The sequence below is a fragment of the Cuculus canorus genome, chromosome 14 (assembly GCF_017976375.1).
Source record: "Cuculus canorus isolate bCucCan1 chromosome 14, bCucCan1.pri, whole genome shotgun sequence".
Classification (NCBI taxonomy): domain Eukaryota; kingdom Metazoa; phylum Chordata; class Aves; order Cuculiformes; family Cuculidae; genus Cuculus; species Cuculus canorus.
Window position 1 is genome coordinate 15,013,900 of NC_071414.1, and position 271,813 is coordinate 15,285,712.

Genomic DNA, 271,813 nt, shown 5'->3' on the forward strand with positions numbered 1-271,813 from the left:
CTTGAAAGCTCAGCCAGCTAAGAAATAGTTATATTACAGTAGTGTAAAAAGGCTCCGGCTGGGATTAGGGCACTGCACTAACACAGAAGATGGATCATCCCAGGGTTAAAGGATTTATAGCCTAAAGAAAACATGGCATTCCTGCCTTCCTGGGAGCCGGGCAATAAGCGCAGGGATGGTGGATGTCAACATTTGCTGCCACTGTAACGCTTTCAGTTTGCAAAGACACTCTCTAACGTTGATTAAAACAAGAATAGCAGTTCACTAAATTACTAGGAAGCTGTGGCCAAGAGATGAGAAGGAATTGCATCTCCCACCTCCTGCTGGCTGTACAGGCCGTCCTTGGACTGGATCCCCAGCCCCGTGAGGGCTCCAGCGCCGCCAAAGGAGGATGGAAACAGACCTGGAGGGGGATGCTGGGCACCTGGTCCTGGTGGGGTGGACGCTGGGATGCTGGCGATCCGTGTGCTTCGCAGTAAAAATGGGTAACAGGATTTCTGTCTGCCTGGAGGGAGGGTGAAAGCATCGCCAGGCTGGGCTGGAGAGTTGGACGCGTCCCCACCAGGCAGAGCCCACCGGGAGGGGGGCAATTCGGGGAGGAGGCTCTGAAGCCCTTGTAAAGCTGCACCGGGAGCTCCCTGCCCATAAATTACAGCACGTGCAATGGGACAGAGAGCATTTAAATAATCCATCTCGGTTAACGGCAGCTTCAATCGGTCCCACAGGGTTTTTTTGCTATATAAGCGCATCTCTCATCAAATTTGAGCCCCTCTAATAAAGGTGTTTTCAGTGGAGGCTGAGAGCCCAGCGAATGCCTCCTCTGGCGCCCCAGCCACCGCGAGGAATGGGAAGGGACGCGCCTCGCAGAGCGTGGAGCTGAACCCCAGCTGCCCACGGAGGAGAGAGTGGAGCTGGACCTGCGCTGCCCATGAAGGGCAAAGTGGAACTGAACCCCAGCTGCCCAGGGAGGAGAGAGCCCACTCAGCAGAGCATGGAGCTGAACCCCAGCTGCTCACAGAGAAGAAAGTGGACTGGACCCCAGCTGCCCATTGAGGAGAGAGCCCTCTCTGCAGAGCGTGGAACCGAACCCCAGCTGCGCCCCCGGCCAACCTCGAGGGAACGGGACTCGAACCCTGGGACTCGCCCCCGCGTTGCGGCGGCCCTGCCTCCCGCGCCACGGCGGCAGCGCGGCCCCGCCCCGGTGCGGTGCGGGGTGCGGGCCGGCAGGGGGCGCGGCGCTGGCCCCGTGACCCGCGCGCTCGGCCCGGCCGCTGCCCCCGCGCCGCCGCCCGGGCCGCGATGTGGCTCGGGCCCGAGGAGGTGCTGCTGGCCGGGGCGCTCTGGGTCACCGAGAGAGCCAACCCCTTCTTCCTGCTGCAGCGCCGGCGGGGGCACGGCAAGGGGGGCGGCCTCACCGGTGAGCGGCGGGGGCGGGGGGGCGTGAGGAGGGGGGTGGGGCGGGGATGGGGGTTTCAGGGGAGGGAGTGAAGGGACGGGGGGTGAGAGATTGGGGGTGCAGGGATGGGGGGTGAGGGATGGGTGGTGAGAGGTTGGGGGGTGCAGGGATGAGGAGTGAGGGATGGGTGGTGAGAGGTTGGGGGTGCAGGGATGGGGGTGAGATGTTGGGGGTTGCGAGTTTGGGGGTGCAGGGATGGGGGTTGCAGAGTTAGGGGGGTGAGAGGTTGGGGGGTGCAGGGATGGGGAGTGAAGGATGGGGGTGAGAGGTTGGGGGGTGCAAGGATGGGGAGTGAGGGATGGGGGGTGAGAGGTTGGAGGTTGCGAGTTTAGGGGTGCAGGGCTGGGGGGTTGCAGAGTTAGGGGGGCGGAGAGGGGAGTGAGAGGTTGGGGTGGCAGGGATGGGGAGTGAGGGATGGGGGTGAGAGGTTGGGGGGTGCAGGGATGGGGAGTGAAGGATGGGCGTGAGAGGCTGGGTGTGGGGGGGATGAGGGGTGCAGGGTTAGGGTTGAGGTTGGGGGAGCAGAGGTTGGGGGTGCGGGCTGAGAGGCTGGGGGCTGCTAGTTTGGGGGTGCAGTGATGGGGGTTATAGGGTTGGGGGATGCAGGGTTGCAGGGGAGGGGGGATGAGGGTTGCAGGAATGGGGCAAGGTTGGCAGGAGCAGAGTTTGGGGGAGAGGGGATGGGGGAGAGATGGGGGTGCGGGCTTTTGGAGTGCGAGCTTGGGGATAGAGGTTGGGGGGTGTGAGTTTAGGGGTGTAGAGATGGGGGTTACAGGGTTGAGGGGGTAAGGTGGGGGAGTGAGGCTGGAGCTGGGGGTGAAGGGTTGAGGAGTGCAAGGATGGGGGTTTACAGGGTTTGGAGGGTGCGATTGGGGGGGTGCAGGGTTGAAAGATTGTGAGGTTGGGGGTGTGGGGCTGAAGAGGGAGATTGAGGGGCTGGAGAAGGGATTGGGGGATGCAGAGTTGATGGGGGGTGTGGTTGGGGGGTGCGAGATTGGGGATTGCAGGGTTGAGGTTGGGAGTGCGGATTGGGGGTGCAGGGTTTGGGGGTCTGTGGAGTGGGGGGTGCGGGCCCTGGCAGCTGGGGGAGCGTGGCCTCTCGCTTCTCCTGGGGGTGGCAGGTCCTTTCTGCATCCAGAAATAGCTGTGTTGTTGGCTGGTGGTCAGGAGTCAGAGAAGGGGAGTAATTTGTTGGTTTTAATTAAGATCTGTATGAAAATTTGGGCCACTCACTGCAAGAGGGACATTGAGATGCTGGAGCATATCTAGAGAAGGGCAGTGAGTCATAGAATCATGGAATGGGTTGGAAGGGACCTTAAGGATCATCCAGTTCCAGTCCCCTTTCCGTGCTGGTGAAGGGGCTGAAGCACAGTGAACAAGGCGCAGTGGTAATGAAAACAAAGCCCTTTGCTTTTGGAACACCCCATTTCTGTTCGAAATGTTTGCACAGCTACATGAATAACAAAAACGTGCGTTTTACATCTGTGAATTGTGCACAGCCAGTTTCATTTATGGCCTCAGGTTGTGCCAGAAGAGGTTTAGATTGGATATTAGGAAAAAATTCTTTACTGAAAGAGTAGTCAAGGACGGGTTCCCCAGGAAAGTGGTGGAGTCTCCGTCCCTGGAGGGGTTCAAAAAAGTGTGTAGGCATGGCACTTTGGGACGTGGTTTAGTGGGCACAGTGCTGGTGTGTTCATCGTTGGACTGGATGATTTTAGAGGTCTTTTCCAACTCTAATGATTCTCTGATTCTGTGTACCCACTCCATTAACTAAATATACTAACAACAGAAATGACACAGCTGACAAAGCCACATAGCATATTTTATCTTCTCACATTGTTCAAAATCACTTTGAATTATTCAGTTTTATGTAACGTCACTTTCTTGTGTAATTTTGCGTGTAGGCATATGATTGTATTCTGGAATTTCCCAGGTTTTTACAAGAAGAAATGACACCTGGTGCTACTCTGGAAATGTTTAATCTGATCTAGTCTTAAATGGTTGAAGCTTTGAGCCGTTTTTTGTGCTTGAGGTAGTTTAGCTCAGTGAGAGTTTTCTATAGTGCTCTATGTTAAAAGCCACGTGTCCTCCTTAAGGTGCTGCACAACTGCGAGTTGGCATTTTAGAGTAAGAATGTAGATATTCAGCCAAGACAGAAAGGTGTTTAAGTTGCTGTTTTACTCAAGTTCTTCAACATATCTTGTTACCAAACCATATGTCAATATTTGATGCATTCACTGTTCTTATAGGAATCAGTCAAAATGACTTTTTAATCCATATTCTGCCTGAAACTGTTCACAAGAAACCTGGAACCAAAACTGAGATCCTGCTGCGCTGGCTACATACATATTTGTTTTGATGAGTTCGCTATGGGTGGTTCTTCTCTGGAAGTACATTCAATGGTAGATTCCTCATCTATCTCTTGCTTGTGGATGTCCGAGAGAGAAAGAGGAGGAAGTAACAGGTTTCATGGTAATAAATGAGATATGGATGAGTAAAATTTGCTCAGACTTAGCCAAAACCATAGGGCAGAGAGCAGGGAGTTGACCCTGAGCCTCCTGAAGAGCTGTCCAGAGGAGCAACCGTGCTCCCTTCTCCAAGTTTAATGTAGGAAAACTTTTTATCATGGAGATGTTGCAAAATTAATTTGCATTCGAGATGCTCATAGAACATTATCTAAGGTGATACTTTGCTCTGTTGTTCTAGATATTTGATTCATCTGGCAAATAAATGGATTTGCTTTACAAAGTCTGGTGACTGTCAGCATTTATTCTGAAAGTGCCTGCTTTTTCATTTAACTTCATAACAAAACTATTTTAACTTCTGTATTATCAAATTTTTATTCTCTGCCATCTTTCTTTGTTTACTCAAAGCACTTCTAGAAGCATCACTGAAGCCCGCTTCTCCAGGGCTATTTGATTCCATTTTGGAGGAGGTATCTCACCTGCTGTTTGCATAGGTGATACAGCATTGAAAGCTCTTCTGTATTTTAATTTAGTAGGCTTAAAAATCACTATTAGCAACAGAAACCCCACAGAGAAAAATACATTTCACTTCTATTAGAAAACTCTCCTAGGAAGATGGAGGATTATAATGAGGTTTAGCGGACATTTAATTGCCATCTAAGCTTTATCCATTACCAGTGGGATTGGCAGTAGATGGTTTATAGGTAATTTGCTTGCAGTGACTGGATGAATGTCCTCATTTTCTCAACCAAATGCCGTTGCTCTCCCATCCCAGTACATTATAGGAATATCCGCGTTTTGCTGTAGCGTTGAGCCACGATTTTGGCTTAGCTTAATTCTTCTTTTTGGCTTTACAGTGTTTAGATTTCTCTCTTTTTGCCTCCTAGGTCTTCTTGTGGGAACGTTGGATGTAGTTTTGGATTCCAGCGCCAGAGTTGCCCCGTACCGTATTCTGCACCAGACTCAGGACTCTCAAGTGTATTGGGCAGTGGCCTGTGGTGTGTATTGATGTGACGCTTTTCGGGGGCTGGATTTGTGTTGTTCTGTTGTCTGTTTTGTTCAGAGGATCAGCTGTCACACCTAGGAATGTTCTGTGACTGCTCAGGAAGCATTCTAGAGCCTCTGGTGAGAGATGCCAGAAGTGACAAAACTCAGTTTAAACCGTTGCTTTGGAACTTAAGGCTCTGTAAAAGCTTCTGTTTCTGCAGGTGTTACAAATTTCATTTTTTCCAAGATGTATCAGCTTGCAAAGTCATAGTGGGATTATTCTGAGAGCAAACCAGGATGATGAGATTTCCTGGGGGTGATGAGTGTTGTGCTAAAACCTGCTTCCCAGGAACACGGTACAAGATGGGAACACATAAGGTTGTTTAAGGTGACGAGCACTTTTTGGGGAATCTCTTTACTGTCTTGATACAGTTTTTTTTTCCTGCTGTTTCTGGCTTGTCATAGATATATAAATACACTATTTAGAATATACAGAATGTAGTATATATTACAATAATAATTTTTTAAAACATCAAGAATCCTTGGCCTCTTTTACTTGAGAAGTGTAGCTGTTCTACTAGACTACTACGGTGTAGCCTTTGGTATCTGGTGGTGAATTTTGATTAAGGCTTTAGGCCCTACTGTTTGCTAAAGAGAAAAATATCTTCAGGCATATTTATTAGTCCGACTTTGTAATAAGAATCTTCACTTCTGCCTTTGTGGTTGAGACGTAAAATCCGAGCATGAAATCATCATCTGCTAAGCCCACGGATGTTGATGTCTTGTTTTCCCATCTTCTCCCCAGGCAGCCAACACAGTATTCTCCCTTGCAGAGCTACTTCAATTCTGCAGAAGAGAAGTTTAGAAACTCAGTTTCCTTTTTGAGGAAGGAGGATGCAGAGAGGAAGAAAGAAAATAAAATGGCAGACCATAAACCGCAGAGAAAAAAAGCAGATTTTTTAGTGGCCACATATGGTGCAAATCTGAAATTTTATAGTCCATTGGCACTCGATGCATGTGTTATTTCAGCGTGATTTCAGGAGTGCCGCAGTTGATATCCTCTGTATCTCAGTTGCTTTTAAGTAATACAGCATGGTAAAATGAGGTAGACTACACAACAGCCAAATAGAGTTGGATAGATTGTCACATTTTTCTTCATCCAAATTATTTTTTTAATCCTGTCTGGTTCTCGTTTTACTGTCTAAGTAAAGAGTACTGTCATTCACTTACAGCTATAAAATGCAGATGGCTCTAGTTCAAAAATGCGTATCCTGTATTGACAGAGGATAAATTGTAAATGCTCGTGGGCAGCATTCTGGTCATCAGTGGAGCTTCAGCCTTTCAGCACTTGGTTCTTACAATGCGCTCTGTAGCAATTGCAGAATTTTTCTCCTCATGTACATCATTCTAACGATATTCTTAGAAAGACATCAGTTACTGAGGTCTGAATTATTTTGGCAGTTTGTCTGCTGTCACTTGGTGAGAGGTACCCTGATGTAACACAACATAACACAGATTTTATTCCCTCATCATTGTTGCTGGACCTGTGGGGTTTTTCCACAACCAAAGCATTGTTTAACTGATAATTCTGTGCCTTTAAAATAAGCCATTCAGTATTACTCAAGATATCTTATGCTTTAAAGATGTTGTGATTTGACTGGGATAGATGTCAAGTAAATTAGACACAGAGGCAGAAGAAGTATTTGTTGTGTGATCCATTGAGCTGCACACACAAACTCAAGTTTCTCGCACTGTGGTCCTGTCAGACACTACAACGTTGCTTCTAGTTTTTGGTTTCAGGTCCTGGAGGTTTTTTTGCTTGTGAAACCAAAGAGTAGCAAGAATTTGGCAAAGAGGAACATAAAAATGTATTTTACTTACATTTAAACATATTTTTTTGTCTGCATTTAACAATGTTTCTTATCTTGTTAAAAAAAATCACATTGCTTTTTTCTCCTCCGTTTTTTTCTGTCTGTAAGAGAATACGGTGGCAGGTGTTAATAGAGAGGAAGAAATCTAGTATAAACACAAATCTCTGAAATAATTTATGGCAACTCACTAAGGCAACTTTGTATAGAGAAGTTCTCTAAATTGGTTACACAGTGAAGCTTTGTGAAAGCTGCTGGACTGTGTGATTAAAGACAACTAACTGATACAAGTTTTGCTGAGAAGCTTTTATATAAGAAAACAACTTTCTGATGTGACTGTTTCAGTTGCTTTTTGTTTTAGAATTGTATGTTTTCTGCTGACCATTGCTCATGGCAAATGGAACCTCCTGTAGGTGTAAAAAATCCAGTTGTTCTGAAATTTCAATGTTCTTTCGAGAGTTCATTATTTTTATTCTAGAATACCAGGAACTGAAAGAGTCCTTCTTGTCTGGAACATGAGAATGCTTTTTGTTTATGAAGAAAGCTGGTTTTGTGTGCGCTGGCTAATAGGCTGATCTGTTGGTAGCATGCTGATTACCTGCAGTGACGGTGGAGACATTTCATTAGAAACGTAATGTTGGTGTGCATAAAACATCCTGAATACATGTACAGTTGGTGTGTTTGGTGTGTTCTGATCACTGTTTGGTTATTAATTTCCTGCTATGAACCTAGGGGAAAAAAAGACCTTGTTGTAATTTCTTTTTTCTTTGCTCTTCCTGTAATTTTTCACTGCTTCAATCAGGATCATCTCGTAAAGAGATCACAAAGCACTGGGAATGGCTGGAGAATAACTTACTGCAGACTCTCTCCATCTTTGACAATGAAGAAGATATCACCACCTTTGTCAAAGGAAAGATACATGTAAGCAACGTGTTTCCCTGAAGGGCTTCCACTTCCAAAGAAGGAATGGGGAGGTGGTTTTAAGAGTTTTTTTTACCCTTGGGAGGGAATGATCAGGAGTTCCTTTGCAAAACTTTTTTCTGCTCTATTTTCAGACATACACATGCCATGAAATGCGGATGGTACTATCAGTGTCACATTACAATCATAACACTGGTATTACAAACATATTTGAGGGGGAAAGTTTATGAGCAGTAGATCTCAAGGAACATCCTGCTTAGGATGCTTCTGCTAAGTGAAATATAATGCCTCTTTAAAATCCTTGCAGATTATACCTTTGATGCAGAGAGAATTTTAAACAAGGGTTCAACAAAACAAATGTGGGAGAAGGAGTTCTAGTTTGCAAGTGATGTGCTCTCCCTGCGGTGATGATCTAGAAGCGATCTCATCTGGGATGTAAAGGAACTGCACCCCAGCTTCCACTGACTTCTGAGTGAGACAGGTGTCTCTGCCTGCTGTGCAGTTAATGCCCACAGATTCCCAGAGCAGAAACTGGGAGTTGTTTTTTACCAAACAGCAGCAATATGAGTCTTTTCCAGCACTTCTGTCAGATTCTTTGTATTTTCTCTGTGTATTGTCTGAGAGAGATTGTGGTCATTTGTTTTTCCTTCTGGCTGGTCAAGATCTGACACACTGTGGCGTTCTGCCCATCCTGGCAGATGATCTTCTTCCTGTTGGAGAAGCATGTTTGCATGTGAAAATAGACTTCAATTCTCCTGCAGGGTGTTCAAACTGTTACCAGGCCAGCCATGAGAAACTCAGTCAAACATTAAACGTGAATTCTTGCTACACGTGTTCAGGAGTAAATCCCAGATCAGACTCCCTGACTATCTGGCTGCTCTTTCTACATGACATGAGAGCTGATAACTGCTGTGTTGTGTTTCTTCTTTCTGTCTTCAAGATTGCTGCTGTGACCTTTTGCTGTACAGTACGTCTTTCACCGTTCCCTTCCATTTCTACTCTCTCTCCTCCCATATCCTTTCAGGGAATTATTGCTGAAGAGAACAAGAATGAGCAGCCCCAGAGTGAAGAGGATCCAGGTAAATTCAAAGAGGCTGAACTGAAGATGCGGAAGCAGTTTGGGATGCCCGAGGTGGAGAAGCTGGTCAACTACTATTCATGCAGCTATTGGAAGGGGCGTGTACCCAGGCAGGGATGGCTGTACCTCACCGTCAATCATCTCTGTTTCTACTCCTTCCTGCTGGGCAAAGAGGGTGAGTTGTAAGTCTGCTGGTTGTTCGTCTGCAGTTTCCCATTATCTTTTTGATGCAATTGATCTTTTATTGAAGCTGACAGGTTTCTTCCTTTTAGGAATCCTTTGAGCTCTAGCTCAGCACGTAGTTCAGTCCTTGCGTTCAGATACTTCACTGTTGGTTAGGCTTAGCACCCGAGTAATTTTCAAAACATTTCTCAAGTTGTACAAGTACACCTGAAATTTTACTTCAACTGGATTAGAGAACTGAGCTATGTTTTTACCTTGGTGCCAGGACCCAGTATTTGTAAAGCTTGAATGCCTGAGTCCAAAGCTAATTTGCTGGAAAGAAAGAAGGAAAATTTGAGTAATTGTAGTTGGAAGCATTTACTGGATGGGAGATAGTCCCTTTGGAGCTGCATTATTTCTGGTCTAGTTAATCTCAAAGATTATTTCCAAGTATTTTTTGAGAACCAGTGGAAGTATGAAGAAAAGAATCATGCATGTGTAGGAGGAGAGCTTGGTGGCTGCATAAGCTTAATTATTTCTGACTGGTTTGTTGTTTTGCCCAAAATTGTAATACCTTTTTTTTTTTTTCCCCAGTTACACTGGTGATCCAGTGGGTGGATGTAACCCAGCTAGAAAAAAATGCTACGCTGCTGTTCCCTGAGTGCATTAAAGTAAGCACAAGGGATGGTGAACTCTATTTTTCCATGTTTCTCAACATCAATGAGACATTCAAGCTGATGGAGCAGTTGGCTAACATTGCTATGCGACAGCTATTGGATAATGAGAGCTTCCTACAGGAGAAGTCCCTCCCAAAGCCCAGGAAGCCTCTTAAGAACATCTCTGCATTGAAAAGGTACATATTTACGGCACTGAGAAGAGAGGACAGATAATGGGGACTGTAATAATAAATCTGCATTACTGTGTAGCTTCCAGGTGCCTTTGGGGTTTTCTCACTGTAGAGGCTGCATCACTTATTTCAGTCATTAGGCCTCAGCCTATTCTTTTTTATTCCATCCCAAATTGCTACTGAATTCTCACACCCCCTCATGTCTCTGTCATGCATGACTAAGCACTATCAGAAGAAATTTTCAACTAGAAACTGTTGGAAATCCTATCTAAAAAATGAGAAAGAATAAAATTACATCAGCCCCTTTGTCTGAAGATGAATAAAAAGTAAGATAAATTTGTATTGTAATAAATCTTCCTGCTGGGGGCTGTTCTCTGCAGTTTCAGAATCTGATGTAACATTCAAGTTTTGCAGATGCGCTTGCCTATTTTATCTTGTACTGCAGATAAATCTTATATATATATCTTATCAGTTAAGCATATCTGAAGAATGAAAGAAGAGTCAGATAAGGAATGGCATCTCAGTTAGAGACATGAATACTAGTAACATGCAGCACAGTCTGAAAGTTGTGATTGGAATGAACGCTTAGCATTAGTGTTTGAGTGTGTTTTTCAAGTGAAAAAACCCCAAACCTCTGGGGACTACTTTTTGCTTTTTCCCCAGAGACCTGGATGCTCGAGCCAAAAATGAGTGCTACTGTGCCACTTTCCGATTGCCTAAGGATGAATGCCTGGATGGACACACAGATTGTACCCTGTGGACACCATTCAACAAAATGCACATTCCTGGCCAGATGTTTGTTTCCAACAATTACATCTGTTTTGCCAGCAAGGCAGAGGAGGCCTGTCACCTCATCATTCCTCTCAGGGAGGTGGGGATTTCTTAGCTTAGACTACAGGCTTTTCCTGTCTTTTGTGCAATGTTTTACAGACAAGGAGGAACCTGCTAGATCCAAATGGCCTTGTCTTTGTCTTCTAGGTGACAATAGTTGAGAAAGCAGATAGTTCCAGTGTCTTGCCCAGCCCTCTGTCCATCAGCACTAAAAGTAAAATGACCTTCTTCTTCGCCAATCTGAAAGACAGAGATTTCTTGGTGCAGAGGATCTCTGACTTCTTGCAGAGAACACCATCCAAGAAACCGTGTGACAGGGAATGGAAGTGGAATTTGGCTGATCCTGGCTGTGAGGTACTAAGGAAATAGCTGGGAGGAGCATTTGTCAACTTCTCAAAGTAGTGCTCCTTGCAGTCTGGTAACAGTTCTGGTTACTAGCAAATGCTGTCTCTTTGTTAGACAATTGGCAGAGGAGAGGGGCTGTCTGAGCTCAGGTGCTTTATGTTCTGTTGTTCAGGAGGTCCCAGAGCTGCCTTCCAGCAGCCCACTCGCCATCAGTCCCACCTCTGCTCTCAGCAATCGACCTGCCAACTTCTCTGCCGAGGAAGTGCCAACAGCCTCGCAGGGACTGCTCAAACTGTTCAGAAGAAATTCGGATGAGCTCTTGGGACCCAAAGGCGTAAGTAATATTTTAACTTCAAACAATTAACTCTAAATAGTTGGCAGTAGGTTGCAAATTTCCCGTCCTGCTCTAAGACTGAAATGCGTTTTATCCTTAGTCAGTCCTGCAGTGTCCCAATGATAGTGCTGCATAACCTGACCACCAGCTTACTTTATCAGTGCTGAAATACATGAGATACTTGAGTAGAGGCTGAGAAATCAGTGTTACTGTGCTTCTGGGATGTAAATTAATGTCTGTGAAGAACTACTTTTCTTCAGATCAGGAAAGCAGAGAACTAGTATCTCTGCTTGCTAGTTAATTGTTTTAGACCATGGCTCTGCTTGCATTTATGTAGAGATTTGCAAGATGTAATGCCATTGCATGGCCCGTGTTAGTGTTTTAAAGACTTCGACTTCAAGCAAGTTCAGAACTGATTCAGAACAGTGTAGGTCAGCAAAAACCCTTTTATTCAGCAGGAAGAAGAAATGCTTTAAATATTACAGTGCATTTCTCTTGTGAAGTGTATGCCTGAGTATACCTGGAAATCACCTGTCCTACAAACATAAAAATGCATTAATCTCCTAAAAAGGCCATATTTGTTCCTGTGAAGGCAAAGGAGAAGATGAAGGAAGAGTCTTGGAACATTCATTTCTTTGAATATGGCCGAGGGATGTGTATGTATCGCACTGCCAAGACTAGGGAGCTGGTGCAGAAAGGAATCCCAGAGAGTCTTCGTGGAGAGCTGTGGCTGCTTTTCTCAGGTAGGATGTTATGCTGGATACTTTGACAGCTATCAGGAATGAGTTTGCTGCACATCTCAGAGGAAAAAGTATAAGTCTTAGTCCATTTCAGAAGAAATTAATAACAAGTTAACTCCACCTGAATGATACTTTGTGGTGTTTTTTGCCAAAAATGTAGTGATTGCATTCCTGAGATGACTTTCTTTAGGAGTGTTTAACCTTTGTCTGCATTTCAATATCAGGACCTAGACTCTTAACATGATAACAACAATGAGCTTGTTACTATACTTTCATGTCTATTTGTAGTTGATGAGTTCATGTGGTGCTTCCTGGCTGCCTCATCACTGAAACTACGCATAAAATCTGTATGCCAGAGCTCAAGAGGTGAAGCAGCATTTGTTTGTCGTTACAGGGGCTTGGAATGAGATGGTGACTCATCCTGGTTACTATGCAGATCTTGTGGAAAAGTCAATGGGAAAGTACAATCTTGCTACAGAGGAAATTGAGAGAGATCTGCACCGTTCTATGCCAGAACATCCTGCCTTCCAGAACGAGCTGGGAATTGCTGCCCTCCGGAGAGTGTTAACAGCTTATGCATTCAGAAATCCAACAATTGGGTATTGTCAGGTAAGAAAGAAGTCTTAGACTTGTTAGTCCTGCACGGTAACCATGGTTGACTTTGACTTTTTCTGCAGCTTTCTGTTGAGCTTCAAGTTTTTCATCCATGCTGTCCATGTGCTGTCGTACGAGTAAGAAAGAAGTGGTTATGTTGCAAGATCTCTTCACTGTACTTTATATACAGCATTTAAATAGATTTAACACATTTCTGTTAGGTGTAATGATAGAGTCTTTTGTGAGTTTTTTCTGCTGGAGCTATCCTTAGTTCAGCAGTAACATCTCCTGGTTTCATTAAAAAGAGCAATTAAATTGAATAAATGATGGTGCACATGGGCAATATATTGAAAACAAAGCCAGTTGCTGGTATCTGAAACAACTCAGTGGAACTTCAGGTTCATTGTGTGTATTGCTGTGGCAGGAGAGGTTCTCTTGATGTTGTTCTGTTATGACCAAATTGTTACAAAGCTTTTTATGAAACTTTGAAAATTATACTTAGTCCCATTGATGAATAAAAGAGCTTGACAAAAGGTGGTTGTATTATTTGCTGCCTCACAGAGGAACTGAAACAGAAAGGTAAACTGGCTCAAGGTTGTCTATTGACTCAGATACCAGTAAAAGCTGGAAATCTATGTGACTCCTAGTGATAGTTTTGCTGTATTCATGCTTTTTAAATTTAGCTGGTCTGTAATGACAGAGATTGCATTAACATCTTCACGTTTTTCTCTCTTGTAGGCCATGAACATCGTTACATCAGTGCTGTTGCTATACTGCAACGAGGAAGAGGCTTTCTGGCTCCTGGTGGCTTTATGTGAGCGGATGTTGCCAGATTACTACAACACAAGAGTAGTGGGTGAGTCTCTGTCAAATTCATGCTGGAGCCTGAATTTCCAGCTACAGTTGCACCAGCATTCCTCAGGAACATTTTGTTGTTCAGAGTGAATTAAATGTGATGCATTTTAAAGACAATGAAGCACAACCCTGTTCCCTTTAAAGTTGCAGGTGTGTGATGGAGACATAGGAAGAGACACTACAAGCTACCGAGGTAGTAGTGCAACCTTGTAGTAACAAGGAAGATGAAGTCACTAAAAATTGGTAGCAGGAGGGACCATTAGCAGTAAGGAGGCATATCTAGAAGAAAATTATTGAGTTATTTTTTACCCATGTGAATGATGTATTAAATCTTTGGAATAGGCTCCCAGGAAAGGTTAGTGAAAGCACTGCTTCATAGGATTTTAAAGTTGGTCTGTGTAAAAAAGTATATAGTTTGATGTAAATACCATAATATCAGTAATCCTCCACCCCTCTTCTTGGGGAAAATGTGTAAATCAATGAGAGATTCTGCTTCCGCATGCTCTGCAATGTAGGAATATAAATGTGTTGTTCTTATTGAGTACAGGGAACAAATCTAAATAAACGTGTTAATTTTAGTTCTGATCTTAAGAGGCTTATATGAAATTAAAATGAACTTGCACTGTTTTGTTTAATAATGGATTAACTTGGGTACAGTACCGGGATACCACCAGGGTACAATACTGTGATACTGCCACTTCAAGTTCTACCATTGTTTTTGTTTGCTTTCCCAGGTGCATTGGTAGACCAAGGCATCTTTGAAGAACTTACACGAGAGTATCTCCCACAGCTGTCAGAAAAGATGCAGGACTTGGGAGTGATTTCCACCATATCCCTTTCCTGGTTTCTCACTCTCTTTCTCAGTGTTATGCCTTTTGAGAGCGCCGTGGTCATTGTCGACTGTTTTTTCTATGAGGGAATCAAGTTTATCTTGCAGGTGTCATTGGCCATACTTGATGCCAACATGGAGAAGCTGTTACAATGCTGTGATGAAGGTGAAGCCATGACTATTCTGGGCAGGTACCATTCGTTGTTCTTATTTATAACTAAATAGTGACAGTACCTTTTTAGTCATCATTTCTTTCTACCTAATGCCATTATATAGCAGGTCACAGGTTACACTCTAGGATGCAACTTGGGCTCCGGAGAGGTTTGCTATTGTTTTCTACAACAGCTGATTTTAATTTTTGGGTCAACTAGGGAGGAATCTCTTATTTCTGGAACTGTTTGCTTTACAGCTTAATGCATTACTACTTCTCAGTTTGCATTTGAACTCCAAAGAGTTGTTTATCCAAAATTCACAGCAGAATTCTGATCTATTAAGAACAGATCCTGACAGGAATCACATTCTAGAAACATAAAACTTTATCAAGCAGATATCTCCCAAGTATAGTAAATCTAAGTTTTTCTTCTTTGATATCTGAATCTCCTCTATGTGCAGCAAGATCTTCAGCCTCTTACTTGGAGCCCACTTTAAAAAGAGTAGATACCCCAAAACGAGGGTAATAATCAACTCCACTTCAGCTACATGTAGGGTAGTGTCACTGCTTATCTGGGGAAAATTAAATTTTCCTACATGTTTAGGTTAATAATACAAAGAAGTTGGGAGTGGTGTGTTTAAGATATGACTTTTTTTCCTGGACACTAATCCTGGAGTCTTGAATCTGATCTATTTTTTTCCCCGCAGATATTTGGACAACGTAGTTAACAGACAGAGCGTCTCTCCCCCTATTCCCCACTTGCACGCCTTACTGACGAGTGGAGATGACCCGCCACTTGAGATTGACATCTTTGAACTCATCAAAACATCCTACGAAGTAAGGTTATGGCTTAGTTTTTGCCCAAGGGATTTTTCTCTGCTAACATCCAACTTTATTCTTTGTGCAGCCTGAATCTGAACAGTGTTCAGAACTTGAGGTGCTCAAGCAGTGCAGGCGCAAGCCCCGATTGCATGTGAGGATTGTGAGTGCTAGGGAGTTGGGAAGGGAAATTCAGGGTAAAAATTGTGAGGTATACTGCAGAAACATGGAAGCATCCTAGTTCATGTGCACAGGAATCATGTTCTTGGATCCGCACTATAGGGGTAGGAAGGTGACCCAATTGTGGTGCCAGTGCTGTTGAAATACCTCTGCCCTGGTGCAGCTGTGCTGCATTGTTCATACTGAGAACAAACTCCTAAGAAATTTGTATTTGAATGATGGAAAGAACACAGTCAAGAGAACTGGCGTTTTACAGTTCTTCTCTGCTATGCTGTGATGAATGTGGATTCGTTTCCTTTTTTATCGCCTGTTCTTCGTCCTCTCCCCTTCCAGCTGCTTACAGGCAGGCAGCTATCATTTTCCTGGGTATTTTGTTTGTTTCTTCAAATCTGCCATCTCTGTGTGTTGTCTTTTTCTTTTATAAAAGACTGTCATCTGTTCGTCTTATTCGTCTGACCCAGTCAGTAGAAAAGCCTGCTAACTTTAGTGTTTCTGGCTGAATCTCATATGGGTCCTATTAAAAAGCAGGGCTGGAAGGAATGCCAAGCTGCCTGTTCTCTTATCTCTGCCACGCTGCAGGATCTGTGTTGCTCTCAGGCCCGACAGATGCTTTTTCAGCTGTTCTTTAGAAACCTCTGATATTGGATTTCTCATGAATTCTGAATGACTTCTCTTGGAGGACGGGGGTGAATAGGGAATAGAGCTCATGTGTTTTCTCATCTTTTTGCTGCTGGTAAAAGGCTTCTAGGGGCTTTAGATCATCTCGGAGGGATTAGTACACTTCATAGAGAACATGTAATAGAACAGGTGTTGTTTCTTTAGGAGACAATGTTGACCTGGTCTGCTTCCTTTCTTGTAGAAATTCAGCAATTTGAAGGCAGATGACATTGAACAAATGCGTTTTAAACAAAGGCTGAAAGTGATCCAGTCTCTGGAGGATACAGCCAAGAAGAGTGTGGTATGTGACTCCCAGATTGAATTAGCTACCAAATGGCATATTAATGGAATGTGTTTTGCTGTAGGCATCTAGAAAGCTTGTGCTGTAGCAGACCCACTTTTAAGTGACTTCAAAAATAGCTGTTAGTGTGAAGAATGGGTTTACTGGCTGGAATCATGGACTCTCAGTTTTCTTCTTCACATGGTTCTAGTTATCTAATACAATGGACTGAAGTGCTAGGGCATGATCGACTGAGATATTTGGCATGGAGAGGGATAAAAACCACTTGTAGCAGTCTCCACGGCCAGTGCTGTCTGTTGTACTGCTTGCCTGGAAGCTCGCTGGCAGATAATTATTTTCCTGCCATTTATGCTAACACAATAAGGAATTTTACAGAAGGGCTCATGGCCACAAGGGAGCATCCACATCTATTGCAAGTATATCCCATGTCCTAGATGGGGAACCTCATCCTCATGTTTCTTTCACTGTTGTTTTTCAATGCATCTGGGTCAAACATATGAAAATAAAAACAAGAGGGAGGGGTAACGCAGTCTGCACAGCCAGGTCTGCACAAACAGGAAATCAGTGCAGTATTTTTTTTTTAGCTGCTCAGAATGTCAGCAGTTTCTGCTAAACCAGAAACTGTCTTCCTGTAATCCATAGCCATGGAAGATATTAGAATCCCTCCCATCCTGTGTCATATCTTCTTGCACTTGTCTTCTCTTCTGTGTTACACAGACTTTTCAGTGAACTATATTTAATTTTTCTAGCTTTGCAATAAATTGTTCACTTTATTTTCTCCCAAACTGTAGGTCCGAGCTGTGTCTGGTGACATTGGTTTCTCTATTGAAGAACTAGAAGAGCTGTATGTAGTGTTCAAGGTAGGAAGCTAGGGTGAGAAAGAATGTGTTTTGACATAGAGAGAACAAATATCAACGTCAGCTGATTCAATGGGGTTAAGAAAGCAATCAGAAGCAGATGTGGTGTTCTGTTACACATGGTTACACATGGTGCCGCTGAGACTGGCCCTAGTGCTATCCCATCGATTTTTTTTTTGAACAATGGCCAGGACATGTTTGCAGTATTTGAAAAATACTTAGAAAGGGATCGTGGAGTCGATGGAACAGAATGTCACACAGCACTTCGAACAAGGAGCTAGGATTGACTGTATCTCAATTTTTCTTCTCAAGTTTGCTGTTGACTTGCTCTGTAATTGTGACAAAAATACTGAAGTGCTTTGCCTCTCTTTGTCAGTATTTTAAAAGTGGGATATTACCCAACTGCATTTACCAAGTGCAGTAAGACTTTGAACAGAGGCAACAACCTCAGATGCCTGTTTACACTGCCTTGTCGGGAAAAAACAAATTCCAGATTACTTCCTCATGTCTGAATTGACCTCTTTGTCACACTGTGATGCAATTACTAAAGCAAGACAGTTTTCATTCCCAGTGATTACCTAATAATAAGATCCCAGTTTGTATCAAACATTTTTGTTATTAACCCCTCGGTCAACAATTTTGCTACTTGCATTGTTTCATTTAATTTTATTTCTATCACTCATGTTTACAAATTTCCTTATATGCAGTATCCAAATCTTCTCTATTAAGATGTATTGAGTTTTGCAAATCAATATTGACAGTCAGTTTTGCCAGCTGAGTGCAAGCTCAGTGGCACTGTGCTGTAGACACGGAAAGAGAAGCTTAGTTCTAAAATACCTGCACATTCCCTTTGCAGTAACGCCTGAGTGCCAGTTCACTTAAACCTGAAATCATGGGGTTTTTTTATTTACTTTAAATTGTTCTTTGTGATTTTTGTGGAATCCCTGTCTCTTCCTTCATTTCATATTATTTTGTGGTGAAGTAAGAGTAGGAATAATGGGGGCGATAAACAGTGGGTTTGAAATGTCTCTTCTCTGCTTATTCAATGCTATTCTTGAGTTATAACAATAAGTTTCCATTCCTGTCATTGATGTACTATGGTATAATCTGACCTGTTAATCCCTTCCCTCCGAAGGCAAAGTATCTGATGAGCTGTTACTGGGGAAATAACCGTGCTGCAGCTGCCCGCCGAGATCAGAGTTTGCCCTACTTGGAGCAGTATCGCATTGACATGGAGCAGTTCAAAGACCTGTTCATCAGTCTGACCCCCTGGTCGTGTGGCGCACACACTCCTGTGTTAGCAGGGCGTTTGTTCCGGCTTCTGGATGAGAACAGGGATTCTCTGATTAACTTCAAGGAATTTGTGACAGGGATGAGTAAGTGGTGGGTTTGGAGATGACAGGATATTGCAGAAATTGTTTCTGTCCTTTTCCAAGCAGAGAACTAAAAGGAGATAGCGCTGTTTGCACTATAGTGGTGGGAGGGTGTGAACCTTACAGGAAGCCTCAGGTAGAACAAAAGATGCCTTTTTGCTGCTAGGAAATTGAAAACAACAGGTGGTGAACCAACGAGATGCAGCTTTGCTGTAGCTTTCTTTACCTCTTCTGCACAGGGCTTTGTGCAGTTAGTGTTTCCTCACTGCATGTGAACTCATTCTGGTTTGAGCCTGTGAGCAGAGGGTGATTCTTTATCTTAATTACTATTTTCTTGACCATTTTTTTTCTTCACAGGTGGGATGTACCATGGTGACCTCACTGAGAAACTCAAAGTACTTTACAAACTGCACCTGCCTCCTGGTGAGTGACCACTTTCATGTATTGCTGTTATTGAGCACGGTCTGTGCTAACCTGCAACTGAAAAGGGAGGCCTCATGAATTTTGCTAACAAAGCGGGTGATGATACTGCTGTTCAGTTAGCTTAGAGGTCTTAACATTTCCTTCTCTATAAATACAGCTCTGAATCCAGAGGAGACAGAGTCTGCTTTGGAGGCCACAAGTTATTTCACAGAGGATGTTACAACAGAAGGTAACACAACACTGCTGCCTTTACCTCTCAGTTTAGGCAGGAGCTGCACCACAAATCCATGTGCTATGAATAGTGATTTTTTGCAGAGCATGGTCTCATGGTGGCAGTATGTTGAGATTGACAGTGTGTTTGAGTTCGACGTCTTTGTTGCATGATGGGAAAGAACTCTGGAGCTTAAAACGCTCAGCGTCCTTTTCATGCAGGACCCCTCCCCTCCGAAGCACAGCTGCAGAGTGCTGAGGAGGAGTGGTATCCTTTCACCAGCCCCTGTCTCTCACCATGATTTAGGCTTTTCATGCAAGTCTCATTGCCTCTCTTCTTGTTTTTGTTTCCTTCTCTATGTCTATGTCTGGCCTTCTCTTCTGTTTTATCTGGGATATTGTCCCCTCAACCCCTTTTCCTGCTGCTCAAGTATCTCCTTTTGTCTCAGAACTGGATTTCTGCCTGCACTGTGAGTCTCAAGGTCAGTCCATGGATTATGTGCATGCATTGAGCATGGCTATAATGCTGATATCATCTGCCAGCACCAATCTGCTCTTTGAAATACTCTGAAGTTGTTACTCCTCTTTCATGACACTACCACTGTGAATAAAGTGAATTAGATATCTTTCAGTATATTCTACCTATTGAATTTCAACCTTGGTCAAAATATGTTTTGTCTGGCTCCTTTTGGTGGAGTTTATCTCACCCTGGGAATGGGTGGGGAGAAGCACCTTCAGAGCAAAGTGTGTGGGGTGCTAGGCTTGCTCGCCTGAGTAGATGATAACCTATGCCTCCTCCATAGTCTTCTAATTTCATGGAATAAGGAGGCATGACATCAAATTGGAACATTGTTAATAGACTTCTTTACTCTGTTTCTTAATAGTATAATTTTAGGTATTGTCAAATAGGAGGTCAGCGTATGTCATTTGTGCTAAATATTTACGAAAATAGAATAAAAATGTGAGTATTTGTGTTGTTTGGTGCTGGGCAGCTAACTTACCAATCTGAGTTGATCCAAGATTTCCTATAAAGTCTAGTGATAAAATAGGGACACAGAAGTGAAGTTTGTGAAGTTAGACTGTGCAAATTACTCCCAAAGTGTCAGTTCAGTCAATGAATAATGGTGAGCATAGATGTTAGTCACGTAAGTCTTTTAAGTCATCATGTTGCTTATCTGTCTTTCATATCTGTGTTTTAGACTTTCTTTTAAGAGTTCTGCCCTCTACATTGGCTCTTCAACCCACTTTTTCAGTGTGGCTTTTTTTCATTTTATGATTTTAGTTTGTACATGAATTGTCTTATGTTCTTCATGTGCTATCTTGGTGAAAATCAGTTTTTTTATAATTCCATATTTGTTTTAGAAACCCATGAAGATAAAGGTAGAAGAAATGAGAATGGTCCAGAAAAAGGTAATTTCATCATAACCAGACCACATTCTAGTCTTATCTCTCTCATGTTATGAACAGTTCCCTGTCCTTTGCTGTATCAAGAGATCTTTCAAAGTGAGTAGAGGTAAAGTGGGATGTGAGCCAGGAAATAAATCTTATGCCTTACTGCTCTACTCTTTTACATACCAAGATCACAACGTTTGTCAATCATATTTGGTTAGTTGTCAGCTCATAGAGATCGTTTATAAGAAGTCAGGCTGATGCAGCAGTGTTAAAATTTTTGCTCTATTGAGCTGGATCAGATAAACCAGCAGAAAACAACGCAGCCTTCCTGGTAGATGCTTCCCTGAACTGTCAATAAAACCTGCTGCCAGCATGACTTTTGCTGGCACAGCATTCTCTTTTTAAAAAGTCTGAAACCTTTAACCACCTGACAGTAGTGGCTTTGTCTTGCCTTGCAGACGAGAAAGGTACCAGTCCACAGGACTATAGATACTACCTAAGGATGTGGGCCAAGGAAAAAGAGTCCAAGAAAGAAACCATTAAAGATCTCCCCAAAATGAGTCAGGTAACAAGCGAATGTGATGATGATGAATGTAGATGACTGAATTCTGCAGTATGTGCAGCCATTTTGCCAGCATACTCAGTCCTTGCCTGTAGATTGCCCTGCTGTTCTGGTCTGGTGAGCTTTAGAAGTATCTAATTGCACACATTGGTGTTGAATTCCTCAGTGGACACGGACAAACTGCTTTGTTTCCACCAATCAAATGTATTTGATTCTCTCTGCCTCCCAGACCAATTTTTTCCTTTAAGAACTGCAATCTGTGTTTTCCCTCCAGAGCAGTTGTTTCACGTGCACCATCAGTCACATGAACTCATTTGGCTTTTTTGGTTGTGCTTTGCCTTTAGTTATGGCCGCTTGGTGGAGAGCAACAAATGTGGTTACAGGAAAGAGTCTGATGACTGGTTTGATCTTTTCTGTCTCAAATTTCCCTGATGGGCGATAGTTAAGCTGTTTTGGAAATACTTAAAATCTGACCACAAAAGAGTAGCAGGAGAGAAGTAAAACTTTAGGTTTTCTCAGATGTGGGTATGCAAGAACTGTTCAGCTGCCAGGAAACAACCCCACCACTTTTCAGTTGCTCACTGTGTCTCAATTTAGCTGCTACAGCAGAGAAGAGTTTGCCTGTTTGGACTGTTCTGAATCCATACAGTAAGTTGCTGCTTCCTTGGTGGGGAGGCAGATAAACAAGGAGTCAGTCAAGATGATGCCTGCTGCTTCATCTCAAAGAGCATCTGGAGGACGCTCTTAGTCTTATGTTTTTGTCTTGGGTAGTCCTGTGAGGAGCAGGGAGTTGGACCCAATAATAAGGGTTCCCCCCAGCTTGAGATAGTCTATGATTGTGTGGTCTGCTCTGTCAACTTTCTTCAGCCTGAGGTATGATTTTTTTTGTCTTTGTCTTTTAAAGGAACAATTCATAGAGTTATGCAAGACCCTTTACAACATGTTCAGTGAGGACCCAGTGGAGCAAGAGCTGTACCATGCCATTGCCACGGTAGCTAGTCTCCTTCTGCGAATTGGAGAGGTTGGGAAAAAATTCTCCAACAGACCCATGAGGAAGTCTGAGGACTGCAAAGCAAACAACACCCAAGATCCTGTGAGCGAAGAGGAGTCGCCAACGTCTGAACAGAGTCAGAATCCAGCAGTGGAGCAGCAACCCCAAGCTGACCATGAGGACAAAACATGTGGAGACGCTCAGCCTGAAAAAGCACAGCAGGAGAACCAGACTCTAGGAGACGGGTTAGGGGAAGGGCAAAGCTCTCCTTTACAGCTGCTATCAGATGATGAAACCAAAGATGACATGTCCATGTCTTCCTACTCAATGGTCAGCACAGGCTCCCTGCAGTGTGAAGACATTGCGGATGACACGGTCCTGGTTGGCTGTGAAGGCAGCAGCTCAGCTGCCCGGTATGGCAGTACCATCGATACTGACTGGTCTATCTCCTTTGAGCAGATCTTGGCTTCCATGCTGACGGAAACTGCCCTTGTAAACTACTTTGAGAAAAAAGTCAACATTCTGCAGAAGATCAAAGATCAGAAGAAGATGGAGAGGCAGTTCAGTTCATCCAGTGACTATGAACTTTCCTCTGTGTCAGGGTGAACTCAGGAAAGCAGGAATTGCCTTTGGGAGATAAAACAGGGAGATGATGCAGCAGATGGCAGTATGGTTTGGTACCTTGCATTTGGGGTATATTTTTGTTTAATCAGAGACCAGTAACTACACAACTACAATAGATTCCAATCGATATGGGGCTTCTGACAGCAAATGTTTTGTGTAGGTGCTTCTTTGGCTACTCTGGCATACAGAATTAGATTTACATTCTCGAGAGCCATTAGAACCTGATAGCCCCCGACATAGAGAATTACCACCATAAATTATGCATGTCTGCCTTTTGCTGTCTTTTATCTCAATGAAGTTTTGTTTCAGACAGTAACTGCTCCTTGCCTGCCCATGTTTGCTGTAGGTTCTGGGGTAACTTGCACAGCAGATGCAGCCTGGCTTGAAACCACGTTCGCCTCTGGCTGCCCATCTGAGTGAGAGCTAACGCCATGTAGTCAAGTGCCATAGGACCCTGACTTATAAGTAGTCTGCAAGTTCTTCAGTGCTATTCTGTGACTCGGCAGCTGTAACGCAAACATGCCCGACCGCACCCAGCCCCCTAAGGTCCAAGCACAGACTTTACTCCGATCTGCAGGTTTCTTTCAGGCGTAATTTGGCATTTTCATGGTGTATGACCACCTTTGTTTTTCCTTCATCATTCAGTTTTCACATGAACCTGGTTTTCTAGCATTTGCTTTTCTAATTCTTTGAAAGCCATTGTTTTTAGTTGGTCTGGGAAGCTACAAGCTCCTTGACTTCAGTGCAGAAGTAACATTAGGTCAATCAATGGGCTCACGACCTTTACAAGAAGATATGTTCCTAAATTAGATGGATCAGCCTATGATGCAGGACAGCGGCACGCTGGTCTGCTGGCTTTTCCCGGTTGGTACTGAAATGATTGATTGTTTCTTGCTGATTCTCTGTTTTTACGAGCTAGTGATGGGTCCGGTTCTTCAGAGGACCCCTAAGAGTACTTGATCAGTGAGCCCTCACAAATGGTTGGGGCAGGGCCCCGTGTGTCCTTTCTGAACATCTCTTGTACAGAGAGTTTAGCAGTGGAGGTGCTTTTAGAAATTGCTACGCATCACAGGACATTTATACCTAACGAGGAAGAATTCAAAGCAGCGTTGGCTTCCTTCATCAGCCTGTGATGGGAAACCTCAATAGACCAGATCTCTTTCCAGTTAGAGACAAAATAACTGGGAGACCGAGTTAAATCTTTTAAATCAATTAAGACCAGAAGAAACTAAGAGTTAGTTCTCTGGTCGTAGGGCACGCGCTCCGAGCAAGGAGAATTGATGCTGTTCCTACAGATAAATGTGTCTTGATCTGCCTTGCAGGGCCAGGGCAGGAGAAGCTGCTGCTCGGTGAGAGCAGACCCTGCACTGAAGGCAAGGTTTGCCACAGCTTTTGGCTGGCATTTGGAATAAAGGATGGGAAGGACACGTAGGGTTGGATGTTCCCATTTAACACTACTTGGTGTGCTTCTCGGCGATAACTCCTCCTCGTGACATGCTCTATATATTCACCGCTGGTTCGCGTTTCTGATCGCCCTGCCTCCAGTGGCCCCTGCCTCTGGAGAGCAGCCATCACTAAAACCGCTTTTACTAATTATTCAGTAATTTATTGTAATTTTTTAAAACTACAAATAATATGTGTGATTTTACACTGTCTGTCTGACCTGTCATGTACTCAATAAATGAACCATAATCCTATGGCAACCCTGACTGCCTCTGATTTCTCCGACCTCATGGAACGTTGCCTGTTCTTCATCCGTGGCGGGTGCTGGTGTGACCAGAGCCTGACTTTTCCTCTCTTTCCTTTTTCTTATCTTTCTTTTTTTCCTTTCCTTTCCTTTAATTTTCTCTTTTCCTCCCTCTCTCTCCCTTTTTCTTTAAAAATCTTTTAAAATATTTTTTAATTTTTGTCCTTTATCTTTTTTCCCCTTCCCTTATCTCCTTTCCTCTTTCCCTTTCCTTTCCTCTCCTCTCTTTCCCTTTCCTTTTTTCTCTTTTCCTTTCCTCCTCATAAACACTTTAAACTATTTTTTCCCTCTTTTCTTTTTTTCTTTCTTATCCATTTCATTTTCCTCCTTTTTCTCCGTTTCAGTTACCCCGTGCCTGCCTTTCCCTCCAACCCGAACCAGGAACCACCGCGGATGCTGTGGAGCCCACCGGGACCAGCGGGCGGTCACGTGACCGAGACACGCGCCTTCGTCTCACGGCTTGTATCACGTGACCGGAAAGGGGCGCGCGATGTTGTAATATTTTGTGTCACGTGACCGGAAAAGCGGCCGTGTCGTTTCGAATAAGGATCACGTGGCCGGAAGGCGAGCTTTTCTATGGCAACGGGGGGGATGGCGGTGCCGCGCTGGGTGCTGCGGTGCTGCTCCTGCCTCCGCTTCCAAGTGCAGCAGGTGGGAACGGCCGGGAGCGGGAGGCGGGGAACGCGAGGAGGGGCCCCCGCTCACCCCTGTGTGCCCTCCTAGGCCAAGCGGAGCGGGAAGTGGAGCTGCAGCGTGTGCGGGCAGCGGCAGACGGTGCAGAAGGTGAGGGGCGGGAGCAGCGGGGGCCCCGGGAGCCCCTCAGAGCGGCGACGGGATCTCTGGGGGCCCCATATGGTGGCAGTGGGACCCCAGGAAGCCCCGCAGGGCGGCTCTGGGAGCTCCAGTAGCCCTGTAGGGTGGCACTGAGAGACCAGGGAGCCCCATATCGTGGCAGTGGGCGCCTGAGGAGCACCGTAAGGTGGCAGTGGGGAGCCCAATTAGCCCTGTAGCGCAGCAGTGGGGAGCCCAGCTTGGCAGTTAGCCCCACGCAGGACATCACGCTCTCAGCCGCAGGCGCTGCCTTTATTTGGCGCTTCAGTATTAGCTGGAGCACAGCCTCACTTTGTGCTGTTTCCTTCTGGTTGCTCCCTAAGCCTTGTTTTTGTTGTTGTTTGCAGGTTTACGGCCAAGGGTCTGGCTTGGACTGCAGGCGTCATGTCCAGAAGCTAAACTTGCTGCAGGGTGAGGCGGAGGAAGCAATCGGTTGGACATTTCGGTAGAGTGTTTATCTGCTTATTTCCTTTCTTGTCCTACAGTTGATGTGTGTCTTCATTCCTTGGGTGCCTGTTACCCCAGCTGAGCTCACAGGAGGATTTCCTATCTTGTGAAGTCATGCCACGTGCCAGTTTCATTGTTGCCCCATAGGAACAAGCTGTAATATTTGTTTGGTTTAGAGTTCTGGTGTGTTTCTTTTGACAAAGAATTTTCTCAGATAAGTTTAGTTGATCAATAGTGTGTGTTGGTCAAGCCTTAACCCGTCAAAATACATGCAAAAGGATTTGGTTGGGGTTTTCAATTAAGTCTTTCTTATTTACTGTCTGACGAGGTGACCTTTTGGCACAAACTTTTGGGTGTAATTCCTGCTGGGCTGGAATATCTGAGTAGTGCTTTCCTGTTTATTTAATTACTGAATCTGTTTACAAATTGTGTGATCTTGAACTGATCTTGAACTGGGCCAGCTTCCTCTTTACTCAAGGTTGTTCTCGGAAATCAGTCAAAGCCAGTTAGATAACTTAGTCGTGTGTACACAGTGCTACAGGGTTAAGCTTTGGGAAGAAACCTCCGTGTGTGTTCACTTTATCAAAAAGGGTTGCTATTTCTGTTTTCAAAACATTGTGAAATTTGAACATTGTGAAATAAGTTCTCTTTCTCCTTGGTTGCTTGGGATGTAATTAGTGGGTTTCAGCTGTTGTCTCAAAAGACACACTGTTACATCCCTAGTTGTGATAAGTTGGAATTCATCATTACAAGATTAGCAGCTTTAGCTCAAACTTGCTACTCTGTCTGTATATAAGGAAGAAGGGCTACCCTATAACTAAGTTTTTTCAAGTGTTTGGGCAATATATCTTGCAAATCCTTCATTTGATATCTATTCTTCAATAGATCCTTTTTTTTCTGACTTGACTCCTGCCAATGCTTTCTGTCCAATCCCTTGTGCTACGATTAGGTGATCTAAAAATTATAAATCAACAGACAGAAGCGTGTTCTAGAAACTCGAGTTTCAACTTCTGTTTTAGGTACATAGAAGAATCCATAAATGACAGCAAAAATACAGGAGCCCAACATGAAGACAGTTTGGTCCAGCAGGTAAGGGACCTGCAAAGCTGGAGTAAACACCAGCCCATACTGACCTAAGGGCATCCAAGTGAAATCGGTGATCCCTTCATATGGGTTCAGACAGATGAAATAATGTTTATAATCAGAGAGGCTCCCCCAGTGAGAGAATGAGACATATACAGAAACTATGCTCCACTGGGGTACTGAACCTGGGAGCATGACCTAAACCGCCTTGTGAGTTGAGGCATTCAGCACATACATCACAAAGCCATAAACGAGAATCCTGTATTTTGCTGTTCTCAGTAATTCTCCAATGTTGCAGGAGGGAAGGGCAGAAGTCAGTCGCTGGAGTAAATATCTGGACAAGGAGAGTGAAAATCAGGAAGATGGGGAGGAGGCGGCGGGTACAGAAAGGCACCGGTTCTGTTCCCAGAGGAAGAACACTGTGGAGGAACAAAGGTACAGAAAGAATTTTTTCTGGAATTCCTGCTCCCAGTGGTGATGTGGTTTGAAGGAGTGGGAGGCAGCTCATCTGTGATAGCCGAGCAAAGTACAGGCTGCAATGTACAACCTGACCTGAGCAGGGGCTTGGTATTTGGCGGTGAAACTGCTTTGATTCCTAGCTACATGCATTTTATTAATCTCTGGTGATTCATGGGGAAAAAAAATCACCGTGGAGCTAATCTGTCCTCTTTGTGAATGGTTTTCTTGGCCAGGAGACTACAGAAGAGCTTCCTCTCCAGTGATGTTCAGGAGTACACAGAGGAGCATGGAGTTTTCCAGCTTTCCTACCAAGTCAAAAAGGTTAAAACTTCTGAGATATTTTAATTACAGAAGATGCTGCCTACCAGTCAAACAAAAATATCCTCCTGACCTCTTTTGTGTCATCACAACTTTGGATTTTTATGAATCTTCTTCTGCTCTTCTATTTGAATGACTGGGGAAGAGAAGAAAAATGTGTCAGGAGCTTCTCTCTGAAAGGTTTTAGTCAGGCAGAAACAATGCCACCTTGTGTAAGCAGAGCAGTTGAGCCAGATTCCTCTGTCAGAAGGGCTTCAATCTAAGCAGCAGTGCTGTCATTAAGGTTATGCAGTCATTAAGGTAGCGTGCAGTCATTAAGGTTATGCAGTACCCCTGAAGTTGTCGTGAGTCTTCACAGCCCAAAGTTCATAGGCCCACTCAGGGCATCACCCTCAAAGGGCTTGTGTGAACTTGTGAGCATTTGAAGGACCCGAGTGCCCTTTGGATTTATAACCAAGCTCTTTTTTTCTTCTTACAGCGCAAGAAATGTTTAGTAGCAATGCCTGATCAAGATGATGGAGATGCTCTTTCTGGAGACAGTATGGTTCCTGCTGTCTGTGAGTCCATAGTGCCTGGGGACACTACACAAACCCCAGCTCTTTGTACCAAACCATCAAAGTGGGAAAAATTCCTCTCGTGTTCTGACAGCTACAGCAGAAGTGCTGCCAGGGTCACTTTGTTGCCACAGGAGGGCGGTGGAACGTTAGGGCTGCCCAGCACCACTGCAGCGGGTGCTGGTGTGGACAGTATATGCTCAGAACAGGCTGGACGAACTCTGCCTCCAGGTACAGGTTTTGAATTTAAAAAGCATGTTGCTAGCACTGAGCAAGTTGCCCTGAAACTGCCTGGCACCCCTCTGCCCAGCAGCAGTTGCTCAGTTGTGGAAGAGGTACTCAAAGAACCTCTGGGCCAGTTGCTAAGGGTGGGATCTGGGGTTTCAGAAACCACTGCAGGCAGGCGCTGCTTGGACAGCCCTAGGAGAGCAGACAACCTTGCTGACTACACCACCAGGCCAAAGCCTAGCAATGTTTCTCGGGAACGCCTCTTCTGCACAGGTGATGAATTTGATGATGATATCTGAGGAGTGGAGGCATCTTTGGCATAGCTTTCTTGTTTGTCCCTACAATATATTTGTTGAGTATTTTGACCTGAAAATGGCCTTGTAGAACTGCACTTATTAAAGTTGTTTACTTGCTTTACGGCTGCGGTTGTGGGAAGGAGATGAGAGCAGAAGAGACTTGCAGCAGGCAAGTACTAGAGTTACAGAGCGTTGTCCAGCAACCTCATCAGCCAGAAATAAGAATGGAAGTAGGTCAGCTTGCGGGGAGAAACATCTAAGGCTCTTAAGGATTCCTGGCCAGTAGTACAGTTAAACTCTTGATTAATTCCCCATTACAAACTACCCCTCTTTTCCCCTGTGCTGCCTCTTTGTTTAGATCTCCCGTAGCAACCCTTCCTTCCAGAGCTGCAGAGCCGACTTCAGAGCCAGCAAAACATCCCCTTTTCAGAAGTGTAGCCCTAAGGGTACACCGGGGTATGTGCAAAAAGGCAGGCTGGGCTGCTTGATAAAAGCACATGCTCTTAGCTTAGTCGCAGCATGATTTAACAGTCTCAGTAAACACAGTACTAGGGCTGTGATACTTAAAACACTCACGCAGACTCATCACAGGAAACAGTATTTATTTTTCCTCCATTCTACAAGCACTTAGGAATATGAGACAGAAGCCCTTAGCAGGAAGAAGGATGAACAGCTCAGTGACTTGTACCGCATTGTCTGCTTTCAGTTAGGAGGAAGTGCTTTTTGTTACACAGACTACAAGTGAGGTGGCTGCTTGGAATACTGGATGGCATCTAGTGCTGCCCCAATGTCGCAGTTCTTTGTCTGCAGGAGTCGAGTGAGCCATCCCCCCTCATCAGAGAAGCCCATAGAGAGCATCTGGGACAGAGATTCAATGAGGCGAGGGTCTGCTTCTGTTAAGAGAAGAGTTTAAAAGTTGAAAACATCTGATGTAACTGGCAAACCAGCCAAAGCTTTAATACCATGCAGTAGGCAGGCTGGCACTAATCCTAGTAAATCTAGAATAACTGGTGAAATGCTAGAAGACATTCGTCTCCCAGGAGGGCAGATGTTTCAGATAAAGACATAACCAGCTAAGAAAACTGCCGAGTCAGACTCAGCCAGCCTGGCTGTAGGAGTCAATGCTGTTGATCTCAGCTAACTGGCTCCCACCAAAAAAAAAAAATCCAATCTTCAAGTCACAGGAGGTACATATCTGCATCCTGCACTTAAAGCTCTCTCTGGAACAGTACAGGGCAAGGACTTGATCAAGGATGCCACCTCTCATCATCCTGCTTGAACAGCATTATTAGTTTAAGGTCAGAAGTCTTGTTCAGACTTAGCTGCCCACATTGAAGAGGCACATGTCTAACAGGGTGCAAGAGCTGCCAGACCTGCTAACAAAGGTACAGACAAGTTTAGCTGTAGCTCATGTGACCTTGGTTTCTACATGTCTAAAAGCAGCTCTGCGTCTGTCAGGCAAATTGGCAACTCCCAAGGGAAAGTTAACTCTCCGTTATGAAAGCTGAATACGTTCTCCTACCTGGTGGGAGATGTGGGTAGAGTGCGGCTTCTCGCAATCCTGTAGGTCCTGGTTGGGGAGGATCCTGTGATACATCCAGGGAGCTGGGACCCTCCGTCTCTGGCATTTGCAGAGACTGCAGTTCACCCGTGGAAGGATCCACTTCTTTAGAAGATAAGTGGGTCCAGTCTTCATCAACCCCTGATGAACTGCTGGACTCGCTGTGTTCCTGAAATGGAAAGAATGTCCAGGTGCTGTAGTGCTTTCCAGGTAGGATGCATGCTCCTGTCTGCCTTTAATACAAGGGTTATATCCTGTAAACCTCTAAAGCAAAGGTGCTGTGTATTGCTTAATCTGCTGACATCTTAATATTCAATCCCACAATGTGTGCTCAATGATTAGTTTCCTTTCTAGTAAAACCTCAGCGGGCATATTAAATTAATTGGTGTCATGGTTCTTGTACCTGGGACTGGAAGCTGCCATCTTCCATTTGTGTGGGCACAGGATCTATCACCATGTCTTGTATCTGCTCTGCAACAGCATTTACTTCTCTAGCAGAAGCTGTGGTGTTCTGGTCTGGTTTGGTCTGAAGGTTTTGGTTAACAGCGCTGCTGCCTGACTCAGCACTGTTCTCTCGAGTGGGAGAAGCAGGAGTCACTTTGCTTCTCTGTCCTCCATGTTCCACATCAATATCAACTTCAATACCTAGAAAGACATTTGAGAGAGTCTTACAGGGATTTTTCCAAAGCACAGTCTGAGAAGAGCATGGACTGATCCTAGTCTAAATGCTGTGTCTGTAATCCTACAGTTTGCCATATAACAACATGTAGGATTTAAAATGCAAAGCATTCTTTAAACAAAGAGTAGTTGAGCACTGTTTAGTCACCCTCCTGCAGACAGACCAGCCGTATATTCAGGGCAGAAGTTATCTATGGCCACATGAGCCAGGCAAAAACCCGAGTCACCACTGACTTGAAGTTAGTGTTACAGCAGTGCCATGTCAATGAAGTTTTTCCTCATTTCCTTCCAAAGGAGGGCTCTTAAAAGGTACCAAGTTGCTGCTTTAAGCCCAGGCATTATTAGTACCAGGAGTGAATTAAGCCTTCAAGGCTTAGTAGCATGAGGCAGTTCTGGTATCTGTCACAACAGCTGACTGCCGCTCCTGTTAAAAGGAGCTTTAAGCCAGTCTCAGGGATTGGGATAACAAACCAAGTCACTTACCCAGGGGGCTGAGAAAAGCTGCAACACTCTCCCCAACATTCTTTAGGAAGGTGACGTTGGGGTCCTGAGGCTGACTGTTAGTAGAAGCTTCTAGAAAAACAATTTCTGTTAGCACACAGAGAAGCTCAGAGGGAAAGAGCTGTTACACAGAGTATCCCCTGAGATCTTGGGGCTAGGCTCCCGTCACACACACACTGCACAACAAAGGCAGTACAGAGACAAAAACTAACACTGCCCTACCTCTGGAACAGAAAACCAGTGGCATTAGCATTGTTAAGGCTCATTAGCCATGCTGAAAGGCAGATCTGGAGTAGTGACATGCTTGACCCAACAGCTCAGCTTGGTTTGGTTCCATATAGCCTCTGCATCCTCATCTACTGAGTGGGTCCAAGTATGCCTTAAAATAATCCCACCCTGTGCTGAAAGGTGCTCATCATTTCAAGCAAATTGGGGCAGTTCCTGTCTGGTTTTCTATCCAGACTCTACCTTGTGCTAACAGAACCTCAGCTCATCTGGCTCCCACCACCTTGTTTACCAGGGCATCCCCTCTTACCTTCTGCAGCAGGTGGGCTGGACGCTGCAGCACTGGCTTGGGCTTGTTCGGAGTTTTGGCATGGAGCAGCAGGGCCAGGATATCCCCAGCAGTGCATCCACGGGAAGGGGGGAACACCATGCCGCCTTTTACGGAGCCAGCGTCCTCGAGGAATCCACTGTAGAGGGTAACGTTCATGTGACTCTGCTCACACAGTCAGTCCGAGTAACTGAAATTTATGACTTTGAGGAATATCGCATTCATACTCTCACTCCATAGATTTTGCTCACCTCGAATGGATTTAGCAGCGGACTTTGAAACATCACCATGTTGTGCTCCTTGTGGATGCCTTTACCCTCACAGGTGCTGCACAGGTCATAGTCGGGACAGACTGTGCACTTGAACCTGGAGCCCACAACCGGTCCCTCGCAGCCGTCACAGATTACATTGGGGTGCACCATGTCCCTGGAAGGCTCCTGGCTGCACTGCGAGCGATGTTCCCGCTTGCACTCCTTTTTCTCTATTAAGGAGAGGAAACTCTGCATCAAGAATGAGGTTACTATTTAAAGGCTGGAAATCGGGTAGAGGAGAAGGAAGCACAAACAGCTCTTGTTGGAGCAGTATTGACTTACCAGGTCAGTTTATTTTTACACTGCCTGACAAACACAAGCTGGGGGCGTGTAATATAACTTAAACCACGTGCAAAGGGGTTTCAAAAAGATACCTGCTCCTCAAACTGAGCATGCCTTATCCTTCCCAGTCTCTTGCCAGGTTTATTTTTAGATAAAAATACTGCACTACCCCATTGGGCTTCTCATCCAACCTTCCTAAACACTGCTAACAAAATGTTTCTGGAGGGGGAGTTGAGAAGAAATGCCAGGAGGCATTAACAGATAAGGATGGCACAGATGAGAAAGGAGACAACAGCACTGTCTTGTGTGGCTCAGGGGATGGGCTGCAGATAAAGCTTTACAGGCATCTGCGTGAACAGAAGGGACTAGGAAGTCATTATGTGCCGAAGAACAAACTGGACTTAAGCATCCTAGCGCTTTGTTGTGATTATTAAAGATCCCAGCGCCAGGGTAGCGTTTCCTGGGAGCCGGCCTGGCTGCGGGGGCTGAGAGCACATAACTTGGGATCTTTACCCACCTCAGCAGGGAGGGTTCGCGTTCTGGCGTTCGCCCTGCCCTTTCTTTAACTTCCCCCCCGCGCCGCAGGTGCCACCGGGGCCCCGGGTCGGGACAGGCCTCGCCGCTCCGGTTTTCGGAGCCGTTACCTTTGATGTACACACGGAACACGCCATCCCGCACGTACGGCATCGCCATCTCCAGCTCCTCGTCGGTGGAAAACGCGATCAGGTCCCCGTCCTCATCTGCGGAGGGCAAAGCGCGGGGTGAGCGCCCGGCCGGGACTCCGGGTCCCCGTGCCCCGATCCCCCCGTGCCCCGCTCACCCCGGTAGTGCATGCGGAAGGCGGGCGGCGCCCCGGCCCGCAGCAGCCCCTGGAAGAGCTCGGCGACACGGTCGTAGATGGCCTGGTAGCGCGCGGGCGGCGGCAGCGAGAAGCGGCGGATCTCGCGGGCCGCCTCCTCCTTGCCCAGCAGGTAAGCTTTCACCGTCAGCGCAGCCATAGCTGTGGCGCAGCACGAATTACCAGGGGAGCGGCCGGGCGGCGACGCGGCGGGCGGGGTCGCGGCCACCTTTATAGCGAGCGGTGCTTTGGCCACGCTCACTGGGAGGAGACCATGCCTTATATGGAATAAACCACGCCCACCAGACAGGAGCCGGTTCCTAATATGGACAGGCCCTGCCCACCATGATAGGCTCAGGGTTACCCTGCTCCAGGCTCCGCCCCCACGCTCAGACTCCGCCCCCTGCGGGCCAGGCTTTGCTGGCTCAAGCTGATCCCGGGCTCAGGCCCCGCCCCATTGCCCAGGCCACACCCACTGTGTCCAGGCTCCGCCCCTTGCTCAGGCTCCACCCCCGTGCCCTGGCTCCTCTTTCTACTCTGACCCCGCCCCCTGCCCGCAGGCCCCGCCCATTACGAACAAGTCCCGTCCATTGCCCCCTCCCGCAGGCCCCGGCCCCGGCCCCGCTGCCCCTGTCCCGGGCTGTAGCCTGGCTGCCGTTCCTCCCCAGGGCACGTCACAGCTTTCCTGTTCTCCAAGGGTGACTGCTCGCCCATACGTTGCCCGCAGCCAGGCTCCATGTTAGGAATCATTTCTTCACTGATAGGGTTGTCCAGCACTGCTGCCCAGGGAGGTGGTGGAGTCACCATCCCTGGAGGAGCTCAAAAGATGTGTGTGGATGTGGCACTCAGGGACATGGTGTAGTGGTGGACTTGGCCATGTTAGGTTAACGGTTGGAATAGATGTTCTTAAAGGTCTTTTCCAACCTAAAGGATTCCATGATTCTGTGAAATGCCAATATTTGCCTTGCCCTGTGCCCGGATCCGCATCCCCAGCATGTGGTTGGGACAGTGCCGGGAGCACAGCAGTTTGGGTGCTGGTCACAAGAGCATCCTTGGTGCCTGAGCAGACAAGCAAGAGTGGCATCGGTACCTTCTAGGTGGCCACATGGCCTCCAAGACCTGTTGGAGCAGCCCTGGGCTCTCAGCCTGCCACGCTCGCACCAGATAGTTCCCATCGGAGCAGTTTGCACCCTCAGTATGGCAGGAATAAATAACTCTTTGGTTACTAGACATAAGGAGGAAGGCCTTTGCTCAGGTTGCCCAAGGATGTTGTGGCTGCCCCATCCCTGGAGGGGTTCAAGGCCAGGTTGGATGGGCCTTGAGCAGCCTGATCCAGTGGGATGTCCCTGCCCATGGCAGGGAAGTTGGAACTGGGTGGGCTTTAAGGTCCCTTCCGACCCAAACCATTCTATGATTCTTCCCCGAACGCAGTGTTTTGGAAGGGGGGGCTAAAAATAAAGACACTAGACTAGTATAAACACAACTGACATTGAGGAGGATGTTCTGGGGGCTTTCCAAGTTGGTTGGCAGGAGTAATTTTTTGCAGATCAGATACAGTTGACAGGCCTCTTATCTGGCCACAGGAGAGTCCAGCTGGCAGAACACACTGTCTGTGCCATCCAAGTGTAATTAAATAAAGATGGATCAATGATTATTAGGTTCCTTGTTGGTGTTAATTGCCTCTCACCCAGGGGCCTGACCACTGTGACTCTTAGTGACTTATTTCTTGGTTTAACATAATAACTTGGGGAAAACTGTGTCATCATCTGTCATCTACAGTTGAGAGAAGGATTAGTTTTAGTTTCTGTGATGACATTTTTGACATATGTGTGGTAATTCTGAAACTGCGACCCTTTTCTGGAAAATAGTATTTACAGTGGAAAGTGTTACCTTTTTTAACTTAGAAAGTTTTCTATGAATTTGGATTTCTAAATATGATGTGGCAAATATTCCACCGTGAAGTGGTGAGTTAAAGTTTAACCATAAGCAGATTCAGACTAAAGCATGAATGATGCTGTGCGGGGAATGATTCACCAGCATGAGAAAGCAAAAGGTTTGGGCACACGGTGAAGCTGTCCTGCACTTCCTCTCCCTTTTCCCTCTTTGCTCTGTGTATCCTTGCTTCTGAAAATGTGAAAGTTGCTGGCTTGACAGCATTGGATTGTTTTCTTTGTCTGTAAAATTAGAATTGGGACGGGCAGTAGCAGGGTGTGCAGTACAGGACATGGTGCCGGTGTCCCGTTTGCCCTGCCAAGCATCACCTCCAGCATGTCCATCTCCTGTCCTGTTTCTGAGGACCCCAACAGCCACTTTTGGTCTCATTTATAGAGCCAAGGACTCATCCTTTAGGACCCAGCACATTCCTTCCTTAAGCACCAGGTTGCTGCCTTCCCAGACAGGACCAATACCTGGTTCCCCTCTCCATCACTGCCTGGGTGTTCGAGGCACAACAGGTTGTCCTCAAGTTGCAGGATCTTTTCAAGTCCTTTATGTCACCTGATTCATCGATGCATTTTTATTATCAGGAGATACACCAAATTAAAGCCAGAAATCTAAGTTTTCCTCTGTGTGAACTTCAATCCAGTTGGCAGTTATGGAGGGGGCCAAAAGCCAGACGGAATTTCCCTTCTCCTGGTGCGACATGCTGAGTCACGCTCAGCTTTCTGGTCCTGACATCATGTGCTTATAAAACAAGGAAAACAAGGCTTTCACCAGCCTGCTGTTAGCTTAGGTCACCGATCATGGGACTGGGGTGACTCAGTGAGTCTTGTCCTCCTCATCCTCGAGGTTAGGGGTTTCCTCCCTTTCTCTGGCGCAGACCTCAGCCCTCGCTCTCCCAGCATTTCCTATCGCCCCCAGCCCTGGGATGGTGCCTCCGGGCGGTTTCTCAGCCCCCTGGCGCGGCCATGTGAGAAGCTGCGCTATATTCCCACATATATTGACTTGAGATGTTTTTCCTTCTGTTTGCTGGAGGATCTGGGGTTTGGCATTCTCAGCGGGAAGCGCTGGCTGTGTGACTGTTTTCTTATGGTTCTTTAGGAATCCCATGGCATCGCTGCAACCCTTTGCCCAAAAATTGTTTTGTCGGCTCTAGCTTCTGAGCAGCCAACTTCGCAGATGGATGGAGCAAAGGAACAGCAACAGGGAGGGGGGGAAAAAAAGCGTGTTCCAGTTTAAAATTTCAAGGTTACAGAGGAAAGACTCAGAAAGGAGCAATTAGCATCCCTGCAGTGCTCTGCTTTCTCTCTACACCCACTTTCTGCTGGAAGTGTTTAAAAATATTTGGTGAGATTCTTGCTCCGAGGGCGCTGTCATCATAAATATACCTTATGTCCAAACTCTTCATGTTCCCAGTGAAGTCCTAGTGGGATGAGGAATGGAGAGAGAGGGAGTGCGTCCAGTGTTTTCCTTGCTTGCAAACCACAGCAGAGGCTGATAGTGATTTTCCAGAGGGAATTCTTCCTCAACCATCACTGCAGCCTGAGGTTCCCATCGCTGTCCTGGTGAAGAGGGGAAGGTTTGGACCCTGTGCACCCCCCTGCAGAGTCCACATGCTGCCACAGTGCCGCATATACCTTCCAGAAGCTTCTGGAGAGGTGCGGGATCCTCCAGACACAGGTCAGGTGCTGGTGACTCAACCCCATCCCGTGACGGCTTCCCCCTTCCACCACTTCTGAAGCAGAAACCCCTCCTTCCCTACAGATGCAGGTGGAAGGAAAGCTGAGCAGGATGTTTTTGCTGTGTCATTTTTGAGTTTTCCTGAATGTTAGCTCTGCCACGTCAGATGTTTACACAGGCTCAGCACTGTTGGTGCGATGGGAAACTTCTAAGGGCAGAAAACTCTGGGACAGAGGACAGATAGGGAAAAACTGCTGGAGAGCAGGTACAAAGTAGAAACACTCCATGGGGGTCGCGCAAATACGTATGGATTTCGTGTTCCCAAAAGTGTGAAGGAACTTTTTGCAACCTAAATGAATTGCTTGGGGTGAGAACCTGACCTGCAGCCTTTGCCCCCAGTACCAAGGTGTCAGCACATGGCAGGTAAGCCCCCTGTTGTGATCTTCGTCTCTGGTGGCTAAGGAGAATTTAGAAACATTTGTACTACCCTGAAACACGTTCCGGCAATGTTTGAACACAGCGACCTGTAAAATACACAGAAAATGAAGTTACTTTGGTTTGTGGGAAGATAGAAGGGCTCTTTGCTTAAAGCAGCCCGGGAAGAACGGAGCCTGAGTGGCTTGCAAATGGTCAAGGTCAAACACCAGAGCCGAGCTCTTCAGAGTGCTCGATAAAATCAGCTATAAATCTGGATTACGTCTGATGTTTAGGCCTAATAAATATTTTCTCTTTCTAATTTTTGTAATGGCCTCAGGACCTGTGGATTCCTGTTGGAGTGCTGTCAGTGGAAAGTCTTCATTTCCACAGTGTGTTCAGTATTGCCAACATCAACTGTTCAAAGATCCTGAGAGGCCCTCAACAGCCATCTCCTCTCTGCTTATTTTCTGCTCTCTGTTTATTTATTGCTCATCCCTTTCCAACCCCTGCCATGGGCGGGGACACCTTGCTTTGGATCAAGTTGCTCGCAGCCTCATCCAACCTGGCCTTGGACACCTCCAGAGTCACTGCTGTTCGTATCTTAAACTTTGCTCTGCAAAAGGACCGGGGCTCAAAACTTGCTTCTTAAAACCAGAATAAAAGACAAAACCGGGATAAGAGGGAGAAACTTCAAGAATAAAAGGGAACTTACAGGTCTGATATAAAAATCCGAAGTGCTAGCAGTTTTGTTTCATCTCTCATCTTTTCTGAGAGCGCCTAAGGTCTTTGTCATGCCAGGGTGTTATAAAGCTCATTCATTTCTCCAGACTTTTATGAAGACGAAGTGCAACAGCAGAAATAAGATTAAGCTTTATCCTTGGGAAAGAGTTTAATGGATTTTCTTGGAGGAATTATTAACGTTACTCTGTTCTCTTCTGCCACGGACACACCACGTATCCCAAACCATAGGAGTATTTTCCACATCTGAAAACAAACACCTAACATTTGATGTGCTGAAACACGTTCAGTTTCTCTGAACTCAGGATGATTTGGCACGCCTTTCCCACAGGCACCTCTCACTCGTTTGACACCTCTGGAGGGGTTTAGCTGTTAATTCCTGTGAACCCTCTGTTGGCTCCTGGGTTTTAAGACGTAGATTTGAGGGGAGAAAGCAAGCAGGCTGTGTGGGACAGAGTTCCCTGGAGGTGTTCAAGGCCGGGTTGGACGAGGCTTTGGGCAGCCTGATCCAATGGGATGTCCCTGCCCATGGCAGAGGGGTTGGAACTGGATGATCTTTAGGGTCCCTTCCAACCCAAACTGGTCTATGATTCTATGATCTGTGATTCTATGATTCTTGGGCTTGTTTTGTTTGCTCTAATGGTGAAAATGTTGCTGGTGTGGAGTCCCGGGTGGGTGTGCCGGGCTGGGGTCTGAGCCTGCGGAGGTCCCTGCTCTCTGTGGGGCACATCAAGGGATGGGCTGCTCTGAGACAGAGCGTGCTGCTGGCTGGGGTTGTGCAGGTGATGGTCGCCTGGGCAACGCCTTGCAAAATCCAGGTGGGGAAGCACAGATCCAGCCTCTCTTGTGTTTTTCAGCATTCCTGAGAATGATGTTCAGCGCATTTCCCTACTCAGGGATGTGCCTGGTGAGAGCATCAGTGTGTGCTGGAGCCCTGTAGCTCCTCGCTGGCTTCTGGCAGAGGAGGCAGAAACTTTCAGTGCCATCCAAAGGGCTCCCTCTGCTGATTTGCTTCTCAGATTTCCTACTCACTGGGCGAGGCCATTTCAAGATGTGAAAAAAAAAGTGGTTTATTTTATAAAATAGATGAATAGGAGGTAGGGATGAGACCATTTCCTGCACAAATGGGTGATCTGTGCCTTGTCCCGTACACGTTTATGGCTTTGAGCACGGCATATGCATCACCTCGAAGCACCCATACACCCACCCGCCTCTGTGCTCAGCTCCTCGCATCTCCAGAAGGAAACGGAGCGTGACCCTGAGGACCCATTTGCCCCAGTTTTCCCCATTTCAGGAGGATTCCCGCATCAGCGGGAGTCTGGCTGGCTCCCAGTGCATCCCTGCCCGCGGTGTGTGCTGGCTCGGAGCTGGTGGCCAAGCATTGCTGAGCACCTGCATCTCCACTCCTGCCGCGGGCACGCGCTTCGCTGTACATCCCTCTTCAATGGATCCAAAAGCGTCAAACAACGGGCTGGGATCTCTGGAAGCCAGTCCTACAATATTTACAAGTCTGAGAAATATTTACTCAAGGAAAGGGCTCCAGGGGAAATGGAAGATGACAATTTTATAGCCAAAGGAATTATGTACCAGTGTACGGGGCACGTGAGCTGCTGCCTCCTGTTCACCCCGAGCTGCAGAGGGGAGCTCAGGCGATGGACGAGGTAAACCTGGCATTTCCAACCCAGCCTTGCTGTAGATCCTCCTGGTCTGGAGTGAAACAAAGGAAACAGAGGAAAACACAAGCAAAGTCATTTTTAAACCTTATTTCTTCTTTCCGTCACCCAGGGAAGCAGCTCGATGCCGTGACCTCTGGACGCTGGCTCCTTTGGAAGAGCAATGGTGCCCTTCCAGGCGGCAGCTTCCATTTGTGATGTTCATCTGGCATCGATTTTCACTCAGTGAGCATCAGAGGCCGTTTCCTTAATCAAGATGAGATGCTGCTGTGGAAAGGGCAGCAAACACGCACGGCGAGGCTGCGGGGCTGCTGCCCCGACCCCGTCCTGCACCCCCATGAGCACACACACCTGTTGGGAGCCGGGGGCACAAACATGGGGGTTTGCACACCCCGTGTGAGGATCCAGGCACCCCCCATGCTCAAAGGTGTGTGCTCCGATACACAGCCTGCATGTGTGTACAGGTATGTACATTTATATATGTTTACCCGTTAACGTGCACGTGGATGCACACGTGGATGCACATGTGGATGCACAGGTGTATACGTGGACACACATACACATGTCCACGTGCTCACAGCACAGACACCTGCACACACTGACATGTGAACATGCACAGGCACACAGGTGTACACGCTCTCTCACAGCACGCACACAGGCATACGTGCGCACAAGTGTATGCACACCTGCATGCACGTGCACACATTCACACACACGCACAGACGCACACATAGATGCACAAAGGCATGCACGCACACACTGTCACACATGAACACACATTCACATACACGCACAGACACACGCAAGCACACTCATGTGCACATACACTTTCAGATACAGACAGGCATGTGTTCACATAGGCATGTGAGTACACGCATTGACACATGCACACACACATGCACACACACTCGTGGAGTCATGTGCACACACATGCAGGCATGCACAAACGTGCACACACACAGGCACATGTACACAAACAGGCCCAAACACACATGTGTGCACACATGTACACACACTGACACAAGCACACCTATGCACACATTGAAGCGCACACATACACATGCACAAACATACATGCACGAGCACACACACATTGACACATGCACACATATGCACACATGTGCACACCTTGACGTGTACACACACATGCACAGACATTCACAAACATACACACACATGCACACATCGGCACACACGCCCACAAACATGCGCGTGCACGCATTGACACATGTGCACACACACATACATGTGCACACATCGACATACGCACACATGCACACCTTGGCACGTGCACACATTGACATACGTGTGCACACCTATGCACATATTGAGACACACGTGTGCACACCTATGCACACATTGAGACACACATGCACACATTCATGCGCACATTGACACCCACACACAGACACACCCCCCCACCCCGCACACACTCCCCCCCCCCGCGGCGTTCCCGCAGTTCCCGCACGGGGGCGCCCTCAGCCGCCCCGCCCCTGGCCCCATTGGCCCCGCCCCGAGCACTGACCACGCCCCCTAGTTTCAGGCCCCGCCCCCTCGGCCCTGGCCCCGCCCCGCCCGCCCGTCCCGGCGGCGCGGTGGCTGGATGCGGGCGGGCGGGTGCTGCGTGCGGGCGGGCGGGCTGCGAGCCCCGCTCCGCTCCGCTCCGCGCTCGCCGAGGCCGCGCCGCGCCCGGGACATGCGGCCGCCCGCGCCGGCGAGGAGGCGATGAGGCTCCGCAGCGGCACGGCGCTCACGCTGCTGCTCGGCTGCCTGTGCGCGCTGCTCTCGCTCTCCTGGTACGGAGCCTTCGGCGGGCACAAAGGTGAGCGCAGGCGGGCCGGGGCTCCGGGGGATTCGAACGGCGCAGCCCGCTGCACCCGCCGGCGTGCGGCACCGGCACCCCCGTGGGAACCGTGGGCGGGTGGTGCCTGGGGCGGTGTCCCCGCTGGTCCTTTGGTCCCCGGAGTCCCTGCTGGTCACTTGGTCCCCGGGGTCCCCGCTGGTCCTTGGGGTCCCTGCTGGTCTCTTAGTTATTGGTACCTGCTGGTCCCCGGGGGTTCCTGCTGATGCGTTGGTCCCCTGGGTCCCTGCTGGTCCCCGGGGTCCTTTGGTCCTCGGCGTCCCCACTGGTCCTTTGGTCCCCTGCCGGTCCCCGAGGTCCCTGCTGGTTCCTGGAGTCCCCGCTGGTCCCTTGGTCCCCGGGCATCCTGGGGTCCCCGCTTGTGTCGGGGTGCTCTGGGCTTCACTCCGGTGATGCGCTGCTTTGCACCCCCGCATCCCTGGCGAAGCCTTTGGTGGGCAATGGGAACCACCAGGTTGGATCCTCGTGGGGAGGAGGTGATGCCGGCAGGTGGGGGAAGCCCTGAGCTGGGGGGATTGGGGGTAAATTAAGCGTTCTTGGGTTCACTGAGGGGCTGTGGAGCTTGGGACTGAGCCTGTGGGACAGGGTGAGGGTGTCGGGGCCACCAGAATCGGTGCTGGGTTTGCACCCAGGAGGCGGCTGCAAAGCAAGAGTGCAGTGCCCCATCCCATCGAGGCTGCGGGGAATCCCACGCAGGTATCGCAGAGATTCGCGCTGCTGGTTTTCCCTGACAGTATAATAGTTGGGTTTCCCCATCCTGTTGCTCACTAAAGCAGCGCATGGGATTTATCCTGGCCTGGAGGACAATTCTGGTTGTTGCTTCTGAATTGTCGATCAGTCTCGTGTATGGGCGTGCCACCTCTCGTGCCCGTGTTGGTCACTCGGCTCTTCTAGCTCCTGCAGTTTTAGAGGTCATTCAAGGCGAGGGGTCTGGCCATCCAGCCCTTGACCTTCTCTTCCCACTCACCAGATAAGCATCTCTTCTTGCTACAGGTGAGAAGCATCTTTTGCTGAGTGTAAGATGTGACTTGATGGCTTTGCAGTCCTCCAGGATTGCACAATTGCTTGAGTGTTAGGGCCGGGGTCGCACTGGGAGAAGGTTTTCTCGCTGCCATGGGCAGGATGACATGAGCCCATGTAGCTGCCTGTCCAGCTCAGCCCCTTCCCCAGCAGCCGAGGAGCGGTGGCTGGGATGTGCCATCTTCTCCTGGCAGCTGTGGGCATCTGACAGTGGCTGCTCGGGCACCTCTGCCTTCTTTGTCAGCTGAAGGGCTCTCCTCTCGTGCTGCTAACATGGTTTAAATCCCACCAGAGCAGCCTCCCCGCAGAGGTTTGGGTGACAGGCGTTTGCAGGGCAGGGGTGCTTGGTTACCTGCTGCTGGTGAGACTTTTAACTGGTCAGAATGTTTGCACAGCCAGGTAGTGGTGTGTGTGCTTTCGGCCAGAAATGTGAGTCTGTGGTAAGCTGTGCAGGGGCCGCGGAGAGCTGTGAGAGCTGCTTTCTTGTGGTTACCCCCGGGGCACTTGCTTTGCTTGTAACTCCCTCTCATAAATGTAGTGAAACGAGGGTGCAGTGCTGTGTGGGCTCTGAGCTGTCACTCCTGGTTTCTGAAGCAGCGTGCCCAGTCTGTGCCATTTGGACTGTGTCATCCTTTGACTTGCTTTTGTTTGTTAACGAGTAGTTTTCCCCCACAGCTCATTCAAGTGCCAAAATAATAACCTTGGGTGCCACTGTCCCTCTCCTTCTTGGTAGGACACTCCCTGAGATAACATGTTTTCCTCTGACGGCAACAGATTGTGGCTCGCTAACAGCACTCACTACAACAGGTCACAGACAGCGCAGGTTGGGCTGTGTCAGCACAGCAGGTTTCCGGCTATTATGGTCATTTACGTATCAGTCTGTTATTCAATACAGAGCTGGAGAAGACCTTGAGAGGTCATTCCATCAATCTCCTGTCCCTATGCAGAATCAGTTATAGGCAACCTCTTCCTGACAGATGTTTATCATATTCATTCTTAAAAACCTCCAATGACAGAAGTTCCCTAAGCTCCCCAGACGATCTATTTGACATTTAGCAGCCCTGCCGTTCACTTTTCTTATGATCTAAACAGAAATGTCTTTTCCTTTGGTTTGGTTTCGTGATTGCTCTTCTTTCTCCCTTTATTAGGCATGGGCAGAAAACTTCGTTCCTTTGCAGGAGCCTTTTAGACATTTGGCAGTTACTACTGCGTCTCCCTTTAGTCCCTGCTAATATAGATTAAACCATGTTGGTTCCTTTGATCGTTCTTTTTAGGTCATGCGTTCCTGGTTTGCAGTGTTCTGGACCATCACCCTTCATGGACAGTGATGCTAAACCTGTGGAATGAAGGCACTGCCTTATTTTTGCTCAGAAGAATAAGGGATTACTTCAGGTCTTTTACATAAAATGATCTTGTTTAAACATCCCAGTGTATTTGCTTTCTGCTGTTGCCACAGATGACTTGTATTTGGGTTTTTTTATCACATTGACCCTTCAGCTGTTCTTTTCCAGAACTTTTCCTGCTTTTCATTCCTCATTTTGTGTTTGCCTGGTTATTTATTCTTACCAAATTGCATTACCTCACACTTGTCCTTGTTGAACATCGTCCTTATTTTTTCCAGACTGCTTCTTATACGGTGTCAGGATTGTTTTGAATTCCAATCTTGTCCTCCTGTGTGCTTGTGGTCCCTCTCAGCTTGGTGTAGGCTTCAAAGGCAATTGGTGTGTTTTCTCTGCCATCAGCTGAGTCATGGATGAAAACCCTGAGTGGTATCAGATCTGGATGGGTTCTCCTGGAACCTGCTTCAGTGAGGTCCTCCCAGTCTCTGCTCAAAGAGCAATGACCAAGTCTTCCCCACAGTGGTGCTCCCCTTCCTACGCGTCCTGATACCCTGCTGCAGAAAGAAATATGATAGCTTTGATGCGATTTCTTCTTTATAAACAGAGTTTAGCTCTTGCTCGAGTCCTCCTCATCTTCTAATTCCACTGAAGTTAAGGTTCACTTCCACTGAAGTTAAATTATTCCATAATTTCCTGGATCCTCCTTATCCCTATCTCCTTATTTTTCAAAGACGGGCTTTGCATTTGCCAGTCCCCCATGAGTGGACAGAGACAATTCCCAGTAATCCTGAGCCACACATGTCGTTGTGTTCTAGAGAAGGGTGGCAAGGTGTTCACGTTGCCTTCAATGGGGAATAAAATTGTATTAAAACACATGTAAGGCATTGTAGCGCCCGCTTGTCCTTCCACGCTGTGTTGGGAGGACAAAACAATTAGTCGAAAGACAATAAACCAGGTCGAACCAGCTCTAGAGTTGCTTTTCTGTGGCTGAAGCAGGGTTTGTTTACCCACTAATGGTGTTTTGCCATGCTGTGGTTATTAGTAAAGTTTTGACCTCATGGTCTGCAAAAACAGATGCTGCCTCTTTCCAATTATAAACGAGGTTTGAAATAGTCTGCTGAAGTAGGGAGAGAAGGGCAGCCTCAAATAGCACAACCAGTCACCCAGACAGCTGATGTCCATCATCACAGGGTGGTTCGGAGGTGGACCACGTGCTGTGCGTCATGGTGGTGGGTGTCTTGGCCAAGGTTTAATATTCTCGCTTTGCTGATTTTTGGGGTTTGAGTCTGGTTAAACTTTCACAAACCAACAGCTGTCTTGGAAGAAGCTCTTCTGTAACTTGGCTGTCATCAGTGGACCTCTAGGGTTTAACTGTGGAGGGTGATGTGCATTTGGGGGATCAAAGGAAGGCACGGGCAGGCTCAGGTGCTGGCGTGCAGGGATTTCAGGGAGTGTTTGGCTGAGAGCTCTGCAAGACCAGGAAGTTTTTGTGATTTTAGACAGATCACAGGGGCAGATGGCACAAAGGCGAACAATTTAACCTACCTGCAATTAAATGGTTGTGATTTTTTTTTTCTTTCTTATGATCAAAACTGTTCAGTTCTCATCCATAATGTTTGTTCTCATCTTGACTGACCAACCAGACTTTCCAGCCCTTTGCTTTGTCCCTTGCGGTTTACCCCAGAGCCATAAGTGCTGCAGGATATTTGGGGTTTAGGTGTTTGGGTGGGTTTCTTTTCTTCATTTAATAGGAAATTCTAAACCTTGTGTGAACGTTTTAGGAGACTCCTGACGTGCTGCCCCTTGGTAACGCTGTAATTTCAGGTTGGGATTGTGCCTGCAGGGTATGGCTGCATAGCTCGAGGTGGGCTCTGTACCCACACTGCCTGTGCGGACTTCCCCCAACGGGCTTTTCCCTCCTCAAAATTTAATGATTTATAGCTCCACAGTGCTATACACTGCTCCAGGTTCCTGGTGTAAAACCAAACTGCAGGCACCTCCATACCTGTAGATCTGCCTGCAAAGTGAGATTGCTCTTTGTAGCTTCACACCCATAAGATCACTTTTGATTTGGGGATATTTTGGATGCTTATCCCACGGGAACTGATATTCCTGTGGCTTTTGTGAAAGCCCTTTAGGACAGATGTGCACAGCTCCTTAAGAGACTCACTGTGCACATCCTGGGTGGGTATCTTGGTGCAGATCTGAGCATGGGGGCTCTTCCTTGACGCGTGGATGTAGAGGGGAGCGGGATGCTGGGGTGTTGCTGATGGCAGGGCACTAGCTGCCACGTGGATGTTGTCCCATTGCAGCGGGACAGGCTCAGGCAGTATCTCCATAAAGAAATATTGCTTGTTCAGTGCCACGCTTGGTGGGACACTCCGCTCGCTCGGGCTGTCCTTTGTGGGAAGCAGACTTTGTCCTGCAGGGATGTTCCTCTGAGCGTGTTTACAAAGTCTTCTTATATAATGTGTAAAAGCTGTGAACGCTAATCCGCTCTAGAAGCAGCAGAGTCAAAGCTGGCGATACTGCTAAATATGAGCCGTATCTTGCAGCATGTGGGTTTTCCTGCTGCTTTTTCACTTCTGTTGCCTGCACCAGCTTGACTTAAGGTTTTTGTAGTTTCTCTAGAGCCTTGGGCACAGGCTGCAGCCAGATGGGTGCGAGTGAAAACCCTGGTCTGAGCTGGGGTCGTTTCACTTCAACCCTTGGAAGCATTTGCCAGGAGGAGAGATGCCAGCAGCAAACCCAGTGTCTGGAATTGATGGTTGGAGTGCAGCAGGGCTTTGCACAATTATCCCATGTATGATTTGACCAAATTCATCCCAAGAGTGAGGGACAGCATGCAATCTGTTGACACACATTTGTTAAAGCAGACTGTTTATTATCTGGAGTCACCTCTTCTAGTTCTGTTTCTTCACTGTTTGTTAGGTCTTTCCGCTGGGCTCTTGACTTGCACTGCATGTGCGCTCGTCCTTGTCCATTTGCACTTGTGTGATGAAATGGAAGTTACTGGAAGTGGAAACGTGGATTGGGGTCCCTGCCATGTCATTATCCCTCCTGGACTTGGGAATGTGGATCGGCTGGTTTCGTGCCTCAGTTCCCGTCTGCTCTCTGGGGACAGTGACATCTCTTGTCACAGGGGTTTGGAGGACTCAGCTGCGCTTCTGTGTCACTGTGTAGGAGCAGGCAGAGCAGGTTAACATGCTCCCACCCAATTACATCGGGTTCTTTTCTTGGTTTACTTCTGTTGTTACAGAACAAAACCCTTTCTAATTTGTGATTCCCTTCGATTCATTCAAAACAAATCATTGATTTGTGCTTATATCCTGAATGCTCATTGATTATTCACTTAGTGTTTAATGTAAAACACTACTAAGGCTGGGTAGTTTAAGCGAAGCTGCCAGTCATCCCCAGAAAGCTTGGAAGTGCTTGGAAGCCTGCTAAGTGGTCGAGAAACTGCTTTAAGGATAGATTGGGCAAGGCTGCTAACAGGCTACTGCAGGGAGCGCTGAAGTAGCCGCAGTTCCCTCTATTCACAAAACCCAAACCAGTCTCCAAAATGTGATATCTCGGTTTGTAGGGTAAAGAAACATGAACAAATATCTGCCCTGTGACACCTGTCTCGGGAAGGGCGCACCCACAGCCACCCACCGCTTGCCCGGTGGGAACGTGCTGGTTGGGAGGCTGCAGGACAACGGGGAAAGTGGGAGTGAGGACACAGAGGAAAATCTCCTGATGGGGCATGCTCAGTGTTTCCAGCGTAAGGTGGGACGGGACACGTCCCCACTGATTTTCTGTTGGAAAAAAGCAAAGAGGAATTCAAGGTTGAAGCCTACTTGAGGCTGCGTTGCGGGAAACCTTTGCAGAGGTGGCGCCGACTCATCTGCCTGAAAGTATTTGGAGACAAAGATTTTTTTTTTTCCATATTGTTACCATCATGATTCTAATTTTGATGTTTTGTTTTTCACGAGGTGAAGCCCAAGAGGTCGGTGGGGCTCAGTGGGTGGAGAGGGCTGCTGCGGCGGCAGAAGTCACCGGTCAAATTAAAGGGGTTATGGAAACGATTAAAATAAACAACAAGCTTCAGCGGGGGCTGGCAGGTTAACATTCGGAGAAGAGGCTTTTGCGGGAGTGCTGATTAAGCATCTGCTTAACAGTTTCCTGATTCAGGGAGAGGATTGTTGTCTTTGACAGAGAGAAATGCTTTTTTTCTGCCTTCTAATTGGAATTGAAGCGTAAGGGGCTTTTTATTAAGCAATGACCATTTTGGGTTTGTTTTGGAGCTCACATCAGGATTCTCTTGCAAGGCAGGAAAATCTAGGAGGGACAGATTTCTAATTCAAATCATCTCTTTCTGTGTTAATTATGGTCCTGGCTGCTTCTTCGTCTGTTTTTGTCCTGGTATCAAGTCACATCTGAGTCTTCAGGATCTATGAACTAGCATGGACATGTTTCTGACGCTTGGACAACTCCGTAACTCCATCTTCCCTCCTTCCTTCCCCTTGGAGTGACTCCCCTAATATTTAAATATTCCTGCCCTCCTCTGCTATGTACAGGATAAATACTGACCTAAAGGTTAATCTGTGTTTTGAAGTGACCAGACGCGTTTGTGGCAGATGTTTGCATTTCTGCTTATACTCAAGTGGACAGCAGTAGCATTAAAATGTAAATTGTTAGCACTTGAAAAAGCTTCTGTGCAGAAATTAATGTCCACCTGTCTTTAATTTTCATGGAATTTTGTGGCATTGCAGTGTCCATTTACTGGTAGCCATAGTTGTCACACTGGTGGTTTAGGATATGTAGGTAGTGGGGCAGATGCTGAACTGGGGGAATATCAATGCGTTGGCTTCTGTCAGCATGGCTCCACACTTATTCCTCAAAAGGGTTTTTAGACCATCCTGATCACATTTTGAAGACTGCCTCATAGCACAGAGTTTTTTCTTCCTTCCTATGGTGGTAAGAGCTTTCTGGAAATAAGGTTTAACCTGGAGACTTCTTTTTTTATCGCTCGCTACTTGTACGCACGCTGCAATAAATCCTCTGTGTATTGTCACTGCTCTGAGGAATTTCATGGCTTGGATAGGAGGCCTGGGGTACCAAAAAAGTCATGTACCCTTCAAAAGCCCTTGTAAATAATCGAAGAAACGCTTCAACGCTGAGATATGAGCTACTTAAGATATGTGTAATAGCACTGCATGTTTGCGTAGCCTGTTTTAATGAAAGCATAGTAGCAGCACTAACCCTGCCAGTACCAAGAACGTCATACAGAAGAAGCTGGAGTTTTCTGAGTGAGGATGGAATTGCCATTTTCCTTCACAAAAGACGGATGCTCAGGGGAGCAGAGCTGCTGGGCGGTTTCCCCGTGGTGTGTCCTCATGCTGGGTGTAAAAAGCAAGGACTGCGTGGGTTGCCTGGTGGATGGATGGACCAGGGTGGTGTTGGACTCCGACTCAACCACTGCCGCTGACAATTACCTGTCAAATGACTTAATTAATGCTATCCAAAGCGGTGTGGTGGTCTCCCCTCCCTCCTCTCTGTGCCCAGACTGTGATCTTTTGCTTTTATTTGATCTTGCCTTTTAAAGATTCCTTTTCTGTGCCATCTCTCATTGCGCTCTCTCCAGAGCTGGCTTTGATATCTTTTCTCTTTGTCTTCCATTTCCCTCTGTTTCCTCTCTTCCTTCTTCCTTTGATGTCGCAAAAGATTACCAGGATGGACATCTTCCCGCACATCTCCCCCTCTCTCAATCTTGTCCAGTTTGAGTTATCCACAGTCTGAGAAACTTTACAGGATGGTCACCTAATAGCGTAGCTTTAAGTTTAAGTGATTATTTTGGGTAGAAGCTTCTAAAGGTTGGGCTGCCTGAGGAGCGTGCGGTGTTGGTCCTGCATCGGGTGTCAGGGGTGATGGCAAAGCAGGGTGCAGCGCCCCGGACAAACCCTCCTGGTTCCAGGGGGAGGATGTGCTGAGGGGATGCTCACACGGACATCCCGCTTAGCTGACTGGCACTGCCAGAACCCATCCAGCACCTCACGGATAATGCCTGAACTAGATTGAAGGTAAAGCAAAAATTGTGCCTAAAACCAGATTAATTTGCTGACTTCAAGAGAACCTGCAAATTCTAGCTGAGCACTAACTTCATCATTTGGTGGCTGAAATTCCCTGCTTTGTTGTGCCAGTGAAGCTGCGCAAAATGTGTTTTCCCTGAGCTAAAAAGCTGACCTGGGTGGGGGAGGTAAGTACCCGGAATGGTGGATGAGCATAACAAGGACATGGATTGTGGGTTGGCTCCGTAAAGATCAGTTTGTGTTACGCTAATGTCTGGTTCCACCCTGTCTGTCTGTTTAATATTATTAGATTAATTTATTACTTTCTGAAAGTGCCTCTCCACTGAGCTAAAATATCTGTTTACTGGAAGTATTTGGTTACCATGAAAAAGTGTACTTGGCTGATGCTTCTCAAATTAACTACTTTCTTCTACTTCTTTTGCTATTTAATTGTCTATTTATCTTGGGTATTGATTGCTGAAGGCCTTGGTAATTATTTGCTGATTTTGGAAACAATGATTTTAAAGGCTCGGTTTACTACTGTAATATTAATCATTACCTTGGTGCTTGCCTCAGAGGATGGGATCTCTCTGACAGCTCCAGTTGCAATGTGGACATTTACTGTCTGAAACTATGCTGCTGCCTTAAAATAACAAAAACATTACTGGTGTTTTGTTCCCGAAACTAAGTGGATACTTGCAGAGATGCAAACCTGCCGGTCGCAATTAACTCACACATTTGCTGTTCCTATTGGCAAGAGGAGCGGCCAGATTCTGGAGTCAAATAAAAAGATAATTTTATTTACTTTCTGCTGTTTCGCTCTTTCTCAATTAATTTCATGCCTTATTGGTCTCAACTCTGGCGCAGTGCTGGTGGGGAGATAGGCTGCCCGTTTCCAGGGGTGGCGCAACAGCAATGCTGCTCTGCTCTGTGGGAGAAAAGCAAATACTGCGAAAGGGTGTTACAAGTAAATGTGCTGCCGTACAGTGGCACATCTTGCTTTGGGGGAAGGTGAGAAATTGGAAAGCCTCTGCTGGGAGCTGAGTAATTGGCACCTGCTATTATGGTGTCCCTCCTCCCCCTTTTAATAACTTGTTTATAAAGATAACTCTCCTACAGATCTCATTACACAGCCGTAAAGCACGCTTTTTTAAAGAAAATACATGCATTCCTATTCGTGTCGGTCTGAATACCTCCGTCCCTGTGTTCTGTAAGGAAGAGGGAGAGGCGTTGTGTCATCCAGTCATCTTCTCATTGCTGGGCAGCCTCGCGGATGCCCATGGGGAGACTGTGTCCTCGCCATACCTGGAAGGAGATGTAATTCTTCCATTAATACAAATCCTGGCAGGCGGTTGGAGTGGCTGGGAGGAGAATTATGTCTCCTTGTTGTTTTAGGCCTTGAAGCAAGGGGTTGTGTTGGCTGTTTGAACAATGCTGGCTTCATTTCCGTAGGAGCTTGCGTAGTGACATATATTACTGGGGAGCAAGAAATACGACGTTTAGCGTACGCCCCTGGGATCTCCAGTGCAGTCAATCCCACTTCTTTCTCTTGCCTCAAGTGATCTGTTTAATTGGTTTTAACAGTTTCATCTTTGTTCTTTTATTAGTGGATCGTGGCACAAAAGGGAGCTGGGAGCATTTTTTGGATCCTGTCCTGGGTAATTTGATGACTAAGCGTGGTTGAGCTTCATCTCTGTGCAGGTGCAGTGGTGCTTCTCCTGCAGGGGATGCGGTGGAAAGAGCGTATCCTTCTCCTGCTGAACACACACATGGGGAAGGAAGAGGAGGAGAGGGCAAAACTGTGCCTGTGACTATTGTTTTCTTATTCTTTTCATTGCCTTGCAGAACGAATACGGTAAAAGGACCCTCAGAAAAGAGGGCATTGCAGAAGGCCCTGGCAGGGATGTAATCTCTTTTCTTTGTACCGAAGTATAAAGATAATTCCAATTGGGATTGAAACAGCGGATGGCAAATAATTCTTGAACAATCCGCTTATGGTGTTCCAGGATGCGAATGAAAACCACTAATGGGATAAAGAGGGATCTAGATAATTATCTCGGTTGCACTAAACCCTGTCCTTTCAGGAGAGTACTCCTGCGTGGACACTAACTTCTTGTGTATGGAATACTAAAGCTGACTAGACATTTTCAGAAGTTAGGTGATTGCAAAATAGCCATCATCGCTTGGTGATCGTCTATCTTTCATCCACCTGATTGGCTGTCAGAAAACTGATTTCTGGTCTCTGCTGTTGTGTGTCCTTTCTCCCCTCTCCCTGCATCAGGTTAAAGCTGCGCTGCACGTTCTCTCCAGGGCAGATTTGAAACCTCTTCCTCCTTTTCTTTTTTCATTTGGTTCGCTGTATTGGGAGACTTCCTGAGGTTTTTCTCCCTTTTATAACTGCTAACGCTGTTGTTTTAAGTCTGACAGAAGAGCTGCTTGCAGTATTAAGGTATGCAAGATATTTTTTAATTTGCTCCATTTTTTTCCCCCCAGCAAGAGCTCTGCCTTGCAGTGCGGGGGATGGCACTGTGCTCCAAAACAAATCCAGTTGTACAGTCAGTTAATGAGGCTCTTGTTGTAGGCTCTTTGCTGCCTTTGTGTTTGAACCTAGTGGATGCCCCATGGATGAAGTGGAGGACGGCGGAGAGAGAAAGGAACAGTTTTGTATGGGCAGCAACCTGACATTTGAATGGGATCAGATCAGTTAACACCGTTGAAAGATCTGTGTTATGGGATCTCTGTTCTCAGCAACCTCTCGGTCAGGGGAAATATGCTTTTGGAGGTATGGGTGACAGAAATGCACTTTTAAGAAGCAGCTTGTTCTTCATTATCCCCCGTTAGCTGCAGGCAGCTGCATTTGCTGGCCATCAGAGTTGCTTCTCTCCAGCCTCGCACTAAGCAAATTGAGGCACGCCTGAGCCAGCTGCAGCATCCTTCAGTGTCGGCTGTGTGTCCGACAACAGGAGCCAGGTCTGGGGACTTCAGCTGAGACAGCTGCCCATGAGCTCTCCTCCAGCTGGAAGAGGAGGATGGGCAGTCAGATCATCCCTGTGCACACTGGAGGACAGATGCTGTGCATGGCTGTCTTGTCAGGGAAGGACTACATCATTCACTGAGCTGAGAGTGCTCAAATGTAGTTTCTCAGTGATAGATCCTCTCAAATCACAAGATTTCCATCTTTTCTTGCTGGCATGGCAGTGCTGTTGAGGTTCAGATGTCATTCGGAAGTACAGAAGAGCTTCCTTGCTTTTAATGAGAAGTCAGACAGGAAATGCTGTCCTGTCCAAGGCAAACTTGGTTTTCCAATCTCCTTCATGTGGCACAGAGAGGTTACAAGGACCAATCTTGCATTGGAATTCAGGGAGTTGGTATGTTTTATTTCTGCTCTGGGCTGAAAGTCACCCTTGCCACCAGATCTGCCATTCACACAACCATGATCTGTGACTTGCCTGTCCCGATTGGAGGATGTCCTTAGAGGCATGTGAAGCTTGCACAGCCATACCAGGCATGGATTTGGGACAGGTAAGCTGCAAGAGGGTCTAATATGCTATTAGGCACACCTCAATAAGGCACTTGTCTAGTAGGGCAGTGTGTAGTAAAGAGAGTACTTGGGATCCTTGCTGCCTCCAGAAGGTTCTTCAAGAAACAAATAACATTTAAGAAATGTGGTCACCTTTCATCTTGGTGACATCCTTCTCTAACAGCAGCTCTTAGACTGAATTGCTTACAAAGAAGAGCCTGTGTCAAGGTTTCTTCGCCTCCTGGGCACAGTTACTGGTCCTGTGGCTGTAGGAGCAGGGCTGGATTTAACAGTGGTGCCTGACACAGGCTTTTACCCTACGTCTGCTGGCGTTCTGCAAGAGGAGGGTGCTGAGGTCTGGCAGTTGACCCCTAGAAGCTGACAGATTGCTGTGTACAGCAAGATATCCATCTTATCTCTGAGAACACCAGCCCTCCTACATGCTCTTGACTTCCACAGAAATCTTAGTGGGGATTTTTACCTGGTTCTTGATATCGCTGCACGGCCTTTCAATGAACCACTTGCTAAGAAATCTCATTACTTGCTCCTCGTTAAAGGCGTCTAGTTAGCTGAGTTGAAGTCTTCTCAGCCCTGTGCTGTGATGAAGTGGTACCTGGAGCTGTTGTGCTAAGTGTTACCTCCACAGAGTATAATAAACTGTCTCCTGCCATCTCTTCCTTGGATGAGCTGTACCCAGAGAGAAATGATGTTTTCTGGATGTCTGCAGAGCTCGCTGTGTCTGTGTCTTGAAAGTCACTTAAGGAAGGCCGATATTTCATGTCTCTTTGGAAATCTGTCAAGACAGCGTTAAATCACTTAGCCTGAGAGGTGGTGTCTGCTCATAACTTCTAAAATGCAGGTCAAGAATTATTGCTGTAATAGTTAAAGGTCAGGCAAAATGAGGACCAATAGCCCCTCAAAGCAGCTGTGGTTGTGGAAGGAGGTGTTTTACTGCTGGGATCGAAGTTTCAAGCACTCATCTGTTGATCCAGAGCACTGGTTAATTATTCCTAAAGCCCACCAACCAAACGTGGCTGTTTCTGCAGGTAGTGGTGACCCCACGGTGCTCAGAAGCCCCACCTAGAGCAGGGTCCTCTCTGGTGTGCACGGAGAAGCCTTCCACGCAGCTGCACCATGAAAGGCTGGGCTAGGAGAAGTGGATCCATGGAGGTGAGGCAGTCAATCAAGGGCAGAACTGGCCATTAAAAATCCATATCTACTCATCAGCATCGTTTGATGACCAGGATTGCTGCAGTGCCAGGGACGACTGTGGGGGTCATTAGCATCAGATTCAGCAGAGAGAAGGAAAGAGGAAGATGTTGGCAAAAGAGGGCTTATAGGTGGGTAAAATTTGGATTGCTAGACAGTGCAGGAAAGGTCAAGAACTCCTTTTGTCTGCAGGTATGTGATGTAGCACACAGGTGTGCTCTTGTTTAGTTTGGCTTTCAAGAGAAGTCCTTATCTCTTCTCCTGCTGCCAGCTTCCTCCGAGTTGCCCTCTTTCTCTCTGCTCTGCCTACATTTCTTGCTGTGATTTCAATTATTTATAGTATTTCTTTTCCTCTTAAACTACTCCGCTGCATGTGCACTGTTTAAGCAGCTGTCGCTTCCCAAGCCCATTCTGCTGATGGGTGAAGAGATGATCCCTGCGCGTACAACTCGTTAACAGCATTTCAGGGCTCTTCAGTGTGGGCAACTGTGTGAATGTAAAATTGCAATTGGATCTTATCTCATGGAAGGTTTTGACTGCGGCTGGTGAAATAATGATCTGCTTATTAATGTAGAGTAACAGGAGGAAGCTGCCAGGATAACAAGGGGAGAGGAAGGAGACTTTTGCAGAGGAGCATGCTCCCTTTTTATGGTGAAACTTGAGCAGCCTAAAACAAGAGGTATATTCTCCTCTCGGTTACATTAGTGTGTATCTGGCAGAACCTCATTAAGATAATGTGATTTCTTTTTGACACAGCCTGGTGTCACAGAGTGAAGAGTCTTTGGTGACAGGGAATTGCAGGCTTTTACTGGACCGATCCAAATTTAGAGCCGAGGCTGGGAGAGGCAGGTTTAGCTGTTCAATTTAGTACTCCCTCATTTTTACCTCTGCAGTATCAAGCTTAGAGAGGAAGCAGAAAATAGTTATTTAAATCCCTTTCTTCATTGCTGCCATGTTCAAACTGAATTAACTTTCATCCAAAGGAAGCCTGTGCTATAAGAAACATCTGCCGTGGTCCAAATTGCGTTTGAGGTCAGAATTAAAATGTATGTAACTGTTCAGCGGTGAGCAATGAATACACAAATCCTCCTCTTTGCCAACAGTTGTTTTGCGAGACATGATTTGTACTCTTCCCTTGTACCTGTGTGGTTACAGGAATGTGATTTTGGAATACAAACAGCACATGTCTCAGGAAATAATGATTATAAGGCGAAGCAGCTTGCTGGAATGTCAGATAGTTCCTTATTTCAAGCTTACGTTTGTTTGTTTATTTATTTGTCTTCTACAAACAGTGTTTCTGGAGTGTGTTAGTAATTGGTGTGAGGCTGTAATTGTATTCACTGTGCATCTGCGTCGGGGAGCAATATTGATGCACAACGGCTGCTCCGTGAAGTATTTGTTCTCTTGGCTCTTCTGTCCGATGAGTTGACGTAAACTCTCAGGGAAAGTACGAGCAGTTTTTAGAGCTGTTCTAGATATAGTCCTTACAGATATTTTTTTTTCACTGTGTGACTGAAAAGAGCTTTTGAAAAGATAGACCGAGTCTCAAGTATAGACCAAACAGGGAGCGGCTGGTGCTTTGCTGCGTTTGATGAGCTTTCAGTCTGCTGAATTAAGGGAAAGCTAAAGCTCCCATTTTATGGAGTACTGTCTGAGGACTGGGGCTCTTGTAGTGTGTTGGAGTGCCCAGGCTTTCTTCTGGCTTCTCTTGAGCAAAGACCCTTCAGGTTTGAAAAAATTGTTCGAGTTCTTTAAATTGTGTCCTGTCTTTCATCAGGAATTGCAGAGATGATTGCAAAATAAACTGAGGAGCGGCTGACGAGAAGGAATAAGGCAGAAGTTTGAGCAGCACTTGGTGGTGCATGCTGATTCCATACTTCTGGTATATGGTGGCAAACTTTGGTACCGCATGTATTTCAGAGGTTATATGATATTGCCAAATTCCCAATGGATTAATGGATATTGGGGAGGTCTTTGCTTGTGCCGGGCTTTTCCTGTGGGGCTCAGAGCACTGCAGTAGCTCTGGGAGCACAGCTCGAGAAAGCATCCGTGCTGCAGCATCTCACCATGCTCAGCTGCGTGTTCTTCAGCAAGACTCCAGTGCTAGACAAAATATGTGTGTGGGGAGGCAGACGGTGCCAAAGCAGCTCCAGGAAAGCAGCCGTTGGCCATTAATTTGCCCAGAGGTTGGGTTGAGTGGATTGATTCTGCTGCTGTGGATGAAGGGGCAGGATGACAGGGGTGGTAGGTCAGACCAGAGTGTGCTACCAGCGCAGAAGAAAGAGGGAGATGTTTATGTTTTGTGGCGCCTCTTTTCCCACTTTGGAAGAAGCTTTCTTTTTATGTGCCTGTAAATGCTTTACAGCCCAAGTGCTGTGGCTTTGAGTAGTTCCTTGGAAATTGATGGTGAATTTTGACCATGTACAGCCGGTGTCTTCAAGTTCCTGAGGATTCTGCTCTCAGTTTGTGATGTGTTTTTTTTTACTGCATGAGTGATTTTGTATAACTTCTGAGTATTGGCAGGCTTATAATCCCTTTCTCCCTTCCCCCTTTTTAAGCTTGTTTTTTCTAAGCGACTGAAGCTATGTCCTTCCCAACAGGTTTCAAACTCTTAGTTTCACTTAGTCTCAACTGGGCCACGGTATGAAAATCCCAAAGGTGATCTAAAATCTTTCAGATTCTTTTGAAGGTAGCCAAGAGGGCAGGAGGGAAAAGGTCTGTTGGTGGCTCTGCCAGAGGATGGTATGAACTCCTCCATCAGGCAAAGGTGAATCCCTACAGAAGGTGTTGTCTTCATAAAGCCCCAGCCACAAGAAATGCTTTAATCAAAGCTTTTGTCTGAGTATGGGATGCTCAGATGTTTGGTTCTGCCCTGGGATGGATATGGGGAGGGGTGGCTGTGGCCACCACTGTTCTCTGCGACTGTTTGACAGCTCAGCCAATCCCTCATGAAGTCCTGCCAAGTGCAGAAAATCAACACAACCAGGGCTGGTTTTTCATTCTCACACCTCTAGCAAGGGTTAGAAGTAACCGCAGAAAGAAAATAATCCGGTTCGGGATTTTATTTTGGTAATGACTCCATTCCTTTTGGTATTTCTACGTAGTGCTAACGCCTCATTCTGTAATTTTTGTTGCTCTGACTGCTTTGTTTTTCGTCGTTGCAATCAAGATAGTGCAGTACAATATTGCACTAAGAATTTCAGCTACTCAATTACCTTTCAGAAGTTGACTTAATTGGCTCTTTAAGTGATAGCTCTCTATTGTGTGCAATCAGCGTGACTCAAGGAGGGAGCAGGAAGAGGATAAGGACTTTGTTTCTGATCAATAAATAAAGGTCTTGGAAATAATACTGCTTGTAATTTGCACCACCGGTTAAATTACACTGAAGATGATAGTCTGTGCATTCCTTGCAGAGCACAGCTATAACAGAGTAATAAACCTTTGCTATAAGCAAGCATGCGGACTGTTTTACTCTGCGTTTGCAGCAAATCCAGTTCTCCCCTTGGATTCTTTTTTTTCCCCCAAGTATTAGAGAAACAAAACAAAACTGCTGCAGAGTCTGGCACAGATGGTTTGGGAAAGTCTAGTATGTAATGACTAATCATTTGGTTTGCACCTCATAAAGTATGCAAATGAATATGATACCTGATGATAAATAATTCAAAATGGAGATGCAAGGCAAGGAGAGATTATAGATGAAATAAATATATGATAAACCAACTTTAAACAAATAAGCAAACCCAAAAGCCTAAGCTCTCCTTCAAGCTGTGATCCATAGAAACAACTGCTTCTTGGTGCACGTTTGCCTCCAGTGCTTGAATTGAGGGACTTTGGGCCAGCAGGGTTTCTAGAGTTTGCAGTCAAGATTTGGCCAAAGCTACAAGTCTCGGGAGGTGCCACCTTTACACAGCTCTGTGGCACCTCAAATCATCACTGAGCCGATTCCTGCCTTGCTTTAGGCAGCAGGAAAACTTTTGCCTAGTAAAGGTTTAGTTTAGAAATATATATATTTTTTCCCCCTAGTTATAGTGAGGTAAAAGTGATTGGCTGCTTTAGACTTTTTTTTTTTTAAAGCTAAGATAATCATTAATAATTAATTAGTCCTAATTAATAGTATTTTGAATCCAGAAAGGTCTTCTTGAAATTGCAAGAGGCACCAGACTGGAAGCCACTCTCAGTCTGTTTACACAAGTGGTGCTGCCACTGCCGGGGACAATTCCAGCTCCTACCAACACAGTCCTCTCCCTGAGCTTATCCCCTTCCCAGCCGTGCGGGCAGGTGGGAACTACAGGTGCAGAACTGAATAAAGTCACAGGTTTTAATGTTTAGGCTTTAACCTTCTTCGTGCATAGGGAGTTTTGTTCTATTTGGAAGAGTGACCAAGGGACGTTTGTTTCGGGGATCATCTAGCTCAGACCAAGCTGAGATTTAATTGATTAAAGATGCTTCTTCCTTTGCTCCCTGTCCCTCTGGGAAAGAGATGGATAACAGCCCTTCAGTGCAATGTTCTTGCTGCGGGAGGGAAGATGGTGATCCAGATTTATAGTCCTGCACTGAAGAACAGCTTTAAGACCATTTCACGTGTCAGCTTGTAGGAGTTTTCATGGAACTGTGGAGGTCGATGGAGCTTGTCCTTTTGTCAGCTGTAGAAACAGTGACGCTACAGTGTCCTGGTCCAGCTCAGCATCAAGCAGATCCTTAAACTGCCAGCAGCCCTCCCCTGGCAGCCGCCGGCTGGTGTCAGGCGCCTTCGTGCCCAGCCGTCCGACAAGGCGGTATTTGTTAGCAGAGGGTTGGTACGATCTTGCCTCGGTGGAGGAGTGGAACTGAATGGTCATTTTGTGATGACAGTAATTGCAGCATCTGTGTAGTTTGACCATCCAAGTGTTGTACTGATGATCCCAAGCGCAGGGTTGATTCCACATTGACTTTGCTGAGCACGGCGGCGCTGGGGAGGTGTGTAGCGTCAATTTATAAGATGCGGTAACTGCTGGTTTGCTTGTAATTTTGTCTGTATTGAGTTAAGCAATATAGGGGAAAGAAGGGAAAAACAAACAACTTTTTAGATGTAAATTTACTCTGTGGCTTCTGTTGCTCTTGGAAGGGGCTGTTATGATAAAGCCTGATATATTTTCACATCTGCCTATGAAGAATATAGGATTTGTCTTTCAACTGAGATTTGCTTTGTTGGGCTGCCACCAGTGGTTTTTTGAGTAGCTCATTTTGTGAAACATAACCTGAGAATTTGTACTGGCTTAACACTTAAAATGTAGCCAGGGGAAGATGGAATATTCATCTTTATTGTATTTGTTTCTCCCGTAATGAGACATTACTGTCTGTCATAAAAGAAACGGTCCCTGAGCCCATGGAGCATGCCCAGTTATTTTCTGCTTGCTCCATTAGCTCGTGGGCAGACCTCCCCATTTTTTTTATGTTCGTGTGCTTTTCTACTTGTTTAATCCTGCCAACTGCTCCTCTGGTTGGAAATCCATTTCTGTAATGCTGAGTATTACACAAATTTGTTGGAGCTTTCAATGCAGATAACCGGGGAGGGGGGATGAGGCTGCTTTGCCCCGTCAGGCTCTGCCGACGTTCTGCTTTCCATCAGTCACACAAAAGGCTTTACGCTGCAGTTCACCGAGGGCATAAAATGCGCGCAGTAAAGAAAAATAAAGTTTAAAGGAACAACTAGAGTGCTGTAAACATTGCTTGGATTTTGATTTACCAAGTCGAAGCACAGCACAAATTGTACGGCTCGCTGTGCCCGGTGGAAATACCTCATTGTATTCCTTTCTTTGAAAAATTTCCATAACTAGTAATCACGGGATCATCGCTGAGAGCTCTTCTCTAAATAGGTTTTTGGTCACTACTGCTGTTTACTATTGCTCTGTACGTGGTAATTGAAGCTCCTTGTTCACCGGAATAGTCAGAATGAATTGCAGCACGGATGCAGGCAGCAGAGCTTTGCAGCCCCAGATTTTGGGGGGTTGTTGCGTTCATGATGCTTTGGGGACCGGAGCTGAAGCCGGTGAGAGGCATCTTCTGTCTCCGAGCGCTGCATGTGATTTGCACTGTTTGTGTAGTAATTTCCAGCAGAACTGAGCGCATCTCTGCCTCTCGTACTTTTCTGGTTGTTTTAATCTGTTGAATTTATCTGTGGCACTTTGCCTGGTGGAGAGCGGTGGGAATGTTGTCAGCAGTGGGAGAGAGAGATGCCAGGCTGTTGGTTCTTGTTATTGTTATTTGTAGGAAAGCCATACAAAGTCCATCCTCATAGCGAGGGTTTAAATAGCTCTCGAGCATGCCCACACCCTTTGTTTAAGCGATGGAGCAGGCAACCTGTTCAAAGTTTAGTGATAGTTTATATTCTTGTGTTAATTTTTGACTTGTTTTATCTAGTTTTATTAGAAATAAAAGGAAAGAAAATATTCTGGCACACTTTGATAGCTACAGCGTTTGGAAACTCTTCGTTCTCTCTCTTTTCCTTGTTTCTTCCCAAGAAGTGTTGCAACACTTTCTTTTTTAGGAATTTGCCGTAATAATTACATCTGTGAAGATCTATGGGGATGGGTTATCCCACAAGCAGCATTATGCCCTTAAATGGAAAATAAGCTGCTGCAACAGCCAAAGTTTGGGAAAAAAAAATATTATTGTGGGAAAACTGAGTTGCTGGATGTGTTATTCCATGTTGTGGAGCTGCACAGTCAGGAAGTGTTTGTTAGTGTAGAGAGGAAATGCTTGTATCTTCTAAGTGCTTGTTGCATTCTTTCTAAATTGTTGTTAAAATAGGAAAACATACCTCCGATGAAATGCCAACCTCTGCGAAATGGACAGGAGGTGCGAGAAAACCTTTGAGGGAGGCAGAGAGGACTGTCTTGCTTTATGAACTCTTTTATTTATTTGCTGGCTCATGCTCCCTCCTTCCCCCTCCCCAAGCCGGTGGTGTTGCAGGTCCTCCCCAGGCTGCCCAGCCCGTTCCTCGCCAACGATTTGGGCTGAGTAATCCAATTAAGCTTTGAAGCTTATATAACTGTCTTGGCTTAAGGCAGCAACCGGACTGACTGGGATACAGAACACATCTGGAAGTAGTATACTAAACATACTACTGCGGCCGGAGCCAAACCGATTTGGACAAATTTGCTCATATGCACAAGATGTCCTTTGAACAGCAAGACGTGTGCGTATGGTCTCCGTGCTGAAGAAATCAAAGTTAGAAAATGCTCCTATCCATAAATGTCTCCCTGGCTGGGAAATTTAACTGGCTTTTCTCCTCTCCTCTGCACTTGGAAGATTGTTTGGCTCTGTGTCCAGCTCTGGAGGATCAGCCAGTCCCCACAGTGCACTGGTCATAAATAACACGTTTGTTTATGTATTTCCAAGGTGGAAAGGACCTCCAGCATCATTCAGTCTGACTTTGTACACATTGTAGGAGTTCCTTTTCATTTAAATTGAAATGTAACTTGGTGTGTAGCTGGAATATAGCTCCAAAGAAACAATCAAGTTTTTTTTCCTGTGAATTTCTTATTAACCTGGTAATTTATGCTAATGATTAATCACACTTACTAGTAAAACATGAGCATTTTACATTAGCTTGAGGGCTGAGGAGAACTCAGCAATTGTGTATTTCAAGTAACGTGCCCAGTACAAGCCTAGAAAAAAAACAGTGCACGTTTTAGCGCTCTCAGATGTCTGTTCTCCTGTTGATATCCATTACTCTCAGTAGGGAAGTTATGGCCATTAGCAGCAGAATGAATTTCCCTTCTTGTGCAGTGATATGGTCTTACAACTTCATTTTATAGCCTACTGTCTGATGTTAAAGGAAAGAATTTATTTGTCTTTGCAGGTGTGCAAGGCTGGTTTAGCACTCGTGTCCTGCTTTTTCCTGGATGCTTGCGCAGCTGCCTGCCCGGCATCTTCCAAATCTGTGCTGGGAAAGGGGTGTAGAAATGCCACCCCTGAAATCTGATATGCCATACATGCACAGCTGCCAGGCTTGTCCTCAGGAAAAGATATCCAGGGAGTTTGCTACAGTCAATATGCACTGGCTGAGTTGCAGATGAGAGGTGCCAGAGCTGCAGGGATGCAGGAGGCAGTTTGGCAAAGGATGCGTTTCAGTCCTCGGAGAGGATGATGGTGGGGCACAATGATGCCGAAGCAGTGCTCTGCGGCATCCTGACCCCACTTTGTCTTTTGAAGTGGTTTGGCCACTTGTGGACTGTGCCCAACGTTATGCACCCGGGCAAACCCCACAGTGCTGGGGAGGTGGTGCAGAGGGCTGAGCTGGTCTGCGCCAATGCAGGGCGCATGAACACTAACAGCAGCCAGGATCCCTTTGGTGTCTTTGCCACAGCAGGGCTTACTCTGGTTTGTTATGGGAAACTTAATAGATTTACTTCCACTATTCTGATTTATGAGGCTGTCAGGATGCCCCTGCTCTCACCAGGCTGTGGACATGGCTATGGGAGTCTTCTGCGACTATCTTCATAGTCATAAATACCTGTATACAGAGTCATGATCTTATGGTTTATACCTTTCGTTTTTTTCCCATGGTTGTAAAGCTAAATAATGAGTTCCTCAAAAAAAGACTGTGTATCTTCTTTGTGAAGAGTTGGAGCTCACCCATCTGCATTGCTCCTGTTCAGATGTGGGTTTGTTGGAGATGGTGATGCAGCTCTGCCTCCACTTCTTCCACTTTGCTACCGTATCAGACAGACTGCTCTTTCTTGATGTTTTATCGCTGAAGAAGAAGAAAATTGGATTAGGTTTTTCGCAGCAATGCACAATGATGATCCTGGGTAACGAGGCAGATCTATGCACGGGAAGCTTTGGGAAGCTGTGTAACAGGGTAAACTATTTACAGGGGACTCACCCAGGGTGATTTGCTTTGTGGACATCTCATAAAGGTACTCCAAAGGATGAACTGATTGCTAAACAGTTCCTTGTGTGCTCAAATGACAGCGGTTAGTGCTAGAAGAGGTGCTGAGCAGCCCTGGTGGCTGGTGAGAGACCATTTCCAAAGCCATGTTTGGATGGATTGAGGGTGCCTAAAGTACCCAAGTACAGAAACTGTGCCTCCCCAAGCACTGCAGTCCAACGGTAAACCTCTTTGTACAGCGGGAACAGGGGCTTGAATTGAGCTCTAAGAGCTCTTGCTGCAAATTTTAAGGGCAATTTTCATTGGGGTGGGTTGCGTTGCTTGTTTTCCCCCACGCTGTGCCGAGCCTCACTCCGTGGTGGTGCAGTTTTCCCTGCAGCCCTGGGACTGCAGGAGTGGAGTCAAGCCCCGTGCTCTGTCACCCCCATTGGTGTAGTTTGCTGGGATATTTTGCAGGTTAACTCCCTCAGTACAAGCAGTGCCTCTGCTTGGCCGTGCTCAGGGTTTATCTTGTGCAAAGCTCCCCTCCTTCTCGCAGCTTTGCCGAACACCCATGAGCCCTCCAGAGCTCTATGTGTCTTCCCCTCACACTTCCTCGAGCTTAAAAACATCTGAGCTCTTGATTTGAGCATCTCAGCAAATACTCCTGTCCTGGTATAAAACTGAGGGATCGACTATTTCATCTCGAGGTGTGGCTGGATGCTGCAGCGCTTCGCTCTCTGGGCAGCCCAACCGACCATTGTCCTGTTCACGCTCCTGTGAGGACTTATGGCTGCACTGGGGCTTTCGGAGCTGCATGAAATACAACTGTTTTGTTGCAGAAATCTCTCTCCGTGGACTCTGACACTGCTGGGCACAGCTTGTGGGTTCCTGCAAGGAGACAGGGGCTGTTCTCGTTGCCGCAGACGCCTTGTCCATCTTGTGTTCTTGCAGCACCTCAGCATGCCAAACTGACTTTCTGTAACATAGCTTCCCTCTGGGTGGAAAGCGTGGAAAACTGAGCCACAGCAGCCCACGCAGCAATTAGTGTTACCTTATATCTGCCACCAGTAAAGGTAACGGTGTGTGAAATACTGAAAACCTAAATGCATTTAAATAGACACGCTCTAAGGAAATAAGAGGCATGAACGGTGCATCCGCTCACAGGGGAGCGTGAGGTGTCCTCTGCCAGGACTAAACAGCACTTTAAGAACAGTCATGAAATTAAGTATAAATACCACGGTACTGCGGTCGCAGGCTACGGGAAGCATTCCTGTTTTTTGAGGTGGTAAGCAAGCAGCAGGCATAGTGCATTGTCTTGAAGCCATTAGGTAGACCTGACATTGCAAGAAAGCAAAACCTCTAAGGATGTGGTTTCAGAAGCCATTTAAACTGCTCTCCATCTGGGCTGTTGTCCCAAAGGGCATCCTAGTTCCCATGTGCTTCCTTTGCACCACTGGCTTGGTCAGCAGGATCTTCTGGCCAAGAGCTAAGCCGACAACAAGGATGCTTAATTTTCCAGCTGGATCAGCCCATGGACACCGTGGACCATGGGGCTGGATGGGTGTTGGTGCCTCCGAGGAGGCACAGCGCAGAGAGCACTCTGCCCATTTCACCTGACTTAACATTGCCGAAAGCCACTCCTCACCGTGCCCAGAGCTCAGCGCGAGAAAGTGGGAGATGCCGGTAATGTCTAGAGCAGCAGCTTGTTGAGGAGCTTTCAGGCCTCATTTAATAAGCAACCAAAGGTCTTCGCAGGAGGACACCCGTGTAGTCAGCATCCTCCTCCAGCTGTTTATTTTCTACCCTTGAAATGTCCCGCTTGCGCTGTGCCATCGCCAGCATCTGTGTTGCCTCACAGCGGAGGCGCTCTGCTGGAATAACGCTGCTGCTGGCGCGGGGCTGGCAGGAGGCTCTGCAGCTGAGCTGCTCTTGGGTGTGGAACCAAAGCCTCCGAGCTCTGGGTTAGTCCTTGTGTTTTCCAACAGGGAAAAGTGAAATTACTGCAGGTTGCTGTTGCTGGCGAGTTGGGAGCTCCGTCTTGTTTGTGCTTCAGTGGTGTGTTTTCTGCAAGGGCAAGAAATGAGGGTTTTTTTGCTCTAAAGCCGTCCGGTGTGGTTCTATGGGAGGAGATGTTGGCACTATTTGAAAACTCTCATGTTTTCTTGGTTGCTGAATGAGAAAAGGGAGAAGTGGGTCTTCCTGCTCTTTTCAGTGGAATGCTTTTCTTCCCAGCAATTATCCTAGCATATAAAATGAAACAAGAGCCCTCAGATAGCATCAACGCTTATGGTCTAATTGTGCTATTTAATGGCAGTGTCTTGTTTTTTCTCTAGAGAGAAGAAAATGTACCCCATTAAGCGCTCATGTTACAAGCCTGCACCCTGGGGGATAAATATTTCAAATATTAATGCTGAGTAATTTTTAAAAGCTTCTGTGTGCATCTTATTTTTAAGCATTCTGCAAATTATTTAAGACTACTAAAACACAATACAATTCAGATCAGCTCATTGCGTGATCTGTATGTGGTGATTTAAAAATCTGCTTCTACCCACCAGCGCAGTCGTGCATCCGATGGGGCATCGGTACAATAGGGAAATTGTAATCTGTTTGCTGCTGCGGATCTGTAGGTAGACAAGATGTACAATTTACATAGACAGTGGAGCGAAGGGAACGCTGTAAATATCCTTTCGCTCTAATACCGTCGCATGCATTGCAAATGAGTTACTCTTTTAGAAAAAGAAGTCAAACCTGACTTGCATTGAAGTTCTCCGCTATTAACATCAGCGGAGCCAGGGACTGCAGCCAGAACTTCTGTGATTTCCTTGATATCCCTGTGACTTAGTACATCTCTTTAACTTTTCCATATGTGTTCTTTGATTTATAACACAGCACTACTTTATTTTGCTGTTGTAAAATTCTTTCGTATGCTCAGCCGTGCCAAAAGCTTCATATGTTATTGATTAAACAAATTCCCTCTGTTCCCGGATTTTGGCTCTTCTGAGCCTGGTGGTAACTTCAGTGGAATGATGAGTGCGATGGTCGATCGTACAAGGAGGTGGGGAAGTACAACATCCCGGCACATATTGCTGCTAATCAATAAGCTCTCCTTCAATTTGCAAATTGGAGCTGCTTTTTCCGCCCACCACTGCCGCAGCTCTCCTGAGATGGACTGAGCTCTTCCATCAGCTGCAAAGTGCCGGCGGCTCGTGGTCATTTGTGAGAGGATGATGATGATGATGTTGGATTTTAGTAATGTTTGGAGGAGGATTAACAAGAATTTCCTTTCAACTACTTCATGGGCAATTAGCGACAGCTGCTGTTAGAGAAAGGGCGTGATGATTAACACAGTGACCTTTGCAAAGATCAGCTTCCCTTCTGGAGGGATTCCTTTTGGATGGACTTTGCGAGCTGTTAGTGCTATGGCACAGAGTGGGATGCATAGTTGCTTTGGGGTTTGGTGCAATAAGGTGTCTGTTTCATTATTACCATAATTAGGCTGTAATACAAAGGGGTTTCCTGTTATACTGTGAGGCATTTACTCTGCTTCAGGGTTTTCTACTTCTTTAAAGGTCTGGAGTTGGGCCTTACCAGCACCCACAAATATGTGGTCCTGCATCCTTCAGACATCAGCTCTTTCTTTAGGGTTGTTTCGGTTCATGAGATTTTACTCACTTACTTCAGTACTCTCCGTGAGAACAGGGTGAAAGAGAAGGAGATCCAGTCTGGGGGTTTGCGAGTAGCGAGAGCCAAGCAAATCCGATTTGGATTTCTACTTCATGTGGTGGTTTGCAGTCCAGCGTGAAGCTGGTGGCCACAAGTAAAACAGTCCATGGCATGACCAGAGCTAAGACCCACGTTCCTTGGCCTCAACGATAGGTGGATGAGGCTGCTGCCTGTTCCTGCAAATACATTTTCAATACAGGAGAGCTTTCTGATGTGCATCTCTTCCCGCTGCCCGTAGGTGCATCCGAGGGCGTTTTCCCTGCCCATATCATGGAAGGATGGTGCATTAGGCAAATGCTTCTTCTTTTGAACCACACACAGTTTTGCTTGGTCAGGACCAACTGCATCTGTAAGTTCTCAGCCTTTCCCATTGCCCTTTTTCCACCGTTTATTTCCACCCCTTGCCCGGGTTTGCCTGGTCGATCGTACAAGGCAAACCTGTAAAGCCTCCCTTTAAGGCCTTTAAGGCCCTTTAAGGCCTCCCTTAAAACAGCCGGGCGAGCTGCAATTATTTTGAGGTTTAATGACCCATAATTTCTGTAATGCTTTGTTTTGTTCACTTCCAGCGTGTTTTGATTCCCCAATCAAATGAAGGGTATTAAAAACCCACCAAGAACAAAGTCTTTGCTTTCCATTTGACAGAAAAATGCTTCGAAAGCTGTATTCATACTACACAGGTAAATAATTAGATTGCTAATGAATAGGCTTCACTTTGAAGACAAAAGCTACAGTAATCCTAATTAAGTCGTGAGAAGAGACAGAAATTTGTGGTTTTTCTCCCAAGAAATGGGGGAAAAAAAAGAGGAATGCCATCCTGGCCAAGGCCAGGGCAATGATTTTCCCCACCTTGTGGTGCCTCTGTGCTTGCAGTACCTTCCAGCTCTTCCATGTTGTTTAAATTCTTTGTTTCAGTGTTTTTCCATGGCAGTGAATTCATGGAAATAATATGACTTTCTCTGTGCAACACATTTATCAGTTTTCAAATTAATATTTGACTCGAATGGTTACTTAGTTCTGTATTTTGGGATAAGGAGAATGGAGATCTGTGATATATTTTCATTATATCACTCTATTTTATATGCTTTTCATCACAAGCACTATTATTATGCCCATCCTAAGATGAATAATCTCATATATTTTTCTCTTTTCTCGCAGAGCAGGTTTTTTTTCCCAGGCCTTTGATCATTCTCATCACCCTCTTCTAAAGCCCCTTTTAAGTCTGTAATAATACTCTTTTTCAGATGAGGTGAAAACTATTCTGGGATTAGGCAGCATCATTTTAATAATGTTATAATCTTCGTACTATTATTCCCCATCCCGTCCACTAAGCAGACTAATATCTTGTTTGCCTCCCTCTCCATTCCCCTTTTTTTCCTGGATTGCTGCTGCCTACAGAGCAGCATCAAGACACTTTGATGCTCTGGCCTCCTTCCTAGTTAATATTGTTAATTAAGAACCATGTGAAAAATACCTTGACTCTCCCCCAGTTAATTTGCATCTATCAGCTTTGGTGCTAATTTGCCGTTTTGTTGCCTTTTCTCCTGGTCATTTGCTTCTTTTCTGGCTTTGATGAACTTATCTCCATGTCAGCTCTGTATTTGGCTACTTCACAAATTCATCTCCTCCAGATCCTCACTAAATCTATTAGACAGTGGGTTTAATACCAATCCGTATCGTATGGCTTCCTCTTGAGATAGTTAACCTTTTGCTGTGATGGAAATTCACTATTTTATTCAATCTTCTTTCTCTTCAGATCAATGGCAGGATTTGCCCTCTTCCCTTCCATAGCGGTTTTGCAGCAAAATGAATTGCCCTCTGATTTCTCTGTCTCATTAAATCCCTTGAAAGGGTTGATAAAACCCCAGGAAAAATGAGAAAGACCGGTTCGTTTTGCAGAAGCTGATGATGGTTTATACCTACCAGGCAGGGCTTTTGTTTGCAGTGTGGCAAAACCCAGGGTATTCACAGTGATCCGGGAGCATTTTATGTTGTTCTGTGCGATTCATCCGTGGAGCTGGGCTGCAAAAAGAGATCCCAAACCTGCTCTGCAAGTACCTGATGGTATGAAAACATCTGCTGCCTCCTCTGCCCTGATCCAAGACATTTAAGGCATAGGTGATGGGCATCACTGTTTGCTTTCCTAATTTCTAACTTTCTAGGTCCTTGCTTTGGAGCTGGCATCCCTCCTGCAGCTCCCCGGGGAGCTTTTTGGATGTGGGCACAGGCACCCCTGCAGCTTGCTCTCCTCCTTTGAAGAGGGATTATAATGCTCACCATCCATGTTGTGGTTCACCATCCCCATAGCGGGAATGTGCTCATCCCCATCTCTGAAAACTTACTACGTAGGACTTCAGAAACAAAGTGAAAAAAAAAAAGCTTATTTTTGGAAGGATCTGTGTGAATGTTGTCTGAACCGGATCTCAAATGCAAACACTTGCTCCTACTTTGAAATAATAAGGCACTGGGGATATGTATTTTCCTCTCTCCTTCTGAGAACGTATGTGCTGAGACAACATTAAACTCCATCGAGGAGACGTGCAACAGAATATGATCAAAACCTACTGCCACAAAAAGAAGAAATGGTGACTTATGGGTACCTGTGTTCCCTGGGTAGAGGCTGTCAGTGGAGAGATGCATTGCATTTCTATCTCATTACATGGAGCTGTTGAAGGTTGAAATGCTGTTAAATATACCACAGGCTCTTATTAAGGAGCTGTATTAACCACACACACACACATAACAGATCGCTGCCGGTGGAAACACTTTCTTTATTTGAGGATCATTTTTTCAGACAGGCTGGTTTTAATAAACCTCTTGCTTTGGCTGATGGGTTAGCTCAGCGCCACAGTGGTGTAGTGGGATGCTCCTGCTGCCATCACCTACCCAGGCAGCCAGTGCCTTCTGCTGGATATGGAGCTTGGGTACCGCTTTTTGTAACACGGCACAGACGCTGCAGAATGATGCTGTGTCTGCTCAGCATGGCATTTGAGCATAGCCTATAAGTTGGAGTGTAGCGATGGCACCGAGGTGTGTGCTGGGGTGGTGGTGAATCAAAATACCTACAGGATAGCACACGCTGCGAGTAGTGACTGAACTGGAACAAAGTGTAAATAAAGGGCAGAGGATGAACGTAAGGAACTAAACCATAGAGGTTGTCTTTGATGGCTGCTTTGATCACCTGTGCCCGTTATGCCCTCTCCCTGGAGGTGTTCCAGGACAGGTTGGGTAGGGCTTTGAAGAACCTGATCCAGTGGGAGGTGTCCCTGCCTGTGGTGGGGGTTGGAACTGGATGATCGTTAAGGTCTCTTCCAACCCAAACCATTCTATGATCCGATGCCTATGGTGACTCTGGGGCTTGCTCTGTCGGTGCCAGCACCCTTGAACCCCTTTGCTTTGAGCTGGGAAACCCACATCCCACCTCCTTCCTTCCCTGGTCCCTGCCCTGCCTACTGCTCTCCACACCTACGGCTATTTTCCCGATAAAAATGAGCTATCTAGTGGTACTAAAGACTCCACTTCCCATATAACATAATATAATGAAGAAACTCGGAAAACTTCCTTAAAAAACATTTTTCCTTTAAAGCCTTTTTTTCTTAAAAACAAACAACAACAAAAAAAAAAATGAAGAAACTTAAACTAAAGAAACTTGAGGTGTATTTTTATAAGCAGCAACCAGACAACGTCTGGTTTAACCCAGTATCCAGGTGGTTCGGAACACAGTGCAGCTGTAAATGTTGCATGAAGTTTACTGAATGACGCATGTTTGTGTGGTGATAGCACTGCTGAAATGCTCTTTATTTCTGTGGGGATGAATCAGCCCTGACCAGGGTAGCTGCGACTCCCGGAGCCTTTCAGGAGGTCCAGCCTGCCCGAAAACATCCACTCCCTGAAATCTGGCCTGGACTGTGTTTGATTTGTTGTTCGGCATGTCATGGGCTCAATTCGTTAAGGCAAAACAACTTCTCAATGGCAGCATATATCGTAAGCTGCCAGAATATTTATGATCTTAAAGGATTAGGCTAAGACTTGGAACAAAGGTCCACTGGCTTATGGAAGGGGAGACGATGCATGTCCCATCCTGCTCGTCTTATAGGAGCACAGTTAGTGTTTCTTTAGATTTGAAATAAAAGACCCCTTGACTCTTCATCCTGCCTGGCAAGGGCAGTGATTTTTGGGGGTATTTTGGATGCTGAGCTATCCTGTCTTTTTCTTTCTGCTACTTAAGACAATATTTTGTCACAGCCTACCTGTACCTCCATGTACCCCAACAGGGTCTGTGGCTTTTTGGGGATGCTTCAGGTTTTTTGTTTACAGGAGTCTCTAAAGCTGATTTTTGTTTATGGGAGTCTCTAAAGCTGGTCTCATCATTCTAAGGCCAAATAAACAAGGGCCAATGTTTTGCTTTTAATGGTCAAAAATGTTTATTGTAGAGTTGCTGCTGATCCCTGTGTGTAAAGTGTCGTAACATCTCTGTGCTACAGCAGCCATCGGATTTCCATGTAAAGCAGGACTAACCTTTTTTTGCATGTCAGGAGCTGAATTTAATTCACTGATACAGCGAGGTATCTCCTTATATCCATTTTAATGGTCTGGTGAAATTCTGTTAGCAAAATACCTAATGAATGTTGCAATCCAGTCGGGCCAATCTAGAGGGTAATGTGTGGAGCCGCACCAGCATTATATAAATCATTAAACATCAAAATGTGGAAAAAAAAAAAACCCTCCCTAATCATTTTCTGATTCCGAGAGCTCCTGTGAGTGGCTGGAGATGCGGCCAGGCATGTGGGGACAGTGGTGAGCTGGGATGGGATGGCTCGCCAGCTTGGTTTCCCGGTTGCGTTTTTGGATACCATAGATTCCGTAGCACAGGGAGGGTTTGTTTGTGTGCTCTGGAGTTCCCCAGACCCTTGCAAGTCCTAGAGAGGGAAGAGTTATTAATTACAGGGGTGCTTTAAGTAAAATGAAGAAGCGTAGTGATTGCAGAGTAGGCAGTTTAGTTTTCTGCTCCAGCTCCATTTGTATTGTGAACTGGGGTCTACACTTCGTTTTGGCTGTTTTGCCCCTGGGAACTCTTGCAGCAGACAGGTCAAAAGGTGCAGTTGTGCTCTTGAAGCCAAGATTTATTAACATAAATGGTTTAGGGGCGTGGGGGTTGTTTTCAGTTTTTAAACAAAGCCTCTTCAAAGTCTTCCTAATGAGAAGCAAATCCAGCTAGCAAAAACTTGGCATTTGCTTCTGAAAAGGTTGAATTGGAGGGAAATCTCTGGCTTTGGCCATGAGTACCCTCTGCCGTGAGAGGTTATCCATAGAGAACAAAATGAAAAGTAATTGATCCTGAAATATGGACATGTTTGAAATGCACCACAGGCACCCTGGGAGGTTGGAGTGCGATGTTTTTAAAGTCTAATGCAGAACATAGAATTATAACGTTCCTGGCTCTATATATCGATATATATATGGATGACCATGTGAGAGTTCAAGGCGGGGTTTTTATTTGCGCTGGTTTGGTTTTCTGCCTGTCTGCTGGTTTAGGATCAGATTAGATATTTGGCTTTCACTCAGAAACTGGAAATGGAAAAGCAGAGTGGACGCAGATGTCCCAGCCCTCACCTCTGCTTGCAAACATGGTTTGCACTTCATAGTCACTACAAGAAGAATGAAGCCACAGAATTCTCCGCTATGGAGAAAGATATTGTATTATACAAATGCTGTCTTGGCTGGACAAAAGCCTTTAGGAAGGCTGCAGGAGATCAGCTCTGCAGAGCCCGAGTAAGGCTCCTGGGGAGCAGCCCATAAGCTGGTGTGCGCCCATCCACGGTTTCCTGCTGCATCCCAGCTGCTGGGAAATGAGCCTGTTCGAGCCCTCCTTGCCTGCTGCTCCACCAGCGGTTCGCGTTGTTGCTCAGGGTTCCGGCACAGGGTTCTCAGCTGGGGGCCCCCAGCTAAAAAAATGAAGCCTGGCAGCTGCAACCAGGTACAAGCAGGGCAAGAGACGGGAGCAGAGGGGCAGCCGTTGATCGGTGAGCCGGACACTTCCTACGGCCACTCTGGCTCTGCCGCAGGCTGCTCCCCCTCCAGGGATACAGCCCCCAGATCTGCTCCGGGATGGACAGATGGCAGCCGGCGCTCAGCTGTGCCCAGCGCTGCTTTCTCTGCCCTGCAGAGAGCCAGCTTGCATGAAGCTGCTCAGTGCACGCTTGGAGTCTTACAGCCAGCCTGTTTCTAAAGACAGCTTGTGAAAGACCATTGAGTGCAAAAATTAGACACAGCAAGGTGTGAAACGTGCTGCTTGTAGGGTGCTGGGCATGAGCAACGTGTGCTGCAAATGATGCAAGTCCCCGTTTGAGAGATTTTCAGTCTCCCACGTCGTCCTGCACATCATCACCTAACACTGACTTTCCTTCTTTATTAAACCAGTTCATTTTAAGCCCGAAGCAAAGTGTTATCTCTCAAGAAAAAGTAAGCTGAGTCTTTTTTCTTAGTATAGTTATAACTGGGAGTTTTTGTCCTGCAGTGCCCTTGTCTGGAAATATTTTAAGGGCTCTGCTGTCTTTTGCTGGGAGGGAATACAATAAATATGTAGAGAGGGAGTGCTGCTCTTTGAAAGGTAAGTAAAGGGTCTGTGCTGAACTGACGCTAGCTGAAAAATTTGTTCAGCCTAATTAGCAGCAAATCTGTGTCCAACCTTGCTTGGAGAGATGGGAGCCAGTTCCTCCTCCTCCTTATCCACTGCTGCCCTCCGCGGCTTTTCAGAGCCCTCCCTGGCTGAGCAGCTGAGGGTTTTTGTGAGGATGGCAGATCTGCATCCATGTGTCATTGCAGACCAACGAGTGCGAAATGGCATTGCTGGAAATTCATGGGAAACTGTACGCCCATCTTGGGCTGTGTCTCAGCTGTCACCGGAACCGGTCACCATCGATCAGCTTTTAAATTTCATGAAATTTTAATTAAAGAATGGAAAGCCCACAAAGACATCATAGGACAAGAGCACTGGAAACAAATACAATTTCACTTCCAACCATTAGCCAGAAAAGCAGCAAATGGTTGACTGCACATCACCATTGCGGTCTAATGAAAAGTACAGCTCTTGGCTTCAGCGGGCAGGTCATTAGCGACTGAATAATCAGTGACATTTCCCTTCTAAATCTGACACAAACGAAGTGCAGTGCTCTGGAAAAAGCCATTAAGTGCAAAGCCCTGCCTTTACTCTGCTCCAGGTATTGCAGAACAAGATCTAATGGCAGCCTTTAGCTGTGATTTGGCTTTGATAGCATCCACGGGATAGTGACCCCCCGGTATGCCAAGAGCCAAATGCTTCCAGCTTTGCACAAGCACCGTTTCGGCCATTGTGTGATGCAAAACAGAAGGTGGGAATTGGTCCTTCCTGGTGTTTGCAGCTGCAGCTGGTAAAAGTAGGAAAACCTATAATTTAAGAGGACTGGGAAGCCGAAAGGTATGTTCTTATGTCTGAGAGGTAGAGGCAGGTAAAGGTCGGGCTCATCATGGAGTCAATTTAAAGCCTGACACACTCCTGAGAATTCCTGTGGCAGCTCCAAGAGTTGGATGTTAACCTGTTTTTCTGCAAATTTTTAAATGTTTTCTCAACGGGAGTGGAAAGCAAGCGGCACCACACAGGAAAAAGGAAGGACTGGTCTTGTTTATGTCTGTCCTTCAGCTTTCTCTGAGTAAGGTGTTGTCAGATGGACGGAGTAATCAGATGGGTGTAACTTCCTCTGCTGCCTCCCCGTGTGCCAGTGGCTTTGAAATTAATGCTGAAAGGTTAATCGGAGCCAGACTGACTTGGGGGCAGGGGAGGCCCCTTGTGTCAAAGCAATAAGAAGGGTTTTTAGGGGGAAGAGACCCCATGGGGGAAACTTTTCCCAGGCAAAAGCATTGACAGGAGCTGAACTGGGAAGCACTGTTGTCTTGGAAACTCTGTGCTTTGGAGCAGGGTACGTCTGATCTTCAAAATTCCTTTTTCTATATGGACCCCGTGTTAGAAGTTTTCGATGCAGTCACTGTGTCTTTCTTCATTGGCTCTGGTTTGGTTTTAGGCCTGTGTTGGGGAGTTCCAGTGTGGTATTTTTGGTCATTAGCTCTCCTGGTTGTGTTTGGGCTAAGGGTGTACTGTTTAGAGGATCAGTCTGGTTTGGGTGTAGCCCTGTGAGTTATAGCCTTTCTGCAAACACATGAGTGACCACAGATAAAAGTATGTTTTTCATTAATAATGGGGTAAAAAACAGCCCAGGGAAGTTCATTAACGGCTAACCGATTCCACTCCCGGCTATTGTATAGTTAGTTCTGGCTGAAGACTCTCGATAGCTTTATTGCCAGAAAAGGGCATAATGATAAGATGTTGTTTCAAAATGAAAAGCTTTATTACCCTTTCAAAAGTTTTTTTATGTATTATGTTTGTGATGCATTCTTGAGGAGCGTTTCCAAACAGTTGGATTTAGATAAGCATCCAGGTATCTATTGCTCTGTGATGTTCTTTATTTTGCCTTTTTGTAGAGATCTTAGCTTCCCAAAATCCCTTTAGGCTCTTAGAATTTAGGACTGTCTTCTGAAGGTGGAAGAGGTTCTGTGCCCACCCTTGTGTTGCCACAGGCTGGCTTTCCCCTTGCCAGCATCTCACTTTCCATCCCTTGGGGTTATCTGGGAGATGCCCCATTCTGTCTGGAAAAGGACTTTGAGATGCTGACCTTAGGTTGTCCCAAATTACCCACTTAAAACTCTTTCCTTTGTGTACCAGAAGGCAACCAAAGCTAGGAGCAAGGCAATTAAAAATAATTATATTCCTTGGGTTTGCCGTGGCTTTAGCACGCCATCACCACCACTGCTTTCAGTTCTTTTTCACTTGACTCTGGTTCCTCACTGCTCACTCCAGCGGTTGTTGTCTCCCGTGCTCAGGCTTCTGGAGATGCAGAGAAATGCAGAATATTCCTCATAAAATCAGTGCCAACAACTGACTTCCCTTTTCCAAGTGACTATAGTGAAGAAGATCTACCACACAACTTATTTTTTGCTGCGTGATTTGGTCTCAGAGAATGAGATCATATTATTATGTGACCCAGAAACCCAAGTTAAAGAGAGAAATGGAAGGAGCTTTTTAATTGTAGTTCTGTGTTTTAAGGATCGTGGAGGTATGAGTGATGGGTATTGCTTTTGCAACTTGAAACGCTTCCGAGCACAGAGGAGAAAGCCTCTCTGTCTTTTCCATCCTCAGGTGACGTTGTGGACATCTACCAGCGGGAGTTTCTTTCCCTTCGAGACCGACTGCACGCGGCCGAACAGGAGAGCCTGAAGCGCTCCAAGGAGCTCAATTTGGTTCTGGAAGAGATCAAGAGAGCGATCTCAGAGAAGCAGACCCTGCGGGATATAAACCGGACCTGGAGCAGCTTATCTGGTGAATAAACAGAGAAGTTGAAGATCTTGGGCTGTTTTGAAGCTGTTGCTAATGAGGAGGTAGAGAGGTGTGTGTGTGTACGTGTGCGCAGGGCTGCAGACAGGACGTGCTCTTCTCTCCCCCGGCACGAGCAAATTGTGAAGTTCAGAGGGACTTGGGAACTCTTAAACTCCTGTTTAATTAGAGGTGCATATGCATCATTAAGCACAGAGATTTGCCTCTGCCACGGATATTTGCCAGTTTGCTTGCTTACAAGCTTTTTCTTTTTTTTTCACTTGCAAGTCATATGTGCCATTTCCTATGGCTGTATTGAATCCAAATGGAAAATGGGTATCCAAAGAGAGGGGGGAGGAAGGAAGTAGTTGGCTGAGCACCTGTCACAAATTTATTTGTTCTTTTTTTTTTTTTTTCTTAAGTTGCTCAGTTGAAGAAAATTGGATCTGTACAGAAAGATCCAATTTGACCTTCATTTTATCTTCATTTTCTCTCTTCCTTCCCAAATATTTTGGGACTTCTTTAAGGCCCTCCTGGCTTCTGCTGAACTGTAATTGGGTTTGTGGTAGCATGTTAAAGGTTGGCCTGATTTTTTTAAACCCAGCAGTAGTCTCGGGTGGCCAGGCTGCTCTAAAAAGGCTTTTTGCCTTGCAGTCTCTTCCTACCTACCATTCCTTGCAATTGATTCCCTTTTCCTTTTTAAGACGAAACCAAGTTAAAACTGTGGAATATCACCAACAAGAATGTGCTGCACCTTCCCACCATCTTCCATCATTTGCCACATTTGCTGTCAAAGGAGAACAGTCTGCAGCCAGCCGTGCATGTGGGACAGGGGCGCACTGGAGGTAAATGGGAATTAGTGCTGCTTTTGGTGCTCTTCCTCACCTTGGTGGCTGTCCCTCCCCTTTCCTCTGGGCCTGGCTGTGGTACGGAGATGAGCAGGACTGGAGGAACGGCTGCATGCATCATGCAAGCTTCCTTGGTATTGTGGCATGTGGGGTGGGTAAGCGATGTCATGTCTGCGAGCCTACGGGGGAGTGTTCTCTGTGCTCTTGACTGGCACTAAAATGTTCTTGATGCTTCTGCCAGATGTTTTTTGCTGCTTTGCATCCTCAGAGTGCTCTAGATTTTGCCCGGAAAATGGTCAGATGAGAGCACGGTTTGCAGGGTTCTTCATGGAGACTCTAACCCAAGATAAATGTCATCTAGACTGGGACTTTGGTTGCTAGACAATTGTACCCCCTGCTCCCAAATCCCAACCCAAAGCCAAAGACTTGACTTCTCCCTCCCAAACTGAGGTGCTTCTGGCCGTTGGAGGGATTAGAAGAGCAAGAGTAGTCTTGAAGTTGACTTTCATAGGCTGAAAAAGCCCCCAGGAGGAGGAGAGTTTTTAGGTGTTTCCTCAGGGATCAGTCTTCAGGGGAGAAAAGAGTCTATCTGACTGCCGTGGGTACCCTGCCAGTTTGGCGCACTGGGATGCTGCTGGTTGGTACTGAGCTGGGGGACAGGAGTATGGGAACCTTATGTAGCCCAGGAGCCCATCGGCCTGCTGATCACTGCTGGTTTTTAATGACAGAGCGTGGCACCGAGCAGGCGAACCATGAGGCAGTCATGGGAGCGGAGCGAAGTGTCTTGTCCCAGCACATGCCCCTCTCTAAAATCTCTCCTTGGCCCTGAGCAGTGTCTGTCGTGATGGGAATCCCCAGTGTGAAGCGGGAGGTGCATTCCTACCTCACCGACACCCTCAACTCCCTCATCTCAGAGCTCACTCAGCAGGAGAAGGAGGATTCTGTTATTGTCGTCCTCATCGCCGAGGTAAGATGGTTTTGCCTGGTTATCCCGTTTCCCTGGTTATCACATTTTGCTGACACCCGTCCCACTGTCTGCCCAACTCGGTGCCGAACGGGCCGGCTGCCCACCTGGAGGCCAGCTCTGCCGCTCGCTGGGTGCCGTCCCACCAGGATCACTTGGTGTGTCCAAGTGAAACACCGCTTGGGCCAGAAAGGGTCAGGATGCAAGCAGGCAAATGTGTTGTGTTATCAGTTGCCAGCGCAGCGCCTACATTTATCTTTGTGGTCTGAATCGTGCTGGCTCTTGCAGGGTGCTTGAGCAGTTGTTCCCAAAATGGGCTGGAGCAGCCCCGTGGCCGTGTCCAGGGGAGCTCTCAGACCCCCTCCTGAAGCAGCTTTGTTTCCCCGTGTACTGGTAAGACAGCACTAACGCTCTCTCGAAACCCAAGAGCTCACTGATTTGGAGCTGAGACTAATATGCCTTTTCATACTGGTGTCTGGAGCCTGGAATCAGTTGCTGAATCCAGGAGCTAAAAAGCCTTGATACATTAATCCACAAGAGCCGCTTTTATCTATGGGTTTATATGGTTATTTTTCTCCAAGGCTTTCCCCTCAGGATTATTTTCTTGAGCTTGAACTGCATTTGTCTTAATTTCCAGAAATCCAGTGAGAAAGATAAACCTCAGTGGCATATTACTGGGAGCGGAACAAAGATAAATGTCTGGGTGTGCTGCCAGTTTGTCCATAATTTGACATTCTGAGTAGCATTTGGCCTTTGAGTCACTGGCTGGTATTTTGCACAAGAAGGTGTGCATGGAGGGGTGCAGCCCAAAGTGCCAGAACGAGATTCAATCCTGACCATCGTTTCCCTTTGAGCGGGACAGGTTTGATGACTGTTTTCACAGTGGGTGAGTGAAAACATGAGAGATTTTAAGGAACTTGACCAAAAAACATCTTCTATTTTGGACTACAGTAATTTATTTATTTTTTAGTTGACTTGAAAACAGGATGGCAGCACCTGACTGCCCGTGTGTACCTGTGACAAGGGAAGTGAACAACAAAGAAATTAATTCTGATGCTGTGAAGTGCAGGAGCACAGCATCATATCCCAGTAACAGCGGTGGTAGTTGTTGCAGATCACCAGTATCACTGTTCTTTGTTGCGGACACAACATTCTCCTTCCGTGCAAGTGTCAACCACCACTGTGCCCGCTCTGCCTCTTCCTAGACAAAGTGTTTCTCAAAGGACCTGCACTTGGCGTTGCTTGTCAGGCACAGGATAAAGAGTAAATGGTGGAGAGGGTGATATGAAACTGCAGTGAATGCTGAGTGACTTCGAGACTCAGGGTGACGACAAGTGGAGCAACTGAATTTCCTTTTTGGGATGAGGACTTCTCATTTCTGAGTGCCGCTGCTAACCATCGTGGGCATCATCCGTGGTGGCTGGGCTGCCTGGGAGAGCCAGGGGCTGCTTGACTGGTGGAGGGAAGCTGGAGCTGGCTGTCTTGGGTGTTGCCAACCTGCCCTTTAGTGTGCCCAGGCACACGGGGCAGAGCTGCGTGTTAGCTTCCAAAGCCAGGAGCATCTTTCCTGTCTGTTTTTCTTGTTTTCTTGGCAGCGCTGGGGTAAGAAATGAGTCCAGCGCAAGGAGCCAGAGCCTTGTTTGGGAAAGCAAACTTTTTCCTCTTGAGAAAACCCTCCTTGTCACCATTCCAGCATGGAAGCGCTGTCCTCAGCTTGTGACATGCATTCCCAGCGTCTCACTTCTCACCTCCGCCCAACGCTGAGCACCGTGGCAGCCGGTCCTGGCTTCTGTGATGCTGCGTCTGCAGATCTGCCTGGGCCACATGGTCCCATGATCCCTACAACCTCCCAAAACAATACCACCACCAGGAAACAGGGACATTTTTTGCTCCTGGGTCTCCTGTGCTTTGTTTTTGGACTTTGTTTTCCCGGTCACTGTGCAGATGGTTTCTGTCCAGTGTCTGTCCCTGTGTTTGCGCTTACCTCACCCACAGATAGCGGCATGCGGCGCTGCTGACCTTAGTCTCCCAACTGCTGCAGGTTGCCAGGTTGATCGTGGGAACAAACTGTGGGTTTAGGAAGAAAAGCATCAGAGTGAACCTGAAATGAAAAATGCATGCTTATAAATAGATCCCTGTCTTTCACAAAAGGGGTGGAGATCCTTTTCTGTCAAGAATAATCGCTTGGATGAAAGCCAGTGTGTATGGAGAAAAAAGCTAAATAGCCAGAGGTTAACACTTTGTGCAAACGTTTGGTGCTGGCGGGGGCAGAAGTGCCAGGAGGGCATGTGGAGATGTGCTGGACCTTGAATCCTTTGGAGTGGATTTTGGTGTGTGATGCCTTTGGTTGACACTGACCACAAAGGAATCTGTCAGCACGGGGAGAGTTCAGCTGGGTAAAAGGAGACATGAAGATGGTACAAGGGTGCTAATAGTACCCCTGGAATGGGTTCAAGGTGATTTCTGAGCCAAGGGAGGCACAGGCTGAGCCTAAAGCATCTAACACTGCTTATCTTTTGTTTTTAGACGGATCCGCAGTACACAGCCGGAGTGGCAGAGAATATCAAAAACTTGTAAGCACTTCCAAATGACTACGGCGGTACGGTCTGTGCCTGTAGCGAGGCCAAGGAACGGCTCCATTAAGGAGAAAACACACATTTTTTTGCTTTCCTTTTGTATTTTGTTGTTGTTGTTTGGGGTTTTTTTCTGTTCTTAAACTCTGAGCTGTCTTTACTATTGCAGCTTCCACTTTCTGCTTGTTCTAAAATACATCCCATACGTAGCTTCCAGGAGGCTGCTTTGTGCTTGCAGTATTTAACACAGTCATACTGTTTCATTTTGCTCTTTCTGTCCCGTGGCTTTACAAGGAAATGGATTATTTAGATTTCCAGCGATCCTGGCAATTGTTTCTGTGTCCAGTGCAGCCCTCTACCTGCTCTGCGGAGTCAGAGCAACTGGGCAGTGTGGGAAGCACACCCAAATGCTCCTGCCTTATTCCTCTTTGAAATCCATGATCCGTTTTTCTTACTGCTCCAGCCTGTTTGTTTTCTCCTTGTTCTAGGCGCTAGTTAGATCTGTCTCTCACGCTAGCTGCTATTTATGTCCTGGAGTGTAAGTGGCTTTTGCAGCTTCATCTGTGGCTACTTAAGCAGAAGCTGGTGACAGATTATTAACCGTGAGCCGGTCCAGGCATTAACAGCGTCAGAGCTCAGACGTGAAAGAAAAAAGGTGGTGGGAGAAGAGGCTGCGACTCCCGTCCAGCTCCTGCAATTGCATGTTTCCAAAGGATCGCAGTTGCCATGAGAAGATGCAAAAGGGCAGCATATCCTCCCAACGTCCCGCGTCCCCGAGCCAATGGTGGGAGAGGGGCTGGGATGTGTGCGAGGAGGGTTGCGTTCCCGGGCACTTGCAGAAGAGCTGACACAGAGCCCTCCATCTTGCTGTGCAGGGGCTGGCAGAGCTCCCCTCCTTCTGCCTGCTGGCAAGAGGACGCACTTACTGTGGGATAATGGACTGATTGTCCGATGGATCCTGGTGAAATTACTGGGTGCTGCTGCAGAGAGGGCTTCTGCATAGGCGGCCTGAAACTTTAATTGACTTAATGATCTGATTTCTTGCCATCCCCCTCTCCAGTGCCTCCTGCCCCTCCCTGATGCACTGAAATTATTTTTCTTCCAAATTGCATTGAGGTGGTGCGGGGCCAGGGCGGGCTGACCTCACAGTGCAGCAGGGAGGACACCATTACCACTCTGGTATGGGTTTTGTCAGCTCTGTGAGAAGCTTCTGTTTCATTGCTGCCTGAGGAAGGGAAGAGTTGAAAATGTTAGCTGAAAAAACTTGCCAGTCCCAAGGAGGAAATATGGAAGGGAAAAATAAGTTTTTGGCATTATCGCTGCTTTGTCTCCTTCTGCCCCATCTCCCGTCCTCCTGGCTCTGCACAAACAAAGGAAATCAGCTTTGCACCAAATGTTCTCAAAAAGGACTGTATAAAAATAACCAGTTTTCCCACTTATCTCTCACAGTTACAGTAATCTCTGGGTATTGCTTGCAAGGCTGTTGTAGGTATATATTTTTCAGATGAGTAATGTTTTTTTTTTCCTGCTTGAGTTTGACTCTTTAAGGGATTCTTAACTGCGTTATAGGGGAAAATAGATTCTGATTTTATCGGCGTGGGGGAACTAGGTAGAATTTCTGCTAGCTGTCCTAACTACAGCACAGCATTGTTTTAAGGAATGTGTCAGAAATGCATAACATAATCTCTGCAACATGACTTTCAGTTACTGATGCATTTGGAAAATCTCTAAATGCCAGTAATGCCAGCAAGTCCTTTCTTTGGTGCACCAGTCTGCAGGTCCGTTTAATCCTGTAGAGAGTATGTGATGTTCACAGCTGCCCTTTAGATCTGACCCCTGTTTTTTTCTCAGTGCAGTAAATATTGAGCAGCATCTTTTGGGCCAAGCTGTGGGATCTTCAAGCAGAAGTGAATTCAGATGGTTTCTCAGTGTTTCCACTTTTGCTGTCCCCTGGTCCTTTATCTTACCTGTCTTGGATATCCTTACAGACCATAAGATGTCTGTGTGACCGTCTTTAAAGCACATGCTGGGACTCTGCAGCCTCTGAGGCAGGACCACCCTCTGCAAACCGTAGCGATCAGCCCCCTACAAATAAGCTTTATAGGACTGCAGAGAGCAAAAGTTAAACACTGAGCAATTTGGGAAATTGAGGAAAAAATAGTTTAGCTTCTCCTGTAGTGGAAAAAGTTGTTTTCTCCAGCTGATATTTGGGGCAGTTGGTGTGCAGCACTTATGGGTCACCTGCAAAGAAATTCTGTGCTGTCAGCCCAGCATGTCATCAGCAGTCAGTGTGTGTGAGAGGGAGGGAGGGAGGATGCTGGGAGGGAGCACGTGAGCATGGGGCCATTAGGGACCGTGGGAGGGAAAGAGCAGCTTTAAAACTCTGCGACGGTCCCTGCTGGTGTCCTTTGGTGAGGCAGTAGCTGCTGGGGAAGTTTTATATTGGAGGCTGTATTTTTTGTTTGGTTCTGCTGCTCAGTGTTTACCCAGTGATTTGGTCTATTAAATGGTGTGTCAGATGTGAAAGTATTTATTTACTGCTGCTTTTCTTCCTCAGATTCCCAAAGGAAATACACTCAGGTCTCCTGGAGGTAATTTCCCCTTCTCCGCATTTCTATCCTGATTTCTCCCACCTGCGGGAATCCTTTGGGGACCCCAAGGAAAGAGTCAGGTAAGAATCAGTGAACTTAAAACCAAGCAAGCCCTGAATTAATAACTGCAGCATCTCCCCTCCGACTCTCGCAGGGAAATCTCTTCTGTAGGGCCCTTAAACTTGCGTTATCCGAGAGATGAAAGGATGTGGTGGTGAGGGGGTATGAACTGGCACCAGCTTTGCAGAAGGCTTGCCTTGTGCTGCAGCATTTCCATCACCAAGCCAAGGGGTCATTTTAACCCAAATGAGGTTCATTTTGAAGTCTTTTTGAGTTTTCCCGTAACTCTTAGCTGAGCAGTTTGTGACCAAAAGGGGGAGACCATATGCCATCCCCTCCTCCAAGAGCTCTGTCACCTCCCTGACCTGAACCCAGACTTTGTGGGCTTCCTGAGCAGCCCAGCATCCTGGGAGAGACCGGCGCTCACATTGCGTTTGTCTCTTGCAGGTGGAGGACGAAGCAGAACCTCGACTACTGCTTTTTAATGATGTACGCCCAGTCTAAAGGCATCTATTACGTGCAGGTGGGTTTGGTGATGGGGCAGAGGGGAGGTGGATGTGCCTGCGAGTTTACAGCAGCTTGCATCCAGCTGAGAGAGAGTGAGGAACATGTCTGGTTGTGTGATGAGGCAGAATGAGAGTGAGTTTTAACCAGATGGGTTGAAAAGCTAGGTTTCTAAGCTGGTTTAGACTTGGAGACCTCCCCCTTAGGGAGGGCAGGAATCCTTGTTTCGTTTACCTGTTAGATTGGGTGAGAAAAATCTGCTTGGAGTATCTTCCAGAATAAACTAGCTCTGTGCCAAAGCTCTCCTCCAATCTACAGTGTGATTGCTCTGCACAGAGGGGCTCTTACAGGAACCTGGATGGGTCATTGGCACTGAGCATCCTTTCCTCTTGCAGCTGGAGGATGATATCGTGGCCAAACCAAACTATCTCAGCACGATGAAGAACTTTGCCTTGCAGCAGCCCTCCGAGGAGTGGATGATCCTAGAGTTTTCTCAGCTGGGATTTATTGGTAAAATTCTCCCTCACTCACCCCAGTCCCGGGCAGGCGTGGGCACTTGTCCCTACCAGTTCATGCAAGCACTTAGGCTTTTGGTCCAGTGAGTTGTCCCCATGAGATGGTAGAATACTTGGGCTTGACCTCTCCCTACTTTTGCTGTGACCCTGGTGTTTGCACAGGGGAGAAAGGTCCTCACGCTGGTACTGCTGATACTCTTTATAAAACTAAACCTGGTCAGTGGCCCATCCGACAGCCGAACAGCTTAGATATGACCAGTAGCTTTTAGGCTGGATGGGATCTGGAGTTGCCTAACAGTGTGCAAAAGGAAGTTTACATCAGCACAGAACTATTTTGGGAACAGCAGTACGTGGTTGCAGTAGCAGCTTGATCTGTTATTTTGGATACTGGTTTGACTGGCTTAAAACTTGCAGTTTTCAGGGCAGGAAATGGTCTGTGCTGCAGCTGGCTGAATGTTTTTCATCCGTATTTCTCCCTGCTGAATGGAAGAGTTTAGACCTTTTGATGCTGTTGTGACCTGTGAGACACTAATGCTTTCTAATTCTGCGATGAGTATTAAATCTGGGACTGTATTAGCAACGCCAGCAGTACTGGTACATAAAACAGAGCTGCATGCTATTTCCTTTACATAGAGAGATGGACACATCCAACCTCCACAACCCAATCTCACAGGCTTTTTCTTCCCAACTCAGATTCTTGACTCCATGCCGTAGCTGCTCTCTCTCTTCTCCTTTCCTTTGTGCTGCAGGAAAAATGTTCAAGTCTCTGGATCTGAGCTTGATCGTTGAATTCATCCTGATGTTCTATAAGGACAAACCCATTGACTGGCTGCTGGATCACATCCTTTGGGTGAAAGTCTGCAACCCAGAGAAAGATGCAGTACGTAAACAACCTCCACTGAAGGAAAACCTCTGTTGTGTGTGGCAGATGTACGCTTGGCCTCTGTCTCCAAAGGAGCTTTTCTGTGAGCTCTGCTGCTAACTGACTTTGCACTGAGCTGTGCCATCCCTGTGAAGTGTGCTGTGGGGTGTCCTTGTGGATTGTGTAAGCGAAGACCTGGGAGTTCAGGCTTTTGTAGTCTGCAGCTGTCAGAAAAGGCATTATTTCTGCATCTGAGTACTGCCGGGGTGTTCCTCCTCCAGTCCTTGAGGACAGTAGCTATTCCCCATTCTTCTGTGTTGTTTTTCATTCCGATCTCCTTCTCTCCCTAAAGCCGTTCCCTGTTCACTGACTAACCCCGGAATAACCGTTAGGCTCTGGGCTCGTGTGCCGTACCCGCCTGGAGCGGGCGTGCAGGCTGCCCAGAGTGCTCACCCTAGATGACCGAAGAGCAAGCTCATGGTGCGTAGAGTGCCAAAATGAAGCCAGAGCATGCAAAGCTCTTGTCAGGGTTTCTAGGAGCATGCAGGGAGGGTGAAATGGGCTCTGTTTTGACCGTGCTGCCTTGTTTGCAGAGCTGTGCCTGCACAACACCTTGCAGATGGCAGCAAAGAAGCCCCTGTGCCCTGCAGGTATTGGGTTTGATCAGTGGCAGCAACGAGGGGCTAAAGTGAGTGGAAGAGGCAGAGGAGGAGTGTGTGTGACAGCAAATGTAAGATGAGCTCACCGCCAGATACTCTCCTGTCTCCTCTCTGAACATATTGTATTTACTCATATGCTCATTTGCTCTCCTCCCCCGGCAGAGAATGAGCAACAGAGTCTCTGTGCAGCACTCAAAGCTGGTTGCTTAGGATGGACTTTATGGCCACAACTATTTTGTGGTGGCAAATGCCAGAGCAAGTGGTCACTCTGGGGATAAATACGTGTTTATGTGTTGGTGGGGACAGGGCACCCTCAGGGCTCTGCAAAACTGGGGCAGGGATGTGTTTGATTTGGCCTGGTCCTGGCAGAGGCTGTGATGTCGGCTCCAGTCCCCCACGTGCAGCAGGACCAGTCTCAGATGATGCCTGTTGCGTCCTCCTGGCAGTTTAAACCCTGCGCTCAGGTGTGGCAAAACAGTCACCAGGCAGGTCCTCAGCCATGGGAGAGATGCTGGGATGGTGCTGGGAACGACGCTGCTGTGCCCCTCCCTTCAAAACCTTCAGCTCGAGCATTGATTAAATGCAGATCCTACTGCACAGGATTGTCTCCTTAGCTTGTCTTCGCTTCTCTCCTACCTGGTGGAGCCCAGGTTTTCCTGGGGGAACCTGCAAACCTCTTAACTGTGTTGCCTTTTTAAAAATTAACCTACTTTCTATGTGGATTTCTGGCTCCTTTTCCCCACTGTTTGCATGATTAACTCTGCACAGCGCCCTTTCAAACATGACTTCCCCTTGTAAATCCCACTGTGCAGAATCAAATTCGTAGCGGGAAGGATTTGTCTTTTTGATTGAAAGTTTGTTTGACCTGAGCTTTTGGTAAGTGCTTTGCCTGCTCTGGATATATTCTGCTCTTTCTTTTTTAACTAATTTTAGATTTACCTGGGGTAGAGCTGTCTGAAAGGATGACCTTCTTACCACCAGCTGCGCCATTCCCTCTCCTGGCTTGACTGAGATAACACTGCTTTCAGCAAATGCTTCTTTAGCAGAAGGGGAAAAGGGGAGAAAGAGAAATGAGATGCTGTAGCTCCCTCCGTTTCCCTTCTTCCTCCTCTCCCCATCTTCCTCCTCTCCCCATCCAGAGTGTGATCAGACCTGACAGAGTTGTGTCTGGGCTGCTGGCAATGAGTAGGATCTCTCCCATTAGCATGGCTAGTTTTAATTTTCTAATGTAACGGGAGCTGGATTAGGGGATTATCTCTTCTGCAGCTCGCAGGGGTCATGCCTGGAATTTCGCAGCTCCCAGCATGGTGGCAGTGGCCCGTGCAGGCAGAGGATCAGTGTGGCTGGCTTTCCCCGCTGCACCCTGCCTGGTGCCAGGCAGCCGGTGACGCAGTGCCAGGCAGCGGGATTCCTGCCAGGGGTGCTCTTGGGTGGGAGGCTGCGAGAGCAGATGGTGGCAGGGGGTTGCATGCATTTCTTTTCTTGGAAAACGCAAAAGTCAGAAAACAAATACCTTCTCCCTCCAGTTTTTAACCCTGTATTTTTGTCCTGCTCCCCTAAGCTGAGAGAAATGAACTATTTTAAAAATACGAGTTCTCGTCTCCACACTCTCAGTGGTTTCCCCCTTTGTTCTTTATTGCTTCTGCATTGTCTCTCTCCCTCCATCCTATGCAAAATCACTGACTGGATTGGGGTTGCATCTTCAAATTTATTTACATGGTGGGATGGGTATGAAACAGCTCAGGCAGTGGCACGTGCTGTACATTTGCTTAACAAAAGCTGCTAACATAGACCTCTGCCCCTCTGAGAAGAGCCAGCACTTGCTGTGCCTTCTCTTAGGCTCTGAGTCATCCCAGGACTTATGGTACCTTCGGATCCCAAGTTCTGAGTAGCAGGAAAAAGGCTTTCCTATAAACCAAGGCAAAAAGAAATAGAGTTCTTTGGTTGTCCCTATCTGACAGCACCCAGCGGAGGTTTGCTCAGCGTTCACTGAGCTGTGCTTTACCAGGAGACATTTGGCGTTTAAACCGGTGTCCCCTGGCTGCTCAGCAAAGCCCAAAAGGTCACTGACTGAGTCACAGTCAGCTTCTTCCAAAGTGCGGTTAAAAACCCTCTTGCCAAATTAAAACCAAAATAACACAGAAACACATAGAGATGGAGAAGCAGGGATGTTTATCTCTTCTCATGCCCTTGTCTGCTCATCTCCTCCTGTGGTCATGGTTGACCACAGAAGTTTAAGCATGGGGCACTGTGGGATTGTTTCGTTTCAGAAACACTGCGACAGGCAGAAGGCAAACCTGAGGATCCGCTTCAAGCCTTCGCTCTTCCAGCACGTGGGAACCCACTCCTCCTTGGCTGGGAAGATACAGAAGCTGAAGGTGGGTGCCAGCTGTCCGTCCAAGCTGCAGACAGCCTTTCTGCCAGGCACACGGACACTGGCTGCTTTTGGGGTGGGGATGTCAGTGACAGCAACTGGTGGGAGAGTGGGTTTCTGTGCAGTGGTTGTGTTTTATTCTGAATTACAGTGAGCTCGTGTAGCTCCTACCTACTCAGCATAGCAGTGACAGGTACCGAGAGCCGCTGCTGGCTTTTAAACCTTTGTACTGGTCCTGGACACCCATCGTGAGGGCCAAAGCATGATCCAGGCAAGCGATTTTGAAGCATATACTGAAAACCCTGGAGAGATGACTCCTGGGTTGATCCGACTTCCTTCCCATCCCCATCCTTATTCATGAGATTTGCCCGTAGGTGATGTAGAGTTTGTTGTATAAGAGTTTAAATTGTCTGTGTGTATTTAAACATCAGTAAAATCAAGATTCCCACAGCTATGGGTGCAGGAACCATGGTGTGATCCAGTTTGTATCGCACTGCAGGGCCTGTCAGGCTGTGTAATCCAGTCATTTTATGCCATCATCGACCTCTCACCCACCTTCTCCTCAAGTGTGAGGACTGTTTGCAGAGATCCTGGGCCAGGGACATGTGCTCAGGGATGTTTAGACCATGACAGGTTCTTTGGTGCTGGATCAGAGTGCAGAGCCGTGGTGTTTCTCTGCGCTGCCTCTCCTGAAGTTGTGTCTTCCTGGGATCCAGCCATGCGTTGCCCTCTCTAGTGCCTTCTCTGATCACTTCTGCCCCTCGTCCTTCTGCCCCTCATCCTTCTGCCCCTCGTCCTTCTGCACTGTGTGGATTGAGAGCTTTTAGGTTGTGGTTTCTTGTTGCTAGGACCCCTGTTCCTCACAGGTCACAGGTGAGGGCAGCTCATGACCCTTTTCTGTCCTTTTGCTTTGTGCCCACCAAGGACAAGGACTTCGGCAAGCATGCGCTGCGGAAGGAGCACGTCAACCCTCCTGCAGAGGTGAGCACCAGCCTGAAAACCTACCAGCACTTCACCTTGGAGAAGGCTTACCTGCGGGAGGACTTCTTCTGGGCCTTCACTCCCACTGCTGGAGACTTCATCAGATTCAGATTCTTCAAACCGCTCCGCATTGAAAGGCGAGTGCCTGGAGAGGGTCGGCAGGGGAGGATGTGGGGACAGCCTGGAGCATGTGGGGGCACTTTCCTTTTGCTCTTTGGGCTTGTGTTGAATTTCTTGCCCATCTCCTGCTTGGCTCTCCAGGAGGAGGGAGCAGTGCTCTTCCAGGGGAAGGATAACTTGACCCTTCTTTGGTGGGGCCATGTTTGCCAGAGCCCTTTGTGCTTGTGAGCAGTCCACGCTTTAGCTAATCTGGCACAGAAAGTCTCTGTCCAAACCATGTGCCTGTGGGCTTTGGGGAAGGTGCCTCCTAGGTTGAGCTGTCTGACGGTTCAGCTGGCGTGAAAGCCATTGTGTCCCCCCTCACTCAGTGTGGGTTTCTATGGCTTTGGTCTCTGTCACAGGTTCTTCTTCCGCAGTGGGAACATCGAGCATCCAGAAGACAAACTCTTCAATACAACTGTGGAGGTTTTGCCATTTGATGTAAGTGTTTTATCAACAGTGGAGATGGGGTTGAAGTGGGAAGCAAAAGAGATTTGAGAGAAGGGAACTACTTAAAGCCGTCAGGAAAATCTTTACAAGACTCGAGTGCTTCTGAGAGCTTCTGTCTGGGAACCAGGGGTCACGCCTGGTGTGGTTCCCCCTCGGGAGCAGGGATGCTGTGCCGAGCAGTCGCCATCCATGCCTGCAGAGGGGATGCTTGGATGGACGGGATGGCTGCAGAGGAGGGGATGGAGCCAGGGTGGTGCAGTGGGAGCATCAGCACGAGGGCAGCAAATGCTGGGCATGAGGCTCAGGGTGCCAGGTGGGGGGATGAGATGCCGAGGGCTGCTGGTGAGGGTTGCTGCTGTTGCTTGGGGCTTATGGGCAGCTCTTGCCACTGGCCTTGTGCGGAGCTCCTCTCCTTTCTGCAGAGCCTGCAGTCGGATAAGGAAGCCTTGCAGGAGGGGAGAGGCACAGCTGTCAAATACCGCAGGACGCCGGATGGCTACATCCAGATAGGTACAGCAGGGTGCGGGGTGGTAAACTGCCCGCTGGGTTTGATGACTTGGCCCATATCCTCACCTGCAAGTGAATCCAGACCCTTAGTGCTGTTTGCTTGGCCAAAAGTAATTTCTGCTCGACGGGAGCCAGGTTGGAAGAGGATTTAATTGTCACTGTTGCCTCTCCTTCACTGCCCTCCTTTCCCTCTTGGACTTGGGGTCCTCTTTAGGTGTTTTTCTGTCTTATGTTTCTGCCTCTCTCTACTCAGAGATGAGACCAAATGATTCAGATTATCCATGTGCCTAACTTGATCTTAAAAACCTCCAACACGGGTGATTTTTGCACTCACCCTCCACAGCCTCTCTGTACTCGCACCACTTGCAGCTTGGACTTTGTCTCCTACCACCTAAGTTTCTTTTAGTGCTTGTCCTGCCGTTGGACTTGAATGAGTGATTGCAGCCTACGGGTCCCACTGATGCATGGCGAAGCCCTGGGGTCTGTGCTGAGATGCCTGTTTGTTTTCTTTTAGTAGAAAAATGAAAAAAAAAAGGCTGTGAGTGCCAGGGCATTTTTCTTTCATTTTAGCATTCCTCCACGTGCTGGCTGGTTTCTCCTGATTGCATTTTCAAAAAAAAAAAAAATCAAACCCCAAAATGGGACATAGCAGCGGGCTGAGACCTTGCTAGCGCTACGGAAATAAGGTTTGCCTCCATGGCGTGGATCCTGAACCCATATTTCTCTCTTCCAGGACAGCGCTACCATCAGGCCACTCTGCTCCCTGTTGTACAGCAGGGATATGTAGCCAAATACTCCCCATTTTGATTTGTTTAGCTGATTTTTTTTTGTTCGCCTAAGTGTCACATTTTGCACTGTACTGATGTCCGTGCTGCTGGTTTTTGGCTCGTCTGGTGTCGAGGAGCTGTGGGACAGGGGCTGCCGTGGCTGCTTGTGGTCCCTGCCTCACTCCTTGCTCTCCGTGCCAGGTTCCTTCTCCAAAGGTGTTGCAGAGGGCGAGGTGGACCCATCCTTCGGGCCGCTGGAGGCCATCCGGCTGTCCATCCAGACCGACTCTCCAGTGTGGATCATACTGAGCGAGGTACACCGGGCTGCGTGGGCAGAGGGACGGCTTGGGGCTCCCCACCACCTCCCCCCCTGCACTCTCCTAATTCCAGCGCTCTCTCCTTCCAGATTTTTATCAAAAAAGCGGAGTGACACAGGTGTGAGGAAGGATGGACGTGCACTGGATCCCCGGTCCTGCTCCCTCCCCTCCCGCTCCCTTCTCCCCGTGGCGCCTCGCCCGGGTGTGAGCACAGCTGTGCCGGCGAGGCGCACGCGCCACCAGGCCTCGGCAAACGGGCTGCCAGGCCGGCACCACCATCCCCAGCCGGTGCTGTGGGGCCAGGACGTCATCTTCTCCAGAAGAAGAGTAAAAAGCAGAACCCAATCTCCCACGCTGAGGGCTGGCTTTGCTCCCTGCAGCCTCTCGTGGGTGCACGGCTGTCGTGCTCGCCACACCGACACAAGGGACAGTTTGGGGTCGGGGTGAGCTTTAGCAAGTGTGGGGACTAAAAGCAGCTCCAGCCCAGGACAGGGCGATCGTCAGCTGTATTTGGGGACTGAGCGGGAACTTGGTCACGTCGAGTCCTGCCCTGCTGGCGCACTGGGATGGAGGTGGCCAGGAACCGAGGTCTGCCTTGTCTTTGCCCAGGCAACAGCCCTGGCCACAGCTGAGAATTAAGTGAGGGTGAAGACTGACGCTCCTTCGGTGGAGGAGGAACATATCCGAAGGGGTTGGAGCTATGAGTATGGCAGGGAAAACAAAATAAAAATAAAATACGCCACACTGTGCCTGCCAGCGTTGAACACAGCCCCTTCACTCACGGTGAAGTCTCCAGTGTCTTCATGCCTTGAGGTTGAGTACAGAAACCTTTAAATAACTGTTTCGGTTATTGATTGGTGTGAATTTTGGGGAGAGAAAAAAAAAAATGAACCAGAAGTAGCTCAGTTCAAAAGTAGTAGGGATTAGTGTAAATCCCAATGTCTCTTCAGCTATACACTGGAATGCATTATACTACTTTAACGTGCTGTATTTTTTATTATTGGATACATTTGATTTTTTCAAGTACCTCTCTATATATAAACATATAAAATAATGTGCACTGTAATAAAAGCTAAATTTAAACCTTTTGGAGCAGCAGTGAGAGTCACTCGCAGCAGGGAGGCCCTTTCTCTGCCTTTGCCCGCCTCTTCCCTACCCCAGGACCGTTTGTGTCCCTCAGCTCGAAGTGGTGCCATTCCTCAGCGCTCGCCCTAACCCAATGCTCCCAAAGCATTGCTCATGCTGGGGAAAGCACTTAGAGCAGCCCAGGGCGAGACACGTATTTTTGCCCCTGCAGCAGCAGCAGCACAGGAACCTTCATCAGTTATTAAAGAAAGGTTGGTCAGCTCTTCCCTTGGCAGAGAGCAAGGAAGGCACGTGGGCAGCCGTGCACCCAAGGCTGCGCTGGTGGAACAGTTGTCTTATGAAATAGGTTTCTCTTTTTATTCTCTTTTTATTCTCACATAGATCTTAGCAAGGAGCTGCCTGGGTGGTGCCAGCTTGAGTTACCAGCAAACCCCAAGTGTGCAGCAGAGGTGGAAAACTAGAGAGAGGGCAAAGTCCTGCTGGTAGGTTGGAGGTAAGTGAAGTCAGGGCCAAGTCAAGATCATTCTACTCAATGCCAAACAGAGATATCGGCATTTGGACTAGAGTCAGGCTTTTTTTCCCAAAGTTTAGATAAGGTGTTAGAGAAGTTTACCCCCTCTTTCAAGTTGATTCTTATCATAGCAGCTTTTCCCATGCAACCCATTCCCCTGACCTTCAGCTGTTCTCACGGTTTGTTCCCAAACCCCTTTGACAATCACAGGTGATTTCTACTGAGAAAAGGAATTTATTTTTTGCATAGCCATGACGTGATCCTTCAACATAGATCCGTACAGCAGTAAGGAGAAATGACAACAGTGTATGGGTCAACCCCTGCTCCGGGAGGCCGAGCCAAAGGCATGAGAGGTTTTAGAGCAGGCAGTGCTACAAAACGCAGCTGTGCTGCCCATGGGCAGAGCCTGGGCAGCGTTTGCTGTCTGTAGTAGAAGGGACATCAGCTCCGAAGAGCAGAGCTTTGCCAGCAGGGAAGTGCCAAGATCCACCTCCCTTCAAAGGTAAGTGCAGAGCTGGGGAGATGCTCACTCCCTGAGCATTCCAAGCAACTCCCACTCCTCCGACAAGGACCAGCCTTGGGTTTTGGAGAGCAGCTGCCCTGCTCACCAGGCGCCGAGCAGCTGGAGGGGCTTCGCCAGCCCTGCCGCCCATGCGGAGGAGCAGGGCGGCACAAAGTGTGCCAGGAGCCCGGCCACCGCCAGCCCCAGCAGCAGCCAGAGCAGCCGGGCGCTGGCGTACAGCGGCGCCAACCTGCATGAGGAGAAAACATCGTCAGACCCCACAGCCAACCCAGGGCACTAAGCGTGCTGGTGAGGGTTCAGCATCCCCCATCCTCCTCCAATACTGTGCTGGGGGGACAGGAGGGGAGAAAGGGGTGATGCAAACCTGCTTGCAGTCCAACCTGCAGGAAGGAAATCTGCCCCAGGGAGGTTTCCAGCCTCCCTGGAGTAGTTTGTGGTGCCCACAGCCCCAGCTGGGTACTAACCGTGCCTGCGCAGCCGCCATGTAGCCCTGGAAGTACTTGAGGCGGGTGTAGAGGTACAGCAGCCCACAGCCCGCAGCCACTCCTGGGGGAGAGAGGGGAGCTTTGGGGCCGGGGGCTTCCCCCTGCAGATGGGGCATGGCCACGAGAATGACACCCAGACAGACTGATTTGAAGTGCTGTGGGAGTTTAAATGGGTTTTCTTCCATTTTTGTGAAAGATTAACTTCTTTGCTCCTTAAAGTTGCCCTAGGACTTGAGTTTGCAATGCTCCCTTCCGTGCTCTGTCCTCACATCTTCCCATGGTGGCAGCTGAAACCCCCAAAACTGCTTGGTACGGGATGGATGACTAATTGCTTGGTTCTGCTTTCTCATTCTGACATAACAAGTTGAGTATCGTGTTGCAGCTCTGCTTTAGGTTGTGGCCACCAGCCTGACCTTATCCAAGAGGAGCAGCCAGGCTTTAAAGGAGCGTGGGCTGCCAACACCACCAAACCTCTCCTTTGGGCAGGAGACCAGCTTGGCTGTCCCCTATAGCTTCATGCTATGGAAGGGCACTCCTCCATCCGTCCAGCCAAAGAGGAACTTTGCTTTCCCTAAGCGACAGCCTCACGGGTACAGAGAGGCTGTGCCTGAGTCACTATCAGATTTAAATCGGGGGTTTTTTTGGTTTGCGCGTGTGGTTTGGGTTGGGTTCCCCCTCCAACACCCCTCTTACCTTGATGGAAGAAGATTCCAGCAACCCAGAGAAGTGAGATGAAGATGGGGAAGTACTCTGAGCAATTTGCCCTGGTGAGAACCAAAGATCAGTTAAAACCGCATCCTCACACATCAGAGACAGGTTAACCGAGGCCAGGCGGGAGAGCTGGAAACACACATCAGAGCAAACTGAAAGGGCCAACAAGGGGCCTTGCTGTGCTGGTGAAAAAGCCTTTTCTGCCACCAAGGAGACCAAATGTCTGTATTTTAGGGAAGAAAAGCACCCTAATAATGCCCAGCATTCAGCTCACCTGTATTCCCACAGCCCCTGGAATGACAAGCAGTGGCTGAGATGGAGATGTGTGTGCTGGCCCCTCGGTGGGTCTGTCCTTGGCCCCACACACGGTGCCTTCACAGACATCGGGTGCATCTACAAGCTTAAAAGCTGCAAGGGTAGAGGTTCCTTGAAGTTATTTAAGGAGTTTTCTGTTCCCCTTGGGTGAGCACAGCTCAAATTCGGGTGTCACACAAGTCTGCTCCAAGAAGGAGCCTTCTCCCAGATCAAATTCAGCAGAAGGTAATCAAATCTCCAGCCAGGTTTTCTTCGACAAAAATACAGTTTTTCTGCAAGAAAGGACGGTATGATCTGTGCTATGAAAAACAATGGGTTTGTTTCTGATTTCTCCAACATTCTACCATTCCCTAGGCAATTTAATCATACATTTGGCCAAAAATCTACCAAGTCTCGGGGAGTGGAGCCAGATTAGGAGCTGGAAAAAGCCTGAAGAACCTAATGCTGCAAACGCAGTTTGAGCCTCAGTGAGGAGGGGCTGCCAAGGTTCCAGGAGTGAGTAATAAATCAGTACCTGTCCCCACACACTTTTTTTTTAATATATCAAAACAAATTATGCATTTTTATCGTTTTCAACAGGGAAAAGAATAAAGGAAGGAAAGAATCTTATAAGAAAGAAGTACCTTTTCAAACCTGAGTTTGCTGAGGTCACGTTCTCCACGGAATACAGCGGCTGCCGCAGCCCCATGGCACAACCCGGGTAACGCGCAGCCCGGTGTTTAATTAAAAGCCACATCAGCAGCTCCCCGGCGAGCAAAGGCTGATGCCTCCCACGCCGGCTGGCCTCTCACTGCTTCGCAAAAGGACCGAAGCGGGTGTTTTTGACACTTCACAAACGTTTCCTGCACGCTGGCAAGGAAACACAGCTGCTTTGTTCAGGATTTAGGGCCGTTCTCGAGCTGCCCTTCAAAGCGGCTCCAGCCAATTCCATTCAATCGCTTATGAAACTGTATGGCTGAGTCGAAAGACGGGATCCGGCGCTTGCTGGAGGCTGAAGGGATCTGTGAACATTCCCGGTTTAGCTCCAGCATTGCTCTCTCCCATAGGAACAGAGCAAACAGGCTCAGCCCTCGGCACAGGCCCACGAGCGCCGGCTTCCACCGCACAGTGGTTTTATTCAAAGGAAAAGAATTAAAACATCCTCGTCGCTGGTTGTGCCAGCGAGGCCCTTTGCTTCGGTTCAACAGCAAAAACTTACAAGCAAATATCAGGTTATTAACATAGCTTAATGATTATAAAGCATTAACACTCAGCACCTCTTCCAGGCAGCCACTAATTTGTAATTTGGCTGCTTCTCACAGCGCTGGAGGGGGATTATCGCAGGCAGAGAGAAACACTCCAGCTACAGTGCTCAAGAACAAAACTCAGACCTCTCCACACAAAGCATTAAAAAAAATGTAGTAGCAGAAAGTGAAAAGGTGTCTTGAGGGGTGACTTCAGTCTTCCCTGGCAGCGACGCTTGCCTCAAGTCATTTTTAGATCAAGTCACCCCGAAGAAAAAGTCAAAATCTTACTGAGCTCGGAAGATCCGCTCAAATTCTGGGTGACCTGTTGTCTCGGGAGGGGAGATCTTGTACTTCCGCCGGGCGTAGATCACCTGCAGCACAAAATAGGCTGAAAACAAGAACACAGGAAGGGTGACAGCCTGGCAGTGTTTTATTTAGCCCAAGCTTTATCTCGCTCAGAATCAAACAAGTGGTTAGAGAAAAAGAGCTGATACTGCCTGGGTTCACAGTCCAGGGCTTTCACACATGATCTGGAATATATGTGCCGATTATTTCACGCTCGTATTTTAAGTTCCGATTTGGTTATGGTGGCAGGCACTGTGCGGCGGAGCCGAGGCGCTGCTGGTGCTTTGCATAGACCCACACCCAGCGCGGCAGCGGAGCCCTCGGTGCGGCTCCCTGGCAGCAAAAACACACCTTAGTCCTGCAGGAAGGCCACCACCACACACTAAAACCTTACCCCCAGCCCATGCTCACACTCAGAATCCTTCTTTTTAAACCCTGCGCTCTGTATTTAGAGTATTAGTGCACCTGCAGTCAGACGGGTGCAAAGATTTTGTTACAAGGATGGCCCCATGTCAGAGAGCAGCAACCAAACCACGAAGCACTGGGATGTTATTAAGTCATAGAATCATAGAATAGTTTGGGTTGGAAGGGACCTTAAAGATCATCCAGTTCCAACCCCCTCTGCCATGGGCAGGGACATAACACTGGCTCAGGCTGCCCAAGGCCCATCCAACCTGGCCTGGAACCCCTCCAGGGATGGGGCAGCCACAGCTTCCCTGGGCAACCTGGGCCAGGGCCTCACCACCCTCACGGTGAAGAAATTCTTCCTAAAGTCAATTACAGATGCTCACGATCATGGCAATAAAAGGAAATAAGAAGGAGGGTGATGGCTTCTTCCAGTTCATTCCTGCAGGGTAGCCCCAAGGCTCGAGCACCCCAAGGAGCTGAGTTGCTGCCAACGGCTGTGATCAAATTTGGGCTGAAACACAAACTCTGTGTCTGCTGTGTTGCTCCTTTGTACCTTTGTAAGGGACACGGAGAGTCACTTCTTAAGATTGAAAACTTAACACAGATATTTGGACTGTTTCACTGTTTGATGAGAGTTCTTATTTCCACGGGTGATTGCTGATATTCCAAGCGTTTACATTTAGGTGCACCACTACATGGCTGCACTTATTGAAAATGAGAATTTTCACACAGAGGAAAACTAACTTATAAAAACGATTACTTTGGTGGCCGAGGCAGCGTGCTGCTAAGCGAGTCGCTTGGATTAGCAAGGTCCTAACGTAGCAACATTTCCAAAGCACCAAACGGAGATGAGGAGCCAGGCTGCAAAAACTGGATTGTTGTATTCCCACAAAGAAGGTACAGTGGGATAGAGAAGGCAAAGTAGGGGCAGATGTTGCAAGATTAAAGAGAAGACATATCCACATGTGCCTGCAAAAGGAGCATTAGAACATATGCAGAACAAAAGGGAATTGGAAATGTAAATAATCTGATGCTGTACGACCTGCGGATTGCACAACATTATCCATTTAAATACACATAGACATTCATTTAAGAAAACATCCATGTGTTCTGGCCTCTTCCACAGGGTGTGCAGTGACCCAGCCCGAAGTGAGAGCTGCTGAGAGAAGGGTGGGGAGGAACAGCTATGCTTTCCCTGGAATCATTTTTTGCCACGTTGATAATGGTTGAGGGTGACCTCTTCATCAGTGTCTTTATTAACCTGCCTTTATTTTGGCTACCTCCAGCCACTCTGCTACAAATTACCTGTTAAAATTCAATCACAGAAGATGTTGTACTTTAAAGATGTTCTGCTGTTGAAATGGTTATAAGTAAAACTTAAATTTCATTTCCTTCAAGGATGCTGGCTTTGAGGTTCATGAATGATTTAGTCCCTGTTAAATACCAAACATCTTCAGGCACGACAATTCCCCCCATGATCAGCCAAACGTTTGCACCATTTTACCATTGAAGGAAAACAGCAATTTTCATTGCAAGGACTCCAAGGAAAACATGGGGATCGAGCTCCATGGTTTAATATAATTAGCTTACTACCACCTAGCATCACATGAAGGACACTTACTTTGCTCCAGGACTCCCAGAACTGTGACGGTGGCCAGCAGGTCTATCTGATTTCTCATGTTGGTGCCTGTGGACGGAGCCCCCAGCCCAGGGCGATGAGCAGAGCTGCTCTCCAACCCTCTCTCCCATCCACCCACCCCGGCAGGCTCTACAACAGCCTCATTGCTCTGCAGCAACACGTGTTTCCTCCACCACACGTTAACTCTCCCCACGCCACACGATTTTCCAAAGCACCCACCAGAAAATGTCTATTCCAGACAAGTGCTTTCTGCTTTTCTGCAATAGTTTTGTGTGTGAAACTCTTGCAATTCTATTTACAAGCTTTGTGCCATGATTGAATTACATACTGCTGGCAATTGAGAGATGAGGGGAATTTTTCCAGCCTGTTTATTGCTAGTTTTAAAGACCTCTAAAGCATCTAAATTACATACAGGCTGTAAAAAAATATTAACAAATTAATGACTTGACTTCCACCCTTATTCCAAGTAGCAGAGTTGACCATGTGAAAGATTTTCATCTGGAATAACTTAAGTCTATTCTTGGATTCTGAATTTTTAGAAGTGCATTCTGATATTCTATCCTATTAATTCTGGAAGCTCACCAAAGAGAGTCCCGTCCTTTCCTGGTGCTCAGTCACTTCTTGTAGTTTTCTGATGTTTTCAAACCTCTGCAGAACAACCTTTGTTCATGGCCAATACAGCAAAAAACTGTTCTCAGTTCAGAGCGGATGGCAGCGCAGGATGTAGAAACACACGGACCCTCAGAGACGTTGCACCGACATAATTGCAACTGTGAAATGTCAAGTTTGAAAACCAGCAGTAGTTTAGCCCTGATGATCTTCTCTCTCCAGACCACAAAAGCAAAATATGCAGCAGTTCAAAAAGTTATAAAGTTGCTCCAGAGCACAGGGTATGGATAAAAGCCTGCTCTGACTTCCAAGATTTTAAAACCAAAAAAAGAAGGGGAAAGAAGTATTATTCATTACTGACTAAGGTTTCCCCTTAATTTGGATGAAGAGAGGGGACAGCTGAGCCACTTATCGTCACACAGAAAACCTCAGTACAGAATTTGTGCCCAGGACCAACAAGGAGCGACCAGACCTACAGATTCTCCCAAGTGGGGCGTAGTCTGGTTTGACTCTTCATCACCTCAAAACCCCACTGCGACAGCTCATCAAATCAAACATTTAATTCCAATATACAGTTGTAGATTTTTTTTGTAAAAGACCTGTGTAGAACAGCAAACCTGCTCCCCTTCTCTGCAAAACACTCAGAGGCCATCTGATCATCCAGGTGATGGAGCTGGAAATGGCTCTGCTCACTGCAGGGGGGTTGGACCAGGCAATCCTTGGAGGTCCACTCCAACACAAACCATTCTATGACACGACTTTCGACTCCCCAGGCTGCTGGCAGACCCAGACTGAAATAGAAATGAAACAATTCACCTTAATAGAATCTATCGGCCTCCCAAGATTTCACCTGGGGTGTCTGATATGCGAGTCAGAGGGGAAATATCACACCATTTCAACAAACTTCTGCTTTAGGAAACAACTCCATTAAAGAGTTCTATCAGCCACAGCAAAACAAGAAAAAAAACCCACTTTAATGAGCAGAGCCTGGTCACAATCTGCCACTAACTCCTTAACATCTTTGGAAAAACATGGATGTCACTTCAACGGGGGATTTTGTTTCACTCAGCATTAAATATAATGCAGCCTTTAATGGGATGATAAAGGAAAAGTTAATAAAGTAATAACTTCAAAGTTACTCAGAGGCCCAAAGCAGCTCATCCTGGTACTGTTACTCATCGTTACATTCGGTTCTTTATAAGCTTCTGAAGTTACAGGTCCTCTCCTGCCCACAACTTGAGACTTGTAGAATGGGAATATTCCCAAAGCATATTCGAGTGAGTCAGGATGCTCTCTGCGAGGAAATCTGAAGGCTCTGAGCTGGGGCCTTAAACATCTTAGCTATATAATAAGACATCAACTTCAGTGCCCGGCGAACGCGCCTTCAATTTTTGAAGCCGATTAAAATTCATATTACATGCTTGAAATTACAGTAAAAATGTAAAATGAATACAGCCTTAGCAAGAAATGCATGTGTTATACTTGGCAATTCTTTATCGCTGCTGCTGAATCTGTGGTTGGAGAGACTTGCGATGTTAGTTTAGAATTAGGACTAGATATCATCAGCTAAAAGGCACTCTTGACAAACAGGAAATATTACACACAGTAATGAGTTCTTTGGTCTGCTGTAAACGTTACAATACACTAAGAGAACCACTTCGAATGTTCAGTTCAGAATAATTAATCCAGTAATAACTCATTAACAGGAATGCACTAAGATCCAAGCACACACCACTGAAGGCAGGCTCCTCTGGGCACTGATGGAGCCACAGGTCCTTGCTTTACCTGTTTACCAACATACCTGTAGGTGTCCAGCTTAAGAGGTTCCTCAATCCAGCAGGGTCGGAAAGACCTATTTTGCTGTTCTTTTCCACAGCCTCTCCAACCCACCGGCTCTGGGCAGTGGCTCAGGACCTGACCAGCAATCTTCATGTAACTCGCCGCCAGTATTTTGTTCCTGGTTCAGACACGTTAACTCCCGCCTGCAGCACCTGCTCCTCATTTCTCAGTTTGGTTATTTGTTTGCAGCCCGCCAACGTCAAACAAACATCTTTGTCTTTTTACAAGTCTCAAGGAAACCAGTGGGAACATCTAAGGCCTGTTATTTTGAGGGAATTTAAGCCTATTTTTGGAACGCTACCATTTTGCATGTGAGGTCTGGAGTAGTTGTTAACAGCTTCTTCATTAGTAAAAATCACCTCTGCAGTTGCATTTCTCAGCTTAAGATCTACAACGGCATTAAAAAAAACATAAGTCCAGAAGGAGTGGGTGTAGCATAAAGCCTTGTTCTCACAGGAAAGTTTTCTAAGACCTCTATAAATGGACTTTTTGAAACTGTAAGAATTTGTAAGACACGGCAGAAAAATATAAGCCTTAGTAACAGGCTGACCGAAATCGCGTGTTGGGATGAAGGAAAGCATCTTGCTGGGAACACCACCAGTGAACAATGCTCTGCTCACACAAATGCATGAAGTCACACCATGTATGTTTAATACACTAGCAAAATATTTATTTTATAATGATAAAACAGAAGTGAAGGATTTTTTTGGTGTGCACCAGAAACTGTAGTAAAAGAATAAGGGGATTAATGGACTCTTTATACATTTCAATGACAAAAATTCATAAAGGTTAGCATCAGATTCAACTGTTCTCCATTTACAAGCATAAAACTTACCATAATACCCCCCAAACACATATATAAAGAATTATAGTTTTAAAATCTATAAAAAGTAAAAAATATACAGTCAGAAGATCTAACTCTTATTCAAATCTTTAATATAAAATTGTAAACATTTATTTACACAAAGGAAATGTGTATAACAAAATTTTGAGCACCCTTTTCAATTGAATCGTGGTTTTTGGAAGGCAGTGGATGTTGCACAGTGACACTCTCACCTTTCCTACCCAACCCAAACCGCAGTTTATAAATAAAGCCATGGGCGGCTGGCCAGGTACAGTTCAGGGGAGATACATTTTATTGCTCTGAAGCTGCAAGAAATGGAAAGCCCAAGTGCATATACAGACAACTACACGTTAAAGGGCATAAAGGCAAAGCCCGGCCCTACCCCATGCACCTATGTACATCTAAACTGTATTTTCATTTCCATTGAACTGTTTCAATCTTGTTACAGTGACACCGTGTTTCCAACAGCGATCCCACTGCGTGGCCAGGGATCAAAACCAGAAGCGAGGGCTGTTGTTTCTTATTGGGTTCAACACCGTTTGGATCCTGTTCACATATGAAGACCAATGGGCATTATAAGACAGTCTGTCTAGACTCACACTTCATTTGACTTCAACAGCACCATGAAAAGGCCCTGTCACCAAGTCTAGATACCTTCCTGAACAAACCTCTCGTCAAGCAGGGCAATATCCACCTTAGCTTCCAGAAACAGTGGAGGGAAGAACACATCTGCGTTTTCCTGGACATTTAGCGGGATTGCCTTTTTGGTAGTAATAATGCAAACAGATGTTCTTTTCCTCCAATTAAGATATCACGACTGGATGGACTGTATTTTGACTTACTCAGAACAAAGCCTGTGTGCAAAGTCTACTGGAAAATGCAGCAGATTTCACCACAGCCTGAACAGGGAAGAAAGAAAAGCTGAATCCTACTACCCTGTTATTTCTCTGAAGTGTTTGTAAGGGGGAGAAAAAATTAGTGACATTGAAGGATGTCACTTGCAATTATGAGGTCCCAAACACCCCCAACAGGAAGGGAAGGCACGCTGGTGCAAAGTTAACCCTTAAAAATAAAAATACAGCAAACACTCCTTCGCCTGCCATTGCTAGTTTATATCTATATTCTTCTAACAACACTGACCTTGGACCAGTTTTTGGTTTAACTGAACAGCAAACCAAACTCACCATCTCTTTTCTTAGATTGCCAATAAAGTTAGCAACAGTTATTTGCATCTCAACTACTAATTCTAGAAAATAAAAGTGTCGACAACTGAAGTCACCAACACCTTTGTCTTCCCATCCAAAGACAATATGAATATTATCTTTTCAAAAGCTCTACGAGGGATTAAGTCTGCTTCAGTGAAGTTTTATCCATTATTCAACTGTGGGATCCACCGATCAACGCACATCTTTCACCAACAGTTCAACATGATACAATAGCAAATCTGTTCCAACAGAGCGTAATTCATCCACACTAGGTAAGTGTGTTGGACAAACCATGTTCCATGCATATTTGGAAAGGGTTAAAGTATTAGTGTTAAAAAGCAGTTTTTAAAAGTGCAAATTGTCTCATAAAGGAGCTGCAGATACAGTAAGATATTTTCCTTCTTTGAATTCAATGTTATCCTTCGCTTCCCTTCACCCACTCTGGAAAAAAAAACCTCTCTCACATCTCTGCAGTGCAGAAAACTCCTGAAGAAGCCAGTCTGTGTCGAAGGAAATTTCTTTTAAACCACAATGCTGGGTTTGGTTAGAAAGTCTAAAGCAGTTTTCCAAAAAAGTGGATTCAGAAAGGGAAGAGGTATTTGTGCATTTAAAAAAAAAAAAAAAGCTTTCAACTTTATTTTCATTTTAAAATAAAGGTTAAGGCAAGGTGGTTTGTTGGTGGATAAGGGAATTTTTTGGTAGAAAGTAAGGACTTTGGAACACTGACTGTTCCCATTGCGGTTTTTGTCCTTTCCAGACTGACCCCAGCACACAGATAAGAGGTGTCCTTGGGCCGAGCTGAAGAACCAGCATCTGCTTCAAGGGATATTAAAGAAATAAATCCACCAGTCTATACAAAGATTATCAAACTTAAAACTCAGTATTAAACAACAAGTATTTAAAGGGGGAGACTTCCATACTGGAGCAATCCTGATACAAGTATTCTCCCAGGCTGCCTGTGCTATTATTGCTGATAAGGACTTTCCACCTCTCGGCCCAATTCTTTTTTCTTCACTTTCATCCTGAAGTGACAAAGTCTTGTGCTCATTGCGTCACTGCGAACTTTGGGGAATGAACTGATCTCAAAAGTTAGTTTTACTTTTTACAACAAAGAAAACTAGATGAACTGACATGAAGCAAAGCCTTTGTTTAAATACAACTACCTTTGGAAATAAGTTATGAAGAAACAGGTGCAAAGTAAATGGCTTTACAATTCACGTTAAACCTACTATAGTTTAAAAGTTCTCCCATAAGAAATTCCCCCTTTAAATACAGCAAGGTATAAGCCAAGAACTGTGCCTCTCTACAACAGAGTGCAAACTGCAGCTTAAAGACTACAATCTATTAAGACGACTACCTAGACTAACTGGCCAGGTTTTAATACTTTCTTTCATCTATTCACCAGCATCTAGAAATATTTACTGTGAAGTATCACTTGCTTACTGAGGATACAGGCACACGCTTCAGCGATGGGTAAAAGAAACAATTCAAAATAGTTTGCAAGCATACTCAGGTGCATACAGCCTCTTCTCAAATAAAAAGTCAGAAGTTGGATGGACAGTACTAAAATTGCATGTCAAGCTATGAACAATTAATGATTGCAAGTAATAGCTGCAGGAGACTAAGCCCTAGGCACAATTAGTGCAACTATTTGCTTTCTTTCTGCACTATTTCCATGGAATTTTGTTTTATTTTTAAATAACTAAAAACTTAATTTTAGAACACTGCAAGTGAGATTTCTGAAAGGCTGGCTAGGACGCGCACAATTGTTTTTTGACCTGTTCAAGTGTGCGACTCCTTAGAGACACCAAGACAAAGTGCACTGTTCCTGCAGACCCGCTTGGTGCACTGTCACCGTCTATCAACACTCATTGAGAAGCAGCTCCAGTCCCTTTCCCAACCCTTTACCTCTAATGCCTGCAAGACTCCTCAATGCCACAGGTTTTTTGGTCCAAGTGTTGTTTATATTTCATGAAATAATTAAAAAAGTAGACCCCCCACCCCGGCCCCATTTTAATGAGTTCCTAACAACTCGTCCAAATCATTCATCCACTCCTCTGAAGTCCTGTTTTTCAGCAAAGAGTCTATCAGGTCTGTGTCACCAGTTAAGTTCTGAAGTCCATTATTGCCCGATTGGCCACTGTAGGCAAAAGGCAGCTCTTGACTGGTTGTCCTGACAGGGTACCCTTGACTACAGTGCAGGTTACCTCTGTTGGGCATTTGCTGATTTGGATTCTGGTTGAAAGCATTCAGATCTGGAACAGTCTGGTTCATACCAGGCAAGACTTGCTGTGAAGGTACCTGCTGTTGTGTGGGTGGGTTTGTCCGCTGCTGCGCACCTAAAGATGACGACAACATCTGCCCAGAGACGGCAGCATTCATAGAGGTCATCGGTCTGCTGGTGCTTAGGCTTACCTGAGGCATTCCCTGGGCAAACTGCTGGTTGGCCATCTTTAGATGAGTTTGCTGCATGTGGAAAGAGGAGCTGGCAGGAAATGGTCCCAAGCCACTGTTTGCTTGTGTCTGGTTGTTAATGTTAGGGATACCTTGGTGTTGCCAAGATGCATTTTGAGCCCCCATAGCAGCTGGTACTCTTGCCATCTGTGGCTTAGATAAGGTTGGATTCAGTGCCCCTTTGTTGTGCTGCTGAGAAATACTTGAGTTTGCTAAAGTGTTCTGCCCGTACCCAGCAGGAACGGCAGCGCCCTGGCCCAAGCTGCCCGGTCTCTGCATCGATGGCTGTCCGTTGGCACTTTGCGTTGCGTGCTGGGGAACCATCTGCGTCATACCAGACGTCAGGTTGTACAATCCCCCTCGCTGAATGTTTTGCATACTGGGATACTGAGTCACCCCTCGATCCTGCTGGCTGGAGCCCGACTGCAGCGCAGGAACAGAACCGTGTCCAGGTCCCATCTGAATCATGTTCTGGCTCTGAGGAAACATCCGAGGACTGCTGGAGCTGGACTGTCCTAAATTACTGACCCCAGGCATGGCTGAAGAGGATGCTGAAATACAAAGAAACATTTTGCACATGAAATACCTTGGTTCAATCAGAACCAAGCCAGGCTTGGAGACACCAGAATCCAGAAAGGAGGTGCAGCTGTATTTGTACAAACCAACCTCTGCAACCAACACACACTCGAGAGCAGAACTTTAAAAGAGCATCAACTGTTGCTCCAGTTGCACCTCCACCTTGACCTCAAACGCAGATATGCCGGTGGCCTAAAAAATCTGACCATTGCTTCTAAGAGTTTAGCAGCATCATCAGTTTTTAAAAATTGGACTTTAAAGGCAGAACTCTGATATTTCTTTATGCACAAAGTTACACACACATACTTTGAAGAGCATGTACTACCTGCTAGGCTGTTAAAACCCACCACTTACTGCACACACACACACAGAGTCAGTTATTCCATGCATACACTGTGTATCTCATATTGTACAACTGTGAAGCATAATGCGTATAATCACCCTTACACTTCTTACAGCCAACCAAGGGAAGCCTTCCTATGCCAGTATTTTCTCTACTTTTGAATTGAAAAGTAAGCTGCTGAATTTCTTCATATTTTAAGATAGCTGAGGAATATTGGCTCTCCATTATTATTAATTCAATTTTCAGTCAAACAAAATGTTATTGAATTATATTAAAATATAATTCAAATTATATTGCATTCATTATCAACAAAACACACCACAAAACCACCAGTGTTACAGAGGAGTCTTGATGGAGCAGGACAGTGAAGTGGTAGCACATATACCAGCATTTAAGATGCAAAAAATAGCTACCATTATCACAGCAAAATAAAAATCGTCTTAATACTACTGACATTCATTACAGCAAAACATCCTCCATTTCTAACAGGTGTACTATTGTATTTCTGTAGATATGTGGCAGAAGGTAAACATGTTTCAGTGCGATGTTTGAAGGATGCTACTGATGACTGTTAATACATAATCCTTTTGTATCAGTATCAAGTTTTTTCAGTCAAGTAACAAAACCCCATCACAGCTCTACTAGACACCGCCCAGTCATAAACACTGTCACAATGAGGATATCACATTTCTATTTGCATGTTTTCCCTTCAGTGTTTATTTCTGTGGAACGCAGAGAGGAAGGAAACAAAACAAAGGGAACAAGCACTTCTTTGTACTTTTAGGTTTATGAAAAAAGACAAATGGCTTCTTGATGTCCTGTTAGGTAAGGACTCCTCAGGTAAGGAGATTAGTTTTTTACTGTTCTCTCTTTTTTCCACATTCATGAAGCTATTCCAGCTTAATGGCAACATCATCTTTTATTTATCAGTCTTAATACACTGACGACACACCAAGCTGCCTCTCCTGCAAAACCACTCCATGCAGGACACTAACACGTAATGATGAGAATTCAAATTGCATTCCCTTCTAAAGGTAGCAGGGCTAAAGGTTTTAGAGAATTTTAAACTCATCCTAGGAGATGAGAGAAATAATACATCAATACATCACTTATTTTTCTTTCATGAGAGTCTTTGATAGATACAAGCAGTAGCTATGTTAGGCTTCAGAAAAAAACCTGAGTGCTAATACCACATAAATATATCAAAGTTAAGGAGAACTGATAACTTTTACATGGCAATGGTAGTATAAAAAAGCCTTTAGAACAATGAAGGTACTTAAGAATTTCACCCATTTCCAAAGCAATACTAAGCATCAGAAACTTAAGCTGTCTTGTCCCAGATACCTGGAACAGGGAAAGGTGTTATTTGCAACTGAATCAGAGCACAGGTCTAAAAGTTTTAAGGCACTGCAACATGGGAAGATGTAATAAGTTAATTAAATGCTATTCAATCCAGGAAGTGTCAAGACACCTTTTTCTGACATCATTTCCATTGCCACATCACTTACCTGTGAACTGTCCAACCTGCTGCTGGTACGGGTTCTGCGACTGATCCTGATACTGGGGAGGCGGTCGAGTCAGATGCCGCTGCAGCTGCTGCTCCTGCTGCTGCCGCTGTTTCTCCTAGGAAAGGGACAATGCAAGACAATGAGAAAACAAGTTGTGACTATCTCGCACAAACAGAAGCTATCTGCATACTTTTGTGCAGGGCTGGTAACTAAAGGGGCCTCTGCAGCCTTAAAATAACTTCAGATTCTTGTTTCTCAAGGTTCAAATACTGAATCTGACCAGTGGTAAGACTAGGAACTCCGAGAGGCAACACAGCATGCATTACAGGAGTTACTGCAATGCATGCCTTAAGTCTTTAAAACACTGACAATCCGAAATAGTTGTCTTTTAATCAGTAACACAATCAAGAGGCATTGTTAGCAATACTGGAAAGACACTTAACAGGTACAAAAAGAGCAAAAGTGAGCATGTAAAAAAATAAAAAGCCACTATTTTTTTGCTCTTTATCCCCCAGATCAAATTATTTTAGACACCTCTCTTCAGAAATTAAAGTACATAAGTCATAAATATCAACAATGTTACACAGAAAATTAAAAAGTGAACACGTATTTTCTGGCTCTTGTTTTCAAAAAGGAAAAGGCCATAGGTTTCCCTAGAAGATTACGGAAAACTGCAGACTGAAGCTATACAAATTCTGTTACCATTGTTGGCACCAATCAATTGAAACAAACCCCACTAATCATTCAAAACATCCTTGTATCTTTAAAACCTATACCTACTTTACGGTAAAAACATTTGAAAAATGGAATAAGCAAATTTTCTATTAGGAATCTTCCGGGGAAAATATAAACCAAAGCCTTGAGGGGAATGTCGAGAGTATATACATGAACTATCAGTAAAGTTAGAGATCCTGACAGAATAAGCAGCCAAGAGGCTGCTTTTAAAATACAAAAGAGGCACAGCGTTTCTGGCTCTTCTTTCACAGCCTCTTCAACCAGACTGCCATTCTGACGTAACCAAGAAGTGAGACGATGCACACCCACCGACTTATCTGAAATTGCACAGGACACAGAAGGGGGCAGAAATTCCCTTCCAAGAGTGCGAGGGTGAAGACACAAGCAGCAAGCCTTTAAAAGAGAGACCACAAGTAGGCAGATGCATATCACTCCCATCCTTTTGAAATGTCTACAACTGAGAAGCTGTTGAGACATGCTGAGGAATGAAGAGGGCAGGCTGCTTGACAGAAAGGACCTGCTACCTGCAGGACCGGTCAAACCTGAAAGAGGCTGACCACAGAAGCCAGAGAGAGATGCCACAGTTCTGAGAGAAACCAAGAGCTGCAGAAACTGGGTGAGGAAGCAGAAAAGGGGAAAAAAAAAAAAAAAAAAAGAGATGCAGAGTAACAAATGCAAAGAAACAAAAGCTTTGAGTGGCAGATCATCACGCTTTTTCCAAAAGATCTGAATACCAGGTTCTCTCTCCTGAAGGTATCAAACCTTCCTTGAAAATTCATCTGCCCCTTCCTCTACATCAGATATTGATAATCGCTGCATGTGCAGTGCCAGTGCCTGGAATACACCTGCATACACTTTTAAAAATGCAGAAAAGCACTGATGACAGGAATAAAGCCCTTTGGGCTGATTTCCAGCTGAAAGACTTGCAAAAGGTTTAGAGCTTAGAAAGGTTCACACAAGGAGCCTGTTTCCCTGAGAGAGGGTAAAGCAGCTTTCTGCAGTCTGATGGACAGCAGAGTTAAATTCTTTTGGCAGGATAAGATGCAAGTTGGATGCAGATGTCTAATTATTTTCTGCAAATAAACAAGTGAAAGATGTTTTAAAATTTGAAGCATGAACTGCTGTGGACCTCACAGGGACGAAAGGCAGAAGGCATGATATGCTTACAAAGTCCCTTGCTCATGGCTTCCATTTTTAAAGCTCTACAGGACACGTCAACAGTATCACAAACTTATTTTTTATTTTTGCTCTGATTTCATTTGCCATTCTTCTTTCATAAAGAATTACACTATTGCTGGTATGATACTTTCTCTCCCTGTAGGTACTGTCTTGCATTTTCACACTACTCAATTCTACCTGTTATATTCTTTTCATTTGCCACAGTGCCTTGTAACAACAGGAAAAATAAGCCTTGGCAATCAAGTGCCTGTGTTTGGGTCACTTTTATTATTACATTCCTTACATTATTACATTCCTTATTTTTTAACGTGATAACTATTCAACAAGATCTCAAATCCTGTTTCAGTCCAAAGGAAAGCAGTGCAGACAAAAGGACTGCTGGCCCCTCTCACCTGCTCGGCCAGAAGATGTTGCTGTCTCTGCTCCATTAGGAATTGCTGCTTCTGTTGTTCCATAAGCAAGTGCTTTTGTTGTTGCTCCCTCTGCTTCTGCTGGTCCATCAGCATTTGGTGTTGCTTCATCACTGCTGCTTGCTGCTGATTGCTGAGATAGGGTGGGTTGCTGTGGTTACCAGCCATGGAGACGTTGGGAGCCTGGGCACCCACACCAGGGCCGGGGACAGAAACGGGAGCGCGAGGAACATTAGGAGAAGGGGTTTGATCCTGTAGAATACAGAAAAAGTGAGATGAGTTACAGAAACAGGTTAGCCCTCCAAACGTAGAAACTGTGTGTAGCCACAAAGATGAGGAAAGGCGTTTCATGTTGATGGCCACTACTATTAGCATTTTACAGGATAAGGAAGAGAGACTTTATAAATAAAGTCTACACAGGGATGGAAATCATAACACATCTCAGAAAAACAGAAATTGTCAATTATTGCTAATTTGTACATTTACGCTATTTAATAAAAACCACATCAGTTCCATACAATGTTCCATCTTTATGCAATAGCTCATTCACTTGTGAACTTTCTAATGGAAAAGGCAAAATATGATACGGTACCCAGTTCAGCTAATTAAAGACAGACAAACCCCATTTATAAAGTGCCAGGCACAGAAGTGACAGTTCAGAGTTAAGGGTAGAAGCTTCGCAACATTCAGGAACAGAGGCTTTAAGCACTTCCTGAAGTTCAGCTTAGAGAGGTGCATACAGTGCTTTGTGCTTCTGCTCAGCCAGAGGAGTGGTGCCAGTTACAAACAGCAATTCAAACACACCAACTCCCGTTAACTTTGTCAGCAGCTTTTCAAACACTATGTTTTAAATTTTCATCAGACAAAACATGTATTTAATCTTATTTAATCTCTTCTATCAACATTTAATTCAAGTATTTATGCCTCCCCTCCTAACGCTGCTTTTTTTACTGTGTTTACTATTTGCAGGCGAAGGGGAAGCCAGCTATCACTGTTCAAAATCAGTCTTAACATATTTTTCCAGCAATCCAACCATCATGCTATTCCACAGAGAACAATACTACTAAAGATAAGCCTGCTATTATTAATTTTTCATAAGTCTACTTTTTTTTGGAGACCAAAGCTTGGGATAAGCAAAAGTAACAGGAAGCAATTATCATCCACGATTTGATATTCTCCTCTTTGTAGCGGCAAATCCATTTGAAATTTGATCACTTCTATCATTTCTAAGCACAGCTCAGCCTCATCTCTAATGCAAATAAACACTACTTTCAAGTTCAGAATGCAGCAAATGGCTTCAGCCACTGGTTCTCACTCTCTGCAGTTTCACAAGGAATCAGAAGCCAAACAGAGGCAACACTGCACCAAGTTGTTCTGTATGCAAGCTTTTGAGAAACTCTCCAGAAGCATTTACCAGTACTTGTTAATTCAGTGCAAGCGTGGCAGTGTAGATGCAAGGTCATCCTCATGTTTTTCAGTGTGGGGAAGATGTGACATACACAATCACTTCTACTCCTCTTCTTCCATCCAAATGTCATTAGATTAGATTACTTCTGCTAGCTTTTAAAGAGATTAACTTTTTTTTGTGCCTTATAAAGCACCCATTGATCTCAGATTTTCACATTAGTGTGGTATTTATCACAGACTAATCAGATCTTTTTTCATGGGTTTTTTGTTCTGCTTTATTGAGGAAACATATTACCAGAGTTAAATCTCCAACAGCTTGTGCTAGAGGAGCTTTAATCCTTATAACAAATTCCTTTTCTCTCAACAAGCCACCTAGTATGTGCATTGCAGGCACGTGTTACAGAATCCCAGCAAGTCTACACCTCCATCAATGACAAATTTTCACCTGTAGTATCAGTTATGTAGAAGGCAAAGCAGCACCATCTGGAATTTTCCTTTACAGGAAAACCTGAAACACGTTGCTTCAACCAGCCAAGTATTATCATTATTCATTCTTAAAGACATCTTTCTCTCCTATCCCACGCTCCCCCAATCCCCAGAAACTTAACCAATAACAAATTCTTAGATTTGAAAAGCCCCAATGGAGCACTCAAGAAATCCAGAATGCAGCCCCCACTTCCCTCTCTCTTACAGAAGCAACCAAAGGCTACTGTCTTTTCATAGTAAGCCAACTCTGACACAAGTAGGATTAAAACGAAGGTAAAAAAATCAAAGCTTCTTTGAGAACACTGTTTAACACTACAGTTTTACACCAGTTATTTTAGGCAAAAGTTTACACTGTATCTATTTATCTTTCTAAGCAGAAGCTTCTATGAAGTGACATAATTTGTTGCCCACAAAGTATATTAAGCTGGAAATCACGCATTAGCACATGACCTAAAACTGAGTATTAAAAGCTGTCTCCAGCAGAAAACAGAATGATTCTTGCCTCAGCTTACTGCATATTATAATTTTCTTCTTTAAAATCATGCAGCAACTGTTTCGAAACAATACAGAGTAATCCATACTCCAGCCTTACCGATCCAACATCCTGTGGTAAAACCCGAAGTCTGCTACTAAACAAAGGTAACGAAATCCAGAACATTCACCTGATTGTGTGGCAGCCGGTAGGCAATGTTTCCAGACTTGGGTTTCAACAGGATCATCCCATTTTGGTCATCGTTCACATGAGACAGCGGTGGCTGCTGGCGCTGTTGTATGTACGCCAACATGGGAGTCTTGTTCTGACCAGGTACCGTAACACCCTGCTCACATTCTGCTTTGTAATGTGAAAGGGGTTTGGTGTTCCCATAGTCTAGCATAGAGCCTTGACTATTCACAGGGTTCTGGTTCAAGCTGTTTTGCTGATGACCCAAAATGTTTACGTGGTAACTGCCTCCAGCTCTCGGTGAGCTTTTGTTTCCCATATTAGGCATCATTAGTTTCTGATTGTTAAAGTCTGGCTGGTAAACTGATGGGCTGCTGGGATTTTCCATAGTATATGGGACAGCCAGTGGACTGTGAGAAGGCCCAGACTGTTGCCACGTAGACATCTGATTTGTTTGGTGGACTTGTGAAGCTTGCTGCTGGTTCTGCAACATCTGGTCTCTCTTCTGCTTGGCAGCAATCTGCTGAAGTTGATGAGCAGAAGACATTTCTTTGGCACTTCCTGCACCCTTCCCAGGTAACAACACATTGGGGAGAGGTCTCTGGACGTTCTGAGAGTGGTTTGATGCCTGCATCACGGGCTGATTAGGATTTTCAGTCATTGACTGACTGGAAGGCTGAAACATGGCCTGAGAACTACCAACCGCTGGAGAAGCGGCACTTACAGGTACAGAAGCAGCACCAATAAATGCTGGACCTGACGAAGTGGATCTCACCTGGGGAGATCCTATCTGTTCCTGTTCAAAGGGTGCTGGGGAAAACTCAGTCTTTATGTTAATATCCTGCGGCAATGGAGTCTGTGCAGCTGAATTTGAAGAATATGCATCCTTTTTCTCTTCAAAGTCTTCATTAAAGAGATCCTTCATGTCTTCATCGGGCACTGATCTATTAAGCTCCTCAATAAGTTCCTTCCATTCTTGCTCATTAAGATTAAGATCAGGCATCAAGTTATTCTGAGATATAGAACCCCCTGCTCCAGCAATCATACATGGAAGATCATCTACGGGCTCCTGCTTCAGCTCTTTGTTCAAACTCAGAGGAAATGAGTCGTCAGTATCACCACCTCCATTCATTTGGAGGCTGGAATCTGGAAGACATTTCTTGCCGATGCCATCTAGCCCCATCGGATGTTTTCCATTAAGCTGTAAGGTATCTCCATTGCCAGATTTCTTGTCAAGATGATGGAGTGGAGACACAGGGGGCATTCCATTGGAAGAACCACTCACTCCACCAAGACCATCATCACGACGCAGTTTCTTGGATACAGAAAATACATCACCAAAGCCATTCTGCTGGTCTCCATTCTGAGGGGAAGCAGCACTGTCAAGCTTTCTTTTCACAGTCTCATGGAGCTGCTGAAAAAAAGGAAGGTTTTAGTTATTTAGTTTTATGTTTCATTGATTAGGATTTTTATTTCTTACCAGAACATTGTCTAGCTCTGAATAAAACATTTTTAAAAAGAAAAAAAAAAGGTTAAAAAAGGTTAAATCTTTGGTAAGATTTATTTTACAAGTCATCATGTGAGATTATTTCTTTACTATAATCTCTTAGGGTAAACTTTCAAAAAGATGTACTATATCAAACGCAGATCCTCCTTCAAACAAAACCAAAAGCTGCCACATAGTTTGATAACAACAAAACGTTGAGAAATGGCTGTGAACTGGAATATCTTATGATTTTTCCTATTCAGAATGAAAAAATACTGAAGAATGCCAAGATTCAAATTTTAGACGAGAATCAAACCCTGTATTTTATTTGGCCCACGTACACTCAGTATAATTGTTCTGTAAGACTGCTTTATAAAGCAGACTCATATTTAGAGAAAAGAGGATCATTTCTCTTGTGATTATAATTTTTGTTATGTATATAAATTTTGTACACAACTACGTTTTTGGCACTACAGCAAAACCACTTGGTCACGCAACAATAAGTGACCAGTTTCACACAATGCAAAATGCAATTTGGAGTTCAGTCAATTCTATCACAGCAGTGTAGGTTTATTCCTCTCCTCATCTCTCCTAGACCATGTGCCAGCTGCTCCTCTCTGCACTACGACCACCAAAGCCCCAACCAGCTCAACAGCTGGCTGCTCACAGCCAGTGAATGCGCGTATTCTTTTTCTTGTAGTGCCACCTAGAAGCAACCAGAAGGTACAGCAAGAGTTTTACAACCAGAGTTTAAGAGCCTTTCTTCAACTCCTCTCTCCTGGCAGCATTCTTTCAAATATAAAGTTCTTTCCAGTGACCTCAAAAACATCTGAACACAGAATCCATGTACACCTCAAAGATGACTATGAACTTTTCCTTCCCTCAGGTGCCTTCTGTAAAAAGAGCTGTGTGTTGCTTGTGCTGGAATGACCACCCCAACGCAGACAAACCTGTAGGGCAGACACGCTGGTCCGACAGAGCATTGCGCTGAAAGAGAAAGCTCCCATCAGCTCCCCAGACCTGCAGGAGAAGCTTGTGCACACCTCACACGAAGAGATCCCCCACAAAATGCCACTTGGCTGAAGTGTGGTTCACCGAACAACAGCTCTCTCAGATGGTCAAAAACCATCTCATTAAACAACCTTCAAGATGCATATGCTTATTTTAATATTACGTGCAGTCTCCACAATGCAGTCACCAACGCTTGGGGAAAACTGTCTCATCCAAGAACAAACAGGGGAAACCTCAGGATCTCGGCACACAAGCGCAAGGTTGTGTGTAGAGCCAGCATAAATTATCAGAATTTTACAGCAGTTGCCTGGGTAACAGCATTCTTTGATTGAAGGGCAGAAGGACTGGCTCACAGTTAATAGTTTTATTTTTTTTTTTTAAACAGTCCCCCATTAGCTGATCTTTGGGAAAACCACTATTTTTTAATGCTTGCATAGGTAGCAGCAAAATCTTATTTTTTTTATCTGAGGGATAGACTGCAGCTTCCCAGGAGACTATGATTTTCTACATGGTTCATGGAAATAGCAGCAGAGTAGTGCTATCAGAAGAACCAGCAGGACGTAGTGAGGTGTAAGTTTGGAGAGGAGGTTGGAACTGGAAACCTCCAAACCTGTAGGTCTACAGCTTGGAATAAGAGATTTAGAGTGAATTTTCCAAATACTGACTTGCAAGAATAATGGAAATTTACCTTTTTTGTAAAAAGGCAAAACAAGAAGAAGCCTCAATTCAATCACATTTGGCCTTCATTGTTTACTTAATACTCAAGTGGGAAAACTGAAGCTCAAGGTGGACCTGCCCAAGGTCATATGATGAGTCAATCCTCAAGTTTAGAAATAGATCCTCCTTAATTCTAAATCATTAGGGAAAAACACACTCCCTGAAAACTGACATACAAGTAATGGTTTAGTTTTGTACACTGAACATATTCTTCTCATAGTTGAAGTAAAATTTCTACGTTGAAACAGAATATATGCCCGTTGGCATCACTGCTCTAATTAGAATTCATACAGAAACTCAAGGAAACTAGGATTTTGGTAGCGTTATAGCTATAATTACACACAGCTCTTCACAGGCTGCAAAAAACACATAGGTTGCGGGACAAATGTTACAGAAGTTAATCTGTGCTAAGATATTTGCTGTTGTACTACACCATTCGCAATAAATGCAACTAACTAGTCAACCAATCCAAGATTAAATCATCCACACTGATGAGCTACAGATACTGTAGTCTAAGAAAGATACTGACCCCTCATCTCCATCACAGGCTCTTTCTCTCAATAAAAACACCTAAGAGCTTTCATATCTGCATGGGTTTTAATGGTTACAATGCTCAGATATCCAATTCCTGGTAGCAGCTTTACTTTAGTTGCTCTATACAAACTCCTCTTTCCACTTAAAACTATATTCCTTTGTAAAAAGAGAAAAAAATTGGGGGTTGACTGCTTCCAGCCTTGCTTCACCTCAGCTAAATCCAAGATTATTTGGAAGATATCCTACCTGTGCATGACAGCCAACAGACACTTGGGAAAGAAGAAAATCTGCTTATCGTCTATCCGTATCAGAAAAGATTAAGCCCAGTCTGTAAAGAGGACACTTAACTTCTGAATTTTAGATGCTATTCACCAACTGCACTTGCATCCTAGTTCACTTTTCACATTAAAGAGAGTCAAAAGCATACTTGAAGATCACAGCAGTAATTCAATGCTGTGATTTACTACTGTAGTTACGCTATCTACAATACTAACAGCCAACCAGCTTAAAACTAACTTAGTAATGGTGTTTCATTTTCTACCTCCTTTCTTCCAAGAAAAGACAGTGCTATAAAGATCTGAGAGGCAAAAGTTACAAGTTCCTTCTCGGTCATTAGAAATACATCCCGATTTATTCTATTTACTCATGTTTAATTTTGAGTAACAGAATCCCAAATCCTCACAAATACATTCCTATAACTACTCTGCAATTTTCTCTTGTGAAATTCCTTTCTAACATGCATTTTTCACACACTCTCAGCTCTTGATTTCCTAACAGAAAAAGAAACACTAAACTCTTTTTTTTTCCCCCAATTTGTCTGCATCTATCCAAAAAATCTGATTTGGGGGGGGAAAAATAACAAGGAGCATGCAAGATACTAGTCAATCTGCAAGCTATCTACATATTGAGCTGCTCCAACAAAGTTCTCAAGGCAAGAAAAACCTGTTCTCTTCTCTTAAAACTCAAAAAAACCCCACTCAACCACAAAACGCTGATGAAAGTAAAGCATAGCTGCTACTCACTAGGAAAATCCCTCTACCTTAAATATATTGTCTTCTATCATTCCGTAAGGTGCCGGGCCCTCTGCTTTGCTGTCTGTGGTTTCCTTAGCAGAATCAATCAACTTTACGTATAACACGCGAGCCAAGCCTTTCCATCGTCACAGGATCAGATGCAGAAATGTAGTCCTATCTTCTCAGCTTACTCAGCCTCCCACCAGAAGATGAACCTCCACGATCTCTGCTATTTAGCTTTGCCTAAAACCTGTTACCCCAAAAGCATTTATCCAAATTATCTAAATCCATGTGCAAAGGAACAGTGCAAAAGAAGGGATGTAAGCAGGCCTCAGGCCTTTGGCCCAAGACAGGACATGGAGTTTCTCAAAGGGTCAAGGGCTGCACCTCCTCCGCGTTGCATCATCAGAGCTGTGGTTCCGTCACGTGAGCAAAACAGACAGTCCTCAGCGTGACACCAGACACACTTCCTCGGCAGAGCACACATGCCAGTCAGGCTGTAACTGTGCATCCCTCACCTGAGGAACACAAACAGATGAAACCCAGGTGTCATCCATCACACGTCCAACACGAGCAGCCTCTGACCGTGTAATTCACAGTATACACAGGCTATACTTGACCAGGACACAGCACCGCAATGCCGGAGATGGATGTGTGCCCAGTCAAATGACAAGGCTTCCACCAGACAACGGACAGCACACACACAATTCTGATACGCTATATTCAATCTCTGCCTTAAAATCGGCCAGTTTCACCACAAGGATGCTCAGCCGTACTGTGGTCTCACTGCACGGCGAGCTAGCAGACTCCGTAAAAGCTGTCACAACCTACCATGAAAGCCCAATAAGAAATTGGGAAAGCTTTAAAACGTCATCAGCAGCTCTTCTGTTAGCACTAGAAGAGTTCAGAACGGCAGAGCCCAGTGTAGTGCGCTCTTCCTGCCTTGGTGGGAAAGGGGCATAAACCATGGATCAGAACAGTGGCACAAAGCTGCTCCTTTTTTTTTTTTTGTTTTGTTTTCTTTAGGTTGTTTGTTTGTTTTTATAAAAGAGAAAAATATTATTGCAAGAATCAAAACATCAGTGTGAAAGGCTCAATACACGAAACTAGTTTCAGATAAAAATCCAAAACCAATGGCATCGCAACGTGATAGAACTTAACAGGCGTGGAAGTTTAGTTCACGCTGTGCACTTGAAAGCAGGAAATCCTTCATAATGCAGAATTTTTGAACTGAGGACAGTCAACTAAACTGTTTTTGTAAAAATTCAGTAATTCATTATACTTCAAGTCCTGTAACTGAGGACAGTAAAAATTTATATAAAATAGAAACTGCATGCAAGTTTCATTTTTTTTTTCTAATAAATACCTAGTGAACATGACAGAAACCAACTTTGAAAAATCTCTGGTTCTTATACTGTGCCTTTTAGGCTCCATATAATATTCTTGTTTAAATTTTTTTAAAGCATCTGTTACAGAATTTAAAATATTCTTACAAGCCTCAACACAGCTTTATGTTTTTGTATTTTATTTGGAATAAGTTTACCATTTCAGTCTCAGAATTAAGTTATGTCTACAAGGATTTGTAGTGAAATACCAGCATGAGAAAAAGAATGCTGGTCATTTTCAAAGAAGAAATGCTACATTTCTCTTAGAAAAGTAATAAAAATCTAGTTGCAATATGCCTCCTAGCTAAATACCAGCAGTATCACCTCAAAGGGGAAACCAAAATAGAACATATCTGTTTTTCTGCCACAGGAGTGACAGTCCTGCTGCACAGAAGCTCCCATGAACCAGAGGTTTCAGTAGGTCCTCTACACACAGATCCTCCTCCCCTGTCTGGCCAAGCACAGAAGCCATCGAGATGACAACCTCTTTAGCTGGAACAACAATGTGAATATCAGAAATTGTAGCGCATGAACTTTGGATAGAAAATAACATTTGAATAGAAAACATAACATTTGGACTATACGACATAGTAACAGCTCCCCAGTAACTGTGCATCTGCCCACAGCTTCCAAAGTCGCATGGCCCTTGCAAGGAAAGCATTTTATTACCCACTGTGTTCCTGCATTCCACTGTGCTGTCAGAACCAAACTGCTGGACTAATTTTAATTCTGACTTTTACTTTAATTCCAGAAGACTTTTGTATTTGGGTGACTGCCTGCTGGAGTGAAGAAGGGCTGTGGATATGCATGGCTATAAATATCCCAAGCCTGCATTAGTCACAAGGGGCAGCTTCTGCTACAGGAATTGTTCTGCTAAATTGAAAAAAACTGCTGTGCCTTCGGCTGCAACGCCGGATCCTCCACCTCACTTGAACTTCAGCGGCAGCAGCAGAGCAGTCACTCCCAGATCCTTACAATCTGGGAAGCACCACTGCATATCTATCTACTCAAGTAAGGGAAATGTTTCAAACATATAATACCCCACAGAGAACTAAAAGGAGACAAAAACCTGTCTGAGTTGTTGAGCAACAAACTATCAGACTTGTCAGCAAAAACAAACAATAGCAGCAAGACTAGACTGCACTATAGTTATGCATAAATAATGTGGAAATCATTTGCTATTTTTGTGGTAAAACAGAATTTCTCAGTTTAACATTCCTACACCACAGCTTACACAAAAATGAGTTCTTCTGAATTGTTACTGTACCAGCCTGAGCTTTGTTAGTGGAACACTGTTAATGCTTGTTAGTACAATCCAGGCAATCTATTCCTTTAAATTTATTACTTCAAGTTTTTTCAACCAAGAAACATTGCATTGCTCTCCTTAGAGTTAGATTTCTTTTTAAACATTTTACTTGGTGTCTTTCCTTACCTATTATTAACATAAAAACTTCTATCACTCTTAAACAACTGCCAGTCTGCTCTTCAGCTTTAGCACATAGCATTCCCAAGACAGGCCACCGACCAGACCTTCCCTGCCCATTCCAGAAATACCGTTTGTGGTTTTGTGGTGGTTCTAGACAAAGCAAACCATCTACACAACAACTGCTCTCAGGTGGGGAAAAAAAAAACAAACAGTAAGAAACAAGGAGCAGGTCTCCTTCCGAGAAACCACAACATAAAACAAGGAGTGGAGATGAAAACCCAGATCTTGCCCTTCTTCTCATTCTCAAGTCAAGGAAACACTTTCTGTTCCACTCAGTGATACACTGCAGTCTGCCAGAGAAACATAAGGAATCCAATCTTTCCACTGCAGAGAATTTTAACAGCATATTAGAATGAACTTTCTCAAATCAGAATCTGGCAAGAAGGAGGAAAAAGTATTCTAGAGACCAAGTCCTGTCTCTTCCCAACTTCTCAGTTTCTCAAAAATACAAGATGAACACAATGAACAATACGTTATCCAAACACTAAGCACTTTCTAATTTGAACAGAGACTTAATAATGTCATCTTAAACAACAGAAACATTAAGTAAATTTCAACATTTTAATATCCCATTAGTTAATGGCATAAAATTTTAAAAATCCAACTAGTTAATATGTTTTTTATCTTTTTCCTCAAATAGAGGACAGGACTACACGGTACACAAATAATCCGAGGTATTTCTATATCAATACTGTATTCTCTTGGTTTCTGTTGCTCAAATTTGAGAGCTTCTCAGTAAAAAAAAGAAAGGAAGAATCTGCCCCTTACTTCTGATTGTAAGCAAGATCCATCCTGCTTCAGGATCCACAATGGAGAACAGACTAACAGAAGAGAAAATATCTGATTTTGGCCACGTGAACAATCACACGAGACATTAAGGAGGAAGTGGCAGTGCTATGCTGTTCCCCACAACTACTCTGAATTTGCAGAAGATGCGCTGAAGCGCAGCATCCGGCAGTATGCACATTGTGCACTAGTCAAACCGTGGCAGTGCAGCTCCTCATCCTTCTGCTACCAGCTCTCCGATGCTGGACCACAAACCTCTCACCTTTACACGAGTGACTTTCCCTTTCAAGGATCAAAATAAAGGCTTCATTCACTTTCAACACAAAGTGCCAGTTTCCAAGAGAAGAGTCATATCAGCTTCACAGAAAACTCTGGATCATAAGAGCAACAATAGCTGATATAATGCCTTTTTAACTGATCTAGCAGCATTCTTTTGAAAGGAATGTGTCCAGGATATTTTATAACAAGATAATTTTGATCTTCATCCAAACTTTATTGAATATTGTAAACTAAACCGTGTCCTTCCTGTACAAAGCGCAGGCTTGGTCTTGGTAACAGCTACATGATTGCTAGAGGTAAAAGAGCAATCTAGAGAGGTACCTTTTACACCAAAGGAACAAAATTAGCAGCAGTGGGGTTTTGTTGTTGTTTTTCAAAACTTGAATTACTAAGCAAACCATCTTTATGCCCTAGTAACGAGGCAATGAATCAGCAGCTGCAATTAAGCTTACAGTCATGTATCTTAGGAAGGAAACAGCAGGCCAGCACAGGCCGAGTCATTCATACACTAAAACCCTCTTCTGTTGTGTAAATTGGCCACTGGCAGCAGCTTCCTGTACAAGGGCTTCCCCAGATGTGCAGTGTATTTCAGAACCTCACTGCAGTTGAGAGTCCTCATTATCATGGATGCTAATTAGATCAAATCCACATCCAAAGCAATTTAAAAGAAACACCACCAATGAATTGAAGGCCTCTTCCTTTTAAAAGCCCAATATGAAGACACGGGGTGGCAGTTTAAGCAACAGGATTTGACATGCTAAAGAGCTCTATACAGAACAAAAATACACAGAGTGGATAGAGCCCCATATGCAAAAAGCCTTAGAGCTCAGAGAAGGAATAAACAGAAATCCCACCAAGTCTTTAGACAATAAAATATGAGCCTGAGTTATTTTTGATCTTGAATGTAAACTTGTGTCCAAGCAATCAACTAAACAACAGCTACCTGGAAAGATTTACCCAATCACTATCAGGAATGCACAAGGTTTCCTCTCCTCCTCAAGTACCCTTTAAGAACCATCTGAAGTGTCCTAACTGTGTCACAAGTACCTTGGTCTTCAGAAAAGACAGCAAGTCTTAGGTTCTCATACGTATATTAGCAAGAGTAGAAACAATTCAGCTGAATAACATTTTTGCTTCACCTGTAAATAGTACAAACTGCACACACGCTGCCCAGTGCTCATTATATGAAAGGTGACATCTACGCGTCCTGTTTTTCAGTATTTCACATCATACAGTCATACGCAAGTATACAATAAGCTCTATCATGATTCTATTTTAAAAACTGTAACTAAACGATGTCCAAGACAGCAAATAATCACACCTTCTTCCCTTCCAATCTGACCAAACACACAGACCAACTTAAAAACATCATTTAAGCAAGATATTAACCTAGAAATGTCTCAGGCTAAACAGTACCCCATTTTAAAGACACTCAGAACAGTATTGTATGATTTACATGCGGGCCACCGTTTAGGAATATATGGTTTTAGGACAGACAGGTATTAAGAGAGGCAGCCTTCAAGAGGTTATCCTACTAACCTACATTACTGACACATTAGCACAGAGCAGTATATTTAAAGGCCTCAGAACAAGTTAAGCAATAGCTATCTTGATACACAAACAAGACTGCGTAAATACATCCTGACAACCAGAAATGCTAGAGAAGCCAGAGGAACATTAAGATTTTGAGCTAAGCCAGTTTTTAATGGGTGGAGTGGGATTCCCATAGTGTTCACACCCACTAGAGTTGAGTGGCAAATAAGCAGCTGCCTTTCCACCAAAGTCTTTTCCAATAGCATGGTTTGGGTTGGAAAAGACACACTATTTGCCTTAAAAACTCCCCCTCCGTAATAAGCATATCCATACTAAGAGAGCTGCCTAAACCATGACAGACTAAAGTAAAGGTCTAATGAAGTAAACAAAAATCCAAAGCTACCGCAGCATTCACACTCCTCTGACAGTTTCTGCAGGGACATTTTCGATGGATTAGGCAGAAACATAACTCACGCAATGATGCTCCAGATGACCCTGATTATCACAGTGGACCACCCTTATTCCCACCTCCCAGGCAACAGTTTTTACACGTTCTTCCAGTGCACAAAGGTGATGAAAATACCAACCAGCCTACACCACCTGCAGCTGAGCAGCCGCGGGAACTTCCTCTTCAACCTGCATCCACCACCAGCTCCAGAGCAGTGCCAGCCCCAGAGCGGAGCTCTTTCCACCTGGTGCCAAACCCAGAGAGAACGTCCCTACACCTGGTGTCAGCCTCAGAGCGGTGCCAGCCCCACAGCAGAGCTCCCTCTGCTCCCTGCACCCAGCGCCAACCCCAGAGCAAAGCTCTCTACACTCGATGCCTGGCCCAGAGGGTTCCAACCCCAGAGCAGAGCTCCTTGTGCTGCCTCCACTCGGCACCAGCCCCAGACTGGAGTTCCCCGCACCCACTGCCAGTCCCAGACTGGAGTTCCCTCTGCTCCCTGCAACCGGTGCCAGCTCCAGAGCAGAGCTCCCTGTGCTCCCTGCACCCATCAGCAGCTCCCGAGTGGAATTCCCTCTACCCAGTGCCAGCTCCAGAGCGGGGCTCCCTCTGTTCCTTCTAGCTGGTGCCAGCCCCACAACGGAGCTCCCTATCCCAGGTGCCAGCCCCAGAGCAGAGCTCCCTCTGCTCTCTGCACCCCGTGCCAGCCCCAGAGCGGAGCTCCCTGTGCTGCCTCCACTCGGTGCCAGTCCCAGAGGGGAACTCCCTCTACTCGGTGCCAGCCCCAGAGCGGAGCTTCCTCTGCTCCCGGCCCTCACCACCAGCTCCAGAGCGGAGCTTCCCTCTGTTCCTTCTACTCGGTGCCAGTCCCGGACCGGAGCTCGCTGTACCCCCCACCAGCCCAAGAGCGCGGGTCCCTCTGTTCCTTCCACCCGGTGCCAACCCCCGAGCGGAATCCCCTGCTGCCGGCCCCCCCCCCGGCAGTCCCGGGCTGCCCCTTACCGCGATCAGGGTGCTGCTTCGGCCGTGCTCGCCGCCCGCCTCCCCGTCCAGCCCGTTGGCCGCGCTCCTGTCCGCGGGCGGCGGGGCGGCGGGCGGCGGGGCCGGGGGCGGCTGTCGGTGCTTGCCGGCGCGCTTGGCCTTGGCCTGCAGGCAGCGCTGGTGCAGGGCGAAGGTTTGCTGCCGCTCGAGCTCCAGGCGCTCGGGGGACACGGCCTGGTAGCGGGACTCGCAGGCGCTGTGGTGGCGCCGGCAGAGCTCGATACGCCGGCGGAGCCGCTCCATCACCGCGCTGTGCCGCGGCACCACGAACTCCGCCATGGGGCAGGGCGGCAGCACCATGGGCCGGGACCGGGGGCGCCGCTATCGGCTGCTCGCGGCGGCGGCCGCCGCCATCGCTTCCCCCGCCTCCCCGCCGGCCTCCCCCACGCCCCCGCTTCCCCCCCGCTGCCCCGCTCTCCCTCAGCCGCCTCAGGCCCGGCCCGGCGCGCCCCTCCGGCTCCCCATTGTTATCCGCGCCGCCGCCATCTTGAAATTGTTTTTCCCCTCTAGAGCCGAGTTGAGAATAAGTGGGCGGGGCTTCCTGGGTGGCAGGTGACGTCACGCGGCGCCGCGCGTCACGAGGCCTGACGGGCAGCGCCGACAGCCAGTGGAAAGGAGCAAAAGAGGAGGGGGGCGGGGCTGTGGCGTAAGGCTGCATTTAAAAGGCACTGGCGCCGAGGGAGGCGGGGCTAAGGAGGCGCAGCCAATCAGATGCGCGGTGGGAGGCGTGGCCAACGTGGAGCAACCAATCGGTTGAACGTAGGGGCAGGCCTACAGCGGTGCAGCCAACCATATGTGCGGGTAGGCGGGGCTACAGCGGCGCAGCCAATCATATGTGTGACGGGGCGGAGTCAAGACGGCGCAGCCAATCAGCTATGCGAGCGGGGCGCGACCGGCGGTGATTGACAGGGACGGGAGGAAAGGACTCCGGCTCCTCTTCTCCATCCCTGCTCCCTTCGCTTTCCAGTGAGGGAAGGGATGAAGAAGGGGCGGTTGTGCTAATTAGACAAAGAAAGCCAAACCGAGTTTAGTTTCTTTATTGAATAGCTTTTACATGTTTTTCCAAGCTGCATCTACATGTGCCTTTTGGAAAGAAAAAGGTCATTTCTGCTACCGAAGTTACAGTCGTTGTTCAGCGGCGCTGAAAAACACACCAAAACCCCCTTTTGATAAAAAGATGCAGGAGTGGCGTTAACTGGGAAGAGCTGGGGATGAGCTGCAGTCACAAGCCCCACACGGGTAAGCACAGGCAAAGTGGAACGCTGTTTTCGAAGGAGCAAGGGAAGAGAGACAGCCACACAGTTACAGCTATGGGCACTGGGCCCGTGCAAGAGTCCCTCCTCAGGTCTTTTAAAAGCAGGCAGGCACAGTGCCTTTTACAGGTCACAGCCTCGAGCTGCCACAATTCCCCCCCCCCCCCGACACAGGAAGGCCAGATGACATCCTGTGGCGCTCAGAACAGGGGAGCATCAATTCTCTTCAGTGAGCACCAGTCCCAGAGAAAAAACCCTTTCCAGCCTTTCTACTGCCTTCTCTTTCCTTGCCTGCACCTACTCCGCAAGGATTGTGTTTGGATTTATTGTCTCAGGCGTAACCCCACCCTCCCACCCCCAGCACGTTCAGCCAAGGAGAGAATCCTCTCCAGAAGCTGCTGCTTTTGGGCGTCCATGGACAGAGAAGGCTCAAATTCACCTCTGAGTGTCTGTAACAGTTCCAAGCCTAGTCCAGCGGTTGCAGCGAGGCAGCTGTAAGGCAGTAGTTTAAAAACACAGCTATGCTTTAAATGTACTCAGGATAAGCAGATCACTAAACTGTTTTCCTCCAAGGCTTTAAAAAATAAAAGAATGATTCCTAGGTCAAACTGAGCCACCCAAGTTAGAAAGTAGGATAAAGAGTAACTTTGGAGTTGTCTATCCATTTTGGAAAGTCTTCATTTATTGTAGTGATTATTGAAGAAGCATACACTATGGTATCAAAAAAAGCCAGAACATGCAGACAGGAGACCTCTTCAGGAGATTCGGCAGAAGCAAATGTAGATGTACAGTTACCTTTAATATAACACTATTTAAAAGCTGATAGCAGATCTGAAGTTCAGTTCTGATGCTTTGAAAGAACATTTATGCACATGAATTGTTCAGGAATTTAAGGCAATTTGCATATTAAAATAAAAACCATTAAATTAATAGATTTCTATGTTGTGCTCAAAATGTTAGCTAAGTTGAAACCATTTACATATACTTCATCTCAAAGGACTGAGAGTCATAAATAGCAGCTGCCCCTCGATAAAAATACAGTCCTGAGAACAAGCTAGTAGCAATGCTTAAGCTATGACATCTTCCATATCAGAGTATAAGTTATTTTTGCAGTAAGGAGCAGTATTTACCAGGTGTTCAACAGGCAAAGGCATTCTGAACATGCAAGAGCTCCCAACAGAAGTCTGAAATTACTTCCAGTATCTTGCTTACAACAGTTTATTTGCACACTGCAGAAAGATCAAGAAACCCTGCTATGCATTTGTGATCACTAATATTTCAAACACAACAACCAAGGGATACAACATAAGGACAGGCAGCAAGAGGTGGTTTACAAAAAAACCCAGAACAAGAGTCTTTTAGTAATTGGTTAGATTCTTTGCAAGGTAATCGGAACACTCTTTCCTCCAGCCCCTGGGAATAATTCCCCACGCTATACCTACACTATGACTAAACAACACTGGAGTGTTTAAAATTCAGTGCAAGAAAAGTAATTTCAGGACATTTAATTTTACTCTAAACAAAGGCAAAAGTTTATATAGACATCTGAACACCAACATATTTGGTACAGTGTAATGAAGCTACATAGATCGCCCCCTCAGAGGTATGCTCTTGCAGTGATCACCTGCATTCCATGAAAAGAAGTGTTTGAAACAGTGTAATATGGCAGACTCAACGCTTTAAAAAAAATTTATTCAGCTGGAATTTGAACTCCCTAACATTCACAATATAATTTAGGATGCATTTGTTACACAAAGAGCAAATGAGAGACTTAAACAGTTTCACATACCAGTTAAGATATTCCACATGCTCCTTCCCCATCTACAATACTGACATCTTGGTTGTTTTGTGTTTGTTTTTTTTTCTTAACAACTACTCCATTCAACTTGTCTACCCAACAACCTCCCCCATTTCTACAGGAGTAGACAGTGATAGCAGTGAGAGGATATGGGACACTGTCCTGTCCAGTGTTTGGACCCTGGAAAAGGAGTAGGCCAAGCTGTAAAGACAGAGTTTGACAATGAGCTGAACATGAAGCGCCTCAGCAACTGAGGCAAAGCTGCACTCAGAAAAAAGCTGTATAGTGACAAGGAAAGGAAAGCATCAATGGCTGAACAGAGGGGAAAGGGGGAAGCAGTCCAGCCCCCACCCCAACAACCCATTAGCTTTACAAGAATAATTCAAGAACTAACAAAATCCATTAACTGCAAGGTCCACAGGGCTAAATGCCACATTTAAGATGACCCACTCCAAATTCTAGATCATTTTTCAACACTTAACAGGGCATATGCATATGGTATGCCTATTCTGTAGGCTGACTGACCCTTTCCTTCCGCCCCTTCTTCGTCTATCCCCTCCCCCCAAAAGAATAAAGTTGATGGGTTACAGAGTTTCACTACTGGTTTCCCCATACATCCCTCTGTTTTCTTCTCTTTGAGGGCAGAGGGATTGTCAAATACACTGACTTTTCTTTAAAGAATTATCAAATTTTAAGGGATATAAAGACATTGGTGCATTTAGGAATTTACATATTTGTAAAAAAAAAAACTAGTTATAAAACTGCATTTTTATCACCTAGCATGTTCAAGATCCATTGTTATTTTTCACTAATTAATATATTAAATTAAGCCAACGTTTGAGACCAGAAAAGTTCTACTAATCTACTTAAAAAGAGAAAAGAATATTTAAACCGAAAATGAAAAGGTTAGTTATGTTACATTCCAAAATCCACAGCCCATTATATTAAACGCATTCTTTCTATAGGAATGATGTTCTTTTAAACAGATGATTGCAAATATTTTACTGCTAGACACTCCATTACATTGGATAGTGTGACTGGAACCTGTGGATGGTGAAATCTTGAGGTTTGTCCAAGTTTCAATGTAAGGTGTCCAAGGTCCTCTCCCAGAACCACATTTGGAAAAAAGAAAGAAATCACAGATCAAGTTCTTAGGACTTTTCAATCTTTCCTTGGCTTTCTGTTTCTGGGTGATCTATTCACAGTTTCCTCCTCCTGCAAGAAAGCAATTTGTGTAAACATCAATGAAATAAATCTAAGAATTCCCTTAAAGAGCATTTTGAGCAAACCTACAAAGAACCATCTAGTTCCAGTTCTACATTAGTATTTAATTTTTGAGAAGACCTACAGCTGTTACTACCCTTCCTTCCTATATGTGGCAATAATCCTCTTGTTTTCACAGTGGATGTACAATATTTGCAGAGATTACTCATTTGATTCTGCTGCTGGGCAAATCCTTTACCTTCAAGCAACATTCTTAAGTCAGCCATTACATCACTGTGGAGCACTAAGAGGTCACATCCTGACTGCATACAAAGCTGAATAGGCCTTTCGCCTCAAGAAGATGCATTCTGCACAATCCCTCTCCTCTCACAATGCAGGGAATATGGCAGCGCCTTTAGCAAGGCACCCAGTTCTGCCAGAGCTGGCTACAGCAATTCCTGTTCTGCAGAGTGATGAGTTTTTCCAAAGTTCTGACACTGGGAGAGAGCATCAAATGAGCCAGCTTTACTTTTAACACTTCGGTAAGCGTTATTCTACATGACCTAAAGAACAACAACGCACAAGAATTCTCTTAAAGATTAAGCACTTTTACCTCTGATGCAGGTTTCCTGTCCTCGTCTTCCTCCTCGTCTTCCTCCTCCTCCTCTTGACTAGCACTTCCTAAATCAGCGTCACTTTTCTGCTTCTCTTCTAAGTTAAAAAAAAGAAAAAATCTCATTCACACTTCTGACTTACCTTCATTTCACCACTGGCTTTACTCCATGTCTGCCTCTCCCGCTGCTTTATTCTATCAGAGAGAACTCGCACTGTTTCAAGATTATTCAGTTTACCTACCTAGCTTTTCCTCACTTGCTTCCCCCTCCTCTTCCTCTTCTTCCTTGTCCCCTTTGTCTTTTTCTTCGTCTTTTTCTTCCTCTTTCTCCTCATCCACTACATCGGGCTGAGGAGCATCAGTCTTTTTGTATTCAGCAGCACTTGGCTGTTTCTAAAAAAAAAAAATAAAATTAAAAAATTGTCAAAACCAGGCCATTATTTATGACGTTGAGGCACATTTTGCTGAATCTCTTCTTAAACATTATACTACTTATTATCAGAGGAAATGCATACCTTCCCAGAACAGCAGAAAAGGACAACAAGGAACACTGGCAAAGCCACAGTGAGGATGTAGACCACCCAGAGCCAGGGACGCTCTTCGGCAGCTGCCATCATCTGGCCCACAACACCAGGCTAGAAAATAAAAAGAACTGTCAAATTCCATCCCATACAGCAAGGGGTAGCAGTTAAATTTAAGCTACAGGATTTTCAAATAGGCTTCTTGCAACTTTGAATATTATGTTTCATACCTCAAAGAAGTTAAAACTAACCTGCAAAAGCACTTTTTCCATCATTTACAAATTAAGAATTAGGTTAAAGTTAACACTCCAATTGTCAAAGCAAAAACCTCACACAAGAGCAAGCATTGAGCGAGTACTCAATGCTTGCTTAGAGCAACCTTTACCATATTGTAATTAGGAACTGAGGTTCCAGTCTGGGTTCGCATAACCCTTTGGCACATATAGGTGATACAATACATATATTGATAAAGACGCTGGTGGACAACAGTAGCAATGCTCCAGTCAGAAGCACACAATTAAACCTGTATTTCTCACCTCTGCAGCACCATCAGCGGCTTTTTTCAGTCCCCACCCATCATTGGCCCAATCATCAGCCACTGCTCTTTCAGTACAGATGATAAAGTTGTCAAAAAAGATGTCAGATGTCATTGACCACAGCTCAAGTCCCACAGCACTGAAAGGAGTCATCTTGAAAGGTTCCAAGTCTTCAAAGAAATCTGGATTTGGGATCTTCCTAGGTTTCCATATACCCTAGGAAAACAGAAGACATTCAACCTCACCTGCTATAAAACAGTTTTCAGTCTTCGGCCTGTTTTGAGTGGAGAGAAAGACCAATTCACTTAATTAGTGTCTTTTGAGCACAACTCATCAGTTTTTGGGACTCTATTTTCATTTGTGCTACAAAAAAAGTGAAGCCAAGTAAGAAAGCACTTTGAATCTCTCCACTCGAAACACAGAACAGTATTTGTATTTTTTACATACACACACTGAACCTAAGTAATTCTGCTTTTTGTTGGAGAAATGCTGCATTAGCCAGCAGTTTAAGCAACGAAAGCACCAACCTGATAGTTCACATTATCAATCATAGGAGGCTTCCATTTGCCTTTGTAGTTTGGATTGTCAATCATTGGTCGCTGCCAGGTACCACAGCCAGGGGCTGCCTCACACTTAGGATTTGCAATCTGAGGTGCCTCCCATTCACCATCCATATCCTCATCCCTGAAAAGAGAGATTAGGTTTTGAAGCCTACTCCTTGCCTTTATACAGAATAAGACTTAAACAATGCCCGATTTCTCGAAAAATTAACATTCCACAAAATGGAGATACTGAAATTTTGTATAGCATAGGTCTGTAGATAAAGACACAGCAAAAAGAACGAAGATTTCAAGTAGCTTGGAAGCACAGAAATGCAACAAACACCTGTCCCTGAGCACAGTCTCTCCCTCAGTGCCCCTTCCAAGCATGGTACAACAGCAAGATGACCATCCCTGTTCTGCTTACATTCACAGAACAGTTGAGAAGTCTGGAGGTGAACACGAGACAAGACTCCTCAGACCAATTCTGCCTTCTACTTTTGAAGCAAGATAGCCTGAATCAATGACTTTTGTTAGTGAACAACAATGAACTAGTTGTTCTTGTACTTGTAAAAGTCAGTACCAAGCTATGAGAAATCTACTGCCTGTTACAAATGACAGCAAACTTACCAATCTTCAGGCTTCTCAGCATCAGGGTCTGCGACATATTCTGGCTCATCATCCAGCCAGCCCTCTGGTTTCACAGCATTTTCATCTGCAATCTTTGCAGGAGCATCCTCATCCCTTGAAAGCACAGTATTATGCATTAACACACAACAGATAAAAGTTCTTAACCCCAAGGCATGATTCTTCAGACTCTGGACAAGGCTACTGATCTAGACAGCCAGCCAGCTTCACTTCCAATAAGGCAAACGTAACGCCACAATTTCGGAACAGAACTGCCTTGCAATCTGTTACCTAAAGATGTGCCTCATGGCACAGGCACGGCACCAACTGTAAGGCATTACTAATTTTTTAAAATCAACCTAGAAAGGGTATATTACAGTAAATTCAGTATCTTAGTGGTCACTACAAACACGCATGTCAGCTTGAAACTGAGTACGTGCTGCATGAAGCATTAGGTTCAAAACCAAAAACCCAGAGTCAGTTTCTGATTTAGGATGTCAGATTTCAGCCACTGGTAACCATGCATTACACAAAACTACAAACATCTTGCCTACAACCAAATAACATAACTTCTGCAGCTTGCCTATTGATCTCATCAAGGATGAGAGCATCAGCTAACATAGCTCCTTCAGTAAACCTTATCTGTGACCTTATCAGTAACAGGAGCACTAAACAGTAATTGCTAGAGGACACAGATGCCTTTGTCTACCAAACTGCTGCTCAGATACCCATATTGGTTGTGTTTTGACTACAAGGGTGAGGCTCAAAGCCTTCTATAAGTCATCTGAGAAAGACAACTTCATCAGAACTAAGTTATTAGGCCAAGGCCTCCCTCAGTTCCACCCCTCCAATAGCTTACCAGTCGTCTGGTTTAACAGCATCTGGATCTGGGATTTTTGGTCTCTCATCCCAGTCCTCAGGCTTCTGATCATTTGGGTCCTCAATCTCTCGTGGTGGATTCACAGGGGGAGACATATCATTTAGCAAATTCCCACTGTTGACAACCGTTTGATCCACCAGTATTTCAAAACTATTATCAGGATTCAAGACTACGGAAAAAAGTTGATACAAACATTACACATATGACACAAAGCATGCTTCATGAAGTATCACTCATCCCCACTGCACAGCTTCAGCAACCCGAGCTACCACTTACCCAGCAACCGTTTTAAAGAACTGTTATGAACGTTCCTTCTTAAGCCAAAGAGTAACTAGTGATGATTAAGCCATCGCCTCACAAGAAAGAAGGCTCATTACAGCTCTACTTTAAATACACTAAAAGCACTAAGAAGCTCAGAGTGATTTACCAGCTACCACAGCAAGTTGACTTCAGCAGAGTAAATATTGCTTTAGTAGCAAGAATGTATGTACCACACTAAAGATTAAGACTCTCTGCTACTGACTCACAGGATTTTAATTTCACTCCTTCATCCACTGCTGCCCCTGTAGTAGGAAAAGCTAGAGAGATCCTCCCGAGTACTCCCTTAAAGATTTTAGTCATAGCTAATATACCAGATCGGACACTGTACTTTAAGAACCACTGAATTTGTCTTATATTATGAAAGAAGCAAGACAAAAAAAGTCTATCTCTCTAAATCTAAAGCCCAGTATATCACAGATTACCAAGGGGTGGCATTCATGCAGTTTAAAACTGTTGATAATTATTTTGGATATACTTAGCACATCAAGTCTGCTCTGAAATTCAGTTCTCTATAACCATTAAGTTCAAGGTCTTACCACCTTTCTTAGGTGAACCAGGACTTCTTGCAAGGAAGAAATAAGCCTTTGTATAATAAGATCAGGTCTTGCATTCAGAGTTTAAATGGTTTTTAGTTGTATGCTGTGTTGACACAAATATTTTGTTCACCGGGCTCATGTTATGAGCTTTTGATTCAGGAAACATCGTAGCAGCTATTAACATGAACAGTTAACAGTCACGTACCCAGAGTATAAAGATGGGTCTTCTTATCAGTGAAGTAAGTCTTCAGGTCTGCATCTGGGCGCTTTGCATGCTTCTCCTCATATTTGCCAGTCTTTGGGTTTTTGTGACGGAAGATGAAGTGCAGTTTATAATCCTCTCCACATTTGTCAGGGCCAAACATGATTGTATATGGAGTTTTGTCATGGAACTGATCCTTTAAGAACAAGGCAAAACTTTGTTCCATTATTTTGAAATATAACTTAAGTCACTGCCTGGCTTAAGAACTCCCAGTTCCTTGGATATCAAGCCAGTGAAATACCCACGCTTTTCTTTCACAGCTAATATTCAAAGCAGCAGCATTACTCACCAGGTTCAATTCAGGAGCTTTTGAAAGCAATTTCACATAGGCCCCACCACACTCTATTCCGTTTTGGAAGTTTACTTCATACCTAATTTTAGGTTTGGATAGAGAAGGGGAGAAAATATTGTACATGAGCAAAAAATTACATATGAAAAACAAAATTACAATTCTCCATTACAAATTAAGAGTGAGACTGTTCTGTTGTTTGCTTTAAATCATACTCCCAGTAAATATTAAAGATGCACAGTGCACTCTAACGACTAAGCAAATATTTGTAAAGGTCTGAGAAGCAAGAAAAACTGAGGATTTAGAAGACTTAACCTGACAGAAAAGATTAAAGAATTGAGTGCTGTCCTAGAAGATTATGATCTAGGAGCAGAGAAAGAAGAAAAAGCTTTCCAGCTTATAAAGACACTGTGACAGAGATTCAGTCAAGCCAATTATTTTCCCCACAACTGCTATGGCAGACAGACAACTCAATTTGCAAGACTATCAAAATGACAACAATTGGATCCTAGAAGCCCCTTTAGGGTTATAAGCATACAAAAGTATATTTAGGGATGCCAAGGAGTCTGAAAAGGCAACACATCTCTGTCAGGAACAGGCTAAGCATGCTTGATCCCTCCCTCAATGCCAGCAGCTGGAGTAGAAGACCACTGTGATTTATTTTTAGCCTTGTATTTTGAGCCAAAACTAAACAGTCATGCAAAGCAAAGTGACCAATTCATTATCTTGTACAAATATGAATTAGCTTACTCTTTGTTTAAAACTAATGAAGTAGGTGATAATCCACCATTTAACTGTTCTCACTGAATGATCTTTTTCCCCAACTTGCTAGTCTAACACACATGCAAGTAGATTCTTCTGCATCAGCCATGGCCAAACAGAGCTAGGCAAGCTGTTCATCTTCTATACATTTGAACTGAGACAACAGAAGGGGGAAACAAGTGCATCTTTATCATTCTGTCCATTCCACCTTGGAAACAGGGGACAGTTTACTATATAAAAAAAGTGCACTGACCTACATCCAGACCACCTTGTGTCCAAAAGGACAAGGACTTGCACAACTAGCAGTACAAAAGTCAGTCGCCTGACATTGTTACTACAATCATTAAATCCAGAGACAGGTCACCAAGTCTAGCTTTCATAGACTTCTTTCCTCTTTAGGCTTCAGAGGGACCCATGTTGTTATTAAATTCCACTTTGGGAATCTGGGTTGCTATTTTACTCAAACTTAGACAGTATAATAATAGGTTACAGCATCTGGTGTCATCTAGGTCCCCAGTCAACAAAAGCTAAGTTATGGAATTAACCTCAGCCTGCTATCATGTCACCCTTGAAATAACAGAACATCAAGTTATCTTTTACTTACTGTACAATAAGAGGTTTGGTATCAAATACAAAAGGCTTTGAAAGTTTGGCTGAAATTGCATGATGCTTGGCTCGGGTTACCAATACAAGCCCTTTGTCTCCTGGAAGCTTAGTATCCTTCATGTCCTGGACTTCCCATTTACCTGGAAAGAAATTAAACAAATGGCATCAAAACTTGTTCAAAACAGTCTGTTTAGCCCAATTTTCAATATTGTTAGCCAGGTATATAAACACCCATACCATTTTCTTCAGTAAATACAACTTTAACTGGGAAATAGAAAACAAAGAAAAAAAAAAACCTCTTCATCAGATATGACAACAGAAACGCCCATCGTACAAAACCTAGGTAGGACTCACCATCATATTTGGCAATCTCATCATCCGTATCATCTTTTTTGGCTCTGGAAAGGATCCATCTAGAAGACAGACATAGAATGGTTGGAATACCATAGGTGTCTTTCCTACTAAAACTCCTGCCCTTCAGCTAAAATAACTCTTGCTGTCCTATGACTACATCCCAGTCTCTTGATCCCCTGAGGAGTTCTGTCCCCCAGCTTGCATTTTTTCCCCCACATTTGCCACTACCCACCCCCAATGCAGGATCACAGCCTTAATATCTTGCTTTTGTACAAAAAAAAGTTTAAATAAATAATAACACTACCTGACCACATTACCTGAAGAAATTAATAAGTCAGATGAGGATTAAAACATTACACACAAGGTTCACCTCCCCCTTATTACTAGGGCTAAGGAAATACCGGTTTTGCTCCACAATTTAACAGGCAGCCTTGCACAGTCACTGCTGTAATCCTCCCTAACCACTGTCCTTTGATTCAGTTTTGAATAATATTGAATCTGGATAGTGTTTCACTGCCTTTCGTAAAAATTTTAAATTATTTGCTATACTGAATCACCCTTCAGATAATACTCACCCATCCAGAGTTCCTTTATCAAAAGACTCTGCAAAATACACCTCGCCAGTTGGGACTGGGGCCCTGTAGGTAACCTATTGGAGAAGAGTTGTTTATGCATCTTTCAAGACGTGTTCTCTAATCTGAAGAAATACAGGTATATACAGCTCATCTCCCTCTCTGCACTCAAGCATAGCTTATCTGAAACACGCTTGCAGCATAAATACAGATGTCAGATAAATATTGCTGCTTGGACCAAGCCATTGTGCTCTTGTCTACAACTGAAACTAACTATCTATTGAGCTGGAAGCATGAGCATTAACTCCTGATAACCACATCACAGATTTCAAGGGTGGATCTAAGTTTCCAGGAAGAACACGGGGACATGAGAACAGGAATGAAGCAGCTAAGCTTAATTCCAAGCCTCACTCCCAGATAACATCTTTAATAACATCATAACGTATTACATGCCAGCAAAATAAAGGCAACTCTGATCAGACTTACATTAATAACAACGCAAACACTAAATCAATTTTTTTAAGAGATTTCATGCCAAACCTTTGGAATTGGAGGAGGAGTGCTCGTTTCAGGTTTTGACTCTTCTACATCCTCAATGCCATCATCCAAATCATCCTCGATATCGACTACATCATCACCATCACTTTCATCATCCATATCATGTGCCTGGACAGCAAGAGTCCCCAGAGCTAGCAGGGTCATGTACAGCAGCCATTTCAGCTCCATGGTCTGAATAAATAAGACAAGGCAAAGAGATTAAGCCAGCGCTGCACGCAGAGCATGGTGTTGCTTTTCAGTACAAAACCAAGCATCCAAGACAACAGGTGAAGTGCCTAGTCATACCACTGGCAAGAAAAAAAAGTGCAAGCTTATCTCTTCAGCTCTTATTTACTGCACCTGGCTGACCGAGACAGCTCTGAAAGCTGGAGAGGAATATGACAAAGCTGCAGTATTTAATCCAAAACAGACATTAACTGAGAGGAGGACCATGTGTGCAGACCACGTGGCAAAGTATCACAGTTTTGCTCTTACAATGCCACAGTCCATGAGCAGAACAGCAGACATGGACACAACACCACAACCTACACACCCGCAAAAGCCCGAAGAGCAAACCCATTTCTTTCTTGTGCAGAACTTTAAATGCACTACGCAGAAACTGAAGTGTCCATTCTACTCTGGAATTGAAATACAACTAGCCAGCTCTTTCAAGGATGTAGTAATCAATTCGTCAGCTCCTGTTCAATATTTTTTGTCCTGTGTGGGACACTGGCATTTTCATTCATCAGTTCCCTCCCCCAGGTTTTATTCCCAAAATACTGCAGTCGTTGATGCTACTGGCAGATGTCTCTAAGCAGTCACATACTGAGGTAGATTCAGAAAGAAAAATTCTTACTGTTTAACAGTTGGTCTGATTCCCCCTTTCCATTCTCTAATTTAACAGGATAACCAAAGAAGAAGAAAATTTGCCACAGAAGTTCTACAGAATTAAAATACCACCCTTCAACTAATTTATAAGGTGCCCAGTGCATTCTCACACTTAAAATACAGTAGATCTTGGCAGACTAACTCAAAAGACCTTGTAAGTAAGATGAGTTTCAATTCTATTTTCTTGCTAGAAAAACTACAAGATCACTACACCCTTAGGTTGATACAGAACACAATGCTCCCGGCATGCTGCTCAGTTTTATATGCCAAAAAAACCTCACAGAAACAGTCTGTGCCTTGCTCACCTCTTCTCCTTTGAATCACACTCCAAATTCTTCTTCTAAAATCAGAGCTGTAACCAATACTAATATTTTTTTGAATGCAAGTATAAAACCAAACACTTCTTCCTTCCCTTACGCTCCTGCCTGAGGCTGCAGCCCTGCAGACTTACAAACATAACTCAAGCAGAGTTAACTGTGCCTGTAAGGGCACAAATTCATGCTAAAACACAAACTTTCAACTTTCCAAAGCGCATTTAGGCAACTAAAAGAATTTATAGTCTTAAAGGCTTATCAGCACCATCCAAATCTCCAAAACTACACTGCATACCAGATCTACCGTTCATGATTACTCTTTAACTTGCTTCTAATGACAGCAGGTATGTTTTATAACCACAAAAAAATATATTTTAATGACTCGTGCTGAGGTCATGTCCAGTTTGTCACTACAGCAACATGCGAATGTAGCCAGTTTTCTAACAATAGTGATGGCCTTGAGGATTATGCTTTAAACGCACACTCACAGCCCTCCCCCTCACAGCACAGGCCACTGCGCCACAACACCTCCGAGCCAAAAGGACGCCATTCACAGCATGAGCAGCTGACAATAACTTTTGAGTGTTGCAGCATGAGCAAAACTTGTCTGCTTAATGCACAGTGGACAGCCAGAACTGAAAACAGTTACAGAACTCATAGCTCGCAGATCTTGCTTGCTAACCTGGGAACCACAACTCAAAACCAAGGAATGAGAACTGTCAAGCAAACACTGGTACTCTTGGAAGTTCAAGTTCCTCTTGCATAAGAAAACAAACTTATGCCAAGTAGCATAAAAACAAGACAGAAAACAAAAGCCTGAAACTTTATTTGAAAAAGATCTTCAGAGATCCAGATGTGTCCTGTGTGACTAAAGCAACTACAGACGAGATGGCACAGGAACACCTTTCAAAGGGTTGAATTTTGTCTTACCTCACCAACAAGGTCCTTCCAAATACACTAACAGAGTTAAAATTCAGAAAGATTTTGCCCCAAGTTCTGGAATTGTTTTTAAATGCTATTATGCATTAACTAATCTCATCACTAACCAACCAGCAGGAAAGTTTTGGTGAAAGAATTAGATCAACCCCCTCTAACTTCCATGCCACTACCGAGTCCATGCATAATTATTACCTACCTCACAATCTCACCCTTGGAAAACGTTTGTCAGCAGCAAATGGACTTTGGTAAATGCTAGTATTCTTGCTTAGACACGTGGCAAAGCTGCAGAGCCTCACATTGCAGGCAAGGTTGTTCCAGAACTTCTGTCAAAGCACCCTAGTGACAGCAGACAACTCTTCCAGGGTCCCATACAACAAGGACAGATGCTATGTCATGCCACACATTTATGCTCTCAACACAGCCATATGCATTGACCCTGTAGGTCTGTGTTGCTCAGTTCATGCTCTGTCTGAATCGGAGGCCTTACTGAATCTCATTTCAAGACTGAAATACTGTCTGTTCACCTTCCCAAGCAAGCTTTTCTTCTCCCAACAGGGAAGAAAATCTAAAAGCACGAACAGAAGTTAATCCAATTTCACATTCTTGCCTCTTTATAATCATTGGCAAGCAGTATTCACAAGTTTATAAAGCTGTTCAGGACATCCTATGGTTGGACTCTTTGATCTCAAAGGTCTTTTCCAACCTAGGGATTCTGTGAATCTACATATTAAATCAGTCCCAAACTTAACATAAGCTACCATTCAAACACTTTGAGTGTATAAGGCTGGCAGCACCACCTGCAACTGCCACCTATCACGCCAAGTTCATCTGTAACAATATACAAACTAAATTATAAGAAATAAAGAACACTCCTCTCAGAAGAGCAATTTAAGTGAAGCACACCTTTTCGACATTTAAAACACTACTTCTGTCCATCATGGACGCACTGCTACAGGAGAGAATTTCAACTCCACTTCACACAGTCCTTTGGGTCGCAACACAAACATGATTGCCCTAGTAAGTCAGTTTATTCCTACACAGAAGGTAGAAAGGGAGGTGAAGGGGAGAGAGAAGAAATGCATGTTTTACATGGAACAGGCATAAACTGCTTTTTTTGTGAAGCTTTAAGCTGCTAGCACCTACAGGTGTTCAATTAGTCACCTAAAACATAGTCTTAACCTTCAGACACACAGCCACCTACTCCACTAGGATCAGATTGCTCTCCCTTGAAGTGTCTGATTTCCAAGCAATTATCATCATTAGGCATTTTTTACTCCACTTGTACCTTCGTTCTTTAGGTTTAACTGTAATATTTATGAAGGTTAGTGTATTTCTGATCACGTAACTGCCAAAAGCCTTTAACAAAGGAACCCTTTCATAATAGGCAAAAGGTTGTGACGTCTCCAATCTATTCCAGTGCAACCCTCACTTTCATGGCCTCGAGTCAGATGACCAAAACATCATCTACTGTTTTTAGAATGTCTTCAGACACTTACAGACACTGGCACACCCCTTGGAAACTACTGGCGTGTAATACCAAAATATTAACTAGGAAGAGTGTTTGAGATTCCCAGGGCTAACAAATATCTTGTTCTATGTCTGTGTCCATCCATAGCCACCACCTGCACTAAGCAACATTTCTGCACTGCTTACCAACTCCTGATGGTCAAAAAGCTAACACATTTGCCGCTAGAATTTACAGGACCTACAGCAGAGCACTGAAGAGACACCTGGAACAGCCGCATTGCACGGACCTTCTACAAAGTAAAAACTAAATGCAACTGGAGTGAGATTCAGAGACAGGATCAGCTTCTTGCCATAAAGTAGATCTTAAAATGCAGTGCTAAGTGATTGCTACCTTTGAATTTCAAGGCTTTCAAGGAAGCAATGGAGTCTTCAAGTATTTTTTTAATATTTATAACTCCCTTTTTCACTGCACATAAAGGGAAGTTCTTAGTTATCAGCACGACACTGGAAATACTTGACCATGCAGAGTTGCCACCACTCTCCAACATACACTTCCTGGGGTAGCACAGACAGCAGAAGGGCCCACATTCAAGTCATACTTCTCGAACATACTATTTAGAAAGTAACTTCCCTGTCAGGTCAAACAGAGCCTGCAAAACCAGTTTAATCATGTTCTTGGTTACTTATCTATTTAAGTGGTTCATCAAGCCAGTTCTTAATACTGCCTATTTCAGGACGTGTTACTACATTTGAATTGCTACTGGCTACCTGGTTTATTAAGTCCTTGTTAAAAAAAAAAAAAAAAATTAACTGTTAGATGAAACGGGTCTTATTTTTAAGAAGTCACTTACTAGGAACTACACCTCAGCAAATTAATCAGAAACTGGGGGTTTCTGTTTCAGCATCACCTCAACTGACAGCTGAATTACTTAAGTCTAATACCAAATTTTTCTTATCCTAAAGTCTATGTTCCAAATACTGGATTTCTGTGCAGTATTCACAGAAGCACAGCAATAACCACAAGAACAATGCATCCTCATGCAAGAAAAGAGCTGTGAAAGAAAAATTCAAAGGCACAAAAGTAAAGAAATTCATCACAACACCAAAAATTGAAAGAGACCAGAACAGAAGGGTTGAAATACAAATACTCTTTTTCCCTCTCAAATGACATTTTAATGGTTTGTGAGCAAAGTCCTGTCTACCCTCATTCGTAGTCCACTAGTTTCTTAAAGTCAGAACTACTGAAGAGCAGAGGAAACCATTTCTACATCTCACAAATCCTCAACCTTCCATATCCTGGCTCCTCTGCGGTGCCAGGGTAACTGTTTACACAGCCTCACAATGAACTAGCAGCTCGCTTAAGATGGCTCGAAGTCCTCCTGACATGTTATTTTAACCCAGAATCAATACCCCAGTCCAAACCAGAGCACAAAGGCAAAAGACTTGTACCAGGACAAGTGAAAGCACTGCAAGATAAAGTAAATGGCCAAGGATAATGGAAATTAAGCTGCTGGCAGCAGAGTCAGCTTAATGCCAGCATTTCATATGCAGTTCTGTCACCTGCACTTGCCTAAGACAGATCTGTCTTTAGGCTGATGTGGAAGATCTACGCTCTATGGCAAAGTTGAACAATGAATTGCATGGCCAAACACTACAGTTTCAACAACCAGTAAGTTACCCCACCAACCCTAAATAACATAGTTACGTTCATATCTATGCAGCAATTCCCAATGCAGACAATGCCTTTTTCCCCTTAAATGCTTAGGTTTTGCAGACAGACAACTTCCAGCATTGTGAAGATTCTGCCTTTCAACTCATAACTCAATGAAGAGCAGATAAAGCTGAACTAAAACAGGTTAGATCAGGCCAGACACAGGAGTTACCCCATTTTTATTTTTAAGAAGGAGGTGGGCCAGAATACATTGCTACGTAAGATTTGAGGCAAGTCCCCAGAAAGGATTAGCCAAACCTCTCCCGAGAGCCTCACAGAAAAAGCTGCCTTCTGTTTGGGTTGCAAGAAGCACAAACCAGGCAAGACATTAGGTGTGAAAGGTGACAGCAACAAAGCTTGTGTTTAATAAGCATTTCAAACATGCCAGTTTCTAAAAATACTGTACAACAGCACAGATACAGTAAGGGAGAAAACACTATGTACTGTTTATCAACACAGAGATCCTTTCTGCAGAACTGTAAGTCCTTGGAGGGCAAAAAAAGAATGGCAAGGCTTTTTGACCATAAAACAGATGGGATGCTAGGAAAATTATATTAGGCGGGGGGAAGTCTGGAGGTGCCCCAAGATCTTTCAGACCTTCACGCCTACAAATCAATTTCAGTTGCCCTGCTGCAGAACTGATTCCAGCAAGAACAGGCTGCCATCACAATCACTTCTAGAGGCAGCAAAAGGCCAGAAAAGGAAGTAAAAGGCAGGGCTAAGTACAAGTTGCAGTGTATTCTCAGTAAAGGATTTATACACTTACTGGGGGAAGTGCTGCAGCTCATCAAATGAGAGGGTAACCTAAAGGAAGCTGCAACCTTTCTTACTGTTCTGCATCAGATTTCCCTTCCTAGGGGGACATTTGATAACAGGAAGCAATTTACATCTCATACATGGCTTGGGACATTCTGTGTGAATCGTACAAGTATCTCTCTCATAACATTTCTTTTAAACTAGAAATACTGAGACTTCATACAAACAAAGTTTAACTCGAAGCTTTTTGTAGTTCTGTTCAGTGTTCCGGATAAGTCCATGTAATGTTGCCAACAGTAAGGAGGTTCCTGAAATCATTTCAAGTGCATCAGAGTGAATCTGGATTAATACATCTCAACTTGTATTTAACTAGTTATTTATCTGCATTACCTCACACATTGCTATAGTTCTGCTAACTCCTAGTAATATTTTAGCAACAACCCAAACCACAGTGGGGAAAACGTCCCCTGAAACCTGTTTGTTAGCTAGATTCAATTGACGATATTTAATAAGCATACTGCGTTTAGAAATAAATCACATTCCTGGAGCGTAATTTTCAGACATCTTGCATACTCCAAATAAGTTCCACAAAGAGCTTTCCATAATGCTCTGCAGAAACGCTGCAGCATTAATTACATTAACACTAATAATAAAGTCTGGACTATTACCATTACTCCTGCTATTATTATTAACACGTCCGCTTCTCTTCAGAGTCAAATCATCTGCAGTATTTGTCTTTCTACAGCCTAGAAAGTTCTTAAACCACAAATCCACATGTGAAAGTTCGCTCTTTCGTATAGTACAGACAAGAAAGCAGCAGGCTATGCATGCTTTAATTCAAAGGTGTGGGTTTTTTTGCTTTAAAAGCACACAAGCATGAAGAAACCAGAAATAAGAGCCAAGATGTCAAATGTACTATTCTGAAGACACCCAACACAAACAGTATTATCATAGAACAGTTTGGGTTGGAAGGGACCTTAAAGCCTATCCAGTTCCACCCCCTGCCACAGACAGGGACACCTCCCACTGGATCAGGGGCTCAAAGCCTCCGCCAACCTGGCCTTGAACACCTCCAAAGATGGGGCAGCCACCACTTCTCTGTGCAACCTGTGCCAGTGCCTCACCACTCTCATCGTGAAGAATTTCTTCCCAATGTCTAATCCAATCTTCACCCTTCCAATTTAAAGCCATTACCCCTTGTCCTAACGCTACAGGCCCTCGTAAAGGGCCCCTCCCCAGCTTTCTTGTAGACCCTTTCAACTACTGGAAGGCCGCTCTAAGCTCTCAGAGATATTCAAGGGGTAAAACCCGGCGGACACGTTCTCACCCTCCAGCCTTCGGTCCCCGCTGCCCAGCGCCCTCGCTTTCCCTCCCGTTGGCCGCCACAGCCTCCCCACCTGTTGGGCCTCCTTTTCCAGAGCCTTCCACCTCCCCTGCTGGGCCAGGGATGCCCCGAAGGCTCTGTGGGGCTTCCTGCTTCGAGCGGTCACAGGCGGCGGACAAACCGCCCCCCCACCAGCCCCATCCACCTGCCACCCCACTCCCCTCTCGCAGGGCGGGGAGAACCCAGCGCCCCCGGACCGGCCTCCAGCCGCTCCCCACGCCCAGAACTTACCACAGGGGTCGCCGTTCCCCCAGGCCTCAACGGAGTCTTTGGGGCCTACGGGGTCTGCGAGGCCTATGGGGTCTTTGGGGCCTCCGGGCACGAGCCCCCCCGCCCACCACACCCAATCCCCGGCAGCCCGGACGCCCTTCCCCCCCCGGGCTCTCCCCGCTCGGTTCGCGGTGGGCCCCGTACTCACCCGCCGCCCCCAGGCTCCCCTCACGACCGTCACGTGTCCGCTCGCCGCCCGCCCGCCTATCTATCGCGCGCCAGCCCCGCCCCCGGCCCACCGCACTCCGCCTCTCCCATTGGCAGAGAGCGCGAGAGCCCGCCCACTCCGCGGCCGGTCGCGCCTTCTGACTGGCTGACAGCGCCGCCGCTCAACGCCCCGCCCGCCTCCCAACGGCGCTGCCCTTCGTGGAGCGCTCCCATTGGCTGGCGGGGTTGCCGGAAGTGCCGTCTGACTGGCTGGCGGCGGGGTGGCCGTTGAGATGTGGGCGGGGCTTGCGCGGTCCTCAGTCCGCTCGGCGCTGCGGAGGGAGGCGGGTGGTGCTGCTCAGCGCTCCGGCGCCCTGAGCTTCGGCCGCGGGGACGGGGGAGCCCCAGGCGGAGCGGGGGCGGGGAGAGCCCTGGCCTGGGTCTGCCCGTACGGCTGAGGTGCCGGGGCTCCCCCGGAGGGGCTGTCCAAGCGCCCGAGGGAGCAGCGGAGGCACCTTTTGCGTCTCGTTCCGTAGCTCGTTGGAAAGGGTTTTCAGGGTGTGTGTTTAGGATGAAAGGGAACGGCCTCAAGTTGGGGCAGGTTCGGCCTAGACGTCGAGAAAGGTTTCTTCACTGAATGAAGAGGGATACAAGGATGATTCAGGGGCTGGAGCACCTCCTGAGCGAGGACAGGATGAGGGAGTTGGGGTTGTTCTGCCTGGAGAAGGGTCTGAGGAGACCTTAGAGGAACTTTCCAGTACCTGAAGGAGCTACAAGAAAGCCGGGGAGGGGCTTTTTACAAAGGCTTGTAGTGATAGGATGAGGGGGAAGGGGTATAAACTGGAGAGGGGCAGATTTAGACTAGACATAAGGAGGAATTTCTTCACTATGAGAGTGGTGAGGCACTGGCCCAGGTTGCCCAGGGAAGGTTGGCTGTCCCATCCCTGGAGGTGTTCAAGGCGAGGTTGGATGGGGCTTTGAGCATCCTGATCCAGTGGGAGGTGTCCCTGCCCGTGTCAGGAGGTTGGAACCCAAGCTATTCTATCATTCTATGAATGCGTTCTTAGGCACTGGAACCAACTGCACAGGGAGGTGGTGGAGTCCCCATCCCTGGAGGGATTTAAGAGATGAGGTGCTCAAGGATATGGTTTAGTAGTGGACAGGTACGGTTGGACTTGATCTCAAAGGTCTTTTCCGATCTAGCAATTCTACGATTGTGCCTATTCAGAAAATTCAGTGTATCTTGTATTTTTTTGCTCAAATACAGGCTGAGAGTTTAAGGAAACTCAAATGTGGCACACACTCCAGTGTTCAAAACATGGCAGTCCTGCTGAGCAAGCTGCTTGTTTGAAGGCCTTGTGTAATATCAGAAGCTTTAAGCCATGCTTTGTTTCCAAAATCAGTGTCGTGTCTTTCTGTAGAGGTGAAATACTGCGTAAATGCTGAACTTTTACACATCTGAACAAGCACAGGGAAATGCAGAAATAACTGTCCCTGCTGTACTGACTGGGAAGGAGAGGTCAGAGAAGGTAACGGGTTTGCACAGGACTATGCAAATTATCTGTCAGATTGTACTCCAGGAGCCTCCCCCCATCTCCTGCTGCATGTGAACAGCAGTGTAAGATGGCAATGACCAAGGCCCTGTGCTGAGGAAAGCAGGCTCCTGCTAGCTTATCAGTAATATCACTTTTAAGTCATATCTGAGCTGCTCCAGCTGAAAACAGTTAGATGGGAAGCTGCATCTGAACTTCCCAGTTTGAAGGCAGCTTCTGTGTGGTCTGTGGGTGCAGCCTGTCCCAGCAGATAGGAGGAATTCTATAGGAATACCAAATTCAGTACTGCTAGGAGAGACAGGAAGAAAGAACAAAGGGGGTTTTTTTTGTAAACATAAATCTGGTTTGAGTTGATGCAGTGAGTCAGCAACATAAATCTCCCCACAGAGAAAATTCCACCGCGTTAGGACAATGCAGGCAGGGCCCTGACACTCAGAAATAAGGCTCAGCATAAATGAAATCAGCAAATCCCTGTTTACACTGAAGTTTGGAATCAAATGCTCACATTTTTCCAGAAAGCCACCAACCTGGCTCCTAAACGTCCCTGTTGACTGAGCTACTACCAGAGACCAAACAGAAGGTGTGGACAGAGAAGCAGAGGAACAGCCACAAACAGACAGCACAGGAGGTACCAAGCACTTCAAATAAGAAACTGAAAATACCATGGAAAATACATGAAAGGGCAACAAAGCAGTGTAATTTAGCAGGCTCCCTTCCCAGTCTAGGCAAAATTCAGTTTCCCACCAAATATCTTTCAAGCCCCTTTTTGAAACAAGTTATTAACTCCAACATAATTTGCAGGACAGCGCTGCTGCAATCATACAAGCACCAGGAAGCCAAATATACACATGCATGCCTGTCACACATGCCTCCCTTTCTCTCCCACCCTTTCCTAAAAAAAGAAAGACATTCCTTCCTTTTACAACCTGCTGAATCATGGCACAGGCAGCCCTGAGCCTGCTCCTGCCTGTGCTGCTTTGTCATCGAGGGGAACAGCACAGCCTGAGTTGTTTTGGTTTGTTTTATAAAAAAAAAAAAAAGAAGCTGCTAAAAACCTTTCCTACGCTGTGATTTTTGAGATGTTTGGACTTTGATAAAAGGAATGCAAAATCAACACGATAGAGATAGATAATCCAGAAAGAAAAAAACGAGGAGGGATAAAGGGAACAGAAGAAACATGCACAGAGATTTAACTGCTTTGGCAGCCGTGGTGGTGATATTTTTAGATCAGACTGTGGAGTGCCAGGGTAGGGGCGATGAAAGAAAGAGGGATGGCAAATACTGCATGGCAAGCACAAGGTTGAAAAAGAAAACCATTTAGGTGTGTTCAGGCCTTGCCGTGGGAGATTCGCCTCATTTCACTGATAAACACTTAGGCAGCATGCAGTTCTCAGGTTTTGGCAGTAAAGTTGGACAGGCAGAAAATGGGTGGTGTGGTGAGGCTGGCAGAGGCCGAGCGCACAGAACTCGGAGGTGAGAGCCAATCCTCAATTTATAACTGAACCACAGCTTTGAATAATTATATTTTTGGGAACTTTTCTTGCCCTGACTGTTACCAGACAGAGAAAACTCCCACACTTTCAGCTGGTATTTCCATTCTTGATTCCCTCTAGACTCAATGTCTGAAGAACTCCTCTTTAATGCCTGAAGGCATTGCCACATCGCTAGGGCTTTCCTTGTATTTCAAGCATTAGTAGGTGATCTTTTCAGACTCATTCTCCTTTGGAAAACTGTCAAGAAATGAGTGGAAAATCAAGCTGGTCAGACTTGTGGGACATTAGTGACACCACACTGACAGAGATCAGGCAGGCACGGCAGATGACCAGCGGGACAGCACTGACTTTTGCTCTTTCAGACTTTGAACTGCAGGAGGGAAGACAAGCTTACATCGCTGTATGCTTTTCATGGAAACACGTTTCTTTACAATAACATCTTTGGAGAGCACTCCTGAGTGAAGGGTGGAAAAAGATACAGTGACTTTATCAAAACGAGGGACTAAGTGTCTAAAGGATTAATAAAGTCCTGCTGTTTTCAAAGCAAATAAATGTCAATGCTAAAATGTTATAAAATAGTTGTAATAAGAGGAGGCAGGCAAGCAGAAAAAGGAAAAAGCAGAGAACCAGAAGTAGAGCACTGGCAGATGGATGCGAGGGGAAGGGGAGACGCAGTACTGAGGTGGAAGAAGATAACCCATCTACCTGATACCATCCGCACAAACAGGGGCTTTTGCATGTGGGAACAGGAACTTTGCAGAAAACCTTTAGGACCCAGAAGCTCAGAGTTATGCCAGACAGACAGCAGGTGCAAGTTTGGTCTGAATATAAGCTAGGGAAATGCTGATGGTCTCCACAGCTTTTGTGCCTCCCTTAGGTGTTGCACCAGTTTGCTGGGCACTACTTGGTTATGGCTCTACCCCTTTCCACCATTTCTTTCACAAATCTGAAGTTAATTTGCTTGGGAGTGGCCTTCAGAACTGCATCCTCCTTGTGGCACAAGGATACCTCACACTTGAGGCATTTTTATCTGAGCATGGTTGCAACGGGAGTTGGATGTCGGCTGCCTTGTGGTGTACTGAGGGTTGTTCTGCTATTCCCTCACTAGGGAAATGCAGATTACCCTTTGGATGCAAACACAGCATCTCCCAAAGAGCTAAAGCCTGCCAGCAATACCAGCAGGTGACCACCACCTTAGTGGCCTGAGTGCATCAGCTGAGTGCATCACCCGAAAGTTTTTGCAAAGGACAAAACGCTCATTCCACACAGCTCGCCGAGATCCAGGGCACAGGGAGGGACTCCGGGTGTTGTGTTGAAACAGAAAGGCTTTCCGGTTTAGCTCATGGGTTTCAAATCAGCTGGGGCTGACAGTGACTGAGAAAAGCTGCTCTCTCCCAGCTGCCTGTGGCTCTGTGCTGATTCTTCCATGACCAGCATCCGTACAGCAACACGCAACCCGCTTGTAAGTCAGTACCGCCTTGCACGTGGCCAGCTGGGGCTGTCGCTTCAGGGGCTGTTGTTTGTTTGTTTGGAAGCAGTTCTCCGCCAAGGAAGCTTTTATTTGTTTTGAAGAATGAAAAATATTTTCAGTTCTCAATGATCAAGTTTCCAAACGTCTTAAGTTTTGATGGACAGATTAATGACAATTAACTGCAAGTGGAATTTCACTTGCAGAACATTTTAGTGTAGAACATTTTAGTGTAGAACAGGAGAAAGGAAAGAGGTAAACTGGTTTATTATTTAGGAAAGAGCAGCAGGACAACTTCCTGAGTCATTCCATGAAGGAATGAAGGCTGGAAGCCTCTTCTCCCACGCCAACAGACGATCGCTCCAGGGCACAGTGAGGCCCCGTGGCCAGGATTGCCCAGGAGCCCCTAGCTCAGACCCTGCTCACCCCTTGGCTTCAGAGGACATGAACACCTCCAGTCCTGTGCGAGCAGACAAGTGCTGGGGCCAAATGCAACCCTGGGGTAACTGAGCAAGCTGAGCACTCGCCCTTGGCAGCTGCCTGCCTTCCCCACCACCCCCTTCTTAAAACCCAGGGAAAACTTGTGGAAGAGCAGCTGCATTCCTGACATGCTGTGTAAACAGCACAAAGCCACCTCGCACCCCTGGCCCATCCTAATGCCAATTTGCTGAAGTCAATAAACAAGGAATTAGCAGCACTTAACTCGGTGACCTCTCCAAATGTGCCAGTCTCCCACTTGCAACCATCAGCTCCTGGAGCTGAAGAGGCTGGATCACAGGAGACAAATATTTCAGTGATTTTGGTGGGGCGTGTGTGACCAAAAAAACCTCATCATACTCTTCTTTTAAGGAAGACACAAGTCCAGGTGCGGTTAGTTCTCTGCACGCTGGCTTTTGAGCCTTATTTTGTTTCACTTCTGTACTGCTTTCACTTAAATCTCACAGATGGTTTCATTCTGAGCCCATTTCTCTGCACAAGCAGCACGCTGCCCTCTGTGTTGCTTCCTCCCTGGTGCTTGCGTGGCTGTACCGTGGCTGGAGTCGGGCACTTGTGATGGGTGGAAACAAATTCAGCAAAAAGAGACATGATTTGATCTCAGCCCGACCAGCAGGACTGGCCTTTGCAGGAGCAATGCAGAAGTAGGTGTGCTTGAACTACTTGCGAAATGGAATCTCAGACGCCCAGTGTAATTGCTGATGAAGACAGGCTTGTGGTGAAGTCCTTCACTATTGGAATGGCTGAGGTTGGACACAGGTCCTGTACAGTTGTCCTTGCTATGGAACATCATCTTCTCATGGATGGCCCAGGTGTAAAACTGAGCTTGGCAGCCTCTTAAAATGCCATCAAGAACTCTGTAAGTCAGCAATGTGCAGGAGGGACTCACTTCTGAGAAACAGCCCTCCCACGAAAAAAACTCTTCCCAGAAACAGATCCTTCCCTGCCATGTGTGAGATGCGAGGAAGAACACATGCCCACAGGGAGGGTCACAGCACAGCTGCACTGCGGCCACAGTGGCTGCAACCGGCCAACAAGGATCTCCTGTGCACTCACTGTATCCTTAATAACCACTTGGTCATAGGTTGGAGCTGCAGGGCAGAGTGTCTTGGCACACCCAACTCCCTCCAAAAACAACAGCGCTGGAGAATCCCTGCTCAAGGGGGTGGTCCATGCACTGTGGTTTCTGCATGCGCTGTGAATTTATGTCTGTTTCTCAGTTAGAACCTAGATTTGTCATTAATCAGGTAAAAATATTTCCTTATAAATGCAAATTACTTCAGAGGACTTTTCTGATGCCAGCTTAACGTAGAATCATAGAATAGTTTGGGTCGGAAGGGACCTTAAATATCAGCCAGTTCCAACCCCTGCCATGGTCAGGGACACCCCACTGGATCAGGCTGCCCAAGGCCCGTCCGACCCAGCCTTGAACCCCTCCAGGGATGGGGCAGCCACAACTTCCCTGGGCAACCTGTGCCAGTGCCTCACCACTCTCATAGTGAAGAAATTCCTCCTTATGTTTAGTTTAAATCTGCCCCTCTCCCCCTCTCCAGTTTATTCACATTCCCCCTCGTTCTATCACTACAAGCCTTTGTAAACAGTCCCCCCCCCCCCAGCTTTCCTGTAGCCCCTTTCAGGTACTGGAAGGTTGCGATAACACTCAGCTCACAAACCCACCAGTGTCCGTACAGAAGCTGCCATCACCAGCAGCTCCAGTCCTTGCACCTTCCCTTAGCCTGGCCAGTTGTGATCCCTCTCGGTGGCCTTTCCAGGACTGGTTTCAAATCCCTGAACTGCACATGGTGTCTGCGTTTCCTTCCACTGCTGGGGGTGTTCTCTGATCTAAGCATACCTGGCAGGAAGGTGATCTGCACAGCAACAGAGATGTTCTACCCCAACGAGCAGCCAGAAGATCTCCGGTATGTTCACCCCAGGCTTGGATCCCTCCCATTGCAGGCAGGACTCCACTTGCTGCTCCGGGGTGGCTGCAGAGCTACCAGCTAAAGCACTGCTGATGCATTTGCTGCCCAGTGGCTGCTTGTGCATCCCAGCCCCTGGAGAGCATTCCCATCTTCCCATATGGATGGTCTTATTTTCCTGTCTCGTATAGCTGTCACTCAGAAAAAAAAAAAACCAACCTGATGCACATTTATTTCCCAAAGAAAATGGCAACAAAGCTCCCTTGGTGAGCTGCAATCCGCTGTGCAAGGGCATCTGCTGTGCTTCCCCAAGGAGAATAAACTGGGGCTGGATGGAGGACTGTGACCAGACACAGTAGAGGCATGAGCCTCCTTCTCCTAGTTCTCCAAGGGGAAAGTCCTGCTGAACACCCACTGTTCACATCTGCAGCTCCCCACCGCCTTCTGGTGGCAAAAATGCATTAAAAACCTCCTTTCCGGCCCGGGCTTCTCCTCGCAGCCGGGTGTGTGCTTTAGGATCCCATCCTGCACCATTCTTGGCATTGCCTGGCCCTCCCCTCCCTGCAGAGCCACTCTGAAACTCCTGCTCTTTTCTACAGAAAAAGGCTCCACTCTGTGCCAGAAAGGAAGGTGGGAAACAAGCAAACCCTCTGTTTCTGAGGCTCTGAATCTGCTTCAGGGGATGAGATGTGTCCAGCATTTCTCTGGTTCCCAGCTCCTGGCAGCCCTTTGCCAATGGCCTCAAAAACTGCAGGCACATCCAAGCATCTCCCCTTTTTTCTGGCTGTATGGTGTTAGCCGGTCAGGAATGGTGAACAGTTTTCCATCCCTGGTCGCTGGGAGCAAAGCAACCGGGAATGAAAGGTTTCCAGGATTTGCCGCTGCTTGTATTTGTGATGGTCATCTCCTAGGAAAGGATTAACCGCTGGGGCTGAGGTGGTCCTGCGCCTGCCTGGCCTCTGGAGTCTGGTATGAACAAGCTGTGTGCTAGGGACTTTGTCACCGCTCGGCTGCCAAGCCATGCTGTAGCCAGGGAAGGCAGTGAAATCATCACGGATGCGGGAGCAGGAGGAAGAGGAGGATGCAGCTAGCCCCTACTTCCAGCCCATTGCATGGAGTTGTGTGCAGTGAAGGTGACCTTGGCAGCTCTCACCTGGTGATCTGACAATTTTCTGTGGGAATATACTGCATTTTCATGCATTGCTGTGGCTGATGAAAACGAGATGATGTTACCGTGCTGTGTGCATTCCCTCTTGTATTTGCATGTCTAGAGGGGAAAATTTCTATTGGTTCACTAGGTCTTGTCGGTCTGAACTCTTGACCGAAAGCATCTGGCAATGGGCAAAAGGTGTGCACAGTGGAGAGGTACCAGAGCTTTCTTTCATGAGAATATCTATGTTTAGATTGGACCTGAGCTGACTGCTCCCAGGAGCTTCCTGAAGTGCAGGGTAAACCGAAGACACAGCCTGTGGTGTCCATACTGTCTTTGTAGACATCTAGAAACCCTTTGGATGGGAAACCAAGACTGTCCACATCACCTGCAAGTGCTTGTGAGAGCTCTGCGGCCCTCCCCGGCATCAGCCCGAGGGCTCTGCTTTGGACCTGCTTCTGCATGACAAAATGCAGGCAAGGGACCCGATCCTGTGTTTCTCCTTGTATTAACACCAAACATTTCTATCCATCCTGACTCAGACCAAGGCAAAAGGAGAGCCTGTCCTTCAGGCTGACCTACCGAGTATGGGTGCTGCTGCCCCTGCTGTTTGATTACAGGTGAAGGAAAGGAAATGATGCTTTGTGTTATTTCAGAAATCAAATAACCTTTTTCAGCATCGTAGAATCATGGAATGGTTTAGGTTGGAAGGGAACTTAAAGTCCATCCAGTTCCAACCCTCTGCCATGGGCAGGGACACCTCCCACCACACCAGGCTGTTCAAAGCTCCATCCAACCTGGCCTTGAACACCTCCAGGGATGAGGCAGCCACAACTTCTCTGGGCAACCTATGCCAGGGCCTCCCCACCCTCATTGTGAAGAATTTCTTCCTAATGTCTAATCTAAATCTTTCCCCCTTCAGTTTAAAGCCATACCCCCTTGCCCTATCACTCCATGCCTTTATAAGAAGTCCTTCCCCAGCTTTTTTGTATACCCACTTTTTTAAAGCAGATCTAGGCAAGAGCATGTGAACCAAAGAAGATGTAAGCAAGAGTCTGGCATCCGCGGCGTTTTCTTTCATTTCAGAGTAAGGAGGGTGATTAGCGTGGCCCCAATGGTGTGATGTTCTCGCTATCCTGAACTTAGATTCACCCCAGTTTTCAGTGAAGCCGTCTGGAAAGGTGGAATTCATTAAAAAGCCCTAAGCATGGCTGTTGTAATAATATTTCCAGGGAAAACAGTGAGTCACAGATGGAAAAGCAGCACTGTGGCTGTGTGCAAGTACAAGCAGTGCAGTATTATCTGCAGAGTTAGAAGACGCAGAAGCTTTCCAATGTAGAAACCCAAGAGAGTGTGGAGGTGGGGATTTATTTCAGAACTGGATGGCTATTAAAAAATCTAACAGAAGCTGGGGGATGAGAGGCCTCCTTTGATATACGGGCTGGTAGGAAAATGAAGGTAGCGTAGAGTCAGTCATAGAAAATGTCTGCTTGGCAGGAGAATGAAAGGAATGGTTAAGGTTACACAAGTGAAACATGACAACCTTTGCTCTCATTGTCAAGTCAGATAGCTTGGAGTTAGATCTTATCACTCAAAACTTGAATTAATCATGGGGCGAGTAGTATGACCGAAAGGTGTAGATTAAATTATAAAGGCAAGCCGCTACCAAGCTGAATGGAAACTGAAAAGAATGAGGAGGAATGAAGAGAGAGGTCTGATTAAGAATAAAAATGATCAGCTGTGCTTCAGGGAATGTTGTTGTTCTCAAACACAAATTCCAGCCAAAAATATGGTATTTCAGTTTACAATCAAGAAACCAGGCTAAGAGCGAGCTTGAATTCTATAATCCCACTGACATGAACAGGTTTGCAGTTAAGTTGCCCCCTCATTTACCTGCATAGAAACCGTGGGTTGTAACTATCCAGTGTGTATCAGACAAGGTAACTATTTTGGTTTTACATTTCCAGTCCATTCCTTTCATTTATTCTAAATATTTCCCCCATCAGACTCTCTTTTCCGCACGTGTCTGTATGTGGAACTGACTTGCTTTGTAAAAGCACATCATTGGCTTCCGTTGTTATTCTGGGACATTTTAATCTAAGACTTTGTCCTGTCAATGGGTACCTTTTTAATCTCTCCTTCGACTCAGTGACAGGGATCTTCCCTTTTGCTCCCGCTGGACAACCCCTACCCAAAGCACAAGTGGGCTGAGCTGCAAGCGTGCTGTGAACCTAGATAGACTTTCTGATACCATTTTACAAGGCAGCAAAAAGAACCAGAGGGATCCTCCTCCCTTCATGAACAGAAAGAAGTAGATCTGAGGCAAACGCAGAAAAATCCTCAAATTAAATTCAACATGAAACCTCTTTCTAAGAGACTCTGTGTTTAGGGTTAAGAAGATCACTGATACGAGAAATGTTAAATACCGAAAGGGCTGATCATTAAAGGACTTTGAGAGGAATTTGAACTCATTTTCACTGGAGAAGAAAGAAGCGTTCTGCAGGTAACGGCTGCCCATGTTAATCTATTGTAAATATTGAACCACTGGAAATTATAAGCAGAGATTTTTCTGTTTGCTTTAGTAATAACCTAAACACTGGCTTCTGATAAGTCCTGTCCCCACAGAGAAGATTATATATCCCTGAATAGCCACATCCTTCTCTGACAGGAATTAGAATTGTAGAAGCTAGTAGTGTCCTAATAAAACCTCCCATCAATCTTGAATGAAGAATAACTCAGTAAGACCCTATTGTTTGCTTGAAATCCACCCTGCTAGTTATCAGGCAAAACAAAAGATTTTTCCTTGCAGCATAGTGTGTTGGCATTTCTTATACACAGGGTGAGGCTGATCCTTACGGGCAGAGTGCAGTAGGTGCCCTGGCAGGGGAGCATCCAGTTCTCCTCCAGATAACGCTTTTCCAAACGCTGGTTCAAGCCGAAGTCCCACCTCTTTTGCCCATCTTCTACTGCTAGAGGTAACGGGCTCAGAAGGGATTTTTCTTGCTTGAGTGGCAGTCCCAGAAGCTCTTTGGTTGCTTCATGACTACCGCCTCTAGTCTTGCCTGCACAAGAAAGTCTGGCAGACAGGCAGTTATAAACGGCGAGCAATTACTGATTTGGTGATGTCAATGAGTTAAAATCCTGTTTGGCTGCCTCGGCCCCAACAATATCTTTATAGTATTGGATTATATCAGCAAATGGTGAGCAGTCATATGGGTTATTGCTAATTCTCTCTCTGTAGCACTTGGCTTAGTGACAGATCTTTTAAATAGGTTGTGAGACAGCAATGCTCCTCTTGGACAACTGCAGGAATTTGAGACTGAGCTCCCTTAAATCCCTTTCTTGTGTAATCTGCTTTTCTTTTTAATTTCTAGTGCTATTTTTCCTGCTGTCAAAAGCTCAGTTGTCACACAGATACCAGAGCTCTTTTGTTCTCTCAAAGGGCAGGGCAAATTACTCTTTGGTATTTGCAGAACTATAGCAACAGCCAAAAATTTAAGAGAGGTATTCAGGATGAGAAGACCAAGACAGTGAGTAAAGTACACAAACTGTTAAACGGAGTCCCTGAAACTGTACAGGGTGTAGCATCAGTTCAGGATCTCTGCAATTGCTAAACAAAAGGACTTAATCACAATGTAAAACTGCAGTGACCAGCATTAATGTCAGGGCTTTCAAATACAGAGACCAAACTCCTGTGTGCTGTGTTCAGCCCTACACCAGAACCCAGATAACAGCCTTCTCCAGTCATGCAGACAAAGCTTGGGTGGCCAGGAGACATTGAGCACTGGCTTGGGCATTGAGAATTTGCCTAATGCCATCAAGATATGCAAAGTTATTAGGCAGCATCCCAGTCCTGTGCAGCGTGGAGCATTTCAAAACCTTCTAACAGCACTGATAGCAGAGGAGCTTTACAGAAATATCCATCCCTCCTTACGCATCCGGCTGTGCCGCCTCCAGTGCCTTCTGCCCTCGCATGAGCTCCTCTGCGGGCCTTGTCCCTTGTCCCATGGTGATGGCTGGAGACTTCGTGGTCTCACCCTCTGTGTTCATCTGGCTCGGCAGTGGCTTAGGGCGATGGATGAGGTGACAAAGGGCAAGATGTTCAGCAGGACGTGGGTCCCACCAGGTGCAGCCCCACAGTGCCAAGCAAGGAGAGCAGCTGGGTCACCAGGATAGACAGAGCCCAGAGATGGCCGTGCAAGCCCATGGTGAGGAGGGAAGCCAAGCTCAGGGTTGAGACAAATGGCTGGGCACAGGTGACCATGGAAAAAAAAAACATCGCGAGGACTTGAGGTTAAATGCAGCCCTCAACAAACCAGGGGGGGTTTGGTGCAGAAGTTCTCTGCAGCCCACACATCTTGCCAGCAGTGTGGTCCCCGCTTGCAGAGCTGGCCCAGCCTGCATCTCTGTCTGCAACACACTCCACTCCCACAGATCTCCCCTCAGGCCACCTCCCTTTCTCCCCAGAACTCCTCCTTTCCATTAATCCCATGTGGGAGAGGACTTTGGTGTGAAAAGTCACCATAACGGCAGGGGGGCCATTGCCCTCCTGACTGCCCCATCCCTGCAGGTATGATCCTACACAGCAATACCTCTCCGTTCAGGCAAATCCCCTTCCCTCTGGCCCTGTCCATGGCAAGCCAAAGGTCTTCCCTTCACAGGACACTGATCAGGAATGCCAATCTCCTCCCTAAAAAATGTCTCCGTAGATGTTCCCTCACTCAGCCCCTCCCCAATGCCCTGCCCAGCTCTGTCTCATAACTGGTAGGGCTGGCCAGCATCCAGCTTTCTAGTCCAAACAAGGTAAAAAAGCTAAATGCCTCTATTTCTCCACCCCTGTAGTTTAGGGAAAGGGAAGCTGTGGTCTATGACCACTCTTCAGCCTTTGATGTATTTCAGTTCTCCCTGTAGCCTCGCAAAATTTCCCTGCATCATCGCAGGATAATACTAAGTGTGTGTTAACAAAAGATGTTTGAAAGGCTTGTTTTTCCCTCTGCAGAGGGAAATCCTCCCCCTCCCTGCCATATGCACTTATTGCTCCAGAGATTCATGCTTCTTCGAGCTAGCCAGAAGTGCAGTTGCCTTGTTGCGCTGTTCTTTTTTTGCTTATTTGCTTTTCTGACATTCTGAAAAGAGAGTAGGAAAACCGGCAAAACAAGGCAGGACAAGAGAGGGATTTAATTTGCCTGTTTTAATATTTTTAACAGATGTTGACTGTAAAAGAAGGGGTGTTATTCATTTGTGTGTATCAGTGCCTTTTGGTGGTGGGTTAAGGGAAGAATTTTGGCCTTGCTTATATACCGATGTGCCCTCTAGCCAGACGCATGCAGGCGACGCTCATCAAACTCCTGCAGAAAAAAAGCTTTAAAGAGCCCCTCCAAATTATCCCTGGTTAAATGAGCATCCTATACTCATTGATGTAGTTTCCCAAAGCCTCGGCTTTTCATCTTGCTTTTTAGAGAATGACTTTGCCTGTCTTCCCAGTTTTATCTTTAAAGTGTAGCTCTTTGCCTTTACTGAGACGAGGGGCGCTGCCGATAGCAGCGATTGGCCATGGTCCTGCTCCACACAGTGGCATTCACACAAAGGGTCAAAGCAGCACAAAGAAGATTGGGTTAGGAAGAAATTTTTTTACGCTGAGGGTAGTGAAACCCTTCCCAGGTTGCTCGGGGTGGGGTGGGTGCCTTGTCCCTGGAAACATTCAAGGCCAGGTTGAAGAGGCTCTGAGCAGCCTGATCGAGTTGAAGATGTCCTTGCTCACTGCAGGAGGTTGGATTGGATGACCTTCATGGTACCTTCCAACCCAAACCATTGTATGGTTCTGTAATTCTATGATTCTATGATTTACGTGACCTCTTTGACACGCCACAGATAGGGGGAGGTTGTGGCTGCCCCATCCCTGGAGGTGTTCAAGGCCGGCATGGAAGAGATTTGAGCAGCCTGATCCAGTGGGACGTGTCCCTGCCCATCACACGGGGGGTGAAACCGGATGATCTTTAAGGTCCCTTCCAACCCAAACTGTTCTATGAGTCTACAAAATCCACCTCGATGAACAGGCTAACACACATCTCCATTATATACTGAGTCTGTACTCCAAGGGATGTTTCATGGAATACCAGCTTGGATGCGGCTGACGAAACAGCCACCTGCTCCTCTGGAAGGCGGAGCCTCTGAACAGATGCACATTTGAGGAAGACATGGTAATTCTTGTCATGCATAGTTTTTACGGTTATTGCAAAACACAGAACTCGGGACACATTTCAAAACACTCAGGAAATTTGAGCCAGCTTATGTCTTGCTGGGAGCCCCGATGGGAACCACAGAGCAGAACCTGCCTGCTGCTGTCCCTGCTGCCACACGTGGACACAGGAGTCTTCTTAAGGGATGAAATCATGAATTGGCCTCTTCTTGCCTTGTTTTTAGCCCATCCTTCCGCTGATAGCTGCAAAATCCAAGAATTCCGGGAAAATCTCAACACACATTGGTCTGCTTTAGCAGAAGTCTCCGCAGGCAGTCGGGACAGCGTGTTGCTGGCCCAGCCTGAGGGAGCTGTTAGCTGAACAGACCGAGGTGCTCAGCGCTGAGCTCTCTTTCATTTTCTTGAACTAAAAAACCCTCTTTTTCTTCTGTGTGGCTTTAAATTCTTTTGAACAAAAAAATCCTCTCCTTTTTTTCCCCCCATGTGGCTGTTAGAAAGACACTCACAGTTCCTACAAGCAGTTCCGTGGTCACGGGTTCGGATGTTCTCGGTGGCTGTGAAAGAATTCAAAGGGAAAGGAAGCAAAAGCACCAACAAGGTTAGACAATTCTTCCATATTCTTACAATATGTCTGGAAGGACAAGGCGCCTCTGTGCTTCACAGCTGAAGGGTGAGGCGCTGAGCTGCAAAATATTCCCTCTTCAACCAAAAGAAAGCTCTTGGCCCATTGTACTCTCATTTCTGGGGGGATGGTATTGCCTCCTATGCTGCTGGATTCCGCTCTGCTGGCACCTCCTTGCCCCGCTGCTCCTGGGGAGTAATAGACACTGCAGACTCCGTGGCCGTTGAAAACTCCTCCGAGCCTTTTGTGTTGCTTTCTTTTCTTCCCAAGACTATTTTTATTGCAACTGGTGTTGCAATCCAGCTCGCAGTGCAGCCCTCTAGTGAAAACTCGCAGGCAGAAGGGGTTCCAGGCTGCAGGAGGAGGTGGCGAGCGTGGGCACAAAGGAAAGCTTCTGGCGATGACTCGGTGGGAGGTGCAAGGAGTCCGGACTGTGCCAGACCCAACTGCCCCGCGATACAGGGCCACGCTCACACCGGGTAACCTGGAAAGCAGAGTACACGCTGAGGAGCAGGGGACAGCATTTCATTAGCTCCCGCTCAGCAAATCCACCCCAAGGTGAGCCTGGGAATGCAAAACTTGTCCTTGCTTAGGCCGTGTCTGTCTTGGAGGGTGAGATATGCTTATTCCAGTGTCATTGCAGAAGGATGATGATAGTGGTGATGCCTTGTCCCCATCTCCCCAACCTGCTGCCCCTCCTGCCTCTCTCCTTCTGCAGCGCCCAGGGACACGGTGGCCGTGCAGCCAGCTGGGCTTATCGAGCTGTCTGCAAGCAGGCAGATAAGAGGGTTTCCCGTCTGATTGATGGTGTGATATGAGTCACCACATCGTTGCGTAGTCATTAAGCTGGGTGCAAACAGCAGGAGGGTGGTGGAGGTTGAGGTGGGGCAAGGGGAACCGAGTCTGCTGGCCACAGCCTGCCGTGGCATCCCTGCCCAGGGATGCTGGTGGTCACCGTGGCCGCGGGTCCCTGAAGTTGGCCACTAGTGACAGCCATTGAAGGGCATTTGGAGCTGGGAGGAGGATACTTGTGTCTGCTACTTGCAAACACTGAGTGAGAACAGAAAAGAAGGTGAGTTCTGATGGTGACAAACAAGGACGAGAAAAATATTGTGCCCTTCAATAGGTAAAGACAGCTTGAAAAATTAGGCTTATAGGGAAGAGAGGGGGAGGGGAGAGACATCTGTGCTTGTTTATTCATTCATGTTTCTACTAGCCTTTATTATATTTAGACTACGCTAGATGATACTAGAAGTATTTTGCATCATGATGATCTGAGGAGTGGGAGTGCTCCATGGCAGCCTCCACGGCTCCTCCTGACCCAGGTCTCCTGACACATATTTGATGATTTTGATGCAGGTTATGCTGCGCTGTCATCCAACAGAGATGTGAGCTCAGATCTCTTTTGTTTAGTTGTTTTGCTTTGTATTTTCTTTGCTGTAATCAAACAGGAGCAGAGGGAAATAAAACGCCATTAAGCACCACAAGACCTTTACCCTTTTGAGTTGACACAGGAAAGTCTTAATTTCTTTGACAGCTCAGTGGGAGAAAACAAGACACAATGTTCCTGGTATTTCTAAACAGTCACTGGAATGAAAAAGGATCAATTCTGAGATGAAAGAATTAATCTTCCAGCTGGTGCTTGAAAACTGGTGGTGTCTGTATTTGATATTCAGAGAAATACTAAGCTAGGACATTGTTACAGCCTCTCCAGGTGCTTTTATCCCATATAGAGAGGCAGAAAACTGGAACCAGCTTATTGCTTATGAGAAAGTCTACCAAGGACATCAGGCATACAACATAATTTCTGTAAACTGCTTTAATCTATTTATTTTCTATGATAGTGATGTTTAACGATCACTTTGTCTTAACTCACTTTTGTTTTTCCCTGGTCTGAAGGGAAAAGTCTTTGACAGAAGGGAGAGGAAGGAAACAAAGCCGGCAGACTCAGCAGCTCGCAGCTGCGCCAGCTTTCCGCTGTTAGACAGAAATTAGCCGAGTGGGTCTCTGCTGACATATGAAAACATCGGTTTTTTTGCTATATCCCAATGAATGCTGCAGGTTTTTACCCACACAGAATTCTCTCCGGTGTTTAAAATGAGAGCTAATTTGGCCAGGGATTGCTCAGAAGGCTGAATGCACAGCTCCCGGCCTTTCCAGTATGAGGGATGAAACCCTCTGGCAGCCGTTCTGCAGGACCTATCTCCAAATCAAGTATCACCGTGCAAGGCAGATCTCCACCTTTTATACTTTATCGCATCCTGTCTTACCATCGCCCTGGCTTTTTCACTCAAGGACTTTCTTTATTCAATGGTGTTGTGGCTGCAAGTTGTGTTCTGAGCCCAGTGCGCGCTTTCCAGGGCGATGTGTACCATGAAGCGCTGCCTGTCCTGGGGCTCAGGCAGGGCAGAACAGCCCAAGCAAGGCTGCGGTTTCTCAGGCAACGTCAGCAAGAGGGACATGCCTCAGCCTTCTTTAGGAATATTTTTAAACCAGATCTCCCTGGGGGAGTGAATTGCTGGGCTGTTGAGATTTGTTCCCCCTCCATCTCCCACTTCTCCTGTCTTATCTCTCACGTGTTGGCTCTCTGCTGGCTTTCCCAGTTAGTCATACCTCATTCCTGGAAAAGGGAGGCTGGGAACGGAAATGCTCCATTAGACTTGTCTCTGCGAATATGTATTTCCAGGGTGCGTATAGTAAGAATAAACCAGACTCCTCCTGGTTTAAGCACCACATACAAATCTTCCCTGTTTAATTAGAGCAAACCTATGCCACCAACTACCACATCAACAAGGACTAAACCTGGCCAGAGGAGCTTCTGATCGAGAAATCGGGTTTTCTAGGGTCTCAAAGAGTCAATATGTTGGATCAGATTCATCTGCTGGCTGCCGTGACAGTCCTGGGAGTCCTGGAGCAAGGTAGGACCACTGATGGATCGGTCTCCTGCACCTCCACTGATTTTCTTTCACTTCCATATTTCATTCCTGCTGTCGCCCTCACACTTCCCTGCTTTTCAATAAACAGACTGATACCTTGCCTGGGTTTTGAAATGTATTCAACAAAACAAGCACCTGGGAAGCACCTTCCTCTGAGCTGACCTACCTCCTCAGTTCAGAAACTTCTTGGTAGATCTCCTCTGCAAACACATACCATTTCTTTCTTTGAAAAAAAATAAAAATGGATTTACAGCAGTTCCGGTAGATGTTAGCATACAAAGAGCATTGCAATGGGGAAAGGTGAAAGAACAGGCTGTGGCAGGTCATGCAGGATGTCTCCCAGACGGAGTTCTACATTGCATGACAATTTAATTCAGTCTGAGTGGCTCATCTGCGGCATCAGTTCCCTCCCTACTCACTTATCAAGATTTAGAAAGGGAAAAAATTAAAGACTGAGAAAACCCCTAAAACTGATTGTAACAAAGTGCATCTGAACTTAACGGTTTCTATAGAAGATAGATTATCTGTTAATTATGCAAGAGAGAAGGCAGATATCCACTGGTGCTGCGTGACTGCATACTGCTGCTCTGGGTCATTGCTTTTCCTTGTCTGAAATGTATCTGGGATTTTCATCCAGCTTTCTCCGCTGTGCAGGGCTGCAAGGTTCGGAGGAGTCAGCAGAACTTCTGCATCTCCCTCTGGCCTCCTGACTCCACCGTGCCCAGCCCCGACTGACCATTGCTACTTTTCTCTCTTGTGCTGCAGCCTACTTCTTCCTCCAGGTGATCTACGCCAGGAGGGCGTATGGAATTTCTCCTCCAAAGACCTCAGGCCCACCTGAATTTGAGAGGGTTTTTCGAGCACAGTAAGAAACTCTTCATATAAGATATGTTCCAGACCTCAAATCCAACAGCACTGCCCCTCCCCTGCTTTGCCATTTATTTCTTGGGACTCGCAGAGTAATTCAGCAGTTATACACCTCCCTTGGGATTAATTTAGTAGATTTAAGAGTTGAGATTTGGATTGTGTTGGCTCGTGAGTCCTAAACGCTCCAATCATTGCTGACAGAAACTACATGGGAATATCTTTTGTAGAGCGTAGGGCTGCTAAAGACAAAGTTGTGAGTGCCCGAGTCTTAGGCTGGTTTTGGTCAAGCAGTGTCAAAGCCTCAGGCAACTTCATCCCTGCTCTGAACCCTCCTCACTGGGAAGGACAAGCTCCCAGAGAGGTCACAGCCGGGGCTGGACTGGGGGCAGCCACCGTCCGGCAGCTCTACCGTGGCTTCTGTGCTTGGGCTGCAGAGGGGAGGGAAGCAGAGAGGGAGGGAGCTTCCACTCTGCTTTAGCTGGGCACTGGACAAAAGCATCTTTTACCCAATTTCTTGTGCCCTGGAGACTCTGTTCCTTTCACTATTTCATTCCTGTGAATAAAGGTGGGATGAGAACTGCAGGGAAAAGTGCAAGCCTTGGAGTCTTTTCATGGTGACATCAGCTCTAACAAGCAACAGCCCCTGGGAAATACCAGGGGAAGGGAAAAAGGAAGATCTTCCTCCTTTCCCTTGTTTATGACCTTCCTCTTTCCTGCCAGGGTGAATTCCTCCGAGTATTTTCCCATTTTCCTGGCAATTCTGTGGCAGGCTGGACTCTTCTTCCATCAAGGTGAGAATAGTGCCTTACCTGGTTTGCCACTGCATCTGTTCCTCTGAGTGCTGGCTCAGTTCTCAGCTCCTGCTCACCTTCCAAACAATAGATCAGCAGTAATTCTGTCTCTATTGGGAGGGTAGAGCCAGAGGACACAAAGCCTCTCTTCCTTCACCTTGGGGTACCTCCTTCAAAGTAGTTCAGCAAAGCCTTTGGAGACCATCATTGTGATCTCTCTCAACTGCAGGTCTGGCTGCAGCCTTGGGTGTGCTCTATCTTTGCGCCCGCTACTGCTACTTTATGGGATACAAGGCATCATCCTCAGAAAGGTAAATGCTTCTGCCAGCCTGGAGTGTGTAGGAAACCCTGAGGGGTTCTGTTTGAGAACATAATGTTCTTTGGGGAACCGCAGGACTTCTTCTGGCTGCTTTGTGGTCCCTGCATGACTCAGGCTTGCTGAGACCTCCCCAGGGCATAATGTGGGCATGAGTACGGGCTGGGGCCAGAGTCAGATACGGGGCAAAGCTCTGGAGCTGCCCTGAGCCCTTGCGGGTGGGTGTGCGCTCCTTCAAGGTGGGAGCAGGGCATGGGACCCCACACAGGGGACAGGGAACAACCAGGGGCTGCTTTTCCACTCCCCTCCTTCAGCGGAGGAAGAGATTGTTCCCAAATGAGAGCAGTGATGCGTGGTCTCCCTCTCTTCCACCAGGCTCATCCCAATATACATTAGCTCCGGAGTTCTCTGGGTTCTCGTCGCAGCGTCAGCCCTGGGCATCTTGCGTTTCTTCCTCTCTCACTATGTGGGGCTGAACATCCTCTAGCTTTTCACAGCGTGACCTGCTCCTCTGTCCCTCATCGGTGTCCTTGCCCTCGAGTCCTGCTCCTTCCTGCCCATCACAGACTGACTGTACCCAATACAGCACCAGCAATAAATCCACCCTCACCCGAGTTTTTAACACCTCCCTCCCTGCCCAGCACCAGCAGGAGCTGCTGAGCTCTCCAGGAGCTATTTTCCCCCCCCATGGCACACTTGGTGCCGGGTGCTCCATATCAGGCAGCTCCATCATGTCTGATGCTGAAACAACGACGTTCCAAAACAAGGAGAACCTTAGGAAAACCAAACACAGAGTAGCAAACTCCTCTCAGCCTGAGCTTCCCAGGGAGCTGCCCCAGGGAACTGCCGCGTGTTCCCCTTCCTCCGGTGGCTCTGCCTTCAGCCCAGACACCCAGCATGGGTTCCTGCCAGTTTTCCAAAGGCCACACCTGAGAAAAGTATTTGTTTGAAACAAGATGTGGGCTGAGACATGGCAAAAGAGGTGAGGGATAAACAGGAGCAGCCGCCTTGTAATGGTTATTAGCCACTGCCCGTGGGCGATGCTGTAAATTAGACTGCGCAAACTCATAACCACTATTGCGTGTATAACTTTGAATGCTGCCATGTGACAACGTGCACAAATAAAAAGGCACCAGGCTTGCTGTGTTGGGTGTCTCCTTGTGAGTCTGCGATGAGCAGAGGAGAAACACACGAGGCTTTGAGTCAAGGCAGCTGCCTTGGTTTCCCTGCCATGCAGCGCAACGCAGCCTGCAACCCTGCATCCCACGGGAGGAGAGCTCTGGGGAGGAAGAAGCTGATTTTCAGAGGTCCAAGCTCTTGAGCGGCTCAGCACCAAAAAGTGGTCCCTGCTTGGTGGTCTGGCTGCTGCTCAGGACCCCTCTGGGCTCGGCTCCTCTGGGGCAGGAAGGGCTGGATTTTCAGGGGAGCTCAGTGTTCAAAACACTGATGCTTTTGACCATCGATCCGCTCACGTTGGCGACACAGCTCAGGAAACACCAGCAGTGCTCCATGCCATCAGCACAGGGGACTTCATGCCAAACCCGGAAAGCGAAAATAACTGCATTAACACGGGGCCAGTTGAACCACATTTTAAAGCTCATTATCCTCCCCTCCCTTTCCCAGCAGTTCACAGATCGAGACTGTAAGAACAAAAGGCAGGAGGTTTATGGTTTTTTTTTTTTTTGAAGGAGTGATTGATTTTTCGCATTGTTTCCTTCCCTGCATTCTAAACTGGCTCCCCTAGCAAAGCCTTCATCCATTCCCCTTCCAGGTTCTCCTGCCTTGGAGTCCTGCTGCCACACTGAAGTTGGCAAACACCGCAGGGAAAGGCTTCAATCCAAATAAAAATTACCCCACTCACCTCTGCAAAGTTTTCAGTGCAGAGAGGCCCTCTCCTCACAGGATCCCCCAGTGTCACAGCAAGATGAATAACAACAAAATAACTTTTTTCCTAGCAGCTTTGGTAATGCACTTGGGAAAAAGCTGAGCAGCATTAACCCCGGCTGTGCCTTAGCGGGGACGGCGAAGAGGAGACACGCTGCCTGCCCCCAGTGGGATTTTACTTGGCTTTTACATTAACACATCCTGCCACCTCCTGAAGTTAATTCTTAGTCCTCACCTTTTTCCCAGCATGGTCACCTCCCGGAGGGTTCATACAGAAGGATCAGCCCCAGCTGCTGGTCAAACCTCTGCTGTCTCCGGTGAGTCCAAGGCAGTGCTCACCGTTCTGCAGACACCACCTCCATCTTTTTACCTTGCAACCAGTTTTCTAACCCCACCGTATCCGCCTGGAGCCTCTACCCCCCTCGGCCCTGCTTGCCTGGGCTCTGTGTGACAGGGCTGCAGGATGACTCAGGGGAGGGAAGTTAATGATTCAGCAGAGAGGCTGTGGCGAGCTGGCTTCTCCCACTGATGCACAGAAAACCATGACAAATCCTGGTGCAGCGCAGCCAGGCTCCAGTTCTGCCATGGAAAAGCCGCATGGCACATCATCCCCTGCAAACAGTTGTCACAGGGGTCGTTTCAGGTGCCTGGAGCAGAGTGAGGTCTCCTCCCCTCCAGCCAGCGATGCTGTCATCGCTGCTTCATAGCTGTCATCAATGAAAATCACTTTGCACTGGTCCGTGGTTCAAGGATGCAGTTGATGGTTTCAGGATTTACCGAACTGGAAATGCTGCAGCTGCACAGCACCAATGCAGGATGAAACTGCTTTGCCCTCTTGTAGGGATGCTGAGGGGCCAGGTGTGGACTGGCAGGGTGTGTGCTGGGATGGGATGTGATGGATAAGATATGCTGGATGGGATGTGCTGGGATGGAGAAGGTACGCTGGATGTGCTGGCTTTGATGGGATAGCTAAGGTACGCTGGATGGGATGCACTGGGTGGGATGTGATGGATAATATACACTGGATAGGATGTGACGGCATGTATAAGGTATGATGGATGAGATGCAGTGGATAAGATCTGCTGGCTGGGATGTGGTCTACCGCTGCCACCCCAGGGGACAGGGCTCCCGGGTCACCATCCAGCTGGTGTGAAAACCACCCTCGAAGCCCCACAGTAGCCGCAACGCACCCGCCGGGCAGCGCCGGTGCTTCTGCTCGGCCGAGCCCAGAGCCTCGGCAGTGGGGGCGAGGATCCTCGCTGCCGCTGCCGCTGCCGCCGCCGCCGCCGCCGCTCGGTCCCCGCAGATCCCACCCGGGGGCTTTTCCCCCGCGCTGCCCGAGGAGGAGCCGGGAGGGCTCTGCCGCCGGCAGGGGGCGCTGCTGCCGCGCCGCTGAGCGGGGAACGGGGGAGCAGGGGCGGGCACCGAGCGCCCAGGGGGTATCCCGGCTGCACCCCGAAAGGGAGCAGGGCATCCCGGCTGCACCCCGAGCATCCCAGCTGCATCCCGAGAGGGACCAGTCATCCTGGCTGCACCCCGAGAGGGATCAGGGCATCCCGGCTGCATCCCGAGGGGGACCAGGGCATGCCAGCTGCATCCCAAGCGTCCCAGCTGCATCCCAAGAGGCAGCCAGCACATCCTGGCTGCACCCGGAGCATTCTGGCTCTGTCCTGAGAGGGCCCAGGGCATCCTGGCTGCATTCTGAGAGGGTCCAGGGCATCCTGACTGCACCCTGAGAGGGATCAGGGCATCCCAGCTGCACTCTGAGCATCCCAGCTGCATCCCAAGAGGCAGACAGCACATCCTGACTGCACCTCAAGCATCCTGGCTGTACTCCAGGAGGGATCAGGGCATCCTGGCTGCATCCTGAGCATCCCAGCTGCAACTTGAGTGGCAGCCAGCACATCCAAGCAACACCCCAAAAGGCACCCAGAGCATCCCAGCTGCCCCCCAGGAGGCACCCAGGGCAGCAGCCACACAGGCTGCCTGCAGCCAGAGCTGTGGCCATGGCAGCATTTGTGCACAACCCCTTCTGCTTCGGGTCTGATCTGTGCTGGGCCAGGCGCTGGTATTAAAGTTGTTGAGGTGAGGGAGTCCTGGAGACAAACAGAAATCTCCTAGAGACAGCTTTCGATGGACACAAGAGCCCCCTGCTAGCGCTTTGTGGATTCCCAGGCTCCTTTCTGCTTTGTCCCTATACAGTTCATTATCAGCAACAGGGAGGAAAAGGTTTGGCGTGAGATATTTGAAAGCAAATCCACTCTGATACAACCAGCTGGATGGGAGGGCAGCAGACAGCAAAGGAAACCTGCAGAACCGGTGAGAACTTTTTTTACGGCAAGAAATGCAGAGGCTGAACACGTGAGACAGACTCTGTCGCTGGTGGGACTTGTTCCCACGTGAGAAAACGAGTGAGGTTGGAAGCACACAGCTCTGTTGCCCTGACGAAGCAAATGCCACCCGCTGCAGGGGTAGCCGGTGTGTATGTGTTCCCATTTCTGTGTTGACACAGGTTCCTGTAAGGCTTTTGTACCATGTTGCAGACGTTTGTAGCTTGTTTTTATCTTGAAAACTTCAAGGGCACCTGCATGTGCTTTCCTACCCATCATGTGATGGCCTGTGCGGGATACAGTCGCACGGACAGGTCTGGTGTGAAGACACCAGCGGGTTTATACGCAGCCCCCAGCACCCAAAAGATGAGGCAAAAAGGCACCCGTGCACCCAAGCCCGAGGAAGAGCAACCCAGTCCCTTGGCACCATGGCTTGGTGGGAGAGATGGAGCACAGCCTTGAATTTCCCTCGGAAGCAGTAGTGCCGGCTTCCTTTGGGTGTGTATGGGAGGAAAAGGGCGAGTGGGGCTGGAAGAGGAGGGTGCAGCTGGTGGCCCTGGCTTTGGGGCACTGGCATGTCCCCCCGTTTCCATAGCGCCAGCTTCCATAGTAAGGAGCCAAGGGGAGGGAAAGAAGTAGGTCAGACTGGGCTAACAATACCCAGACGTGTCTATCTGTGGCTGAGCCTGATCCGGGAAAGGGTGTGTAAAAGAGAAAGGGAAGAGAGGGAGGAAAAAAAAACCCAAACAAAAAGGAAAACACAAAGTGGCCATAGTTTGAGCATCTCTTTCCCTCAGAAAAATAAGGACCTATTAAAGCCAACTTTGTGTATCAGTTGTGAGAGATCGAGAGCAGCACCCACCTCCTGCCCATCTGACAACAAACTCCAAGGGAATTCAAATGTTAATTTAGAGCCAGTCTGTATGAGACTGAGCCACTCTCAATGGGTCTTTATTTCTGCGGCAGCTCCAGGATCCCATCTCTGGGGAAGCAGCCGGCCGGAGCTCAGAGGATGCTGCTGTACACCCCAGCACTGGGGCCGCTTTCCTTTCCCATCCTGATTTTGTCTTAGTTTTATTTGTTTACATTCAAGTGACTTCAAGGGCAGGGAAAAAGAAGGGCAGGCACGCTGGAGTTGTGTAACCGAAATAACTGCGGTAGTGACCCGCTTTATGTGCTGAGTCTGCAGAAGGCTTGCTGTCGCTCTACCAACGCTTTGGAGCTGGCTTGTGAGCAGCACGGTGGTGTAGAATGGTAGATCCAATGCCGAACCTGAGGAGACCATTACAACCAGTAAGACCCAGAACCCTCTTAATCCCAGTAAATGTACAGACACAAAGATCTGTGGGGTGCGTAACAGAGCAAGATTATAGCATCACAGAATATTTAGGGACCTTTAATTGGAAGGGATCTTAAAGATCATCTAGTTCCAACCCCCTGCCCCGGGCAGGGACATCACAACTTCCTTTGGCAACCTAGATCAGAGGGCTGGAGCACCTTCCATATGAGGACAGGCTGAGAGAGTTGGGCTTGTTAAATCTGGAGAAGAGAAGGCTCCACGGAGACCTTATAGTGACCTTCCAGTACCCGAAGGGGCTACAAGAAAGCTGGGGAGGGGCTTTCTACAAAGGCTTGTGGTGATAGGACGAGGGGGAACGGGTATAAACTGGAGAGGGGCGTATTTAGATAGACATAAGGAGGAATTTCTTCACCATGAGGGTGGTGAGACACTGGCACAGTTTTCCCAAAGAAGCCATGGCTGCCCCATCCCTGGAGGTGTTCAAGGCCAGGTTGGATGGGGCTTGGGCAGCCTGATCCAGTGGGATGTCCCTGCCCACAGCAGGGGGTTGGAACTGGATGATCTTTAAGGTCCCTTCCAACCCAAACCATTCTATGATTCTATGATTCTATGATTCTATGATTCTATGATTCTATGAAGGAATGTTTCACTCTTAGGGCAAAGAAGGTTGTAGGTGACCATGACACTAGCTGGAGAGACTGAGATGGATAGCAGTGAAAAGCATGACTGGGGCTGACCTATGTCACGCCTGCAGTTTGACAGTGTTGGGTTTGGGTTGAATGTCACACCGTTGCAGACGAGCCCCAGCTGTGGAGGGAGGCACAGGGTGTTTCAGACAGCCCTGTGAGAGCACACCCCTCACCCGCAGGCAAATATCCCTTTACTTCACCACAGGCCACAGCCCTGTGCAGTAAACACCGCTCCTGGGATAGGTAGTGGGGTAAAATCCAAGGAAAAACAAAGCTATGTGCCACTTCATATGTTGGCAGGCCAAGACAAGGAGGACAGGAAAATCCACGCTCCAAGGTTACAATCCACCTCGCCTTCATCAGTTTTATATTTCCCAGTAATTACTGCTTGCAAGTGATAAGAGAGCACCGAGAATTTATCTTTCACCTGGTGAGGGCAGAGGCACAGCACGTACCAGGCAGACAGGGCTTCATGTGCCCTTTGTGAATGCCCTCCCTCCAAAGGCTCAAGAAAGCTTAGGAAAAAGCATGCCCTGCTCCAGCCCTCACCGATGCTCTGCCCATCTCTGTGTTCAGGGATTTCCAGGGTCTAAGAGCTAAAGGTAAACATTAGGTGGGAAGAGCGAAAGTAGGGTCAGCACTCAAGAAGCTTTGCAGGGCCCTTCTGGAGTGAGAGAATAACAGAGGATCTGTGCCGGCAGCACATGCGTCAGCTGGGCTGCTCTGACATTGCACTGCTCAACAAGAGAAAGCTGGGTGACCCCAAACAGCTGCAGGAGTGCTACCTGCGAGGGGTGGAAGTCGGGAATCCTCATGTCAGTAAGGATGAAAACAGAGCTTCTGAGCTTGCAGCTGGGGAGCGGCTAAAATAGGCTCCATTTCATGAGCATGAGTGGCCACAACAACAAGAGCTCAGGCGCTGTGTTATCTGTCCTGACGCAGACACTGCAGCATACACTCCCAAGACTGGACTCGGTCATCCCACTGTGAAGTATTTACAGCTCTACAGCTCATTCTCCTTCTGGGAGGGTGGTAAGGAAATGCAGGCAAGAAGGCTTGTTGCAACGGATGCAAATGGACACTTGCCTACATCTCTCCTGGCAGGCGCAAGGCTGAACTGCCAAAGAGCTGTAAATATTCTGCTTGAGTGAAGAAACCTTCTCTGAGAGCAGCCCGGTGAGCTCAGCACAGCGCTACGCAGCCAGATGGCTCCTGGGTTAGAGCTGACTCATGCCCACCTAGCTCGGAGTCAGGCAGAGCACGCAGCTCCCTAAAGCGTGCTGGTAGAAGACAGCTTTCCAACTGCTGGAACTGCACTCACACCAAGGGACGTAGCTGGATCAGTAAAAAACAAAAGGTATTCTGCCAGCTGCTGCCATTATAACGCTACAAAACCGAAACGGTAATAGGCACGAGTTACACTAATGGGCAGAAAAGCATAAACTGAGCGCCGAGAGGATGCGATCACTGAGGGAACAGGACAGAGGCAATTCTTCCGTTTCCTTTTGTCAAAGGATGCTGATCATAAGTTGTGGATGAACCGGTGCCATAAAGGGAAGGGTGATAGATTCAAGCAGTATAGCAGCGGCCTCAGAGAAAGGGAGGGATGTGGGTATCTGATTTTCACTAAAGCAGTGTCTATCAGCCTCTCTAATTGTTTTCCAGACCAGCTTGGCTTCTTAGGGAACTACAGTTTAGGAAAGCTGGGAAGCGTGAGCTCTACTCAGCCCTTGCCAAATAAAGATAAAAACAGGTGAAAAGGAAGAAAGTAAAGGTGAAGTGTAACCAAAAAGCCTCTTCGACTGCCCAAAGAGAAAGCGATAGGGAGGCTGCGTTAGCAAAGCCATGAACCGGCTGCATTAGCAGGCAATGAAGGTGGCCGCGTTACCCAGTATGGCAGAACACACATCATACCTATTTAATAGCATTGCTTTGTTTGTATTTGTCCGTGTCACAGCTAGAGGCTATTTCTAAAGCCATTGGTAGTGATAGAAGGGTTGTAACTGAATTCTGAAGGGCTTTTTACTGGAGGTCACGCATTCAAAGAAACCTACAAAGTGTTGCTAATACAAGACTTCCATGCATTCCCTGTTTTCAGACCTCAGATGATAAAGCAAGTCAGCTGCTACTTGTTGAGAGTTAATCACATTTGCAGATTAACCATAAGATCCTGAATTATATGCGGATGCGGGGAACATGCGACGCCTGTAGCTGAGACATGAGGGATGAAGCTTATGACGGAGGCAGAAGAACAAATGGATAGCGTCTAGCTAGGAATAAAACCTACTCAGACCCCACCACCACTTCCAGATACACAAAATGTTTCCAATATGCTTAAATGCCCTTAAAACAGAAATGCAGATTTTCTCCATTATTTTCTTGCCTAAGAAAGGAACCTAAGCAAGCCAACAAATAGAGGTTTATGATTGGTACCAAACAGAAACATTCTGAGCAGGTAGCAGGCTTCACGGAAGGGCTTTACTTGGTCCATCTTAACACTTAACATGTCTGCTCAGCTTTATGCATCTCTCTGCAGGCTGGACTGGTGCTCTTGCTGTCCTGGCGTGGGTCTCTGCTCAAGGGGACCAGGGATGTTGCACGGGGGCTGTGTGACCATCCAGCAGATCATTTCTCCAACAGATTTATATGCAGGAGACCACTTCTTTGCCCATGTCCTACCAGATGCTCTACCAAGCTCGGCTTCAAGCCCTTCCCAGGCTGACTTGAACGAGGTGAAATTTATCTTTTGAGAATGCAAGTGGGGAAATGAGAGCAGCTCCTCTCCGCAGCAGTGGCTGAGCTGCAGGTGTGCCTTTCCCCTTTGCAAGAATGACCCAGTGACATCCTGAAGTAGAACAAAGCTATTTTAGAGAAAAATAATTACCTAAAACTACAGCTCTTTTTGCTGACAGACCCTCTGACAGACACACTGCAGCTCAGCTGTGTCTACTGGTAAGGAAGGTACAGGCGTCGTGCTGGCACAAAAAAAACAGGTATGGTGATGATTCTTGAGTCCTAGAAGAAATCATAGAAACAAGACCTGGAAGACTGCATGTGTAAAATACATACATCACTGTAAAATCCTGCATCAGATGCTTCCAGCAAGATTTTTATCCCCTATTTCATTCTTTGCAAGTGCTCACACACCATGGGAGTACCCTTACTTGCAAAAGCGCTTACCAGAGATGGACCCTCAGGAAAAGGGCTGCTGCTGTTAACAGTAACTCCCCTCAAACTGTTAATTATTTTAATTTTTCAAACACTGCATATAAGTTGGTTAATTATAACACTTCTGCTAACTATTTATGTCTTTGTTCACAGTCACGTTCTTCCCCTAGAAGTGGCTGTACCCAACTTCCCGTTGGATGTGTCAAGTTTCAAGGCAGGCGGGTATTTTGCCTACGCTTAGCAGCAATTATGTATTTTCCAAAAAAAAAAAAGTCATATTGCTTTTCTGCTAACACTGGAAAAATACGCAGGCAGCAGAACTTCTTTCTGGTGTGAATACAGGGTGAATTTAAGTTCCTAAGAGACCTCTCTAAAGAGAAAATTTGTGTCAGAGTGCTGTTTGGCTACAATAAACATATGATCCAGAAAATTTTGGGTAAATCAAGCTTTATTTATGATTGAAAATTAGCATGAAATCATAGAATCATAGAATGGTAGTTCCACCCCCTGCCGTGGGCAGGGACACCTCCCACTGGATCGGGTTGCTCAAAGCCCCATCCAACCTGATCTTGAACACTTCCAGGGATGGAGCATCCACTGTTCCTCTGGGCAACATGTTCCAGTACCTTACTACCCTTACAGGAAAACATTTTTTCCTAATAGCTGATCTAAATCTCCTCTCTTTCACCTTAAAACCATCCCCCCCTCATGCTGTCCCTCCCTGGTCTGCTCAGCTGAAAGGACTGTGGTGTGCAGGGGCATGGAGAGAGTGGCCATGGGCATCTGCTTTGGAAATGGCCAATCTGGATCCTGCAGATACACCTGAGCCCAAGCACACCAGCGGTCCCTTGGGAAGCTGTGGCTGGAAGGGCAGGACAGGCAGGATTTGGCCACTGCTGTCACCGTCCCAGGAGGCACAGTGTCAAGAGCCCAAGGAAGGCTCTCTTTGCCACTCGGCCATCATCTGAGCACAGGGGCCATGCCTGGCCCTGCCCATCCTGACCCCCTCCAGCCCCCACACTAGACCTGACGCAAAAAGCTGTTCCTACTACAAAAAGTAGAATATTTTGATTTAAGCTAAAGCAGAGTTAAGTTGATCCAAGGAACTCTATTTTGTTGAAAGTTAGGCAGAATATCCGTCTGATAGCATGTTTTTTTCTATCATGTTTTTTTTCAAATAAGTGTTTTTCCACTGTTATGTCTTGTGTTAAGTATTATCTGTGCTGAACAGACGTGTCACTGGCGCAGGTTGCCCAAAGCAGTGGTGGCTGCTCCACCCCTGGAGGCGTCCAAGGCCAGGTTGGATGGGGCTTGGATCACCCTGATCCAGTAGAGATGTCCCTGCCCATGGCTGGGGATGGAACTGGATGGGTTTTAAGGTCCCTTCCAACCCAAACCATTCTGTGATTCAATGATAACCACTCCTGTTTGTAGTCTTTCTGTACCTCAAACGCAGCCTGCACAAGAGGTGAACGCACGCCAGGAGCTCAGCCCTGGTGAGCCCACACCGTCAAGGGGGCGATTCAAGAAGTAGTTACTATTAAAAAAACTGGGATATTTTGATTTAAGCTAAAGTTTTATCTAAGTAACTGTATTTTTCTAAAGTCAGACAATGTTTCATCAAAGTAATGGTATCTTTTTGAAAGTTAATGTCCCTCTGATGGCATGGTAGTTTTTTTTGTAAACAGTGTTTTCCCAAACACTGTTCATTCTCTGGAGATAGTAACGTTTTTGTGTTCAGTGTGATCTGTGCTGTACAGATGTCTCTTCTGGAATCACCTCCGTTTGCAGCCTTTCACTGTCTCAAAAGCAAGGTCAGATAGAACTGGAGGCAGCTTCAAATTACCAAGAGATTTGACTGTTGTGAAGTTCATAATAACATTAAAATTAGACCTTGGAAAGTAATAGAATATGCATAAGATTTCTGGGAAGATGTATCCATGCACATGTAAGTGGGAAATACACTCTGTCCCAGGCTCTAGTCTCACTGCACGATTGATGGAGATCGCTCCCTCGTGTCGCCCAGGCCTGATAACAGATGTTTGCTTTCTAAAACTCCAAAAAGAGTCTGAAGAGACTTTATTTGCTGGCATTCTCAGTACCACGGCCAAGCTGCATTCCCCCCACCCCCTGCGCTACCCCCTCTCCCCAGCCTCCCCCCACTTTCCCCGAGACCCTCCCCACCCCGTGTTGGCCTTCCTGCCCCCCTCTCTCCCTCTCTCCCTGTGTTCTCCCTCCCCGTGTTGCCCCCCTTTTTTCCCATCTCCCCCCTCCCCGTGTTGCCCCTCCCCTCCCTGATCTCCCCCCTCTTCCCAATCTCCCCACCAGTGTTACGCACCAGAGTTACCCCCCTCTCCCTGATCTCCCCCTTCTCCGTATTATCCCCTTCTCCCCAATCTCCCCCCACTCCCGTGTTCCCTTTCTCTTCTCGATGTCCCCCCTTTCCCTGAGACATCCTCCTGTGTTGCCCCCTCTCCCAATCTACTCACTCGTGTTCTCCCCCCTCAATCTCCCCCCATGTTGCCCCCCAATGTCCCCCCCCCATGTTGCCCCCTTCTCGCCCATCCTCCCCTCATGTCCTGCCCCAACTTTTTCCCCCCTCCGTGCTCCCTCTCTCCAACCTCTCGCCCCCCGTGTCGCCCCTCTCCCGGATCCCCCCCTCCTCATGTCCCCCCAATCTCCCCTCCCCGTATTATCCCCTTCTCCCCAATCTCCCCCCACCCCCGTGTTCCTTTCCTCTTCCCGATGTCCCCCCTTTCCCTGAGACACCCCCCTGTTGCCCCCTCTTCCCAATCTACTCACTCGTGTTCTCCCCCTCCCCAATCTCCCCCCTCCCTATGTTGCCTCCCTTCTCGCCGACTCTCCCCCCATGTCCCCCCCAAAACTTGTCCCCCCTCCGTGCTCCCTCTCTCCAATCTCTCGACCCCCGTGTCCCCCCTCTCCCCGATCCCCCCCGCCCCGCTGAGGGCGACGGGCACTGCCGCAGTCTCGGAGTCGCGATGGCAGCCGGAGCCCCGCGAGCTTTGCAGGAGGAGGGGGGGAGGCGAAGGGGGGGAGTGCGTCGCGGTGGGCGGGGAGGGACAAAGCCGCCGCCATCTTGGGGCTCAGTGAGAAAAACAAGCAGAGGCGGCGCCTCGAGCCGGGGGGGCCTCGGCCTTCCCACGGGTGCGCGGTGCGCAGCCCCCTCCACGCCCGCTCGCCGCGGCCATTGCGGTACCCCCCCGGCCCCGGGGCCATCCCGCTTCTCGCCCATCCCCCCACACATTCCGTTCCCCCCCGCCCCCCCCCCCCCCCCCCGCGCACCGCCCACGTGATTGGCTGGTTCGATTCGTCGCTCTGCCATTGGCTGGCGGGCGCGACGTGACGTAAGCACGCAGCGCGACGCGCCCGGCGGGTATAAATAAGGGTGGAGGGGGGCTGCGCAGCCGGAGCGAGCAGGCGGGTCGGGCCCGGGTAGGCCGAGTGGAGCCATCGCGCCTCATCCCCGCGGGAGCAGCGCCGAAACCGACTGAAAGGCCTCGATCGGCTTTCTTCGGAACGTCCCTTCGGCGCCCGCCGAGTTTTCGTTTCCGTTTGCGCAGCGCCCGAGCGCCCCCGCCGAGCTTTGTGTTCTCCAGGCCCCTGTGGGGAAGGCGCGGCCAAGATGGATCCCTGTCACACCGAGGAGACCGAGGGCGAGATCCCCGGCTTGGGTGAGGCCCGGCGGGGGAGGGGCGGCGCGGGGAGAACGGGGGAGGGGCGGTGGGGCTGCGGGGGAGGGGCGGTGGGTCCCGCCCGATCTGGGCCTCGGCGGCCCCGGGCCCGGCCGCGTGCGCCACCCCCTCCCCCCGCGGCGGCGTGGCGGGGCCGTTCCAGGGCCTCCCGGTGAAAGCGCAAGTGGAACCTCGCGGCCGCGGTAACGCCCGCCCCCCTCTGAGTAGCGTAAACGTGGTGCGAGCGGTAAAGGAGAAGTTGAGAGCGAGGGGTGCCGGGCGCCATAACGGGCTCGGCTTAAAATGGTGACTGGTGCCAGGGCCGCAGCAGCTCTGCCGCAGCGCCGGCTCTCCGCCGCTGATAACGGCTTACCCCGCTGCTACTAAAGACGTTTAATGGCCAATATTACTTTAAAATCTTTATTGAATAGCGGAGAACGTACATAAAATACATTATCGAAGCACCTTCTAGTTGTTTCCTTAAACTACGCAGAAAATTCTACCAAAACGCACAGGTTAAACAAGCGGAAAAAACTCCAAACCATGTTTTGCACTTCAATCGTGCTTTAAAATAAACTATAGAGGTAATGTATTCAGCTAAAGTACATCGTCTAATAACACAGCGAGTGATTAGGTTTAACTCTTGAACTTCAGGGACGTTCTCCTGTTCTTAAGAAGTCAGGAAAGACTTAACCTGTGGAAAAAAAAATAATATTTGTTTAATGTATTAAAAGAAAAGCTAATTCAATAGGTTTTCTTCTTTTTTGGGGGGAACAAATGGTTTGTTATGTACGGTCTCCGGTGCTGTTCTGCCTTTACATATAAATCAAGTCTTGAAATGCTTTTCAGTACAGCTGACGGCCGTCACCCCAGCAATTGTAAGCTAATACTAGATAGAACTGAGTAACTTTTATTACTCAAGTATCAAGCACTTATGAAAAGTAGGTTTTGGAGTGCTTTAAAATGAGCTTTACTTCATTGGGTAACTCTCCTAGGAAGAGAGGAATTGTCTAAACTAAGCCAAAGATCTGGCAGCACTTCTGATATGGTGCTGTACGCCCTGCCTTTTCTGTGCTGGTGTGGTGAAGGAAGCGCTGGGGGCCTTTGAGTGGGGCAAGTTATAAGAAAGATAGCGTGTATGAGTGTAGTCTGGTTCATAATTTGCTTAACAGCAAATACCTCCACAACTGAACACTGCTCCCTTCCCCACTTTAGAGCTGTTCAATTGGGAGAATTTGGTTTGGCTTGAAGTTGTTTAGTAATAGCAAACTGATGCAGAACAAGATGGAGAAATTGGTTTTCGTGGCTTGAGAGGTGGGTGTCCCTTACCATCTTACAAGAACAGTCTTGTTGGGGCAGTGGGGAAGGCTGAAGTGTCCTAGTAAGGGAAATAAGTGTTACGGCCCTACAGGGCAGAGGATAAGCTCTGTGCCTTTAAGTATTAGGTTATTGTGTTTTGGGTTTTTTTTCTGTGAACTGAGTGTGCAGACATTGCTACAGCAGAAGGATTGTTTGGGTGCTTCCCAAGTCTTGTCTTTCCTTGGAATTGACAAACACCATTTTGACCCAAGTGACTACAAGTGTCACTTCGTGCCTTTAGAATGATGTGCAAGGTTCAGTTATCTGTCTGACGTGTTGCTCTCTGCCCAGAAGAGCCTGGATCCCTAGAGTGCAAGGGGGCATGGATAGCTCTGAGTGGACTGCCAGATTTTTCTAAGGACCTCATGGCTGACACAAGCTGCATAGTATGTATCATGCTGTGAACTATTTAATGAACAGTATGGCAGTGCAGACCTGGCAGAGAGGAGCCTGACTACTCCAGCTACTGTGCACTTGCATCCCCAACAGTTGTCCCTCTTTAATAACACCCATTTATCTCTCGAATTGTGAGGGTAAGGAAGTGGGGTTAAATGACTTTTTTTTTTTGAAGGAAAGCAAGGAGCCTTTTCTGTGTTCAGAGTAGTCTGTAAAGCAGACTACTGTAGTAGCCCTGAATGAGTACTTATCACAAATTAAGAATGTAAATTGATACAGCTGTTAGTGCCTAAGAAAAGCAGACAAGGAAACATTTAATACTTACCTTATCAATCAGGTACTCCTGTTTGATCTGATCATTCTTAAAATCTTCATTAACATCCAAAACTAGAATGGGAATCTCCTTAAGGTTTTCAAAATCAACTCTGTTAAGCAGAAGAACATCATGCTAGTAAAAGTGGTATACAGTAGTACTGTGTGTAAATAGTGCAGCTCTTTGCTTTCTACCTCATCCTGAAGGTGCAGTCTTACTAAATGACGTTAAACACCAGTGCCTGGGATCAATTATAAAGCCCCTGTCAAGGCTGCCAGGGGCTTTATATGTGTTGTATAACATGGACAACATTGTATCACCATACTGTTAACATTTCACAAGTCTGGCCTCTTAATATCCTTTTACCCTACAAGTGGCAGGGGGAGAAACAGTTTATGCTTTTTATATTGCTTTCCTTTCCGTCATTCCTTTTGCTGTGGAATTGATTATCAGGAATGTGATTTTGATAGAGTATTTTTTCAACATACCATTTGCCCTGTGTCTCCCCCACTCCAGTTAACTGCTAATCCATTTACTAAGGTGGAGTTTCAAAGCTTCCTTTGGTGAGGATGACCTCTTTAACAGGTTGCAAGACTGGTATTTAAAATGGCTCAGAGATAAGCAAAACCATTTTGGCTACAGGTTAGGAGCACGTGGAAGCAGTAGTTGTGCACCTGGATACACTGTTCTCTCTAAGCAGTAGTTATTGTCTCCGTGTGTGTGAACAGCAGTTTCTAAAATGCATTTAAGTGTGCTGAAAAACATTCTTGTGTTCACAGACTTCAGTGGTCCTATGAAAAGTACAGGAAATGCTTGCTCACAAGCTTGGAATGAGTAAACAATGTAAATGTTCCCAAAATTCTACAGTATGCCATGCCTTTGTCTCCTAAGTATTTGGGTCAGCCTGTATGAAACTTAGGAGAGAAGATATGATTGATAACATGCTATTCCTGGAATTGTTAGGCTTCCCATTCAGTAGAGTATTCCAGACCCTTCTAGGGGAACATTTAAGGTCTGTTTTCACAGTAAAATTGGAAGGAAAGGGCACGAAGGTGTGCAGAGATCATTTAGCAGCTGACTGGGCTTCTTGTGTCTAACAGTACCTGCCAAAAGCCTTTCTGATTGTTTATTTTGAAGCTAGGATTAATATTTAAACTCTGTTGCAATACAGTCAGTCCAGTGTAGTTTAAGGGTAGTTGGGACCTTGCCCTCCTTTGCGTTGAAACTGGAAGCGGCTTAACAGATAATGCGATTGGTCAGCCAAACACAACTCTGTCCTATTCCTGTGTACTTCAGTTAGCAAAACTCATATCCTTGCTGGAGGTAGAGCTATACAGCTTTCTAGTTGAAACTAATGCCTAACAACGGCTTTAAATTAGCTGGAAGGTTCCATCTCTTGGCAATTTCTACTTCCCTGCCAACAGAAGACCATCCCTCTGCATATCACCTAGAGTAATCATCTCTGCCAAGAAACCTGCAGTGGGTCTAGAGGAAAGTCCTTCCAGCTGTGCCCAGGTGAAGCTAGACTTAAATCTTAGTTTTATCCCTAATCAGCTTTTGCTGATAGGTAGGAGTGACCCTTGCTATAAGATGAAACTTGCCTGCAGAAAATAGCTTCATACCTCATAGTCCTTTCGTGGAGCCATGTTTCATGTTTATAGTGGAGGTTTTCCAAATACTCGAGCTCAATTCCTTGTTCCTCTTCTCTTCCCCTCATCTGTAGCCTTTCCATGCATTTCTATAAAAAAAAAAGTACAAGCCTGGTCATGAATCATGTTGACGGGTAAATCAGCTAAGCAAACCAAGTGGCCCTTAAATAGGGACTAATGCTAGATGTTAGTGAGCTTTAATTGTAAATGCTTGGCTGAACACGACTTAAATCTAGAATAACTCTTTTTTAACAAAAGAACTTGAGCCACTTCAGCTACTCTGAAGCTCTTATTAAAAGATGTTCGCTTCAGTTCATGAGTGTATGGGAAGCCAAACTAATTCAGAAATGCAATTTCAGCCTTGTTCCTCTACTGAGAGGGGTGGGTGCTGGCAACTGTAGCATTTGCTGGCATCAGAATGGCAGCTCAGAGGGGAGGTCTTTAAACTTGGTCTCTGAATGAAAGCTGAATTTCTCAATAGACTTCTCATTACATGTTGGGGGAAGGAACTCTTTCAGCATTAGGCAATGGAGCATTCAGTCAGGAGTACTTGGGGGCCTGTACCCTCAAGCTCCTGGAAACTGAAGTTGGAGCTGAAATACTGTCATCTTTAGTGAACATACCTGAGGTGTGGTTCTTAGGTAGATCATGCCATCCAGTTCTATATCTGATTCGAACTGATTCAACAGCCATGTGTGCCAGTCCTGATAAATAGCCCACTCTGTTTCGTTGATATTGCCAGACTCGAAGAGGTTAGAAGCAAACACGTATCTGCAATGGAAGACACATTAGATTAGTTTCATGTCAGGAACGACCCAACTGAGCTACTAAAACACTTCTGCAGTCTTGTTGGACTGAGAGTGATTACCTGTCGCTGTACACAGATCTCTCAAAAAACTGCACAGGGTGCTCTGCTTCACTGAGCTTGGCTGAGACTGGTTTTAATTGTGCTCTTACTCTGCTCAAGCAAGCGTAGGTCTGAAATGTGTAAGCCCATCTTGTGGGCTTGTCATACAGCATTTGAAGTAGATTTCCTCCACTCTTCTGAGATGTTGAAAGTTCCTAGGGGACAAGAGAGAAATTAGTAGTGGCACACTTGCAGGATTTTATTTCGTGATGTTGAAGTAAGAATTCATGGCCCTGTGTGGGGGTTTGTGCTTGTTTAGGAAAACGCTGGGGCATAGCAAGAGATTTTTCTCAGCTGATGGCAGTCTCTGCGAGAGCTTCTTTAGCATGGGTTGACTGGAATTTCAGAGCTGCTTTCACATAAGTTGATTGGGGTTTCAGACTTATGTGGGATTCCTGTGGAGGAGGGCAGTTATTTGGATTCCGTAGCACCTTCCCAAGCAGCAGTGTCAGTTCAGAGCGTTCGGCAAACCGGTAGCAGGGCTGACTCTGTGCTCAGACTGCGCAGCTGAATTTTGGCAGTCACGGCAGTTCCGTGTCTCTTCCCGAGCTTCCCAGACCCACCGCACCTACCTCGTATTCATCGTCCGCCGTCTGGATGTTGCACCACTTGGCGATGGGTTCGGGGATGATCTCCCACTCATCGCTGTGTTTCTCCAGCAGCCGCACAAACGTTGACTTCCCTGCGGCTGGAGAAGGGGCAGACGCTCACCGAGGGTGGCGGGTGCCGAGAGGCTGCAGGCAGCTTTGGGGCGCTGGGGAAGGGCCGGCGGATCGACCGCGAGCCGAACGCTTCTAATCGCCGGCGCCAGAGGGGCCGCACCCAGGCCGGGCGGCCGATAACGGTCCGGCGCCGCCATCTTAGAAGCGGCCCGAGCGAGGCGGCATTGCTGGGGCCGAGGAGAGGCGTGAGGCGACTGCGCATGCGCAGCATTGGTATAAGGAGGGAAGCTAGGCGAGGCGACGGCGCATGCGCAGCATTGGCTGGGGGGGCGGCGCGGAGGATGTGGCGCGTGCGCAGCCGGGGCCCGCGGAGAGTGGCGCAGTCGCGGCCGGGATGGGGGTGGGGAGGGTAATCGCCCCTGGGGAGCAGGGCCTGAGCCCAGGACGGGCGAGTTCTTTTAGAGCCCGCCCTGCCGCCAGGGTGCTGCGTCCTCGCCAGGATGGGCGACCGGGAGGGGCGGTGGGTGGCGGGACCCCCCTCCCTTCCCCCCCCCCCCCCCGGCGCCGGTTTCACCGTGCGGCCGAGTGCGCTGCTCACCGATGTTGCCTTCGATGGAGATCTTTTTAAGGCGCTTCTGGAAGCTGGAGTCGAGGGAGCCGGCGGGGCCGCGGCAGCGCCGCTTGGCCGGGGTGGACATGGCAATAGCAGGCGGTGCCGCCCCGGCGCGCTTTAAGGTTCCCGCCAGCCGGTGGGCGGGACGGCCCTGCCCGCCGCCACTCCCCGGCAGGAGGAGGGGGCGCCGAGCCCCGGGGCGCCTCAGAACGGGCGTTCGGTGAGGGAAATGAGCGGAGCTGCTCCGTCTGGGCAGTGACCGAAAAACGGTTCCACTTACCGGCCTGATTTGCATTTATGTAAACGAGTTCTCCGTGTCATTCGCTTTAGCCACATGGGTTTGTTTTTTCCCCTTTTTTCAAAAGCCTCCAGCTGTCGGGGCGGCCGTTGTTGGTGTCCGGTTTGGTGCCTGGCGGGGGCTGAAGCCGTGCGGATTCGCAGTGGCTCGGCCTGGGTCTGTCCCGTAGCATGGGTTGGGAGGGGAACATGTGTGGGAGCATCCAGGGCCAGGAGCTGCTCGGCTCCGAACTCCCTGCTATCCAACGTGCTGGAAAGTAAAGTCTCTAAGACTCGTTTTGGAGTTTTAGAAAGGTAGCACCACGCATAGGCAACATGAGGGAGTGACCTCATATCAATCACATGCAGATTGATATGAGACAGTCTGAGAGACAAGAGCTGAGGACAGAATATATTTCCCACTTACATGGGTAAACTTACCCAGAAATCTTAAGCAGCATCTGTTACTTTCCAAGGTCTAATTTTTATGTTATGAATTTTGCAGCAGTCAAATCTCTTGCTAATGTGGAGCTGGCTCCAGTCCTGTCTGACCTTGCATTTGAGATAGGGAAAGGCTGCAAACGGCGATTAGAGAATACGCATCTGTTCAGCACAAGATATTATGATCTCCAAAGAATGAACAGTGTTCGGAAAAACTGTACAACTTCTTAAAAAATAGTATTACTTTGAAGCATTCTGTTTAACTTAAAAAAAACCCCAATTACTTAGATGAAACTTTATTTAAATCAAAAATATTTCACGTTTTATAATAAGTACTTTTTGCATCGCCATGCGTTGATGTGAGCGGACGTGCCAGGGCTGAGCTGCTGGCGCGTGTTCACCTCTTGGGCAAGCAGAGACATGAACCGCTGGCTCTTCCTAGGGCAGGGCGAGGGAATGGAGGATTCCCAGATGGATCCGAAGTGGTGTGACGGTAGTTAGTGTTGTGACGCAGAGATCAGGGTGATGTCGAGCTAGGTCTGGTGTGTTTGGAGGAGATGGGAGGGAGTTGCATTTTCCTTTCTTTGTGATAACTGTGACCCATGTCTCTTCTTTCCCCGTCTCCTACAAACACACCAGGCTTCAGTGACCGAAGCGAGCAGATTGTTTCACGTGGGGTAGCGTCAGCCTTTGAAGCTGGTAAGTGCTAGTTCCCACACCTCTCTCCGTGTCCGGCCGTGCCGGTGCGGGGCGACCTGGGGCCCCGGGCAGAGCGCGGGGGGGGGGAGGACGGGGGGACGGGAGGGAGGAGGCGCTCGGGGCATGCGCAGTCAGGAGAGCGGCCCTCGGGCGCAGGCGCGGCCCGCGCTGGGCGCGGGAGCCGGCGCGCGGGCTTTGTTCCACGCGGTAGGGAGGCGGCGCATGCGCACACTTGCGGGGGGTGCCGGCGTGCGGGTGGAGGAGCGTAGAGTAGCGAGGACGCATGCGCAACCCGGCGGGGAGCGGCGCTGCGGAGCACGCGCACGTGGAGGCGCGCGGGAAGGGGGTGTCCCGCCGCGTGTCGTCGCGCACGCGCGCCCCGCTCGCAGCCACGCCGCGGCGCCTCCCGGGAGCGCGCGCTCCGCGGCGGAGGGTTCCTGTGCGCGAGGGCGGGGCTGCGGCGCGGGGCCGGCGCTCTTTGTGCGGCGGAAGGGCCCGTCCCAGCGGAAGCGGGAGAACCCGCCGCCATTTCCTAGCGCGCTCTCGCCACAGGCTCGCCCGCTCGCTGCCGCCCGACCGGGACTAGGCGCTCTCCGGACAGCGGATCAGGCTCGGAGCCCTAGAACCACCGCGGAGCCCCACCATGTGTGCGTGCGGGGACGGGGGCTGGGCGCGGGCCGGGGGGCGGGAGCGGCTCCGCGAGTGTGAGGCGGGCGCGGCCCGAGGTAGAGGAGGCCCGAGGGCGGGCGGGCGCGGGCCGGGGGGGCCGCCGGGCGCTCTCAGGGGGTGCGGGTGGCGGCCGTGCCGCGCCGCCGCTCAAAGGACCCGCTTTCATCTTCTCCAGCAACCACGGAAGCCGAGACGGAGCCGAGCCTCACCCCCAACGTGATGCTCAGCACGGAGACCACCGAGGGATACGTGGTGAAAGTCAGGGGGCTGCCTTGGTCCTGCTCCACCGAGGAGGTGCTGAGGTTTTTCTCCGGTAAGCGCGACTCGCGGAGTGGGGGTGTCAGAGGGGGCCTGAGCTCTGCTGTTGGTTCTGAGTTCCTCCTGGGGACGCTATGGCAGTTCCAGAAAGCATTCAGGGCACTTCAGCAGCTAGTGAAGTTCCTAATGCAACAAATGCGTCAGCTGGGATGTAGTGTGGAAGACCATGCTTTTGGTAGTAGGAACTAGACACAAAGGAGCTTAGTCTGGAGGTTGCTAGGAGAGCCACAGCTGTCTCAGCTCTTTGAGCAGCCACAAGAGAGCAGCTTCCATTTTAAAGAAGTCAAGTTTTTTTTTCTTCAGGTTGAACTAAATTAGTTTAGTTCTTCATGTTGTCTTTATAGGTTCTCTTTAGTTAAGTGTTCAGTGTATTGTGGCTTGTCCTCCGATTAATAATCCTGGAGTAATAATGAATGGTGATCAATATGTGCTTTCTTCGGGGACTGGAGATTTTAAAGCTGCTTCAGGAGTTTGGCTTATTGAACTTGGTTCCAATTTAGTTCATTATGTTTACAGTGATTGTTGCTGCTTCTTTTTTCACTTCATGCTGATGACAAGTTTCAGTTATGATCAAAAACATTCAACTTCACACGGGGCAGCAAGGCTTTTAAAATAGATAGTGAATCAGTATTTATAATATTTTGCTAATATGCGGATACGACAAGAAGGGTGATTTGACTTTCATTAGACCTTTACTGGTTACTATAAAAGTCACAAATTTCTGCTGTTTTGTCTTTTTAATGCAGCTTGATAATTGTTAGCTTTTTCCTTTCAGAATGTCTGATTGAACATTTTAAAGTCACAGCTTTGCTGTAAAATTTAATTTTGGTCTTCCTGTTTCACTTTCAGATTGCAAAATTCTAAATGGGTCTCTGGGTATCCGTTTCATCTACACCAGGGAGGGCAGACCAAGTGGAGAAGCATTTGTTGAACTCGAATCAGAGGAGGATGTGAAATTGGCACTGAAAAAAGACAGAGAAACAATGGGACACAGATATGTTGAAGGTTTGACTCAGTTGGACTCGTAACTGACTAATTGTATTTGTGCTTGATGAGTTTTTGGTTGGTTGCTTTTCAGTCTTCTTAAAATGCATGTGAAAGGGCAAAAGGACTTGTGTGTATCATAAGTTGACTAGTTTCGAGGCAAATTACTTTTAAAGCTGTTGCGTGTTCCAGAATGCATTAATTCTAAGTGCCTTTTACAGTTTTCAAGTCAAACAACGTTGAAATGGATTGGGTTCTGAAGCATACTGGTCCCAACAGCCCTGATACGGCTAATGATGGTTTTGTACGTCTTAGAGGACTCCCATTTGGCTGTAGTAAAGAAGAAATTGTACAGTTTTTTTCAGGTATGTGGGATAAAAGTAGTAGCTTTAGCACGATTGGTCTGTGCTAAAAAGAACACCGTGGATTGCCCAGTAGTACTACCAGCAGTTTACTTATGAGTATTAAAAATAAATAGTTCTTCATTATTTAGCTGGGCTTGAGGGATCAATCCCTCAAGTACTTGCTCATTAAATAATTGAGAGAACTCCAAAAAGCTGCTCTAGGGTATACTTAGTGGGACATCCTGTTCCAAGTAAGGACAGCAGAAAAGTGCCTTGCTTTTTAAACCACAAGTGAACACTTGGGATGGGAGGATGTTTCCACCCACAGTCTTAGCTGGGTCACACTGTTCTGTGAAGGGTGTACGATGCCCGTACTGCTGGGCTCAGGATCCGAGGAAGGGCCTGCATTGTGCCCCTGATTTCATATAAAGGTAGATCTAGTATTGAATAAGGTCCCCCCAAAAAAACCCCAACCTGCTGAACTCTACCCCGGTACAGATTTACCCCCTCGCCACTCCCCTTCATAGCAGGAAAATGAACGCCTTTGATGTTGTCTAGCTATAAGTTTTTATGGATTAAGAGATAATGTCTTGTGTTGACTCATTCTCATTTTTTGCAGCTGTTGTATGTTTTAGGAATTGGAATATTGTTATAAATGTCTAAGAATGAAACCTATTGATTTATCTAGGATTTAACTTGGTAGTATTTTCAAAGTAGTAGATCTCTAAATGTCAGTGTTTTAAATTAAATTAGCTCGCAATGTTTTGCTGTAACAAGATATGATTGAGCTTTCTGTTTTGTTTTAAAATACAGTAGAAGTATTTCCATTTTTCAACATTAAAACTTGCTTTTTGTTTTCTGAATGGGTAATATATTATGAACACCAGCAATTCCTAAGCATGTGCATTTTAAGTTGTTCCTTACTAAATGATTCAAACTTTAAAGGCTGTTAATGTGCTTAATATACGAAATGTGCCTCTTCTCTTCAGAGACTAATCTTTTTGAAATTACTTCATGATCTTTTCTTAATTAAGCACTCCTAAAGATAAAAGAACATGATAAAATTTAATGTTTGCGTAAGGCTAACTATTTTACCTGAGTGACTTTTAGTAAAATTTGTTTATGTATATATATATATAGTTGTTTTAACTTGCTGTGTTTGAATTTAAGTTATGTTGCAAACTTCCTCTTAAATACTTTCACAGAATTGAAGAGGTTTGTACTGATATGTGCGCTTCTTAATGCACCTTGCAGCAGATGCCTTATCTGAGGAGTTGTCTCTGACCCTCAGAATGTTTCTGTGCTCTGCAGGGTGGGTTAAGAACGTAAACTGAATGGTATGTGGTCGTGGCTCTCTTTTGTTGACATGCTTTTGCTTCTGGTGTTAGAATCAACATACCATTCGCTTACAAGTGTTACAATTCTGGTGTATTTAAAGCTATAAGAAAAACTCATGACTGGGCTTGTGATGTTAATATTGCCCCCCTACTGGGGTTATTTGTCCTTGGGTTGAAGGGTTGGAAATCGTGCCAAATGGGATAACATTGCCGGTGGACTTCCAGGGGAGGAGTACGGGGGAGGCCTTCGTGCAGTTTGCTTCACAGGAAATAGCTGAAAAGGCTCTAAAGAAACACAAGGAAAGAATAGGGCACAGGTGGGGATGGATGGTTGGTTGGCTCTGTCACTTTTCTTATGGTAAACAATTAAATCCATATTCTCTCTTCTGAAAGTGTTAACATAAAATAGAAATAGTATTTTGGTCTCTAACTTGGTGATAAGTAAAGACACTGCTACTGTGTGTATGGCACAGTCTGTTTGGATCTAATCAAAAGTAAAGATTAAATTGGGCCAAGCTTCATTCTGCTTTGAAAACTTGGTAATAATGGAGTGCAAAACAGATAGCTTGAGAGTGACAAAAGTTGAGAGACTATGGCTTTAACTTCTCAAATAGCACCAATCATGACTTCAGCTCTAAAGACACGCACAGTACTCTTATTACCATAAGAAAATGTGATACTTTCTAAACTTGTTTTATAAGTTGAAATGTAACAAATTTTCTTACTGTATTAATCTTCAATGTGATAAGCATAGCTTTCAAGAAATTGTCACAAAGGGTTTTTATTCTACTTTACTTGTGACTATTTTTCATTGAAGCATGCACTTTTTGCCTACGCTGAATCACTGAAGCGGAGGCGGGGTTCACTAGCACATGCAGAGCTTTTTGTAGTATCCTGATGGGTTACGATCCTGGTGGAGACTGGGTTTTTAACCCTCTGTTTACATTGCTTGTGTGAGCAAAACAGTGCTGAGTTGAGTGGACATCAGTCCCTCCTACAGTTTTTGACTAACACTTTAAATTGGGGGGAGGAGGGTGGGGAATACATGTTGCTCCCCCGCCCTTAAGGCTGGGATACTGTGAAGTACAAGGAGCATGTGAACCCTTCAGTAATAGTAATTTCTTGAAAATACACTGATTTGAAAGTAATGTAGTGTTTATAATAAATAATATGTCATTGCCTACCGTAATGTAAAGAAACCTGGCTTAAAATATATTGCCAGTTTTTGAGGCTATGACTAAATGGTTTGTTGTACTGTAAAGTTGTCAGGTGTTTGTGGAAGGAATGAAAGACTAACTTCTTTCTGTGGAAACGCTCCTAGGTACATTGAGATCTTCAAGAGTAGTCGGGCAGAAGTGCGCACTCACTACGACCCTCCACGCAAGCTGCTGGCAATGCAGAGACCTGGTCCATACGACAGACCCGGTCTAACGCGGGGATATAACAGTCTTGGTAGAGGAAGTAGCTTGGAAAGAATGAGGCGTGGAGCTTATGGAGGAGGTAAGTACACGGAGTCCAAGAGGGAGCTGCTTATCTGAGAAGCAGCAACACTTGGACCTGGTAGTGTCTCCCCTGCTTTGTAATGTCTGGTTTGTATGTGTGCCCGTGACTTTTTCTAGAAGAAATGCTGTATTTTAGTACTGGTTGTGTGCTGGGTGTTTGTGTGTATTTGGATTTTTCTATAGTTGAAATGAGCATGTTGTCTGATCTATTTATAGGTTATGGAGGTTATGATGACTACAATGGGTATAATGATGGCTATGGTTTTGGTTCTGATAGATTTGGAAGAGGTAAGATTTCTCTAATAGGAATAGTAACTAAACTTTCAATACATCTCAAAAGAAACTAAAATACATCTGAAAGACCTAGAATGGACTCTTTTCTCTGCAGGAATGTCGGACCACAGATACGGCGACGGGACGTCCACCTTCCAGAGCACGACTGGCCACTGTGTCCACATGAGAGGTCTGCCTTACAGAGCGACAGAGAATGACATCTATAACGTGAGTTCCAAATCTGCCCTTCCCTGAAGTGTGTGTCTTTCGGAGTCTGTGGTCATTACTGGATGCGTCAACTGCAGTGCAGCTAATGAGTGTTCCTTTCGAGGAAACAGCTCGCTGTAAGACTGAACTGTTGCATTGGTGCCTTTTAATCTGTGTGACTTTTGCATGTAGTTCTTCTCACCTCTGAATCCTGTAAGAGTACACATTGAAATCGGAGCAGATGGCAGAGTAACTGGAGAGGCAGACGTTGAATTTGCTACTCATGAGGATGCAGTGGCCGCTATGTCCAAAGACAAAGCAAATATGCGTAAGTACACCTGGCTCTGCAGAAACCTCAGCACTGCAGTGTAGTGCATCTGCTGTAACAGGAGTGCCGGAGGTTGCATTGAAGCCTTGTTTGCAGCAAGACAAACTGTGTGGCTTTGGTGTAAAATGCTCTCATGACAAATTTTATTTCTTCCAGAACACAGATACGTAGAGCTGTTCTTGAATTCTACAGCAGGAGGAACTGGTGGTGCCTATGGCAGTCAGATGATGGGAGCAATGGGTATGTGTAAACAGTCTCCCCGTACTTCTAAACAAGTACTTGATATTCAATGAAGCTGGCTAATTTTATACAGCTTCTGCCTGTTCAGTGCTTGGCATAAAAACTGAAATCCAACATTCTGTCTTAATCACACAGTCAAGGAATCGGAAGGGGTAGTCCAAGATTGGAACACTAGCACGCTGGCAGGTATATAAACCCTTTGGGAATGCATTCAATCAAATAATAGCTTGAATAAGCTGTGGTGCTGAATGTGGTGTGCGTGGTGGGGTGGGTGGCTCCCTGGGGTGTGGGAGTGCAGCGGGAGATGCCTGTCCTCTTATTCCCCTCCCTCCCTGTTTTTGAACACCTGTACAGTCTGGTGATGGAGGGTGTATCTGTGTCTGACCCACCTTTCAAGCCTGGTGTTGAGGTGGAAAAACATTTGGAATTTGGTGAAATTGTCTGAATTGCTCTAACAGACTCCAGAATTGTTTAAAATGTAAAATGTGTTAGCAACACGAGTCTAAACCAGTATTGTCCGTAACACGGATACCCCTCTTGATGCCCGACTTAACCTGGTTCCTAAGGTTAAGGTGGTGGTTGGTTCTCGGGTGTCTCTCTTGAGGGGCTGTTGTGGAGGGGGTGTGTGTAGATGAACTGCTGCTTTCTTAGTTTTGATTAAGAAACATTTGAAATCTACTGCTGGTACTTGAACTACGCAGAAGTGTTGTGGGAGTATAGACAAGTGAGGAGGTGAAGAGCTGTAGTTAGTGAGCTTATAGAGAGAGGGGTAGCACTGCGGTGGTGTGCAGCCAATCTGGATCAGCAGTAAGTTCCTTGTGTACAAACCGGTAGCTCCGGTTAGTGAGTCGGCATGCTCTGGAAGGGCTGGGCGCCATCACGGGCTGCACTCTGTGAGGTTACCTAAAGCCAAGCTCAAGTCCTTGAGGCACCTATTATGTACTGTAGCAGATCGATCCTGTAAGGTATTGTCTGTAGAAGCAGCAGAAGTAAAAGCCCTCACTGGAGGTGCTGGTGGAGAATTGCAAGCACTTGGTGCAGTTCTTAGTTCTCGTGCCACTGGGTTGTAGGAGTTGCTTTAGTAACAGGATAGCTTTCTTTGAGCTGTCTACTGGATGTACGTGGGCAGAGTGTGAGTGAGGCGAGACGGCGAGCTAGGGCTGGGGTGGGGGGGTGCTCTTGGGCAGGCGGCGGGGGCTTTGGTAAGGAGCAGGCTTGGACAGGCGAACTATTAACGTGTTTGTCCTTAACTTGAAAGGAAGCCAATCCAGTTATGGTGGTCCAGCTAACCAGCAGCTGAGCGGGGGTTACGGCGGTGGATACGGCGGCCAGAGCAGCATGAGTGGCTATGGTAAGAGCATCTCCTTGCTGGCCTAGTCCATGCCCAGTGCTGCTCCGTGGTGCCGAGGGGCCACGGTGCAGACTGGGCAGCACTAGTCCTGACAGCTCCACACTTGGTGATCATGACTGGAAGGAAGGAGATTCAAAGCAGCCTCTTGGAGATGAGGGGGGAAACATTTGGAAAGGGGTAGGAAATGGCAGTCTCCAGACTTGGGTTACTCCGAGTGCTTATCTTCTCTGTATGGAAGCTGGAGACCAGCCTGGGTTTTAAATCACAGAATGTTTGGAAAAGACCTTTTAAGATCATTGAGTCCAACTGTAAACCTAACACTGCCAAGTTCACCACTAAACCATGTCCTTAAGCACCATGTGGGACAGGGGAAGGCATGCGGGAGGCTGGGTGCTCTCCCCTTCCACAGAGCAGTGGTTGAGAACACTGACTCAAAGGTGGACGAGGCAGAGCTGCTCTTTAACAACCGAGAAAGTAAGTTCTGGGTGTGGAGCTGTAAATTGACGCTTTGCAGTGTTGGGCACAGTGGATGGTGTTTACGAGGTGGCCCAGCAAGGACAGGCGTTGGGGGAAGGATGCTTCGAATCGGCCTGAACCAGCTGTGAACCTGCTGTCGGTTTTCCCCCCCAGACCCCGGGAGCCAGGGCGCCATGAACAGCAGCTACTACAGCAGTGGGAACCGTGCGTCCATGGGAGTGAACGGCATGGGCGGCATGTCCAACATGTCCAACATGAGTGGTGGCTGGGGAATGTAACCAATCGCTGACTTTTGGTCACATCTTTTTTAAAAAACAAAAAAACAAAAAACTAAGTTTAACAGTTTTGCAATACGAGCTTGTGATTTCTGCTTTACTGTAAGTGAATTCAGGATTGTTATTTTAAAACCTTTCGGGTTCAGTATTTTTGAACGTACAGAAATGAACATTCATCTAGGATGTAATAACCAAGTTGAGTAAAGACTATAACTGTTAAACAACTCTGAGCGTTTCTCAAGTTAGTTTTGTTGTAGGAGTGTATTTAAGCAGTACGCGTATTTAGGTTAAAGCTGTTTGAATTATGTTAAATGTTGCTCTATTACCATATTACATCCAACACTGTTTTGAATCCATGTTGAAAGAGACATGCTTTTTTGTAAAGAAACAAAATAGAAGCTGTGTCTGGAATTCAAAGTGAACATTTGGCATGTTAGTTCTAGTTTCTTTCTTTTAATATCCTGTAAGGCAAGTTTAAAAGCTTTTTTTTTTTTTAAGTTAATGGGGGAAACGTGTTGAGATGCAATATGGCTTCCTTAGGATTTTGGTCTTGGTGTTCGTATAAAATTCTGAGGCCTTGATTTAATCTTTCCTTGTATTGTGATTTCCTTTTTAGGTGTATTGCGCTAAGTGAAACTTGTTAAATAAACCCTCCTTTTAAAAACTGGAACTCACTCCTTCTTGACCTCCAGCGTCTGGGGTGCAGCTGCTTGGGGCAGAGGTGGCACTGTGCTCCTCCAGTTCTTCTGACATGCATCTCCCATGAGCACTGACTGCTCCTGGGAATCCTCACCTGAGAGCTGGCCTGGGGGCTGTTTGTCAGCTGAGGGGGAGTTCTTGTGGAAAGACACCTGGTGCTGCTTCACAGCAGCCTGAGCGGGGCTGAAGGAGTTCTCTACTGCCTTGGGGGCATCTGCCTCACAGCCCCGGTGCTGCCCTGTCTCAGTAAATGCACTTCTATCAAACGTTCTTGAAGCTGTGGTGTTAGGAGCAGCTTTGAATCGCACTCGCTAGGCTGCAAAAGACCTTTGAGTCAGAGTCCAACTCTACCTGTCCACTACTCGCCCCTATCCCCAAGAGGATGAGGACTCCACCACTTCCCTGGGCAGCCTCTGCCAGTGCCTGAGGACCCTTTCCGTGAAGGAACTGTCACTGTCCAATCTCAGCCTGCCCTGGTACAACCTGAGGCCACTTCCTCAGCCTGTCGCGTGTCACTGGGGAGAACAGACCAGCACCCACCTTGCTACACCCTCCTTTCAGGCAGTTGTAGACAGGGGTAAGGTCTCCCCTCAGCCTCCTTTTCTCCAGGCTGAACAGCCCCTGTTCCCCCAGCAGTTCTTGTAAGGCTTGTGCTCTCCTCTCTCCTTGTTCTCTCTCTTTGAACACCTCCAGGGAGGGGGCAGCTGTCATCACACACCACACAGAAGCTGATGGAGGGAGTTGGGCTGAGCACCACCCCCAGGCCCTGCCCCTTCTCTCCTGGACCATTCCTGCTGCTCTGGCTTTGTCCTGCAGGAGAAGGCTGTGAGCAGATGTGTGCTGGGCAATTGCTCCATCTGCGTTCCAGTAGCTCTGCCTTCAGCCCTCGCTGTCCACAGCTGTATGAGAACATTCCCTCTGGGAGCCACAACCAACAGCTGTTATAAATCAGAACTTCAATCTGTGTTCCAGCTTTAGGAAAAGGCTTTATTGTGTAACTGCTGCCCCGTGCTCAAAGTGGCCTTCAGCACACGGCGCAGTTCTCGATTGCAGTGAGCTGAAGGCGTGTTCACCCCCACTTCCTGAACAGCTCCCGCTGTGGACACTTCGTACATCGATTTCTCTGCACTCAGAGCAAATACAAAATTGTACAACAGGCACTGAAGCACAGAGGGTGCCCGCAGGGAAGGGAGACGGCAACAAAGCTGACGTGCAGGACAGTGACATCTACAGGAATCAAATAAGTGTAGAAATGCCATATACAAATTTTAATACAAATATCTATAAAAATCAGAAAAGTGAATTTGCATTTTAGTTTCAAATAGAACTTATTTTTTTAATTATTCCAGTTGGAGAAACATTAGCTTGTATATTCCCCACAAACTACTGTACACTGCTCTCTTACACTGGAAAATCTGAGCGTGCAGGCAGCCCTGCTGCACCCATACCTGGAATTCAGAATTAAAAAAATAATGGCTACTTTCCGACGTTAGAGCATAACCGAGGTTACTGAAGCCTTAGGAGGAATTGGATGAACAGCGCTGAAGGAGTAAGGTGTGACACGTATCACAAACACGGACAGGCTTAGGATAGGATGGCAGGGCCAGCTCATTGCTGGAACAAGTGTTGCAGAAGATGTCCCCGCAGTTCCTGCAGTGATGCTGTGAACAGAGTCAGAGTAAGCACAGCCGCCTAAACCAAGCATCGGGAAGAGAGAGATCAGACCTCCAAACAGCTCTTCCCTCTCCATCCTCCTGTTCCCAACAGGCCCAGCTCTCCCAGAAGCACTTCCTTCACGGCCACAGAGCCTGCGCGTGTTGCCAGGCCCAGGCTTTTGGGGAAGAGGCAACCCTGGGCTGCCAGGCCCCACAGCGGGCACGCCGAGCTGTCCCAGCCCGGGACAGGAGCCACAGCAGCCCCAGGGACTGAAGTGCGGGGCTGCCAGCACCGGCCCTCAGCACCCACAGACCGTGGCACGGGAGCATGTGGCCCTCACCACGCTCTGCCCAGGGAAGGGGCCAAGTAGAACCGCTTTTAGGATGGGAAATACCACATTACTTGTCTATGTATTTATCACAGCAGCGTGATCTGGAGCCACAGCACTGTTAGTTCCTCCCTAGGAAACTACGCAAGAGCACAATTTTAGTTTTCCATGACAAAAGGGAAGAAGAACCCAGTGAATGCCACTACCTTCCTTCTCGAGATAGAGAATTCCTTTTCACATTGCTTGCAGTGTGTGGCTTCGTCGTCCTTCAGCCAGGTATGACCCTAGGAAATTGGAATGAAAACCTCACTATACCTACAAGTGAATTTATAAAACAAACCCCAAAGGCAGCTCCCCAACACTGTTGGTGTATTTCAAAAGCTGCCTTTTAAAGCAAGATAACCATGGTGAAATGTGAAAGTGTTCAAATGCATATCTTTAGTAGTCAAAACACCCATGAGATATCGAGTACCTTCAGCGCTTTATTTACTTCTTTAATGTCTTCCATCTTCAACTTTGACCTGGAAAAAAAATAAAAATCATTCCCTCTGCAGGACTTTACATTTGATTTGTGTTCCACTTCCCCTGTCATTCCACTGTGCAGTCACTGAATCTAAACTCGTACTGTCAGCTCCGTTAGAGCTCTGACCCACTCGGCATCACCAGGAGCTTTGTCACCCTGGGGTCTGCTGCCTTCTCCGTATATCCAGAAGAACGTGTGAAAAGCCCAGTTCCACTGTAGGAGCCAGGTATTTACTGTACGGTTTCCTATCACAGCCAGCTTACTCATGCAAGGATCTTCCCTCGCTTTCATTTCATGGCTGTTTTATTTCCCATGAATAGCAATCACCTCCTAAAATTCTCATGTTTGTTGATTTTTATAAGTGGGTGCATGTTAATATTATTTCTATTCCTTTGATACTCGATCCTGCAGGTTATGTCTCTCAGTCCAGCTCTAGAACTTACTGGCTGAGATGAAGTCCCATTTCTTGAAGCGCTTGCTCCTGCTCCTCACAGACTTTCTCTAATTGCTGCTTCTCATCCTGCAGTTTCCTCAGTTCCTATAAAATTAAGAACAAAATCAAGTTTTCTGTGTGCCAAGTTAGATCTATAACCTAGGTCAGAATCTCCAGACTACCCCAGCAGTTCACAAGAAAGAGCTCCTTTACAAAGCAACCCAGCTCTAAGGCCTGAGTTTTAGAATTGCACAGGTGAACTACCCATGTGTTCTTGCAGAGCACAAACAATGAAATCTTTAACCACATTTACCAGAAAGAGAGGAAGATTTTCAGGCTTTAAATATCCTGGAGCATTGCTAGAATGCAGCACTCCTATGCCCACACATGAGCAAATTCTCTTTAGGTTAACAAGAATGTTCATGCTTAAAAATTAAATTGAATTCTGTTGCTTTGAGTGCTTGAAAATGTGTTATTTTGTTGCATACAGTTGAAAGACCTCACACTGGCACTGGAAGCGCTGAACTTGCCATTTCCTGCCTGAGCAGGGGTATCTCATCACGGGACAGCTGAGGAGTGAACGGCTCAGACACACACGCGGCAAACGCTGGGCAGACAGCAACCTCCTCGGCCACCCCTAACTAAACTGTTTCCATTGCATGAGCCCTGCGTTGGCATTTCAGGCACAGACTCGTGTTACATCAGCCAAGCTCTTGAAACTCCTCAGAGGAAAGTAGCACAGAATACTCCACTACAGAATCAAACATTGCGCTGGTTCCAAGTCAGCTTTAATCCTGAACATATTTGCACTGCACATACCTTTTTCAGTCCTTCCATTTGCTGCAATTCTGTTTTAAGCAGTGTGGTAGCATCCTTCTCTTGGTGTAGCTCTCTTTGCAAAGTTTGTCTCTGTTCCTTTTCAGATTTTAACTCCTTTTCCAGAGTCAAGCTATTATTTAAAAATAATTCAGTCTAAGAAACTCTCTAGCAGAAAAATATCCTATAGAGTTTACAGATAGCAACAGTGTGAGAAGAAACCTTGTCCAGAACAGGACAAAAACTAGAGGGTTGTTATGGCAGCAGACATCAAAAACCTACTAGCAGTTTCAGGTCACAGAAAACGAGAAGCAATGAGTGGCTACAAGAAAAAACAACCCCAAAAAAACCTGACCCCCACAAGCACATATTGACTACTTGTGTTTAGATAAGACATATTTAAATATGACACTCTACCCTGAAGTCTGAAAAGTGAAAGAAGCATCTTTTATAGGTATTAGAAATATTTAGAGGCTTAACATTCTCTAAGGAGGCTCCCCAACCCCAAACCCCTCCAAAAACCCAGTCCATTTGGATGACAGTCAGCTCAGCCTACAAGCATGACTCTTCCTATCTCCTGATGCAGTAAAAGAGTGATTGAAAGCTCCATTGCTAGTGAGGACAGGCTTCTACTGGTACTCTCTGCTCTAAACTGGATGTTCTGGAACAAGCATTTCAAAATCCTCATGCTAACTGCTCATGACACAGAAGTGCTGTGCTTTCCGAGATCTTGACTGCTACTGTCAAAGCTTGCTGAACCCAACACAATTCAACCCTACTCCTCTTGAGACCTTAGCACAAACAGAGCAGAAAACACTTCTTAAAGAAATGGCAGAAAGGAAGGAAAAAAACCTGATCAGCTCAAATACCATTTGCTATCTAGATGGGACATCTGCTGTCGACAAGTGTCGAGCCTGCCAGCAAGCTCTTGCTTCATCTTGTTGCACCTTTCTTCCGCAGCCTGTCTTGCCTTTTCTGCATGCTGTAATCTGCAACGTAAGGAACATGTTCATTTGTTGTCAGTTCACATGCTCCTTGCTTAATCCCTCTCATTCTGTCCTTTTAGATTTACCATGCAGACCTCTATAAAAGCTTAACTGAAAAGGCCAGTGGACAAAATAAAGACTTTTGAAAGCAATTGTTTCTTCAAAAAAAAACCAACAAAACACCCCAAAATGCAAGTCATACCTGTTCTTAAACTAAAGTCAACAAATTTTTAACCAGCCTGCCTGGTTTTCAAATGGGTCAGATATTGGCATTTTTGCTTGAGAAAAGAGAGCAGGCAAGTGCAGAGGGTGATAAGGAGGAGAAAGGGAAAAGAACATCATGCCGGCACGTATGCCCAAATGTCTGTAGGAGGTGAGTGGAAGGTCATCTTATAAAGGTTTCAGTTGGAACCTTTCTACTGAAACTTCAGCATCGACTTCTTGAACTTGTAATTATTACCTCTCTTCCATTTGTTTCATAGAGGACATCATCTCATTTGTTTTTCCTTCAAAAGAGGATATCGCTTCTGTTTTCTGTTGTAATGAACACTCTGCATTCTGTAGGAATAAGGTAACATATTTTAGTTTTCTAAATCACAAAGTGTTAGTGTTCAATGAAAGTCTGCCACTAGATAAAGAATGTTTGTCTTGTTCCAGAACCATGCCTGAGTCTAACTGGACTGTACAAACGGAACACTGATAAGGCCAGCTTGTTTTGCTAAGAGCTCAGGAAAATACTTAACTCTCCTGTATTTTGACCCAGGAGATTAGCCACAAGCCATATATTTTCTCTTTGCAAACAAGCTTGAAGAAAGAACTGATCAGATTAAACTGACAGGATATGAATATCAATTATGATTTGAATGTAACAACTGCACTCAGTAGGCATTAAAAACATTAAACAATTTTAAAATAGATATTCTAAGAAAATTGTTGCATCTAAGCATTAGTTCAGGTAAGTGCATATGCATCCCTGATGCACAACTACTGTGTAAAACAACACCACTACTCTGCTCTTTCTGTTCTCCACCGTGTACCTACCTGAGACTTGTGAAACATCTGCAAGTTAATAGCCTTCACTTCTTCCAGCTGCTGGCGAAGTGCAACTAACGTGTCTTGTTTTTCATGAGTGTCTTTTTCCAGAAGTTTCATTGCAATTTCCATTTCTGTTTTCATTCCAATTTGTAGCTCCAACTCTTTCTCTAGTTCCTTACAAAGAGATTTCCTCATTACTGCCATGCAGTCACATGTCAGGGATCAGCATCTCCAACACCCGTGTAACCCCATACACAAACTCTTACCCCGAGATAATCCTGAACAATGACTTTACAGAAGAGTTTTGTCTCAAATAATACATTAAGTCAGTAGGACTGAAACACTGTCCGCTCTCCAGATCAGGGCAAGGGTGCAGATCTACTGGCATGAAGTGCAGAGCTCAGTGTAGCTTAGTGCGCTGTCAAATGAAGCTGAAGTTGGGTTTACTAAGAGCCTTGGCCTTCAGCAAGCCTGAGCCAGCCTCTCCTCCAGTCACTAATTAGTTCACTGTGCAAGTGACTGTTGTGCATATACTGTATTTTCTTCCCTAAAGACGGGTGCCTCTCTTTGTGTTTGACCTTAGTCTCTGCTATAATAATGCTGGTAGGTTTCTAAACAGGAAAAGACCTTTTATTTTCAGCATTCCAAAAGCCCCAATTTCCACTTCTTTACAGACACTGTTAAAGACCAATGTCCAGCACCTTGCTTGCAATTCCTTTACAAATTCTGAACAGCTGCAAAAAGTCCACAGCATACATATCATACGCGTAATGCTGCCTTAAAGTAGGCAGAATCCTGTATCTTCCATTTCCCTTTTTACAGTTAAGTTTCCTTACCATCCTTATTTTTTTTTCTTCTTTCAGCTGCTTCCAAACATCACTGTACATCTCATCAAGACCCTGGCGGGACTGTTTATAAGTATCCAATTCTACTTTAGTATCCTCTTTTGTTACCTACAAGAAACATTAGCCAAAAAAGCTACATAAGATCACAACACTATGTATTTAAAGTAGGCCTTAAGTTCTGCCATGTAACAAATATTTCCACCTGCTACCTCAAGTAAAGTCCTACTATTTTACAATTAATAAGCTGGCAAATGTAAATAAGCTGAAATTTCAAAGAATACATAAAAATAAAAATAAACCATTCTAATACTTTTAATGCTTTCTCTCTTCTGCAAGTCTATGTTTAAGTGTGTAGTAAAGAACAGCAAAATCTAAGGCCTGTGCATGCTATGCATAAAAACAGCGATCCACACAAGAGCATGCTAAGCATTCCAGCTCAAAGTGCTTTTGAAAGCACTGACAACAGCTGATCAGAAGAGATCACTTATTTGAGGGATCCTCATTATCTTTCAACAGGTGTCCCACCTCTACGCTTTTTTCACTCCGTTCACGAATTAATTCATTTTGTTGTTTTAATTGCTGCTGCTCTTCCTGTAGTGATCCAATCCGGTCAGTTGCTGCTGTGAGCTGTTTACAAAGAGAACATATCTGTATTTAATCACGTGCAACATCTGGAGGAATTCTATAGTTAGTAGCTCAGCCTTTATAGCAGGTGTGCTGCTCGCTTCCCCTTTTGGCCTTTTCACTCTCCCCAGAAACTGCTGCACCCTTTCACAGCCATACTCACTGTGCCGCCTAAATTAATGAACCCACTAGCATTTGTTCACTTGACTTCTGCTTCACACCATCAGCAGTTATTTTTAAATATTAACTGTGCAAAGAAATGAATCCTAGTGTAAAAGGCTAAAATCCACCACCGATCTGTGATCTGTGGTATTCCACTTTTGGTATGAAGCAGAAGTCATATAGCAAGTCAGGGCTGTCTTTCACTGATGGACCCTTATGGCATTTTCAGGTGAAGGTACCCCAAAAAGTACTGAAAATCGGACTACACAGATACACTCCGAACTCATATGTGTGAACAGTAAAACATCAGCACCACACCAGAACCCAAACCAACCATTATCGTGCATGCTGCTGGATTCTATTTCAGTTCCCAGCTACGAAAGATTTCCTGACTGAAGTGTGACTGACAAACACATACACATCTATATGCAAAAGGAAGAGGGACAAATCACGTTCATTACAGTGGCATGATTACTTTTGAGTGGAGATAAAATACCTAAGGAAACCTGTCTAACAAATAGGTACCCAAAAGCATTTTAACAACTAACATTAGAAGCTTGCCACAGAACTTTCCTCACTGCCAACTCATACCGATCACCCCCACTTCATTAGCATCAACTCAAGTATTAGGTCTAACATACATTCTTACGGAGTTTGGCCTCTGATGGAAAACGGCTACTAGAAATATTTAATGGACCAGACACAAACCTCTTCCTGGAGTTTTGAATTGGTCTTTTCCAGACAGTCTATTTTGTTCTGAAGATCTGCCACTGTGCAACTGCAGCAAGGAAAAGAGATGCATTAAAAAAAGAGAAGTGTCAGTGTTAAGCGTCTATTCCTGTCCTCAACCATACTTTCACCATCTTGCAGTTGGTAACAGTGAAATACTACAGTGTGCTGGCAAAAATCTCAGAGGAAGGATGATCATCCCTCTTAAGCTCTGACAGGACCATGCATTTCCCTACAGCTGACAGCCTACTGTATTAGTTAGCAGCTCTGTTCTTGCTTAGCTTTTGCAGTTTTAACAGCGCTCTGATGTTCAAGAGGGCAAGCAGGGCCTACTGCTTCCTACTGAGCAACATGTGGAGGAAGAACAGACTTGCCCTCTAAAGAATGAAGGTCCAGATGGACTTGTAATAGTTTTCTCTTGAAAAAGTAGCTTCAAAATCTCCTGTTGATAACTAATAAGTCTCAAAAGAGTCAATAATTACTACACAGGTATGTTTTCTGCATTGCATATGCCATCAGAAGAGTAAGATTACAAAATGAAACTAAGATTTCAGGAAATAATCAGAAAAGGCATTTCAATATCAGACAAAAATCTACAACACTGACAGCAAATTCGTACTGGGGAAGCCAAACAAGACCAGTGTTTCTACATTTGAACAGATGAAAATCCCACCTTAGATGTCGGTTAAGTTCTTCCACATAATGCTTCTGGTCAAGGACAGCTGTAATCCCTCCATCCCTAGTTGTAAAAGTGAGAATTTATTGATTGAGAAAAAACTCCTTCATTCTACAGTGCTAGTTTGTACCAGAGTTTTCAGCACAGGCTTGCAAATTAACTTGAAACCTTTCCTCCTTTTTGTATAAAAACACTTGTGCCTGAGCTAGACTGGAAGCACCAGCGAGATGGGGTGGTGACGTAGCTGCTTCTCCTCAGCAGCTAAGCAGTAAAGTGCTCTGAAGTGCAGGAAATGCATGAACTATGGAGTCCCCTCCATTCATACCGGTCTTCCAGATACAATGATGCTAACAGCTGCAGTCACTAATTCACCTGAAAGCACTTCTTCCCCTGCCCCAACTGATTGCTTCCACAAAGATAGATACTTCACTGAAAGCACTTCTAAAACTTAAAAACAAAGCTGCAATTTAGTAGTGGGTGACCTAGCAGATCATGTCTCCTAAAAACCAATAAAAACACAACCTAAAATTTCATGTACTTTTAATTTGGTCCCAGCTCAAGACACAAACTCTCTACACTGTACTGTCGTTAAAATGACCTTGGGCTCAACCTCAGAAAGTCACTACTTTTGTTAAGGGAACAATATCTATTTCAGATTCTCATTTTTGGATGTTACAAGAGTTTGAGATCTCTAGCATTTATGTGCTCCCACCGTTCATCTGACAGGTTTCTTCTGTAAAGAACATAACAATTTTGAATCACTAATTCACTGTACTTACTGTTTGTTATCACTGTCCTGTGTTTCCTTAAGGTACAAGGAAAAATCAATCACTCCAACCTGAAAAACATTTAAGACACAAACACACCTTCACAGTGCAATTCTGTGTAGCAGCAGATATTAGTCTAACTTTGGAAAAAGGTAAACATCAGAAGTTTATGTTTATAAAGACTGATAATGCCTATATTTTTCCCAGCGGAAGCAAATGTACAAGCTAGCATTTGTTGTAAACGCAGCACAATAACCACATTCAGTGCGCCAAGTCTCTGGCAGTTATTGTTTTGACAGCATTTCCACAAACTGCTCCTTAAAGAGGAGGGTACTTATGTGCATCTGTTTTTTTTGATTCAAGGTGGGAAATATGACAAGCTTCCACACATGACATTCTTGCTCTGCCCCCCCCTTAAAATAAAACAAACTCAAAAAGAAAAAAAAAATCATGCTTTCTAAAAACAAACACAGTATCTTATGGATCCATGACATTTATAAGAACAGAAAGAATTGCTTAAAGTTAGCCACATTTATAAATTGTAGAACAGGCAGGATAATTTCAACATTATTTTCTGCAACATTATCTTTTAAAGAACAAGAAGGTTAATAAGGAACAATGTCCAATCTTTGATTTATCCTAAGACTTTCAAATACCTACTTAGGAAAACAATGGCAAACCCTGACTGCATACCACATTTCAGAATTCTGGACCCAATTCAGTAAAGAATTCATGGATGTGCTTAATTCTACCTGAATCTTATACAGACTGATCTTATTTAAGTTTTAATCTTCACCTGGGAGTCCAAGTCTTCTCCTTTCAAGCAAAGGTTTGCATCAATAACATTCAGTCCAACTAGCAGACCCACAATGACTGCTCCTTCCTCCTCCATCATCAATGCACCAGGTTCGTAAAATTCACTAGAAGAAACATTATAAGGCATCACTGCACATTGTAACAATTATAACAGTGCTTCCATTACTGAAATCACATAAATAGTAATGTAGTGCGTATAAGCTTCCTCTCTTTGCTAATTTATTGCATACGGTGGAAGGTGTAGAGCTTTTAGAAAACACTCTACTTATTCCTCTGTGGTTTCATTGCAAAAACAATGAACAACTTGCTCCTCTGCAGGCTGCAAGAAAAAGCTTAAAGTCGTCACTTAATGACCTCTTACTACAGCAATGCAAGGTGTCAGTAATTCAGCAAACACAATCTATTTATGTCCATAGTGTTACCTTAGCAGCTGCTTATGGTCCAAGAGTACTTTGAGATAATCTGCCAGTTTCTTTTGCATAAGTGCCAGATAAAGCCAAGCCCTTCCTCTTCCTACAGCAGTCCTGAAATGAAAAGTTGCATGTTTTGGTAAAACTAAAATGGCTTATTAACTGGATTAATCCAATTCAAAATTCTCCCTTTTTCAAAGTGTTCTCTCCAGAACACAGAAGCATTTGAGTAAATCCCATTGCTTCAGAGAATGGAAAGTACACTGAAAAATCTTCCTAACTCAGAAAGACATGCATAGTTTCAACTGCCACCACAACCCAACTATTGATGCACCCTGGCATGATAAACAGTCTCTCTTCATCATCCTGGATTACTGAAGTGAAACACTACTAGCAATTGCATAAAACTAGACAAAGCCATAAAAGTGATGGAAGGAAGAGGAAAGAAAATATCTGTGAAGACTCTACAGTCATTTTTAGCAAGCTTATAGAAATTTCCACACAGTCTTCAGTCTGACAGCATTGTTTGAATCAGAAGGACAGAGTAGTTTGAGATGTCCTCCACATCTCCTGGAGAAGTCAGTGCTTCCTACATACCCTGGTCTTCTCTTTTGGAACAAGATCTCCTTAAGAAAGGTGAGGGACTACGCAATGTATTCTTTTTCCCAGCAGTATAAGCGAAATGCATCATCCCCCAACAATGAACTTACTTCAACTCTGGCAGGTTTTTAACACTAGTTGCTATATCTGATGCTTCAGGACAAAGTTTTTCCACTAGCTCCAAAGGACCAAAAAATGATTTGTTCTGTCCAATAAAAGTCTTCTTCACTAAAGTGAGCACACAGAGAAGTTTGTGAGGAAAAGTGACAGGCTTTCAACTCCAGAATCACAAATTTTAGTCTACATTTGACTTTGTTGTACCAGCTCCTAATAGGTCAATGAAAAGGGGGCATCAAAAATATCGTGACAGTTTAGGAGGTACAAAATACAGCGTTTACGGGAAGGTAACCGCACAGTTCTATGTGAAATACTGGTTAGCATTGCATGGAGTACACGGTTAAATTAATGTTACACAGAAGACAACCTGGAGACACAGCCAGGGATGACACAGACTCATTTATCCACCTCTCCTCGGTGCGGCAGCAAGAGTGGGTGCAGGGAGTGAGCGCCCACCTTTCAGTCCGTGCTTGAGGCAGTGTTCCAGCACCACGAAGAACTGCTGCAAGGGCGGGAAGTCAGAGTCCAGAGTCCGGCCCAGGCTCAGGGCTGACTGGATCAGGATTTTGATGCTGAGCTTCATCATGTTCATAAGGTTGGCGCGCTCCTCCATGGCGTGGCACCGTGTACCTGGCGGGGGACATGAGTGGGGACAGAAAAGCGGGTTTAGAGATGCGCTCACCTAGACCCTCAGCATGCTGACACCGGCCGTGTTTCTCCCTGACCCCTTACACCAGCCTTACTCTGCAATCTCCTCACACCCTCCGTGCCTCCCCAGTCCCTTGCACACTCCGTGTCCCCCTGAGCCCCTCGCACCCTCCCTGAGCCCCTCACACCCTCCCAGGGCCCCTCGCACCCTCCCTGAGCCCCTCGCACCCTCCATGTCCAACTGAGCCCATCACACCCTCCCTGAGCCCTTCGCACCCTCCCTGAGCCCCTGGCACCCTCCCTGAGCCCTTCTCACCCTCCCTGAGCCCCTCACACCCTCCATGTCCCCCTAAGCCCCTCGCACCCTCCCTGAGCCCCTTGCACCCTCCATGTCCCCCTGAGCCCCTCACACCCTCCATGTCCCCCTGAGCCCCTCACACCCTCCATGTCCCACTGAGCCCCTCGCATCCTCCGTGTCCCACTGAGCCCCTCGCATCCTCCGTGTCCCCCTGAGCCCCTCACTCCCTCCCTGAGCCCCTCACACCCTCCATGTCCCCCTAAGCCCCTCGCATCCTCCCTGAGCCCCTTGCACCCTCCGTGTCCCCCTGAGCCCCTCACACCCTTCATGTCCCCCTGAGCCCCTCACACCCTCCATGTCCCACTGAGCCCCTCGCATCCTCCGTGTCCCCCTAAGCCCCTCGCACCCTCAGTGTAGCCCCTTCCCCTCTCCCCTCCCCCGCCCCGCGCTGACACCGGCCCCGCCCCGCGCGCCGCCATCTTGGGCAGCGGCACGGACTGAGCCACGGGAGGGGCTGGAGGGACCTTAAAGCCCAAGCAGTTCCACCCCCTGCCATGGGCACGACACCTCTCACCGCACCAGGCTGCTCCAAGCCCCATCCAGCCTGGCCTTGAACACCTCTAGGGACAGGACAGCCACAGCTTCCCTGGGCTGGTGCCTTGCCACCCTCAGAGTGAAGAAATTCCTCCTCATGTCTCCTCCAAATCTTCCCCTCTTCAATTTAAAGCCATTTCCCCTCGTCCTCTTCCTGCACCCCCTGATCCAGAGCCCCTCCCCAGCTTTCCTGGAGCCCCTTTCAGCACTGGAAGCTGCTCTAAGGTCTCCCCGCAGCCTTCTCCAGGCTGAACAACCGCAACTCTCTGCCTGTCTTCATGGCAGAGGGGCTCCAGCCCTCACATCATCTCTGTCGCCTCCTCTGGACCTGTTCCAACAGCTCCATCTCCTTCTTACACTGAGGATTCCCGAACTGGACACAATACTCCAGATGAGGTCCCACAAGAGAGGAACAGAGGAGCAGAATGCCCTCCCTCGATCTGCTGGCCACACTTCTTTTGATGCAGCCCAGGATGCGGTTGGCTGCCTGGGCTGCAAGCGCACAGTGCCAGCTCACGTTAAGCTGCTCATGATATATATGTATATCACCTATAGTGATAGGTCGAGGGGGAAGGGCTTTAAATTGGAAGGGGGGGGTGTAGATTGGACATAAGGAAGAGATTCTTTGCACTGAGGGTGGTGAGACACTGGCCCAGGTTGCCCAGAGAAGCTGTGGCTGCCCCATCCCTGGAGATTTTCAAAGAGAGAGAAGGACAAGGAGAGAGGAGAGCACAAGCCTTACGAGGAGCTGCCGAGGGAACTGAGGAGTGACATCATCTCTGTAGCCTCCTCTGGACCCACTCCAACAGCTCCATTTCCTTCCTACGTTGGGGATTCCAGAACTGCACACAATACTCCAGGAGTGGTCTCACCAGGGTGGAGCAGAGGGGCAGAATCCCCTCCCTCGCCCTGCTGCCTGCGCTGCTTTGGATGCAGCCCAGGACATGGTTGGCCTTCAAGAGGAGCGAGACAAAACCTGGCCACTGGCTGGCATTCTGTCTGCAGTCAGTCAGCATCAGGGTCTGCAGGCAGGGGCTGCCAGTCACTGACCAGTGGCCATCAGTTGCCTTGTGAGAATCCTGGTGTCCCCTGTGGATCACACAGGTCACTCCCATGCAGGAATCATGTAGGTTAAAGTCAAGTCAAACCGGTGGAGCCGCTGTGTCAGTCACATGCAATGCTGTTAGCACAAAATTCCTAACACCACGCACCAATCTCTCTGGGTACTCAGTATTACCTTCCTTTTTGTGCGCACAATGTTGATTTAGGGTTAAAAATGAGCAAAGGTCTTCCTGTAACAGAAGAGTGAAAAGGGGGAGTCGTTCTAATCAAACTGACCTTAATAACCTCTCTGGGTACTCTCTATTACTTTCCTTATGCACAGTGTTGATATAGGATTAAAAATGAGAAAAACTCCTCCTGTATCAGAAGAGTGAGAAAGGGGACTCATTCTAATCAAGCTGACCTTAATCACCACAAAGCACACAAAGCCCAGTCTCCTCAGCAGCCTCTTGTACCACTGACTTGCATCCACTGCTTCAAAACTGCACATATCATAGAATCACGGAACGCCTTGAGTTGGAAGGGACCCATAAGGATCAGCAAGACCCTTGTGCCTCCACAGGGCAACCTGAACATTCACACCATGGGCCTGATGGCGTTGTCCACATGCTTCTTGAATACTGTCAGGCTTGGCGCTGCGACTGCTTCCTTCTTCCTAATATTCAACCCTTTTCCTAATATCCAATATGAAGAACCTTTTCCTAATAGCCAACCCAACCCTCCCCTGGAACATGTTCCTGCTATTCCCTCAGGTCCTATCAGTTCCAACCCCCCTGCCATGGGCAGTGACACCTTCCATTGGATCAGGCTGCCCAAGTCTCCATCCAACCTGGCCTTGAACCCCTCCAGGGATGGGGCAGCCACAACGTCCGTGGGCAACCTGTGCCAGTGTCTCCCCACACTCACAGTGAGGAAATTCTTCCTTATGTGTAGTCTAAATCTGCCCCTCTCCAGTTTATACCCATTGCCCCTCGTCCTATCACTACAAGCCTTTATAAAAGCTCCTCCTCAGCTTTCTTGTAGCCCCTTCAGGTACTGGAAGGTCGCTGTACGGTCTCTTCGGAGCTTTCTCTTCTCCAGGCTGTACAACTCCAACTCTCTCAGCCTGTCCTTGTGAAACTTATGTCCTATGAAAGCCACGCAGGACACACAGCCCTGCTCCTGCTCGGAGCTCACACAACTGGAGGATGAGAAACTGACCAGATCAGGGAACTTTAGAGAAAGACAGCAAAAGAATCACACGAAAGCTTACTGAATAAAACTAAACTCCATTTTCCCAAATAATACATTTGGGAGTCCAGGATTATAAGAGTTATAAGACTTTAGGATTATAAGAATTTATGATTCTTCTGATCACATTTTGCTGCATGCCTGCATCGTGCTTATAATTTTTGCTGTAATAACACCCCCCGCCCCCCACGCAGCAGCATTTTTAAAGCTCGATTGGAAAGAGCAACCAAGCCTCCCTGACCAGCAGCACTTACGGCAGCAAAGCTCATTTGCGCACCGCAAAAGCAAGGTTTACCCGGTTAAGCATCACCATACTTGTCGTGGCCGTGCTGTCAGTGCTGACCGGTTTGGACACGAGTCCTACCAAAGATGCAGACTTCAACGCGCTTCCGTAGCCCAGCGCCAAGTTCTCCGAGGCTTTCCTGGCCAGCGACAGGATGGGAGCCGACCACCTCGCTTCTTCCGTCTTGCCTTTCTCCCCGTTTTTCAGCTCGGCAGCGTTATGAGGGACCTGATTTTTGTCAATGATCTCGAAGTCTTCCTGCTCGGCCATCTTCGCCGAGTCACGTGACCGCAGGGGCGGGGCTGGGCGAGGAGGAGGGGAACCATCGCTGTGATAAAAACACGCTGGCGATGTTGTTATTCCTCGCTGCGCTCAGGGAGGCGACGAGAAAGCTGGGGAGGGACTTTGTATAAGGGTATGTAGACTCATAGAATGGTTTGGGTTGGAAGGGAGCTTAAAGCCCATCCAGTTCCAACCTCGCTGCCATGGGCAGGGACACCTCCCACCAGACCAGGCTGCCCAAGCCCCATCCAACCCAGCCTTGAACACTTCCAGGGATGGGGCAGCCACAACATCCCTGGGCAACCTCGCCCAATGCCTCACCACTCACATAGTGAAGAAATTCTTTTTCACTCTGCTGAAGCACAGTGATGCTCTTCTGAGCTAAAAACTGCTTCGCAGACGAAGCGTTCTGGTCTGACGTGGTGTCTTGGTGTGAACATACTGTTCACTCTTGCACACTCACATTTTCCAACGCAGGGTAAGAAAACGTCTCTGTTTGAACACACATCCGCTCGTGCTGAGTGAAGTGATGGAGCTGAGCCCTGTCTCACTGTGACAGGTTAGAACATACTGTATAGCCATCTCTTTGCCTCTCCTCTCCCATTCTTGGTTCCTGAGCTACAGGAGGATGCTCTGAGGGGTTTTTTTTGTGTTGGACCTTGTATTTCAAGTCCTGGTAACTTGGTTAAAATGGTGGATGGGTGCAATAGAGTCACTGTTCTGAAAAGTGCTCACTCACATCACAGCATTACAAAATAACTGTAGCAGTAAGGCTACTTCATTGATGCATTTGTGCTCTGTTTGGTAGAAAAGATTGATCATAAAGGGGAACTGAAATTACCCTAGTATGATGATTTGACCTTACTGGGTGTCTCAAATATTGATGTAGCCTACTGATGCATGGCTTATTATCCATTTTTCCACCCAGCAACTGTATGTGCTCGAGATACATCACTCAATTAGTGATGAGATAGTAGATGCTGCTTATTAGCATTTTTGCTACATAGAGGAATGGGGTATTTTTTGTTACGAAATGGGAAGGGGCAGAGGGAATAGGAGAGTTATAATACCAATTTCAGTAGTCTTGCAGCAAAATAAATCTCCATGTCTGTATCTTACCTCCTCCTACAAACTCCCTTTAGATGGATTCTGTCCTCTTGGCTTCTCAGACATAGAAAATGTAACAACTTTTGTTTCACAAAGCACAGGGAAGCTCTTAGATTTTTGTTGACAATTCAGAGATCAGCAGCCTCTTACTCACTCATGAGTCTTAGGAGCCAAATATAGGCTTTAAGCTAATTTTGCTGAATGGTTCTCGAGATCAGTTTTACTCCACCTTGTGGGCTCCAGCAGTATTTTACTGTGTTCATAAGGAGGTAGTATCCCGTAGATTTTAGCTTGATATCTTGTGATTGACTATAGGAATACACCTCTCTTTGACTGGAGTAAGACTTGATGTTGATTTTCAAGGCAATATTGGCTAAAGAAGCAAAACAGAATTGTAAGCATTGAAATTTCTTTTTCAGTACGTCTGAAAAGTGGGGCATTGAAGTTTTGTGACTGAGAAAATAAGAGCAAGTCGAGACTCCTATTTACCTTTGGAATGTTGCTCCCATAAGATAATGATGCATCAGGCTCCCCTTTACAGCCTTACTCTTAGCTACTTCGTAAAAATATGAAGTGAAACTATCACATAGTCTGTGATCACTTTTTTTTATGTTACTGCTAAAGAAAGGTTTGATCATTTTATTCTGCTGAGATCAAATAGAAAACTGCTTATTGTGCATAAGAAATTTGCTGAAGTTTATTTGCCACACAGTCATATGGTTGTGCTTCACTTATTGCTGTTTGGCCAAAATCACTTTCAATGGGAAAGGAAGAAAAAAGGTGGTATTAGTTTGGTTTTGATTCACAGATTTATCAAGGAGGGGCACCATGCATGAGTAACACTAATCACTTTTAGCTTTGAGCATGGGCTTATTTTTATTTCTGTCTTCCGCAGCTGATCATATTTCACCTCTGCGGTCTCTTTACACACCACTATTCCAGCTTTTGCGACTTGTGTGAAGATGAACAGTGTTTTCTTTTAAAAGCCCATTGTGTGGCTTGTCTAGGTCTGCCAGAGTATACAAATGTAAATTCTGTGTAACCACAAAAATAGAATTTTTGAGATTTCAAATTGTTAAGCCTCACTGAAAAGTTAGCCAGGGAACTAAGTGACATGCTTACTATATTTTACTTTTCCTTTGCCACAGAAACCAACAAGATGCTTCTAAAGAAAAGATATCATTATGAAGCTGTTGAACCTAAGTAAAAGTTAGTTCCTTTTTTGTGCAGATCTTGTGTGGCCTTGTTTGATTTTACCATGTTCGGGGGGAAAAAAAATCACATTTGAAATATTTATATAATGGTGAATTCAGAGTATAGGAAAAGATTATTCCTGAATTTTAATCAGGAAACTACATTTAAGACAAAAATCTAGCTACCCAAAATGGAAGCTAGTTAATTTCAAAATAGGAGAGACTGTTATTTGCATTCAGTTATATTGAAAAGAATATTAATTTTCATGCAACGATACTTAGAAAGAGAGTTTATTCGGTTAATTCCTATTTATCTTATATTTATTGTATTTTGGGGGGAATGTTTTGAGAAACTTTTTTTGCCATTTACCATTTCAAGGGAATCACACACTTAAATATTTAAAATCAGCAAAAATGCCACGATATGCTAAAGGATGATTTTTCGTGATTAGCTGTCTCTTAGACCTTGCATTCCTGTAACATCTTCAATCAGCAAAACGTAGATTGTTACATGTGAGCTAGTCAAGTTTTTGACCTTTAAAGACTAGTAGTGAGAAGTACCAAGTGTAGCTGTAACATTAAAAAACCCTTAGAGTGTCTAATAGCATATTATAGAAAATTCACAGAGCAATACAAATCACAATATTCAGCGCAAAGGATTCAGTGGTCGTTGGGTAGTGCTGGATTCACCAAGTTCCAGTTCCGAGCGACCACTTTGTGTTAGCATGATGGCCATTAGCTTACGCATTTGTGTAGTGCAGCTATCAGAAGTCACCTTCCAGTGATTATGGCAGTGTCAAATATCAACAAAATGTTCCCTGCTTGTGTTGTACTATTCCCTCCCTCCCCATTCCTCAAACCACTCAATTTTCCCTCTGTGCACTGGGGTAAGTGCCACTTGAGGAAAAACAGTATTAGTGGATAATAATGTATTTCTTTTAGGAAGACACCAAAAAACCTAAACCCAGACCAAAACTAACTCCTCAAAAAATTCCATAGCACTGACTGAATCTCCCCATTTTAACAGTGATTAAATTATTAGAAACAACAGTTTTAGCTGTTGTTCTACCTCCAGTGCAGCTGATCAGCTAATGTCCTTCCTAATTACATCTAATCAGAGTAATTTAAGAAAAAAATGACTTCCAGTTGTGTCATCACAACTGAGTGTTGCTTATGGACATGGTTTAGGGAGTGTTAGGAACGGTTGGACTCGATGATCCAGTGGGTCCTTTCCAACCTTGTGATTCTGTGATCACATCTGTATTGAGTCAAAGCAATTAATACGTAAAAAACCCAACACTACTCAACAACACAACCAATAAAACGCCACAACTTTAGGGTTATGTATCCTGCTGTATCAGCTAGTGTTGTCCTTAAAAAAAAGTCTTTGTTACTATTGAGAGATTCAGCTGTCTGAAACTCTTTTTGAAGGTCATTAGAGACCCTGAGAGGAAATGGGAACGATGCTAGGTGGAAATATGTGTCATCGTAGTAAACAAAGGAAAAGGTAGAGGAGAATATCGAAGAGAAACTTGCATTAATTTATTGGCCTGGAATCAAAAGAACAGCAACAGATCTCGGTATGTATTTAAAGTAGTGAGTTAAGACCCAATAGTCGCCTGATGCACATTAAATACCAACCTGAGAGAAAGCGTAGCATCTGCATTGTTCTACTGGGGACTATGGCTTGCTCTTCAGGGGCAAAAAGAAGCTTTTAAGAGGGGTGTTGTGTACTGAAACGTGGAATGCCAGAAAGCAGGTAAAAACACACCGATTTTCCATTTTATGATTTAACAAGTTGTTGGTACTGTAAAAAGGGGCAGGAGACAGAACTTCCCACTAGGTGACACTACGGCACTACTTGAGTCACAGAGCAGCATCTGATACACAAGGACACAGAAAATACCGTGTTGTGGAGCTACCTGGGATAAACAAAGAGCTCCCATGTGTCACAGTGGTGCTGTAAATTCCAGATTTTTACATCACCTGGATTTCGGTGGCTGTCTGTTGGGAACAGAGCTGAGCACAGCACAATGGCACCTCTTTAAAGGCTTTGCTTTCTTAGAACAAAGTTTCCAACATGGGAAAAACAACAAGCCAAGATGCTTACCTGAGCACCTCGAGGAGCTGTGCTACCCTGTGATGTAAACTGTGCTAATAGACATGATTAGGGGAAAAGGAAAGAGTTGCGTGACTAGCTTTTACAGGAGTTCAACTTGTGACCGTTGTGTATGTGTCCAGAAATACTCTCTAATCCTAGGTGTTAGTTAATTCAGGGCCATTTACCAGTTCTAGAGTTTCATGTGTGATTATGAAATAGTTAGCTTTTTACAAAAGATTTTGGTCCGTTAAAAGTTGTTACATAATTTTTCCAGCACTTTATAGGAGCTGGGAAGTTTAGATGTACGATATAATTTAGACTAAAATACAGACCGAACCAGACATCAGAGCAAATCTGTTTGAACAGTGTAATTTGCAGACTTCATGACCTGTGTGGTTTTGTGCTCCATTTTTCATGCCTTATTTGTTTTTGTTTGTTTATTTGATTTTGGGCTTGTTTGTTTGTTTTCTTGGCTCTTACTAGCTCTGTTTTTTTCCGCTGTTGCATGCAGACAATTTTGGACCAAGTATAATTTAGAAGATGTTGTAAAAGTGGTGTAAATTGACTGGACTGAGGGGTTTAGGGTCAAATGTATAATGTGATTAGAGGCTTAATCCTAGTAAGATATGAATGCTGTACCTCTGAAATGTGCTGATACTTTTGCTACTTAATGCAGTTTTCAACTAACACTCATGAGAATACTTACATGTGACTTAATTAGCTGAAGAAATAGAACAACACGAGCCCATTAATGTAACAGAAATGTTGTAAATTGCAGAAGAAAATGTTAGATATTATACGATAAATGAATGAAATATAATAGTCCCTAGACAAGTCTAGAAAAATACCTTTATGCCACACAAAAGAAAATATCGGAAGCTCATTAAAAATGTAATATATTATCCATGAAGGCTGGAAAAAAAAATCAGACTTCTACTTAAGGGATATTTCCCCTGCCCCCTCCAATAGCATGGCATGATTTGCTATGTTATGGCTACAAGAAATCATGAGATGATTGCTTTATCTCTGCTGAGTGGTTCCCAGTAGTTTTTTTTGCCAAGTACCCTTTTGGCACCCAGCTCACCTCCAGATTTCTCCTCTTCCTGCCCAGCTGCAGACACAAGTTTGGTTGTTCTAGGCTACACAGTCATTTTCTGAAGAGCTTTGTAACTTTGCAGTTTTGCTGGACTCAACAGAAATGGATGCAAAATTATTTCAAAGTTACTAAATAACGGTATTGTAAGAATGGCAGAGTTCTGGAGGAGTTTGCATTTTTGCAGATACTGGACAACAGAGTGTTTTGCTGCTCCAGGAGAAAAAAGAAACGAGGCAAAGAATATTAAGTTTTCTACAACATATTGAAGTGCTAAGTTTCTTCTTAAATATGAATACTAAAAGAATCTTTTTCCATTTAAGATACTAAAGAACATTTAGGTGCTTGCATGCAATCCTGGTGATGCTGTGTTTGCGCACCTGGAGGCAGGATGTGGCACAAACACACAATAATGAAGGTCTTCTCCACAATAATGAAGGCCTTCTCACCGAGTAGCAGTTGTAAGATGCAGTAAACAAACAGTATGGCAACAGGTGGTGTGAGAAGTGCCATCTCCTGGCTTTTTTCTTGCCTTTGATTTTCTCAGCGTTCTGATTGCTTTGTGAATGACGCTGCATACTAATTAGTAAGGTATCTAGAGAGCCGAGAAGTCGATAAATCTTTAGCTAGTTTTTTTGTTTTCTTTTATATAGAAATAATATCTTCTCTCTCTCTCTCTCTCCTTTCTTTTCCTTCCTTAGAGCTTTTATCCTTGCAGAGCTGTAACTAATAGTTGGTTTGCCACACATCTTAAGGCTAACTCCTAGACCCTTTGATGGAATAGCAATTTTTATGGGGAAAAAAAATGAACAGGGTGTTTTACAGAAGTGCAAAAGCACCTTAGTTATTGACAGACAAATGGAAACCTAAGCTTTTGGATAATTCAAGTGTGTAGCTCAGTTAACTTCACTGTTTCTGTTACTAGGTCCCCTCACTCAAGTCAGGCTAATTTCTCTTAAGGCCTTTCCATACTTCAGGAGTAAGATGGAAACTTGAGTAGGCAGGGTAGCTGTTAACAGTAAGATTGCTTAGCGATTTCTCACCAGCAATCCTTTAGAAATATCTTCGCCACTCTATCTGAGGGAATTAATCACACGTAAGCATCTCACCTTTGGATACAGAACTGCCTCAAGTGATTTAAACTAATCTAAGTAGGGCCACTGGAGTGCTGCTGTTCTCCTTTTCCCCCAGCTGTGTGTTCTCATTTCCTTACAACAACACTGCTTCCCATCTGACCTCTTGATAAGCAAATCAAAGATATAAAGTGATAGGAAATTAATGCTGAGGCTCGCTAGCAGCCTAAAGCAATCTCACTGCTTGCTGTCTTGTTGCTGTCTCATGCCTCTGGCCAAGCCCTTTCTCTGACCCCCCGGTGGTCATTGGTTTGCTGAGCCATTTCAGTGCACTGAGTAGGCAGAGAACTAATACAACTAAAGTGAATAGTTTTTCTGCTGATTTAACACACTGAAAAAGCTCGTATTCTCCAAATTGTCTGTTGGAAGAATGACTTGCTAAATAGATGTCCTGTTCAAACCCCAGTTTTCTGCCTGCCTTGACTTCTTCACAGAGGCTCCACGTGGCAGATTAGCAAAACGGATGACTGACTACGGCAGTGCTTTATCTTAAACATCCTTCTTTCCATCTTTTGTTGGATGTAGGGGCTCCTGACATCATATCCAGCAGTAAATGCATAACAAAAAAAAGAGCAGCATTAGAGAGGAATTATTGCCTTGGAAATCCCAAAAGCTTCTAGTAAGTGGTGGATTAGGGACTCTGTGATTAGGTGTAGATAAAGAGAAGAAAGAGAAAACATCTTCTGAGTGCAGACTGAAGGCCTGTATGTCCAAAAGTAAAACCTCCCCAGAAACCCTCAAATGATTACGCTTTCAAATTTGCTCTGCTCAGATCCTGAATTTATACTGTTCCTGACTTTTCCTTTTAACTTTGAATGTTGGCAGTGTTGTCGTATGGGCATACGTCACTTCCTTAAATCCTCAGAAATGGAGCCACCAAAGAACAATTACATTTTTTCAGCTTGAAAAGAATTAGAAGGATCTAATAATGTGCCGTACATTTAGCGTGCTGCAGGAGGCATTATCTAGGAGTGCACACCATGGCAAATTTCTGTTGACACCTCGCCTCATGTAACCATCTCACATGATCAAGACAGTTCTTTTTTATACAGAAGACCTCCTTCTTGGGGGAGAACTTTAAAAGCACCCTAAGATGAAAGTTACAGAATTGATCAAATGGTGAAAAAGCCATAATTTGTAATAACTAGGGTGGCAATAAAGAAGTGTAACAATGGGTTCAATGAAACCAAGTGGAGAACATTAATCTTTTTAGGTGAAACTTGTTTAAAATGTTGAGCTGTGTGAAAGGAAGAGACCTCTAATTGAACTGCCACTTTGTGCAAGTCGGGAGACAAAGACACCTCTGGTAGATGGCTGTGTTTTGTTAACAGAGAGTAGTAATTGGCATCCAGCTGTTGAGGTACAGTGTCTTACCATCTTTCCTTTTCCTCTCTATTCTATTAATTCCAGAAGGTTTTGCACATTACACTGACTGCTGCTTGGAAATACGGAATTAGTAACTGTAGCAAAATTGTCTAGTCTTGTATTTGAATAATCTCCCTCTTTTAAAAGCCAAAACAAAACCCCCAAACCCTGACCTGAAGATGGCCCTATCGACTGAAGCAAAGAAGAAAAATGCAAGGCCCTGAAATAGTAATGAGGGCTGAAGTTAAATAGTTTTGTTGTTTTTCCAATACATACAAACCAAACGTTTATTTTTTTAAGTATAATAAGAGCAATAAAAAATCCTGTCATTCTCTGCCTATTAACATTTCAGGCTGTGATCTTGTCAGATTGCATAAGCTCCAAACTCCAATACTGCCAGGATATGTTGGTATCGATCTTTCTTGAGTCGATGCTTTATAATGGTTTAGGGTGTAAGGCCTCCTAAGGTGCTAACATTCACATACTGAGGCCCTACATTGGTCTTTAACTGTTTCAGAGTTGCTGGATGCAGCCTGTAGATAATGAAGGAAAAGATCTCTTTTCTTTCACAGTAATGTATTGGTGTGTTACCACTGCTGCGTTGGAACTCTTGAAAAAGGATGCCATTATGGGTACGTTTCCTGATAGTCTGGATATGATGGTTCTTGCCATCTCCTCCCAGGATGAGCAAATCTCAGTTTTACTATTAATGTTTGTCTCTGAAAAATCCACAACTGGTTTCAGGTAGAGGAGAAAATCTGGATATGCTGCTGAAAAAGATAAATAAATGGGATACAAAGGTAGGCACAGCTGGTTGCGTTTTAGCTTTAAATTGAAAAGTCATTGAAAAATTGCATGGTATCAGAAAAATACTCAATTTCACTTTTTGGAGAAAATGTTATGTTTATATGTAAGACAAATGCTGCTTGATTAAAAATCTTCACAGCTCAATACTAAGTCATACTGCTTTTTAGTCATAAGGAGAAGTCTTATTGCTAAGACACTGAGTGGGGCTTGGAAGACCTTTGTTCTATTCCCATATCTGTAGTAGTTTGTTTATGTCCAAACACTTTTATTGTTTATGATTAGAACTTCACCGTAGTTTTCTTTCTACGAAATAGTCACCATCTTCCTTAACTTTATCTACTTAGAGTGCAGATTGGGTTTGAGTTGGAGACTTCTTATTGTATTACTAAATGCATATATCATGCTTAGCACAATCAGGACTAATGTGGTTTGGGTAAGTAGATATGTATTTAATGCTACTGTTTAAAAAAAAATTAATGTGAAGTGCTGCTGTTGAACTGGAATGCTTCCACTTAAGGTTACTTTTCGTCATAAAGAATAGGTTTCCCAGTGAAAGCTATAAATTTTCATTAACAAGGCCAACTAAATTTGCTATAGGCTTCTACCTTCAGCTCATGGCATGTCTTTAAAAGTGAAGCATCTTAATTATTTGTAGAGGACGTGCTGTAAAATTTGTACGTGCTTGAAAAATGATGCAGGTATGAGGGCTCACAAAAAAAAGAAAGAGGAAGGAAAGGAAAGACAACAAAAAATTGTCCTGAGCCGTGTGGATGTGAGAGGGGATTTTGGATGCATTTCAACTTTTTGACAGTTATAGAGTGCAAGGACTGTATGGTAATAGAGGAAAGTTCTCATCTTTTTTTCCTTGTATGACTGACTTATGTTTTCTCACCATTGTCCCTATTGCAAAACCCAATTAAAGAAAAAATAGTTTGATGCCTAATATATCAGCATTGCCACAATTTAGCATAAACTCAGCTTTTTTTCAGGCTAGTTTCCGGTACTGCAGATACAAAAACTAATGGAACTATGGTTCTAGGTGGCAAGTTAATGATTTTTAAAAATGATTTCTGATGCAGATCTCTTTTCATTTGACTCTGCTACACTGTAGAGCTTCTTAATCAGCTGACCTCTTTCTAAATTCAATTTTAGATCGGGATCAGAGCAGTGACCTCTTTGATTTCTGATTTCACTCATGTAAAGTATTACTTCTAGAGCAGCTCTGAGATACACTGAGCACAGTGCCCAATGGAAACTACTTGCTGTTTGGCTGAAGTGTCTCTGAAGTATCTTAAAACCAGTCTTGTGATAGACTGGAGGTTGTGCCTGGCTCTGAACTTTGGGCCTCGGTGAACTCTGTTCTCAATTCTACTTTTTGTATGTATTTTCCTCCACGTTCCCTAAGTGAGCAGAGTTGATTGTGTCATGATCGCAATACTTTATTCACTAAAATTTATACTGCTTCATGAAGATGAACTTTGTTGGCATTAATGAAAGATATGATCCCTGATTTTAGAGAAGTAAACAAAAATACATGATGTGACCAAGTGATTTTAGATCTTGCTAATCAAAGTTTCGCTCTCTGCAGTGAATAATTGATAGGAGATCTGAATCTCTGTGAAGTAACATAAATTTATACTCACAAAAAGGACAAAAACCACAGAAAGCTGGTACGAATTTGCTTTGGGAAGTTTCCTCAGGACGGGGAACTTCTTCATGGTCATAGTTGTGGCTTATTGTTAGTTTCATTCAAAATCCCAGGAAGCATTTGTTGTCCAGGGCAGATGTGGAGGACATAGATGCGAGTGGTGAAAAAGTGGAGTGTCAGAAAACATAACATGCATTGCTCCTGGGGACCATAGGAAGCAGAGATGGAAATAGGGTTGCTAACCAATTGTAAGAAATAACAAGTCCTCATATGTTTTCCTGTGTAGGTTATGGGAGTTTATCTTTTGTATTAAATTTTGTGCTGGGTCTGAGCCACTGCAGTAGCTCACAGTCTTACAAGAGGGCTGTGTCACTTAATCCTTTTTTCTCCTCATGCCCCTTCCTTCATCTTTCTTTCATGGGCTCAGGTACTGATCTGACAATGCCATGAGCTGATTCATCTGACTAAATGAGCAGAAAACTACCCCATTCCACACTCTCCCAAAAAAACAAAACGAAACCTCTCAGTATTTTCCTACTAGTTTGAGGGTTGGGTAAACTCACTGAAGGCCAAATAAGTGGCAGAGTCAGTGCAAGGGTGAAACATGAAATAGGGAGAGGAGTCTTCTCTCTCTATGGGGAAATTACAACTCCTCTCCAGTTGCAGGGCAGGATTTTTTGTTATTAAATAAAAAATCTGTGTGCAATACTTTTTAGTAAGTCCCTCTCACAATGCAGAATAATTTTTAGTTTTCCCATATGCATTCTTTTTAAAATACCTGAAATGTTAATTAGTTGTCATTTCATATTTTTTTTCTCTGTTTTTAGAAGACCATCAATAAAGAAATCTAGTCTTTGTGTATCATGCAAGCTGGCAAGCACATCTCCTGTATTTGCGTCACTTTGAGAAAGCAGTGTTCATTAGGGGGCACTTAATGATATACTTGACTTTAGCATACGCGTAATTTAATTGACTTGAGTATATATTTAGTTTTGTTGACTTGCTTAGGAATAAAATAGACAGAATTTGACCCTTGATATGTAACACAAAAAATGAGGCATCTGCAGAAAAGCCTGCATATCACTGTCGACACAGATGTACTTGTCTTTTTCCTTTGCCTCTGATAGTTTCCTATCTGCTCTGCTGCAGAGTTTGATGAAAGCTCGACTGCTGTGAGAAACAAGTGGCATCACCACTCCACTGTGACTCAGTAGCTGGCAGGTAGCCCCATGCATCTGCTGAGTAAGCTGTTATTCCCGAGTTTGCAGTTCGGTGGCTTATATTTTATTGGAAAAATAATACAGTGATGGGATAGATTTAGTGTCTTATTTTTGCTTGGCACATTTCTCCTACCTATCATCTTTCTGTGCTTTTGTACTAGCCTGCCATAAGAATTTGAAAGCAGTGGTCGCTCTTTCAGTACCTGAGAATATCTCATACACCTGCTTTTTTGAGATATTTCTGATTAATATGCTAAATTAATGATGAAAGAAAGAACTCAATGTTAAGCTTTTTCGATGATATCTTGAAATATTAGGAAATAGAAACTGTGCCTTCGTAGAAGTAGCATTTTTTGCTGGACTGAATTTTTTGTCTCAAAATTCCGAGACCTTTCAGTCTTATAAAGGGCAAAATTTATTTTCTAGTACTTGTAAAATAGGAAATAATATACAGATTTTATGTGCTTTTACTTTTTTGTTTACCCTGATACGTTCAATTTTTCTTACTTTTGAAATGTTGTAACAAGACATGAGTTTATCTCAAAAAGAGCTCAGTCTCCTGCTGCCTCCACATTTGTAAAGAAACTTAGAAAACTCAGCCTAGGAAATCTGATTTTAATATAGTTCTGAGTATACAGTTCATTACTGTCACTAAGACACTCAGATTTGTCCTGACTTAAATGTCAGAAAAGATTATTAAGGTGTAGAAGACACCAAAGATTGTAGCTAACTGGCATATTGAATTTTAATTAGCAAGGAGACCATCTAAAACTCAGAAGCTTCTATGAACTCAAAAAACAACCCTGACATTCTCTGTTTGGCTCTGGGTATTTGTTGCTGGCTTTGATCTCCAGTGATAATCTCCAAAGAGCTGTGATTCTGGCTTGCTTAAAAATTGGTTTTACTTTCAGATTTTGCCTGTTAAATCATTATTACCAAATAACTCTGGAGGGACTAGGACCTCATAAAGGCACTTTATTTCCCATTACGAGGGTTAGAGATTAGGCAGCAACATTACGCAAATCAAAGCTTGTTTCTTCCCTGCAGCTCAGTGTTTGCTCAGTGTTAAATATATTCTGTGCATTGAAACCATATCCTGTTTTTTTAAAAAAAATCAGTAGGTTTTGTGCAGGCCCCACTAAGTTTAGAAACTATCACAATATTTTTAAGAGATTAAATAAACAAGTAGTTGTGAAACAGGCTAATGCGTCTCCTTTGCTTGAGATAGGAACCCAGTCCACGACTCATCTGGCAGCTAAAGGGGAAAAAAAACCCTTTTTCTTCTAGCTTTTCTTCTTTGATATTTGTTCTTGGCAGAATTGTCTCTAATTAGATTGTTCCCCTTCCTAATCTTAGAAGGGACACGCAGAGAGTGACAAGCAGACTTTGTAGCTCGTGTAGCTGAACTGCGCCTAATAAAGTGCAGAGTCTCTTGCTGAAACTGTAGCTAAATTTAAATTTTTAAGAAGTCCATTGTCATGACTGATTACACAATTTCCCTTTGTTATATGAGGACATTATGGGAGCAATCTGCGAAAGGGTCTGCATCAAACTTTGAACTATTTGGGCTTTTTCTATGGTAAAGTTTCTGAATTCACAGTGTGACCTTCAAAAATACTTAAGGCACTCAGAAGTCGGAGATGAGTTTAGCTTTTATTTGAAGCAGTCATGTTAAATGTTATCACATCCTTATGCTGTAATTTTCTTGGCCCCATATCACCTGTATTATAGAAAAAATTATTGGTATACCAGAATCAGTTTATTTCTTCCTGACCCTTCCAGTGTTATGAAAACCAAAGCTGAAAGTTCATATCAGAGATGCTGGATAATATGTTTATATTCATATTTAAGCACAAAGAATGCAACTCTAAGGCCATTTTATCATTTCTACCTTGAATAAGTGAAAACCTTACTGGTATTTCCTAAGCAGATATCTACCCAAATCAATAAGCTAGCAGACAGGTTTGCATGAAAATATGTGCAAAAGTGCTGCAGAAAAAATGCAGGGAACCTCTGAGAGTATTTACATAAAGATCCTGTTGGTCTGTGCTCTGTTGGTGTGTTATGTTGTGCTAGGGCAAATGTGATTAACAGTCACTGGATGCTGAAAGCGATGCTTGGAGAGGATGAGATCAACTTATTGTTGTAAAGTTGGTTAGTTACATTTTGGTTGGCCGTAGCATACAAAACTTGATTGTTTTTTGTTACCGAAGCTTACGTTTATTGTGATGGGGGAGTAGGTGTAGGAGACTTCAGACAGTGCTGAACTGGCATTTTCATGCAGAACGGAGCTGATATGTACTTGTAATTAAGTTAGCAAGTTCTGAATTCCATGTTTTCTTTTCATCTCAGGATAGGAAGTAATGCTCTTTCAAAAGCAAGTTCTTAATGCAGCTTTGTTTAAACTGGCACGTTGCTGTTGTCTATGATAGCGCAGCATAGCTTTTCCAACGGTGGCTTTGCTATGTACACCTTCATTCTGGTGTATTCTGGGCACCTTCACATCTGTAACTACAGGTCCTTGTCATTTGGGAAACAAAGTACTACCATTGTCACAAAATTTCCAGGAGATTGAGTGCTGTTTCTTTTACTTCTAAAGTTCAGTAACGTGGTTGCAAATAGTCCTTTCAGCTTGGATTGTTTACCACTTTCTACATTTTGAAGTGTAGACTCTGTTTAAAGGCCAAATTCCGTTATTTTCATTGCCATTTTTTGGAACGTTCACAGGAAGAATGCGTGGGAGTATAAATCCTGGATCATGACCTCGCTCTGTTAGGTCAACTCTAAAACTGAAAGGAAATAGATCTTTTTCCCAGAACTCATCATCTCTTTGTGAAGTTGTTCTATGGCATCAGTTTGATAGAGAATGGTCAGTCACACTCTGTTACATTTGCTTAGCTGATTTATAGGTTATCAGTTTCTGTCTGGGCTCAACCCCGTGTCTGCAAAGCCTGCTGAGAACTGCTGCTCCCTAGTATATCTTTGATTTATTGTTTGTGTATTGTCTTCAGCATCTTGGGCGTCTGGAAGCCCTCATGGTCTGAATAACTGTGGTGGAGCAAGTAAAAATAAGTACTAATGATCTGCATTCCACTTGGCTCAGAGCAAACACAGACTGGATACTCCAGAGGTCTCTAGAGAAGTGTAACAGAACTGTTAATGACTTACAGAAAGCTTTGTTAATTGTTTTCCAGTTAACTGATTCCAGGAGATTCTGAAACAAGATAAGAACTCACACTGCATGCGTTATCAGACCTCAGCCACTTCCATTGTTGGGGAAGGGGCAGGCAGAGAAGACAGCAGGAGAAGACAATTTGGTCTTGAAAGGAAATGGTGTGATAAGTACTTTTTGTGGGTTTGTATCTCTGTGTCAATGTTATGACTCAGCCGTTTCAGTTGATAGTGTGCGGACTCTTGCGTTTCCTGTGGACAATTCTAAGACCTGTTGTAGCTCTGCTGAAACTCATCCTATTGGAGTCTACACCTGCATTGTGAAACACTTCAGTATATGGAAGGAAGCTGGAAACCATTATAACAAATCGATATTGGAGAATTATTAGTAGGAAGGGAGGGTTGGGAAGAGGGGTGCCTATATGAGATAACGAAGAAGAAGAGAAGAGGAAAAAAGTTTATGGGGAAAAAAATCTAGGAACAGGTTTGACAAAGAGCTGAAAGGAGCTCAAATCTTAGAAAAGCCCAAAGGAAGAGTTCATGTCTGGCAGTAGCACACAGAGTCTTTGGGCAGAACCAGATGACCTGAGAGAATGAAGGGAGGATGAGCAACAGGAGGATGCAAGGTGTGTTCTCTGACTCTTTGGAGTTTGCGTATATTTTCAGCCAAGTATACAGAGTCTTTTGAATTTTAGACTGAAAGTTAATATCCTATATGTGATATTCTGTGCAATCAACCAGCTGTTCAAATGTCCTTTAGCAGAAATTGTAGCTCTTAACACCTCATGGAATTGCATGCTGCTGTCCTTTGAATAATCCCTGTCTTTTTTTGCCTTTGTTCTCTGCCATTGGCCGATATTAATGAGCTCACAGAGGGTTTAGAAATACACCTGGGCCAGGAGCAGTAAAATGTTTTATTTCCTTAAATTACTGAAGTAGCTGTAACGAATTTTGCGAGAATTCCCAAACAAACTTTCAAAGGCACTTTTGAACTATGGAAGTCAAAGGTGTGATTTAGCATGACTGTCAAAGGAGAACATATTTCTGTATTTATGGCTACCTGAGCTGTGCAGCGGTCTCGCTGCAGACCTTAATCATGCTTTTTTTAATTGCAGACAGTTGCAAACAGCTGTTTATTTGTATAAAATTGGTAAAGAATGGACCCTTAGACATTTTATTCATCTAAAAATGAGTCTTTTGTGAGGATGAAACACCAATACTTAACCAACTCTTGACAGTATAGATTACTCCATTTGGTAAATACCAAGATATTTTCATTTTCTTCACAGTATGTTCTTGCTGTCAGTCATAATATACCTAGAATCACTACTAGGCTTTCCAAACATGTTTGTGGGAAAGCTGTCTGTTTTATTGGTACGTGGTAGAACTGAAATATGTTTCTTTATGTTTTTCTCTAACATACTATTGATACACAGCACCAGCAATTCCTGGTCTATAGAAATAACCGGGGGGTGGCATTAAAGGTGGTTCAGAGAAAGTTAATGCGATAGCATTATAGGCAGTGTTACACTGTTGTAAAGGAACACAACTTCTTAGACTTATAGAATTTAAACTTAATCAAACTAACGACTGCGTTGGATCTTTGTGATCAAATTCCAACTAATGCCATTCCGTGTCACTCTGCTGAAGCTGATAGCATGTGCCTTGGGACAGATCTTCAGTTCAACTCAACCAACTCAATTCCATGGTCTTCCCTAGAACCAGCAGTTCTGTTAGCTCTAGAGTGGCCCATTTGTGTGGCGCTATTAACTATTCGTGGTCTTTGTCCTTCCTTTTTGCAACAACAACAAAATGATACAGTGCTTCAAATAACCACACCAGCCTGCACAGCTGTAATCCTATAAGCCACAAGTGCTGAGTTGGCCAACACATTGCATACAATGATGCATGTAATATTTGATTTGCCGGACTATATATTAGATAAAGAAATATAGCATATACTTCAGTGGTTTTTTTTTTTTAGGCTTATACAGTTTGAATAACAGTTTTGACAAAAGAAAATTGCTTCAAAACCAGAGCTAGTTATAGGCCAAAGCCACATGGTGAAAAGACGTCACCTTGTTTAGCTTATGGGTTTCTACTTGAGAAGTTAAAACAGACTGTTGATCTTGTCATCTTTAACTTCTGTTTATCTGGATCAGACTTCATGTTCTTACATAGTTATAAGTGATTTAGTATGATTTTTCTAAAATGAAAATAATTCTTTTCTTAAATGCTTCCTTTGTAATTGGAAAATGTGACTTATTTTAGTGTTAGGAATAGAAAGAAGAGAAAAGAAGCTAGATATGTTGACATCTATGAAATTTTGTTACTTAGGCAATGATTCAAAATATAACACTTTTTTATCACTAAACATTTTTTGAATATTTTTCAACAGCTCATTCTGTGGCAATATAGAGTAAACACTGTTACTCCCGTGGCAGTCAATCACTGTTAATTCAACTGTACGTTAATTCAGCTGTATTCAGTAGGTTATGATGAGAGAGTAGTGTTGTACACACAGTGATATTCTCAAACATGCTGGCACATTGATTCACCAATCTGTGTCTCAGCATCTCTCAGGGTGCTGTAAGAACGTGTATGAAATGTTGATGGACATTCACCAGTTGTCCTGATGTGTTACTGATAGACACTTATCCATGTTGTGAACTTAAAGAAGATTTGACTCGTGTTAGGACTGAAGAGAATATCTCTATGACCTGTGCTAGAATTCAAAGTCTGAGAAAAAGATCAGTAATAAGTTTTTCATTGACAATTTTTAATGGTAGAATGGCTTTTCAGTCTTTTTTTTGTGGCTACTGATCTTCTGGTTCCCATTGGTATTGGAAGTAGTATTTGTTCAACTGCTGTGCGGGAAGTGTGATTTGGCATATCCAAGTGGCTCTTGGGTGGCAGATGCTTACATTTTACAGCCTAAAATGTAAATACTTTTGTCAACTGACTTCCAAGGAAGAGAATATTTAGAGCATGTAATAATATGTTACATTTAGAAATTCGCAGACACATGTTTTTTCAATACAAGCTTTGTTTACCTGCTATTGAATGCATTTTTTTAATCTAATTTCTGCTTTTTATTCTGTATGTCTTTATAGAGGAGGTTATTTGCTTGTAGTCTGTGACTGCCAACTCTTCCCTTCAGGAACAGATAATTGACTATTTTCTACTGCCTTTAGTATTATAAAACCTTTTTTTGCATTTGCTGTCGGTGAAGAAGCCATTCAAAAGTAATTTTAGTAGGGTTGGCTAAAGCCCACAAGTCACGTGCTATTTTTGCTTTTTATCTTATTGAATTCAGAAGGTGAGAGCGACATAGTAATGAAAAGTCAGAAGGGGGAAAAGTGGATCAATATATTGCTAAAGTCTTATTGAAATTCTCATGCTTAGACAGTTCTGGGTGGTTTTATTTCTGCTTAACATTTGCTAAGTAAAAGTCATTGCCCTAGAGATGCAAGATTTATTGACACACAGAAACAAAAAATGATTAGCTAAAAGGTTTCTGCACGAAGGGAATCAAAATCAGCTGAAACACTACAGGGTGGCTCATGTACAGGAGGCTGAGCTATTTCAAATAAGTTATTAATGTTCAAAGCTAAAAGCCGAGCTTGTTAATATTATACCAATTGTTTATTCTTTGCTTCCTTTGCAGGGACCCTAAAAATCTGTAAAAAGCTTTCATTTATATAGAAGATTTGTAAATGCTACACACGCACACTTTGCTTGTTAGAGTTCATAAAGGCATTATTATTATCTTTTTATAGATTTGTTTTCTAATTAAGTACATGCTCATTTACTTGTGGATTCCAGTTTTACAAGAACTGACCTTATAGAATGTTCCTACAGGTAAAGCTCTAGGACAATATATTCCAATTTCTTAGGAATCGTGTTCACTTACTTTTCATTTGATTTCATGTGCCACAAATCAGGCGTATTTAGCTTTTCAAACATCTAAAAGGTGTCAGCATGATTTGGCTCACAGTGCATGTGAGTCTGCCAGAAGGACCAGGACTGCTTTTTGGCCGGTTGAGGAGCAGGTTGTGTCTTCAGACTTGACTTTCTCTTGACTTCCTACAGGCAGAGGAGAGGAAAGCCTGGAAAGCTGGATTGTCAGACAGATCAAATTGAAATACAGTGTGGTTCAGTGCTCTCAGAAGTCAAATATAGGGAAAAATAAATTCTCTGCCTAGGTGGCATTCAGAAAAAAAATCAGTAATCTTACTAATGCTGCTTACAAGCCCACTGCCACTCCACTTTGAGTGATAAACTCTAGCAGGTCACATCATTGCTTCCTTCATCCAGCTGCTGAATGGACAATCATCCCTACACAGGGTCCTGAAGGGAACGCGCGGTACTGGATGAGAACAGACTGTGTTTGCACCAGAGCGTGCCAGCAGAAACCCTGCCAGGGCACCTCCTCTTGTCGCAGAGCTGAGAGAAGCATGGAAGGTGCTTGGAGCTGTATTAGAGCACCGGTGGTCCTCAGAATCAGACCTGGGTTTCAGAAAGGAAGCATCTTGCTGTTCAGTTTACCTTGACCAAAGGATAGTGCTTTATCCATCTTATGTTTCTCCTTATTAAATCTGGAATGTTCTAAGCAAAACCTACTAAATAGAAAAGATTAAATACAGCTCACAATTTAGAGTAAATGAGATGAGGGATTACTGAACACCAGGCAAACCTGGAAGCATTGAATAATTGTATATATCGGTGCAAGAAATGTTGTATGAAATTTAATTCTAGTTTTCATGCAGGTTTTAAAGCTCTGTGCAGGTTTTATTTTCAAATAGAAATGATTAAATACGTTTTTTCAGTACTTTCACATGATTAATGTAACAGGCTGATCTTTCTTTGAGTACATCATAAATACTATCCACACTGGTGTGCTATATATGGAGAGTTTTATTGCTGCAGCACTTTATGAAATTATTCTTTGGGAAATTATAGAGAGTCAATGAATAATTCAAGAGAAAGAATAAAACAAAATCTAATAAACTCTGCGTATGATTGAACTTTGACATTATTACAGTAATGTGTATATACAAATCTCACTGTTATTCTGGAAAAATGATTCAAGTAGAGCTTGATTTTTATAAGAAGAGATGTTTTCACACTTCATGTGTCTGAGAAGAAAAGTGACAATTGTTAACTAATTGGTAACCTAAACACCAATCATAGTTTCTTCTGTTTTCAAAGAATTAAACAGTAAAAGATATAAAAGATAAATTATTGAGGAAATATTGAATTTTTGCCAGGGATTCCAATCTTTATAACAATTTATAGGAGTCTGAAAATAGTCCTATATATCAGAAAATGAAAAACCTTGAGGAAAGTCATGTCTTATGAGATTCTAACAAAATTTCTGTGCTAGACACAAAGGCATCAGAGCAACGGCCACGGCAGCAGGTACAGAATGGCCCATGTTGATCTGTTTCTTTTGAATTAATATTTATTTCAGTAAGCAGAGGGAATTGTTATGATTATTATGAAAGGGCCTGGTATATATGTAAATGAAATGCAGTGAAGTAGAAGAAAGAAACTAATTTGCTGTTGGAATTTGAGGATAAATTATCTTGGCCAAAGCTTCTAGGTAAATATTACTTCATATTTCAGACCTGCTTCCTCTGTCTTAATGAATTCTTGCATTGTAAATTTGTGTAAGGCAAATTGATTTGGAACACCAACATTAGTTTAATCACTGTCACCTTCTATGTTGCTGGAATACTTTCAGTTACAGGGAGTGTAATTTGAGTCTACCTTATTTTTAAGGAATCTAGGGAAACAATCGTCCTTGTTGTCAATGAGTAATGACTGGATGTTTTAAAACTCCTCTCTGCAACAAACTTTGGGTTATTGTCTAGCCCAGACCCTCCTTTGTCTGCAGAGACAAATGTATAGTCCTTCTTGAAAAATTTTCAGCAGTGTTTTTATTGCGTTAGGGTTAGTATATTCATGAGGAAATGCTGCCTTTGGATTTGTGTCAATTTAAAAGTGGGAAACTACTTGTGATCATATCAAATTCAGTAGCATTGAGACCAGGTTTGAGTACTATTGATACTCTTCATAGAGACCAGCTGCATGCATTAAAAAGGTACTGAATAGATTTTTAATGTAAAATTGATATATAAATGGATTGAAGTCCTGAATATTCGAAAATAATGTACATAATAAAACCTGTTTCCTTCCTATTTTTTTCTAATTTGAAGGAGGGAAACTGAGGCACAGAAATGAGAGGAGTTAGTTTGTGGTGTTCCTGCTTATCAGGAAACGGTGGATTCAACTTTCTTTTGCTAAGTCATGTAGTGTGCGATTTCTCAGAGTAAAAGTAATTTGAATAGTGAGAAAAAGACTTAAATATTTATTTGGCATCTCTCTTAAAATGTTTAAATAGGCTCTTGAAATGATGTTTTATGAGGCGTGTGTTTACTCTTAAGTCTGGTGAGCTCTGATGGGTCAGATAAAACAGACTTGCTGCGATCAGCTGAAGATCCAGGTTTTAAAGTGCAACTATTTATTAATTCACTTTATTCTACTTGCAAGGATTTTACTTTGATAAACTGCTTACAGACATTTAGTTATAATATGGGAAAAGTGCATCTTTTTTTGTTTGAGACAAACTTGGTTTTATGTGAATTCCTTTGATACTTGCAGCATATACAACACACAGTGGGATCAGTTATCAAAAAGGTGACTTTCTAATGCGAGTTAAAGGCTGAAATGATGAATTCCACATCTGTTAAATAGACTTAATTTCTACTGACATTATAAACTGAAAAGGGCAACAAGCTCCTTTTTCATCGCATGCAGATCTTGCCAAAACAGATTACAATTTAGAATGTGTTCAGAATTGGAGGTAAAACATTCCTTAGGCACTGCGGAATGATCTGAAGGATGCAAGCTAGGTAACTTGCTGAGTTTTGGCTCGCTGTCTTGGCAGATCTTGCTGGATTCAGTATTACCATTATGAAGATGATCTCTTGTAGCAGATAAGCGATATCAGTAACTTTCTGTGGTAACGTGAATTATGTTACCTGACAAAAGTTAGTCTCACGTTCTGGTATGTTAATCTACTGCACGATTGAAGGACATCAATGTGAAAAATACCTGATAATCAGAATTTAACACTGAAGGACATATAAAATTCTGGATCCCCTGTCTTGTCATGGGCTATGGAATTACTGCTGGTGTAAAATTTGAAGGAAGCATTGACAAGTCAGAATTGATTTCATTAATTTTTATACGTGTCCAAGGTATAAGAGAAAATTTGCAGAATCTAGTTGGCAGTGCAGCCTCTTTTGAGGATGCTGCACAATGAAATACCTGCAGGTTTGATACATTCTGTAACAGTGACTTTGAAATGGGACTTGGTAGTGCTTTATGATTTCTTCTCATGGAAATCTGTTTCACAGATACTTTTTTTTTTTTAGTCCATTTCCCTCCCAAACTCTTTTCTCCCTTCAAGGATATGATCCCAGATTAACTCTTTCTACTTTTCTTCTGTTATGGAACACGTGTAATCTTTTTATGGCTTACAAAAAATGAGATGTATACCACCTTTGCAGATAAAGTGAATTTGGAAGATAGTTTTTATAGCTAATTACCATTACATGAATTTCTAAACTATAAACCACGTGCTACTGATTAAAATACTTTGTCATGGATAGACTTTCAAGTCTATAGTTTAGTGATATTTTCAAAGAGATTATGATTGTTCAAAAGCTTTCTAGCAAAAAATACAGTTGTGGAATAGGCTTAGGCCACTCATTCATCTTGTGGTTTATATAATCTGCATCGATTTGGTTCTACATGTTCAGAGAAGTTTTTGCTCTTCTAAAAAGAAACTTTTTGTTTTACCTAAGAGCCAGCTTTGGTCTCTGAGCCACTAGGAATTAATGAAGTAGCGTCTGAACCATACATCCTCTTCAGTGCGTTCATCTCAGCTGCTGCCATGCTCTGAACTTAGGGAAGCATAGGTCAGGAAAACAGGGTCAGAAATGCACCAAACAATCACCTTTCCAGAACCGCGTAGCTGAGATGCATAACAACAATTTGCAGAATAAATGTTCTTTTTTAATACATTTCTACTAGATAAAAACACCCTGCAAAGTCAGGGCTAGGAAAAGGATAGAAAGATCTCTCCTTATACCAGCTTACTTATTTTCCAACATTCTTATTTTGTAGTTCTCCCACTTAATCTCGAGAATTTTCTTTTGAGTTATAACACAACACACATAATTCCTTTTGTAAATACCATCACTGATTACCATTAAGTAAAGTGGGGTTTGTTCCTGACACGTAACTAAGGGCTCAGTCACAGACCTGGCATTGTTCAACTTCAAACTGCTTTGAAGGTTGCAGCAACACAGCCCAACATTTTGAAAACAGAGATTCAATGAAATTCGAATATCACTTAGAGGAATGTGCTCAGATCCTTGTGCCTTTCGAGAGGGGGAATGTCATCAGTGGGGAAATCTGAGGGGGTCAAATCTTCAGCGTGGTATTACTTTGATCATAATTTTTCCCTAGGAAATTATTTCTTCCTTCTACTTTTTTTTCTCCTGAGGATATTAGTTCTGCCTTTCACCTTACGCTTGTGCCTTGTAAATTTTAATTAAAACCCCTTTCCCAGAATGGAAGGGAAATTATAAGTATGAAATTTTAATGAAATGCTTATTTTTATGAAATATTTATCCTTTTTCATTCTAGTCTACATTTTTCTTTGTCATTTTGGGACAGCAGGTGCTTGAAGGGCTTTTGTTTTGTATTTTCAATGAAAGTTTGATGTTATTTGATGTAAATGCTTTTGACAAGCGAAGGGTATAGCTGGGTCACACCAAAGGTAGTCACCCAGAGGACAGTTTCTTGGAGAAGCGCTGTCAAACTTGTTTCCCGTGCAGCCGATCATTTAATAGGCAAGATGGTATCACCCCTGTTTAATAAAATGAGTTTTACATCGGAGAATTGACAAAGAATCTTGCAGTATTTGACATTTACTTTTAGGACAGAGAGACAAGTAGTGCAGATGCCTAACGTCTGTATTGTTATCACCAGGTGTCTAAGAATCAAACTTTATAGCAACAGGTTTTTTTGCTCAGATTCTGTTTCAACTACATAGATGAGCAGAAGGCAATATCCTTCTGCTCAGGTGTAGAGTCCTGCAGAATATATTTCTGAGAAAGTGTCTCTTTTTTTGTTTTCTCAGTAGGCTGATAAAATTTCACACAATTATGACTTTATAGCCCATTTTAAGCATCCACTTAATCATATGTTAGGGAGGGGTAAGAAGTGTTTATTGTAGAACACAGCGAGGCAAGTGATTAAGGACAATCGCTTTCAGGCCAGGTGATGGGAAGACTGAGGTGTTGTAGGCAGCTCCACGTCTTGAGTTCCACCCTGAGGGTTTGTGAGTAGAAGTACCTGTACGCTGTTTGTCCCGTGTTTCGCTGTAAAAAAAAAAAAAAAAAAAAAAAGAAATCATTAGTGTTAAAATTGACCCAGGCAGAGAATATCTCTGTACATTGTATTGGATTGCAAGTTGAATGTTTAGGTCCTATCATGCTTTCTGTCATCCAAGCAGTCTCAGTCCCTCAAGCGGTTGTTCGCAGTAGTAGAAGGGATGGCTGAGTAAAGACACAAAATTAATTTTCTATGGCATTTTTTATGTTCAGTAAGAAAGAACATGTAGCCAGACTGACTTCAAAATGAAAAATCACAGTTCTTGTAACAACAAAGGACCTGCTACAGTGATCAGAAATAAAAGAATGGGAGAGATACACCTGTAGGACTAAAGCAAAGGTGAGCCATGAGTTCTCTAAACCATTTTCTCCTTTGAGAACATCACTTTTCCTCCAGTTCAGGAGAAAGTGCAGAGGTCTGGGTTCTTATTCAGTCCTCACTTTGGCAAATGCTTATCCAAGATAGTGCCAGGAGTAAAGTCTTGAGCCATGACTTTGCCCTCAGATTCTCATAAAATGCGCTGATTTTTTTTTTCTTCTCATCATATCGTACCAAGACAGTGCAAACATCAATGACATTTAATGAACTGTGATGCCAGCTCATTGCTCCCAGGCAATAACTTTATACTCAGCTTTACTACACAAAGATTAATATTAGCATGATCACTTCATCTGATTATTATTTTTTAAGCTGCCCCAATTTTATGGAGGTTGTATGAATAAATTTTATTTGTTCTCTGTCTTCTCCTTGCAAGCGCAGTTCCCTAATATTAAATCTTCCAACATCCTGAATCCTTTCTATCAGGGTGTGCTGTTGCTGAGCAACACCAGATTTGCTCTTTAAAATTATCCAGGTTTCTTTAGCCAGCTTGGTGAGTTGGTGCAGCAGGCAAGCAGTAATATGTCTTAATGCTTTAAAAATATACAGATTTTTTTCTTCAAACTATTTATTAACATTTTTTGTATTTGGGCCATCATACATGTGTATGTGGCTATACATTTAAAAATAATGTAGTTCCACTTAATTTTTTAATTCTGATATGGGGAATTTTGTAGTTATGTAACTGTACTTGTATAACGTATGTTAGTTAACTCCTTATACACAGGTATAAGAAGAGAGAAAGACGCAAACACACGTGTGTTTAGGAATGTTCTTATTAGAAAGGGTTTTAATTGACTTTTTTTCCTAAAGCATATACATTACTGTTTTCTGAATTGTGTGTGAGTGTGGATTCTTTATAGCTGGAGCTTTGAGATGATTCACCCTTCTCCTTAACCCTGCTAACCCTCCGCTGTCTAGATATCATAAAAATCAGCAAAATCTTTCTTTTGACCTTGTAATTGAGTGCAATAGGAATTATTTTCCTGTAGATTAAATGCTATTAAATATTTCAACATGGGCTGTAATTTCAAACCTTGACCATGGACCGTGTAAATCCCAAACGTTTTATTTGTCAGTGTCAATTATAATGACAATGGCAAAAACTTCCACTTGTCATACTCACTTTATTGAACTGATCCTGTGGATAATATGGACATTACTAGCAAGGAGATAAAACATATGTGTAAGATTTGCATATATGGTCAACAGGACTCCAGTGACCCTTTAATTCAGTAAAGGAGTATCTGAACTTTGAGACACCGGGCTCACAATGTGGAGGAATCTTTATCTTCTTGAGCATTTCTATAGAAGGAAGCATATGCAAAAAAGGAAACCTTTTTTTCCACTGGATTATAGGATTCATCATTGCAAACTTGATGTTGCAGCACTGTGACAGAGATAGTTAAAAGAAGCATTTTTTTGACTGTAATGGGAGCAGGATCAAAGTAGTTTTAATGGTAATATTTGCTAATTTTGACAGAACAAATGATTGCTGTCAGTCTTAAAATGACTTTTAGTAAGTACAAGGTCATAGATTATTCTTTGTTATTGAACCCTTTGCCCTGAAAATTTGGAAGGATTTCTCTATTGACACCACTGTTGGCAATAGATGAGTCTTTTGATGATAGGTTAAATCCATTTGACCGCTTGCATTTCTCACTTATTTAGGAAAGAAGTGTAAGTGTTGCAACCAAAGTCAGTGGTTTCTGTGCTATTCCTTTTCTAAGACATCAAGAAAAATAACATTTATAATATCATAAGAATCGAATATATTTTCTTACAGATCGGCTTCTTGTCACTTACTTTTGTCATGAGGTTAGCAATATCTTGGTTTTGTTGGGAAAATAGCTAGGAATTCTCATGCTGAATTAAAACCGGGAAGTTAATTTAATGCAAACATCTTTACCAGCGATCTGTTGAGAGTGTGCCAAACCTGTCGAGCCTCATGCACCAGGAGACACATGGCTTGGCTCTCTCCTTGTGCCGTCTTGGATCTAGTCTTATATTTCAACCAATCCCGATGCCTCCTCAATGTTCTGTGTGGCAGAACAGTTCTGCTTGGCCTGACTCAGGATTTGCATCTGGCTTGTGGGGTTACAAAGCAGGAGAGAGGCTGAAGTCTTGCTTAGATGGTAGAAGCTCAGGCTCTTAAGAAACCCGGAGAAAGTTAGAAATCTCAGCTGCAGCAGAGAACTGCAAGTGCCTTCCTCCTCCTGGTGTCACGTGGGGATGCTTTGAGGGGGATGATTCTCGAGCGGTCTGCCACGTTTGCACATTGCACAGTTTACCAGGAGCTGAGTCTGTTTGAAACACGTTCTTCTGGGTGCTCAGTGGAAAGTAGCGTTAGCATGAGTTCAGACTGTTAGTACCAGGAGCTGAGAGAAGAAACCAGTAGCAACAGGCTTGGAAGCTGAGCTGTTCTTTTCAGGCACAGACACTAAGAGACCGAGCTGCAGCTTCATGATTGCTTTTGGTTGATTTTTGGCACAGTTAATAAACAGAACAACATCTTCAGCCTCTGTGCTTCACCCTCAGCTGCATACATCTACTGTTCTCCAGTGTCAGCTCTTGCAGAGCTATGCAAGGAGTTGGACCAGGGAGAGAATTTGACCAAAAATGAATATTCGGAAGGGTTTTGCTGGGTTAGTTTGCAGTTGCATCAGTTCCCCTACCAGTCTTGCTGTGCAACCTTGGGAGAGCTAAAGCCAGAGGGAGAGGCAGTGAGAAGGAGTAGTTTCATAGAGAGGGGAATTTAGAAGTACCCTATTTTACTGGCAGACTGGATTTATGCTGGATTAAAACAGCTGTGTAACCATGGCCACAGATCTCATAGGATAGCTAAAGGGTTTTACAGGTGCTCTCTGGGCTTTTCTGCAAAGGTTGTAAATATCTGCTTTGCAAAGGAATGGGGCTGCAGGACCCTTATGTGTAAAATTCTGGAGGCTTATGGGACTGTTTCATTGTTTGATAAAAGAAGAGGGCATTTTGGGGAGACATCTGCATAAAGCGAGAGTACAGCCATCAGCTGGATGTGTAAGTGCAAGAATCTTGCCTATTCTCAATCACAGCTTCCTGCTTATTGACTCTCTTCTTGTGTGCTCCAGTCAATGTAACGATTAGAGATCAGTTGTAAATTAAAAGGAGAGAATATTCAACTCCTGGAAGATGAAAAGAAGGAAGTGCTCAAATGCACGTGCAGAACACAGAAAGCTAGAAGAAATGCTTTGGCAATCATTGCAGAGGGGGCAAGGGAGAAGAGCACAGCAAATAATGATAAAAAAATGTTGATTAGCACATTTCTAACGCTGCGAGAGCTCCTTGAAAACGTTGACCCAAGCAATGATTACACCTAAGAGGAAAAAAAAGGTAATTACTTAGGAGCTAATAAATCCAAGAAGGAAGACAAAAATGGTATCGGGGGAAAGTCATAAAATTATGTGCAAAGGATGAAAGGATATTTTAAGTCCAGATGTTCCTTTATGAATCTATGGGAAATGAGGCTGCTTTTGAATAGCACTTTGAAAGCTCTCCAAGGAGGAAAAAAAAAAATCCCACAACATTTTAAAATTCTGTAGTTCTAATATAGCTGGGAGAAGCCTTTTTATTAATCAGGTCTCAGAAGGGTGTCCTCAAGTACAACTTTGTGTTTCTCTTTAAGAATCTCATTTCCAGTGATGCTAGTTAGAAAAAAAAAAAAAATTGGCTGCAATTAGGTTGTTGGTGTACTTACACCACAGTTTATGGCACTAACAGGTAGTAGCTGTATGTGCTTGCTTCACTGTGGTCTGCTTGTGGTTGTTCTGTCTCCTGTCTCCTATTTCTGCCTGGATGGTAAACTCTCTGGACAGACAATCTTTGATTCTGTGTTGCTACACACATTGCGTGGCTGGATCCTAGCCCTTGGCTAAGAATCCTGCTTAGTGTCACAATAAGGATAATGCCATTCAAATACCACTAAACTTTGCCGTGCTTCAGAGCCTTCTGACCTCCAACCTGTGCCCATTACAGTGAATTTCTGCTGCCATTTCTGGCTGCCTTGTTGGCTGCTTTGGACTCCTGACCCTCCCTGACCCAGTTTGTCAGAGTGACAGTAATTCCATTAACTTGAACAGCTAGTTGGAGAAGAGAAGTAGACTAAAAAGTGAACTAGAAAGGCTCAAAAAGCATTAAAATAAACGAAAATAACTCAATGTTTATTATTGGGAAAAAAATCTAAGAATTTTAAAGTAAACTTATTTGGAATATATTAAACATAAGCAAATGCTATGTGCTTTGCTGAATCATAGCAGTGTGAAAGTGGAAAAATCCATTAAATCCACCTGGTGGACCTGAGAAGTGACATTGGTCACGTTCCTTAGGATGAAAAGTAAAGTTTAATACACTCTTTAGTTTCTGAACAAGTGTTTACAAGCAAACTTGTATTTCAAAAGTTGACAGTTTTCTTGGTGTCATTTTTTTACATTTTCACATTATCAGCAAATGAAATCTTGAAGAAAGACCATGGCCAGTTAACTAATGGTTTAGTAGCTGCAAGAATTAACTGAGAATGGAGGAAAAACTTTTTGATAAATGAAGCAGTTGTTCTTACTCAGTTGATAAAGTGATTGGAAGCTTCTGGCATCCTGCTGCCCCGCCTTCAGCAGGTCAGAAGAGTAGGTCACTAGTTTTGTCTAGTGTACTTCAGCTCTTGTGAGATCAAATTGCATCAAGTCAGCTAAGTCAGCTTATGCTTAAATTAAATCATATTGCAAAGCAGTCAAGAAAACATTTTTTTTTTCACCAATTACATGAAAACGAAGCTAGCAAAAGTCTTGAGCGATTTGAAGGATTTTTTTAATTATATGCTTGATATCTCAGAAACTTTAAGTTTTTGAAAGTCAGAAGTAGCTAGGAATGCTGTACATCATTATCTAAAACAAACACTTCATGATTTCCCTGAGCACATCCTGGAAATAATGATCAGTTGCTGCCTACAGGAGATAACAAACAACAAATATTGTACTGTAGAAAGAAGGAAATTTTGCACTGAAGCGCTTATCCTATGCATCTTTTAATTTGCACATTATTCAGATGGTATCTAGAAAAATATTTATTTATACACCAAAAGTTAAACTCATTAAAAAGCGCCACCACACAGACAGCTCTACGTGTATATTTATTTTCGAAAATCTCATTAAGCTCAGGTACTTCTACATTTCCTTTCATAATAATGAAGCACACACAGATTTTCTTTCTGCTAACCCTGAAAAAGGAGTTTTTTTAAAACAAAGCATACAGTTCTTGTAGACAAAACTGTTAGGACAAACATGTTCTGCCTGTCCTTCTGCTTTTGCTTTAGCGATCTGCCAAGGACTCCCTGCATCTTCCCTGGTTCCCTTCTTCAGATGTTGAGTACAACTTGAATATGTTGTAAAAGTATACATTATTAGTAGATGGAAGGGAGCATGAGAAACAATAACAAAGACTTCAAAGTGTAAAGCTGCTCTTTGTTTTAATTTCATCTTAATGTGAAGCGGTCTGGGGGTTTCTATAACTCAAAAGGGCACTAGATGACAGAAGGGCAGGTTGAAATTTGTCTGTCATAGTTATTTCCTCAGCAACACCATCGCTGCCAGGGCTGTGTGTGTGTTTGTCCACGTTTATCAGTAGTTGCTGAGTAGTAAACCTGTACTAACAGAGCCCCTTCACACTGTGAGTTCTTGCAAGCAGTCAGCTCATAATTACTTCATATTGCACTGAACAGTCAAATGCTCAGACTTAAATTTTAGGGTCCCCAATCCAAATTGTTACTTTTAAACCTTCTAATTGTCATTTAAAATATGCCTCTTAATCATGCTCCCCTCAGAAAGTAAAAAGGAGTATAAACTGTGTGAAAAGGATCAAATCGTCTGTTTGGTTACTGCACGTCCTTTACTCCTGATGGAGTAAATGGAGGATAAAGTTCCCACGTTGCTGTGTACAATTTTTAACACACAGAGGGTCAAAATTACATGGAGGAGATACTTCTCCTGACTTTCTACCCAGTATCATCAGTGGGAGAATTGGGCCTCAGATTTCCTAGTCTCTTATCATTCTGAAATACTTTGAAAAAACATCATACAAATCTATTAGCGATTGAAAAAAAAAAAAATGTATCATCTTCACATATTTGACTTATCTAAATGTTTTGGCTTGTCCTTAAAAGGCCCTCATTTTTCAAAGTTGTTTTAAACTGGAATGACATTTTGAATTCCTCCTAGTATGAGTAATCAGACTAAAGCCTGGCAAGTATTTGTTACATTGCAAAAAAGATAAAGGGAGCAACTTCCAAGTTTTTTTTCTTTTTCTCTTTCTCATGAAAAGTTCTTTAATTTAATACAAAGAACAACATCAAAGAAGAAGAGCGTTAAACCTTCTCTCTCTCATTTTTAGGGACTTATAATTGTGATGGTAGTATTTATTTTTGTCTTCTTGAATTCTCTGCAGAATCACCTTATTCTTCATTTATGACAGTCTTTTGAAGAGATGTTCGAAATAGAAATGATTAATGGAAATTTGTGATTAATGCCCAGGTCCTCCCAAAATGCCCCAGTAAAAAATCTATTGCCTGTAACTGTGATTAAAATATCTCTGTATGTTCTGTAACCAATTTGCCAGCCTCTTCATAGCTGTTTCCATTACCGGGGCACAGTAGTGGATTAAGTAGTGGGAGTTACACTTTTATTTCCACTATTGTAATAAACTACAATTACTATTTAATAAGCACGAAGATAAGTTAGGCAGCAGGGCTGGATGACTAATGAAAACGTTAACTTTATAATCTTCCTAGGATTGCCATTACCACATTCTGCTTTATCTGGACCGTTAGGGCAGTTCCTTATTCTCCCTTCCCAAGGAAGGGCTACTAGTGACATAATTTTCTCATAACTCATGGAAAAACTCCTGTCATTCTGGAACATGAATGTCCTTTGTCCTGGCCAGCCCAGCAGCTGTGCAGATGTGATGGAAGTGTACTTTACATAGTGAATTATTCAGAATATGATGAGGCATCAGATACTAACAGAGGAGAGGGCTCTTGCATTCACATGGGAGGACTCTTTCTCCTCTAGATTTTGCTTCCTACGAGAATGAGAGTGATTGTAGCTTTACAAAGATTGTCAGCCTGTGGTAAGGATTTGCTGGTAGGGTTGGTGACCTTTGCTTTAAAAATGTTACCGAGTTTCTTTCTAGTGATGAGGAATTCACTGCTGAGAAACAATCAGGAGGATAAAATACTGCACATGTCTAGCAGGGGATGTACATCTCTAAAGGTGGTATTTTTTACGTCTGAAATATGTTATGCTAAAATACTCCCAGCTGGCCTAATTAAACTGAGATGCAAGTGGATGCCCTCCTTACTATCTTTATGTTCACATACTCTTAACCTGTGTGATGTGCATTTATGCTTCAATAAAGTTCATTAAGGACAATACAGCTTAAGGATAAATGGCAGAAATGGTAATCATTGGATTATAAACCCATGATGGTATTTTACAGTAGGTTATAATGAATTTCAGAAAACTCCTTTCGGTAACTTTTTGTTTAATCCAAAGAGTATCATAAAGCATTAAATGGTTCTTTATACTAACAGATACTGAGGTTTCTCTTTGTTGTTGTGCATGTGAGATACTGCACACAGACCACAGTAACTACAGAATCCTTGTCTCATGGCATTAGAGACTACTAAAGAGAGAGTTAGTGATCACACATCCTCATCTGTGTGTTTTCTGATTGCTCTCTGTAAGAGAAATCAGTTCAGAGGTGTGAAAGTTACCATCTCCTCTGATGGGTTTCCAGCTTCTTATGATCTCACAGAAACACCATTTAGTTCTAGTTCTGTGACACTGCAGAAGTAGCACGGTGACAAGATTTTACCAGTTAAATGTAAGAGGAAGCAGAGATTCCTGTTTGCAGTGTTATGTCATTTGATCTCAAGTGGAGAAAAAAGATGCTCTTTCAACATTTCTCAGTAATCAGCGTGTTTTGAAGTGAGGGCGGTGAAACTGAGCACAACAGCAGCGTTTTTTGAGACACCGAAGGGGCCAGAGGAGGGCAAAGGACACTATGTGACAGTGCTGTCATCCTAAACAGGTCAAACTTTACTCTTTCCCCCCCAAGAGGAATGACTTACAGGAATGTCTATATTGAGGCCTTTTCAGGAAGGAAATACCCTTCTCTTTCTGTCTTTAGTGCAGATAACTGATGAAGTAATCATTGCTTTCCTGTTTGGTTTGAAATTGGCTTTGTATTTCCAGTTTCATGTTGGCTTTTACTGGATGGGGATGCAAAACTTCAAGTCCCAATCATTAATTTGGTTATGTCTCCTGTGGCTGTTTAAGGTATTCCTGTCAGAGTCGGATCTCTCAGGCAAGGGTCTGTCTTCCAAAGCTGCAAATCAGCTCATTGATTTCCTTCTTAATTACCGCCTCTTTGTTCTCAAACAGCCAGTTCATACAAGCCTACTTTCCTGTTTCAGGGGGATCATGTCATCATTGGGAAAAAAATGATTCCATTGAAGAGACTTTATGATTACACAAGAATTAAAACCCAATGTTAAAAAGAGAAGCATTTGAAAGACAATGTTTATTTGGCCAAGCATTTTAGTTTTCTTAATTATAAGACCATGTACTCAATATCTTACTGGACCTTTAAGAAGGTAATTGTCATATTCTAATAGATATTCTTTATTTTTCTTATTTTTCAGTTTTCTACAGGACTTGTATACCAACAAGATTTTTTTTAATGCTGATTTAACTAATGGTTTGTATCCTTACTGTTTATTATAGGCTTTAAGATGCCTACCCATTTGTGTGCAGCATCCTCATAAAGTGAAATGTAGCTAGTGGTTATGTCACAAGCAGGACAGTGACCTCTAATGGTAAATAAGCAACTCACAAGATGGATTGCCGAGACTTTTCTCGTTGTGATCGTAATGAAACTGCATTTTCTGTGCCTTTCTTCAGGGCCCACATTAGGCACAGGCAGAGCAGGAATCACTAAAGGCAGCAAGACAACCAGCGGCAGCAAAACCCAGCCGTGACCCAGTGCCAGAGCACTGACAAGCTGACTCTTCCTGATGCCGAAGGAGAATGCAGTCACTTCAGGTGTGAGTGCGGGAAATCCCTTTGAAAAATCTGTCACCCCATGTTACACCACCTTATCTCTTTGAACATTGTCAGAAGCAGCCACTTTTTCTCCCTTTTCTCTGGACAGTTTTCCCCTCCTTTCTTCCTCTTCTTGGGAAACGTGTTGCACAGCAATCCCACCCAGTCACAAGATGCCAGTATTCCTTGCTTTTATTGCTCTGCCGAGAAGCCCTGGGCCAGTTTTGCCTTTACAAAAGAGGCACCGCAAGCTTTCACAGGAGCAGGTACTGTCTGGAGTACAGCTGAGAAATGCGAGACAGACACAGACCTGCTTGATGCCAGAGAGAGTCCAGTGGGACACAGAGCTCTGATAGCCTTTCTCTTTATTCTGGTTAAACACGACAAAACTTTTACCCTTCTCTATCCAAAAATCTTTACTGACACCAATTCAACTCTGAATGTAATGTATAGAAATCATAGCTTGGTGGCACCTTTGGAGACTGTATGTAATATTTCACTTTAATCTTTGTAGTACCAGATAATATGCCAAAGTGATCAATTGCTATTTGAATTGGGAAGATGCTCGTATGGTAGGTCACGTACAGATGTCCTACATATGGACCTTGGCAATCCTTTCACATGGATCCAATAGTGCCCTGGTGGTGCTCAGCAGTACCAGCACTAACACGGTGTGTGCTCCACACTTGTGGGGTCTCATCATCAGCTCAAGATGGGAAATATTTGTTATGGTGGAATCAGATCAAAGTAAACTCGCACATTACTTGCCCAATGTAATCCTTTGCTTTCTGGGCAACAGAGTTTGATATATTTTTTTTTTTTCTCACTTTTAGCTGTGAGGGAAACTGGAAATGGTTTGGCCAGGAAATTTCCCAGAATACCCCAAACAGGACTGCTCTGCTCTTCAACTGCTTTGGTGAAACTTACTCTGTCTCTCAGGAATTTCTTCGTTCATTTTTTCTGCTGCAATTCACATCTTGATTATTCTTACAGCTGGTAGAGGTTTTACTTTGCCACTTGGTGTGTTGCACAGATATAAGCTGCAGGTTTCAAAGGCTCCTGGGAACTCGTTTTTTTTTCCCCACTTATCTCCAATATTATTGTAGTTTTCTGTGTTTCAGAGTTTTTAAAAAATTATTTCTATTTTTATTTTCATAGCATTACCACCTAATTTGCTTTTATTTAACACCAGGAAGGCAATTGCGACAAGAAGATCAGTGTTGACGCCTTCTGATTTGTTCAGTGAAATTTTCAAAGTCAATTTGAAAACTAAACTTTTCTTTAGTCTTTTGAAAATCAAAGCGCTGGTGAATATTTGTTGCAGAGAGTGGTGTCTGATTTTTTTAAATCTTTGCTATGAAGAAGCTTAGCAGAGGAAGAAAAGACTCCTGCATTTGTTCTATTAATACTAGAACTTCTACACATAATCCTGATTTTGTGATAGATGGTGATCTCCTGTAAAGATTTGATGGAGCGGAACTTGAATTTTCGCAGGAGATTTCTTTTAAAAGAAAGCTTTAAAAATGACTAAGAAATGCTACGCTTCTAAAAGCATATTTGTAGCCATTGAGTTATACAACACCCAGTGACACAAATCAGTCACATGAGATTATTTAGGCAGCATGACTTTGGCTTCTAAGTTCTAGAATTTGAAAATCTTTCATATTGCAAGTGTGGATGTGCACTATTTAAAAGATAGAGAAAACAAACCTGTGATAAAACTTCTGTGTGGCTCATACCTTGAACCAGAGATTCGAAGGACAGCATATACTTTTTATGTGAAAGGAAATAGAGTTCAAATTTAGGAAACTAACCACTTGGAGGCTTAAACAATCCAGATACAAGGAAATTCTGCAATTAACCTTAAAATCTGCGTTTGTAGAACTGCAGATTAATTGGTTTTATATCTTAGTCACCCATGAACAAGCGATACAGTGCACTGAATAAAAGCACAGGAGATTTCAACATAGCAATGTACTGGATTCTTAGTGTATCTGTAACTGGAATTTTAATCCTGTAATTCCTCTGTGTCACAAGCTTGAATCTCTAGGTCATAGTAAATGATCCCCAGGAATTCCTCAATCTATTCAAAACCCATATCAAATAAGATGGACTGAAATGCTTTGTTAGATTAGTATGTATTATTTACAAACAGTTTTTTACTTCGCTGCAAACACTGTATGGAACAAAAAGGAAATATGATAATTGATTATTAGAGTCACTGCGGGGTCAGTAGAGTGGTTACAATTGTCAAAAGCGCTCTGAACCAGATTTTAATTTTTGTTGTTGGTACATACTTCAGAATTTCAATTGGGACTGAGAAATGAACTTGATTTGCTGTATCATGGAATAGTTACACGTGCTGCATTGTCCCCACTTCAGTCATTACTCAGTCTATCAGCGCTGATTGATAAAGGAGCCAACAATTGTTTTGTTCCTAGTAGTAACAGAAATTCAGGAATCATGACCGAGGACATTTGGAAAAGGTCTTACTCATTCTTCCCATTCCATGATTTAAAAGTTTGCTCGATATAAATGTGCAGAGAATAAGGACACTAACCAGACAAAGTTTTACATGTTTTCATTGATGACATCTAGATGCCGCCTAGCATGAACTAAGGATAAAACATAAGAGACAATAGTAAAATAGAAGCATTAATACAATTCTGCCTGAAATGAAGTGCTGATAAAGATGTCCCAAACCGTCTTACTCTGCGTTGCTGGAATCAAGCCGTGTGGCTCAGGCAATCTGAAGTGCGGTGTTGCAACCTGAATACAAATACAAAGACATTCCATGCAGGGCAAAGCTCTTCTACCGGTTTCCCCAACTGGCTAAACTGGTGGACTTACACCCACTGCTAGAAAATCGTGACTTTTAGCAAAAAACAAACCATAAATGCACTGGTCTGGTTCTAATCCACCCCATCTATTGGTACCTCCGAAAGCCACTTTGACAAAGCAAAGGGAACAGAAACTTAGGAATCCAAGAAAGTTAAAAAGTCCAATTGGCAAAACAGGGAAAAGTTGTTTTTTTTTTTTTTTTTCCTGCAATTATTTCCAGGAAACCATCACAGGAGCTGCAGTTTAAAATACCTACAGTGAAGAACTGCATTTTTGTATACCTTAACTTTCGAATTTTATTGAATTTGGATGTGATGTATTAACACTGCTCAGCGCATTATGTCCACTGCAGCTGTGAAGTCAACCAAGCATGAATTTGTAGGTCTCGCGCTGAAGGGCAGGGGCAATGCAATGTGACTGTCTTTCTGCTTTTCTTCTTGAAATAACCAGATTTAATTGAAACGGGCGAGCTATTCCATTCAGTCTGTTCACAGTAGCTCTCTTCCTATTTTCCTACTTAGCTGCCATTGACATTAATGGGAGGTATGCACAGAGAGAGGAAATGAAATGTCTTAATTTTCTTGCATCTGGTAGACAGCTGTACTTTAAAAACATGCCATACAGGAGAGTGAGTAAAAAGGATACAGAAGAGCACTTCCTTTTATATGCTAATTCCTACTGTAATAAATACAGGCTAGGGAATGAAGTATTGCAATATCCAACTACTGCCGAAAATTTTACAACTAAACCCCTGGACAGCTAGTTTGACAGAAATTAACTTTATTGTATCCCCAAACTGCTGGGTTTGGTTTCTGTATGCAAATTACCATTCAAAACTCACCGTGGACAAATTAAAATAGTACGTGGCAGCTTGGGAACACCCCAAGCATACAATCAGGAGAGTTAATCTGAGAAAAGATGTTTTGTTCTCTAGTCTGTGCATATTTATGATGAATCTAGGATGTTCGCATATATTCTAAAAGTGAGACAGCAGCATCATTTTCCTAAACCACCTCCGTAACCAAGAATATAAAATCAGTTGAGTGTTACTAGACATCACTTGTGACAGGATCAGATGCATCGGACCAGAGGTCGAGCCTGCTGATTCACGAGGAAAACCAGGTTAAACAGTGAGCTGGTGATGTTATAACCTATGACTGATCTGCCCACATCTGTTCAGAAACTGTCTGTATGCATGCAAACATATATTTTATGAACAAAACTGTAATACAGATCATAATAGACGTTACCAGGGTGATCTAGGACACACCGAAGTTAGTATTTACTACTGATATTGGTGGATCCAATATTGGGCTGCATTTTCGTGATGAGATTGAGGTGATCTACAATGAATTGCCACTGATCTGTCTTATTCTTCAGCCATCGTGGGGTAGAAGGTGGGACGACGTGTTTAGATTGCCTCAAACTGATTATGAAATCGTATCCTTACTCAGCAATGAAGGCATAAGAGGGATACAGAAAGTGATTTATTGCACTGTCATATGATTGAGCAAATTATTTTATTCAATAAAGATACCAAATTTCAGCGTGTCCTACATGTGTCTTCTCATGTCCTGCAGTCTCCCGCTCGCTGCAGTACAGTCCTACTGACATTTCTATCATCCTGGGCAGTATGGGTGTATAATAAAACCTTTCCAAAAGGCTCCAATATAAGATTAGGAAAAAAAAAGAGCTTTAATCTCAACTAATCTTTTCCTTTCAACTCCTCGCTTAGATTAATATGTGTAAAATCCCTCACAGAATCCCTAATTACTTCTAAATGTTTCCATCTGTGGATAAAATTTTCTTTCATTTTTGTTTGCAGCGGTAAGCTCATTTGGGTGTCTGCATTTTCATTATGCACAAGAAATCCTCATTATTGTTTCATTTCTGTCTGCATTTACAGAATTGCCAACTGACAATTGGTCAGTCAGATTTTTAGAATCGTAGAATCAGTCATAGGATGGTTTGGATTGGAAGGGACCTTCAAGGTCATCCAGTTCCACCCCTGTCATGGGCAGGGACACCTCCCGCTGGATTGGGGGCTCAAAGCCTTATCCAACCCAGCCTTGAACACCTCCAGGGATGGGGCAGCCGCGGCTTCTCTGGGCAACCTGTGCCACCAACCCCCCAGTAAAAAAATTCTTCCTAATATCTCATCAAAATCTAGAAGTCAACGTGTGCTATCTAGCTGATTGCGATCTTTTTGACAAATTATACTATATAAAGATTAATCTGAAAGGGAAAGTGAGAACTGACAATTCCACAGAGTGATATGTGGTTATTTTTGCTTTGGACTCAACGAGGCAGGTCCCCAGCCGCATGGCACAGAGATCATCTGAGTTATGTAATAAATTTGTCACTTTTAATTCTATTTGGGAAGATTCATAGAATTTAGAGCTTTATGGTTTGGGTCTCTGTCTGTACATAGTGTTCTTTTTTTGCACTGAAGGAGGAATAAAAGGCCTTATTTTATGACATGGCTGATTGTCCTTGTTTTCTCCGTTGTGTTTGTTTTCCTCAAGCAGAATTAGGGATGATAAAAGTGAAACAGAAGTAGCAATTGCCAAATGGCAACTTGACTTTAAGGACCAGACTGACCGTGAATGAACTGAAAACTATTTCTATTGTGTTAATCAGAATAACTCAAGTGAAGGTGTAGTGATTCAGATTAAAAAAGCACATAGCAGCATCAAGTTTTCAGCTTCCAATGTGATGCTGTGTTCGATGGGACGCGGTAAGGGGTACGTTAGATTTAAGACTTCCAGTGTAACAGCAGTGAGTAACTGCAAGAACTGAATTTAAACAGAAGTACAGCCCAGAAATGTCTTGTTCCATTTGAAACATGGGATTCTTACTGCATTTAAGCTGGCTGTGCAAAATCCGATTACTATTAAATAACTGTTTAGTGCAACAATTCTGCTGAAGCTACTTCGAGCATCTTTAAAGCAGTTCTCAGTTTTCTCACTTTTCCTTGTTTGTTCCATGCAATGTCTGAGAATCACAGTCAGCTGACAGGGATTCCTGCTATAAACCTTTTTTTTTTTCCTTCAGTTTCCAGAGAGTATAATGCTTCACTGCAGCAAGGGAGACCTTCCTAAAAACAAAGCACTGCAGAGATCGAGGGTGTAATTGCTTGGCTGCCGAGCACCTCAATGTTTCTACAGGGATTTTGAATGCCTTGGCATAAGGTGGGGTAAAACGTAGGTCATGTTTACAGGGTGTTATTATTCCTCTGTAACGATGCTGCTGTGCCTCTTCTTTCCTGTGGGAATTCTCTGTTCCAGAATAATCCTTTAAATCCTTTATTCTAAAATAGAATGCCTGCAGAAGGGAGCTATATGACAATACTTAGGGCCTGATACTTGTTTGGCTGTTGTTACCCTGGTCAATATAACCATGCAGACAAGCTTTTAAACTGTGGGAAAGCCAGAAGGATTCCTCTGTTTTGAACTCTTATATCTGAATCTTACAGAGATTTTCGCCCCACGTTGGAGTATGTGATGTAGTAGGCAATGCTCTTAAAAAACAACCATTCTCTCACACACCCAAGGTGATTTTTGAAAATCCTGTGTGAAAAACAAAGCCACATCATTACAACTACCGTCTTATCTTTCTTAAATCTCTCAGAGATTCTTTTCAGGCTTGATGTAGCTTCTGGGTATCCAGAGCTTTGGCTGTCTTATGCACTCTTTGCCTTCTTTTACTTTCACCTCCTACCGTCACCTAATTCTCAATGCCAACTATTCTCTATTAAGGAAACAAACCCCAATAGAACAAGAAGCATACTTCTTACAAATGTACTCTAACTTTTCACGCTGCTCCTTTCCCTGCATGCTATCAACTCGTAGCTGCTTCTCTGATCGCACCTTGCTTGACATTAAAACCTTTTGAGGCAAGACTGGTTTTTATTCTATGTTTGCATAGCGCAGGGGTAATCTTTCCTTGCACTCCAACTACTGCTATCGTATGTATTTTCACAACAGTAATGAAGAAAGGTTCTAATACTCCAGGGAATAAAGAAAGAGGATAAAAATGTAGTTAAAAAAGAATGACTGTAGAGGTGCAGGATTCATACAGACTGAAAGTAGAAAGATAGAAGAATGTGCTGGACTTCATAAAACTCCACTGTTATATAACTCCATATAAATTTCAGAGGAGTGTGAATTTATGTCCATATTATTCTCAGCTCATTCTACTTTATTATTCACTTTTAATTAAAAAAAAAGTTCCAGAAGAATATGTTTATCCCTGCAGAGATCTTCCAATAAAATAAAAAAGAAGGCAACAGCTAAATCAGTATTCTATATCCATCAGGTCTTCTCTGGTCAGAAAAAGAAAAGGGAAATAGGAATAGAGTAAAACTCTGTCTGATCTCATTTTACACTCAGACCTGATTAAGGTTTTACATAAGATGATAAAAGTCGCAGTCACTCTACACAAATATAATAAAGTTGAAGACTTTTCATGGGCATAATAAAGAGATTTTCTAATTTATATTGCAGTCAAATAGCCAATCTGATGAAAAACATCTTCCTGACTGAGATTCACTAATACCAGATTAAAGTCTGAAGTAAGACGAGTAGAAACTAAAACAAAAGTAGTGATTATTGCAGTGGAATGGGATAAAACACAGTTCTTTTAAATGGATTGAAGTCCAAGATAGGGGTGTGACTTGCTCCGGCCGGCAACAAGCGAGCAATATTAATGTTCATTGGACTTCACAAAACACATTAAGGATATCATTTGAATTGGATGAATCCATCTGAACCCAACTCTCTGTTTTATCCCTTGTGAAGTTAGTAAGAAAAAACCGAGAAGTAATGTACTGAAATCAAATGCATTTTCAATGCATTTGCCAGTGCCGTTCATGCACTGAGAGAGGAAGAGCCATAGAAATAAGAAAGCCCTCCTGCTGATCCCATCACGCTTTGGAAGCTGAAGGTAGAAGTCACTGGCCACGGTCATCAACACCCGCAGAAACATTACTGAGAAATTAATTGGGTTTGAGAAGAAAAAAATGAAGACAAGACCAATTCCATAGGAATTCTGTAACTGCTCACTAAACTGAGCAAATAATAGGAGTCTTTCAGTTGACTTTCATTAAATTTTGGATCTGGCCTTATAAAAACAGTGTTTCATCTGGGTATCACAAACCACTTAAGTAGATCTGCCTTTGGGAGGATGTTTATATTGCTTAAAATACACTACTGACAGAAATACAGATTCTGAATTGCAGCTGGCTTAAATGAAAATTTTTCTGTATCTCATCGCTTTCCTTTTGGAACCGTTTTACAACCGAAAGTGAAAAACTAATCTCTGTAAGGTTTTTGAAACATCTTATAAATTTTAGCGAGGAATTGTATCCTTATCCAATTCCATAGAGAAGTTAAAAGGCTGACTGCAAATGTAGAATTTTCTGGCAAAATCAATAGTTCTCCAAATATGTTCTACAGAGTCCAGTAAAATTTCCATGAAACTTTGCTGTTTCATCCTCCTTGGAAATCTTTGGTTGCTCAATTAACAGTGCAAAACTGTTTTGCAATGCTGGTCATCCTTCTGATAGCTGCAGCCTCTATCAGAAAGTATTGAGCTCTAAGGCACGAATAAGAGCATGAAATCCTAAGGGCTCTCTCTTACGGTGGCTGTTGGACTGCGAGCCTCAAGTAGCTTTGAAAAGGACTACTCTGGTCTTTAAAGCTCTTTTGTCTGTGTAGGACGTAGACCTCATCCTCACATACCTCATTTAGCATTTTTATGTGCTCTTCTGAAGTGTTTCACTGGCCATTTCAGATCAGGTCTTCTGAATCATAGGTTCTGATCCAAGCATTTAAATGCTTAGTTTTTCTTTTTGGAAAACTTATTTCTATTCATATAGCTTTCCAGCTCTAAGGCTGGAGATGCCAGCATGGAAGCAGAAATTGGCAGCGCTTCTCCAGGTTTCATAGATGTTGATTTGCCCAGAACTGAAGCCGTGAAAAGTGTCTGCACAACCAGGTGTCCTAACTGAAAAAGAATATAATAGAACATAAAATATATAAAACTAGGCTGTTTTACACTGCAGCTTTGAAAATAAGGCAGTAAAAACCTATTTTAAGTGATTAAAAGCTATCTCATTTATTTAGTCTTTGTCTGGGGCCAAAATATAGTTACCCCGAGCATCCCTCTGTCTCTGTTGTGATACTTTCTGTAAGAATATTCATGGATCAGTTTGATCTCTGGTATAATTGCAGGGTATTAAACTGACAAACACTCTTAGAACACACAGAGAAAAGGATAGGACACCATTTTTGGTATCAAAGCTTTACAACATACAATTCTATGCAAGGGGTTGTTGTTTTATAAAAGAGATAGCTGTCACTTCTATGGCTCTTCTGTTTTCTAGACTTTTGGTTGAAGCGTCTGAAGTAATTCCTTGCTGGGTTCGGTGCTGTTTGTTGACTTGGGGATTGAGTGAACATGCGGTTGCTGGGAAACTGAGAGTGAGAAGCAGAAGTAAAATGTGGCAGGTAGAAGCAGCGTGTGGAAATGGTGGTGTTTCCTTTTGTTTTGAACAAGATTTCCCCATTTATTTTATCCATATGTACATGTTGTAGCATTCTATATTATATATATATATATATAGAGAGAGAGAGATTCTGATAGGAATGTTTGGACTTGATGATCCAAGAGGTCTTTTCCAACCTGTTGATTCTATGACTCTATAGGTAATCTGTTTGAGGAAGGAGATGCTTGGCATCAGGGGAGGTTCAGGTTGGATATCAGAAAAAAATTCTTCACAGTAAGAGTCATTGGGCACTGGCAGAGGCTGCCCAGGGAGGGGGTCGAGTCGCCTTCCCTGGAGGTGTTTAAGGAACGGGTGGATGAAGTGCTTAGGGACATGGTTTAGGGAGTGTTAGGAATGGTTGGACTCGATGATCCAGTGGGTCCTTTCCAACCTTGTGATTCTGTGATAAAATGGCAAATAACATTTTTGTGTTAGAGCCATCTGAGTTTTCCTTTCATGCACCCAACTAATGTAGAATCTACAGGGAGTATGTTAAACCTAGAAGTCAATATATTTGTTGCTGCATTTGGAATAAAACCAGCAGAGAACTGTAGGAAAGATGAATATTAATTTTAGATATCCATTCCAAAGCTAAAAAGCTTTACTATCTTCCAAGGGACAAACTGACCTAGGATGTCGAAGTAACTTTCCTCCTGGATTTTTTTTTTAGTACTTACATAATAGCAAATGAAAAGTTTCTTTTTCAGGGGTGGAGATTATAATAAAAGAGCTGAGAACCTCCACATGGGAAGGAACATGTTTGAGCAATTTAAACATATCATGACTTCCTTCATGTGCTCTCAAAGAGATAGGCTGTTGGCTTTTGTCTTCTGAGAATAAAGAGGTAGTATGGGGTAAGCTGGCTGATGGCTGTGGTCAGATATCTGAGATAGTGTTTACGCTGACATGTAAAATAGGTAGTGTGTGAAAACAGTGAACTATGTAATTAATATCAGAAATCAAGCATGTGACACTGAAACTGATTTAAAATTGCTTCCCAAATTAAGATGTGCATCAGGTGACAAAGATGAGTATTCTTCTAGATGTGGTATTAAGTAATATTGGAGGGCAATCATTAAAGTAAGGTTCATAGTAGCAATAGATTTGGGATCAAAACAAAAATGAAAATGAGGAGTATGCTGCCAAAAAGTTAAACTCGGAAAAGAAGAAATGTGCCCTGGAAACACACTCTGTTTTATACTGCAGAGCTTTATTAAAAGGAAATATTTCATCAATGAAGTCGGGGGCAGAGCAGTGGTGAAATATGCCAAAGATTACTACAGTATGCAATAATACCCTGAGAATAAGTGTAAAACCCTGCCTCATGGAAACCATTGAACTTATGCCATTGATTGAGTGGGATCAACATCTTCCAACAGAAGTCACTGGGGAATAACTAGGAGAGACGTCTAGATTAGATGCACTGATAAGATTTACATTTGCTCTGAGAGAAGACAGATCCTCCTTTAAAAAAAAATTGTCAAACATGACCCACTGAATATAAATTAAGAAAGGAATTGCTGCCCATCTGCAGTTGCTAAGTCCCCATTCTGCCAACCTTACTCTGAACTAAAATCAATAGGACTATTCAAAGGGCAAGGTACTGCTCACCATAATGCAGTAGCTTGCTAAAATACATTAGAATACATTAAAATACATTTCTGGTGGTCTGTATAACTTGTGCAAGTGTTGATGACAAATAACTCGGTGAATAAAATGTCATTTTACATACGTTTACTTGAAATCATCCTGGTTTTCAAGCTTCACATGTTACGTAGAGTTTCTATGATCCGGTTGGTGTATTAGAGATGTGACTATAGCTTTGCTAGTGTAGCTGCTCTTACCCAAACCTTCCATTTCTCTACACTAACAATAAATGCAAAACAAGTTAATGTCCGATATTCAAGAAACCTTATGAGGTCATACATATTTGGAGTGATGCCCAGCATATGTATTGCAAGCCTTCAATATGCTGGAAGTGCTAATACATGTAAAATATATTCCATCAGATTCAGCCAAGGCATGCCTATGAGCACAGACTGATGCAGAGAGAAGTATGTGCCAATTAAATCTAGTAGCAAGTCACTTCAGCGTGGGCAGTGCGCTGCTTTCTTTCAGGTGAAAACCCACCTGAATGACATATCCACAAGTCAACTGCTTGTTAGAGAATATGAAAAGAGAAATCTGGCTTGTGTTGTGTTTTATTATCAAAACGTCTGCGGAAAGTGACTCGAAGTGGCATAGCAGCAATGTCACCATACGTGACGTGGGAGTGGAAGCGATGCTGCTGTACAGCCATCCTGTGCCATCTAGCAGGACCACTTGAAGAAGTTGTTCTGATAGAAGCTGCAGGGCCAGGTTCAGTGCTCTGTCCCTTTTCATGCCCTGTGACCCTGGACACAAAGGTGAATGGCAACAGGGGACACACGGGCTCAGAAAGCAGGAGACAGGCTGCAGTACCATTGCTTGAAGAGTTGCTCTGGCTACGGGAGAACCTTGGTGTCAGACTCACACTCAAGCTGGGTTATCTGGCACATCTCGGAAACTGAATTTTAAATTTAAATAGGCAGATATTTGAATTGTAAATATTTGCACTCTATTTTGGGAATTGAAACCACAGTCTATAACCTTACCTGACTGCTTTAGTGATGGCTGTTGTCTTTTTCAGTTGGAGACAGCAACTACTTGTGAAGAAACTTCAATTATCCAGCTATAGAAGAAGAATTGTCCCCAAAATTTACGGGTAATGGGTTAGAGAGAGTCACATTCTGTTTAGCGAATATTTTTAAGCAGTGGAAATTTTTACTGTGCGGCATAGTCTCTCAGCCTCACATTATTGTTTTAACAGAGAATTCCACCTAGAAGCTTTTGTAGGTAAAAGGTGAGAGAGGAAATAAAACTATCTGCATTTTGCAAATGGAACATTAAAGAATAGAGCACAACGCCTAGATTTGCAAAGTTACTTAATTAAAATCCCCTGGAGTCAGATGTCCAGATGCCCGTATAAAGATTTTGCCCTGAGTGACTTCCCTGAGGTCACAGGGGAACTCTGTGGTGGAACAGGAATTTAAATGAGTTCTCCTGACTCTCTTAAACAACATTATATTTCCTCTGAATAAATTAGACTTTTTTTTTTTTTTAGCTACAGATCACTGAGCATTTCTGATTTTATGAAGACCCCAATTCTGCAGTAAAAGCCATGTCTTCTTCAGCTTTCTATATAGCAAACCCAAGGGGTTAAGGTTAAACTACTCATGCCACCCAAATTTAGATATTTAATTCAGTTGCCTGCAACAGGATATCTGAGTCTGTATATAATCAGGAAATTACACTGTGAAGAGAGTTAACTACTGAGGATGCTCGGAATTGCCCTCTCCAGGCTCCATTGACTACATTGGGAGGCCACACTACTGAAGTGGCCTCACGTTAGACGGTTACCGAAATGAAGGGTCATTGGAAACGTGGGAGTTGTTGGCTGAGCCTCTGAAGAAAAGTGAGGCAGAAGGGACATGAAGTCTTGAAGTGAAATAGGTTTTTACCCAGCACATTTTGGAGGTGCTGCCTCATCTGCCACACTCATTATTTAAAAAGAAAATAATTAATAATTTTTAAGAGCGAAAATGATTTATTAAATGTCAATTTGTGAAGTCAGGCTAAAAAAGTCAATTAAAAGTAAGGGTCCTGCCTATTAAGTAACTATTCTTTTAGCTTAATACTGACCAGAGAACAATTAATTTAAGTTAACATAATTACCATAGCAAGTTTTTGAATAAAAATGATGTGAATAAAAAACCTCTGGGAAACCTCTTTTACTACTACAAAGACAATTATTCTAATATATAAAACACATTTATTACAGAGTGATTATTTTAGGAGTTGAGCTCTATTCCCTGTCTTTAAGGTGTGCCAATACCACTGTACTGTACTTTAGTTAGGGAAAGTGATTTGATTAAGTCAGATAATTTATTTACAAGAGCTGTTATCCAGACTGTGAAAAAGAAAGACATGAACAATTAGAGCTCTTTTTAGCTATTCCTTAAATGCTCTATTTTTGAATGAGGCCTCTGCTGTTAAGGGAATGGTATAATTTCCTTTATTCTGCCATTAAAGGGGACATTTTACACATAGACTGATTCAAAGCTTATTGTCGTCAGTGGATCAACATCTTTAACTGATTTAGTCAGACCACAATTGCAGTCAGCGTAAAGAACACGGGAGGGACCCTGACTGCAATTGTGGGGCTGAGACGGGGCAGAGCGCCCGCTTGTCCCCCACAATTACATGGTTCCGAAAAAAGCTCCCGACAAGCGTTACTCACAGCAAATTCCAACCCTGAAGAGTGCTTTTTATAAATCCAAGGTTCCTGTTTGGATTAGCAAGATACAGAAAAGTGACACAAACCCCCAACTGATCGTATTCTGAATCAAATGGACAACAGTAAAATTTTGGGGAGATATTTGCAGTATCATGAATTCCCTGAAAAGTCACCTCTTTCCAGAGACAGCTAATGTTTTGAACTGTCCCACTTTCAAAGGTAGGCAAATCCCTGCTCTGCCCGGTGGGCTGCTCTTTGCAGCGTTAGAGAAAGTACCAGTGAGTCCCACGTGGAGGAACTCGGAGGTGGCTGTCAGTACCATAATCTGATCACCCTGGGATCTGCCGTGGGAAACAATAAGACATAAGGAGAACAGTTAATTCTACGTAAAATGTCATGGAAATACTGAGCATCAGGCTCCAGATAAAAGTTAGAAATTCACAAAGTGAAAGGAATGTCTGAATTCAGTGTGAACAAAATCTCCCAAGTTTTTAATCCCTGTGCTGCCATTTCAGAGTTAAATAGGACTGGAATTTAAAATATCAATGCCAAACTTACAGCCTGTTCCAATTCTTTAAGTCCTGAGTGTCTTAAAATGTTTTAATGTCTACAGATTAAAAAAAAAAAGAAATGTGCTTGAACCACAGCTTCAAGGAACTGTCTTGGAGTTCCGTGCTCCTAAAGAGTGGCAGTGGGAGGATACAGACACACCTCTGTTATGCCAACACCTGGCAGAGCTCCCTAAGTCATGAAGAGGCTTCGGATCCCTCACACGCAGGTAAAACCACACTGAAGCACAGCAGCTGCTTCGGATAAAATGATGGCAAGAGCCACTGCCTCTCCAAAGCAATGCTGTATGCCCTTCAGCTGCGGGCAGGTTCTTTTAAGCACCAGTTCAGCTGCACCTGTTCCTAATGCTTCCTCTCTGGGTAAACATCCAAAAGTTTAAGACCCAGTATTGCTTGGGGTTTCCCCAGGGCACCGTGGCACTGCCTGCCCTGCAGCTGCCCTGCTCTCTAATGGTGCCATCATACTCTAAACTGACAGGTGTTGCAAATATAAATGAGCACTGGGAAATAATAAAAAGGGATCTAAAGAGCTCAGAAGTACGTGCAGGAAGCAAAATGAGATTCAAGCTGGAGAAGTGCAAACTAATATATCTGGAGGAAATAATAAATTCAGTTCTGGCCAGCTCGATAGCAGGAATGTGAAAGGAATGTAGAGACGACCAACAAAAATGATTAAGAGGTAAGACAATGCGGGTTCTGCGGAAAGTTGAATAGCACCAACTGGGCAGACCTGGAAGCCCTTTCTCAGCTAATGTTAGGTAATCAGGGTACTCTAGGATCTAGTCCTATTTTCAGCCCCAAAGGTAATATAGTTAGTGTTCAGGTGAATGGGTAATGAAGGCAACCGAAAGGAAAAGAAGGTGGGAGATAGGAAACGACCAAACTCAAGTGCGGGAAGCCACAGGAAGGATGGTATTTCCCATAGGAGAAGTCTACATCAGCATCAGGACAGTCTTGAAAGAAAATGAGAATATTTTATCTCTACGTTCTTATTCTATAGGTGTTTGGGCTGTGTGTTTCTCACCTAGAACTGAGTTTGTTTCCTGTGGCTTGAGGAGATAAAGGATTAGAAGGGCTTAGGTAGAAGAGAGTGAGGGAAGTGTGGTGTTGTGAAACAGAATGCAGAAAGTTGTCTTGCATGTGTGATTAAAAGGGCATATGTTTGTTTGACTTGGATCACAAAGTATTGCTTGCTTGTGAAATGCTCTAAAGACTTTATTGTATTTATTTTTCATCTCAAGTTAAAGCATACATGAAAAAAATCTAATCTCTCATGTTAAAGTTAGACTACCTTTATAAAAAATGAGCACAGTAAGCATTTCTATGATCTTTTAATAATCTTAAGTCTTTATTTTTGTCCCTCTTCATTAAAAACATCAACAACTCAATATACTTTTCAACTTTTTCTTTACTAAACACATAAACACAAAAGTAACAACTGCTGTATTATGTGTTGTTAACTATTTCAATCTGTTAATCATTTTATTGTCCATACAAAGCGCTTTAAATACAGGCAGCTAGATGCATTCCTGGTGGATGATTTGAGGTGACTGGGAAGCTGAACAGCTGTTCTGTAGGTGAGCAGAACAGCAGCCAATCTCATATAGTCAGAAAGGCCACGTGCTTATTCCCAACCTTTTTGTTTGATGCTTGGCTGTGTCTCAGTGTGGATGATGCCGATGACATCTTTTGAGAAGCAAGTGCACACAAGTATTTGAAACACGGGCAGTTCTGGTTGCAAATCTTTAGCTGAACGTCGGTGATGCCAGCTGTTGGGAAGTGCTCACCAGTAACCATATGTTGCGATCAAGATAAGCAATCGCTGTATGTCACACGTACTTTGAACAGGAAAATCTGATGTTTTTAAGGTAGAACTCCTCAGGAAAAGCATTGTACCACTCTCTCTGTTGCACACCAGCTACTACAGGGCATTGTTGCTAATGAATATCAGCAGCACTACTCTGTAGTACTACTTCTTAGTTTGTTTGAGATCACTGAGCAGAATAACAAAAAGCCATTGCATACCCTTGGGTTACAATTCTGTGTCTCTGCAGGAATAACTTACCCCAGCAAGAACCGGATGGGGCTATGTTTGAGTTAGTGTTATTTCCGCTTCACAATTGTTGTTTTAATTGTGACTGAGACCTCAGCCATTTGTTAACAATTTGGTTTCTGTCAGAGGTGTGGCAGCGAATGCGAGTTGTTTTGGAAGAAAACAGTTGGAACAAATTACTTTGATTGCTCTATAGAGTTAACAAAGATGCCAATAAAAACAAGAGTCCAGATTCAGACTGTGTTCCTAAAGAACAGTGGGAAGCAGGGCCAGAGAGTGTCTATGTGGAAGCTCTCTCCATGTTATTCTGCAGAGCTGCTGAGAGCTGCGAGTCTTGTGCTTTTGCTCCACCAGCCTCCAGTAAAATGAAGCATAAGCTTGCTGAGCAGTTGATTCCTGCTGGTTGCAAGGTTCTGATATCCTATACATCAGTTTTAGGTTCCCTCTCTCGCTTTCCTTACAGTAGTGCTCTTCTGATAGATGCAACAAAATGTTTTGTGCACAAATGAAATGCAACCAGAAAGACAATCGGTCTCAAGCATGCTTGTGGGTTTTTAGTCCATCTCCACCCGGAACTCCCTTTCCCCTAATGGAAAACTGTAAATGGGTGTGAATGATGTTCTGAAGGCCTTGAGCAGCCATTTGCAGGTGAGCCTAAAGGGGAAAGTAATCTTCTGTTTGCTTTTAGTAAGGAACGTAGGATTTGGGATTGTAATGTGGGATGTGCTGTATTGTAGGGGATATCTTGTAGCATTCCCAGTAGCATAATTTCTACAAATATATCTCCCAACAAACAGCAGAGTCTCTATGAACAAATTGTCTCTGTAAATATTGCAGTATGGCCAACACAAAAATTCAATATTCACTGCTCAGTTGAAGGTCTTTCCTCGCTTACGCTCCAACCACGGGTGTGTCTCCCTTGAGCTAAAGGAGAACATTCTCTAGTCAATATGTGAAAGCAGGAGCTCTGCTCAGAGTTGCCTTTAATCTGTCTTGTGCATGGGGTCTTGAGAGGGTCAGAGCAGTACATACAAATAAACTACCTTCAAAGACCTGACTGGCCATATGATATAATTTCAGCTACTAAATTACATTCAGAAGATGTATAGAAGGTGTTTTTATTTGTGTGTGTCAGCCAAAAGTTACCTTAAAAGGAACAGTAAATACTGATGAGATCTTGTGGTTTATGATGAAGACTGTGAAACCTCATGTCTCTTTTATTTTCATAAGTGGGGAAAACTCCTTCTGCAATATCTGTTCTTTGCATTTGGTGATTCTTATGTTTGGGACTTGTTTAATAAACAGCTCACAGAGCTGTTGATTCTTGTGTTTTGCATTCATAGCATTTCTTCTTAACTTTGAGATAATCACCTTAGACATTCAAATGGATTTGGGAGGAAACAACTGCTTTTCTTACAATTAAATCCTTTGAATGGGTATTTTTACTGGAAAAGATTGTGTGGGGACTGTAATCAGTTGCAATGTCTGGATTTGCTATATTTTGATGAAAAGGCATTCCGTCACAAAGCAGTTTGCCATTGCTTTGGGGAAGAATGAGAACATTGGAGCTGGACTCTTCGGAAACCATGGCTGTTATTCAGTGGGACTCTGAAACAGGAGCTGAGCTATGCTGAAAGTCTGGCTCCCTGTGTAGATGCTATGAACTCCTAGAAATCAGTGCCAAAAAAAAGCCCCCAGAATGGGGGGAGACATTCTAATCACAACACACTGAACCTTAGCCATGATTAAATAATATAACTTCTGAACTAGGTGCAGTCCTGTGCTACTACATCTGATTACATTTTATTTTGAGGCTTCAAATAAGCACTTGGAGAACAGTTTAGAATGAAAAGCCAAATGTGCTTGAATAGAGGATATCTTTAAAATTATTTAGCTAGTTACAGAAGAAAAAATTCCTCTCTCACCCTCCTGAAATGTGATCATTGCAAAAACATATATTGTAGATGAAAGCATCTGTATCAACACCTCCTAAGGTAAATGAAAGGAAATACTGACTTTGCCTATTATTATTATAAAGGTTGTTAGTACCGATAATAAAATGTTTCTTAAGCTCTAAAGCTAGATGGGCTTCCTGTGGAATTGTCTAAACCTTTCCAATGCTAAGTGTTTTCAGTATTAAGAAAAGTATTTGCAGAGCTGCTGTACCAGTATAAGGCCACCTTTCCCAGGAAACACAGCTCCAGTTACAGTTGTATTGAAAAAAGGCCAAAAAGGCCAGAGCGCAGCACGTATAGACACATTTCCTTGTCATATGTGGAATGCTAAATTACTGCTGACGTGCAGCACTTGTGTTTAGAATGGAATTTGCAACGGGAAGCTTACGGCAGCAGGACCAAAAGGATGCCAGCAGAAGTGCAGGACAGGGGGCTCCTACACACTTTTGCCACTTTCTGCCCCACATACACAGAGCACTTCATTTGCTTTTGGGTTGTTGTCTCTTTTCCAAAGCCCACAGGCTGCCTCGCCCTTCATCTTCCTGAATTCTTTACCATTTTCTGGCAGCCATCTGCTGTGTCTCTGTCGGAAATGTCTGCTCCTCTGTCTTAATTTAAAAAAAACCTAACATTTTCTTCCAGCTCTTTTGGAGAGGAGCGCACATTGTAGACCGTTGCTCACAGTAAGCTGCATCTTTGTCTCAGTAGCTGTAACAATGTGTGCAGAGAGAAAACAGGCAGATGCAAGATCAGCTTGCAGTGTAAAAAGTGGATGAGCCGCCAAACAATCCTGTATTCAAACCAAAATTGATTGCTGAACTTTCAGCTCCATTTTAATTTCCCTTGATGCCATATTTTAAAATAAATATGCAGGCTTTTTTTTCATTAGTATTTTCCAGCCTTCTATTACTGCTGTTGCCGTGATGCTCCAAGCAGCCACGTGGTCTGCATGTGAGAGGTCTCAATATCTGCAGCTTGGTTCCAATAACAATCTCTCTGGTCCCTCAGCTTAAACAATTTAAAATGTCATGTCAGGAATGAAAAAATATTAATCACTGCACAGCTAAAAAGAGTTCCTAGGAAGAAGGCTGAAGCTGTGGATTCGGAAGCCTCTTGAATGAGATGGGGATGGTGCTGAGAAGGAGATAAGCTTTGCCTCGAAATCTGGTGTCAAATTAGCATGATGTGAGGGCAGGTCCATGGAGCTCAGCTTCTCTTTTGAAGAGAAATATCCCGTAACATACGGGAGCATTGGTACACAATGGGTAATATTTGGATATTTTAGGATAACTTAAATATAAAACTAAGCAAAATAGTTTCTTGTCATTATGACGCAAGTGGCAGTTTGTATAAGCATCACTTAATGATTCGAACAGCAGGGGCCATCTTTTTACTTCTGTAATTAGCCCCATTACAGTGAAGATGTGCACACAGTTGACCTTCAAACAAGAATCAATGTTTCTTTTTCTTTTCTCAGTGCATAAGTATTTAGCTTACAAGGTGTAGGTTTTCCCTTTCTCGTTTCTTGCCTAATTTAAAATACCATTTGATCAACAACTAACATGAAGTAATACCTAAGAAAGGATTGAATGCAGATGTTTAACGTAAGTTGCGTGTTCTTTCACTGTTCTGATGTACAAAATTACCAAACCTTGTAACGACGAACAAATGTTTATTCAAGTGTAATGCAGATTCATTATGGTGATGTTAGATTATGTTCTGAGGTAATTATTATGTGGTCCATTGAGACTTGGCTTCTAGTCTTGATTTTTCAGCTGACCTGCAGTATGAATGCAGGCAGGTTGTACCTTTAGTCCCTGACAGTGATTTTTTTTTTTATCATGTTTATCATCTCTTGTTTATGTAAATGGCAAGATGTTTGCAAGAGAGTGAGTAACTTATTGTATTGAATAGGATTTAGCCCAATATGATCTGATCTTGTTTGAATCTGCTTGGCATTACAGTGGTTCAGATAATTACTTATAATCGCAGCTCTTAATTCACTGCAATTGCCGATGGCGTATTTTCTTTTGGGAAGCTGTACATTAATCCTCTCATACTGATATTCTTATAATGATATTAAAGTTGTAAGAGGTTGAACTGTAAAATTTAAATCTGGTTATTTAATGGCCTCGGAGAGCTTTGAGAACTATTTGGTTTAGGCCTTAGTAAAGGTCAGAGAATTGGGGATCTCAGTTTATGTAGTAACACCGCTCACCAGTAGCTCAGGTTGTACATCAGTCCCCTCTTCGGTTTGAGGGCAGAATTTTTAAGAAGTTGCCAGGTATTGCCACCCTTCAGGGGGACAAGATTTGTGTTTTGTTTGGTTATTTCCCTCTCCCCTCCTCTTTGCAACATCCAATTAAAAATAGGAGGATATCAGCTTCACGAGAAGCTTCAGCTTTGTTCTATATCATAGCAATATCAGTGCTAAAATTGCATTTAAAGGATGAGGCCGGGTGGAACGCTATCAAATAAGCAAGACAGGTAACACTGGAGCAGGGAAATTTCTAAACAAATTTGCAAAAGAATGCAACCACCTTTTGTCTTAGTAGCCTTGGAAAAGGTAGAGTGTTAGAATACTTAAGTCTGGTCATAAGGAGCATTTGCTTTTCTCTTCTGTCCCAAAGACCATGGCAGCTACTAGCTATGATGCAATGCCAGCTGGAGAAAGAAAGTGTAGATTTCTTGAGTACACTAGTAAAACAACTGTTTTTCCCTTGTCCCTCAAAGCCAGAAATGCTCATATTTCTAATACATATGTATCCAGTAGCAAATAATACTTGAGTGATGATTTAGAGCGAAGAGATGGAGTCACAGAGATGGTATTTGCAACTCTCTAGGAAAAGATTCTTTTTCCATGTGGACAAAGTCAGATTTGTCTAGGGTCTGTGCTACAGCTGCATTTCCACTTTTGCTTTTGATGTTATGTATATCATAATCAGCATAATTTTTACTCAGGGTTATTTCTTCTTAAGACAGCGGGTCAGGAATTTAAAAAAAAATATTCAGAGACTGCCTGTAGTATGGCTTGGGGGGTAAAAAAAGAATTACGACAAGCGACAGTGCCTGACTGGTCTGTGAGATCCCTGAACAACAATAAACTAGGGAGAAGATTTTTGCAAGTGTGTGCTTCTGATTAACTTCTGTACAATAGAACAGAGTTTAGGGTTTACTGTTTTTAGGAAAAGCCTATAATACTGAAAACTATAAAGAAGCTCTATAGATTTTAGGACTCTATTTGTATATGAGAAGTCTCATGATTATATTCATACTAAATTATTAATTAAACCACTGCCTGTTGACCTGATAAAAATGGCATATATACAGAATATTCCAAGCATATTCATAAGAAAGGATAGAATTCAGAAGAATATTTGACTCTTGCTAAAATACTTAACTGGAGTAACTTTTAGAACCAGAGGAGGTAATGTCAGTTCTTTAGTTTGTGTGTACACAACTGGAGTGAAGGCAGGTTTTACAAGAGGAAGGTACAGAGATTAAAAACTGATTAGTTTTAAGCATCCTCCCCAGTATCACGCACATTGGTACATGTACTCTCTACAGAACATGTACTTCTTGCAAAACCTGCCAAGCATGGAATGAAATCCCTCTTATGAGGACAGCTGGAGAGTTATGCAACTTCAGGAGGATTATGCAGATGTGTATATGCTGTGAAGTTCCCTGATGGATTACGTGCCTGTGTAGGTTTGATTTAAAAAGAAAAACAACTTAATTCTCTTCTGTTGTGAGTGGAATGTTTCCAGAGAGGGCCAGAAGCCGGAGATCTATAGAACTGATAGGCTGACTGATGCATAGGCCTGTTTCGGTGTCTTCAATCTAACCAGCAACGAGACACCAACCATATTTAGGCAGGAGATTTGTTATTCTGTACTCTAGTCAATGTTAGTGGCGTTCTCAGTCCCTACAGAACTTGCCCAAAGCTCGATATATGAGGTCCAACACAAAACACCCCAAGACTGTGCCTGTATCTCTTTATTTAACAAATTAAGAAAATCAATTACAATCACCTTCACAACAGTTCCCTTCTGAGCTGCCACACGGCTGCGTACAGTGCTGCCAGCGTTCAAAAGTAATTCTACAGATTGTTTCCTGAAAGGCTGTTGAGGATCTCCATAATTTTTGCTTTGGCATCTTCTACCGACAAAAAATGGGTTCCTTTGCACACTGACTTGATCTTTAGGTTCTCTTCACCATAATCTTCAATCAATAATTCAAAAGTTTCATTGTGGATTTCTTCAGTTCTGCAAGAAACTTGATGTAACTCGGTGTTCACTCTTGCACATTGATGTTTTCCAACTGAGGGAAAGAAAACCTCCCTATATGAAAACGTATCCACTCATACTGAGTGAAAAGATCGAGCTGAGCCTTCTCTCACTGTAAGAGGCTGGAACATGTTCCGTAACCCTTTATTTCTCCCTCCCACTCTTGGTTCCTGAGCCACTGGGTGAGTCTCAGGGTTTTTTGTGTTGGACCCTGTGGAGAGATGATTTGTAAATTGGTCCTATTTAAATAAGATTGTAATACACCCTCTACTGATGATGGATATTTTACACAGTTTTATTAAACTGTAGCACATTAAGTAGGCATACGCTATTAAGAATTGCATCAGTTGTGATTGAGAAGCAGATGTCATTTTACCTGCTGTATCACTGAAGAGTTTGAACAGCTTTGTACTCAGGTAGTGCATTTGCAGAACTGCATGCAAGAATCATCTTCAACATTTGTAAAAAGGAATGCCAGAAGCAAATATGCAAAGTGAAAGACAAAGCTATTTCTGGTGGCTGATGGCTCTGTCAACTCAACTAAAACATGCCTTCTAGCTGGAGAGAGCTGCGGGAAGTCCTGCAGGTCTGCTGTTCTCAGAAGTGCTTTGGAGAAACGGACAGGCCTTGCACTCGTGAACGCAGACAGATCAGAAGCTAAAGGGTAGTTCTAACTTTTAAAGAATTTGTCTTTTACATAGACAAGATACGCAGACTGCTTTTGAAGTTCAGTGATTCATGTATAGCACTGTCTAAAGAAGACAGAACCCAAAAGTCATTATAGGTGGAAAAGGTTGTCAGGGAATGCAAAGCGCATGTACTTCGATCACCAGTACAGTATCCCCCATGTAGTATCACATTATCATTGTGAGCATTAAAATAGATTGATAAAATACTACATTGCAGTTGGCTAACCATTTTGAAACTCAAGCAGCCCCCAAGTTACACCACAGCTGAGGAAATACGCTGTAGGCTGTCACATTTAGTAGACATACCTCATGTTTTTCACCTGCTTCTGTGTTTAGGGGTTCTTTGCTGTCTGACTATGAAATGCACTTTAAATAATTGCCAAAACCTACATGTTAGAAGCCGGGACACTATAAGCACAGCAGGTTGATATAATTCAAAAACGTGTTGCCAGTAGGTGATTCTGATTGTATTAACATCCATTTCACATGAGGGTCACAGCTCTGAGTTCAGTGAATTTAGTCTTGATTTATATGTCTATAGAGGACAGGAACAATTGTAAGATACTCCCTGTGATACTCTGAAATCAATACAAAGAACCAAAGAACAAGGAAGGCTGCTAACAAGCTTTCAGGTCATGGACTGAGCGCTGCAGTCTGCTTTTCAGCTATTGGTTGAAAGTGGAGCAAAAGACAGCTATACGTTTGCTAAACATTAGATATCTGTTTGAAAGTGATTTTATTACATTTGTGAAATGAAGAAGGTCATTAGAAATATCCAGATTTCCCCTTCGTTCCCTTGCCTAATGTGTGATTTGCATTTGCTGCATCAAGCCAGCTCTCTACAGCTTTGAATTTTCAGGTGAAAATTGTTTCTTATTGTGCTTTCTGAATGTGTTTCCTTAATTTTCCATTTCTGTGAACCTTGCTTTATTATTTCCACTAAACTGGGCTTTCTTAAGCTGCAACAATTTTTTGTGTAACCCGGGTTTTATTAGTTTATAAGGCAAACATACTGCGTGCTTGCCCAAGTCAGAGCTATCCATATTACAGACAAGACCCTAACATGTCTTTCAAAGAATAAGCTGAAGAACAGCCAGAAACATTTGGTTGTTTCACTGCATGTGTTTCAATAATAGCCCTGGGCTTACTAGAGATTTTCCATGCTATTTTCCTTTGATGCTAGTGTGACACAATTTATAGTACCCTCTAGGAATGCCAGCTCACCCTCAAGTAAGTTCTGTTCTGGGGTTAAAAAGAAGGCACGGATGAGTTTCAATTTCTGTACTGTAAAGGTGAGTAGGAATTATTCTAGTCCTACTCCTTGCCTTGAGTTTTTCTTAGTGACAATTGATGCCAGAGGCTTGGTTTCAAATATCCCTAAAAAATCCCTGCCCTCATTCCTCCATCCGAATGCGTGAAGGATTAGGTAGAGCTTCCATGTGCGATGGCGCATAATTTGGCAGGCTTGGCACTGGAGCTAAAGGTAATGCAGAATTCACCACTTCAACGTAAATCTCCTTTTGTAAGGTGTAAAAATGCACATTCTCAAAAGTTTTCCATCTCCCGACCGCTTGAGAAGTGTTTTCCTTTATCTTTTAGGCACTGTGACTATGACCTTCCCCCTGAGTTGGCAGTTCTCACTGAGTCAAATTCCATGAACCTTCTGAGCTTTGTTTGACTTGAGGCTGCAGATATTCCATATTGGATAGGATCCCAGTTATCTGCCGTGCTTTTCCTTCTGTGTTACTCATATACTTAAACGGCAGCTATAGAAATGGTGTAATTTCTGTGGCTGATGAAAAACCTCTTAAAATATAGGATCCTGGATAGTAATACATTTTCCTTAACCTAATTTGTAAGGACTATTCTGATCAAGCGTGGCGCTAGCATTATGAACTCGGTATTTCTGCCACTGCTTAAAGCTTAAACTCTTCTCTGAAGATGCAATTATTTACGGTTTTCTCCCTTTCAGCTTTATGGCTCCCAGGAAGCATGATTAAGGAAAAAAAAAAAAGGCTAAGTTGCAAACGCACAACATCTCTTGAGGGGTGGCAGTGTAGGCGGTGAGAAGGGAGAAGGGAAATAGCTTCAGACTTCTGTTGTTAAAGGAAATAATTATTGAGATAAATTGTTTGTAAATGTAAAGACTAAATGCTCTTGGAAAAGTAATATAAAGACTGTACGGATGACTTTTTGAAAGATTATTTTACTTGTCAGGATTTTGGGGCAGTGATACTTATTTTTCTACTTGTTTCACTGAACTGCTGCGTTGAACTTTGTACTCGGGCAGGTCGCTTTCTTCACTGTCTCACTAACTCAATAGACCTCAGGTTCCACTGAGCCTTCTGGGCGTTACTTCAATACAAATATACAAATAATGATTCTGAGGCTGGAAAATCTCCTGGTCTATTTTGAATGGGTATTTGTTTTTAGTCAAGATATAAATGACTAAGGTGTCCTATTATCAGAGTTGCAGCTGTGAAAGAGGCCACTGGAAAATAGAATTTGTTTTATTTGAAGAGAAAATTGAATCTGAAGATCCTGATAAGGCTTAAGTTTAAAAACTTCTCATGTTTCTTCACTCCCCTATTTTTAGGATAATTCTACTGTTTGTCTATATTCAATAAGATTTAGAAATAAATATTTCAGAGGCATTTTCTAGTAGTTGTAGAGAATACTTTTGCTTTATTTCTTAATAAATACTCTTTATATGTATCCTTACACACTAAACCAATGCTTAGACTGAACCGATTAATGCTGTCGGCAGTGGGTGAATCAGTGAAAATGACCGGCGAGGTCTTTCTGGAGGGTGAAGAAATCTGCATGGCTGAAATGCTTCTGAGACGATTTCATTCTAGCAGAACAATTTGTAAGTATGGCTGGTTGAAACTGCTCCATCAAAACTATTTCTCAACAATAAATTAGTATGTTGACTAGAAACATGTTTTTTTCTCCAGAAGTGTTTCTTCTGGAAGATGTTGATTCTTCTCTTTTTAAAAAGTCACAGTGCACAAAGCCAAAATATTTCGACCAAACTTATTGCTAAATGTTTTTCAGGGAAATTTATGTGTAGCTGGATTTGTACTGGGAAAACCCCAAAATCCTTTATCAGGACCTCACTACCCTGAGCTTCCTTTGCAGGTAAAGCTGATGGTGACACTGGGGCTCCAGAGGGTGACAGATCTTAGAGCCATCTAACTTTTCTTCTGTCTCCCAGTTCTTGCACAAATTGGAACTTGGTGACTTGCCCAAAGTTGTGGAATAATAACACATTCAGTAAGGTCTGTAAGGATTGAAGCATGTTGATAGGCAGGAGGGGAATGCTTTATTGTCACTGCCTCTGCCTTTGATGTTTTTGAGAGTTCAGGGCTAGGAGAGTTATTTTGACAGTGGATTGACACGAACAATATGAAGAAAGGTAGAACAGTATTGCAAAAGCGTTTGGCTCATTCAGTGACTCTGTTTTCTTCCCTCAAAACAGATATAAACTGGAAAGGAACTGGTTAGCAACAAATGAGAATACTTCAAGAGGGAAATCAGATGTCCCAGTACTAATTAGTTGAAATTAAGATCATTCAAATATTTATATAGGGAAGGCAAGTATTCCGGGAACATGCTGGGATAAATCACATGGCTGGAATATTAATAGTGAGGCAATAAATCTGCACAGAAAGAATCAAGGTGAAAACGTAGGGGAGGGATTGTACTATTTATCAAAAGGCAATTATGCTAGCAGTTAAATACAGATGGTTAGTGAAAGAAGTGGTAACAATGGAATTATGTGTGTTATGCTGACAGAAAATGTAAGGGGGAATGAAAATGGAACACTTACTGTGGATACAAAGTCAGGACAAAGTGGCTGAGCCAGATACAGCAGAAGGTGAAGGAAACTTGGATTGGTCCCCCTAGTTCTCTTCCTTCCTTCCCTGAGTGCAAACTTGTGTGTGTGTACAGTTCAGCTTCAAGCCCGCGGTCAGGCAGGAGCTTTCAGCCATGTGCAGAAGGAACCTGAACCTGGAGAAGCTGTTGAAGCCTGGTTCCTACGTAGCCAGCATCTGGCAGATGAATCTCTTTGGCCTGTGTGATTTGCAGGCAGCCCAACCCTTTTACTGTTCCAGGCTGCAGGTGTTCTACATGGCTTGCACTGACACTCAAATCTTACCTAAATAATAAGAATTAAGTCCCAGTAAGTGCTCCAAAAATGACAGCCTCAAAACTACGGCCCAACTGCTT

General features: G+C 44.7%; 11 protein-coding genes across 35 annotated transcripts; 5 read left to right on the forward strand and 6 right to left on the reverse strand.

The window, feature by feature from the left end:
- Positions 1-1,221: 1,221 nt before the first annotated feature.
- On the forward strand, positions 1,222-24,555 carry TBC1D9B (TBC1 domain family member 9B). 4 transcript variants are annotated; one of them, XM_054079627.1, is made up of 22 exons: positions 1,222-1,417; positions 4,809-4,919; positions 7,579-7,697; positions 8,722-8,950; positions 9,532-9,790; positions 10,448-10,655; positions 10,763-10,969; positions 11,133-11,294; positions 11,866-12,037; positions 12,429-12,643; positions 13,367-13,484; positions 14,218-14,503; positions 15,171-15,300; positions 16,322-16,420; positions 17,212-17,280; positions 18,413-18,653; positions 19,008-19,073; positions 19,231-19,302; positions 19,715-19,765; positions 20,646-20,693; positions 21,134-21,240; positions 22,142-24,555. In XM_054079627.1, the coding sequence occupies exons 1-22, from the start codon at positions 1,300-1,302 to the stop codon at positions 22,832-22,834; spliced, it is 3,780 nt and encodes a 1,259-aa protein (XP_053935602.1). In that variant the 5' UTR covers positions 1,222-1,299; the 3' UTR covers positions 22,835-24,555. The 4 variants fall into 4 exon arrangements, with proteins under 4 accessions (XP_053935602.1, XP_053935603.1, XP_053935604.1 ...); XM_054079628.1 differs by having other exon boundaries at positions 1,223-1,417; positions 19,733-19,765; XM_054079629.1 differs by having other exon boundaries at positions 1,223-1,417; positions 11,887-12,037.
- A 566-nt stretch (positions 24,556-25,121) lies between these two features.
- On the forward strand, positions 25,122-29,230 carry MRNIP (MRN complex interacting protein). The gene is made up of 7 exons (XM_009561620.2): positions 25,122-25,250; positions 25,323-25,382; positions 25,778-25,875; positions 26,897-26,966; positions 27,259-27,395; positions 27,653-27,740; positions 28,216-29,230. The coding sequence occupies exons 1-7, from the start codon at positions 25,176-25,178 to the stop codon at positions 28,816-28,818; spliced, it is 1,131 nt and encodes a 376-aa protein (XP_009559915.2). The 5' UTR covers positions 25,122-25,175; the 3' UTR covers positions 28,819-29,230.
- A 184-nt stretch (positions 29,231-29,414) lies between these two features.
- Positions 29,415-33,758, reverse strand: SQSTM1 (sequestosome 1). Of its 2 annotated transcripts, XM_054079874.1 has the most exons (8): positions 33,522-33,758; positions 33,346-33,441; positions 32,360-32,589; positions 32,091-32,247; positions 31,538-31,627; positions 30,780-31,021; positions 30,338-30,545; positions 29,415-29,708 (listed from the first exon to the last, which is right to left on the reverse strand). In XM_054079874.1, exons 1-8 carry the CDS (start codon positions 33,697-33,699, stop codon positions 29,551-29,553), a joined length of 1,359 nt encoding a protein of 452 aa, XP_053935849.1. In that variant the 5' UTR covers positions 33,700-33,758; the 3' UTR covers positions 29,415-29,550. The 2 variants fall into 2 exon arrangements, with proteins under 2 accessions (XP_053935849.1, XP_053935850.1); XM_054079875.1 differs by lacking the exon at positions 31,538-31,627.
- A 7,801-nt stretch (positions 33,759-41,559) lies between these two features.
- MGAT4B (alpha-1,3-mannosyl-glycoprotein 4-beta-N-acetylglucosaminyltransferase B) lies at positions 41,560-93,179 on the forward strand. Its single transcript, XM_054079532.1, has 15 exons — positions 41,560-41,807; positions 76,792-76,971; positions 77,670-77,810; positions 78,647-78,780; positions 81,304-81,350; positions 83,908-84,021; positions 84,449-84,524; positions 84,901-85,015; positions 85,770-85,900; positions 88,812-88,919; positions 89,840-90,033; positions 90,418-90,496; positions 90,928-91,015; positions 91,981-92,093; positions 92,186-93,179. The coding sequence occupies exons 1-15, from the start codon at positions 41,711-41,713 to the stop codon at positions 92,207-92,209; spliced, it is 1,641 nt and encodes a 546-aa protein (XP_053935507.1). The 5' UTR covers positions 41,560-41,710; the 3' UTR covers positions 92,210-93,179.
- Positions 93,180-93,294: 115 nt separating this feature from the next.
- LOC104059405 (leukotriene C4 synthase) lies at positions 93,295-100,181 on the reverse strand. Of its 5 annotated transcripts, XM_054079533.1 has the most exons (6): positions 99,928-100,181; positions 99,328-99,393; positions 97,242-97,341; positions 95,395-95,465; positions 94,681-94,856; positions 93,295-94,445 (listed from the first exon to the last, which is right to left on the reverse strand). In XM_054079533.1, the coding sequence occupies exons 2-6, from the start codon at positions 99,383-99,385 to the stop codon at positions 94,065-94,067; spliced, it is 786 nt and encodes a 261-aa protein (XP_053935508.1). In that variant the 5' UTR covers positions 99,386-99,393; positions 99,928-100,181; the 3' UTR covers positions 93,295-94,064. The 5 variants fall into 5 exon arrangements, with proteins under 5 accessions (XP_053935508.1, XP_053935510.1, XP_053935509.1 ...); XM_009561078.2 differs by lacking the exon at positions 99,928-100,181 and having other exon boundaries at positions 94,161-94,445; positions 94,681-94,762; positions 99,328-99,446; XM_054079535.1 differs by lacking the exons at positions 94,681-94,856; positions 99,928-100,181 and having other exon boundaries at positions 99,328-99,446.
- Positions 100,182-102,437: 2,256 nt separating this feature from the next.
- MAML1 (mastermind like transcriptional coactivator 1) lies at positions 102,438-125,684 on the reverse strand. Of its 2 annotated transcripts, none has more exons than XM_054079833.1 (5): positions 125,279-125,684; positions 113,603-115,012; positions 111,030-111,299; positions 108,724-108,838; positions 102,438-106,847 (listed from the first exon to the last, which is right to left on the reverse strand). In XM_054079833.1, exons 1-5 carry the CDS (start codon positions 125,615-125,617, stop codon positions 105,856-105,858), a joined length of 3,126 nt encoding a protein of 1,041 aa, XP_053935808.1. In that variant the 5' UTR covers positions 125,618-125,684; the 3' UTR covers positions 102,438-105,855. The 2 variants fall into 2 exon arrangements, with proteins under 2 accessions (XP_053935808.1, XP_053935807.1); XM_054079832.1 differs by having other exon boundaries at positions 113,603-115,015.
- A 2,562-nt stretch (positions 125,685-128,246) lies between these two features.
- Positions 128,247-145,496, reverse strand: CANX (calnexin). Of its 2 annotated transcripts, none has more exons than XM_054079229.1 (15): positions 145,404-145,496; positions 137,530-137,718; positions 136,993-137,066; positions 136,418-136,476; positions 136,062-136,203; positions 134,696-134,777; positions 134,350-134,542; positions 133,267-133,456; positions 132,411-132,524; positions 131,769-131,925; positions 131,242-131,457; positions 130,700-130,819; positions 130,427-130,577; positions 130,185-130,282; positions 128,247-129,583 (listed from the first exon to the last, which is right to left on the reverse strand). In XM_054079229.1, exons 2-15 carry the CDS (start codon positions 137,713-137,715, stop codon positions 129,530-129,532), a joined length of 1,836 nt encoding a protein of 611 aa, XP_053935204.1. In that variant the 5' UTR covers positions 137,716-137,718; positions 145,404-145,496; the 3' UTR covers positions 128,247-129,529. The 2 variants fall into 2 exon arrangements, with proteins under 2 accessions (XP_053935204.1, XP_053935205.1); XM_054079230.1 differs by lacking the exon at positions 145,404-145,496 and adding an exon at positions 145,217-145,340.
- A 13,222-nt stretch (positions 145,497-158,718) lies between these two features.
- LOC104059369 (leukotriene C4 synthase) lies at positions 158,719-166,682 on the forward strand. Of its 5 annotated transcripts, none has more exons than XM_054079245.1 (6): positions 158,719-160,277; positions 163,145-163,219; positions 164,003-164,102; positions 164,825-164,895; positions 165,125-165,206; positions 165,587-166,402. In XM_054079245.1, the coding sequence occupies exons 2-6, from the start codon at positions 163,162-163,164 to the stop codon at positions 165,696-165,698; spliced, it is 423 nt and encodes a 140-aa protein (XP_053935220.1). In that variant the 5' UTR covers positions 158,719-160,277; positions 163,145-163,161; the 3' UTR covers positions 165,699-166,402. The 5 variants fall into 5 exon arrangements, with proteins under 5 accessions (XP_053935220.1, XP_009559330.1, XP_053935219.1 ...); XM_009561035.2 differs by lacking the exon at positions 158,719-160,277 and adding an exon at positions 160,705-160,859 and having other exon boundaries at positions 165,587-166,317; XM_054079244.1 differs by lacking the exon at positions 158,719-160,277 and adding an exon at positions 160,931-161,373 and having other exon boundaries at positions 165,587-166,401.
- An 11,315-nt stretch (positions 166,683-177,997) lies between these two features.
- HNRNPH1 (heterogeneous nuclear ribonucleoprotein H1) lies at positions 177,998-194,375 on the forward strand. Of its 6 annotated transcripts, none has more exons than XM_054079233.1 (14): positions 177,998-178,274; positions 185,530-185,589; positions 186,434-186,571; positions 187,426-187,581; positions 187,782-187,925; positions 189,420-189,558; positions 190,563-190,741; positions 190,960-191,031; positions 191,111-191,244; positions 191,416-191,551; positions 191,708-191,791; positions 191,927-191,977; positions 193,050-193,142; positions 193,657-194,375. In XM_054079233.1, the coding sequence occupies exons 1-14, from the start codon at positions 178,226-178,228 to the stop codon at positions 193,734-193,736; spliced, it is 1,515 nt and encodes a 504-aa protein (XP_053935208.1). In that variant the 5' UTR covers positions 177,998-178,225; the 3' UTR covers positions 193,737-194,375. The 6 variants fall into 6 exon arrangements, with proteins under 6 accessions (XP_053935208.1, XP_053935206.1, XP_053935207.1 ...); XM_054079231.1 differs by having other exon boundaries at positions 193,773-194,375; XM_054079232.1 differs by having other exon boundaries at positions 191,132-191,244; positions 193,773-194,375.
- LOC104059872 (deoxycytidine kinase 2) lies at positions 178,337-185,522 on the reverse strand. Of its 2 annotated transcripts, XM_054079238.1 has the most exons (7): positions 184,159-185,522; positions 183,471-183,586; positions 182,860-183,053; positions 182,615-182,762; positions 181,965-182,080; positions 180,355-180,454; positions 178,337-178,968 (listed from the first exon to the last, which is right to left on the reverse strand). In XM_054079238.1, the coding sequence occupies exons 1-7, from the start codon at positions 184,466-184,468 to the stop codon at positions 178,945-178,947; spliced, it is 1,008 nt and encodes a 335-aa protein (XP_053935213.1). In that variant the 5' UTR covers positions 184,469-185,522; the 3' UTR covers positions 178,337-178,944. The 2 variants fall into 2 exon arrangements, with proteins under 2 accessions (XP_053935213.1, XP_053935212.1); XM_054079237.1 differs by having other exon boundaries at positions 178,337-180,454.
- Positions 194,376-195,949: 1,574 nt separating the features above from the next.
- RUFY1 (RUN and FYVE domain containing 1) lies at positions 195,950-210,529 on the reverse strand. 5 transcript variants are annotated; one of them, XM_054079225.1, is made up of 19 exons: positions 210,244-210,529; positions 208,894-208,948; positions 206,573-206,746; positions 206,110-206,227; positions 205,412-205,513; positions 204,970-205,093; positions 204,186-204,244; positions 203,404-203,469; positions 202,710-202,779; positions 201,741-201,842; positions 201,207-201,323; positions 200,377-200,544; positions 199,796-199,893; positions 199,219-199,338; positions 198,353-198,482; positions 197,544-197,638; positions 197,050-197,098; positions 196,784-196,861; positions 195,950-196,254 (listed from the first exon to the last, which is right to left on the reverse strand). In XM_054079225.1, exons 1-19 carry the CDS (start codon positions 210,499-210,501, stop codon positions 196,111-196,113), a joined length of 2,127 nt encoding a protein of 708 aa, XP_053935200.1. In that variant the 5' UTR covers positions 210,502-210,529; the 3' UTR covers positions 195,950-196,110. The 5 variants fall into 5 exon arrangements, with proteins under 5 accessions (XP_053935200.1, XP_053935202.1, XP_009559300.2 ...); XM_054079227.1 differs by having other exon boundaries at positions 210,264-210,360; XM_009561005.2 differs by lacking the exon at positions 208,894-208,948 and having other exon boundaries at positions 210,264-210,529.
- Positions 210,530-271,813: the final 61,284 nt, after the last annotated feature.

What these genes read in the sequence shown, in the direction of transcription:
- TBC1D9B (XM_054079627.1), top strand. Translation starts at nt 1,300, where the DNA reads ATGTGGCTCGGGCCCGAGGAGGTGCTGCTGGCCGGGGCGCTCTGGGTC. An exon ending in CAAGGGGGGCGGCCTCACCG is followed by an intron (nt 1,418 to 4,808) that starts GTGAGCGGCGGG and finishes TTTGCCTCCTAG; the next exon opens with GTCTTCTTGTGGGAACGTTG. An exon ending in CCTGCACTGTGAGTCTCAAG is followed by an intron (nt 19,766 to 20,645) that starts GTCAGTCCATGG and finishes TATTTGTTTTAG; the next exon opens with AAACCCATGAAGATAAAGGT.
- MRNIP (XM_009561620.2), top strand. Translation starts at nt 25,176, where the DNA reads ATGGCAACGGGGGGGATGGCGGTGCCGCGCTGGGTGCTGCGGTGCTGC. An exon ending in TCCGCTTCCAAGTGCAGCAG is followed by an intron (nt 25,251 to 25,322) that starts GTGGGAACGGCC and finishes GTGCCCTCCTAG; the next exon opens with GCCAAGCGGAGCGGGAAGTG. An exon ending in TTTCCTACCAAGTCAAAAAG is followed by an intron (nt 27,741 to 28,215) that starts GTTAAAACTTCT and finishes TTCTTCTTACAG; the next exon opens with CGCAAGAAATGTTTAGTAGC.
- SQSTM1 (XM_054079874.1), bottom strand. Translation starts at nt 33,699, where the DNA reads ATGGCTGCGCTGACGGTGAAAGCTTACCTGCTGGGCAAGGAGGAGGCG. An exon ending in AGCTTTTCTCAGCCCCCTGG is followed by an intron (nt 31,022 to 31,537) that starts GTAAGTGACTTG and finishes ATGTCTTTCTAG; the next exon opens with GTATTGAAGTTGATATTGAT. An exon ending in ATGGCAGCTTCCAGTCCCAG is followed by an intron (nt 30,546 to 30,779) that starts GTACAAGAACCA and finishes TTTCCATTTCAG; the next exon opens with GAACACAGCGAGTCCAGCAG.
- MGAT4B (XM_054079532.1), top strand. Translation starts at nt 41,711, where the DNA reads ATGAGGCTCCGCAGCGGCACGGCGCTCACGCTGCTGCTCGGCTGCCTG. An exon ending in GACCCCAAGGAAAGAGTCAG is followed by an intron (nt 84,022 to 84,448) that starts GTAAGAATCAGT and finishes TGTCTCTTGCAG; the next exon opens with GTGGAGGACGAAGCAGAACC. An exon ending in GCAACCCAGAGAAAGATGCA is followed by an intron (nt 85,901 to 88,811) that starts GTACGTAAACAA and finishes GTTTCGTTTCAG; the next exon opens with AAACACTGCGACAGGCAGAA.
- LOC104059405 (XM_054079533.1), bottom strand. Translation starts at nt 99,385, where the DNA reads ATGAGAAATCAGATAGACCTGCTGGCCACCGTCACAGTTCTGGGAGTC. An exon ending in TCTGGGAGTCCTGGAGCAAA is followed by an intron (nt 97,342 to 99,327) that starts GTAAGTGTCCTT and finishes TCTTGTTTTCAG; the next exon opens with CCTATTTTGTGCTGCAGGTG. An exon ending in ATGGCGGCTGCGCAGGCACG is followed by an intron (nt 94,446 to 94,680) that starts GTTAGTACCCAG and finishes CTCCTCATGCAG; the next exon opens with GTTGGCGCCGCTGTACGCCA.
- MAML1 (XM_054079832.1), bottom strand. Translation starts at nt 125,617, where the DNA reads ATGGTGCTGCCGCCCTGCCCCATGGCGGAGTTCGTGGTGCCGCGGCAC. An exon ending in GAAGCAGCACCCTGATCGCG is followed by an intron (nt 115,016 to 125,278) that starts GTAAGGGGCAGC and finishes CCTTTTTTTCAG; the next exon opens with CAGCTCCATGAGACTGTGAA. An exon ending in GCAGGTTGGACAGTTCACAG is followed by an intron (nt 106,848 to 108,723) that starts GTAAGTGATGTG and finishes TTTGTATTTCAG; the next exon opens with CATCCTCTTCAGCCATGCCT.
- CANX (XM_054079229.1), bottom strand. Translation starts at nt 137,715, where the DNA reads ATGGAGCTGAAATGGCTGCTGTACATGACCCTGCTAGCTCTGGGGACT. An exon ending in GCTGAGAAGCCTGAAGATTG is followed by an intron (nt 131,926 to 132,410) that starts GTAAGTTTGCTG and finishes CTCTCTTTTCAG; the next exon opens with GGATGAGGATATGGATGGTG. An exon ending in ACAGGAAACCTGCATCAGAG is followed by an intron (nt 129,584 to 130,184) that starts GTAAAAGTGCTT and finishes GCTTTCTTGCAG; the next exon opens with GAGGAGGAAACTGTGAATAG.
- LOC104059369 (XM_054079242.1), top strand. Translation starts at nt 162,976, where the DNA reads ATGTATTTCCAGGGTGCGTATA. An exon ending in GTATTTCCAGGGTGCGTATA is followed by an intron (nt 162,998 to 163,144) that starts GTAAGAATAAAC and finishes CGGGTTTTCTAG; the next exon opens with GGTCTCAAAGAGTCAATATG. An exon ending in AAGGCATCATCCTCAGAAAG is followed by an intron (nt 165,207 to 165,586) that starts GTAAATGCTTCT and finishes CTCTTCCACCAG; the next exon opens with GCTCATCCCAATATACATTA.
- HNRNPH1 (XM_054079231.1), top strand. Translation starts at nt 178,226, where the DNA reads ATGGATCCCTGTCACACCGAGGAGACCGAGGGCGAGATCCCCGGCTTG. An exon ending in GGGACACAGATATGTTGAAG is followed by an intron (nt 187,582 to 187,781) that starts GTTTGACTCAGT and finishes TGCCTTTTACAG; the next exon opens with TTTTCAAGTCAAACAACGTT. An exon ending in AAGGAAAGAATAGGGCACAG is followed by an intron (nt 189,559 to 190,562) that starts GTGGGGATGGAT and finishes AAACGCTCCTAG; the next exon opens with GTACATTGAGATCTTCAAGA.
- LOC104059872 (XM_054079237.1), bottom strand. Translation starts at nt 184,468, where the DNA reads ATGCAAATCAGGCCGGTAAGTGGAACCGTTTTTCGGTCACTGCCCAGA. An exon ending in AGATCTGTGTACAGCGACAG is followed by an intron (nt 182,763 to 182,859) that starts GTAATCACTCTC and finishes CTTCCATTGCAG; the next exon opens with ATACGTGTTTGCTTCTAACC. An exon ending in CTCCACGAAAGGACTATGAG is followed by an intron (nt 180,455 to 181,964) that starts GTATGAAGCTAT and finishes TCTGCTTAACAG; the next exon opens with AGTTGATTTTGAAAACCTTA.
- RUFY1 (XM_054079225.1), bottom strand. Translation starts at nt 210,501, where the DNA reads ATGGCCGAGCAGGAAGACTTCGAGATCATTGACAAAAATCAGGTCCCT. An exon ending in CAGGACAGTGATAACAAACA is followed by an intron (nt 203,470 to 204,185) that starts GTAAGTACAGTG and finishes TTTTACAACTAG; the next exon opens with GGATGGAGGGATTACAGCTG. An exon ending in TCCCATCTAGATAGCAAATG is followed by an intron (nt 198,483 to 199,218) that starts GTATTTGAGCTG and finishes TTTAAATAATAG; the next exon opens with CTTGACTCTGGAAAAGGAGT.